At 37.3% G+C, this 288,358-nt stretch overlaps 3 protein-coding genes and 2 long non-coding RNA genes across 6 annotated transcripts; 1 reads left to right on the top strand and 4 right to left on the bottom strand.

Annotated features, from left to right (window-relative positions):
- Positions 1–70,629: 70,629 nt before the first annotated feature.
- FRK (fyn related Src family tyrosine kinase) lies at positions 70,630–128,885 on the bottom strand. The gene is made up of 8 exons (XM_068677664.1): positions 127,985–128,885; positions 101,480–101,601; positions 93,159–93,322; positions 92,316–92,484; positions 81,895–82,053; positions 76,861–77,042; positions 74,462–74,627; positions 70,630–71,521 (listed from the first exon to the last, which is right to left on the bottom strand). The coding sequence occupies exons 1-8, from the start codon at positions 128,413–128,415 to the stop codon at positions 71,313–71,315; spliced, it is 1,602 nt and encodes a 533-aa protein (XP_068533765.1). The 5' UTR covers positions 128,416–128,885; the 3' UTR covers positions 70,630–71,312.
- Positions 128,886–140,513: 11,628 nt separating this feature from the next.
- NT5DC1 (5'-nucleotidase domain containing 1) lies at positions 140,514–287,236 on the top strand. Of its 2 annotated transcripts, XM_068677653.1 has the most exons (13): positions 140,514–140,847; positions 142,400–142,491; positions 144,147–144,218; positions 145,815–145,921; positions 147,351–147,430; positions 150,836–150,917; positions 239,310–239,484; positions 244,410–244,507; positions 266,830–266,948; positions 268,097–268,255; positions 271,551–271,604; positions 273,864–274,032; positions 286,994–287,236. In XM_068677653.1, the coding sequence occupies exons 1-13, from the start codon at positions 140,755–140,757 to the stop codon at positions 287,110–287,112; spliced, it is 1,419 nt and encodes a 472-aa protein (XP_068533754.1). In that variant the 5' UTR covers positions 140,514–140,754; the 3' UTR covers positions 287,113–287,236. The 2 variants fall into 2 exon arrangements, with proteins under 2 accessions (XP_068533754.1, XP_068533755.1); XM_068677654.1 differs by lacking the exon at positions 271,551–271,604 and having other exon boundaries at positions 140,520–140,847.
- On the bottom strand, positions 157,410–164,795 carry COL10A1 (collagen type X alpha 1 chain). Its single transcript, XM_068677652.1, has 3 exons — positions 164,659–164,795; positions 163,854–164,007; positions 157,410–159,562 (listed from the first exon to the last, which is right to left on the bottom strand). The coding sequence occupies exons 2-3, from the start codon at positions 163,990–163,992 to the stop codon at positions 157,668–157,670; spliced, it is 2,034 nt and encodes a 677-aa protein (XP_068533753.1). The 5' UTR covers positions 163,993–164,007; positions 164,659–164,795; the 3' UTR covers positions 157,410–157,667.
- On the bottom strand, positions 255,372–259,788 carry LOC137854357 (uncharacterized). The gene is made up of 3 exons (XR_011095106.1): positions 259,128–259,788; positions 257,746–257,903; positions 255,372–255,512 (listed from the first exon to the last, which is right to left on the bottom strand). It is a non-coding gene; the product is annotated as an uncharacterized lncRNA (long non-coding RNA).
- On the bottom strand, positions 264,251–271,765 carry LOC137854356 (uncharacterized). Its single transcript, XR_011095105.1, has 3 exons — positions 270,943–271,765; positions 268,798–269,030; positions 264,251–268,230 (listed from the first exon to the last, which is right to left on the bottom strand). It is a non-coding gene; the product is annotated as an uncharacterized lncRNA (long non-coding RNA).
- Positions 287,237–288,358: the final 1,122 nt, after the last annotated feature.

Here is a 288,358-nt window from a genome sequence, read left to right as displayed (position 1 = left end):
TATTTTTTTTTTTTTCCCCCCAGGAATCCCTCACCCTACTACCAGAGCAGAGTTATGTGGGAGAACCATTTTCATCTTCTAGTTTCCCTCCATGGGAAGAAAATTTCAGTCCAAGGCTGGCTTTCAGTAAACTGAAAATCCTACCAGCTTTGTTTTTAAATTACTTTGAAACAATTGCAAGCTATCAAGATAGAACAATCTTAAAAGCTATTTTTCTGTCACTTGGGTATTATTACATCCTTCAATGAAATACAAGAAGCGACGTTACACTTAGTGAAGACAGCATACACTGCTGAGTACATTGCAATATGAAGTAAACAAGGTAAGCTGAAGATGCCACTGAGAGTGAAGTAGTTCATGCAAAATGCTGATAAAAATTCTTGAAGCATTACAACTTTCATCATATCACTAACTAGTTTCAACTGATTTGTAAGGATTATTTTTTTTCTTTTGTGATAAGTCTGACTTAGTATCAACTCAGCACCATGTTCTGCTTGGTGGAATTATGATAAATGCATGGCCACACTACATCAATAGAAACATTTCAGTCTAATGGATGTATAATCCATGAACGAAATATCTTTGAGATATCATGATCTTGAAAAAGTTAGATATTAATGGCACCAAGGGAGCTATTATGATCCAGTTTGCTAAAAAGATCATTCAAATTAATCAGATTCAGGGCCATTCTACTCTAAAGAGTGACTTATACTTGATCTAATATGATACTCTAACTCCTTTCTTATAAAGTTTATTTGAAATATTGTGGAGGCTTATTAAAGGAGCCTAGGTATATAAGCATGGCAAGAATTCTACATACTTTGCAATTCTTTAGTTAAAATTGTATGCTTGAGGATGAAATGTGAGCATGAACCATTCTATTCTATTCTATTCTATTCTATTCTATTCTATTCTATTCTATTCTATTCTATTCTATTCTATTCTATTCTATTCTATTCTATTCTATCCTATCCTATCCTATCCTATCCTATCCTATCCTATCCTATCCTATCCTATCCTATCCTATCCTATTATTTTTCTTATTACTTTAACACTTTGTCCGTGAGACATTTATTTTTATAAACATCACTGTAGATGAAGAACTCATATAATGCATTTAATAACCGATTTACAAACAGTCTAAGACATGCTTTGTATAAAACCCCTTGCATGACATCGACTGTGCAAGAGGCTGATTTCTTGAAAAGGGCTATAAAACCCTGCAATTATAATCAGGTTATGAATGATGTTCTCACTTAATTGCAAATCCTGATTAGGGTCTTCTATGCTAGGTTCTTTTTAATATTAAGATTAAATAATGAGCTCCATAAAAGCTATCCAGTTTGCCTGACCTTTATGTAACACTGGGTCAGTGTAAGTGTGCCTTTTATGAGTCTGTTAGCCCAATCTGTGTGTCGACTGTATTTGAATTCCATTAATACATCTGCTGCCATAGCACACTTGAATAACATGAGAGATGGGCAAAGACTGGCAAAAAAAAGACTATTTTCTAAGTCTTATGACCTAGAAAAGTATCCTAAGGGAAGGCCACTAAGTAAATTAGGAAATGTTCAGACATATGCCTAGGATGTCTAGTCAAAGTCAGAGATGCTTGAATTTAATGACAAGTAAGGAGGCAGTGCAGAGAAGTATAATTGTTCGTCTATAGCAATCCTTCTTATAATTAGGATCTATTTTTAAACTGTTTAAACTCACTGGTTTAATTTTAAGATTCATAAATTTATACATTATATGAAACTTAAAAAGTTAATACTGTAATCTGTCTACTGGAAAAAAAGTATCCTTGAGTATTTTATGAGAATTCATAGAATACTTAAAAAAAAAAAAGCATATAATCCAGTTATGCTGCTTTTCTCAAACATTTGAATGATTAAGCAGCTTGCAAGAACATCTGTGGAAAATGAACTACAAGGTCACAGGAGGCAGGTAAGTACTGGCAACAAAGTTTACACATACTCACATGACATCTGCTTCAGAGATAGTACAATTTCAAAACAAGGAATTATTTCCAACACTGAACATAGGCATAATTCTGCAGAAAATGTAATGTCAATAACTGCAATATTCCAACCTAAATCTCAGATACTTCTGGGGATTGTGATTAATATTGATCTTACTCTGTTTCTTGCTCCAAAAGAAGCAGTGATTATGAAGCCTGGGAAGTCTGGCCAGCAAAGAGGGAAAGCAATACAAGTCACTGAGTTACATTTCCTATTAAATATTGTCCAAATATGTCCAAAACTGAAATATTTCCACCTTTTTTTTTTTTTTTTTCTCCAGAAGAACTTAAAATATTTTATTTGAATGCACCCTGTGTTTTTAGTAACAACAAGAAAATGAGCTATACTTTTCTCATGATAGCTGGAATTTTAAAAATAAGAAAATCGAATAAACTCATGTGATGAAGAAGTACAAGCCAGCCATGTAGCATTAAAAACTTGGTATTAAAAGGATGAGACTATCTATGAGACTATGAAACTCTGAGACTGTTGTTTTAGAAAGTTAGAGGAACCAATACTGCTCTTATTGTACCTAGCACCAAGCAGAAAAGAGCTCAAAACACAAGCTGCCAAATACAAGCTTGTAAAAAAAACATTTTTGATAGCAAGTCTTCCAACAGGAAACATAAAACTGTTTTCCCATTGATTTAATATTGATTCAAGCCCACAAAAGTATGAAAGATTAAAGTGTTTTCCTCATGACAACCTATGCTAGCCCATTGCTTAGACACAGAATATTCACTGTAACTGAACCTTTTATTTCAAAGCATATTTGAGGTTGTAAAACTTTGCAGTGCCTATTGCAGTTTTAGCCTGTAGTTTTCAAGATTTATTGTCAGATTTTATGTCTTGCCAAGATGTGTACTGGAAACCTGATCCTTCCATAAAATTCAGAAAATAATAAATAAAAGATAAATAAATAGAATTGCATGAACAGACCTCAGACCTCTCTAAATAGTAATGTTATTAATGAGTTAACTTCTGACATCTTGACATCTTTACTCACTCTGAGTCAGTCCTATTTCAAATTAATCTCTACCATATTCCCTCAATAACATTTTTCTCCAAATAAAAATGGTGATTTTGTCCTGCATCATCTTATATGTGGGAAGTATAATCTGACTAATTCTGTTGATCCAAGTGAGGTTCATTTCAGATCTTTCAATATGTATATTTCTCTGAAACCTATAAGAATAATCAAACAGTAAAATAGCTTACTCTGGATGTCATGTCAAGATAGAAAATCAGAGGGAGATTCTGGGACCAGTTGCCAAGTCCATGATTTTGAAGATTCATCACATTATATATGATCTGGGACAAACCTGCCTCTGGAACTTCCATTGATTGTAGTCCAAAAAAAGGCTAGTTACATATCAGCTAAACTGCTACCATTAGGTGAGAAGAGTCTTGCTTCTAGATGATCAAATGCTCCTTTCTTTTTCTGTTAGGCCAGGTAACATCTCTGCTCTATCGAGAGTGCTGATTACAATGACTCTCATTTAAACTCTCCGCATATACTTCTCATGTTCTTCTCCCAGGGAAACTATGTGCTAACTCAAGACCCATATTCAACCGCTCCAATTTTCAAGTCCTTCTGTGAGACTAGGGAGTAAGCTAGCTCTCCTTATAATCACCTTTAAAAACTTGCAAGATGCATTTTGGAATGATGTTCTTAAATTTTATAGCAAATTTTAAGACATTTTTTGATACTCCACCTGCCTCAGTAAAACTTAGAGAATCTTTAAGATTGTCCAACACTTTGAGAAGATCCACAGGTGCATTTATTTATTATATATTATCCTTTATTTATTTATCCTTATTTATTATATATTATCCTTTTTACAATTTCTAGCTTCAGATCTGCAAGTGGCACCTGTTATAGGAAAGAGAAATGGCACAGATGTCACTATATACAAGAGATCTACTACATGTATTATTACAAAGACTGGTTCACAGCACTGTTCTGACTGTATAGAATTAGTCTTGTATTGCAGTGGCCTGTGATCTAGAAAGCAGAAAAAGAAAGCAAAGCCAAATTTTAACCTACTTGTCTCTGGTGTATCTGTGCTGATGAAATAAACTTAACAGACGTAAAGTTGGAGAGAATGGTGTTACAAAGAATTAATTCATTTGGCATATTTTTGCTCATTTTTGGCACCCATTGCTTACAGGAGACATTTAGAGTTATTCCCTCTATTCTATACAATTTAATTATCAGAGAGTCAGCACGTACACAGTTTTGAATTATAATGTATGTATGCATTAGTTCCAGTCCTTCTCTTATTTCTCATGTGAAGACCATACAGCACATCATAAGTAGGTCAGTCCAGTGACTCAGTGTCACTGTCACCCAGTTAGTATGAATCTCTTCTTAAAAAGAAGGGAGAGCAATGGGAGAAAACCTTTTTGTCAAGAGACACAAACTTCAAGCCATCTCAGTTATTCTCATAAGTGAAGATGATAAAGAGTAAGACCTCCTGTTGACCACAATGTTATTATAACATCTTACTAGAAGACAGAAAGTAGAGAGATCCTTGAAGCTCCAAAGGGGTTGATATCCTCTATGAGTGAATTGATGAAGTAGGTACCTTACTGTGACAAAAATATGTGGTGAGCTTTAAGCACAAACAGAAGGAGATATCTAGATAATCTGAGAAAAGCTAAATGCTTTGATGTTGAAACTCTTACATGTTTTCAAGATTGAAAATAAGATGCAACATACTCTTCATAATTAGCAATCACAGTGGCACCAGAATCAAGTACAATAAGAGAAGAATGACTATTTGTTTTAAAACAACCTTGCTTAATCATCCTGTGATCGCTCAAAGAATGATGAGACCTTTTATAAAATCATTAGCAGTGCTGCCTTGGCCCGCACCTTAATTAGACTTTCTATGAACTTGGGAATTTCAGTAAAGGTGACATTTGCATCAGAGGATTGTCCCTATTGTTTTTCAATGTATGATCATTTAAGGGAATACAGATCACTTATGTTGGCATTAAGAGCTTTTCATTCTTCTGCAGGTTCCAGGTATCACTCATGCAAATGAATTCATACAGACATTAAAAAGCTCATTAATCTCTTTAATATCCAAGAGTCTAATAATTTAATCATTCTTAGGTCTTGATATGTTATAAGAATTTACCAGTTTTCTTGCTAGTAACCTACCAATTTAATGACTGAATTGAGGTAAAGCCTGTTCTTCCAGTGAAAAAGGGTGACACAGACAAGTTAAATAATTTCATTCTTAAATTATGGATCTTTAATTTGAAGTTCACTTAAGTTCCAACATTCTTGTCTTCCTTCTTGCTGTAAATGTCATTCCTGTCATTGCACTTTTGATGTAGGATTTTCCTATAATGTATAACCTATATATATATATAATGGCATATATATATATAATGGTATGTATACTGTATAACCTATATAATTTCCTATAACCTTACAAGAAGTTTACTTTTGAAAAGAAATTCCAGGCATTAAAATAGAATAGAAACATTCACTTTAGTAGAAACATATTTACTTTTTCACACATTTTGATAGAAATAAATTGTTATTTTGATTAAAATTATGAGGATGAAAATGAAAAAAAAAATCTATTAGGCATAAATTACATTTGGAGAGAAAAGACAGAAAAAAAAAGCATCAAAAAGAAAATTTTCAAAGATATTTGACAACTTAGATTTCTCTTTTGTGTCTAATTAAGCACTTCTGTAAGAATAACATGCTACTCCATGTATGTGAATAGCACAGCTCTGTTGCATAGAAGAGTTTAAGACAAATAAACTGTCATTTTTAAGTACTTCTATACAGATGTGGGAACTCTTCTGTGTGCAGATAGTTTAAAAATATTGATGAAAACAAAACACTTCTGTTATGTTAGGTGATTGGTTTCATTCTCTGAGATGTTATGGAGGCTTTCAGATCATGAGTTCATAATAGTGCTGATACTTTGCTTGGTATGGAGGATGGCATTACCTGAAATACATAAAGAAAGACGTAATGGGTTATACATACATTAACTTGTGATATAGTGCTTTCATATAGCATACTGTGTGCTTGAAGTGACTACCTTTACTATCACAGGAAGATTCATTTAAACACCAGCCCTTTTCTTAGTAGGTTATGGCAGATAAAATTGCTTCTCAATAATGTATTTATAAAAGGTATAGAAAATAACTTTAATGTGATGATAAACATCCTGCCAGTGATGTTTATCACTGTTTATATGGAACATACCTTTTTTGTACTCAGGGCTATTTAACAAAGCCATCAAACCTCTATGATTTCCAAGAGCAGCTTGGTTCACTATAAGCTGGTTTAATGCAGAAATGACAAGTGATACATAGCACTACAGGTTACCCCTACTTGAATCAAAAATCAAGAAGGCAGCTAAATGTATCATCTGAATGTATCATTGGCATAGGAATGATAAAACCTAAATCTTTCATGAAGTTAACCCTGAAGTCATAAAATTATGGTAAAACAGACTAAGAAGGAATATTTGTGGTAGTGCTTTTTTTTTGTACTCCCCTAACCAATGTCACTAATGGTAGTCCAGCATGAATGGACTGATGGCATTTTATTCACTGATTACAATTACATCGACAGTAAAAGGCACACAACAGTGAAGCATCAGATTTTTTATTTTATTTTTTTTTTTTGTAGGGGGTGTTATTTGCATAATCCCATTATCACAATGTCTAAAAGTTTTTCCTCAAAACCTTCCTATTTGTTCCTACCCTATTCCTTATCCACTCTCAAGAAGGGCATATGGCCTCAGTCATTTGGCAGCTTGAAAGATACAGAGGCACAACGATTTGCCAAGGGTCAAATAGGATACCTGTGGTGGAGCAAAGAATCATATCCAGGTCTCCTTGGAGCCAGATTAATGAGATAAACACTGGACTAGACACCCTCTCTCTACACAATCCATTTTCTGTAGAGAAGGTTCAAGCAACTTATTTTCAGTGCCAGAATCATTGTAGCATTAAAAAAAAAAAAAAAATCAAAATAATTCTGTACCAGCAATCTTGCTAGGATATCTAATAATAATACATTTAAGAGAAAAAAATATATACATATTTATATCTATACATATATATGTGCATGTGCATATATGCACACAAGATAGATGTATATGTGTTTATTTAAATAAAATAGTATTAAATAGCAAGGTGAATAGTGCTTCTGTGACATTAATCCAAATAAAGGTATTTGTAAAATAAGGTTTAATTTAATATTAATAAATTCCATATATGTTGATTTAAATCTCTTTGTAACGTGAATGAAAAACGTTTTTTTTTTAACTAACCAGTGAATAATTTTATGCATGTGAATGAAATCTCTCATAATCCAGAAGTATTAAATAATCTAAAATTTTCAGCTCTAAGCTTGAGAGTATACCAAGCTTTCAATGGGCAATTGCTTTCTTACCTTCTACCCACTATAAAAAGTTTTATGGCATATTTGATGTTACTGAATGTGACAGAGATAAACATTTGGATTTACAGCAACTCCAATGCTGCTAGCCTGTTCAGCATAATAAAAGAGATTGCTCCAAGGAAAAAAAAAAAAAAAAAAAAAGGCAGTAATCCAGAAAAAATAATAATAATTAAAAAAAAAAAAAAAAGTAAATCCTCTGTATAGTAAATATCTTCCATGAAATGTTGTTTTAAGTAACTGAAAAAAGTATCACACCTGATTAAATAAGTGTGTAAATGATTTTTAAGGTTTCTTTTCCAAAAGATCCAAAGGGTGTGGTCAGACCATTACCTAACTAACTCCTTTAATCTTCTTTAATCATAGCCTAAGAATCTGACTCAGAGTCCCTTGAAACCAATAAAAAGAATATAACTGATTTATTTGGGCTATAGATCTGAGTCAGGATCTTAACACTAACACTTCTTCCACTCCACTGTTGCCAACCACTTATTACTGGTAATTTCCACATATCTTGACAACAATTGTCAGTTTTTTTCATAACCCATCAAAATATACGTACCATGAAAGATACACCTGTGAAGAAATTAGGGGTGAATGTTAACTTTTTGGTTGTCACCATGGCACTAACATTAAGCCCACAAAGAAACAAAGGGAAACTTGAACTTTCTCATCAGCTTTTTTCCCTGCAACAATTCAAGAGAGAAAAATGTCACTGCGGTTAATAGCATAAAGTCTCTGAGTGGCCTGAAACAAAAGCACCTGTCAAAATTGCAATCACAAAAAGAAAGGGTCACCAGAAGGACAAATGCTGTATATACTTGTATAGCAGTACTTTGAAAATCAAGTTCAAATATTCTGTGATTCCACTATTATACAAATAAAGTCAAGGATATTTTTTTCTAAATATGGAAATAAATAATGCCACTATGGATATGAAGGCAGTGTGACTTGAATTGAAAATCATTACACAGTAGGCAAGCTACATTACTGAATGCCCAGTTGCAGTATTGAATTTGTGATTAAACATGAGTTAAACTGAAGAAAAAATGCTTGTGGAATTTTAAACTCCCATGGCAAGGAATTAGATTGTTTTCTTACATGTTAAGGCCAACCTACATAATGGATTTACTCTCCTCTATTGTGAAATTAGAAAGACCCAAAGGGAATGCTCTTTCAGCAAAAAAAATAAAATAAAATATTTTTTTAAAGCTTCTCCACAAAAGTTCCACTTTGGCTGCTTATGAACAAATGATTTTACTAAATGGAAAATGTTGGTTTATCATAGCAATGGAAGGAAACTAAAGCATTTTCAAATCCTTCTTTCAGCCAGGACTCAGCACTTACACAAACACAAACAGGAGCAGACTCTGGTTGACCAGAAGTAGTTGTAGGTATATATATGTTATAGAATGTCATGTACAATGTGGATTCTTGCTATAGCTGGCTCAGACACTCAGCTGCCCCTGGATCCCAGTCCACACACCCTTACCCCACTCAGATGCACAGCCCCACTGGTAGTTGGTCGACTCCCATGGTCCCTCTGCTGGCCAACTCCTTCTGTGGCCTCCCCCTTACAGAAATACATGCATACACAGACACACAAACAGGGTTCATCCTTAAATACCCCCAGGCCCCACAGTCTCTCTAGCAGCTGTCCAGGACTCCCCTGGTCCCTCTGAGAGTCAGCTCTTCCCACTGGCTTGCCTTTTGAAACACACACACACATACACACTGATGGATAGTCCCTTACACAGCAAAAGGTTAGCAAGGAGTTTAGCATGAACACAGGACAGATAGCACTGATCAGGCATGGGGTATGGCCAAATGGGAGTACCAACCAGTATCCCCACACCCCTCTATTTTCCCAAATTTGCATTTCCCCAAGTCACCTAAATCCTTCCTTTAACTTCCCTTTGGCCCCTCCTCAAAACATACCATAATATGCCTTGTGTAATCCTAAAATGCTCTACCTATGCATCCTCTATTGCGTTCCATACTCCTAAGTCATGACCAGCAGGTCAAGGAGGTGATTCTCCCTGCAGCTCCACTCTCATGAAACCCCACCTAGTACTCTAGTACTCCTGTGTTGAGCTTTGGGACCCCCAACATACAAAAGACATAGACATATTAAGACCATGTCCCGAGGAGTGTCAACAAGGATGATCAAAGGGCTGAAGCATGACTCCTACAAAGACAGGCTGAGGGAGTCTTGGGGTTGTTCAGCCTGAAGATGAGAAGGCTCCGGGGAGACCTTATAGCAGCCTTCCAGTGCCTAAAGGGGGCCTACAAGAAGGCTGGGGAAGGACTCTTTTTCAGGGAGTGTAGTGATAGGACAAGGAGTAATGGCTTTAAACTAAAAGAGAATAGATTTAGATTAGATGTTAGGAAGAAATTCTTTACTCAGAGGGTGGTGAGGCACTAGCACAGGTTGCCCAGAGAAGCTGCGGATGCCCCATCCCTGGAGGTGTTCAAGGCCAATCTGGATGGGACTTTGGGCAACCTGGTTTGGTGGGAGGTGTTCCTGCATGTGGCTGGTGGTTTGGAATTAGATGGTCTTTAAGGTCCCTTCCAACCCAAACCTTCTGTGGTTCCCTTCTGTGATTCTGTGAACTAGTGCCCTCCCGTTGCACTCCATGGTCCAAAATGTGCTTCTGAGAGCTCCTCCTGTTTACTTATCTTGATGGGTGGCACACCTGGATACCAGGGCTCAGGTTCTCTTGGGACAGCCCTGGAGGAGGGCCCAGGAGGGTGTCCTTTTAATCTGAGTCCTTAATTTGTGTTCCCACATACCTTTGTGTCCCTGAGTTCTTCTGGGCTGTGGAGAGGGTCCTCTGATGGGCTGATGGCTCCTGCCACTGGCCTCAGAGAAGCTGGGGCAAAGGGACCAGGACATCTTCTCTGTGGTGAACAGGCTCATCCAAGGCACAGATCCCAGCTCTTCCTCAGACTCTGTTAACTGATGAAGAACTGAAAAATTGAAGCAATTTTGTCAAATAAGTACTTCTGTCACTTTCTTTTTCTTTTTCAGGGAAATTGTTGAGATGTATTTGGTTGAAGTGGTAGGTCAATCAGAAGCCAATTGCTGTGACAATATCTTTGAAAGATTCTCAGGACCAGAGCTGAATAAAGACTAATGTGAGGTTTCTTACTTGTTTCTGTTCTTGATAGATAGAGCCACTGGGAATCTGAGAACATTTTCACAAGTTTCTAATCCAAACATTAACTAACTCTAGAAGTATTTAAACAGTGACATCAGTTATTGTTCTAAAATAAATTTCACTTATGAGAAATAATATTTTGTGTAAAAAAGAAAGAGAACAAAAAAGGAAAAAAAAAAAAAAAAAGAAAAAAAAAAAAAAGACCAATTCAATCCAAGATAAATGAAGTAATAATTATTAAATAAAAAGATAGAAAATTATGTAATAGCAAGAATTTACACCTAAAATCAAGATCTACAGGAAAATTCTCCAGTAAAGAATAAATCCCCTTTAACATGTAAGGGTACCAAGCACATAAAAAGGCTGCTGCTCCCCTTCCCTGGAGCTTTGTTACTGTGTGGCTGCAAGCTCCAGCTGCTGGGAAGGAGTCATGAAGGGAGACATGGTGGCAGCCCTTCACTCGGGGACTGCGTGTCAGCCCTGGTCCTCGTCTGGGCTGCACTGCAGTCTACCTGGTGCCTGGCATTATGCCCATGATCTGGCCTCCAACCCTGACCAAGTGACCTGCCTGGTTCACCCCTACAGGGTGCACCCAACAGCAGTGAGGCCACCACCCGGCTGGCCTTGTGATCCTGCTCTTGCTGCAGGATCTTTAGACCTGTAGCGCTAAGCCTTGTGCTCTTGAAACAAAGCTAAATTAATTGTCAAGAAAATTAAAATTATGGCCTCAGAATTCTCTTTTGTTTAAAGATTATTTGTAACCATAATAATAATAGCTTTTTAATGCAATAATACTTGATTACATTATATTCTCAACCTGCAATTTTACCTTTTCATGGCATTTTTCCTTTAGCTAGCTACTGTATTAAATTATTTTTCTCCCTTACAACATAAGATATAATCATTTCATTGTTGTAACATGCAAGCTGTCTGCATAGCATGAGAGACAGTCTTACCACTATAAAGTCTTGAAAGCTTTCTTTTCCGAATTAATCATGTTTTTATTTCTTGTCAAACTTCCTTCTTGCATGCATAGAAAAAGTTTATATGCAAAGAAGCTGCCAAGCTGAAATAGCTGACTCTTTTCATATCTCAGTGTTTTAATCTGAAATCATATCTGATTATCCAATACTAGATTAATCAATAGACAGTATAGGAAGATAGAAAGACTGAAGCATATGCTGCATTTCAGCCACTGTAATTACCTACTTGGAAGTAAATAGGACTGTTCTTAGTCTATAAACTTAAAATATTCTAAAATTTTATGTTAGAAGTTAATTGCATATGTGTTTAATTAAATTTAAGCACACAGGTAAGTGTTGGCATTCTTTGTTGAGTTATGTTACCTAGCTGAACTTCAAAATGGATGAGAGAGATCAAGTTGTATGTAATAAAAATTGCTTCCACTTATTTTTTTCCCATCTATATATTTCAATCATAATATGACAGGTTATTTGTATTACAAGCACTTTATGATATTAAAATTAATATATTTAGTTTCATAATTCATTCATCCTTAGTCATATAATGATAAACTTCACCACTATCCAGATTAACAAATCAACACTAATAAGAACAGAAATTCCAATCCAACTCATTGTCCTCAAACACAACATCTGCAGAAAGTTAACACATCTAATTTGAGAAGTACTTTCTAAAATGGCAACAGGCACAGGTTACATGACACTACCACTGAATGCTCTGTAAATGATAGATGAGCTAATAACATAAAATAGCAGTTGTAATGACTAGTTTTCTTTTAAAATAGTCTGAATATGCAGCCCCTGGAGAAGACATTAGACTAACTTAATGATGACATGCACAGCTAGCAGTGGTAAGGTCCAAGTACAAGAGGGAACCTCAACCTTTTCTAACCAAATGTAACATGTTTTGGCCATAGCAGCTACCTCCAGAGCCAGGAAGCTGGCGATCTAATAATGCCCATTTGTTGCATTGTATCACATTTGGCAATCACATTTTCTAGCTAGAGTTGCCAGTTCTGATTGTTTTTTTTTCCAGCCTCTGGCATCAAAGCAAGAATAACTCCAGTATCTACGGATTGTACAGAATTAAAGTACTTTGGTGCAAAATAACATTCTTACAGAATCCCAGGAAGACATAGAGATAAGGACATTCTGTAACAACCCCAAATTTCCTTCTTAATGAACTATGCATGTACTTAAAAGCCTAGATGCAGCTGGCAGAATCCATGATTAACAACTGCCTGCAAAAAATAAATGTAGGCACTTTGTCAATACCCCAGATACAGGGGCCAATGATTGCTATGTGAACAATGGGTTTTCTGTTGCAAAAGTAGATTTAAAACATGAGTGGACAGAGTCCAAACAAGATAAAGATTACAAAAATCATCACAGTCTGACTGTTCTCCATCAATATTTGAGATCTGCCTACAAGTAATATTTGAATTTGATACCAGAGAGAAGTTCAGAAGGAAGACACCTATCTCCTTGTATGAAGGCAGTGACAAACATACCACGGGCTATTGCCAATGCATTCCCTCTTCCTTTCTGACTGATAGGAATAGATAGGATAGGGATAGAAAAAAAAATCTTCATCAATTATGGTACACAATCTCTTACTGTGCTCTTGGTTGGCAGCATGCCAGGCACTTCTGTCAGAGTTAGGGGTCAAGAAGGCAGTTCAGTCCCTTTCAGTCCAGTGTGGTGAACTGCATCTGATCGTCAGCATTTCTTCTAAAGGTGAATGCCACAGACCAGGCACACAAGGAGTAGGTCCTCAGGTGGCAGCTCCCCTGATTCCTATAAATCTAACTACACTTCACAGTCTAACAGACCCTGTTCTCCCTTGCCACTGTAAGCTTTGGCTGATTGAAAATGACCAAAATCAACCACAGTAAACCACTTAAAAGCAAAGTGCTTTGTAGTAATCTAGCTAAGAGTGCAACACCCACACAAAAGAAGTAAAATATAGCCTATTTGTGTATTGTTTTCTAGTGGGTCCTACAACCTACTCTTTCCTTGCATGCTCAGTAATTCCAATTCAGTTCACTTACATTCAGATTTTGGCTGAGAGAAGCAGACTGCATTGCTGCATCTTCCAAATACTCCCCTCCAGATGCTCCTGTTAGTTACTCCATCACTCCATTGCTGACTTCCCTTCTCTTGGGAACTTTCTGAGGCAAGGTTTGATCTTTTTATCTCTGTATTTTCAACCTTGTCAAAATAAATATCTAATTTTGCCCGGTACATGGAAAAAATAATTGTATGCATCAGCTGTCTAGCTGGTATTTTCTGTCTCCAAACTGTGTACCTTCATTTCTTATCTCACTATTTCATTTTCTGTTTGCTCCAATGTTAACTGTATTCTTTGAATTCAATGCCAATAGTAAGGATAGAATTAAATACGCAAACTAATTGCTCTTGACAGTTATTTTAAAAAAATAAAAAAAAATCCTGATTTTACAATTATTGTCTACATGTTTATAGGCAGATTGTTTTCATCTTCATGAAAGGCTGTGTTTTAATTATATGTCTTCTCTAAGCAAGAATTTATTATGGAATGGTGAGTTTAACAATGGTGAGTTAAAACTAAAACAAATCAGATTGTCACTTCTCTGTTCTGAAGAACTGCTTTATGTCTAGAAGCTCCCAGTGCCTACAAGTATGATCCCAAGTAGGACCAAGACGCTGTTCAGAGGCTGAATCAGGTTTTTTTAGTGATTTTCTAGAACTAATATTTGTGTTATGTTTTCCAGTTTCTGCTTCAGAATTCAAAGGAGCATTTTTACTTGAATGGTATTTTTTTCTACTACAGCCCAGTGGATACTTTTCTTCCAGTTCTGACTTCTCCATTCAACTGTTGTTATTAATGAATTTCATGTAGCCTGTAATCTTCGGTCCATGTTAGGCTACTGCATTTCTAACAGCAAAGACCAAGTGGGAACTTGATTTCCCTAACCTGACACCAAGAACTCCAGATTCCCATTTGTTATTCCTCAGACCTGCCATTATGTCCAGTCAGAGCAGTCACTTCTGGTCTACCATTAAACTCACACTAATCTAACCCAGTGACCTATATCTCTGTGTTCTACATCTGCTCCCCAAAATCCTCACATCTCCAGTGTATTTATAAGACCCTTATTCAGACCTTTTATTTAAAATCTTCTAAGCACCTTAAACCCATCTTTTCTTCAAAATATTAAAGTGTATATTTTTAATTTTTTACTTTATTAAATATATATATATAAGCCCATTCATGTATGTTGAACTCCTTCCTTTTTCCTACTCTTACTTTGTTCAGGTATTGCTCCACAGAAACTCACACCTAACCTTCCAGTCAGCACATTCCCCCAGATAAAGCCATACTGACAGCTAAAGCCAAGCCCTATACACTTTAAAACATATTTATTTGAAACTGGTTTGCATTTCTTCTAACAAAATCTTAGGTTTAGTTGGTGTTTGTTTGAAGTATTTTATGCCAGTACTAGAAAATGCGTATGAGCAATACTACAAGATATATCTGTGTAGCTATAAATTCCTCTGAGATCTTCATCAATAATAGCTAATCCAGTTAGCTCTGAAAATCCTTTCACACCATAAAATGAACCTCTTCCCTTCCTCCCATGGCATTTTTGATTATAAAACTCAATTTCTGTTTAACAGACACTATTAAGTCTGGAAGATTAGTTCAAAATGCAACCCTTAAAAAAAAAAAACAAACAAACAAAAAAACCACTCATAACTATTTTGTCCAAATCCATACATAGACTTTTTAAATGATTATACTCAGAGTGGATTAATGACTTGTAAATACAATGACTCAGCTGTCTTTCTTATTTCTCCACCACTCTGTATTATTGTTACACTCTACTGTGACAGGGTCTCATCAAGCGCATTGTGTTTAGTTAGTGAATCTTGTCAATTGAGCTGCAGTCCTGCCTAAGGCTCAGAGGCTTGTTGCAGTCAGCATTCCTCTGGATTGCTCTGTCAGCAGAAACTGGAGGAAAATCTCACAGGTTTTAAATCTGGGGCACTGGCTACCTCTGAAATACCAACTTGATGCTCCAGTGCTGCATACTCTAAAAAGGAAATGTTGGTTTTGCTAGTTTGTATTTACCTTACATATATCACTTTTGCCATGATTTTTCTTCCCTGAGGCACTTTAAAGAAAAAAAAAATAACAAGGAATATCTCAATCCCTGAATTGTCTCAATGAGAGTTGTTTTGTTTTGTGGTGTTGTGTTTTGTTTTTTTTTTTCATAGTTTTATGTAAACAAATTCATTTGCATAACAATTGGAACTTTTCTTTCTTCAATTTTGATATCATCCTACTGTCTGTTGCTTGACGAAATGTTTCTCTTCAAATAAGACAAGTGTATCACACAAAGAGAGGATCATCTTATTGAGAAGTAAGCAACGTTCATTGATAGAAAAAAAAATGTCAATAAAGACTTTGATATATATTTTGTACTACTTGTAAACAAAGTATGCATCCCTACAGACTGAATTAGGACAAAATTTCAGGAAGTGGCTCTAATAAAATGAGAAAGGTAGAAGAGAGTTAGACTCTAAAGCTCCTTCTAAAACATCCAAATAAAATCTTTAATTTTAACTAAATAATGCAGAGCAGTGGGGAAAAGTACATTATAAATTAATAAACACCAGTCTTCATACATAAAACCTGATTCCCTAAGTGTTTTATATGAACAGATATAGCAACATGACCTACCTTGCTAGTCAAAATAGTCTGAGTAACAAATATTCCCACTGAACTCTTCATAGATGACAGACTCTATGTATAAGTTCAGTTATGTCAGTCAGAACCTGAAAGATTAATGATTTGTCTTTATTTTAAAGCTCACAAATACAGCACATGCATACTCACACATGTGCATATATATACACAGTTATGTATATACATTTGTATGTGGACATAAAAATACATATGAATGCCTTATTGAATTATAATGTTGCAATGGAAAAATATATATATACATTTTTGCTGTAGCTTCTGCTTCTCTGTTTTATGAAAACTGATGAGCAATGGACTGGCATAGAGTGGGTGAAGGCATTCTAGTACAAGATCATTAAATTTACTCCTTAGAGACAGTTCCACTGTGCTAGGGAAGTTTGGGCTGATTCATCTGAAACTATGGGCAGTTTCCAAATGATCTGGCACAAGCTTCATTCCAACATCATATATACCTACCAATGCTGTCCCTTCTCCTTGGAAGTCAAAATACTAACAGCAGCCTTTTCCCTCTCCTGCTGTCTCCTCTGTTGACTCCCGGGCCATGAAGTCCCTGAAGGACTTAGCAAGAAGTTTTCCCCCTTAATTTTTTTGTTCTTCTGTCAGACTTGGAACAGAAAAGCCCTGCCCATTCCCTTACAGTGGCTCAGCAATGTTGGGCCTTGGATGCACCTTCAGATTAGAGGCTATCAAGGGATAGAAATTCCCTGAGACTGCAGAAGTTCATGTAAGTAACATTTTTGAAAAAAAACAAGACTAAAAAGATGGCAAATATTTTCTTGTAAAATGCTCTAGACATACAGGAAAATAAACCTCTAGCAAACTGTTAGTGACTACAACATTTTTTATTCTAGAAAATGCATCTTATTTCATTGATGACTTGAAATTAATATTCAGAGTTGCTTCATCCCCTTTTTGCAGTATTTGGATTGAATAAAATGTGGGAAAACAAGAATAGAGTGGCTAATGTATTTGCCTATTACAGTCACTGTTGTATCTATATGTCAATGTGAACCCAGATTCAACTCTGTACAAGCTTATATTTCTATCTGTAGCAAAAGTGCAATTGGTCTTCCATAACACTGTGTATGAAGTCACTGTTGGATATTGGGGAACAACTGAGAACAGTATGAGAAAACATACAATATTTCATGTTTATTGTAAATAGAACCAACATACAAATATGTTGTTATTCAGTGGTTTAAACTTCATGTCTCAGAGATGACCAAGATAAATAGCCAGGACCACATTAAACTTCAAAAAGAACTTGTTACCATGTCATGAAAAATTCTTGCTTTCAAGTGATGGAGTTTACCCTATAAATTAAATCTCTAAAGTAATGGAAGAAATAACCCGTGACACTGGTGGGGGAAATTAAATCAGAGTCACTAATAGTAGGTCAGCACTGTCTGAGCAGAGGTAATAGAAGTGACCACATGAATGATAAGCAGGTCTTCACTCAGCTGTGACATCTGTCTTCCAGAGACTGTGACAAACATTCATCTGTGTGGCAAGCAATTCACAATTCAGGCACTAATGTGTTTATAGTGCATATGGTGGAGCCAAAGCATGGACAGTCTTTCTCAGCAGGATGTTCTAATTCCCTTAATGAAGACCATTAGGACAAGTAAAAATATTTGACCTCAGTCTCTCCACTAGAATAATCTACCACTGCTCTGCATAAACTTTTATTTGAATGTTTGCTTATTTATTTATAAGCCTGGAAAATATTTTCTCAACTAGTATAATCCCCATTCCTTCCAGTATTGCTAAAGTACTGTAAATCTACCATGCAGAAGTAATATACAAAGGAAAAAAAAAAAAAAAAAAAAAAAAAAAAAGTAAGAAAATTAAAAGAAAACTCTGTTTCAGAATTGAAAAGCTCCAGAGTTTGTTTTTGTTTTTTTTTTTTTCTAAAGACTTTAACCTCTCTGCAATAGCCATTGTCAAAATAGCAGGGTAAGGCATTAAGCTAAAATGGAATCTCACATGTCATACAAAGCATTTCTGAAATTCAGGGGCTTCTCTCTAATATTCTTCCTAATACCTTAGCATCATCACTAATATTTTGGTGTAAACATAATAATGTAATATATAACATATTTCCAGATAAAACATATGTTTCTATAAAATATGGGACTAAAGGATAAGGTCATATTCTACCACCTCTTTCTTCTGTGATAAAAATAAATATACAAATAAAATAAAATTAAATTAAATTAACATATTAACACACACCACAATCATTACCAAACATTTTTAGTAGGAATTAAGGCTAAAGACAGTAGATGAGGAGCAGGATAACAAATAGCAAAGTACTTGGCAAAGTAAGTGTATAAGTATATAAATAAGCAAACCTTACAGCACATGAGCTCCTGTTCAGATAAGAAGAGGCTGAAAGAAATGTTTGTTTACATTATCCACAGGATATATGTGATCTTAACCTTTTAGTCATTACATTAAAACAAACAACATATTAAATGGAAATTTCCCCAGAGTTACTGATTTGCTAAGTGAAATAATGAACTTCGTATCCCTCGTTTACTCACACTACTTGTTTCCATTTAAATGGTGATTAGGTTTACTCAATACTAATGATCATTTGGCAGTATTATTTTGTGGCTTTAAAATCCAGAGGTATAACTACAATGATGAAGTGCTATTAAAAATGACAGATTTTTTTGGTGTTGCAGTAGACACAACTGCTCTGAGTTTGACATTTCCAAATAACATTTTGGCAATAAACAAACCGTACTTTTTGTCAGTCTTCAGAGGCAAAACATCCATCTCTACCATTCTGCAATACGTTTCCTTGCTTCTGAAAACTTCCCCTTGTGGACATACCAAATGCACACTGAGTTTTGTCTGGAATAAATTCTAAACTGACACTGGGCCCAGACTCCACTGATAGCAACAGGAGTCCTGGATGAATTACCAGTTACACAAACACAATGAAAAGAAGACACATAACCAATGGTGAAAGGGTATACAAACCAACCAACCAATCAAACAAACAAACAAACAAAAACTAGTTAATTAAAACACTACCTTTTGCATTTTCTATAGACTGGATTTCAGAGTTTGATACTATAGAGATTCTTTTAATTTTACTTAAAGTTTTAACTATCAGTTCTAGAAGTCATAAACATTATGTACAGCATTTCCAGAGCAAAAATAAAGACTGTCTTACATCTATTTGATATAAGATTTTCCAAACTTTACTCAGCCACTACTGCAACAAAAAAATCAGAAATGAGTGAGTTGTATCACTAGTTTCTTTTGGAAAATTCTAGACCTCAGAACTGAAATATTATCAGTGCAAGGGGAAATAAAATGAGAACTGAAAACTTCTCAATTATTTTAGGATTGAATTTTCCAAAATTAATTGTATCATAATTCTGTTATGTCTGAAATCAAGTCATCAGCAATTCAAAACAAAAAATAATAATAATACTAAAAATAAGTTGCATCACTACACACTGCAAAACTTTGATGTATTGTGGAATTTTCATTGTTTCCTAAGCTTCTCAGTGAATTTTAAAGCATATGTAAATGGTCACTATGTCTCCATTAGAAATTAACCTGTTTACATCATTGTTGTAATTGACTGCCAGTAAACTTATGATGGACTCATCCTTGACAGAGGGGCAGGTAAAAAGCCAGGAGATAAATATGTGGTCATGCCAGACACAATTCACAGTCATGACAAAAATGAGCATGTCAAGGCCCTGAGGACACCCCCAGGCCTGCTTGTTCCTGCCCATCCCACTGGGAGTCCCCAGCCCTGACCAGGGCCTGGCTCTAGCTTCCCATGACCCTGCCCTGTCCAGCCATGAGAACCACTGAGCCAGGCAGCCCCATGTCTTGGCCCTGTCTGAGCCCTGACAACTCTATCAAAATACTAGCTGCCATCTCTCCAACCTGGGGGTGTTACCAGCTCCCAATCTCTTCAGAATATTTTGATACCAGGTCAGGGTTTTAACCATAAAAGTTTTCCTTATCATACAGCCCTTTCCTAGACCCAAGAAACACTTCCCTGCTTCTGCTCCCCAGACATTCAGATCTTGTTCCACACTTCATTCCCTTCATCAGAGAAAGTAAATCTTACTTTTCTCCATGGAAAAAAGACAGGAAAACAGGCAACATAGAATCATAGAAAGGCCTGGGTTGAAAAAGAAGATCCCAGAGATCCCAGATCTTAAAGTTCCCAGAGGTCTTTAAGAAAAAATGAAAACAGAATGTTTTGAACTTTTTTTACTGGGTTCAATGGGCAGTATTTGAAAATATGCTGGAAAATAACTCCTTAAAGTTGCAGTCATTCTACAGCAATCCATCTAATAATGGCCCTTGTCTGCCAAGAGCCTGTATGAGAGTAGCCTGTCATGGGTCAGAAGAGTTCAGCTAATGTTTTTCATGAGTTCATCAGGAAAAAACAAGTTGGTGGTCACAGAACAGAAACAAAGGATGAGTACTAGCTTGTTTATTCTTAAAATGAACTATAGTTATCTAGAAGAACAGGCTATGTATTCAGTCTCCCACACATCTAACCTGGCTTTTTACTAACAGAAAGAGTCACAGAAGACAAATATTTAATCTCATTTATATTTCCTTCCCGTTAAGTTAAGGAGATAAACAAAAGAAGTGCTCTTCTGAGCTCCAGATTCACCTGGGGTATGCAATCAAAGCCGATGTGATTCATGTCTGTAGCCAAATGAAGGTTTTCATTAAAACCCGGTGGCTGAACAGAGAGAATTATGTTGGAAAGATTGTGTTCTTCTTTCCTTTTTAGTGAGAAGTGTCTGTTTTACACACATCAAAATACCCCAAATCCCAAGGCCTTTTTTTCTGGGGAAAAAAAAAAAAAATAAAATAAAATAAAATAAAATAAAATAAAATAAAATAAAATAAAATAAAATAAAATAAAATAAAATAAAATAAAATAAAAATAATAAAATAAAATAAAATTAGAAATTGACCTTCTGGGAAATGGTAAAGTAAAAAATACAATATGTAAATTAAATCCTGTTGAAAATACCTTTCTTGTGCCTCTTTTATCACCTGTGTTCAAATTAAGACTAAAAATTGATAAAAAAGGAAATTATTCTGACATCCCTTACATCGTGTCTTGTTACTTGAGTGTGTTTGAGACGCACATATGCTTGAGATCAGACTCATTTTCAGTGAGACTTAGATAATATTTAGTTTAAAAATCAATCCAATTCAGCAGCTATGAGAAAAGCTTTTTACCTTTCTGGACAAGCTGCATGGAAACTGAGTTTTCAGGAAAAGAGATAACTCTGGTTTAGTTCCTTAATGTGTAAGAGATGCAAAGGGGACAGGTGTAAAATATTCAGAACACATTGGTAATGGGTATGGCAAGTCCTAAAAGAGAACCCCTGCGCCTAAGTGGTGTGCTACATGTATGTACAAAGGTGCTACCCATCTTTTATGCCTTAAGATTTTACAGACAGCTTTAGCTGACCTAATAGTGGAGCAAAAAAATAGTCTTGCATATTTGTCCATCCTCAGGGATAATTTCTCACAGCTCTTTTGGGCTGCCTCTAGTTCGTGTACCTTTGGGATGAATTCAGTCAGCTCCCTGGTCCAATTCAGGATGGTTTTCTGTTGGTTGTTTTCAGAGCAGCAAAGAATCTGCATCACTGTGTAGAAAAGACTCAACAGTGGAAGCATGTGGCTATGAGCACACAAGGCAGGATTCCCTTTCTCATATGGACATAACCTTAGATTAGTATGCCAGACCGAGAGAGCACACCCCAAGAGGTGTGCCCTCTATATGTCTTTGAAGGATTTCTAAAATCTTCTGCAAAGCCAGATCCTCAGAACAGAGCAGTTTTACAGAAGTTAATAGTGTTGGCTGGCCTACACTAGCCTAGAATCAGGTCCATATCTATATGCCCGTTTGTATGTAGGCATATGTGTATATATTTCTGCAGATATAGATGATGTACTTATATGTATATATACAGATAAGATACCAGATATATACAGACATTACACATTCCTGAAAGCCTCTCCTGTACTAATACCAGACTATTTCCAATATTACTTTTATTTGCAACACTTCTCTCACCTCCTAACGACAATTAGGGAGGGAAAAGTTGCACATTAAGTGGTCCCATTATGAATTCATTTGCTTGTGTTTTTTTTTTTTTTTATTAGCACACAGAATGATGAATTAATTTGGTATTCAAGTAACTCATTTCTGACTCCAATAAGAGTTCCCTCATAATGCACCATTAGTTAAATGTACCATCACAATAAAAATCTAACCAAAAAGAAACCATATGTTTCTTTAAATAATGAACCCTCAGCAAAGTTGAATTAGCACTATAAATTAAGAAATGAGGCATTATGGTAAGAGTATATTTTTTAGGTAACATTGATTCATCAGAATCAAATCAAACTCAGTTGTTTTGTCTCCTAAATTAATTGTATTAGAATAAAATAAAATAAAATAAAATAAAATAAAATAAAATAAAATAAAATAAAATAAAATAAAATAAAATAACAATAGCAATAAAACCTACCTTTTTCAGGGCCCACATATACTCCCCCCATGTATTCCAGAGGGATAAAATGAAAATCATGGATTTTAGCTTCAGCATCAAAAGAATAAAACCCAGCCTCCCACCTATGTGTCCTTAGCAAATTTAATTAATACACACCTACTTGCATGACAAAACCTTTCATGTAAATATTATGTAAGAACACTTCTAATCTATCCAGCCGTGAATTCTCCTTTCAACATAATCCATTGGACGTCTTTCCTTTAGCTTGCTCTAACCATTTGAAAATCCATATACAAATCACCCTTACCCTTTTAACTGGCATCTTCCTGTGGAGCATCATATCAAGATGTTTTAATTCAGAGAGATCATATTTACTACACTAACCTTGTCCAGGATATCAGAAATATGACCAACAGTTCTTGCTTTTTGTACCAATGGCACACAAAAAATGCTGTAGAAATACAAATTTCTGTTTTCTGACTCATGAGGTAAACTCCACAATATTGTGAAGTATTTTTTTTCTTGTTTTTCTTGATCCTTCACTGTTTTTCCTGCTAATTTACTAGAAAATTAACACATCAACACTGAAATATTTGCCCAAATTTCAGACTGTATCAGTCTGCAGACTAGGCAGATAGGAACAGTGAATACTTGTCCCAACCCAGAGTGATTTTGATACTAGAAAATAAATAAATAAATAAATAAATAAGCAGAGACATTCAATGAGGCTATGAATTTCTTATTTGGCTTGCACCTGCTCTCCCACACACTGAGGTAAAAATACAATCCAGTAACTAACACTGTCAATACTAACCATACAACAAGATCCACTCTGTACTCACAGGTTACCCCTATGCTAGTGAATTGAGAATGCAGCTTTGAGTTCCATCCTGCAGTTTTCCATGCTGTTAAATTATTAGTGCAGTTTGGACCTGAGTCAATCAGAATTCTCTTTAGTAATGTCCAGGGTATTTCTAGAGTTGATCACACTGTGAATCACTACTAACAACCCTAGAACTCCTAAACTTTGGAAAGGAACAAGAGAGTTTTGCTGTGAGAATGTAAATTCTGCCATTGCAGGCAGCCTCAGGGCCAGAAAATGATCTTGAGACCACATGATTTGTTTTCTGAGTATAAATGTAACTAAAGAATTATATCTGTAGTATACATCATCTAATAAATTGTTTAGGAATTTCAACTGATATAATTTATTATTTATTTTCCATTAGAAAGCAGTGTTTAATTACAACACTTTACAGGAATGTTTCTATTAGTTTCATATAGAATAACTGATCAAAATTAGAAACAAAAATGACATAAGCCGCCAGAAGGATCAACAGACCAGTTTATGGCTTTTGAATTTAAGCTGGCTCAGCAGAGATCCTATTGCCTTGTCTCCCTCCCCAAAAAAAAAAAATAGTATCTTTACACTTATTGTATGTTGATAATCACAATACCTCTGTCCACAGATTAAAAATCACAGAAATCACAACAACCTCTTAGTCATTCCTATATGCCTCTTCCTTCTGGTATACAGCAGATTTAAGGGGTTTCTTCAAAGTAGGTCACAGCTTCCCAACACCAAGGAAATCCCACCAGTTTTCCTTGATGAAGTGTCAGAAGGTTCCTGCTCCACTTACTAGTGTATAAGGTCATGAAATGTGAATGAAGGCAGTTCTCTTTACTACTTTATATGTGCATGTGTCTTTCTTTTCTGTGTATTTTTTTCCTTTGGTGTTTTTTTTGTTTGTTTGTTTGTTTGTTTTGTTTTGTTTTGGCACAAAAGAAGATGTTCATATCTCTTCTTTGTGTTCTCATGGTTTGATGCTCTGAACAACAACAACAAAAAATGAATGAATTTAATGATCCTGTACTAGAAGATTTAGCATGCTTTTCATCCTGCCACTGAAATGATGAAAGGCAGCAAAATGACACACTTTTTTCAGCTGAGCTCAGATACACGACAGTTCAAATCTCCTGCCAGCAACTCACTACATTTTCATATTTTCTTTCCATATTCAGTCTCTATGTGTAGATTAGCCCATGCCCCTTCTTCCAGGCTGTAAAGTTGCTGGTTTTAAAGATTTAATAGTGAGGTTGTGGCAGTGACAGTTCTATTTGTGGCACACCTCCCTTCCCACACTTGATAGAGGTTTGGTGCTCAGACGTAAAGTTCTATTCTCCTACACCTTATCAATCAGCTTCACTGTGTGACCCACTTCAGGAGAGATTTAAAGGATATAGTGCAGATTCTCCATAGTGAATACAATAACTGGAAAAAAAAAAAAAAAAAAAAAAAAGAAAAAAAAAAGTTTTGTATTGTTTATCTAATACAACAATTATTTCATCATTCTTCCTCTTATCTTAGTTCACAAATGGTATGAAAGGTGAAATCTGTAGAAAGAGGGAAAATTTCTTACAGAAAATAGAACAAGTACTTTTTTTTTGAGAATACTAATGGCTTCTCCCAGCCTTAAAAATGTTCTGATTTTACCATGAAACAAATATCATTCACTATCCTTTTCCCTTCAAACCAGAACACAGACACACTGAGTTTTTCTCCCAGTCTTTGTTAATGTCTTCTGTTTCAAAAAATATTGATGGGAAGGGGTAGGAAAAGACCACAGATTTGCTAAAAAGTGGAATTCTCTTTCAAGAACAGAAGAAGTTATTTGGCTTAACAATTTCTCATACAGGCTTCCTTTCTTTCTCTATTGGTAAACAAACAAACAAACAAAAAAGGTACTTAATGTCTAAAAGGGAAGACAAGTGATAGGGCAAATGTGCTGCAAATCTCTTCTTTTCCACTTTTTCAAGATAAAGAGAATACTGGTCTGAATTGTTTGGAAAAGGCGGTAGCTACTTTCAGACCTACCAACTGCTGAGCAGTTACTACTGCTAAAGAACACATAACCATGTATTGTAGGAAAGAATATATGACAAAACAGTCAATGCTAGGAAGCAACAAGTAAACCGGAGCTATAGCTAGAAGAAACACACAGAATTTCAATCAAAACCTATCTTTACTGACTGTTCTGCCTATTTTTCAGAGAATAAACCCAAAGTTCTCACATAACACACAAACTCAAGTCAACCTCCCTCTCTTGCCCATTTCACATTCCTGCTTAACATACTCTGTCAGAGCTACAACCTTTGGTCAAATCTCCATATGTTGCTGTGCACTGATCTCCACGTCAAGAAGTCAATAAGTTTTTATTTATTTGTTTATTTTTTATTCATTGATTGATATAGCTTCATTAATGCTATTAAACCTTTACACCTGTTGGAAAAGTCTAAATCTTTGTTTTCGTGAGTAAGTGTCCACTTTGGAAGAAGAAAGGGGCACAAAATCAGGTCTCAGCTACTTTCAAAGGGTAAAAGCTAAAGTAAATTTTAAAAACTGAAAAATAAATCAAGCAAGGTACAGGTACAAAAGTAAGAGAATAAGTTCAAAAGAATAATCTAAGGAGTCTGGACAGAGACAGAGAACAGAGAATTTGAGGGCAGTTATGTTATGGGTCGGACATTTTTCTGAACAGCCTCAATAATTTGAGACTTGACGGTAGAGATTCAAGCACTGCTTCAAAGCAGGTAGAGTGCGGTATCAAAAATAGACCACTCATTTCCCAGCTACTGCATCCCAATAGTAGGGTTTCTCTGATCTGCCTGAACCTCCTCTTACACAGCTTCATGCTGTTCCCTCAGTTTCTGTCTCTGATTACCAGAGAGAAAAGCTCTTTCCTCTTATCACCCAAGTGATACAACATTAACAACTCCGAAAAAAAAAAAAAAGTGAGCTTTGGGTGGTGCTCATGAGTCACTAACATTGAGCAATTAAACAGTTTTCATTGTTATACACTTTGTGTTAATTAACTGTTTAGTCCTAAAAACAACTCAGAGACAATGAGTGTATTAATAATCAATCATTGGAAGCCCGTCATTTCTGTAGTTCTCCTTTAATGCATCCTCACATCATCACCTTGTATCCCTGCCTCCATGAAATAGTTCTCAGATCTCACCCAGGTGACACAGCTGCTTGAGGTGCTGAATAGAATAGAAAAGAAACATTTAGAAGAGGTGGATTGAAAGTGCCCACATTTAAAAGTCTGTTTTTATTATTATGATTTTTTATTAAAATAAATTAAAAGTCTAAATAAAAGAGAATTGTGCAGTTTTGTCTGCTTTCGAAACAGAAGAATTCTGCACAGAGACCACAAGCTTCAGGAAGAAGAATGCAATCTACGAAGCTCAAAGCATCTTTTCATCTTTTCTTTACTTGAACTGAGCAGAAACAGTTCTTCCTAGATACTTATTTGTATGTCTTTTACACGACCCTCATTTCTTCTCTTTTGTTGTCACACTTTACTCTACTTTGAATCAATAACATTGGATGTGTTATTAAAACCTCTTCTTTGAAAAACCTCTTTTTCATGACTTTCACTTCCCTTCAGTTTCTCTGGCAAGCTTTGTTATAGAGTAGAAACACACAATAGAAAGCTCCCTTGAGCAGGAGTCTTTGACTCAATTTTCAAAGATACTAAATACACTTCAGCATTTCTGAGTATCATGGTTTTTAATACACTACACGTCCTAATGCAGTTCTTGACGATGATAATTCTCCCTGTTTCTCTCCTTCACGAGAGATCTAGTCCTCTGATGTTGTTTGTTTGTTTGTTTGTTTGCTTGTTTGCTTGTTTTTGGTTTGGTTTTGTTCATCATTTCCTCATTCCTTGCTATTTTTGCTGTTTATGTATATGTTATCGATTTAACTTAACCTTTTCTTTAGATTCTCAGTAAATAAACACTCTCATGTTTTTGCCACTCTTTGAACTTCTCTCACCATAGTCCTTTTTATTCCCCTTAAGCTGAACAGAACCACTTTTGATCTGTTATCATTTGTACACATTGAGACAAATTCATCTGTTGCAAATATGATGCACTCATACGTATTGTGCTACAGGTCCAAATTTGCAGTGTAGTGAGATGGGTATGACTTTTCCACTCCTGCTACAAAGCCATTGAGGTTAGTTAAAAGCTTGTACTTTACATGTGGCTCAATACTCTTCCAAAGAAGTTTATTGTGTAGTTGTCCTAGTTTCAGTTAGGACAGAGTTAATTTTCTTCCTAGTAGCTGGTAGAATGCTATGTTTTGGCTTAGGATGAGAAGAGTGCTGATAACATGCTGATGTTTTAATTGTTGCAGAGCAGTGCTTACACTAAGCCAAAGACATTTCAGCTTCTCACTCTGTCCTGCCAACGGGCAGGCTGGGGGTGCAGCAAGAGCTGGGAGGGGACAGACCCAGAGCAGCTGACCCAAACTAGCCAAAGGGGTATTCCATACCATCTGACGTCATGCTAAACAATATATAGGGGTGGATAGCCGGGGGGAGGAGGGCCGGACTGCTCGGGGTTAGGCTGGGCATCGGTCAGCGGGTGGTGAGCAATTGCATTGTACATCGCTTGTTTTGTACACATTATTAGTAGTAGTACTATTATTATCTTTATTGTTATTATTATTTTCCTGTCTTATTAAACTGTCTTTATCTCAATTCACAGGCTTCACTTTCCCGTTTCTCTCCCCTATCCCAGAGAGGGAGGGGGGAGGGTAAGCGAACGGCTGTGTTGTGTTTAGCTGCCAGCTAGGTTAAACCACAACAGTAGTATTTTTCATTTCCAAGAGGATCTTTTCCAGGAGAATGCTGACGTTCACCTGGAGAGGTTAACAAATGGACAAAACAGATGTAAAAGTATGTATGTCAATATAGTTAGCACATTCTTAGAGCCCTGTTTCAGTTACATTCTGAACACACAGCCATGAAGGTAGCTATCACATACATAACTTCACAAGCCCTGTAACTAGTAGCAGGCAAAACAGTCTCAACTTTGGGAATTTTTACATAATTTGATTTATTGGTAATGAACTTTTAATCACTGGTCCAGGTATTGAGAAAAAGAAAACTTAAAAAAATTAAACAAATTCTTAGGGAAACACCTTCTAAAGTCTTAACTGAAGCCAAGCACCTTTCTTTCCACCTCATTAGTCTTAATATCCATTGTTTTTGCCAAGTGTTACACTTATTCCCTCCCAATTGCTTCAATGAGACACAAGGCAGCACAGGAAGTTGGGGTGGCGTGTAATGTTTTTTTATTCTGTTGCTATTTATGTCCTAGTGGGTTTCCTCTGCTCCTTAATGGTCTTTACTGGGTTTTCTCCACTCCTTCATGCCTTTCAGTGTTATTCCAGGGCTGAAATTCCTTTGGGGGTGTCCCTGTTCTGGTGTAGGATGCCAATGGGCCACAGCTACTTCAGGCTGGAGTGCTTCCTTCCAAGAACACGTTTGGCTGCATGTTTCCTCATCTGTCCCCCTTCTGCACATGTGCCCCCAAGAGTGTCTAGTCACATTTCTCTCAATGCCTTTCTTCATATAACTCCTCACATGCCTCCTCCTCTTGCAGCTGCTGCCCTTTCTTAAGTATGCTTGAGTAGATGCCCCATACACTCTGCTGTATGTTGTTGGCTGAGTTTCTGGCACATGATGGGTTTTAGCATGTGAATTGTTTTATTTCTAAAATATATGATATTATAGACATTTCATATCACATTTTTTTTTAAATTTGCTGATATCAAAACCACAAAAAGTCTCCAGCAATACTATTATCCTATGGGTAAGCCACCTGAGTTTGCTCAACGAATGATGCTGAATATATCCTTTTGCTTCCAAACTGCAGGCCTGAACATTTATTTCAGAGATGCTTTAGATCCCCATCTTCCCATGAAGTCTGCATTTAGATTGCTCCTATGAATCAACATTTTTTCGAGGTTATCATATTTTGTTGTGAAATATTTAGTTGTTTGCCCATTTAAGCTTTCCTTTTTCCTTATTTAAACTTATTGCATACGCATACATAGATATATATACGGAAAAAAATGAAATAAATGCTCTAATTATAATCAAATAAGATATGCAAGGGAAAAAAAATAGGCTGTGATGAATTTTCTGTTCTAAACTCTGTCTCTAACACTCCCTGTCAGCTGTTTTCATAAAGACTTCTCAGAAGAAAGCCCAAATCACATCCCATGGCATTGACACAGAGGCAAGTCTGCTATCCATCACTATGGAACCCAGAGCTGTAAACTCGGGAATGGGCATCAGCTTGTCAAATTCACACAAAATATGTTCAGCATCTCTCATCAGTCACAGTGTTTGAAGGACAAATGCAACAACAACTGCCTGGTCAAAGTAGTTAAAATTCTTGGGCAATAATAGTGGTTTAAAGTTTCTTACTTTTCATCTTCTCTACTATGAGAAATTTGCATGTTTGCAAGATTCATTCTCTGTGTCTTGCATTGACTGTCAAAACTAAGGATCAAAAGAGGATCATATTCAGATATCCATTGCTGTTGTCCTAGAGGGAAAGGAAGGAGGCAAATCAGCTCTTTCACCTAATCTCTGTGAACAACTAGATGAAAATCCATATAATTGGACAACTGTACAATTGCCATTTTATGTGAGAAAAAATAGTATTATCTGTCATCCTTTATCATACTTGGATGATCATTAAGCCAAGAAGGCAGACTGTTAATGTTTACAATGTCTAATATTCCCCAACAATATACACAGATTAACAGGAAGAAAACAACCCTACTCCTGTCCTAGTGCCAATGAGGATTAATTTCATTCAAATAAATGTGTTTATGAAAGTAAAGAAAAACTCCTTCTGCAAACAGCTGGTTAAATTTGACTTTTTTAATTCATCCAAAAAGACCAATTAGACTGGGTGCAGTAATTGTTCTTCTCCCCCTGCTGACTCTTTTCTAATTGCTAATGTTAGTGTGTGTAAATACCAATTAAATCTGTTCTGATTTACTCTTTTTAACTGGTTTTTAGATTTTAAGGGGAAAAATGTCTTTTTGAATTTATAGAGACAGTGTGTGTCCTTTGTGATTTTCACAGCCTGTTTCAGTTAACAACAAATGGAAATAAATGCTGAGCAAAATCTGTTTGGTGGTTTTATAGAACAAACAGTCCTCTTTACATGGTGTTACCAAGCACCTGATTTTTTATTTATCTTTTATTTATATATATATTTATTGGTCATTAACTTCTAATCTTCTTTCCCATTTGGTCATTTGCTTGTAATTTCCTATGTGTCAGCCACAGAATTATGACAATGACATTATCTCACCATTTTATCATGGTGTTAATTGCCAGTGATTTGTGGGTGAAGGGTGACAGTAATGACAAAGGGGATAATAAAGAAGAATGTAACTCAAGTGGAGCTAAAGAAAGCATGAAAATACCTCCTTGGGTTTTATGTGTTTTACTTGACCCAAGCGTGCATCATTCTCTTTAATCATCTTTTCAACTTGTTTTCTTCAGATATTCACAGGATGATTTAGCAAGCTATTTTGATGAGGATGATTGACTACAAATACAATAGTGTGTAGACCAAGACAGAGGTGAAATAATGAAAGGAATAAGGAGTAGAGGGAAAAATATACAATAATTACATTAAGCTCACAGAGATTAAATACTAGATTACAAATAAAAACTGTCTGTGACACATTTAGATGAACTATGACTAAATGGTGAAAGCTGGAGGGAAGATGAAAATGAACTATCCTCTACAGTGATTGTTTTATGAAGTTCATAGCAGTGAAGCTTCATCTCAGTCTTTTATTCAGCAGTCCCATCAATGCATTTCTGACCTGTGGGGTTCATCCTACAGCAGAGCCTCTGTAGAGGGCATCACTAGGATTTGGTGGGCTGCAGCAGAATAGAGTGATGAAATCAAAGCAGCTCATTTCATGCTGGTTTCCTCAGAGCTATCTAACTGAAGTCTTTTTTTTTTTTTCTTTTTTTTTTTTGGTGCCTTAGGTCAGTCTTTTTCAATCTCTGGTCATTCATTGGAGTTACAGACATGCAAGATGGGTTTGTGCATTAGAGCTGTGCACATTGCACTTGTTTAAACAAGAATGGCAGAACGAGAGAACAAAAAGATGTATAGATGTATTAGCTGCTTCTGGCCACAGAAAGAAGAGCAGAACTCCTCAGTTTCTGTCAGGGACTAAGATAAAAGTTTATAAAATTGAACTATCTAGCTGGTTATGTGAATATGATGGGATTCTGGTAAGCAGAGCATTTGTGCCAACTTTTATTTTTAGTTCACTTCTAATGCAGCCCTCTTGATGCACTTTCTGCTAACATTATAATAACTCTAGAATAATTCTATTGAGGTCTCCATTTTCAGTTTCACTATCCCTATGAAATATTCCAAATGGAAGTGGATGTCTTTCATAGTGACTTTCAGCTTCTGAAGCTTCTGGCTTGCTCTTTTTTTTTATCTTCAATAAATCCTTTAGAAGAGGATACACCTAGAGCAGAACTTGAAGTTCTTTTTTCACACTTTGGACACCACAGGAAAAAAGTTGCTAAAATCCATACCAGGAACCCCATATATGAAAATATCTCCATAGAGTAATAAATCAGGAGTTAATTCCTAACTTATGTCAAGACTAATGCTGTTTTTTGTAGCGGACACTGATAAGGTTCTTCATCTGGAATATGGACTATAGGATACTGTAATTTTTCCCAGTATTTGGCCAAGCAATAGCTTAACAGCACAAAAGATTCAACATCTTGAGATTGTTCTCATTTATACTGTGGTCCAAACTAGAGAGTAATAAGTACTTAAATAATAGAACCTCAATTAGAATAAACATTCCACAACACTTTTCATGTCATATAAGCAGAGATAAGTAGCAATAGTAAAATAAAAGGGACTTGCCAACTGGACAAAGTCGGAGACCAGCCACCAAATCCCACTCCTCAGAGTGAGATTGCTACTTTCTGTCTTCACTGTACTAAAATCTGCTTCAGCTTGGAGAGAGATTGCTTACCAGTGGAAATGAGAAATGAGGGGTAAAAGCATGGTCCAAACTGACATACATGTACTACCCTATGACATAAAAATATCTTACAGGATAGCCTAGCCAAATCTACAAATCAAGGTCTGTATTTTCTTTCATTCAGGCTTTTCATGTTTCTTCATGCTATCAATGTGTCTCTTTACTCTGTTTCTTCTGTTGTTGTTTAAATAAGAAAAGAAAGATCATTTAGACAAGCATCTCAGCCAAGCATGACAACACTTCTTCAAAATCATATTTGGAAAGGGGTAAGTACTGCTATGTATGTTTATTAGGTTGTAGTCTTTCTGCATACACTTGCATGTCTTCCTTGCTCACTCCCACTGGGCTTCCATTTGCAGGATGTAAGGGATATAGCACAAATCTTTAGGATTATTTTTCCTTCCTCTTTGTGCCTTGCACCATCACAAACATTTCTGTATTGAAGAAAGTGATATGTTTTCTGCCACTGTGTAATTGATTCCTCTCCTCACATGATAATTTTATATCTTATTTTTTTAGTATAATATTTTATTAAGCTGTACAATGTGTTTTCAAGATAACCCTGTGTCTTAGTGGACTTGACTTTATTTGCTATAACCTCATTTTATATTTCACATGTTTCTCAGTCATCCCTCTGGTAGGCCTGCAGCCCATGTCCACTAGGTAATAATTCGAAGAAGCTGCATATGAAATAACATTTTAAATAACAGAAATCAGCATCACATCATATCACTGTTTTCTTCCTTTCATTTTCACCATCTTCTTCAGTTACTGATGAGGAAGGTTAATATTAAACATTATGTTAATGATTGTCAAATCAATCATGCTTTTCACTGAGTTATGCTAGAAAGAAGCAACACACTTTATAAGAAATCATAGAAGGACTGAAGGAGATAATGTAAAATCACTTATACAGGCACTCTGGAGATGGAACCCCATTTAATATTTAATGTAGTCATTAACCTGAGAGTGGGAGAAAGAGGGTAATGGATGGCCTATTGCTTTTACCTACAGGACAAGTTTCTGAAGTGAACTGTCTCCCCTGGGGCAAGTATCACACATGCTGAAAATCTTTAAAGAGGGTCACAGATGAAAGGAGTTTGAGCAGACTCAAAATTCCCATGTGAATATTGTGAGCACCGCAGATAGGGCAGGTGGTAAAACTTACCAAGCTGTGCACAGCCACAGGCTATTGCCATCTAAATGCTCAATTAGTTTATTATGGCAACAGACACACCATGCTGGTAGAATAACCAACACATCAGCAGAAACTACAGAAAATAATGAATTATTGAAGAAAAGTATCTACAAGTAACATTAGTCTCACCCTTTCTTGATCTTCTCTTTTTTTTTTTTTTTCTTTTCATTCTGCCTAAAAGAACACTTGTTAGTTATTACCCCTGTGAGTCAGAAATCCATAAACTAATTTTAACTATAAGAAACACAGGGGTGTTTTTGTTGCTGTTGTTTTTTTGTTGGATTTCTTTGTTTTGTTGTTGTCGTCTTGCTGTAGTTTGTTTGTTGGTGTTTGTTAGTTTAAATAAAAAGACTCAAAAGCACATTAAACATTTACAGGTGACCTTATAAATACTGCAAGTATTTCCTGTGTTGTAACAGCACAGCATACAGTATGTTTTTGTGCAGAGCAGCTAAGTTATATGTTAACCATTGCCATAACAGAGTCAGGGCACTTGCCCCCACTGCCACTAGGACAGGTTGCACAGGGCATGAATTTACCCCAAAGGCTAAGTGGGTTGTAGTGCAATGGTTTCCTCAACAATACCACATAGGACAGCACCCATCCTCCCAATCATATGAGCCACCCTAACCCTTTGCCCAATAAGAACTGACCACCTCCAGCCTTGAATTGAGTTTCCCTGCCTCCATGACAAACCACCATGTTCTCCCACCTCACTTGATGTGCTTGTTCCTGAGCACACTGACAAAGAAGGAAACTTCTATCGTGCTTTTTCACAGGTACAAAGAGCCATTATACACTCTCTTACAAAGAAGCAGTGATGAGTCTGATGTGCTCGCATACATGTATGGACTTCGTCAGTAAAAGGGAGATAGTGGGTGTTCTTCGCTGCTGTTCTGGCAGCATTTTGCAGGTCCCTATAGTTGGAGGTCAGCATAGACAAAGCAGAAATTCAACCACTGAGGGAGTGGAAAGACTGAAAATTCTCAACTGGAATAACAAAAAAAATGCATAGATACAAATCTTTTTTTTTTTTTCCTTCTCCTTCTGTGTGAACCCTAACTACTTGTAGCATATAATAGTATAGGCCATTAAGCTACAATACAAATATTATGTGATATAAACCAGAAAAAATTATCAAGTGCTGGCATTTTAACTTTGCTGCAACACCTTACATTGTGCTAAGATCCATATAGTAGAGGTAGAGCCAGTTCCTTCCCTGAGCAATTTCCTGCTATAGGGAATAAACATACAAATCAAGGGAGGTGATTGTCCCGCTCTACTCTGCGCTGGTGCGGCCTCACCTCGAGTACTGTGTGCAGTTCTGGGCACCACAGTATAAAAAGGACATGAAACTGTTGGAGAGTGTCCAGAGGAGGGCTACGAAGATGGTGAAAGGCCTGGAGGGGAAGACGTACGAGGAACGGCTGAGGGCACTGGGCCTGTTCAGCCTGGAGAAGAGGAGGCTGAGGGGAGATCTCATCGCAGTCTACAACTTCCTCGTAAGGGGGTGTCGAGAGGCAGGAGACCTTTTCTCCATTAACACCACTGACAGGACCCGCGGGAACGGGGTTAAGCTGAGGCAGGGGAAGTTTAGGCTTGACATCAGGAGGGGGTTCTTCACGGAGAGGGTGGTTGCACACTGGAACAGGCTCCCCAGGGAAGTGGTCACTGCACCGAGCCTGACTGAATTTAAGAAGAGATTGGACTGTGCACTTAGTCACATGGTCTGAACTTTTGGGTAGACCTGTGCGGTGACAAGAGTTGGACTTGATGATCTTTAAGGGTCCCTTCCAACTCAGGATATTCTATGATTCTATGATTCTATGAAATGTCAAGATTATTTTTAGTTTTATCCTTAGTTTCGTCTTATTCATTATTTATCAATAACTGGATTACTTTTGTAAATACTTAAAATAATATATATATATGTATAATAATATTTTCTTTTTCTTTGAAGTCTACATTTTTTTTTTCCTTTGGATTTTTATTATTTACAGAAATGAGAAGGATGTTACTGCATCACTAAGTTTTCAGGATAAGCCTTAAATCAATTTCTGATATGCTTGAGTATACATATATTATATATATATATGTATGTCTGTATAAACACACTAAAGTCATATCTACTCATGATTTTACATCTGAAATCTATCCTGTAGTCAGCTCTGAGATGTTCCTAGGACTTTCTGTCATAAAGGGTCTGGTAGTGTTTTTAATCCACAGTTCACATTGCTTCAATGCAAAGAAAATGAAAATTCACGCTAGTGGGAGCACAGTTATGTAAAATAATAACTGAAGCATCTTTATCTTATTGTGAATGGAACTGCACAATCTTATCCTTAATGCTGCACCATGATTTATCACACGTGATCATATGTAGTATCACTGCTGGGTGTAACACATTCCAGGTAAATAAAAAGGCAAGATACTTGTTATAGGGAAATTACAATCTAAATTAAGCCATGAATGACAGTCAGCTGTGTAATTCAGAGACAAGAGAGAGGCAAAAGACAAGGAATATTTTCTCTAGGGACAGTCCATTATTAATAATGAGTCAATCAGTATTGCATGCTTACTCTTAGCTCAGTTAATTTATGATTATTAATATAACAATATTATGGATAATGTAGCAAGTTAGGTGACAGAGCAGAAATACTACAGCCAAGACATAATAGCTGAAAGTGGATAACCTTCTCTAGTTCTTGATTTAGTTTAGCAAATATCCAGGTACTTATGAAATGCTGTCTTTGCTGGTATGGTGACTCAAATGAGTCATTACCTTGCAATTCTGACTGCAAGTGTTTTCACAGCTGAGCTTTTGTGTGGGTACTGACGGTCTCCTGAAATGCGCCATCCATTCAGGCGTAATATGCTCAGAGTTGGTTCAAGTCCTGGGTCCATAGAGCTGTAACCCTAATGTTGGGTGCCTCAGATAATTTGGGCATATATCTGTCCATAAGAGGAGAGTCCTTCTGAAGACGTGGCTACTGGATTGATTATCAAAGAGATCATGTCTCTAATTGGGGTCTCTGTTGGACCCAAATCTCTGTGAAAGAGAAAGCTGTTGAGTTCACAGGGAGTATTCATCCAGTTAGAAGACAGAGTTCTGAGTTCATCACACAGCTGCTTTGCTCTCCTAATGTAATACTAGAGGGCCACCTATTAGAAATGAAAATTCTGTCTTTCTAATAATTGGCATTTTTCTTTCTGATCTTTGAGCTTTTGTGCTTCCCAGACTATGCTATTTACTGCCTTGGGTAATAAGAATAGCACATCAAGCCACAGTAATATAAAAACTATAAATTATATGATAACATTAGGAGATTGTGGATGAACTCAAACATTTTTATAATGGTTTACTGAATTTAGAGTGGAAAATAGTTATATTTCTGTAACTTCTGCCCACATATGAAATATGTTAAAAGAAGCAGAGTTCAGAGCCACGGGGAAAGTGGACTTTAACATGAAAGATTTTTGTGTAGTAATAATTAAAATACATATTTAATCACTAAAAGAGACTGATGAATCACAATGTTAAAGAAATCTTCTAGTAAGGTCAACTGTGTTAATCCATACTTCTGGTAAGCAAAGGGGACATTAAAATGAAATACCAAACTCTTCACAGCTTGGGAGTGAGGGGGGCTGAAAAAGGATATTTTAAAGCATGGCAACCAAAGCAGACTACGTTATATGTTGTTGTTTTGGGGGGTGGGAGGGGGAGGGTATTTTTTTAAGTTGCACTTCAAAATGATAGTAGCTTCTAATGCTGATAAAGCAGCAAAACTTTGTAGTTTACACTCCCATCACCATGTTTCTCATATCACAGTGAGCTTTTGTCTATGTAACCATGCAGTAAAGTGCTAGGAAGCTTTTGCTGTTATGGGATAGAGGAGAAAAAAAAGTGCTTAAATAAAAAAGTGATATAAAGGGGTTAATTTTACATTTGTCTTTAAAACTGAAAGGAGATGATAGGCAGATCATCTTTTTAAGAACTCTAGATACATGTGAAGTATTTGAAGGGAATTGGTAGTAGATGGAATGGATTCATAAAACAGAAGTCATGACTGACTAACCTGAAAACCTTATACGATGAGATGACTGGCTTGGTAGTTGAGAGGAGAGTAGTGTATATTGACTAGCTTGACTTCATCAAGGCTTTTGAAACTATTTCCCATAATATCCTTACAAAGCTAGTGAATGTGGTTTGGATGAACAGACAATGAAGTTGATTGAAAACTGGATGAACTGGTCAGGCTCAGAGCATGTTGATCTGTGACACAAAGTCCAGCTGGAGGTCAGTAACAGGATGTGTATCCCAGGGTTCACTTACCATTCAACATTCATTCAATACCATTCAACATCTTCATTAATGATCTGCATGATGGGGTAGGGCATACCCTCAGCAACTTTGACTATCATACAAAACTGGGAAGAGTGGCTGACAAAAGAGAGCTGTCCTGCAGTCCAGAGGAACCTCAAGAAGGTGGAGAAATGGGCTGACAGGAATTTCATGCAGTTCAACAAATGGGAGTGCCAAGTCCCACACCTGAGGATGAATGACCCCAGGCACCCGTACCTGCTGGGGACAATTCAGCTAAAAAGCAGCACTGCAGAAAAGGACGTAGGGATCCTGGTAGACATCAAGATGAGCATGAACCAGCAGTCTGCCCTTGCCACAAAGAAGGCTAATGATACCCAGCGCAGCATTAGGCAGAGTATTGCCAGCAGGTCGAGGGAGGTGGTCCTTCCCCTCTACTAAGCACTGGTGAGGCCATACCTGAACTACTGTGTCCAATATATGTTTTTCTTACCCTACTTTTCAAAGCTAGCTGGCCTGGTGCTTAAAAGCCAACAATGCAAATGGGTTTCCCTTTTTCTTTCATTGATGTTTATTGCATGGTATTGATGAAGCTTTCATTGTTGGCATTTCTTTCCAACATTTTCAGAGATGTCTAAGACATGAACTATCTCAGTTTCATGAACTGCAGCTTTTACTGCATATAACAAAGACAAAGGCAGTCACAGTAATTAAAAATATGAAGATTAAATCTGGATTATGCTAATAGTGATTTCTTTATTTTGTCTATAGTTAAGAGAATAGAATTCATATATATTTTTTTTTTCCAGAGGATAAAGGAAATCATTGAAATGAAATCAATCGTTTTTATTGATTTTTTTTGGTTGATGAAAAAATAATGTATAATTTTTAATAACAGCAAAGGTTCAGAGATATTGCATTGGTTTTATTGACAGCAGCATATGCCATTATAACCTCTTACATACAAGCAAGGAATACGTTTGATTATCTTATGTTAGGATGTGAATATTAACCATTTAAATTGCTTACATTTTTACAGCAATACATTTTCCACATATGATTCAAGTAAATAACAACACACTTACCTTCTTAAATAAAACCTGTCATTTAGACAAAATATGTTTTGTCCTTCTTTTAGCCAATGACAGTATTAAATTAAGATGTGATGCATTCAATATAGAAAATGAAAATATTGGTAGAAAGGATGTTAAGTGAACCATATGTGCAAAAATAGAATCATGGGAAAAAAATATACTATTATCTGATCTTTATTTTTTTAAGGGAATAGTTAAGCAATATTCCCAATAAATCATATCAATTCTATATATACATCATATATGCAAAAGCACATCCAAAAGATACTTGCTGATGTTGTTTTTTAATGAAGACCTTTTAAGCAGGTGTTCTTGTCTCAAACAAAACGCAGTTAAACATAGGAACATAATTAAAATATCCTTACTGATGCTTAAAAAATTTGTTGGTATAATGAGAAGAGATGAAAATTACAGGAGGTATAACAAACACTGAGCTAAGGGTGATCTTAGTAAAATCACCGTTGAATTCACATTTTGTTTGTAGGGAAGAACTTAAGTCCTTGATTAGACTAAGTGTTTAAGTATTCATCTAACTTATTTGAAGCCAATGGTAATTGAACACATGCTTCTCTAAAGGAAAACAGGCACATACATGTATATGCGCTTTGACAAGCTGGAGCCTGTACGGAGACATTCCTGTTGATCTGTTAGAGAACTCCTGAGAGACAGCTGTGTGATGGAGACAGTCTGGAGCAGTTCTATCTGCATTCACAAGGTAGCTTTAGGATATTCATCCCTGTTACAGGATTTACACGCAGAGATGAAGGATTTGGGGGATAACACTAGTCCTCCAAGCACAGGTGCATGACATACATTATCTAACATTTAATTAAATACATCTGGACTCACCTACATTGTGCTGAACTTTGCAACACTATTCATTGTATAAGGAGCCTGCTGCAACCCATTGTCCACCCTGATGTTGATTCATCACTAGGCTTAGCCTAACAATACTAGCAACACAGCAGAAACATAAGAGATGGAGTTGAAAGTCCCAACAGAAAAACAAACAAGAATCTAGCTCCCACACAACCACATGGAGCTGTGCAGATAACCATTTGATCATCTCTTAAGTGTAAATACCAGCACTGCACTTTGTGCTAAGCACACCAATCTGTTTTTCCACTGAACAGCAGAGTCGCAGGAGATCACAACATCCTGGTCTACTGTATATTGGCAACTCCAGACACACAGTTGTGGCAGTCCTACTTGAAGATCTAAACTTGGACTAAAAATGAGCAAACATCAGCTTTTGGAAGACATCTATACCAGATGTGAACCAAACCTATGGAGAAACAGTTGTATCAGCAAGTTCATCTGCTGCTCAGTCTAATTCTGTTTGTCATATGTGACATCCTAAACATCAGCACAGCCTTCAAGCAGGAAAGTCAACTATGTGAGGGTGCTGCTGAGGTATTCTGATCCAGTGTCTGCTAGGGAGATTTGAAAGCCATAAATGAGTATTGTTCAATTGTACCCAAGCCATGAAAAATCACATTAGAAGTATTTTCTGCAGAGTAAGACCAGTTTTAGAAGCCAAGGGCACAATACCCTCAGGTTTCAGAGTTCTGTTATGTTTCCCTGCACTACACTTGCATTACTATTCATGGATATTGGTAACGTGAGGAAGACTGCATACTTTATCTTATTGGAGGTTTTTACTCCACCAGCTGTAGAGTGGGCCAGCTGTGCTTCTGAGGAGATATAGGACAGGCTCCAGCAGTGATATATGGTGTTGTGTCTCAGGTCAAGAGGTGGCAAATATTCCTTCTGTTCCACTCTTTTAGGAGATGGGCCTGTAAATAAATGCAAGCTACTTCAGAAATTATCTCTGTGGCAGCCTTCTGGTTCTCAAAGGGGACCGACTTGGCAGCCTGATAGCCGGCGGCTGTAAAGGAAGAAAGCCAGACTGCTCTATCACATGTGGATGGGGATAGAGGCTTACATGTAGGTGACTGCTGACCATAATGTAGATGCTTTTGGAGACTAATGGCCTGGGATCTCCCTTGTATTAATTCTGGCCAGACTAGCAACCTGTTATATATTTATTATTTTTATAATAATATTATAAAAATATTATAAAATATTTATAAAAAATGGTATAATGTCCAGGGGACTGGAGATATTCAGTGAATGAAAGACCTAGTGATATGAAGAGGATTGTTTGCCATTTATACACTTTCCAGGTAATACTTTCTGCCATTTCTAGCTAAATGTGTTCAGTCTTTTTCACCTTCTTTCAACACTGCTTACAGATCTGAAGGTAATCCTGCTGATTTTCTGGTGCAGCCCTATAGATGTAAGGTATGTCTACGTCAAGAAAAATAGATAAATAAATAATAAAGCAAAACTCTTGAGAACAACAAAATCATATCCACAGCAATAATTATGTGGAAGAAAGTTTTTCTTTTTTTCCAGGCCTAGATCATTTTGCTAAGGCATAGCTATACATTCCCTCTTAGGCATTGTACTGTGGGAAATGAGAACAGTGGCATCTAAGTTTATCCATTAGAATCCTGCTCCTAGATTCATCCCATCCACTTTTAGGTGACTATACAATGCAAATCAAACCTGTTAGGCATCCAGGATGGCTCAATAATCAGTGTTCAGAGAAATTTCCCCTTCTTGGTTACACGTCTCTAGCACCTAACTTAGAAAATTCTCCAAATTTAGGTATCAAATGTTAAAGGTGAACAAAGTCCTCAGTGCTCTTTTTCAAATTCCCTGACAAAAACCCTATTAACTGGGCATAGGTCTGGAGAATTGTACAACTTTAATATTATACAGGGTTCTCTGGAGCTTTGGATTGGAGTACCAAAATAAGAATAAAACCTGCAGTCAAATAAAAGGACAAGGGATCCTTCCAACCCATCTCAATTTGAGCTGAACTATTAACTTTCATTCCTTCTGGGGCCTGATCTGAATAGTCCCAGTTCTTCCATTTACACCAAACTCTTCTGGGATTTTATTACTCATTGACAGTACTGTATCTGCTGAGATTTATGGTTTAAGGATACCACAAATTATATAGCAATCTTCTTATACCCTTGCAGAACAGTGATGTGGTAACAACCTCAAAGAACCAATTATAATGTAAATCTCCAGAATAAACTACTATTTCAAGGTTCCTCACAGTGTAAAATATGGAACACAACCCATATTCAAAAGTATTATGGAATATAACAGAGATATAATATGTGTCAAAAAGGCATATTTTAGACATTAAAAATTCTGTTATTTCAACAATGTTTTTGACGCTACACCAAAAGAGGTTAATCTGGTTATTAAGAGCTTGATAAATACATAAATCTTTTTTCTATCTTTTGTTAGACAAGTTAATTAAGGTAAAGAAATATAAAACAGCAATTATATTCTTCTCTTCTTAAATGATATAACAGTGTAAGTGTTGAACTTACATAAAACAAATTCTTTTCAGGCGGCACACAGACTAAAGTCAACCCAGACAAATTCTACATCATGTTTAAGTATAATGAAAATAAGTATGAAAGAGATTGCAAGCACACCACTAATGCTGTTCAGAATGGATATGCAGACCATGTTATATAGCAAATCAATCTAACATGTTATAACACTATGATAATTAACTAACTACAAATTAATGACCAGTAAAGAATTAGGCACATAATAAGCCAACTTCTCAGCTATGCAAGCTGGCACAAATGTAGGACCTGGTCTGCTCTATGCCTCATAAATCATTGCAATTACAGACAGTAAGACTAGAAAGCAACATCCAAAGGTTGTTCCATGTCATCTACAAATTTACTGAGGGTGTACTCTACCCCAGACCATTAATGAAGATGTTAAACAGGACTGGATCCAGTAATGACACCTGAGGTCAATATTATATATTTTCCCTGTACTTGTCAACTTCCCAACAACCTGTTCCTGTTCTTAATCAGGAGACTTTATTATTATTATTATTATTATTATTATTATTATTATTATTATTATTATTATTATTATTATTATTATTATTATTATTATTATTATATAATAATATATTAATATCATTAATATTATTAATTATATATTAGTTATATTATGTTAATTAATAATAATAATTATTAATATTATTAATATAATAATATATTAATGTATAATAATATATAATAATTATATAATTATAATAATAATATAATTACAATTGAATAATAATAATAATAGTAATAGTAATAGTAATAGTAATAGCAATAGTAATAGTAATAGTAATAGTAATAGTAATAGTAATAGTAATAGTAATAGTAATTACTTTCTGTGTCATAGCTATCTTTCTATCTTTTGTCTCCTCAGTCTTCCTCTCTTGACTAAACCATCCCAGGTATTCCTGAATTTCTGCATCTGCTATGGTTTTTATTCCTTTTGCTCTCTCCTTCAATGCCTCTCACTAAATTGTTAATCACAGTGAAGGATTACAATGATCCAATGATCACAGAATGCATAGTATACCTTAGTATCCACTATATCATAGTACCATAGTATACAATAGTATCCACTATACCTCTGTATAGTGAATTTTGAGCTCTGTAAAATTATATGGCTTTGGTTTGCTATAATTAGTTATTTGACTGAACAGATTCTCATACATTTTGACCAAAAATAAGTGGATAAATAAATCTGAGTATCTGGGCTTTGGCATCTTCCAATAGAAAATATCATTGGATCTGATCTTGCTATGTTTGAAGGGAGAAATAAATTCAAGAATGCTTAATCCTCTCACACAATGAATAGGAGTCTAAACACATAAATATGCATATAGGGACATCATTCTGGTTTCGCCCCAAATAAGATAGAAGGACTAATATGCTCTTACTATATTCTGATCTGCTTTGACACTCTGCTTCCTGTGAAGGGCTTAGTTTCCTTCTTATAGACTTCCAAATTCTTTCAGATAACACACCATTGCATGCTGACCCTAGTGATGAATTTCATCCTGGAACAACAGACATAGAAATTCTAACTCTTTCTATGCAATAAGAATGCATAAACTCTCAAAATCTGAGTCTGTGCCTTACTGTAAAACCAAAAAAATAAAAAATAAAAAAAAATAATAACATACTTGATTCAGCAGTGAAGTGCCAAACCTTTGCCTTTGCGGTATCACTCTCAAACCTCAAACACTCTTTTCCCTCAAAAACTAAATTTAAGAATTGATCAGTTGAATTCTCTTGTTGCTAGCCACAACAACTTTTTCTCTCTGTTTGTTTTTGTACTTCCAACTGTTAAAGTAATTCCTTCATGCCTTAAACAAAGAGAGAAAGAAGACTACCCTGTTCACATCACTAATCTCAGAAATATACCTTGATAGCAATATTTTGCTTTTGATAACTAGAACACTGTGGAGGTTTTCTGGGGTGAGGGATTGAATTTCCTGGCAGTGGCTCTCAGGAAATCTCTTCTTCACAAACACCATTTATAGAAGCAGTATGTTAGGCCTGATCTCTTTGTTCTAACTTCTTGTTATTGTTCATTTAATTGCTAACATTTCTCCTCAGTTATCACAAGGCTTTATGTATCTTAAAACACCTTTAATAACTCCCATCAGTCTCCCTGTATGGACTCAAGTAACTTACAATATCCTAACCTCCAGCAATTAAAGCCAGGGTGAAAAGCAATATCTTTCTCCTGGTCCCTCAGCTAGCTCTAACTGTGTTGATCATTCACCAGAGCACAGAAGAGTACCATGCTCTCATAGACATTAGCTCAGATCCTGAAAACAGTAAACATTTACTCAGGTTCAGTGCCGTACCATCTCTGTGTAGAGCCTCATTAAGATATGCACATACGTTCTGGTTTATTTCTCTTTAACCAGAGGAGTATTCCCCACATAGATATAGTTAGTGTACCACTATGCATGCAAACTGTTCTTGAAATTCCCAGAATGTGTTGGAGTAAGGTCCCAATACAGTCCTTCTTATGTCTATGCCCTGATTCCCTTGGAAAGAAACCTGGAGGTGGTTTCAACTGCGAAAGAAAGTACCCAGTGTGGAAGTTGAACACTACATGCCCATAGGTTTTCCATGATGAACAGCAAGGTAATAGGACTGTAGGAGAAATTGTGTCACGAGCATAATTATGAGACAACTGTTCCTTTTCATACTTGCACTTTCCATGGGATTCTTAATTAAGAATGTCCCTCACTGCTAACACCTTAGCACTATCTGCACATGCCACTCTCTTCTTTTGCTTTCTTTCCTTGAAATGCTCTTTGCATATTCATCTTATCAATGATAGTTGTTGCAACCACACAAAGGAAAAAAAAAATAAATAAAAGAAAGGGAAAAAAGAAAGAAAAAAGGCTTCTACAGCTAATGTTCCTGTTTTTATTGATTTATTTATTTATTTTATTTATGTATTTATTTTCCCCACATTTTCATGACTTTTAAGGCAAAAGGAACTGTAATAATAGGACAGTCTGACCTGTTGTCCAGAAGAGGTTCTACTAGTTGGGTATCTTTGGCATATAACCCATATCATTATTTAAGCTTTAATGTTTTGTTCTCAACTTGAAGATAACAAATGAGAGAGAGACATTATGTTCATAATGTATTTAAAAGAGTTTGAAGCTTTTAATTCTGAGTGTTTCAGATCTTCCACTGTAGGTAAGAATTGCAGGACTGGAATGAATTTATCTTGCTGTTTACAGTAAGATCCATCCACGCAATAATATTTGATTAATGGGACAACGGAAATAAAAGGAACCAATTCATTCTCTATGAAACATCTTGCAATTGTAAAGATATTCTGGAAAAAAAAAAAAAAAAAAAAAAAAAAGCATAGAGTTTCAGAATGATTCTGACTATACCTAGACAAACCTTAAATGCTATTTCAGGAGAGACTTCTAAGAGTGCAGCAATATTTAACTGTCAGATCAAGGTTCAAGTTAAAAATTGAAACCTTCTCAGAAGGATCACACAATTCCAGAAAAATATAGTGACAAATGGTGTGTTAAGACAACTTGTTATTATTTCTATCAACTCAGAAATGTTCTCTGCAAAACATTTCTGGCTACAGCGTCCCATCTACATTCTAGTCTGGTTGCTTATATTTCCAGCACTGTGAGGATTTGAGACAAAGGAGAAAGGAAGACTAGAAGTTCTGTTCTGTATAGTTGTTTTTTTTTTTTTTTTCTATAGTTCAACAAGAAGCATTTTGGTGTAATTATTTTCCAAAAAAAAATTAAAAAAAAAATAAAATAAATCTTTTGTCTTTTCATGGCAAATACAAAATGTTATGATGAGTTCACTGTGGTGTAAACCTGAAATGGAACATTACACTCAAGGTTGTGAAAATGTAAGAAGAACTGATGCAGGTAAATGCAGCAGTGCTTAACTGCTTGTACTAATCCTGTATCCAATATCTTACCCATAAGTTTGAGGGGAATAGAGGGTTAAAGATCTGTTTCAGTCCCCAGCTGGTTTGCTTCGGCATCTGCCATTCAGGTTGCTGTAAGCATCTTAGCAGGCCTGCACACCAGAGAAGACAAGTTTCTTAACATCTCCAGTTACTATTACAGCCTCTTAGAGGAACAATCCTAGGTTTTGTCTCCTTCCCTGACAAGCCAGCATCATTATGTCTTCTTCAAATTCTCCCCATGAAAGTCTCATGAAGAAAGTATTTCAAAGCTTCAAAATATATACCTACCTATGTATTTTGAGGACAGGTTTAAATCCAGCTTCCTTGATGCTGGGTCTCCATGCAGTGAGAAGAATGGAAGAACCAGGAATTGGATCTTGCAAGGCCAGTTCATCTGGCTGAATATCTTAAGAATTCAATCACCTTGCCCTGTTTATGTATCTCTGCCAAAGAAATTGATTAGATTCTGTCTGATATTCTTCAGGTGTGAGTTGCTTGTATTTGCTGTGTGAGCTTGTGGAGATTCACTAATGATCACTAGTGACAAAGCACTTTGACATCTCTGTTTCTGAACACATTTCAGAGAAGCCAGTATGCCTTATCTGGTTTTCCTATAGATCTTCTGCAGAAACTAATATTTGTGAACTTGCTAGCTCCATCATGCGTCCTCTAGACAACACTGCAAGGGGCAAAATGCAGATTTGTCATGTTTCTAATTTTAAAAATGAAGATGTCTGTTTTAAGACAAACACTTTGACATACAGAAGGCTTTGCAATACCTCTGGTGACTATACTTGCACTGCCTGGATGTAAATGAAAAGGCGCACCTGTTCTTTATGATAAGAAAATCAAACAGAGTAAACAGAATATCTGTTTTTTTGTGTGTGTCTTATGCTGCCAAAGCTGAACTAGAAAATTTTTTAACTTGCCAGAATTTTAGAATAACGATGTCATGTCTCTATCACTTAGGGATAGAGGCATGACTGCTAGATTCACCATCAAGCCTGACTCCAGTTCTTCTTCTTCATTAGCTTGCTATGCTTTTGTACAAGTCACATAATTTTCTGCTTCAGTTTGTCTACAGTTATCACTTTGTTACACAAGAATCTAGTTTGAAGGTATATTCAGGCAGGTCATGACAGAGGTTTGGAAAGTTTGGAAGGAAATCACTACATGCACTGTCACAATGCTTCCCAATGTATCATCTGATTAATGTCAATAACAAATAGATGGTGTTATTAAAATTCTGTGTTCTCATTAAACAACATTAGTTAATGAATATTTCTTCTATGTTTTTATGCAAGAGAAGTAGAAACACTGATTCTGTTTGTTAGACATCTTTCCACACTATGTGCTTTGACAAGAGAAGAAGTACAGGAGACAATTATAGTGCTTGGGAAATGTTATTCAGAAAGTACATTATCTGCCATTTCTGCCTGGTATATCATGGTTAATGTAATCTCCTACAGGCAGAACATTTATTAATTAATGTGTAGCAGCAATTAATTAAGTATGGGACTCACCTGAATAAATGTAGATGTCAACAAATATATACGTATACATACAAGTTAGTTCCCCTAAGTTAGTCCCCCTAGGCTCTTTTGTAGTCATAGAAAAGAAAGAATCTTTAGGGCATGATTCCTCCTATTCTGAGGCAAACAACCCAACTACATCATAAAAGCTTCACTCTAAATATTCCCTCCCATTTATCTGTGATAACTAAAAAAGAACCTGTGATGACTAGTTGAAATGCAGACACTAAGACTATAGTTATGAACAGGTGAGTTGAAATCACCATCAAAATTGAAAATATATACACACACAGGAATTTGATTCATGGTTCTACCAGAAAAGTATTGGTTGATTTTAATAATTTATGTACTCTGTTATGCTCCCATTTCTTCATTTGCACTAAGATGATCATGAGTTTTATTCATTATGGAGGCCTTTACAGTACTCTTGTGAGGAGAAATGTTTCATCTCAGGCAATAATATTATTATTATTGCAGATTACTCACCAAAGTGAACACTATTTTCATTTCTCTTTTGAAAATGTCTGGTTTAGTTTCAGACAGCAAGATGCCAAAGACAAAATATTTGCCATATTTCTTATCAGATTAACTTTCCCTGCTGAACATTTCCAGTCCTATCACACCATACTTACTGGGTAAGTACTGCTTTTTCATAGCATGCCTCTTTTCAGTATACCACAGTCATTACAAATAAAAGGCTGGATCTTAAAACACTCTATAAATGATAGAGATGCACCATTTTTATCCCCTTCCAACAAAAGGTCCTAATTATATACTAACCCAGTGACACAATAATTGGAGAATGGGGAGGTAGAGTCTCCTACCTCACCTTGAGCCAGGCCAGGTGTCCTGTGATCTAAGCATGGAAAGCAAAGGATATACTTCAGAATATGTATTAATTGGATCACCAAATGGTTTGAATGTTGGTAATTATTTTTTCATTGTTTAAGTTAAGTACAAGAAGATACTTGAAAAGGTATAATAGAAATTTACATTATAAAATATTTATAGAACACTATTAGAATCCATTACAATTCCAGTAACATGTATTCCTGCTTCTGACAATAGTTTCTATGGCTGGCTCACAGTAAACAGCATTACTCATTTCAGATGGTATAAGCTACCACCCAAAATCTAGAACTGTCTGTGTCTGAGAAGTATGAGACTCCAGACTAGTTGGGTAGAAAAATGGAAAGACAGACAGGCAGACAGAATGAAGGACAGGAGAAGGAAGGAAGGAAGGAAGGAAGGAAGGAAGGAAGGAAGGAAGGAAGGAAGGAAGGAAGGAAGGAAGGAAGGAAGGAAGGAAGGAAGGAAGGAAGGAAGGAAGGAAGGAAGGAAGGAAGGAAGGAAGGAAGGAAGGAAGGAAAGAAAGAAAGAAAGAAAGAAAGAAAGAAAGAAAGAAAGAAAGAAAGAAAGAAAGAAAGTTGCAATGGCTTGTGTAGATGGATTAATGTGCATGGAAGAAAAGAGATCACACTGATCCAGATGAAAGCTACACAAAGTAGAAAAGTCCAGACTGCAAAAAAGTCCAGACGGTGGTGGATAGGAAATTTCTAATCTTATATTTCTTATTCATTGATCTGAATTAAAGACAGCAATCCTGATAGATCGTTTGACAGGCATTGTATTGCAGTGGGGAATGTGTGTCTTGCTTTCAAAACCAGATCCTCTTGACAGTATTATCTTCTGTCATAGATTGTTTAGTCATGCTTTTTAAAAAAATGTTGCATTGACAGCATTTACAGCAATGTCTCTTCTGAGGGCAATTTCCAACCTTCCCCCAGAGGTCAGGAACAAGTAAATAAGCACCCAGAGGTCAGGAACAATTAAAGAAGTACAATCTTTTCACCACTGTATGGGATCCCCCAACCTCTCGTGTTTTCAATTTTAATATGAATGCTTTTACCTTCCCATTTTGTAATGAAAAAACTTTGGAGGGATCATAAATAATCTCATTACATTACAACTTGACAAAAGCAAACAAACAAACGAACAAAAAACTCGTGTTTAAGACTCTTAATACTGTTTGATTGTGAGCAAACCTCCCTCACTGTGAATTATTTCTTGCTTTTGGTAATTAGGTAAAATTCTTTCTTTTTTGCATGTTTGGCCATTAGTGAAACTTAGTAAGGAAAAATTTTCTGTGAAGGGTAACAGATGAAAAACATCCTTTCTTCTTGATGTGTCATAATGGGAAATATTTTTTAAGGTGTATCAACCTGACATCATTATAGCAAATACTGAGTCCATCTCCAGGTTTTCTTTTTTTCACAGTTGCCATTTTACGTGTGTTTTGAACTGCCAAAATAATATGGAAACATATGCAAATCTGTTTTTTATTATTATTATTTTTACTGAATATATTTATTTGCACTCTCACTAGAAATAAAATGATAAAACTCACCCACCAAGGAAAAATAGAGTAAATATAATAGAGTGAAGCAGGAAAACAGCCACATCTTATCCAGGCATACAAACAGCAACCCACTCTTCATTTTCATGATGCACTCCTCTGAGAGCCATTCATCATGTTTGTGCTTACATACTCTGGTTTCCACTAGATGTTTCTAAGGATTTGTAACACAACATCCATACATAAAGGGCCATTAAAGCATTAAGAACAATAAGAAGCTAAGCAAGCAGCAGCAGAACACAAATATCACAGCTTGTGTATCACAGAAATTAAATAAGGTTCATGGTCTAAATAAATGCATTGGGAGCTCAGGATTTTTTCTTCTGCTCTTAAGAATTTTTGTGACTTTTAAATACTAAGTCCAGGCCAAATTGGTTCTCCTTGTAATGATAGCTGTACAATGACTGTAGAATGGCCTGCAGAAGTTGACATTTCTACCGTAACGAGCAGTTCTGTGCCTCATTGTCGAAGATGTATTAAGGGGTGAGACAATCCCCAAAGTAGGTAATGACATTTTTCTTACAGCCTTCAAGGAGATTTGAACTATTTCCAATATATATCAAAAGGCAGTAGAAAGATTGCCGCTGACTTCAGCCTGGGCACTGAGTCAGGTCCTCTGGAAGGGGAATTGAGAAGACAAGCTTTTTCATCTCTTGCCTCTTTACCACCTTCTTTTGCATTCTTTGGCCTTGGTAAGAAAACTTGAGCTGGCAAGACTAACATACTCTGCATGTTCATCCAGTATCTGAACTCCAAACCTTAGGGTGGATATAAAACAAATAAATGAGATTCTATTTAGTATTTAAGCCCAAGATTAGATTTAGCACTGTATTTAACATACAATGCAAATGCATCCATTATGTTGTGCCTCAAAAGATTTGGGGTTCTTTTGTGTTAGTCCAGCTATATTAGTATTTGAGCACTTTGGAATGAGTAGTGTTTAGACAGAAAATAAAGGTTTATTAATGGAGTAATTGGTATTACTGTAGATGGAAAAAAATGGACAAAGCAAAGAAGCACTTTCTCAAGCCATTACCTCGTCTCTATATCCAATTATATATCTGCATATTTTTCAAAGCACATTATCTGGTATAGTAAAAAGCATTGTCTGCCTCTGTAGATTCTAGCCCACTTTGTGTATGCATTCCAATCTAGATCTAACAACAAAACCCTAAAACAAAATGTAGGTAAATATTCATACCCTTTTGAAACTACTAGGAAAAAAGCAACAGCTCTCATAGTACTTCAAAACCAAATAGTTAAACAGGTACTAAATTCATTAATAGTGGAATATTATTGCCAAAATACTCACAGAAGCTGGACAAATTAACTTTAGTTTCCATCATGATACGTTGGAAGTATGACTACAAATAATTTATCTCCTTACAAATTATAGGAGCAATTAAAGATGTAATTAAGAGAAAACAATCTCTTAACTTGTTCAGAAGTAATTCCTGGATGAAAAGTAAGGAACAAAATATGAATACATGTTCAGAAAAGTATTTTGCAAATGTGCATCCATTTTGGGTATCTGTTTTATTTGTTGATTTATTTTAATACCAAAAAAAAAAAAAAAAAGAAAAAAAGATAAAAAGTTAAAAAGTCAATGCATTTCACACTTTCTGTCAAAAATCATCTTTGTGTATGTTGCACGATTCTTCATTTTGATGTTGATTTCAACATTTTTCTTTCACAGTATTTCAAAACAGAAAAATAATACATATTTTGTCTTGGGATAAATAAAACTTTACACAGTTTGAGTTTATTTTTTACATAAATGAAAGTTTCAATGGGTTTTCACTGTAAGTTAATATGTAAATTGCCTACTATTATTGCTGTATTTTCATGTTAACTCTCTAGTTTTGTTCAACATTTTCTAAATCTGCAACTGTAGTTCTAATGCAATCAGTTTTAAATAGTAAAATTAATTGGAATTCCATCTTTATTCCATAAACCCAGAGATTATTCATGGTCCTAAGGTAATATAACATGTGGTAGCTCAGGGGTTGTGTAGGTTAGGGACAATTCATTTGACTGCAGTATCAAGAAGCACTGGGATTCCAGTAATATGAAAATATGGTTTTTAAGTGTCTAAATATTCTCTTCACTGTTTTAGTTTCTTTTGAGTAGTGAGAAAACTAACTGTGTGAATGAAGTTTTTTTTAAAGAAAAATGACCTTCTCTATCTATAAATATTAATATTTTGCAGTTGGTCTATAGTTATGATGAAACGCATAAGTGTTTTCTTTGTTCAGTAGCAATTTCCAAAATCTTTATAATAAAAAGAAGTGAAACACAGGATTATTTTTTTTAAATACTATTACAGATTTGCCATCTCAGTAGCTACAACTGGGTACACTTAAGATATTCTCAACTAGAGATGCCTAACTCTTCAGGTTTATCTGTGAGCTCCTCTTCAAATTTGTACCTCATGTAGGTGAGAAAAAGTCATTTATGTTTATTCAAGGACACTACAAAGGGCAGCATACTGCACAGCCTGTTGAAGAATACCAACAACTTTAAAGAGACTAGAAATGGGCAGCAATCATTCCCCTCAGCATGTTTTTTCTCTGTATGCTAGGCACTTCTCTTTGAATGCAAAACAACTTAAAGGTGGGACACCAAAGGTTGTAAACCTCTTGATTAGGAGAGCTTTCATTTGAACACTTAATTTGCCTACAAAATGCTACAAAGAAAATTAGATTCAAAAACAGTGTACTTGCATGTATTTCTCTGGACTGAATGACTACATACAATTATATATTTAAGCCATATTTTAAATTGCAGTTGAAAGAAAGTAAGAAAAAATAATTGGTAGGAAAGTGAAAGTTTGAAGTGAAAGATCGAGTTAAAATGAAGAAGTAATTAAAGGTTTATGGAAAATTTAAAAAGGAAAATGATTTTCACAATGCTATATAAAGTTAATCTAAGTAATAGAAGGTATCTACAGAACCCACTGAACAGTAAATACAATCATTATAGAAAGATTTCTTTAACACATAGAAAACACTGAAATTTTTTCTTATTCTTTCAGCTATTTGTTCATAGGTTACATAGGCAAATATATATATCTCTTAAAATATATATATATTTATATATATATATATATATCAAAGATATATATATATCTTTGGCTAAAATAACAAAAACTAGACGTTGTATTTTTTTTCTTTGAATATAGTATAGATAGATACTTCACTGAAGCAACTAAATAGGTATCATAGTCTGACCTCACATTCTCAGCAGTCTGCATATTCTGTGCTCATATTTATCTCTGCAAATTACATTATCTTTTTTTTCCATTTTCTACACAGAACTGCAGTAGATATCTGTACATAGATCAGTTTCAATGTATTTTAAGCATAAAGTTGTCATATTCTTGGTAACTCTCCCAGTAGTTTTCTTCAATACTACATGTTAGGAAACATTTCTTATCTTAGTATAGTCAGAATGCCATAGAAACTGAATGTTTTCCAAATAATTTGCCCCACACAGCAAAATGCATATTTGTCCCAAATACCCAAATATCACCTCTCAGTTTTGATTCTTAGTATGTGATATCCCTTCTCACTGAACCATGTAGCACAATATGTGTCTACAGTTTCTTTTCTCATGAATCCTACTGGGAGCTTTATGTTTTTCCTGGCCTACCAAAAAAAAAAAAAAAATGTTTTAATATTACACCTGTTATAGATGAAGAAACACTCCTTTATTTCCATTAATGACAGCTGTTTGAAGAATGTCATGTTTAGAGAGAAGCACATATTCATTTGTCTTAAACTTTGTGCTTCAATGTCATGTTTGGTTCGGAACCTTATGGTAAGTCACAGGCAGAGAATGACAAGGCTCAAGGAAGGACTAGATAGTCTCTGGCTGTGATTTTATTGCAGCAGCTGGCACCCCTTACGTGCTAAATTAAAGCACTTTATAAAAATACATCAAGCTGATCCAAAGGCAGGATATGGCCCTGAGGAAGCAACAATTTTGAGAAATGGAAGATGCCATCTGCAATTGCTTCCATTTCTTAAAGACAGAGAGACGTTCTGTTTTCCCTTTGGTCTCCACAATTTCTCAGCAGTTTCTATTTTTATGGAAACTATCAGTATTAGATACATCAAACTCCATTCACTCCAAACACCCCTTGGTTTTTTCCCCAGCCTTTAGTCTGACTTGCTGGCAAAAGTTTGCCAGCCCAGCCTGTTCAATAGCCATCTCTGTGAGTCATAACACAGGAGCTCCAGATGGAAGACCGGGCAAACATCTCCCTCCAGAGTTATCACCAATTCAGTTCCCATCAATCAACCAGCAGCTGGGAGTGAAGAATCATTCGTTGTTTTGCCTGGCTTGCTCATGCCAAAGACTCAGCACATTAGAGCTGCATTTTCCTTCATATCCAGTCCTTGGGGAAGGAAAAGTCTGAAGCCTCTCACAGATTTCCCACATGGTTATTCAGCCCACGACCTCCAAGCATCAAGCCATACTTACTGTGTGAAGAGGATTTTGTCTTAGCACTGTGACATGGCATTTTTTAATCTGAAGAGTGAAACCTCCTGGCTTGTCAATCTGAGGATGTGGTTTACAGGTAAAATCTAGTCAGTCTTTCCTCCATCCAAAAGACAGAGGAGCATTACATGCATTATTCTAATGGCACTGTAGCAAGTGGTTGGCAACCCAAAGGCACGTCTGGGTTAACGTGGGAAGCAAGCACACTGAATAAATGTGATTGCTCGTGCCCATTATGCAGTTGGTAGCAGTCATAGGAGTTGGCTGGTGAGCTGTGATAATGGTGAGAATCTAGTTTCTGCTCTGTAGTAGCAGACGTGGCAGGAGGTGGCTGCTCCTTGAGCCAAGACAAAAATTGAGAATGAACAGTTGGAGTATGCTGGCAGCAGAGTTTTGGCACGAAGCTGCACAGCAAATGCTACATGGTGCCAGCGTGACCTGCTGACTAGTGTTCTCAGCCGTCACCTGCATGTGTGGACGGCTGCAGAAGCCTATATCTTGGAGGATATGAAAGAAACAGAACTGAGTAGAAAACAAATGCATAGCCTGAATAGTGTCTTCAAATCAGTTACGAACACCAGCAGTAAGTACCCAAGAACGCTTCTAAAATAATTGCTCAAAAAAATGAGGGCTGGCAGATACAGGCCTTTGAATTTAGACACACCATCCACTAATAAGGATGCATGGGGCTGCCTCAGTGGGGATGGGGGCATGGTCTGAGGGGGAATGTTGACTGCTATTCTCAGGAATGACATTCAGTGCCCCAAATATGTCTCTTTGTGCTGTGATGAGACCTGGAAGTCAAAAATCTCCTTTGGGAGCATTTTTTATTTTTTTTTAAAGGGTTAACCCAGGCATTTCTCCTACACATTCAATTACAAGAGAGAGATGAAAAAGATCTACACCACACATGGTATTTCTATTTTAGGGGCCTCTGATGAAAACTCAATCAAAGGTAGAGTTCTGATTGTTACCCTTGGCTAGCTATGCAGTGGTACAGTTTTCTATGCTGCCTGGGCAAGAGTGGACATGATCACTTTGCATCATTTCAAATGTATTCATGTGTTAAAATTTAAATTCAAAGGTTACTGGCATTGTATATTGAGGGAAAAAGAAACAGTGAACCAGCTAGAAGAAAATCATACACTGCAGGACAGAGAGAAGCTAAAAAAAAGTCAGCCCAACAGAGAAAAAGCAGTAAAGAAAAATTCAGCAGGGAAATGAAATAGTACTATATACAAATTATATATAGAAAGAAAAAAAAAAGAAGAAGGAAATCTACTTCTGTAGGCTAGCCTTTTGTGAACATTACTTTTATCCACAGCTTCTATATAGGTAGCAGACCCTGCTTTTTCAGAAAACCGTGTATTAGGAAAAGAGAACTTGAATCACCTATGGGGAAAAAGAGAAAGGCCACAGGGCTAAATCATAGGAGTCAAAGATTTCAAAAATTGAACTAAAGGAACAAAGCGAAAAAATACAGTGACAAATCCATAAATTCTACATAGTTGCTCCATTCAACATAATACATTGTTCACTGTCTCTAGTCCTGGGAGATGTTTTATTCACCCAAAAACCTGTCTTCAGTCTGTCCGAAATAATATTTTACTTCTGAGATACAGGGATATCATTAGATAGAGGGCATCTGACATTGCCGTAGGGCTTCCATCTGAAAAAAAAAAAAAAAAAAGCTCTCTCAGATGAGGGAATTTTGCACCCTTGTATTGTTACTGTCTACTGATATTAAATAGAAAAATATACCTTCTTTGCACCTTTTCTACTTAGGAGTCTGCAGGGAAATCAGGTGGATCACAACTGAGTTAAGATTCTAAATTGTCAATCAGAAGCAGAAGTGGGGTTTGACATTTTAAGTAGGGCAAGTGGATCATCCCGGTTTTAAGCAAAGGAGTGGAATAGCAAAGAAACCCAGCCAAGCTCTATCTCTTACCCCTCTGATTTCTCACAGCAGCACTAAACAGATAGTTGTAGTCTATTGAAAAGACTCTAAAAGTGTAACAACCCCTCCTCCACCACCATCTCCCTTTTTCACAAATTCAACTGGATGCTCCTGTGTATCTCAGTGATAAAGCAGGCTTATTTATATTTGATTCTTTCTCTGTTTTGTTAGAAGAGTGTTCTGCTCATTTTTCTCCCCACCCACCTGTCACAATTCAAAAATGTCATGTTAATGTTTTATAGGCAGACTCCTCCTGACTTCTTCTTAGAAAAAGCAGCATCGTTGAATAATTTATACCAGTGTGTTTCTGCTCTATTTTTTACTGGGCTCCAGTAAGCTTCCATGAAGGAGAGGGAGGAGGAATCACATAAGCAAATGCTAGTGTGTGTCTGCCTCTGCACACAGTGTTCAGCCCCCTTCTCTGGAAAGACAGGAAGGGAAATTCTCCTCTCAGAAATGCTGAAGGCTGAATTCAGATTGAGGAATGGGGCTTTCCATCAACAGCTGCAAGGATCACAGCAGGTAAAATCAGGTTGAGCAAACATCTGCTTGTCAATATTGTGCTTAGCATTGTAACTGAAAAATGTCTTGGTGAAATATGGAGCAAAGAGAGAATTTGACCTTGCCAGGCTCTATACCCAGGGTCTGACATCACCTTGCAAGCTGTTCCTTTACTTAAATCATTTAAGCCTTTGCTGATGTAAATTAAAATAAATACAAGCACACGCACATGGATACATTTATTTTAAATATGGGCTGTAGGGCTGCTGGAGTCCTCCTTAACACAGAGCATGAGAACAGGGCTGAAAAGGAGAGCAGGGGGGCTGGGAGCCCCCTAGCAGCAGCCCCCCAGCAGCTACCAGCCCCCTAGAAGCAGACAGCTGGTGGCAGCCAGGTCCCACCACCCAGCAGCCTGACGTTGCCAGCCTACTCTGCAGTGCAAAGCAGGAGTTGAGGACAATCTGTCAGCCAGTTCTGTGTTTTCCCCAACCTTTTGCCTTGCCCCATCCCCTCCCACCCCCCTCCGTGTGCAAACCCCACTGCAAGCCCCCCAGTTCATCCTAACTGTCCTGCTGCTGCCCTCCATTCGGCAAGGCTGCCATCTGCCTGCGCAGAAGATGAGCCGTCCAAGTGTGGTGCTTTGGGATTATGACTAACGACTCTGAAGGAATGAGTGTCTCAGTCACACTTTCTAATTATAGATATGAAAAGTATAATACTGTTGTGGAACATGGAATCCATTTGCAGGCAGGAGCTCAGCTGCCTCCAAGAGAGCAGGGCTCACCCCACGACATAGCTCCTTGGGAAGACAAATGCCATCACCCCAATATACCCCCTGCCTCCTCCTTGTGTCCCCCCTGCCTCCCCTGATGCTGTCACTGAGCACGGCACCACAGGGTGTGGAACATCTGTTTGAGCAGCCTGGGCCAGCTGTCCTGTCTGTGTCCCCTCCCAGCTCCTGGGGCACCCCCAACCTCCTCACTGGCTGGGCAGCACCAGGAGCAGGAGAGGCCTTGGCTCTGTGTGAGCACTGCTCTGCAGCAACTGAAACATCCCTCTGGTATCACCCCAATTTTTATCACAAATCCAAAACATAGTGTTATAAATGGCTCAGTCTTCAAAATAGGATTAAATTAAAAAAAATAGGATTTATTAAAAGAATAGAGGTAAGCAAACAGCACTGGGTGCACCGGGAGTCTCCGCTCCACCAGGACGCACACCAGTTACATCAAGTAGCTGATTTTTATGCTCCTAGACTAATACATATTCATTACTACTTCTAAAAATATAGGTTATTATAATTAGCTTCCGGGGTCCAGTCCCTCCTACTGGAGCATGCGCATCAGTCTCCGGTGATCCCTCTGGGGGTCTCTAGGGGTCTTTCATGCTGAAGGCTCGTAGTCTTCCTCTCCAAGTTTTTTTCTTGTCCTTCCCCTTTGTACTCCTTGGCAGCGTGTCAAGTTTACACAACATCCCCTGCAGGTCTTGTCTCCTAACCATCCTTCAGCTTCTTTTTTTTTTTCTTCTTCTTAATCTCTTGGCCACCTGGCCAGATATCAGAGGCTTGCATAGTATCCCATAACAGTCACTAGTTGTTATCAGTTGTTCTGAAACCCCCAGACATCAAAGACTTCATACAAATAGCTTTCTTATTGACACTTCACGAGTAATTAAAACATTCCTCACAACAGCATTGTGTGAGCCTCTATGAAGAAAAGTAACTGTCCCAGCCAAAACCATGAATATATATATATAATTCAATAGGGTTCCTATTTGTTACATTAGAAACAAGGTGGTGAACATAACCCATTAGGTTTTAGGTCTGCTCCCCAGCTCTGCCCTGCACTTGCTGCAGGGACTAGTGTACCTAGGGCTTGCTGACCTCCTTCATCATCTAAGCTTTGAAGAAGCCTTTTGTAAAGTCTGTACTAGTACTGCTACGTCCCATACTACAGAAGGAAAAGTAGTCCAACAGACAAAGGAATTTATACCTTTAAAAGTGAGCTAGCAAAGATAAAAAAAAATGACATTTGAATCCTTCTATACTCTCATAATGCTACAAGGAGACAGCCTTTCAACCCATTGATTTGGAAACACGTAGAGAATGACTCCAGGTTTTAGCTGTCACACATTCATGACTCCAGTGTTGGTTTTTGGACCACAGTACTTTACCTCAATATGCATTCTCTCTTTTTATTTTTTTTTCTTTTTATCTTACCTTCATTCACTTAAGGCAAACAACTTTTTAGTGCAGTGTTAGTGTTACACTGCAAATCATAAGTAAGTCTGCAGCTTGTACAGGCAATTCCAAATCTATGAACTGAACACAGTAACTATGCATCTGCAGTAACATGGTAAAAGATTCTCAGCTGAATGCTTGCAATGTACTGAACTCTCAGTTACCTGTGATGGGTAAGAAACAGTGAAAAATGAAAAGCTAGCCCAAAACACTGCTCAGGAGACTATTTATTTAACTTTCATCTTTCTGTTTGGAAACCAAAATACTGAACTTGGATGACTAGGTGATTTAGCCTTGTCGTTACCAATTTCTCAAAATTCTCTATACTCAGATGTGCAGAGAATATATCTTCATTGCAGTTCTTGAAACTTGTACTAGCCTACCTGATATATCTCTACCAGCTAGTGAAGGGGTTGCTGTCAGTGTAGGTAAAACAACACATAACTGAGCACACTGCCTCTGTGATACATTTCTTCAGCTTTCTCTGTGAGATTGGTAATGGATTCTAGTTTGCTACAGCTCTGGTAGTGACACCTGAGTTATCTTGTAATGTAAAGCATGCTGTGTCATACCACCCAGATTGAAATCACACCTTTGACTGAAGCAATGAGCAACCATACAGAAAACAGCAATTTCCTAATTTCAAAAATCCTATTTGAAGCACTGGAACATTTCTCAACTGCCTTCATAGCCACAGAAATGTATTCATGTTGAGAGAGTGCAACAGTAAATTTAAATTTTAGAATGACAGAAGTTTAATTTTACTTATAAAATACAAAATATGATAAAGTAATGGGTCAGGGACCTAAGAAACAGCATCATTATGATTTAGATATCTGTCATAAGTTAACTCCAAATCAATATTTGACACTCGCACTATATTTAAATTACATTGCTCTAAAGTACATTAAGAATTCAATGTTGGGAATGCAGTTATTCCACAGATCAGGCTAACAAAGGGCCAATATAATAAACAATTTATAACTTTAAGCATGTTACCTGCAATAACGTTCCAAAATCCATCCTAAATAAATCTTGTATAATATCTCATTATAACTCATAATTTAGCTATATGAAGAAGTAAAGAATTAAATTATGGTTATTCTCTAACACACTGGATGTTTTATCTTTGCCCTTAAGAGTCATTTCATAGCATAATTGATTGCTGGAGCCACATATCTTATCTGAAGGATGAATAAGAAAAACTTCACAAAATGATTTTAGAGCTTTGGGAATTGTAAGAGGATGTGATATGTACTTATCAGACCTCCAGAAACCACAAGTATAGAGAAATCTCTTATCACTGTATGAGGCAGGGATTGGCAAACACACTTCTTTTATTAGTATGACAACTGATTAGAGGAAACTCTTAGCAACATTGCATGCTCCTGAAGTGGAATGTGTGTATTCAGGAGTCAGACATGCAATGGTATGACCATGTATCACTGTGGTATCAGGTTGGGGGATACTATCATGCCATCCTGAAGCTGTTTTATCCTAGCACTGACCATATACAGCCATCTGTGAAGTCACTGGGCTATACAGAACTATAGCTACAAGTGTGATGGGAAATTATCTTAGCATAAGAAGCGTTCCAGCTTTTGGCTAATTCTGTAAATTTGCCACTGAAAGTTAGCCTTGCCAAGCTAAATAAAAATGAGCTAGGATGTTCTAGACTTTAATATTAGCTTCAGTTAGGACTTTTTTTTTTTTTTAGGACAATTTTTTTTTTCTTGGGAGGCCAGAAACATTTTATTAAACTTCAAAATAGAAAGCGAAAATGAAATGCCCATACAGACCTGAAAAGGATAACAGATCTTAAAACCATTTTTTTCTCTGAATTTTCTGCTTCTTTCCTCATCTCATTTAGCTATAGTTTCCTGACAAATTGTGTTAATTTACCCAATTCCTTTATCTACTTCTGCTAATATAGAGATGGAACCTGAAAGGGGCTTGCCTTCTGTTAATGCAACCTAAAGTATTGTAAAATCTCTCAAAGATCACGGGAAAAGGGTAAAAAAAGTTATACATGCTATAAATATAAATGCTTGCCAAAACAAAACCTTTCACTGTAGAACTTCCAAAGGGAATATTGTCTTGTTTGTGAATGCACTCCAATGCACATCAGTGGCATTTCAGGAATCAGAAGTATTGTCCACGCGAAAAGGTAGAAAGGACCCAATTAGAAACTGCTGTTTTCAAATGGCCATAGAAATTTGATTGCAGCTACCCCAGCTGGCCAGCTGGCTGGAGTACCTGTACACATATCAACAGTGTACAAACACATAATTTAAAGGTTTTGCTGTCACCAGTGTTTTTTACAAGACTATAAATTAAGGTAGAGGTCATCTTAAGCCACCAACAGTGATGAATCACAGAATCACAGAATCACAGAATTTCTAGGTTGGAAGAGACCTCAAGATCATCGAATCCAACCTCTAACCTAACACTAACAGTCCCCACTAAACCACATCCCTAAGCTCTACATCTAAACGTCTTTTAAAGACTTCCAGGGATGGTGACTCCACCACCTCCCTGGGCAGCCTGTTCCAGTGCCCAACAACCCTTTCAGTAAAGAAGTTCTTCCTAACATCTAACCTAAAACTCCCCTGGTGCAACTTAAGCCCATTCCCCCTCGTCCTGTCACCAGGCACGTGGGAGAACAGGCCAACCCCCACCTCACTACAGCCTCCTTTGAGGTACATGTAGAGAGCGATAAGGTCGCCCCTGAGCCTCCTCTTCTCCAGGCTGAACAAGCCCAGCTCCTTCAGCCATTCCTCGTAGGACTTGTTCTCCAGTCCCCTCACCAGCTTCGTTGCCCTTCTCTGGTCATGCTTGAGCACCTCAATGTCCTTCTTGTAGCAAGGGGCCCAAAACTGAACACAGTACTCGAGGTGCGGCCTCACCAGAGCCGAGTACAGGGGGACAATCACCTCCCTAGCCCTGCTGGCCACACTGTTTCTTATGCAAGCCAGGATGCCGTTGGCCTTCTTGGCCACCTGAGCACACTGCTGGCTCATATTCAGCCGACTGTCCACCATCACTCCCAGGTCCTTCTCTGCCTGGCAGCTCTCCAACCACTCGTCTCCCAGCCTGTAGCACTGCTTGGGGTTATTGCGCCCCAGGTGCAGGACCCAGCACTTGGCCTTGTTGAACTTCATGCAGTTGACCTCAGCCCAACGGTGCAGCCTATCCAGATCCTCCTGCAGAGCTTTCCTACCCTCGAGCAGATCGACACACGCACCTAACTTAGTGTCATCTGCAAACTTACTGTAAAACCGCTGTATTGGACTTCCGGAGGGCTGGCTTTGAGCTGCTCAGGACACTGGTTGGTAAAGCCCCTTGGGAGGCAGTTCTGAAGGGCAGAGGAGTCCAGGAAGGCTGGGCGCTCTTCAAGAGGGAAATCTTAATGGCTCAGGAACGTGCCCCACGTGCCCAAAGACGAGCTGGCGGGGAAGAAGACCAGCCTGGCTGAACAGAGAATTGTGGCTTGAGCTTAGGAGAAAAAAGAGGGTTTATAATCTTTGGAAAAGTGGGCAGGCCACTAGGGAGGACTATAAGAATGTTGTGAGGCTGTGCAGGGACAAAATTGGAAAGGCCAAAGCTCATCTGGAGCTCAATCTGGCTACTGCCGTTAAAGATAATAAAAAATGTTTTTATAAATACATCAACACAAAAAGGAGGACTAAGGAGAATCTCCATCCTTTACTGGATGCAGGGGGAAACTTAGTTACAAGTGATGAGGAAAAGGTGGAGGTGTTTAATGCCTTCTTCGCCTCAGTCTTTAGCGGCGATACCGGTTGTTCTCTGGATACCCAGTACCCTGAGCTGGTGGAAGGGGATGGGGAGCAAGATGTGGCCCTCACTATCCACGAAGAACTGGTTGGTGACCTGGTACGGCACTTGGATGTGCACAAATCGATGGGGCCGGATGGGATCCACCCGAGGGTACTGAGAGAACTGGCAGAGGAGCTGGCCAAGCCCCTATCCATCATTTATCAGCAGTCCTGGCTATCGGGGGAGGTCCCAGCTAACTGGCGGCTAGCATATGTGACGCCCATCTACAAGAAGGGCCAGAGGACTGACCTGGGAAACTACAGGCCTGTCAGTTTGACCTCAGTGACAGGGAAGCTCATGGAGCAGCTCTTGAGAGTCATCATGCGGCACTTGTAGGGCCACCAGGTGATCAGGCCCAGTCAGCATGGGTTTATGAAAAGCAGGTCCTGCTTGACAAACCTGATCTCCTTCTGTGACAAAGTGACGTGCTTGGTGGATGAGGGAAAGGCTGTGGATGTGGTCTACCTTGACTTCAGCAAGGCTTTTGACACCATCTCCCACAGCATTCTCCTCAAGAAACTGACTGCTCTTGGCTTGGACTGGCGCACGTTTCGTTGGGTTAGAAACTGGCTGGATAACTGGGCCCAAACAGTCGTGGTAAATGGAGTCAAGTCCAGTTGGAGGCCAGTCACTAGTGGTGTTCCCCAGGGCTCAGTGCTGGGGCCGGTCCTCTTTAATATCTTCATTGATGATATGGACGAGTGCATTGAGTGCACCCTCAGTAAGTTTACAGATGACACCAAGTTAGGTGCGTGTGTCGATCTGCTCGAGGGTAGGAAAGCTCTGCAGGAGGATCTGGATAGGCTGCACCGTTGGGCTGAGGTCAACTGCATGAAGTTCAACAAGGCCAAGTGCCGGGTCCTGCACCTGGGGCGCAATAACCCCAAGCAGTGCTACAGGCTGGGAGACGAGTGGTTGGAGAGCTGCCAGGCAGAGAAGGACCTGGGAGTGATGGTGGACAGTCGGCTGAATATGAGCCAGCAGTGTGCTCAGGTGGCCAAGAAGGCCAACGGCATCCTGGCTTGCATAAGAAACAGTGTGGCCAGCAGGGCTAGGGAGGTGATTGTCCCCCTGTACTCGGCTCTGGTGAGGCCGCACCTCGAGTACTGTGTTCAGTTTTGGGCCCCTCGCTACAAGAAGGACATTGAGGTGCTCAAGCATGACCAGAGAAGGGCAACGAAGCTGGTGAGGGGCCTGGAGAACAAGTCCTACGAGGAATGGCTGAAGGAGCTGGGCTTGTTCAGCCTGGAGAAGAGGAGGCTCAGGGGTGACCTTATCGCTCTCTACATGTACCTCAAAGGAGGCTGTAGTGAGGTGGGGGTTGGCCTGTTCTCCCACGTGCCTGGTGACAAGACGAGGGGGAATGGGCTTAAGTTGCACCAGGGGAGTTTTAGGTTAGATGTTAGGAAGAACTTCTTTACTGAAAGGGTTGTTAGGCACTGGAACAGGCTGCCCAGGGAGGTGGTGGAGTCACCATCCCTGGAAGTCTTTAAAAGACGTTTAGATGTAGAGCTTAGGGATGTGGTTTAGTGGGGACTGTTAGTGTTAGGTCAGAGGTTGGACTCGATGATCTTGAGGTCTCTTCCAACCTAGAAATTCTGTGATTACTGCTCCCCTTCCTGGCCTTGCCAAGAATAGTGAACTCCACCATTTCATTGTCACTCTGACCAAGACAGCTCCGGACAATCACATCCTCCACCAGTCCTTCTCTGTTTGTGAAGAGAAGGTCTAGCGGGGCGCCATCCCTGGTAGTCTCTCTAACCAGCTGCGTCAGGAAGCTATCTTCCACGCTCTCCAGAAACCTCCTTGACTGCTTTCTCTGGGCTGTGTTGTGCTTCCAGGATATTTCAGGGAAGTTGAAGTCCCCCACGAGAACAAGCGCTGAAGATTTCGCAACGTCTGTCAGCTGCCTGTAGAACTCCTCATCCGTCTCCTCATCCTGGTTCAGCAGTCTATAACAGACCCTGACCAGGACGCTAGCTTTGTTGGCCCCACCAATCCTAACCCAAAGGGACTCGACCTTGTCATTCCCAGCCTCGTGTTCTACAACATCGAAAGACTCTAATATAGAGAGCCACACCACCACCCCTTCTGTGCTGCCTGTCCCTTCTGAAGAGCCTATAGCCAGTCATCACAGCACTCCAGTCATGAGAATGGTCCCACCACGTCTCTGTGATGGCAACCAAGTCGTAGCCTGCCTGCTGCACGGTGGCTTCCAGCTCCTCCTGTTTGTTACCCATGCTGCGTGCATTGGTGTAGATGCACTTCAGCTGGGCCATTGCCTTATCCCCTGGCCTTGCTATTGTTCCCCCTGGCACAGCTCCAACAATCCTTGCTTCAGCCCCATCCCCCTTCTTACCTAGTTTAAAGCCCTCTCAATGAGTCCTGCCAGCTCCTGGCCCAGGATCCGTTTTCCCCTAAAAGATAAGGACCCGTCTGCGGCCATCAGGCCGGGTGCCGAGTAAATGAAGTTTAATCTCTCTTTAGTCTCATATTCAGCCATCCAGCAATTTCTCTTCCCACCTCCCCTTCTTTCAGGGAAGGCTGCTGTGAAGTTTGTGATGTAGCAACGTGTATTTGAGTGTTTTTCGAATTTTCAAATGTGTATTTTAGTGTTTTCTGTACTTCAGTAAGGAAGGACTGAATTCTTCAGTAAAATGCAGCTGTGAAAATTAAAATGCCAAAGTACTTTTCACCAATTTCCCAGCTTTCTTATACTTGTCATTTGTTATTTCTCATATTGGATTATTTATTTATTTATTTATGGATTTGTCATTCCTGAGAAGCTGGAGGCTGGAAGATAACTTACATTGGTCTGCTGACAGTAAGTGTGAATAGAATGTAAGTTTTTTTCACTGACCCCAGCTCAGCATTTTGTTCAAGCACAGTTCCTCCAAACAAACTTTTCCAGCAGGTGACTGAGGCAGGAGTCTGTTGCAGGCTGGAGCCTGCATCAGCCCAGATATTGACAGACTGAATGGAAGCCATGCAGCTTTCATAGAGAAATGCCAAACTGTATCTCTTGGAACAAGTTTGCACAACTCCCATATGCATCATTTTTACCTGCTCCAAGGTCCATTCACTACAAATACGACTCATACTGAACAGTGAGTTGCAGTGGCCATGGGAACACTGAGTGGACAGGAGACTACAAAACTTTTTAAATTAGTAAAATAAAAGCATATAGGACAGCATAAAGAGCAAATCACTTGAATGAGTCATGTGCTTCTTTTCTATTCCATAAAGACTAAGGAGTCCCTAATACTTACAGTTCAAAATACAGTTGCGGTGCTCCATAACTTCTTGAAGAATGAAGTATTTAAGAAAAGCGGCAGTTCTTCCTTTCTGGTTGAACATTTTTAAGCTGTCTTTTGTAATATAACATAAAATGATTTAGTTCTCAAAGAATAACTGAATTACATAAATAAAACATTACATAAAAGATGTCTGAGTACAATTTATGTGAAGTGAATTTCACAAGATCTGGTCTATTGTAGAAAATTCAACTCACCTCTTCTTGATCCTTTTATTCTATCTAAACATAAGAATTGATGTCAGTTCAAAAAATCTATTACTCTTTCTCATAACTGAATCCATTATTTTACCTCCATGATCCATCAAGTAAAAACAAGTGCAATACATAGCTCTAGCAGAACCTTGAACATAAAAGGCCTCAAGAATAGAATAAGTTAAACCCATCTTATTGTGCGCTATAACCAGATATGATAACCTTGATGTTTAATTTAAATCAAGTCATAGAAAAGACATCTGACTATAATTGCTATTGGTCATACACATAAATACATGATTATAAAATGGATTGGACTTGGAAAGGTGTAGTTTTGCATGTTACATTGCCAGTAACACATTGAACTTTGTGATGGTTTATCACCCTTTGCTACCTTCATTATCCAGTCTTTCCTGGTAATGGATCCACCTGGATGAAAAAATATGGAGAGAAAGAGCTAAAAAAAAAATGCAGATTGCACTGCGTTGATGATTTTTTTCTCTTATTTGTTCCCCTGCCATCCCAGGGGCTGTATTACAGCTCAAATTAGAGTGGCAGCTTTTCACTAGTCCAACCAGGGCTGGCTTTGGGTTCAGACAAAATAAGGAAGCAAATGTAAATGCCTGGATTTAAGCCAGAAAGATGAACCAATGGATCTCATGGCAGCATATATGTTTTTTAAGCTTTGCCTCACTTTGTTTATGGCTGGTGACAAAAAGACTCTACAAGGCACCACAATTTCTCAGGGCAATGCAGTGGGGAAAAATGATCATCCTGGCCCCACCACCTACCTGACTTTTCTGCCTTTCCTCAATTTCTTCTTCTGATAAGAAAAGAGGGTTGGCTGGTCACCAGGCACATGCCAGTGAGGTGGAAATTTTGTTTAGGCTTGGAAAACAAAGGTTGGCTGCACTCCTTCACCTACACTATGTCACCTTGGAGAAGCCAAATATGCACATATTGCCTCTTAAGCTGAAGACAAAATCAACTAATTTATTTGATGTGCTGTATAGAACAAGACACACCAAAGTGACTCTACCTCCTGCTGTCAGTCAGTGCTGTTGCTTATCTCCCATCCTGGGCCAGCACATACTAGAGGCAGCTGGCAGACCCAAACCCCGTCAATAAGCTAAGGCTGTGCAAGTATGCAGAGAGACAGGAGGAGAGGAAAATGAGCAGGATGTAGCAGCAGGGGAAAATGCCTGCCAGCAGCATCCCAGAATGCCAGGCTTTGTCACCTGGAGGCCACCACATGGGGATGCCCGCTCCTTTCAGCTAAGCAAAGACACATCTTGAGGCCACACTTGGAAGTGTGAGTTTGAAACAACTAATTTTTTATAACATATAGGTTACCACAAACACCCTCAACAAAGAAGTTTGTCTCTCTCCTGGATACTTTTTCAACAACAAACAGAAAACAAACAAGCAAGCAATCATCTGGGGTGCTTTATAGGAAAAACGTGGTTTTGGTGTACCATCTCAAGGAGCCTTTCTCTCTCCTCTGACTACAGGAGAAATTACAGAAACTATCTGTCCAACTTGACTGGATGAACAGCTTTTCTGTTCCCTATATCCTGGTTTAGGCTGGTTCATTGTGCAGGTGCACTTTCCTCAAAATTATGGTGTTGCTTCAGTGCTACAAGATCCTTTTTACTTCCACCTGAGGGCAGGAGCCAGCACAGTGAAGCTTGGACAAGTCGGTAAAATTTGAAATTCAGAAAATTTTCCTATTTCCCTATTGCTGTTGTAGTTTGTTTCTTTGGTATTATTTTCCTGGCAACTCATCTTAAAAAAAAAAAAAAAAAAAAAAAAAAGGTCTCCATTGAAATGCACTTCTGTCCTTTTCAAGGTTATATTTCTTTCATCAGCTTTTTTTTTTTTTTGAATCATGCAAACTCAGCTTTTATTTGCAACATTCTTAATGTTCTCAGTCTGAAAAATCATCTTAGAAATACTGCTTGAACATCAAGATTGCAAGTTTGATGATAAGTTTGAATAACACCATTCCTATTCTGACTACATAACATGTCTCTGTGGGATTTGCTAACCTTACATTGCAACAGTGTTAAACACAGTTCCTGGCCAGAAGAGAGGCACATGGATTGATGGAGATTTGATAACCATAAATAATATCTCACTGGGGCCAGGAGGCAGTACTTAGCATTAGCCTAGAAACAAACAGGGATGGTATTAAGACATGAGACTTTGCCTGGGACTCTCCTAGATCATTCCATGCCAATTCTTATCAGTATGGGTTTGGCAAAGCCATTTAACCTCTTCTTCTTTCAGAATGGTGATCATTTTCCAAAATCACATGGATGGTATGACAGCTAATTAATTACTGCTGCATTGTGCTTTACAAATATAATTAGTATAAAGACAGCTACAAAGGAGAAACACTGCACACAAGAAAATGAAGATGAACAGAGACAGAACACTAAAGAGACTGTAGGTGTAGTCAAACAGAAAGAGGAAAAATAAATAAGGAATATAATTCTGAATAGACAGTACATAAAAGGTATGCTTGAAAGAAAAAAAATAATATATATATATAATAATAATAATGAAAAGCTATGTTGCCTTCCAAAAGTAGAGGAGGGTAAAAGGAAATTAAAAATTAGAAGCAAGGCACTGAGATGAATGGATCTGATATATCTAAAGAGAAGAAAAGATGATAAAGAAGAGAAGTAATAAAAACCACCCAGCCTTTAAAGTAATGAATCTTTTAATTTATTTATACCTTTTTTGATATTAGAGGAAAATGGTTGAAAACTTACACTGAGCTCATGCTATGTTAACACAGTAGAGCTCTTAATTCCTGGATTATGTTGTTAAATAATTAACTGATGAATCATAAGTAAATAATTGAAGCTTGGTCCTCTAAACCTCACAACTGAAGATAAAACTGTCACAGTTATATTAAATTTTAGCAAAACTGATATTGAAGTTAATTAGAAAATCTGGAAAAAAAAAACTTCTAAAATCTGTAGCTGTGAAGACTGCTAGCAGAAGCATCTGGGCCCCATTTCGCCATGGAACAAAATAAAAGGGATCATCAATTATTTAAATCTCCTTCATTAAAGTTAAATCTAGAGAAGATGGAAGCATGGATTTCTAGTTCTTCTGTGAAATACCTACACCTGCCCTGAGCCTTGTCCTGTTGGAGAAGGTTATTGATGTGTGCAGAAGGATAAGAAGTAGGGGGTCACTCTGAAATGTTAACATAGTCTTGATTTCTTTTTAAAATATCCAGAATTCCTAAACTTTAAGAGCTATGAAACAAGTCCTTATACTTCAATAAATAATGACAGATCATAGGTTTCAAGACACTATTTAACATTCAAAACAAACAGCTTCAGGAATCCAATAATGATTGTGTTTATTCTTGTAAAAGAGGAACTGTATACAAACTAGAAAAGATCAATCCTGCGTCTATAGAACAAAATAGTTCCTTTCCCCCCGTGAACTTCTGTGTTGCCTTTTTTTTTTTTTTTTTTTTCAATACAGCAAAAGCATGTGTACTTTGGGTTTAAGCAAGGCAATTAATCTGGATTCTGCTGTCATCATGTTAATGGGATTTTTATTATTATTTTTTTTTTCTGTAAGAGAACTCTCAAAGCATAGATCCTGCTGTGCAGAGTGATCAAACTCCTCTTCAAGCACAAACTGGTATGGTTCAAAAATCTAAGGAAAAGCAAATAATTATTCCCATAAAGAAACTATGAAATGCTGTAATGCTACTGTGCAAGATTATGATTTTTTTTTTCATTCTTGTGATCTGATATTTAAAAAATAAATAGAAGGCAGTTTGTATTTGAGAAGCCCCCACCCTTTCAGCTTCCTGATGCTTCATCTTGCAAAACACTTGCCAGCAGCAAAAACTTGAAGTGTCTTTGAGTGCCAACATCAGCGTGACAGTGTACCAGCCCTCCTTGTCTTCAAGGAGGGCTCACTTCATATCTGGGCTTAAATTAATTTCACAGCCACCCCTTCAGTCACATTCACTCACTTTTCCACCTCAGCCCCCACCTTGGGGTTCACTTGACATTGTCATAGTTGTTGGCACTGATGTCATTCTCTATGAAGCTCTCCAGCTGCCAGCACAAGTCCTGGAAGGTGGGCCTCTCACTGGCCTCCTGGCTCCAGCACTTCCTCATCATCTCATAGATGGACTGTGGGCAGCACCTGGGCTTAGGCAGTCTGTACCCCGTGTCCAGCACCTGGATCACCTGTTGTCCTGTCAGGCCTGTTAATGATTCAAGGAAGAAAGAATTCATCAGACTTCCAGGGTCTGCATAGGCACGTGTGACACCACATGTCCCTGACTCCTACCTAGATGAGAAAAGGGTGTGCTTTCTCCAAGTGCAGCCATGCTAACTAAGGGCAGAGATGGGAGTGGGAAGGCCCCATTCCACAGTAAAAGGACACAGAAACCACTGGAGGTGCCCAGATCAGCAGCTGAAAAGCACCTCCAGTACTTCCCAGGCCCCTCACCCTGACTGTTCTGATGCAAGGCATTTCAAATGGGTTTGTCCTGGTGGGAGGCTTCTCCTCCGCCACCTGTCCTTTGCTTAAATTATTTTGACATCTACTTCACTTAAGCTAAATCTAAGCCACTCTGCACTCAGCAGCTCCAAAACCTCCCAAGAAAATCTAACCTGCTTTTGAATTTTCCTTGCATTTGGAAAGTTTTCAATAACATCAGCCCTAATTTTCCTCTGGTGCAGTTATCTTGTGGCATCCTGCTCTGTCACTGCGGGTCATGAAGAAGAAGCAATTCCCTTATCTTTATTGTACCTTTTATGTATTAAGGCTATTGTCCAATTCCCTTTCAATTTTCTACCCTTTAAACTAAATCCTCAGTTGTATAATCTTTATTTCTTTTTCTTAGATCTCTGAATGATGTTTCCTTTGTACATTACCCATTGCCACAATGGTTCAACATAACCTTATCTCTTAACTGATTACAGAGGACATACTCCTGAAAGTAATATCAAGAAAGCAAATAACCATGGCAGAAGGACATTTTCTTCTGTAAAGTTAAAGGTAAACTACACCTTTGCCAATGTATAATGCTATGTATTTATTCAGACAATACCAAAAATCATGGTGCTTCTACTTGAATAATTTATGTATGTGTGTTTACATATGCAAACATATACAGTTCATGTAAGAACAATTTGAGGATTTGGAGCGTGTTTTGTTCTGTTTTGTTTTGTTTTGTTTTTTCCTGAAGTGCTTTCACAGGATGGGAAGATGGAAATTAAAAAGCAAAACCAACTTTTTCTTTTACAGTAAATACCAGTTTTGGACCCCATTAAATGTAATTTATGGTAAATGCACCAGCCCTCAGGCCTGTTGGGATGCAACATAACTTTTTTTTTGGTTCAGTCCTGCCCTAGTGTTCTCCTCACTAGCACAAAATGAATCACAGTCAGGCATTTCATTGATATCTGTTGTTACTGGAGCCGCAGTCCTTGAGCACTTCTCAGAGTGCTAGGTATATTGGCTCTTCTCATACCATTAAATTTACTTTTGTGGTTGGCGAAATTTTATTCCTAATACTTGTGATCCTTCTCTTTATGAAATCGTTCCACTGTGTAGTCAAATATGAGGGAATGTGGAAAAATCACCCTTATTCATTTTTTGGATGGCTTCTTCCTGAAGTACCTATGCAGTATTTCATCAATGATAGCACATTCTTTTATGTGATATCCACACAAAAGAAAGGAAAAACAAGACAGCAGGCAGGTGAGAGAATGAGACCACACCTTGAATACTGTGTTCAGTTTTGGGCCCCTCACTGCAAGAAGGACATTGAGGCCCTGGAGCAGTGTCCAGAGAAGGGCTACGATGCTGGTGAAGGGTCTCAAACACAATTCCTATGAGGAGTGGCTGAGTAAAGGGGTTGTTTATTCTGGAGAAGAGGACACTAAGGGGGGACCTTATTGGTCTCTAGAACTACCTGAAAGGAAGGTGTGGGGAGTTGGGGGTCTGCCTCTTCCTGCAGATAGCTTGCAATAGGACAAGAAGGAATAGCCTCAAGTTGTGTCACAGGAGGTTGGGGTTGGAAATTAGGAGAAATTTCTTCTCAGAAAGAGTGGTCAGGCATTAGGATGGGTTGCCCAGGGAAATGGTGGCATCACTGCCCTGGGGGCATTTAAGGAAAGTTTGGACCTGGTGCTTAGGAACATGGTTTAGTGGGTAATATTGGTAGTACAGAGATGGTTGGACAAGATGATCTTGGAGGCCTTTTCCAACCTTAATGATTCTATGATTCTATAAAAAGCCTTTCTCTTTTCCACATTCTAGCAATTGGCATCTTTGATCTGGTGCTGGAGAGAAATAAGCAGTTGGCTTCTGTGTATGTGAAATGTAGGTTGACTCCAGCAAGAGAAATCTTGAATGGCTGTTGATCACAGCCTTTGGAAAGCTTCCAGGGAGCCTGGGGCAGCCAGAAGGTCTGACCCACTAAATGGGTATCATCTGAACAGCTACCTTTCTGTATTTACACTTCTAACCCTTTAACATGCCTGTGGTACAGGCATTAAGCTTTTTAATGTGTCCTGGCTTCAGGTAGGATAGAGTTAATTTTCCTCCTAGTAGCTGCTATGGTGCTGTGTTTAGGATTTAGGATGAGAATAATATTGATAACACTCGGATTTTTAATTGTAGCAGAGTAGTGTTTACATTAAGCCAAGGACTTTTCAGCTTTTTGCTTTGACCTGCCAGAGGGCAGGCTAGGGTTGCAGCGGGAGCTGGGAGGGGACAGACTCAGGACAGCTGACCCAAACTGGCCAAAGTGATATTCCATACTATCTGACGTCTTGCTGAAGAATAAATATGGGGGAGCTGACTGGGATGGGGGGACCGGCTGCTTGGGGGTAGGCGGGGCATCGGTCAGTGGGTGGTGAACAATTGCATTGTGCATCACTTGTTTTGTACATATTATTATCATTATTATTATTGTTTATTATCCTTTCTTTTCTGTCCTAATAAACTGTCTCTATCTCAACCCACAGACTTTCATTTCTTTCTGATTCTCTTACCCATCCCAGAGATGGAGGGTGGAGGGTGAGCAAATGGCTGCATGGTGCTTAGTTGCCTGCCATGTTAAACCACAACAATACATCATTCTAAAAGCAAGAAAACAACTAGAAATCATTCCGTAGGTAAAAATGCTTACCAGCATATGGCGTCTTTCCATAAGTCATTATTTCAAAGAGAAGTATTCCAAACGACCACACATCTGACTTAATGCTGAATATTTTGTGGCGGATTGCCTCAGGGGCTGTCCACTTCACTGGAAGTTTTGTTTCAGGCCTGGTTTCACATATATTTCCATTTTCTACCTGTCATCAGTAGAACAAAGTCTGATTTAGGATTGTTTTTAGCAAAGCACTTAAGCACCTGACCAAGCTAAGCTTGTGCTTAAATTTATCAAACGCTTGCCTTTCATGGTATTAAAGCATGCACTTACTGAAGTCTTTTGTTGAAGTGGGCTTTACAGTTGAGAAGTGCTACTGTTCATTGGAGGCCTTTCCAAAGCATTTATCATTTCAAGTGAGCACACAGAGCTGGAGTGGTTTGTGATTAATTATGACCTGCTACTGTGAGCTCTGAATCTGGTGTGCAAGATCTCAAAAATCTGTCAGAAGTGGCAGTGTAAGCATCCTGCTGACACTAGAGACCAAATGCCTCCATGTCTGGTCTTCAGTAAATAGAGAAGGAAAAAGCTAATGAATTCAGAACCTTTGGTCTATGATTTATTGTAACGTTGAAGGGCCATTAACTTTGATAACAATCGCTTAAGAAGGTTTCAGGACTGAAGAACAAACTCCAAGTGATTCAAATTAACATTAGCTTACAGTGGCTGCAATTAATTCATGTGAAGTGAAGATGAAATACTTATAGAAAAAGAAAAATTATTTGCTTGCAAATTTGAGTTAATTTTCCTTACCCATAGAAACATTTCCTTAAAGTGTTATAGCATGGACACCTAAACTTTGTGAACACTTATTCTCTCTTTAATTCTTACTTGTGGTTTAGTGTACATCACCCACACCCATGCCTTGGTCAGATTTTCTCTTGCAAATTCAGGCATAGGTATACAAGAATTTCTGTTGTTTTTTTTGTTTGTTTGTTTGTTTTTACTTTAGAATGTATCATTTTCAGCTGTGATGTCCTAAAGCTTTGAACTATTGGTTCAAATGTCTTGTATCTACATATCTACAATGTCTCGTATCTACACATTGATATAATTGGCATTTTGAGCATAATACTCATCTCTAGAAGCATGAAATGATTTGATTATGCTAGTTAACATTCTGTATTTCACTTCTCTCACTTGAGATCCTCATTTGGGATCTTTGCATGTGATCGTGCTAGTATTTTGACTCAAGAGACAGAATATTCCTAAGAAAGTCTGCAAAAATGACTCTATAACAGAATATTTTAGTGAAGTTAAATTTTAACAAGCAATGTCAACAGCTGTAAATGATTACCCTTTTTAGCGAGAACAAAGGAGAAATACGTATTATAAGCAATATTCATTTAAAAACATATTTTTCTTGTTAAAGATGTGCAATCTGATCTTATATATAACTAGAAGAATTAAAATTAAGCAAAAAGCACTTTCAAAGCCCCTTGATACCATTGTCAAGCCATTATTTTACAGTTCAGTATATGTAATAAATCCAACTCTGTTATGAACTTCAATATGATGCTTGAATTAAAAAGAAAAAGTAAATGAGAAGCAGAGGGCTTTCTTCTCTGTTTTTCTTTCTCATAAAAGCATAAATCAATAAAAGCAATAGTAAGACTTCAGAAATCATGGGCTACATTTTGAATCCATAAAATATGTTAAATCAAGTCTTTCCAACTCTGTTCAGATCCTTTTCAGAGGTAAGAAATTTCTAATCCACAACTCTTTCCTAGGGTGATATTGGTCAGCATTACTTGGTTTTCCATACTTTCCAAGGGTAGAGATGAAAAAAAAAAAAAAAAAAAAAAAAAAAAAGGAGAGAGAGAGAGAGAAAGAGAGTGCAATGGCAATGAACGTAAAGCTGCATCAGATTCAAATGTCTGAGAGTTCTCTTTATGAACTTCACAGTCAGTGGTGCAGAGGAATAGGTAGCAATTTTATGATTGCTACCTACACTCCCAAGCATCACAGAGACAAAGCAGAAGTAAAAAAGGAGAAAATAGCTGTGAATGCATTTTTATCTGCTTTTCCTTACAGGCCTGGGAGTGTAATTCCTGCAATCTCTCTCCATGTGCTAGACACTAGTCTTGTGGATAAAGGCTGCAATGCAAAGGTTTCATTCCTTGGTGGTTGAGTGGGAAGCAATCTTCCCACCAGGCAGCCATCTTCAGACTGATACAAAGGCATAGGCCAGCTTCTAACCTTACATGTGATAACACAAGTAGTAGGTACAAGAAAATGCATTAAGGATCCTTTTCTCTCTGGACTTGTTTTTTTGCCTGAACACAATAATTTAGAGGTTACAGGACATACCTTAGTTGATGTCTTCTTCCTTTTCCCCTAGAGCTGCATTAGAGCCAATTTACCTTTTCACAACCCACCTTAAAAACTCTTGCAAGTCCAAAATCCGCCACTTTGTAAACATTGTGTTCACCAACAAGAACGTTTCTGGCTGCCAAATCCCGATGGATATAGTTCTGGGTTTCAAGGTAAGCCATCCCAGAAGCCACCTGAGCAGCCATGTCTACTTGTTGTTTCAAGACGATTTTGTAGCCTGCATCCTCTATTTAAAAAGAAAAAGACAAAAGTAATAAAATATTTGTGGTATTCAAATATAAATAACAGTTAACTGATTCATACAGCTAACACAAATCAAGGCAACCATGCAATGCAATGATGTAACAGACCAAACAAATGTCAGAGGTTAGTGAACAGCACTACTTTAAGTCACAGAGCTTTTTTCATGATAACCAAGTGACAATGACTGCCGCATCTTGTTGAAAACAGTAGATGCCAAATACAGCAGTTGTTCTAGGTCTAGAAGGATCTGGTGACATATTCTAAAGAAAAAGACATTTATCTATTTAGCAACGCAGATATTTGCCTTTCTGAAAAGTGCATAACCCATCCCAAAATGCAAGTAAGAGTTAACGTCAGTACTCACTGGGTGTAGCCAAAGATGACTAAAGAGGGAAAAGGACAAAATTAGCCCTGCTGCCTGTTCTCTGGTGATTCTTACTAGCAAATACACCATCTGCTGTCAAGTGTAACTCTCATTTTCATTTTACAGTCCACTTGACTGCTTCATGCTGTTATCTCTGTTGCTGCTTTTCTACACAAGGACTCCTCGAGCTGCTTTCAAGCTGCCTGCTTCTCTTGTAGAAGTTTCTGAAGTTTATGCCACTCCCACCACAATAAGATCATCAAGTTCCAGAAATAGAGATGTGAGGTCAAAGTTTGGCTGTTAAAATAAAGTAGCAAAATAACTTTGCATAGAACAGCTTGCCTCTACAAATGAAGAAAAAGCCTCAGGGCCATGAAAAACTGCAGCCATAAATAGTAAGACAGGTACCAATAGTATGTTACTGGGTATGACACACTGGAATTCAAATCCAGGGACTTTATGGCATTTTGAGGACAGATAAACTCATCATAGAATTTATACCCCAAGGTAATCTAGGTAAACGAAATCAGTGTTATATTCAGGCATTGACACCCAAAGTCTGCAGCACTGAAACATATTTCGATGTCTGCAGCATCTAGTATTCAGAATGACTTCAAATTTCTGTTTCAGAATCTTAACAATATCAAAAAGCTAAGTGTTTGTTGCTTCATGTATTGGCAGTTATTTCTCATTGAGGATGGTGTCTTGTCTTCCTTACTGCCTCTGAGTTAAATAAAAAATTTTAGGCTGGCAGTTTTCTGTCACTTATTTTGAATTGATTCACAGTGAAAATGTCTTGGCATTGTTTTGCATAGTTTCCTCCAGTTCTGGCATTTTATCTGACCTGCATTTGCAGTCACCCCTTACAATAAGTGTGAAATTCCATTGTTTACTAATCTATGCTGCACTTTACTCGTCTTGAATTTTATGCTCATCTAGATGTTCTGAGATGAATAGGTAAAAGAAATGAATTTTAAATGTTCATATTTGCTCTGTATACGTATTGTCCTACTTTCTTTTTGAGGCTAAACTCATTGGCATGATAATCTACTGCTGAGATTATTTACTTTTATTGTTGACTCAGAAATTCTCTTCCTCTCTCACACATATGTTTAATAGCTGCCTTGACCTTTAGAAAAGAGAGAGAAAAATCAGTCTATGTGAAAATCTATTGCTTAACCGTCAAGAAAATCCATCATCAGGCCACAGAATAATATAGCACTCAGAAGTTTTGCAGTTCTGATAACTGGCAGACATCAACATTTACTATTCATCTTACTGGACAAAAATAAATCCACAAATGAAGCTTATGCTGTATTTAATCAGGAAATAACTAAAGATATACAGGTACTTGCATAGGTACCTGGGTTTTGGAAACTAGCTTTTGTGACTCAGTTTAAAAACTTTCTCTTTGTGTTCCCTTTCACACTGCTCCTTCACCTGCAGACTGTGAACTACCTCCTTGTTAATGCAAAGACACAGACGGACTTAGGCATGGGTTTGTCCTTGCTCTGTCAATGCTCCAGGCTGGCCTGATGCAAGCTTGCTCCAATTGACAGAACACAGCAATGTCACAGCAGAAAGGATGACTCCTCATGTGTAATGAACTGTGTAAGTGCAGAATAGGAGTCAGAGCTGCTAAATCCTTCTTGTGCTTTATTCCTTCTAGGACGTACAGGTGCACCATGTTAAAGGAGAGGGACAAGATCCACCTCTATAAGTGAAGTTGCAGCAGAGGCTGACCTACCACCTTTAGCATGTGGGCTGATGGATGGGAGGAGGCCACAACTGATCTCACTGTTTATGTACAGCTACAGAGGTTTCCAGAACAGAGCCAGCTCCCATCTGTCTAAACCAGAGCAGGGCAGAAGAGTTTACAGCTGCAGTATATGGGCATGCATGTGTGTTAGTTTGTTTGAAAGTGTTATAAAGGAAGAAAAACTACAACAACAAAAAACAAAGTTAATATAACTTCCACATCCAAACCAGGCACTACTTGTGAATTTACAAAACTTCCCCATGGCTTATTCTTTATCCTATAAAGAAAATGTAGCATTTTCATGCCCTTTCCTAGTAATATTTTTTGACATGACTATCCCCTTTATATGAAAAATTTATTACAGGAAATATCAAAGACAGCTCAGGGTCTGCACCCTGTTCTAAGCAATCAATCACAATATCTCATTTAGGAAATATGAGCAAATATTCTCATCAAAAGAATCTTGACAATGAATAAATAAATACACAGCACTTTCACCAGTTGAGAGCATTTCCTTGGAAATAATTCACCAAATGTCCAGACTGCGTCTCTGCCAGAAAAAGCCCCAGGTCTATCAGACATGATAAAGGCATTCATATGTTTACGATGATTTCATTCACATCCAATAACAAAAAAAAGTTTTCAGTTACATTTTTGTCATACTGGTGGAAGCTCAGTAACTCTGCATAGCAGTGTTTATCAAGAAGTATCCCAAAGTACATTCATAGAGTACACAAGGAATTCATGTGCCCATCACAATTCAGTTGCTGTCATTATGGTGAAATGTGATAGTCACCACACATAAAATATTAGGGCTTCTTAAAACTGAAAACACGTACCAAAAATTTCCAGAATTGGAATTTAACTGAGGAATGTTCTCCAGACTTTTCCTCTCTTCCAGTTTGCCATTTTTACTCATAACATACACAGAAACACCAGCCTTTTTGAAATGTTTTCTTGGTTCTTGAAGTAGCTGAGTGTCAAGAATGCTTATCAAGAGCTATGCACTGACCTCCAACTGATAAAGATCACTTTCAGACAGAGAGCTCTACTTGAGCTTCAAATCTGTTTTCTTACTACTGTCACTGGTGGCAATAACTTATCTGGCCAATACCTATCGAAGCAGTTGAATCTCTGCCTCCACCTCCTAGTTCTGCTTATTGCCCTGTGCATAGGCCATCAGAAAAGGAAAGATATCAGCAGGTTTCCATTGGCCATTTTTACAGTTTTGACAGCCGCCTAGAGACCAACTGACTTTGCATAGTCTCTTATGAAAGGCTGCAGGAATTAGTGCACAAATCAGGCTGTATACATGCAATGCCTACAAGGGCAGCTGCTGTGCATATGCTGGCAACTGATCTAAACATGGGCTGCAGCGCTGATATATCCTGGACATATTGTACTACATGTACAAAGGGAGGACAATTTTCACCTGTGCAATAGCTGTGATTCATCCCGGCTTTCTCAGAGCTATTTCTCTTATGCAATTAATGTTTTCATGCACAGCAATCATTTTCTGATGTGCCAGGCTCTTTCAGTCAGATAAGCAGCAATCTGCATATAAAGGCACCAAAGATGAGAATTTAAAGGAAATTTGTGCCTCACAGCTTCTGACTACTAGCACTTAGTAATGCATGCAAACATGTAGATGACCTAGCACAACTTCCTTGCAGCCCCTCTGGGGGCTTCCTAACTGGGTCATCCCCCTACTAGAGACTTCTTCAGCTGAAATTGTCCCTGGACTGAGACTCACTTAAGAAACAGTTCCATAGAGAGGATGGGGAAAGAAATGTATCGCTTTAAATTCTGTCTGCAATACTGCACAGGTCTTTGCCTTATGGGCAGGAGGCAGAAGACATTTACTGAGATCTTTAAGATCTGTCTGAAGTGTCTGGTTAGGCCTTGCTCCCTTAGGGTTGCCCAGGGAGCTGGTGGAATCACTGTTCCTGAAGGTGTTTAAGAAAAGGATATGTGGTGCTTAGGGATATGGTTTAGTGGGTGATATTGGTGGTAGGGGGATGATTGGACTAGATGATCTTGGAGGTCTTTTCCAACCCTAACAATTCTATGATTCTAAGAGAACATCACAACCTTAGAGACATCAGTATATCAGTCACCTCCTAAACTGAAAATGAGGAACAGCACTAGAACCAGGCATTTCTCAATAGCTGAGTTGAATTTACAGAGCAATCATTACGCTAATTTTTCCAGGCTGTACAACTTTGTCTCTAATTATTATTTTTCTTCAGAAGAGCACTTTGAAGTGCTGCTGAGATAAAAGACCTGATGCAACAGGCAAGGGACAAATTCACAGTGAAAGACTATCCTTGCCTGATAATAGATTTTAAAGCTATTAAGTACATGTCGTGGAAATGCCTCCATTTTGTGTCAAATATGATGACTTGTCCTCTGGTATGCTTATCTTTTTATTCTGTTGGTGTACCTTCCCATCTAGTCATAGAACTGGTGGAAAAATATGTGTCATCATAAGGCAGGAACAAAACTCTAAATGTGATTCTTTCCTGCTTCTCAGATACCTTGGCATGTCAAATTTGTTCATAAACTCCTTTCCTCTTTTCTCATCCCCAAATACAACAAATAAAGCATCTTTCATATTAAACCAAGTGTTTTAATTCTTTCTTTTATATTAGTATATTTACTAAACTGAAAGCTGTGGCACCCCTTGAGATGAGTTTCTAGTTGTATGCTTACTTTGAAGGTATTCTAGAAGACTTCCATATTTCATAAGCTCTGTAATAATATAAATTGGGTCCTCCAAGGTACAAACAGCATAAAGCTGTATAAGCTTTGGATGTCTCAAGTTCTTCATTATTTGTGCTTCCCTCAGAAAGTCTTCTGGGTCCATTGAACCTGAAACAACAACATATAACAAAACATAAGCTAAGGTTATTAAAGACCTTTCTACCAGCCTGGCAGTCTTAAGGCAATAACTGAGATTGTTTTCTGTCTCTCAAAGCACATTAGCATCTCAAATCTTCACAGATCCCAGAGAAAACAGGCAGAGCAGATGAAATAAACAGTTAATGAGTGAAATATGCCAGTTGCACAGGGACAGAGAACATATGTGTTCCAGCCCCCAGGAATATAAAGGCTAAGATTAACCTCCCACAGGCCTCTCCTAGACAGAAGAAAAAAAAAAAAAAAAAAAAAAAAAAAAAGTGAGGCTAGAATGTAAACTGATATAATTTAAGCAAATAATTATGTTGCAACTTGTTAACAAAATACCCGGAAACTGAGGTAATAGTATCTAGATAATGAACATAGAATGTCTTACGAAAATAGTACTACAATAACACTATGTTGCACTATCATTATCAGCTTGGACAATCAAACCCTGAAAGCATTGCAAACACTTTAGTATATAAGGAATTGATATGTGCATTTTATATACATAAATGCAAACAACTATTTATAATGTTTACATAATATATACATATAAATAAATACATATAATCTCAGAGCGAATATGCAATAGTAATTTTATACCACCTTAAATGTGTAAATATCTTAGCAGTTAATAATCCCAAATTTTTACTCATTACATAAGAACTATCATCTCTAGTTCTATTCATATACACGGTGAGTCAATGTGTAAGTCAAACTAAGTAAAAAAAAAAAAAAGTAGAAATGGCACAGGGAGTGAAAGTCAGTGGCAAAGTTAAGATTAGAGCTCATACTTTCTGAATAGGGCATTGATTAGGAAAAGAAAACATGCACAAATGATGAAATTTTTTCAATGTGCATGATCCAATAGTGATCAGATATTCTCAGAGGTTTGAGGATGATGGCAAATTACATGGATTTAACAATACTCTTAAAAACGAATGTGAAATTATCCAACTACTCAAATATTTCCTTCTTCTTAAATCAAAATATTTTCATTAAGAAAATATTACAGTGGGGTTTTTGAAAAAAACTATTCAAGCCTAATCTGTTCTATTCCATGTTTAAAAACAGCCTCTTTTCTTAGTGTAAGCAGAATGAGTCATTTGAGAAACCAAGCCTGCAAGGGTAAGAGTCTTTATTTTATTTTCTTTAATATTAGGTAACAGACAAGGTTCATTTGGGATCTTGGCTCTGCTCCTAACATGGATGTTTAAATGGAGTGAAATGCTGTGAGCATGCTAAATGCCTCAGCAATAAAACTCCACCAGAAAATCTGTTCTACAGAATGAACTGGTAAATCAGCCTGGACCACTTCACCCAACACCTTGAATGCTACCACCTAAGCAGTGCTCCAACCTATCTCCCAAAACATAAAAATAATGTGTGGTTTTACATCCTTGCATCAATGCAATAGAAATGACTGAAAAATGTTGCTGATAGACATTGTGAAAAAAAGCCACTTGACACTGCAACCTCTGAGAGCAGAGACAGGTGTTCATACTGGTGTTCTAACACTTTGCTTGGCAATTCCACAGGGTCCAATTTGGCAATATTTTATAGGATGCCATTAGGAGGGGTGGTGAAAGGCAATGGATTTCTATGCCATCAATAAATGGATAGCAGCCAATAATGCATCTCCTTAACTGGTACAGTCTATACCCATTTCTTTTTGTCGCTGTCAGAGGAAAGTGGGGAACTGGACAAAAAGCAGATGACTCATAGATGGTCTTGATAGAGCAGAAATGATGAGACTTGGAAGAAAAAAAATAAATATCTGTAATGATAACTTTACGTCCTTTTCCTATTCAAAGTAACAAAATCTTTACAGTTTTATCTGAACTTTCCACATATTCTTCTTTTCTAACAGTCAAAACAAACAAACAAACAAACAAACAAAAACAACAAAAAAACACACACACACAAAAACAAAACTACAGTTATCTTTATAGGGTTTGGGCTTTTATACTGATTTAATACTGTGGTCTATTTGCTTACTCTTTTCAAGATTTGTTGTGGAAATCACCCTGACATCTAAAGAGAACCTGATGTATTGTTCTTCTAAAGGTAAATGCAAAAGCCTGATTAGTGATTTAGCATCATTGCCAACATTTGACATGTTGATCCTAAAAGGAATAAAGTATCTGCTAACTTGGGGTCTACCAAACTGCCTTTCATCTATGGATCATTATACAGGATTTCTTCACACCATAGGAAATGACAGTCTGATTTGTTTCCAACATCAAATTTTGCCTACAAGAAATCTCTCAGTTTAATCATGCTATAAACTTCTTCCTACAAATTGAACCCAAGCAACACGTTTTTCATATATGACAACTTCCAATAAAGTGATCAAGAGGGAAGTATTCTATTATGAATAACATCAAATTCTTCTTTACCCTGTTAATTAAAAATATCAATAATAATAACAAACCAGTGACAAGATCAATACATATTTTCTGCATAAAGAGTATGTATAACCTTCATTTTTCTTAGTTTATATCTTTAAATAGCACAAGCAGTAAACACTGACCAACCCTCCCCCTTATAGTGTAATGGGCACCATGAAATGGGTGCTAACTAAAAATAAAATAATAATAATTTAAAAAAAGTGGTTTTATCACTTTTTTGTCTAAGATTAAGTTTTAACAATTTGATAAGCAAGGTAAAAACTGCTGTCTCAAAACAAGACTGTGTTTTTTACCAATCAAAACAGCAAGAAAGAAGTTGCAGCATATTTCTCTGGAGAAGCTTATGGGAATGAGTAAAATAAAATACGTGCCAAATTGAATGTTTTTTTTGTTTTTTTTTTTAGTTTGTCATTGAATGATGTGCTTGTAATGAAGTAGCCATTTTCATCTGTAACTGGTAAACACAATATGAACAGCAGATTAATGTAGGTTAGAAACAACTTGATCAAAAATAAACTATAACATAAGCTTTTACACAAACAACACATATCCTTTTGCAAGACATGAATTTGTGAGTAGATTGATCAGTACCTGAAGAAGATATGGGTTTGATAATTTCTTTTTTGAATGAGAAATGTTTTGGTAAGATCAAAACAAATGCTATATGCTTATAACCAAATGCTGGGACATGTTTATTTGGTGCAATCTATGGTGTGTTTCTTTGCCAGAAATCACCTCTAACTTAAGGCTAATTAAAACAGGCATATCAGCACTTACTACTTCCTTTCTGAAACTATGTTGTTCTAGAATTGAGGAAGGACATTACATTACAAGGCAGACACTTGGTCAGTTATTTCTATCTGATTTCCACTGGCCTAAATGTAAGTGGCCTTTAAATATTTGATAAGCCCCTCTGGAGAAACTTTGTTTGCAACTTCTGATAAACCTTCAAAAATGACTTCAAAGTAACTTTGCACTTCAGAGCAACATTGTCTTCTGTACAAGTTTATAAAGAGTGGTCTTATGTAGAGAGTACGCTGGGCATTATTGTGATCTTCTGAATAAGTTTATACATAATAAAGAAATAATGTTAAGAAGTACAAGTTCTTAGCACAAGAGACTAATTGTGAACTATTCACACTATCAGGAGAATATGATAGGTATCCAACAACCCTCAAGCATGTTTCTCATCACATTCTAGTGAACTTACAAATTAGTGCAAGTTTACGTACTGAATTGTAAGTTATGTATTGTAAAGTTATGTACTAAACTAAATTGAATAAATTTTCTTTGTTCAGGGAAATAGGGAAAATTTCCTGCGTGCAAAGTTTTTTACACTGCATATGCCTAAAGACATGACATACTGAAGAACTGAAAATATTACAAAAACCTCTGATAACTACTGACCCAGAGAATATTTTGAGAATGCCTCCTAAACAAATCTTACTTGGGAAGCTCCCATGCAAAGAGAGGAACTTGGGAGATATATTACAATATGATAATGACAAGTGCATCTGTAAACTTGAACAGGCATAAAGAACTTTCTCAGCTATGATTAATCAGTGATGATAGATGTCTTCTATATGTGCTGACAGTTGGATAAGCAAACTAGCCCAGGGAACAGGTTCTAGAGAATCTATCACACTCAGCATAGGACAAACTGCAAATCCCTGCTGTAATGACTTCCACTTAAATAGAAAAAACTATGTCTCAGTGAGAAAATAAAAACAGAAATATGAAGTGACATGGTTCAGGGACCTACAACAAGACAGTGTTGTGCAGAGCCAAGAATAGAAATACAATTGATGGCTTCTAGACAATTTTCTTATCTCTGATCCCTACACATCTTTGATAATTGTGGGTCAATAACTTGAAAGGCAGAGAAGTTTGTTTCTTAAGAAGTTTGTTCCTTAAAGCAAAGATGTTTTTGCATTTTGTTTTTTCATTCACCCATCCATCACTATGGTTTTGCCTGCTAAAATGTCACAGATGTCTCAAAAGCAGAGTGAGTCAAACGCCAATGCACGAATAAGACCATTATCTGAATGTAGGCATCACATTACTATGGTTTTTGCTTATAGCCACAGCGATCAACCGATGTATAATTCTGTGCTTTCTAGCCTAGACACCACACATTTTAGTCATTTGTGGCCTAGAAATACTTGTGTGTTTTCAACTTTTATTCCCTGCTGAACTCTCTTCAGTGTGCTGCTGAAACACTCGAGCAACTCACTGCCAGAAGCTTGAAGGAAGCTGTCATCAGCTCAAGCAATGCAGTTCTTCAACATAGGATGGTTCATGATTATGCACCTGCATAATCAATATGGAAAATTTGTTCTTCATAGTGCAGTGGACAAACCTCCACTGCTCAATTTTTTCAGCTGAAACCTAATGTAATTGTGTTCTCAGTCACACCCCTGCAAAGTTACCAGCTAATATTGCCTTTTATATTATGTTTACTGCATAGGAGAACTTTGTTTATAGACATCTGAAAATGTACTTAGGGGATTCTCCTCTGAAGAAGTATAATTTTCAATGTGAATGCTAATTTGTGAAAAGATATAGGAAAATATTAAATCAAGAGTGACTGCATAATCAATCAGAGAGCATGAGTATCCTGAGGGAGCACCAAACAAAGTAGGAAAGCAGGAGCTCATTGGCTGCTCTTCACCATACATCTAGGAATATATTCTGAACAGTATGTTCAGCTCTCCTTGGCAGGAGACCCTTAAAAAAAAAAAAAAAAAAAAAACTCCTGTTCCTCTGACATTTTTTATCAGGACCACATCCTAGTTTAGATATGGTAGAGTCCACTGAACAACTGCACAGAAGATCAAAGAAGGGGGGGACATTAAATCCTTGCCTGTTTAGGATTGATTATTGCAGAAGGGATCTAACAGCAATCATGGCTCATATGCTGCCTTACAACTACTGGAAGCTCTTCTTCCTGTGCCATTCTCCACTGGATGTTTGGGGAAAAAATAATAAGGGTGTACCTAATATTGCCAGAAACAATGAGGGAAGAAGAGGGAGAAGGGTAGAGGAGATAAGAGAAAAGAGACAAATAGGAGTAGGAGATGGGAGGACATGACCACCACCCATATACTCCACAAAGGAGGGTATTGTCCCAGGGGACAAAAATCCTGTAGCTGAAACCTCTAAATATAACACCAGCAACTGCTGAGGTGACATGGAAGGCTGGTTACAAAGGATCAAGATTCATGAATTTTAACATAATGATAGCCTGTCTCACACTGATAAAAAAAGTTTAAGATGAGAAAAAAAAATAAATCTCAATATTGTTGTATTAATTAAATACATTGAAGATATTGTACATGACTTGTTTTAATCAAAAACTGTATCTTAATGATGAGACTTGTGACTCTTCCTGCAAGGCTAACAGAAATCTTGGACAAACTCAGGGATCACGGATTATTTTTTGACATTGTGAATGGCTCCACAGTCCACCATTGGCTCTGAAAAAAAGTTTCCAAGAAGTCAGAGGAAAAAAAAAATGATACTGGATCAATAGATCTCATCTTCTGATGTTTTTAATGATGAAGTTCTGATTATTCAGTTTAGAGATGGACAAAAAACTGCTAGCAGATAAAGGACGGTTCATTAAATCTGAAAATATCTTAGGTTGAGTTCTTTTTCCTGTAAAATCTACCTTATTGTCTGGAAGGGTTGTGTGTGGAGTCTTATCATCCATAGCCAGTGAACTGCAAACCCAGCCCCCTGAAGCTGGTTAAACCAGATGTCCCATAGTCAGGAAGGCAGTGGGAGTTTATCCCACCAGGTGCATCAGAGGACAGTCATTTCCTGTGACCTCTTCAGGAACCCCAGTCCCCTTGCAGTTCATGGTCAGAGGACTCAGAGGTTCACCACTGTTAGACCTCATGGGCTCCAACAGCTTAACATATTTCTCAGTTTTGTCACTGTTGTAAAGTCTGTGGAAATTACAAAATGCTGCTGGTAGCTGGATTCACCTCTTCCAATTTCAGGCACCAGATCTGAGTTAGTTGTCCAGACTTTGCAATCAATTGAAATAAATATGCTTTAGTAGCATGTTATTCCCTGGTTCTAATGTAGATTTCTAATCTATAGCATGACTCATAATTAAAGTCTGATACATCTAAGATCTAAAACGCCTAAAGATAGGAGGAAAAAATGTAGCTAGTATGCTAGGCATCAATGTTTCTGAAAGGAACACTTGTGAATTTTCTAGTTTGTGTGCAATATCTGAAAAATTGGCTCTAGATCCAGATTGGAATGGAAGCAGATTTATGAGTATGCTAATTACTCATAAGCCAGAAATCACAAATTTACATCAAGTGAGAATTGGTTCAGGGAAAAGTTCATCATTGCTACCTCATCAGAATTCTGGAAGTTGAATTCTTCTTACAGGTTTGAAGGCCATATATCTAAATACAAACATTTTAAGCCTTTTAGCAACAATTAATAGAAATTAGAGGAAATCCAGAAAATCTATTTGAGGAATTTTAAAGATGATTGAAAATTGTGATTGAAAATTGATTTAACTCAGTTTTTAAGTGCCTCCAGAAAAGAAAGAAAAAATAAGCATACAAGGAGGCTTTTATTTTATTAGAAAAAAGACATAAAAATTAAAGTGAAGACAGCAGGTAAACTGTGATGAGAAATTATGTCCACCTTCTTACAGTCATTGTGATATATAATCAATGAATATAAGCGACTTTTCTCTGTACCTCCATCTCAGGACTAAAAGATGTCTGGTTATTATCTAGTCAAAAACAAGCTGTGTTTTAATTAGATGAAAATAATCCATCAGATGGGTGAAATGTAATGACATATAATAGCAACGTATTCAGATTATACGTGATCTAGATTTACACTGCAAAATAAAGCTCAACAGGAAAATATTCAAACTAGCAGAAATCCCTTCTGGTTATCAAGCCCATGAATCTATGACGTACTGATTTCTATCATGGTCTTGTATATTGTTTGATATGTGATGATTTTACTTGGTTAATCTGCTCTTTCCTGGAAATGAGAGCATGTTTCCATGTCACAATTACTCTTATTAACATATCCTTCCTATGTCTATGCCCTGATTCCCCTGGGAAAGAAACCTGGAAGGGGTTTCAACTAGAAAAGAGAGTGCCCAGGGTGGAAGCTGGCCACTACACCACTACATGCTCATAGGTTTTCCAGGCCAAACAGTAAGGTCCTAGACTGCAGGAGAAAATTTCTCATAAGCATACTCTATTCCTGTGATCTTTTGCATACTTGCACTTTCCCTGTGATTCTTAATTATGAATGTCCCTCACTGCTAACACCTTAGCGCTATCTGCACATGTTAGTGCTTTTGTTTGCTTTCTTTCCGAAGGAAGGAAGGAAGGAAGGAAGGAAGGAAGGAAGGAAGGAAGGAAGGAAGGAAGGAGGGAAGGAGGGAAGGAAGGAAGGAAGGAAGGAAGGAAGGAAGGAAGGAAGGAAGGAAGGAAGGAAGGAAGGAAGGAAGGAAGGAAGGAAGGAAGGAAGGAAGGAAGGAAGGAAGGAAGGAGGGAAGGAAGGAAGGAGGGAAGGAAGGAAGGAAGGAGGGAAGGAGGGAAGGAAGGAAGGAAGGAAGGAAGGAAGGAAGGAAGGAAGGAAGGAAGGAAGGAAGGAAGGAAGGAAGGAAGGAAGGAAGGAAGGAAGGAAGGAAGGAAGGAAGGAAGGAAGGAAGGAAGGAAGGAAGGAAGAGAGGGAGGGAGGGAGGGAGGGAGGGAGGGAGGGAGGGAGGGAGGAAGGGAGGAAGGGAGGAAGGGAGGGAGAAAGAGAAAGAGAGAGAAAGAGAGAGAGAGAGAGAGAGAGAGAAAGAGAGAAAAGCTATTAAATTGCAGCTGTATCTTGGCATTAGTGTCCCATGAAAGCTTCATGAGTAGTATTTCTGGGTAGTGTTGACAGTTCTGATATAATCCATTATTAAAACAAGTTTGTTTCATAGAGAACTGATAATATGCACTGTTCTTATTATACAGCAGGAGAAGCTGAAGTAGAGTTTTGAAATGAGTTATTAAAAGGAGATGAAATGATTAGGAGAGCTTCCCATTTTGCATATGCAATACCAGATAAATGTCAGCTGCACTTTCCTCCTAAAGAAAATAAGTATAAATGTATGCACCACAATTTGTGCAAAATCTAATTATTTTGTTTGATGAGAAACAAATCTTTTCCTAGAGTGCTAATTGCCTCATATTTTCTTGAAGAAGGAATAAGGCAATCTCTAAAAGAAAACTTAATGTCACGAGAATTTAAGATTAGTCTTGTTCTTCATCCCAGTTTTAATTTCCTTCTTTAAATATTGTTGAAAATATTTCATGCTTTAGGAAGAATCCCTCAGTCTTTTGCAATAAAACAAACTTATCCAGATGTTGCTATAAATCATTAAAAGAAAGTAAACTATGATGAACAAATTAGAGTCTTGCCTTACGGAGAAGAAAGGCAAGCATTATACTGGATTGTTTAAACAGAGGTCTAGCATGTAAGAAATATGAAGTAATTCCCTGTTTTTACACAGCTGGACTTGTTCTCCCTTTCAAAGTCATATCTGGGGGGAAAAAAAAAAAAAAAATCTTATTTACACGAAGAATTCTGCTTGTTGAAAGATTCAGGTCAGATACAAGGAGAAACAGTCTGGGTTCAGACTTCAGGTTTCAGGAGTCATTAAAAATAGGCTGATGGATCCCTGTCACAAAAGGGGGATTAGTGGATTCTGTCTTAGGACAGCGAAATTGACAGAAATTTCAATATGGTTTCTGTGTTTACTAGGTAGTATGAAAATGCATCAGTTCTCTGAAAATGTATACTGTCTTTCACACAACTTACAGGAGGACTTTAGTCTGAACAGTTTTCCCACTTTGGTTAAGAGAAAGAAAAAGACAAGGTTCTTATTTGCTTTCAGTTTGCAAGTCCCAAAACAGAAATAATACTGTGATGGAAGATAGCCCTAAAATGCATGCTTATATTCTTCCCTGTTCAGGAGACAATTCAAGCATATTTAGTTGTTCTTCTGAACCAAAGATATTAATCTGTTTTGTTTTCTGAAATGAAATTTTCTGAAATTAATGCCCAACTTGAGTTTTTTTCAGTTAACAGCAACAAACTATAATGTTAGCTTTTTAAAAAATGTATATATCATCCAGGTTACCTGTCTTCTCTATGAGATTCTTGCCATCTGCTGGCAGATATTTTATGTTGTCAACTTAAAATGCACAGATTGAGTTAATGAAAAATAATCAAGAAAAAAAAAATCAAAAGCTATTTTAGTCACAAGGTTATACTATATGCAAATATTGGATATTAATGTTGTGTATTAAAACCTACGAAAATTTACTCAGTCATTATTGAGATTAAAGTACTTCTTAAATACAACAAACTTAACACAATATGTATTCCAAAGGAGTCTTTATAATATAGCATGTAGTCACCAGGAACAATTCTAGCAATGACAAACCAGAATTAAGTTGATTACTTCACCTACAGATGAAACGTAGACACAATTCCATACCAGCAACACTGTACAAAGGAGATGGCCTTGCTGGGGTTGCCTTTCATATAATATAGATATTGAATAAGAATTTGTCCAGCTCACACAGAAACAGAAAACTATATAAAATTCTCACTCACAATACCAAAGACTATCTGGACCTTGAGTTTTACAAGCCTTCATGTTTAAGTGTAATGATTTTAAGAATAGTTGCATATACTGATAGGGTTTCTTTTTAATACCATTGAAAAAATAAAGCAGCAGCTTTGGCAGCATTTCGCATTATTAGCAATTAAGAGCAATTCACATACCTGGTCTTAATGTTTTGATTGCCACAGGGATGGTATTGTTCCACAGTCCTTCCCATACCTCACCAAACTGACCAGATCCTAATTTTTTAACAAATACCAAAGAATTTCGGTCTATCTCCCACTGGTCGACAGTTTTATATGTCAAATCAAAAGTATTAGGAATTTGTACCTGGTAAAACAAAATAAATAATATGTTAATTTAGAAATTTATTTTATTTTATCAGCAGAATATCCAAGTCATTGGTAACTACATCATATTAAGTTGAATCTGATATGAATGTTCCCTGAGAGCACAAACATGATTAAATAAGCTGAGAACACAAAATAGAGCCCAGTTCTTGGTTGTTTTTGTTTGTTTGTTTTTGTTTGTTTGTTTTTGTTTTTTTTTTTTGTTTTTGTTAGAAATAAGAAATATCCTAAAGAAAATATCCTTCCATTAAAAGTAAAATTTAGAAGTCATCCCCCTAGCAAGCTTTTTTGAACAGTGATGTATTGCTCACCTCTACCTTGTGGTTTTGTCTCAGAAATTACTTATGCACAGCTGGAGTTATGAAGCTGGAGGTTTCATCATTGTATACAATTACAAAAAGGTATTAAGAAATCATTATTTTTCATATTTTCTCCTCCAACTTCAAGATGATTTGTTCAAAATGGCATGGTATTTTGCTATTAACATATCAGCCTCAAAAATGAAACTGTACTGCTACCCAAGAATTCCTGAAAAAATGCAGATCATTACCATTTTTAAATGGTGGAAGCAGCTACTGTGTTAGTACTTTCTGACTGACACCTGACAAATTAGCTTGTAAAAACTATGTTGCACACTTTACTATCCACACTTACCTTTAAACATGGTTTTCCAAGCACTACACAAAGGCCATCACTGTTCGTACTGTAATAGCAAACAAACTCCTTCATAGTTTTAAAAACTTTCTGTCTGCTTAGGAAAAAGCCTTCTTTATCCAGACTTCTGATCCTGTAGTGCTTCACAAATGCACCATCTAAAACTAAAAAGATTTAAATATATTAAGTTTCCAGGTATCACAACAATCGTACAATACAACTTTTGATGAGCATAATGGATATTAGATTTCTAAAGGTATTTGTGAGGACCTTAAAATAAATTATTTTCAAAAATGCCAGCAATCCAAAATCTCTTTCAAACCAAAGCCCACTGTTTAGATAGCTTAGCATATCCAGTCTATCAGCCTTTAACTTTTTTTTCTTTTTATGTTTGGAGATTCTTGCCTCCACCACATGGACCGACACAACAATACATAAGGATATTATAGATGGGACAGTACATGTTTTCCATAACATGTAATGTTTTCTCTGTGTGTTTTTGTAGGACAACAAAAACAGCCAGGAACATTTAATTCCAAGTAATCTATTGATCATTTTTTAATCTTCCATTTGTCAGTATAAACATTCCAAACAACAGCTTCTGAACTGGTAAGCATGTTAGTGCAAATATATTGTCCATAACCCATGATTTTCTGGAAAGCACTCACATTTTCCATGTTTGTTTTTTTTTTTTAAGTTTTGTGTGTGCTTGGAATATGTAAAAATAAAGACAATAATGTTTGGTTTTGAATAGCTGATGACTACCGTTTTCATTGAAATGTATTTTATTTTTGTCTATCCTTTTGTAATCAAAAAGATCTTCCTCTCTTCCAGTAGGTTATTCAGGTGCATCTCATGATACTCAAGGTGTCCTTTCCTGTGATCATCAGAGCACTCCTTGACAGTGCCAGAAGGAAAGGTAAGCCCCTGCAAGCAGGAGCTAGACAGAGAAGCAGAGGCAGACCAGAGATGGAGAAAAATGCTCTCACCTAATGCATTGGATAGGATAATTGGTTTAATTCCTAACAGTGCCTCAGCTGTTAGTTCTAACATTAATGGTGCCATAAAATGAATTTGGCTGCTAATAAGGAAACCTGACCATATAAAACACAACTTAAAAAGGAAGATGTTTAAGTACTAGGATACATGTTTTTCATCTCAAAAAGAAGATACATGCATCAGTAGAACGTTTTCTGATATGGGGAGATTCGGGTGGAAAAATGCTCAGAGCTCAAGTACCAAGCTGTAATGAAATTAAGTGAGAAACAAACATTTTGCAGTGTGGATAAATTTTGTTGTTGTTGTTGCTTTGTTTTGTTTTGTTTTGTTTTTTTTCATTTAGAGCTGGTGTGGGAGCGAGGTGATGGGACACAGGCTGCTCAATTATTGTGGAGACCACTGAAATTAAGAATCAAACCAAAATGAAAAATGGGAATCATCCAGTGAGTTTGAGGAATGGCCAGGGGGAGATACATTGGAGCAGGACTAAATGTGAAGCATCACATTTTGGAAAAAGACAGAAATAACAATAGGTAAAAACAGGAGAGAAAAAAATCATTAAAAAACACGGTACTTTTAAAATGAGGGGGAGTGAGGAGTGAGATCCATAGGGGAGAAGGATTCTTCTTTTGCCATCCTGATCCTCATCACCTAACACTACACCTTTCCAGTAGGTCATGTGGCTCCTTCCACACCTATCAATACAGGAGATTATCATTGCTGTCCCCTTCTCAGTGCTGTCACACAAGACAAAAATCTGAAAAGCAAAGGGAAGCACAAGGGAAAGGCCTTCTGCTGTTTACCTCCATAATACATTTCAGTAACTGAAATTCCAGCAAACATATTTAATTTAGGTGCGTTGACTAGTGGCAACTCTTAGTTAAGTAATTAATTCAATGGAAATATCTTTCCATCCCATAAGCAGCATCAGTCTTTTGTATTTGAGTATCTAATTACTGGAAAATTTGTTATTGTTCCCCTCTGGAATTACTATTGCAGATAGATCCTTGATATTGTAACACTTGGCATGAATTTTGCTCTCTGCAACTCCCCGAGAAGGGGAAGCAGGGAGGGAGGTGCCGGCCTCTGCTTCCTGGTAACCGATGACAAGATATGAGGGAATGGCACAAAGCTGCACCAGGGGAGGGTCAGACTGGGCATTAGGGAAAATTCCTCTACCATGAGGACGGACAAACACTGCAACAGGCTTCCTGGAGAGGTGGTTGATGCCACATGCTTATACAGGGGCAAGAGGGGTTTAGACAATGCCCTCAATAACATGCTGTGACTTTTGGTTAGCCCTGAAATGATCAGGCTGTTGGACTGCATGATCTTTATAAGTCCCTTCCAACTGAACTATTCTCCTCTATTTAGGCATTTAATTGTTGATCACATTAGTTAAAGAAGAATATACAGACAGCTACATATTGCACACAGAAAAAAATATTCCAAGTCATTGGTTGCATGAAAATAACAAAGATTATAAAGTATATTTCTCTTGCCTTTTTTTATAATAAAAAATAAAAATAAAAAATAAAAATCTTTTCCTTAATTACTATCAGAGATGATCAAATAGTTTTCTGCTGTACTGTGCGATTGTCATGCTAGGCCACCAGAGGGCGTTTAGGAGCTGTTGAAAATGTTAAGGGATTTTATTTCTGCCACAAGTAATATTTTTATAGAGCTGAATTACCAGTTTACAATTCGGCATGAGGACCAGAAATGAGAATATTTGTAACTCCTGAGTTACAGGAGTTGTATATACATATATATAACTCCTGAGTATTAAGATAATTACATCAGGCTTTTTAGATACCAATCTATTTTAACACACTTAATTAGTATTTTCTTAATTATAAAATGTATTTAAATTTTTGCGATGCATGTTTCAAAAATGGTGCTAAAGGAAAACGAAGCAAAGGGTAATTCAGTAACAACAGACTGAAAATATATTGACTTTTTCAAAGGTTCAAATAAAATGCATATAGGCAAATTAATTGCTATTTATGATTCATTGCATAAAAGGGTAGCAGGATGACTGTGTTAATCTTGTCTCAGTATTATATCAAAAGTGATAGTAGTTTGACTACCTTTTTTAATTATTAGCAGTGTTATATTTATTACTTGCAAAGCAACTAATCTTAAAGTAAGAGTTGGTTTGAAAGATGTGCTCTAATTTCTTAAAGGAGCCTTGTATGAAGCTTTATGCTTGCCAGTATATACGTCAGACCACACCAGTGCAAACTTCTGACCTTACGTTTTCTAAATCTGTGAGTAATGGTTACCTCAGTGTTCTGGACAGGATCCATTTTATACTGGATTGTGTAGATACCAAATACTTTATCACGGTTCGTGGCATTCTGCTGCTATTCAGACTGCATTCCTCAATTTCATGTCAAATTGTGACCAGCCAAACAGCATCTGTCAATCAGTTGCTCTAACCTTCTTACCTCAACCAAGAAGTGAGACTTGAACAAGGAAATAATAAATGAGAAAAAGCACGCCGTATATCTGACCAAGGGGAAATTTCTTAAGACTGTGGAGGAAAATGATGGTTTATTCTACTGTATACTACTTTCATTGGCTTCTTATTCCTGTAAGGTAACATTGCTGGTTTATGGCAATTTCATAGCTTTTTATTTCCTTTAGATGAGTCTGGAATGTTGTGTGGATAACTTGGAGAAAATGTCTGGTTTGACAGAATCTTTGCCTGTGATAAGCAAATAAGGGGAGGCTTGGTGCAGTGCTTGACTGGGGACTGTTCACTTGTAACCTGGGGCTGAGCCTGGCTGCATGAGTGCTGCACTGCACAATTACAGAAGCTGCAGAGTGGCACAACTCCTCTGCCCATGCATGACACAGAGCACATGTTGCTCTGGGAAGATCTAGCCATAACCCCTTGGTGCTTCCAGTCTTCCCTAGTCCCAAACCAGACTATTGAACAGGACAGGATTGCAACTTCAGCTTCACACAGCTTGATAGCTACTGGGTTTGAAGACTGCAGTGGCTTTCTCCTCAACTTCCTTGCCCCCAAAGAATCTCAGCTCCCTATTAGATTTCTTCATGGTTTAGTTTAAGAGAAGCATTCTTCTCTCCCTGTTTCCCATCTTTGCAAGTCTGGGCCATGAAGAAATAAATTTTGCAACCGCAAGGATGAGAATAAAGTAATTTACAGCCCAGGGCAGCAAAATTAAATTTTATGGTGACAGTAGCAGAGTCAACATCCTCACCAAATGAGTCATGGAGACACTAGGCCATCATCACTGCCAGCATCCCAGCATCTCTCCTCCCAGCAGTCCTTCCCCAGCACTGACAATGCAGAGCAGTAGACAGGAAGGGAAAGCAGGAGCTAAAAGAAGCCCTGGAGTTCCGAGCCCTTACTTCCTCCCTGTCCTTCACCAGAAGAAGGAAGATACATTTCAGCAACTGGGCCACAGCCTGCCTGTCTCAAGGCCAAAAGTGGTGCCCGGTCATCATGTCCCAGGTGGGGCCAGAAGGAAGGAGGCTTGTTGGATCACTCTCACCAGCACAGATGTGTGCAGTGGCTGTTCCGAGATCAGTCTCCTGCTACAGCCATGATTTTGCCACTCCTATCAGTCTGCTGCCTTAAATGATTACCTATTTTTCCTAGGCCAAAAGCCAATCTGGACTAGTGGAAACCACACAATATTTTGGTGGGGGGGGGAGAAAGAAAAAAAAATAATAAAAAGGAAAAGAACGCAAACCATTTCCATTGCCATTTAATGCAATCAGTCTTTTAGATACCATTATTCAGTAAGGGGGGAAGTAGAGAGCCTCCTGCTATCATTGGCAATGATACTCAATTAAGCTGAGCACATCTAAATTATGGCTTTTAATTAAAAAGAGGCAATGTCTAAGATGGCACCAACATGTTTAAAATTTAATATATTTCACACCAGATGCTGGAGTCATCAACATAAAAATCTGTCTACAACATGTGCATTTTTAAAATGGGAAAACCTATTTTTAAAATGTCAAACACTTTAAAATGATAGCAACACATCTCAGTGCCCTATGTAGTTTGATATGCTTTCCATTTAACCATTTGCAGCTGAGAAAAACCTTTCTGAACACCACTTTTTATTTTTAATTTAAATAGTCCTTTGTCTTTTTTTTTTTTTTTATGAAATATGAGTTTTTCCATCAAGGCAAGATAGAAGTGAAAAGTGTCCTCTTTAAGGAATGACAGGGCTTACTGCTTCCCTCTCCCTACCTCCTTCCTTTCTTTTCCTTTCTCTTCTTTTCTCTTCCTTATTCTAAAAAGATACATTTCTCTGTCTCATTAACATTAAATCTCTTTCACATTGCCCACATGAGTGTGGATATCAACCATGAAAGTCATAAAATTTAACAGTTTATGTGTGCCTGGGTAAAAATGTCTCTCCTTTTCTATTTCTTACGCAAAATAAAACTAAAAAAAAAAAAAAAATGTTAGACTGTACAGTCAGTAAAAAAAAAAAATTCTGAAAGACCTTAATTCTGAAAGGTAGGTTATCACTCTGTAGTCATTATCATCTTCTCTGGAGTGAAACCAGAGAAGCAATAGCAAGTAGAGCACATCCAATCAGTCCTACAGATGATGGGAGTTTGGGGGTCTTTTTTTTCACACTGAAAAAGCTGGAAACAGAAATCAGAATATATTCCAAATGGGAGATGGTTACTTCTCCAAGACATCCTAAAAGAAATAGTCCTGAGTCACTGTTCCTCAAGAAAATATTGCTTTGCTTTGAGTGTTCCATTACTGCTGATGGAACTCTCTCTCTCCAGGAGAGATTCAGAAAAAAAAAAAAAAGCATTTTTCATAATATCTGAGGAACTAAACAACCTTCCGTCCAATTAATTCTCCCCATATTACAACCCACTTCAGCATTTACATTAGAATGCACTAGATCTCTCAAAAGTATACATAAGTAATGAGACTATGGACATACAATATCCTGACCATTATTTGTACTCTTATACTGGACACAAAGAGCTTGCACAACACAAAATAGGCACCATTCAGTCAAGCCTGATTGGTAAGCAATAATAATATTTAGCTTATTCAAGATTAAGTAGCAAGTCGAGGCTAAATTAGATTCAAGCCTGGGAAGATGCTAAAATATCTGACAGCAGCGGTAAATCATTTCATTAATACTCCATGTCTAAAGATTGTTTCAGAGTTTATTTTCCTTCTTTGCCTAAGAGAGCACAAACATTTAATAAATCTGAGATGGCATTTGCATACATGCATATATGCTCAGAGAGCAACCCAAACTTGTGCTCAAAGGAGGTCTGGCTGCTGTAGCTGGAGCCTTGCCTTCACATATATAATATTCTTCAGTTCTTCTGTCATCAAACAAACCAGCATGGAAGAAATCCAAATGGATGGTTGTATCTTGTTGTTATAAGCCCTCTTCAAATCTCCTGTTCCCTATCAGGCTTATATACAAATCTGAAAAATAAAAAGTGTGCTACAAGCTTACTTAGTTGACTCAAATATACTAAATCAGTTATCATATAGTATCTACCCAGGATCTGGAAGGAAAACAATGAACAGCAGCAAGGGTGATCTCATCCTATCATGAATGCTGGACTAATATCTATTTTCATTCTCTGACTTTCTGTAGTACTTCATACTGTAAATAAGGTACTGCTGCCTTCATCTCAGAGATTTAGTCAGGAGGCAGGGTAAGGAATTAAGATTTTGAATCTTTTCTAGAAGGCTACTCTTGGGAAATAATAAAAAGAAATTGCATTTCCACACCTAGGTGCACAAGCACAAGATTTTTCATTGATTTTTAGTAAGGTAACATGTATTCAAGTGCTAGCTTTAAGCAGGTAATACAGGCATAGCTATCCTTTCCTGCATAACACCATACCGTTATCAGTCCAGCCCAGTTCTTTGAATGAAATCAGTTCACTGATGAAGAACACTTGAAGGAAACTGAAAGCATGTAAGACAGGGATAAGTTGGCACATCAAGGGAAAACACTTTTAAAAGTCTGTGGCTACAGTATGATCTTTGGATAAAAGGGTGTGCACACAGTGGGTCAGTTCTGTCACAGTTTGGGAGCAGTCTGACTCCTTGTTGATGTTAGTTTTCATATCAGTGCTTCTTAGCAAAAGCAAACTTCCTTGTGGGCTAGCTGAAAACTGTGGAAGGAACTCTCCCAGAACAGTAAATATCATATTTATTTCATAAACTTCCCTGTATTTCACTCCATGAGCAACATATATTTCTTTGTCTTGGCAATAAAAAGTAACCTTCTCGTATTACAACAAGACAGTGCAAGTATATACATACCCTTTCTTTCTAATTCAGAAAGAGAAACCAAGAATGTTTCAGAAGTTCACTAAGTTGCTCGATGAATTTTTTAGTTATACTGAGAAGATGACTGACATGAACATCCAGGCAGAAGAGGATTCAATGTGAAAGCACTTGGTTATGCACAAGACTCCTTTTACTGACATAAATCCACACATGACAGCTTAAAGTTTATTCACAAACATCAAGATTCTTTACTGGATTATAGAATTAAATACTTAGAGAACAATAGGAAGTTTGGGTGTTGTCTCAGATACATTACATTCTTGATGCACGCTGGTACGACAGGTTTGATAAAAAACGTCCATGAAAAATAACCAATGAATAATCCTGTGCATCTATTACGGCAAATGTCTATGACACAAAAAGATGGCACAGAAATGTATGCAAATAAATAAAATAATGATGTTCTTATTTGATAGTCTTTTGGATTCAAATAATGGACTAAAAGTATATTTCAAAATATCATCATTATAAATCTAACCTTTTACCAATACTTACAAGTAACTTTTCAATGAAATACAACTGATTTTGAAGAACAGCTTTGAATATCTTCCCATCACTTTCCCCTTACAACAAGTAAGCATAAACCTGTGGTTGTATTCTAGCAGACACATCATTTTCTTAAACTGCTGACACCTGCTAAGATGTGTTTAATTGCTATTTTATGTACCAGTCAGCACCACACTGAAGAGCAGTTAAGGTATTTTTGACATTTTTAGCATGAAAATAGTTTCAAGACAACTGGAACACTGGAAGGACTAAGCACAAGAAAGTTAATTTGTGTTCTGATCATAATAATAACCAAAGTCTATGAAATGAAAGTTAGTAAAAAACTAAATTACCCTTGCCAAGATTTCTTTATGTATCTCCTGGGTAATAAATATCATCACAAACTAATTTAATTTTCATGACCACTCTGTAATGAAAAGGTAAATGTCCAGACCCTGAAAAACATTTTAAACATAGTTTAAGGTGAAAAGCTAGAATATACCTGAAAGTGCGTATTCGCCTTTTAGACTTTCGCTTTCTCGAATTAGGAAGGCTCCTGACTGGTTTCCAGGATACAACAGCTGTTTCTCGGCATCTGCTCGCTTGATTGGGCCAAAAAACCATCTAAACAAATAAAAATTATTAATTTTACCGGTCAGTGAAACATGCTAGAAAGACAATTTCAGTTTTACAAGTTTGCTGCAAATTTACTAAAACATATTGGAATTTTAATTAGCATATCACACAATAACATGGAAGAAATATAAAAGAAAACCCTACAAACTACATGACAAAATTATTGTTATTAAATATTGCTTGCACATTTGAGTGAAATCTGGATTCTATTGCTGATGGAAAGTCCTACTGATTTCAAGGCAATGAAAATTCAAAAGCCTCAGATTGGCTTTGTCTCAAGAAAAATTCACCCAGAAATTTTGCCAATGCTACCATAACAGAAACTGATGCTAAGTCAATTGACATCATTTGAACAATGCAGAGGTATGCACTAAATCCTGACGTCTTAAAAGTAAAAAATTCCAAAAGCTACAGAAATGCAGTAGGGTTCCAAGAGGTCATCCATGCTAAGGCCTTCCACATCCCACTTTCATGTTGGTATCTCAAATGTGTTACTCACAATTTTTCAGCTTTGCTGCTGTTCAGCAAACAGCAATGTCTCTCAAGTCAGAGCAAATATCTGAACATCGATATTCTGTGAAAATCTACTCCTGGATTATTCTCTTAAAATTAAAATATTTGCAAAACTTTTCCTCTGTCACTAATACTTGTAGTTTAGAAAGTGTTGATCAAACAATAGTTTTAGTTTCCTCCTCTGAGGGTACTAGCTATCTTTCTTGCTGCTTTGTGCTGAATGTAAAATAAATTGAAATAAGAGTGAGATGAGTCAGTATTTTCAACTGGGTTGGCATTCAGCTTCTATCCAGCAAACATACAAAGTACTTTCCAAGATTAGCTCTGCCCCTTATTTGAGGTAAATGTTGATAAACAGTTATCAAAGATATGCCATATACTCACAGGCAAACTCCTTTTGAATTAATCAGAGATAAACTTATTATGCAAACTCTTAAGATAAATCAGTGTATCACATGACATGTAAGTTGCCTACTCAGCTACTTGATTTGTCAATTACTAGTGAAAAGTACAGGAGGAGTCATCAACAAATTGCTTTAGTATCTGTAATGCTTCCAATCATTAAGAGAAATGAAGAAAATAAATCAGAACATTGGGTGAAACCTTGGCTGAGCAAGCATGCGGAATGATAAATGTTTTTGTATGAATAAAGAGGAAATAAAAAGAGGTAAATACAGATGGTGCTAGCATACACTAGTATCCTTTGTTAACAAAAGAAAATAAAACCCAGATAATCTAGACTGCGTTCCTGTCTTCTGACTTGACATTGATTTGGGTAAAATAGGCCTTGGTAAATATTTGGCAAGTAAAAGAATCTAATTAAAAAGTTGGAATGTTCTAGTAATAATTTTAATTAGTAAGCTTATTAATTCAACTAATTTATTTAATTAATTCATTAAGTATGCTATAGAAAACAAAGTAATCAATAAACATTCAAATCCTTGACTGATGTTCTCATCAAAGGAATGAGAGGACAGAGTACACTATAGTTAAACACAATTCAAATCCCAATGAAAATTTATCTGCCCTAAAAAGTTAATTAGAACCTTTGTGAAATTTCTAAATACATATGCTTGAGAATAACATCTGCATACTAGCAAACTATATGCTTTTAAAGAATTTGAACAGATATTCACTGAATCACAGAACAGCTGAGGTTGGAAGGGACCTCTGGAGGGCATCTGGTGCCCAGCCCCCTGCTAAAGCAGGGTCACCCACAGCTGCTTGCCCAGGACCATGTCCAGGTGTTTTTTGAAGATCACCAGGGATGTCTGGGCAACCTGCGTCACTCCTCAGTCACTGAGTAAAGAAGTGTTTCCTGATCATCAGTCATCGGAACTGAGCATCTGATTCCAAGCAAATTCAGCAGGTAAAAAGATGCTGCTGGCAAAATAAGATAATTAGAACAAACAGTATACGACAAGTGTAACTGAGGCACTTATTACAGAGAGCGAAAAGCGGACACATATTGTGTATTCCCTAATTTGCATCACTTCATATGATGCGATTAGTACGTTTCAGAAAAGTATCATGAAGACTACTTTTAACAGCTTCCTAGGCTAATATGGGCTTCCTAGTCCAAAGTCATTGGGTTTGCAATAATTATGTAGAAAAAAAATAACTCCTTAACCTCAAAGCAAATAAATTAATTTGCTATTCACTTTTTTTAACAAAAGCACATCTGAATTCAAAGTACTATTTTCATTATAAATGGAAGTTTAAACTCCCTTTATAAAGGGTGAAGGGCTTATTTCAATTACTAGTGATTGAGCTTATGCTTCAAAAGGCTTAATATTTTACTTCATCCAAAAGCATGTATTTTAGAAGAAAAAATACTCTAAGGGTAATAATGAATCAAACTGCTCACCATCAGATCTAGTTCTGTGGGATAGGAAGGTCAGAGCGCAACACCACCCTCTCATTGGTAAACCTATTTGTTTTTATAGTTCCAAGTTAAATGAAGGTTTTGAAATAGGACACTTGTAAAAGCAGTTTGTTTGTTTTTTACTTAGAAAAAATAAAACATCAAGCACAATCCACAACCAGGTTACCTAACCAGCAGTATCACTAACATCTGTGTCTTCCACTGACACTAGTCAGTTCAGGAGCTTCTTGAATCAGTGATTCATTCACAGTTTTATTCTGAACTTCAGCTTGCAGCTAGATCATTTTGGGTCATCATTATCAATGCCAGATATGTGCATCGTATGGCACAAATAAGTGCATTCAGACTTCAGCATAAATGTCTGTTTCTAGCAGGAGCTGTTGTTGCCCTTCTGTCAGTGAGACCCAGGAGCATGCCATTTAATATCTTGGCCAGCACTGTGTTCAACATCCCATTCTTTCTCCATTTTCACTATAGAATGTCAGACCTGCTTTTGGGGGATTGTTTCTAGCAGCTTCCTCAGAAATTGTTGTTTCCACCATCATTCAAAACTCACAGGAACACTTTCATTAACAATTGCAGGTGACTTTAGGTCACTTCTGGCTACAATATACATGTATAAGAAGACATTAGGGACAGAAAATATTACCTCCATGGAGGTCTATAACAAACACTGTCTTTACTTGGTGCAGATGATGTCCCCATACGAGAATACCAGTGAGGTATGTTGTGGTCATGCAGAGTGTAGTGATCCCATCTCTACTGTTGATCAATTCCACTGGCAGGTTTTTTAACCCACAGGATCACACATGGATCATAGCAGACTTGATAATGAGACATTTCCCAACTCTAATAGTATCACTACTGATACCCATACTGCTATTCTATAGCCCCTTTCTTCCAGGAAAATAAATTATAAAACTTCATCAGGCTGAATGCTGGTAGTTATTCCTGATGGGCAAGTTCTTGAGAAATAATGATCGTGTCACCTACGCTCACCCATTCAGTCCAGCTTGAATCAAAACCGAGTCAAAAGTTCAGCTGAAGGTGGTGGTGTTACTTGGCTCCACCACCTTCTTTGCTCAGATGTCCTCTGTCTTACAATGAACTGCTGCTATCTAATTACCACAGCATTCATCTACCAGGCTCTGCTTGGTGTATCCATATGCTTTGCTCAGTTAAAAAAAAAAAAAAAAAAAAAAAAAAGTTCTGCTTCTTCACCTTTCCCCCCCCCTTTTTTTTTTTTTTTGGTCTTATAACAGGAAGATTACAAGAACTTCTAATCTGGAAAGTGGAAGAGAGGAAAAGTAACATGGTCCAAGGGTATTGCATGCTGCATAGCCACAGGCAGAATCCCTAAAGCAAAGAAAGAGGAAGGCAAATGCCTGCAATGCTATATCCCTGGCAGTTTCCAGCATCTGGCAACATGCCTAGAAGAAGGTAAAACCCCAGTGGGGAAAAAAAAAAATTAAAAAATCCACATCTAAATAAAGAGTATGCAAAACAGGTTTTCTTCCCTTCCATTCTGTTCACAGAATCACAGAATAATCTAGGTTGGAAGAGACCTCCAAGATCACCCAGTCCAACCTCTGACCTAACACTAACAAGTCCTCCACTAAACCATATCACTAAGCTCTACATCTAAACATCTTTTAAAGACCTCCAAGGATGGTGCCTCAACCACTTCCCTGGACAGCCTATTCCAATGCCTAGCAACCCTTTTGGTAAAATTCTTCCTAATATCTAACCTAAACCTCCCCTGGCACAACTTTAGCCCATTCCCTCTCGTCCTGTCACCAAGCACGTGGGAGAATAGACCAATCACCACCTTGATACAACCTCCTTTAAGGTACCTGTAGAGAGCAATAAGGTCACCCCGAGCCTCCTTTTCTCCAGGCTGAACTAGCCCAGCTCCCTCAGCCACTCCTCGTAAGACTTATTCTCCAGACCCCTCACCAGCTTCGTTGCCCTTCTCTGGTCATGCTTGAGCACCTCGATGTCCTTGTAGCGAGGGGCCAAAAACTGAACACAGTACTTGAGGTGCGGCCTCACCAGAGCCAAGTACAGGGGGACGATCACCTCCTTAGCCCTGCTGGCCACACTGCTTCTTATGCAAGCCAGGATGCTGCTGGCCTTCTTGGCCACCTGAGCACACTGCTGGCTCATATTCAGCCGACTATCAACCATCAGTCCCAGGTCCTTCCCTGCCAGGCAGCTTTCCAACCACTCATCTCCCAGCCTGTAGCTCTGCTTGGGGTTATTGCGCCCCAGGTGCAGGACCCGGCACTTGGCCTTGTTAAACTTCATGCAGTTGACCTCAGCCCATCAGTCCAGCCTATTCAGATCCTCCTGCAGAGCCTTCCTCGAGCAGATCTACGCATGCACTTGGTATCGCCTGCAAACTTACTGAGGGTGCACTCAATCCCCTCATCCAGCTCATCAATAAAGATATTAAAGAAGACTGACCCCAGTACAGAGCCCTGGGGGACACCACTAGTGACCAGCCTCCAACTGGATTTGACTCCATTCACCATGACTCTTGGGCCCAGCTATCCAGCCAGTTTCTAACCCAACGAAGCGTGCGCCAGTCCAAGCCACGAGCAGCCAGTTTCTTGAGGAGAATGTTGTGGGAAACAGTGTCAAAAGCCTTGCTGAAGTCAAGGTAGACCACATCCACAGCCTTTCCCTCATCCACCAAGCACGTCACTTTGTTACAGAAGGAGATCAGGTTCATCAAGCAGGACCTGCCTTTCATAAACCCATGCTGACTGTGCCTGATCGCCTGGTGGCCCTGCAAGTGCCACGTGATGACTCTCAAGATAATCTGCTCCATGAGCTTCCGTGGTACTGAGGTCAAACTGACAGGCCTGTAGTTCCCCGTGTCTGCCCTCTGGCCCTTCTTGTAGATGGGCGTCATGTTTGCTAGCTGCTAGTTGACTGGAAACCTCCCCTGATAGCCAGGACTGCTGATAAATGACGGAAAGTGGCTAAGCCAGTTCTTCCACCAGTTCTCTCAGTACCCTCGGGTGGATACCATCCAGCCCCATCGACTTGCATACATCTAAGTGCTGTAGCAGGTCAACAACCATTTCCTCATGGATTATGAGGGCCACATTCTGCTCCCCATCCCCTTCCACCAGCTCAGGGTACTGGGTATCCAGAGACCCACTGGTCTTGATGGTAAAGACTGAGGCAAAGAAGGCGTTAAGCACCTCAGCCTTTTCCTCATCTCTTGTCACTAAGTTTCCCCCCGCATCCAGTAAAGGATGGAGATTCTCCTTAGTCCTCCTTTTTGTGTTGATGTATTTATAAAAACATTTTTTGTTATCTTTAACAGCAGTAGCCAGATTGAGCTCCAGATGAGCTTTGGCCTTTCTAATTTTGTCCCTGCACAGCCTTACAACATCCTTATAGTCCTCCCTAGTGGCCTGCCCTCTTTTCCAAAGGCCATAAAACCTCTTTTTTTTTTTTTTTTTTTTTTTCCTAAGCTTTAGGAAAGCTTAGGAAACTCTCTGTTCAGCCAGGCTGGTCTTCTCCCGCATCAGCTTGTCTTTGGGCACGTGGAGACAGACCACTCCTGAGCCATTAAAATTTCCTTCTTGAGGAGTGCCCAGCCTTCCTGGACTCCTCTGCCCTTCAGAACCACCTCCCAAGGGACTCTGCCAACCAGTGTCCTGAACAGCTCAAAGTCTGCCCTCCGAAAGTCCAAGACAGCAGTTTTACGGGTTCCCCTCCTGGCTTTGCCAAGAATAGAGAACCCCACCATTTCGTGGTCACTCTGCCCAACACAGCTCCTGACCACTACATCTCCCACAAGTCCTCCTCTGTTTGTGAACAGAAGGTCCAGCGGGGCACCTCCCCTAGTAGGCTCACTAACCAGCTGCATCAGGAAACTATCTTCCACACTCTCCAGAAACCTCCTAGACTGCTTTCTCTGAGTTTTATTGTATTTCCAGGACATGTCTGGGAAGTTGAAGTCCCCCACAAGTACAAGTGCTGGCGATTTCACAACTTCTGCCATCTGCCTGTAGAACTCCTCATCTGTCTCCTCTTCCTGGTTTGGCGGTCTGTAACAGACCCCCAACAGGATGCTTGCCTTGTTATCCTTCCCGCTGATCCTAACCAATAGGACTCAAGCTTAATATTCCCAGTCTTGAGTTCTACAACATCAAAACACTCTCTAATATAGAGAGCCATGCCACCACCCCTTCTGTGTTGCCTGTCCCTTCTGAAGAGCCTATAGCCAGTCAATGTAGCACTCCAATCATGGGAGTGGTCCCACCACATTTCAGTTCCTTAGCATTAAAGCAATATTTCATTCTGATCATGTCTCTGCCTTTGGTGCAATGCATTCATTTGAGGTAGAGAGAGCAGATTTGACAGAAGATCTCAACTGGGAACCACAGACTCCTTCTGTCTCCTAAAATTAACACTATCCAACCCCCAAAACTAAGCCCAAAGAAAAGAATTACCAGCCCAGGTGAAAAAGCTTTCAATGGAAATGTTTCTTGGCAGCCTACCACTCCTTGAGCAGCTCCTTTGCTTCCTATCCTTACCCTGGTGCTTTATGCTTTATCTCTCTTAAATCCCTAACCCTAACACATACACTAACCGTATGCACGTTACCAGCTTTATCCAAGACCTCCTGTCATAGCCTGTATGAAGAAAACATGAAGCAATTTTTTTTTTGCAGCCTCAAGCAGATCTAGCTGAGCCTCTTTACTGTCCCATTACAACTAATGCTCTAGGATTTGTCTCTCTCCTGACTCTATTGAAAGCTGTGGGCTAAACCTTAGCCAAAGATACCCAGTCATGGGCCAGACAAAACACTTCTTAGGAGATAAGTCCTTCTTAACACTCGACTTGTCCCAAACAGACCTGTTCAGCATTATTCTAAATGGAGCTCTAGAGTTTGTCATTCTGCTAACCTTAAAACTAATTCAACCTTAATGCTTACCCTAGACCTGCTCTGAGGCTTAGCTCAAAGATCCCCAGTCATGGGCCACCACCCTGAAAAATCTCTCAGGGGACAAGTCTTTCTCCCTTAGCAGTCACAGTCACACTGGAGTTCTAGGGCTAATCTTACTCCTTATCCCAACCCTAGGCATGGACTGGCCTCTGTCAAAGAGCCGCAGTCATGTCAAATGAATAAGCAGTCTGGCAACAAAGATTTGGCATATTCAACCAACCTTTGGTAGCCCCTTCCCACTGTTCCACTCACACTACAGCTCTGAGATTTGCTGCACTTTTAACCCAATTCTAGACATGGGCTGAAACCCTCAGACTCCCTCATCTATGGACTAGGTGAGAAAACCCTCAAGGGAGAATTCATTTGGCAGTCTACCCTTCCTTCAGCAGCCCCTGCAGCCCCACTAACACTGGGGGTAATGCATCCTCCCTAACTCTAACCTGCCCCTCAAGCTCAGCCTTAGGCATGGGATAGCCCTAGGTCTTGTTTGAGTATTAAACAATGAACTCCAGACATAAGTTTCAAAATACTTCTCAGGGAATATATCTTATTTATTAGGGAACACGTCTTTCTAGAGGCTATCCCTGCCTTGAGCAGCCCCATAGCAGCTTCACTCATACTGGACCTCTAGGCTTTGTCTCTCCTACCTTTCATATTATGGCCCAAGTCCTTCTGGAGAGGGACCCCTTGGCATGGGTCAGACAAAAATGTCCTAAGGAAACAAATCTTTCTGCAACCTTCACCTTCTTTGAATTGCCCCTGTGCCACCTCCCTTCAATTCTAGCACTTGTCTTTCCCCTAATTCTACCACTTGTTTTTGCATTGGAGGAACCACATCCAAAGATTGTCCAAACCACATCTGAGGTGAAAAATTTGTTACTGGAGAATTTTTTTGGCAGCATAACCTCCCTTTGGGCAGCCCCTTTGCAAACCCATTCAATAGCAATTCTAAGCTCATAATTAAGGACTCAGCGTGCCATCTCCATTTGAGATGTGGCTAAGATCTTCATCACCAAGACAAACACCAAGCCACCTTGAATAGCCTTCTTAGAAGTTTCACCAGAACCTTCAATGTCCTTTGGTTTGCTGTACTGAAGATTAGAACAGAAAATGATATGGAAGTTCAGATAATGGCACCCAATATCATTTAGGCTCATCAGAGTACAACTTCCACTTTTTTTCTCTACTCCACCTAGACTGAACCAGCATAGGACCAAAGTCAGAACCATCTCCACATCTCATATCTGAAGTAGTTGAATGTGCTCTAATAACTAGCTGTGGCTGGGATAAGGTGGCATTATTTCAGTTTTTCATTCAAATCACAGGATTGGAGGTAAAATAAAGCTAAAGGAAGAGGTACGTGACACACTCTGAATTTTGTGAATGCCCAGCTAAAGGAGAAAATCCAGAGGGCTAAGTCAGAAGTAAGGTATAGCCACGTATAGATCTTGTGACTACTACAAGAAGAATGGGGAGGAGGAAAGGGGAGAAAAGATCATTGAGAACTACATGGCAAGCTCATTCGAAATGGGTGAAGACATAACAGGAAAAAATATCAGGGAATCAGTCATGTGAAACTGATTTTCAAAAACACTAAAGATGTTGAAATGGACAGCATGATCCTATCCCAGATTATCACTTCTCATTTGTCATAAATCCTTGCAACTGGGATTTACACTCTCGTGTTAGGGTAAATCCCATGAGAACACTAAATCCCAGAACTGGGAAGGTTTGTTGTGGTTCCTGTGGTTCTTGTCCTGAAGTCTCCATTACAAAAGAAATGATGGTGATAAACAGGTTAGCTGGCCCTCCAGGGGATTAACTGTATTGTATTAATTGTATCATTCATAGAAAGCTGTAGACAGAAAGTCAAGAACTCTGAAGTAAAGACTTGGCAATATTAATATAGCTTTCCTGGCATCAATTCAGGAAGACGCACTCTGATACCATCTTTAATTACATGGCCACATCCACTGCTTCCTACAGTGTGAATATGAGTGCTGCTCAATGAACAGTTATCCTGCTTTTTGTTTTGTCATTGCATAGATAGAGTTTTTCTACTGTACATTTAGTCTTTGCTCTCAATACAAGTTATAAAATTACATGAATGGCCAATTTCCTAGAAGCCTCTATTATAGTGCTCATGATTATAATTTCTGAATGCTTTACAAACATTCATAAAATTCTTTTGTGGCACTTTTGTTTGTAAACTATTTTACAGTGGAGAAACAACACAGAAAAGGTACTAGGGAATAGGAGATTATCATAAATATTCTCTACTAAATTTGGACATCCAGCTTGAAAAGCCTAAGGCCTACCTTTCAGGGCATTTAGCATTGCACTGTATGTAGTAGTTTATTCAGAGAACAATGTCTGTTAACTTCAGGAATTGTTTCACATAAGACAAGGAGAGATGTGGAAAGTGAAACAGAGATGGAGAGATCCTCTGGGGTCTTATTTAATTCATTTCAACATATGACCATCCTGTGATCGCTGCCCTTACTCAGCACATGGAAACCTGAACAGGCTTGCATGTGCCACTGTTCCCTGCTGTTATCTGAGCAGGACAAACAGTGCAGCTGAGTCAGCTTTTAATCCATTCCAGGTTTGCAGTCTGTTGTGGGTAAACATCAGCACTGAAGCTGGGACACAAGTCTACTAAGGGTACACCCAGCGTGTTCTCTCTGTGCTGAGAAAGCTCCAAGCACTTGCTGGGCTTTCCCAGGATATCAAAAACATCTAGAGAGCGTCAAATTCTAATAACTCTGCTTGGTTGCAACATATAAAGGGCAATTTTGTTTTCAAAGGCTTGGTCAGTTTGCACCATAGTTTTCTTAGGTAGCATGTAAGGCCTTAATGTAGAGTAGAGTAAATTCAGTTAGAAGGGACCTTCAAAGACCATTGAGTCTAACTGCCTGACCACTTCAGGGCTAACCAAAGTGGGCCATCAACCACCTCTCTAGGAGGTGCCCATTGCAGTGTTTGTCCATCCTCATGGTAGAGAAATTTTCCCTAACACCCAGCCTGACCCTCCTGTGGTGCAACTTTGTGCCGTTCCCTCATGTCCTATCATCGGTGACCAGGAAGCAGAGGCCGGCACCTCCCTCCCCACTTCCCCTGCTCAAGGAGTTGCAGAGAGCAACAAGGTCACCTCTGGGCCTCCTCTTCTCCAGAGCAGAAAACCCAAGTGCCCTCACCTCTCCTCACAGGACATGCCTTCACGCCTTGTTACCAGCTTTGTTGCCATCCTCTGGATGCTTTCAAGGACCACAACATCCTTTTTGAATTGTGGACCCCAGAACTGCACACAATGCGCAAGGTGAGGCTGCACCAGCACTAAATATAACAGGAGCATCACCTCTCTTGACAGGCTGGCTGTGCTGTGTTTAATGCACCCCTCAGTGCTGTTTGCCCTCTGGCTGCCAGAGCACGCTGCTGTCACCAGCACCCCCAGTCCCTTTCTGCTGGGCTGCTCCCCAGGCACTCCTCTCCCAGCCTGTGCCTGTGTCTGGCACAACTCCAACCCAGGTGCAGAACCTGCACTGACCCCGCATTTTCCTTTGCTGAACTTCATGCCATTGCTCACTGCCCAGTACTTCAGCTTATATAGATCCCTCTGCAAAGCCTCTCATCCCTCCAGGGTGTCAACAGCACTTCCCAGTTTCATATCGTCAGCAGTATAGCTGTCTCCAAAATGAAATCTCAAGCCCTTCTTCCAAATTACATGCATGAAAGATTTCTCATACTGTTCTGAGCCATGTTTTTTACTTTCAGGGATGAAATACTTTCCTGGTATTAGCCCCAGAAAATTTACATCCAATCAGGTAAAGCCTGGGAAACTTGCAAGCAACTAAACAAGCCCTTCTGATAGAAAACATTAAGCTGTCTTAATTATAAGCCTAATGAAGTAATACCATTTCCCCAACAGTTGATATTTTAAGAAATTAGCAAACATTTCTGCAAAGATCAGAGCCTTCCCAGATATAACACAGCTAAGAAGCAGATGTGCTTTACAAGTGATGAACTGCATGTGTAAAGTGGAGCATGGCAGAGGGGCACTGGCTGCTTCAATCTTCCCTTTATAATCTACAGTGAACCCAGTGATGGACATTGAAAAAACAGAAAAGTATATAGTCTAACTATATACTAACTATACTAACTATATACCCATGATGATTAAAACTTGCAAAAGATTCCTTTCATAAGTGTGCTTAAAAATGTAAACTTTCACAGTCATGGCACAAGAATCTACACACTGAAAGATCCAGAATTATTCTAAGGCTTGCAGACCAGCTGTGCAGAGGCTGGAAAATATCAGGCTGTTTCAGCTTCTTTGGACATAAAGCTCTTCTTCCTTTCTACTTTCTACAGGCTTGTCTGGGATTGTTTTTAATACCATGGACTCCTCACTGTTATTTATTTTCAGATACTGAAGAATGCATGGTACAAGGACAAAATTTAAGAGAAAGGAATATAAAACAATATAAGACAATGCAGGATGGACAGGGGAAATGGGATATTAAGAGTTCTAAGCAGAGAGGACTGTAATATATCATCAAGGAGATGGGAGAAAAGAGAAAGTCAGAGCTAACAGACAATGATGAAGAGAAGTTAAAGACATGACAAAACTAAAGACTTCATTTCATGCCCAGGGACTATAACCTGCTGCTGCCTGAGCTACTGTACCTGTTAATGAAATGCTGGTTTCCAGCTTCTGCTTTTGCAAGGCACACATTTTTGGCAATGATTTCAGTCCTATTTGGGGATACAGTTTCACAGAGAAACTCTCACTATAAGCAGTGCTCTCTAGAGATATTTTCCCTTTCCCTTTCTTCATCATTCTACTTGCACTAGTACTTGCCAAGAGAATACTTTACCATGCATTTTCATCATATATTTATTGACTAGAGGTCACTGTTAAATGTACTGGTTTAATCCATACTTCCCAAAGTACTGTCATAAACAAGATAGTCAGAATAAGACTTAAAGAAATGTGTTGGTAACAACAGCCTTCTACAATCTGTATAAGAAAATCAATTACAATCTTACCATGCTGCAGAAAGTATCTAACTTAGACAATATTGAAATAAAAACACATTTAAAATGTACCTATACATTGACACAGCTCTGTTCTGATTACTTATTTGCCAGCATAAGAATAGTTTCTTATTTATCAGAAACTAGTGAAACTCCAAGTGAAACTAGAAATTCTGGTTTTCAGAGTTGATTACATAAGGTAGCGCATTTAATCTTACACAACCACGATGCACTTGCTTCATACGTAAAGATCTGAGTGACGTATTGCTTAGGTCCTCGTTGCTGAATAACTTATCAAAAGTTAAATGAAGACCATCTGCGTGCACTGTATTGGACTGGGATGTCCTGTGTCTTTTCACAGTGACAGCAGGTGGAGTAAGTTGTTTTTTCTTTCCACATAGGAAAACACAGAACATATGAATAGTTCTGAAAAACTAAAGGATCATTTCCATGTTATACAAGTATCAGAGTTCTATCAAAACCAACAGCACATAATTATTTTATGTTACACAAGTATGTAGAAGTCTGCATGTATATGACTGTCTGTAGAGCAATGCAGTATAAGTCCCACTGCTTTCCACATTTTGAGATCGATGCTGTGATTTCTCTTTAATGAGTGCAATTAGAAACACATACTTTTGGAAAGTAACATATCCCATTTTCCTCTGAGCTTTTGGATAACATTTTGCTAATGTTCTTGTTAACAGATTATAGCTGATAGGTTGGCATTTTTCCATAAATACTAAATTTATGGTAGACTTGAGAGAGTTTCACTGGTGAGAGGTGGCAGAATGAATGAGTTGATAACTGAAGAGATACAGAAGGGGAAAAAAAAAAAAATGAAATAAAATAAAATGAAGTTATACTTCTCTACTTCTGTATATATTTTCAAAACAAAATATTATAGCTTATGTTCTTATGTGGTAAATACATGTACACTCAAATTGAATAATTTTCATATTTAAAGTTGTTTCTTATTTCTGTTTTCAAATGAAGTTTCTATCAAAGTACATAAATGTTTATTTTTAACTTCGTTGAGAAAGTATTAAGTTATCTGGAAACAAGGTACAACTAAACAATACCCTATAATTCCTTCAGTTTAATTTGATACAAAATTAAAATGATTTTTTTTTTTCCTTAGGGGCAAAAATAAAGGTTAACAAATAAAATGAGAAACATTGCTGCTTCTTTCTTCAGAAGGGAGCCATTTCCCCCTTTTCTCTTCCCATGTTGTTTTGGGCACTAAGATGTGAGCACTAAGGCATACACATGGATGAGTGATACGCTCATCCATGATCCAGAGCATCTTTAGTTAAAACGATGCAATTTGAACCTCATTCTGTAACATACCATAATCACTATTTTGCTGGAACACACACCATGCATAGATGCTTACTCAACATAATTTGGATAGTGTAACATGGTTACAACCCAGGCAATCCTTTTGGAACTGAAAGTACATGAGCTACCATCAAAAGTGGGCAGAAATTTTGCTACTATTTATTTTTAGTGAGATAGGAAATTGCAAGTTATGGACACAAAAAAGTTTTATACTTCAAGATTCAAGGACCAGATTCACCACAGTTACGTTGTATAGTACCTTTCCAAAAAATAAAAAATAAAAATAAAAAATAAAAATTGTTTTAATTACCTGCTGAAAACCTGACTGTAACATTGAACAATAGCTTACCTTATATGAGCCCATTGACCACAACATAGCCCTATTAAACACGTGAAACACCCACCTACCCAGACAGATTGATCTCATGTATGCCTGAGACCCGAAAGGGTCCCCAGGTTACACTAACAAATGACTGGCGAGCCCAGCTGAAGAAGCTGCAGGAGAATATTATTTGTTCGTGTGAGAGAAGGGCAGCAGATGTGTATTAAAGAAGGAACCTGGGCCCCTGAAATCTGTTGTGGTCTAAGAAATATCTTTGTTTTGTGTTACTCCACTGTTTTTGTTGGAAATAATAAGCTATGCCCTAAAGAAAAGGCCTGTCAGAGCATTAGGGACTTTTACAGTAAGACACTGCGTGGGATTGTTTGGAAAAGGTAATGTTCAACAGTGAGTGTGGTAAAATCCACCACAGAGATTGGCATTTCCTCTTACAGTACAGAACAAATTTATTGTATTGTAAACATAAATAAAAAGATTAGTCAGGCATTAATATACAAGAGTCCATGACACATTGGGTTTACACCTTTTCAGTAAGTACTGCAATAGGGCATAACTGCATTTCCATGTGATTCTGTTAAAAGAGATTATGCATAGTACTATGTTGATTTTTCACTTCTTGATAATAACAGTTGATTGTGCTGAAAACGCATTGTTGAATTTGCCCTGAGACTGACGTAGGGAGCAAACCAAAACAGCCTGGAGCATGGTACTCATGCCTCACATGGGGGAGCCCACAGGAAAGGCAGATTCTTTCTCAGGGTAGCAAAAAAGGGAGGGATACAGAATATATTTCAAAGTCTGTGGATCAGGCATGTGCTCCAGGTTTCCCTGCATTTCCATAGTTGATGGACCCCAGCAACCCTGCCAAAGGCTCTGTGGTGAACCCTATTAGTTAGTTATATACCTACAGGCGTTCTTCTGGCTGGGGCATGCAGCTTTGCACAGCAGCTTCTCTCCCCAGCCCTTGGCATGCCTCACCAGGGCCAGTGTGCTCAGGTGAATGACACACTCAGGTGACCTCCCCCAAATGCAGGCTGACCAGGGAGGGGAGAGGTCATGCATCTGCTCTGCCCCACATCCAAGTCCATTCAAATTTCTGAAGTGAATACCACCACACTCACACCCTTCATGATAATAGTGCTGCCCCTTTTTCCCCAAGGTTTCCACTGGGAAAGGTGCCACCTGGGGAAAGACGCAGCTGCATTAAAAACAAACGTGGTGGCTCTGAGACAGAGCCTTCAAGACAACAAACCATCACATCTTTGGGTCGATGATGGCTGGGAAGCGACTGGGATTTCTCCTGTAGGGATAGTATCGCAAGGCCATAGCTCACCCAATTCTAGCTTCATTGTACAATAGGAACAAAAGATAATAAAATAGCAATCAAATCACAGCCTGATAGAATGAATTTGAGTTAATCTCCGTAAATAAATCTCATCCAGAGATGATTCACTATTGAGTAATTCATTTCAACAGTTCCACACATTCTTCAGAATATTGTTCATCCGCATCTAATCTTCTCTGAAGTGCTTTTATATGTGAAAATAAATTGGAGATGGAAGTGATATATTACTTTTTTTTTGCTGTGTTTTAATTATGTAAATCACTGGTATTTCTTCAATTTAAGTGGCTAAAGTCAATTAGTGTATCAGTTTGTTCCCAATAGTGGTTTTGTACCTGGGTAAAGACTTCATTGCATTTAAAACTTGTTTGAAAATACTTGTCTTCTAGTAAATGAAAGGCTATCATCAGTTTTAATGGGAAGTGCTTTGGGCCTTTTGTTGTGAAATATATCCATACAATTACCCTAATAAAAATAAAAATAAAAATAAAAATAAAAATAAAAATAAAAATAATAATAATAATAATAATAATAATAATAATAAATAAAATAAAATGTGTTCCTCAGGCCCTATTTCGGCTGCACAGAGTTCTCAAGAGTATTGTAATATCTTGCATCAATGTTAGTATCTTTACACATTTGTTAACATACACCTGAACAAAAGTACTGATCTACTGTTAAAATGTACTGTAAAAGTAACAAGAGCTCTACTATTCATAACATCTGGTGAACAAAACTGAAACCTTGAGGTAGCCTTAACGTTAACATGGTACAAAGAGCACTTCTAACATCAATTGATTTAACATTAAGGGAAACTCAGAAGTACAAGATTTTTTTCAGTCATATGTTCACTTAAACCATTACAGCTTCCAAAAGCACTGAATTGATTTTCTTGAGAAAATCATTCCTGAAAAATTATTTTCTTCTCTTACAATGGAATTCACTTCTGCTCAGAAGTAATAACAGAAGCCCTCAGGAACAAAAAGCCCCACATGGCTGTACAGGATGTTTAAAATCTTTCCACTTCTTTTTGGGCAGAGCTCTCTTGGCACAGGCACATACTTCCTCAGCCTATTGCCGGAAGCAGACTTGTCTGAGCAGACTTGTGCCCTCTCTCAGGTCACTTTTCACTGGAGAACGACCTCCACTGTCTCACTCAGTCTCCAGAGGTAATCAGAAAAAGATTGTGCTGTCTGGAACCCTAAGATGACCACAAGCCAAGGGAAAGAAAATCACCGAATGCTTTCGGTTAGAAGGGACTTTAAAGATCATCTGTTTCCTAGTCATCCTGGTCACCTTCCACTAGACCAAGTTGCTCAAAGTCCCATCCAACCAGACCTTGATTACATTGAGGGAGGGGGCATCCACAACGTCTCTGAACAACCTGTTCCAGCATCTAACTTCACAGTAAAGAATTTCTTCCTTACATCTAACCTAAATATATTCTCTTTTACTTTAAAAACATTACCCTAGAGTACTGTCTCTTTCACATGGTCACAAATGTCTTAACAAAGCAGTCTCCCAGATTTTAGGGTAACCTTTTCAGTATGACAGATGGGAAGGGTGACACACTAAAGACACTTCTGACTTCTAGAAGTAAGGCTAGCCCATTTGTGAAAATCTATGTGCATTATCATCACAAGACCCACACATACAGCTTATTTTGTAAGAGATCACAGCACCGTGTCAGAGAGGTAGAAAATCTAACTGATTCATCTGTGTTAGAGACTGAGAATACATACACACTTCTAAACTCTTGTAAATCTGTTGGAGTTTGGGAAAAGTATAAAATAACAGGAATATAGTCAAGGCTCTCTTTTTTGGAGTAAGGGTAAAGGAGGCTGCTAGGGAAGTTAGGGATGACTTCCTCCTCCCTCAGCACTAGTCCGTGAATGCACCTGCTGCTTTCCCATTTGGAGGTTCAACCAGTAGCAAAGTTGAGCACATATCCCAGACACATACACACACAAGGGGCATGGACATATGCAGAGGACACAGACATGGCCAGCCACACAGGTGGCCACAGACAAGGTGCTGCCTTCAACAGCCTCCTGGACCCCAGGTTTTCACCTTAACAACTGCAAAGTCTCAGTTTGCCCCCAGTTTCTATATAGCCCATCAATTGGTGTGACTTACTAGGTTTGTTTCTGTTTGAGTTGTAGTTAATATGAATTGGTCATTTTTTTATGTTGTTGTTGTCTCTCTCCATTTCCTTGTCATCCCAATTTGGCAAGGTGCTCAGTCAAATAATCTTACGGAAAAAAAAAAAAAAAAAAAAAAAAAAAAAAAAGCATTCCCGCATGCTATATACCCTTATCAATCATTGCTGCTGACGAGATTTGTCATCACCACCTCCTTTATCAGGTGTGAGTCAGACTTGTATCTGTGTGTTCTTTATGGCTCCTTTGATCAGATACCCTTAGAGGAGCAGAGACACTTCTGCATACCTTCAGAGAGGCTTCCACTAACTCAAATGACCAGTAGTTTCAAAACGAAGAATGAGTTTTGTGAGTTCTCATCAGTTCTGAAACTCGGTATATACTAATTACCAGATGTAAGATTCAGATTTTTTTTCCTCTTCTTGTGTGGTCCATTTTGAAAAGGTGTGCCACAAAATTGTTTGTGTTACAAATAAAGAAAAAAATATATTTATTTTTCAGGATACTAGCAATATATCTGCTTTAATGAGAGAAAGATAAGGCAAAATGCTTATGAACTTTATTGCAGATAAACCTACAACATAAGAGATTATAGAGTAATCTGTGAAGAAATAATGAAAATATCAACTAGCGCAATCCCATCTGAAACCATCCCTTATTTAATTCACTGCTCTCTTTTTCCAGTTTTTATTAAGATTAGCATACCAGCATGGATAAATGGAATGTATTTTTATCTAGTTTAAGTGATAAATAAAAGCTATTGGTTCATGATCAATATTTTGTATGATCTTCTGAAAAATTATTTCCAGATAAATTCTAAGCATGTTTGGAGACTGAAAATTGCAAAGATATCAATTTCCATTCTAATTTCTCATTTCTTTTATGGCTTTCCTAATGCAGTTTTGAGGTGCAAACCTGAATGACATCGTTAGCTTCTTAACTAAGGATTTTAATCACTTATTTTTTGAGTTCTAATGCAATAAGTGCCTTCAAATATGTTCCATATAATGCTATTTGGAAAACACTGAATACTATTTTATCTCTTACATGTAGCAGTAAATATGTGATAATATTTTGTCTTTTTAAAATATGACCTAAAACATTATATTATTTCTTTGCTATTTTTATTTTGCTTGCATGACTTGGAATCATAGAATAAATCCTTGAATGAATCACAGAATGGTTTGGGTTGGAAGGGACCTTGAAGATCATCTAGTTCCCCCCCCACCATGGACAGGGATGCCACCCATGAGACTTGAAAAGGAACAAAATATTTTATTATGGGAAAATATATGAAACATAAGCAATCATATCTTTTACTAATCTGTTTTAAATAAAATTGAGAGGTAAATTGTGTATTGTCTAACTTAGGCTATGGGAAGGCTGTATCTTTATTATAACATTTGCAAGAAACACCACTGCTAAAGGATTTTGTTAGAAGATACTATCTATAAGATAATAACAGGATACATTCTTACTTCTGCACCTTCAGTAGGATGTGAAATAAATTTGTCAGTAAATTGCTCACAGTTAAATAACACATTTGCAACCCAGGTTGACTTGGGCATTATGACAGATGGAAACAGGAAAGCATGGCCTGTAAAGAAATAGGTGGGTGAATCTCACAGGGACTGTGACAACACTGCTATTTCTTTTTGTGCCTAAATAATTTAATTTTGAGTGTGGCTTGGTGTTTTTTGATCTATTTTTTTTTTCAGTCACTCCTGACTGAACAATCAACAATTGGAAGAAAAAATAAAAAAATAAAATAATAAAATAAAATAAAATAAAAAATATAAAATATAAAATAAAAAATAAAAAAGCCAAACCCTTGTTTAGGAATCTAAAACTTTCTGCAGAGATGAGGAGGGGTTTTTGTTTGGTTGATTGGTTTTGGGGTTTTGCTTCTTTTCTTTTCTTTTTTTTTTCTTTTTTCTATAGCTTACTCTTTGTCTCCAAACAGAAATAAAGAATTGTGCAGCGTCAACACCTATGCTTTTGCTAAATAGACTTGACAATAGCTCTGTAATTAGACATGGCAGTGATGTACCCTCTAACATTGCTTATACAACAGTTCCAATCTCTGGTGAAGTACAAAGGGAACAGATCACAGAAAGTGGATAGGCCTGTGCACTTTTCATAAAATCCTTTCTGAAACAGAGTAACTGGGCTAGAAGGGCCATTGGTTTGACCTCGTAGGGTATTTTGTATGTTTTGTGACTTAATCTTTTCATTACAGTTATGGTACTACACACACAAGAAAAAGCCTCAAAGTCTTCTATACCCAGCTGTGCATTTCACTTGCTACAGAATAATTCTTCACAGAGATACCTGACCTAGTTTGTTTAAATCCAGCACAACTTTAGGACTTCTTAGCCTGGCTGAGCTGCTGGTTACTATTCTTCTCCTCTAAACCTGTTCAGAGATGACTGAGCTCTGCACGGGTCTGCATTGTGCTATGCAGAGAACTGTTAAAGACAGCTATTGCAGAAATAGTAACTATTGTACAATACCTGGCCAATGTTTTCGCCAACATCACTCACAAACAACTAATCTAGGTTAACACACACAATCCTTACTTCTATTGAGTCTGAAGAAAAATCATGAGACAGGACCGTTAAGGTATTCTGACCAGAATGTTGTCTTTGTTTTTCAATGATGTGCCGTAAAGGCCATTTTGGTTTCATGATGCCATTTAAAAAAAGAAAAAAAAATCTAACTGCCCATGTTTTCAGTCTTTAAAGATATTGTTTCTGGTTGTGACATCATTCATTGTCAAATATTTCACAACGTGGTAATGGAAACTACTGCATAGTAATTACCATATATAACTTACACACTGATTCCATGTAAAGTAGAGAAAGGAAAGAATTTCTTCATTATTCAGAGTTTGAATAAGTAATGTTATATATCTAGAAAACCACATTGCCAGGTGACCTAAACTAGACAAGTTTGCATAAATTGCTCATCTGTGATGCCAGAATTCCTTTCATGTTTCTGAGCAGTGATACACATTTTCTGGATTATACATGGACGTGTAAATACTGCTGGCACTTGATAAAGCCTGACATTTTACATAGTTCTGTAACCCATCTCCTTCACTTTATCACTGTATATTTAAGAAATGAGCAGAGCTGAAGAAAATGTTTGGGATTTGCTTGAAGATAGCATGACAACGTTGAGACAAGACTAATGAAGTTAATTAAGTAAATTTAGGGTCTTGTTTTAGCATTCAATAATTTAAATTCAAGAAAGGCATTCACAAACACTCATGGCAATTCAAAAGTCTGGCTAGGTACTTCAGATGCCATAAACAGAGGGTGAAAAAATGTGATCAAACGCATGATCTGGCTTTGCAGTACACACCCTGTATCACCCAGCTATTTTACATGGTCTTAAAAGTATCAGGCTTATAAACTGTCCGTATGTGTGCATACACAAAAGTTCATGCATTAAGTATATTCAGGTACATACATAAAGTATATAAAAAATCATCCATCTCTTTCAGTTATAAGTTCATATACTGCCTTTTCAGTGATTTACGATAAATATATATATTGGCAATAAATAATCCCTTTCTACCAAAATTGGTTAAAAATAGCTTTCATATGTAACGCAACAGGTTCCAGGAACATGAGAAATATAAACCAGCCATGCTAGCTAATGAACAGATATTACAAACCCATTTCATTACAAGGATTACTGCTGGTTCTGGTGGTGTCCTCAAGAGTTTGTACTGTAATACAGAAAGGAATTACGAGAGTGGGAGAGCGCTGAAACCACAGAGGATCACATTCAGATTTCTGAGGTATTCAGAAGAATTTAAGGTTTCACCTTTGAAAGAGCTGCTAGCCATTGTGGCTCTAAATACCACTTTGCAAAATGACCCACATGAACAAAAGGAACCCCATAAGCCTGAATGTTCAGACAGTCTGAAACAGGTTGGCACAGTGAACAATTTCTTACTCGTGTAGAGTGACTCAGATTCAGTCAATACATGAAATAGTTAAAACTGAGTCAGGCCACAGAAAGGAATGAACTATGGAGACTGACAACAATAATCTGCAAATCACTTCTGCTTTCAAAGAGTTGTATAGAAAGCTCATTATGGAATTGACTGGTGAGGTTTTGTTGATTAGGGCTTGGTTTCCAGCAGCTGGGAAACACCTACCCCAGAAATCTCTCTGAAATAAAGAATGTTTCTGAAACTAGTAAATGTTACAAGTAATTGCAGTGCTCTTGTTTGTCCTAATCAGCTAGGAGTTTGTGTGGAATTACTTCCCTCAATACAGCAGTAGTGTCAATAATGTTGGGAGGAGCATATGAAATGAACTTGACCATCGATGAACAGCCAACAGGTCCATCAGGATGGTAGATGAGAGCCCCCTCTACGTACACTCTACATTTCCTCTAGAAAATAATTCATGTCACTCCAACAGTTTTGTTTTCTTTTTTAATCATTATTTTTGCTTCATTAAAATTTACTGTCCAGCTGGGCCATATTTGTTGTCCATAACAATTTGCACTATGTCGCTTTCTTGTTTAGTTAAAACAAGTGGCAATAATAAAGTAAGGGCAGCTGAATGTGTTACTATGGTTCCTGTTTATAGCACAGAATAGCAGGCACAGAGCAAGCACAGAGAATGTAAGGTCACACTCCTTGCCGAGGAAATATATATATTCTTATTTTGGTGTTAGTCAGATTGTTCTTTCTGATCATGCTCTGCTAAAAATGCAAGACAAATCATATGACTGTGTCTCCAGCTGCATTTTTCACTTCCCTTGTGCTAAACTCTATGTGCCTAGACCCAAGGAAAAAGAAAAAGCATTCCCATTCCCATCATTGGATGCACCAGATGTGACCTCACTCAAACTTGCTTAAAAATGAAAAATAAGTTTGTATTATTATTTTGCCTGCTATCTATGATATAAAAAGAAGAAAAGAGCTAAGCATTCTTATAGATGCTAATTTATCATCAGCAAAGCCTGAATCTGCCTTTTTTTTCAGACCATGTAAGGAGTACTGCAGGTGTTAGAAAAAAAAATCAGTAATGAGAGGAAAGCAACACAGTAAGGAAATCTCATTTTTATCACTTCTGCTTGAATGTTCTGATAGCCAAGAATACATGAAAATTCTCTTTGTTATAAGCACTATCAAACTTTTTTTTTTTTTAAAGGCTGAAGATACTGTATTTCCTTTCTTCCCTTTCAGTTATTAATCTATCTTACCAGCACTACCTCAGTTATACTATATGGAGTCCAAGAAACCTCCAGGAAGGAAAGCTTATTTAAAAGAGGACAAGACAGCAAAGTTCCTCACTTTTCTGTCTTATTTTATTTCATTTTCCTTCTTACCAAGGAAAATTTCAAAAAAAAAGCCTTTCTCCCTTAAAAAAAAAAAAAAACAAAAAAACAAAAAAACAAAAAACAAAAAAAAAAAAAAAAACAAAAAACAAAAAAAAACAGACACTTCAGCAAAGAGACAAAACAGTCTGCTGTGGCACTTGCAGGGAATAAATAATCATCCAGCATTATCTCAAGCCAGGATGGACAACACAAAACCCAACAGAATTACCAATCCTTAACTGGCTCTACAACACAGACCACATGTTGATTAGAAAGGGCTACATATATATTGTTGTTAATAGTCTTTATGGCTACAGGCAAAACTGAAATGATTAGCAAACAAAATTCAACAGTTCTGCATGCAGCTTTCAGGCCTATATTGGCTAAACTTCCATAGTGACCCTGTCTTCTCTAAGATATTACATAATTTATAGAATATTTCATGTCCTTATATCCCTTTATTTAAGTGAATTTATGGGGTTACCATGCAGGCATTGAGAATCAATGTTGTTTTTTTTTTTTTGAAAGTTTATTTACAACCATGCTGAAATCAGCTGTTAAAGAATATGGCCAGTTTGTTTTATTTCCAAGTCTTACTAAGACTCGTGTGATGAATTGAAGATTGGAAACATTATAATATTGCTTTTTAAAGAACCTTTTAAGCCAGTTTCAGATGCTAAAGGCCTTTTAAGGACTTCCCCTTCTTGAGCTCTAGGTGTGATGAAGACAAACCACTAAATGAATGCTTGTTATTGTCTGTCAATGAGTGTCTTTGCTTAGCTTTCTTACAGATATTAGTTTACAAATTCAAGGCTCAAAAACAGAAAGAAAAAAAAAAATCATTACTTTCACAAATTCCTATACGTGCATGAGACAGTGATCCAGGCATTTGCATAATCATGAAATCCGCTTCCTGGAACAGGTTTGCCAGTTTGTCTTGATGTAGTAAGTTCAAAATACTTTCTAGAAATAAGCTAAAACATCCATTCTCTCTGCAGACATACAGAAGCTAGATGGTGCTAGAGAATGTACATTTATATGTGACATGGATTACAAGTCTTCCATTGTTTATCAGTTCTGTGCTGGAAACATGAAGAACTGGTAAAAAGATGGAAGGATACAATAAAAACTTTTCCAATTTCTACAGATACGTATGTTATGGCCGTAAGCAATTGTCCAACACCAAATGAGAAAGCTAATTAAAATCAAAATGGAAAGATGAAAGAAGTTAAATTTAAATTTCAGGCAGAGAATGTGATTAAAACATTGACTTTTAATTAAAGAGAAAATATAATAACTTTTTCAAGTTCCTCCTTTTACTTTAGGGAAAGCAAGTGTTATCTCTTTAAAACACCATCACTACTGCTGCTTTCATTGTTTCAGTAGGATAATAAAGGTGTGAAATACATAGCGTGGGTGAAATGGAAGTCTTGGAGGAAATTATAGCAAGAAATATTCCAACCAGATACAAGAGGAAAAATCATCACCATCAGATTGAAAAGCTTGACTGTAAATAGCCCTAAGCAGACTGGTCAAACTTTATTTTTGCCTTGAGTTGGGGCAACTGGTTCAAATGTCCTTCTGAGGCCTTTTCCAACCTGAGTTCTTTTATGACTGTAGAAAAGTGTCTCTGTGTGATCTGACAATAAGCAGATTTGTACTTTTTTTCATTGAATGTCACCAAGGCCAATGGACTTAGAAGGAAATTTGAGAAAAAATGACATATTTATCCAGAAATGTTTTGGTATCAAATTAAGTTTAAATTATTAAATCAAATGTCAAACATTTTGGAGGAATGACTTCATCTTAGAGCTTTAATAGCTCTCTATGTCCACTGTTCTACAAATCTGGTGAAAATAAAAAGAACTTAAACAAAACTTTTGCCAAAAATAAAAAAATAGTCATGATTAATAGAGGAAGAAATTAATTAAAAAAAAAAAAAAAAGAGTATAAAGAAATAAATTTCATTCTATTACAAGAAAAAAAAAACTGTTATGTTGAAATGCACTTTATCAAAGTTAACTACACAACTGATGCTGAATATATACAATGATACGAGGAAGCTTAAGAGCTGAGACTTGATTTTGTAACTGAGAAAAATTACTTGCAAAGTATTAATAGCAAGCAGCAATCTTAGAAGACTTGTAATAAGACTACTTCTTGAAAGAGAGCAAAGGCTAAGATGAGTTGAATTAGAGTCTACCACCTCTTGTGTTCAGAAAATGTTTTCCCTGCAGATTAATTTCTGCAATTGGAAGAATTCTTTTGAACATAACCATTGAAAATGTTGTTTGCCTTAACACAGAAATAGCAACAGCTGGTCAGATTCTGGAAATTAAAGTCTTCAGGTTAGAGAGGAATCTCATAGTTGCCCTATGTTACACATCTTACAGCTGATAAAATCCTCATAACCATATCCGAGCCGGTGTTCTTAGCCCTGGGCAGTATGGTGGGCAGATCAGATTGGAGATGTTTCAGGTCCAGATGAGATTTAACTGCAAAGTTGCAATATCATTCCTTTAAAATCAAAATGAATTCAGAGACTAACACCATTTCTGCTGTCTCTTTCCACACTGATAATTTTTGCCAAGACACACTTCAGGCACAGCAGTCAGTGTTATTTCAGCAGAAGATGTTACCTATGATTGAAGCACACAAAAGTAACTCTGCATCCTGGCCTGACACAGACCTTAATCATCCTCACTAGGGATACGAGTAACTGATTCCATGTGATGTCTGCTCCAGTTCTGAATGGCAAACAAGATCAGACATGTTTTGAAGGGGCAGAAGAACATGACCTGCATAGTTAAACTCTGTGAAACTAAGAAATTCAGCCTGTTCCTTTGCTATATCCACACCTTTGTCTTTTGCAGTACTTTAGTTAAATTTTTACTGAGTAGTGATTTGCTTACAGAGGAGAAAAAAATATAAATAGAAAAAAAAAAAAACACAATAAATCTTATCTGTTAGAGACTCGCCCATCATCTGTAACAAGATTTGAAAGTGTAAAGGTAGCTTCCTGGACTCTAATTGACAACTCCACAACTGGTTAGGCTAAAGGCTATTTGGGGTGGGAGTGATACCTTCTTACAATCTGGAAAGCATCTGACTCACAATAATTGTTAGATGAACAACAATAATGAACCATCACGGTGATAACCAGCCTGATATTGCCAGGTACTTTTTCAGCAGATCATGGGGGTATGTCAGAGATGGAAATGATTTAAACCACTACAGAACCCTCAACACTCTGCCTTTCATAACTGATTTTCTTTCACCTTTTCCTCACATACACTGACTAGCAGTATTGCTGGTAGCACCACTGGAGGTGCACTGTTGCAGGTTACTACTTACTGGGAAGCAATGCCACAACTGCCTGCTTCAAACCCACTTAGCCCAACAGAAAAAGAACCATGGCACGCATTTCATGGCTACTCACGGCTCAGCTTCGATGCTCTGGTCAGCAGCTATGTAGTTGGCAGGGATGTAGCCCTGGAGCTTGCGGCCTGGAGGGACTGACCCTGGTGGCAGGAGGAGCCTAGCATACCACCAGCCCTCGTGGGATGCATCCAGCACTTCAAGCTTTTCCCCAGCTTGAAAGCTCAAGTCCTCCTCTGTACGAGCCTCATAGCTGAAGAGTGCCACAAAGTTGCAAATGTTCACCAGATGCTGGCCAGGCAGCGGAGGTAAGGGCTTGCTTTTTTTCTCACTCTCTTTGGCTTCCTCATTTCTCTGGTTGTCAGTGAATATCACAGCATGGTTGGGAAAAGTTTGGCCAATTTTGTCTTCCTTTTCATGTTCCTTCACTGAGAATAAGCAAGGGATATAGGGCTTCAAACAGGTGCAGTACTTCTGACAGATGTTTCCCATCCTGTTTCCTTGTGCCTTGCTCTGCTTCGTCTCTTCTTTCGCTTTTTTCAGTTGCAATGTCAGACCAACTTTTGCCCCATCAGTATTTCAGAGCTTTGCAGGATTTCTTTCCTTCTTCCTCCTTTGACACAAAATCAAACAGCTCTTGGCACAGCTGGAAGCTCTTCTCTGAGCCCCACTGAGAGTTCATTCCAGGCAGCTCCTGATTCAGGAGTAAAAACTGAGTATCCAAGCGCGAGAGCAGATGTGGAGGGAATTTTTCACTTCCTCATCGGAACAGGAAAGCAGCACACAAACTGCCTCTGGGATAAACTCTTGGGACAACAGGAGAAAGTGAATCCTCCTCCCCAATAGCAAAAACATAAAAATAAAATAATTCAGAAAACCTAATCCAGAGCAGGGTTAGTATTCTCAGTTCTTATAGCTCACGGTGGGGTTTTCTCATCTCAAACTGTCATATGATCAGCAGTGAACTTCGGTAAAATGTATCTTGGCAATGATTAACCGAGCTGACCTGCCTGTTTCCTCAGCCTCCGACGTAAACAGCTTGATTATTTCTTTTTATTTCCTGGTCTGCATTGGTTTCTGTTCATAAGGGAAGCCTCTGTCTGCTCAAGGCCAGCAGGCCAGAGGACGCCCTCCCCTGGAGCACACCTGCTGCTTCTGCACACTTACACACCCACCTTTCTTTTTTTTTTTTTTTTTCCCTTCTTATAAGAAAGGAAAAAGAAGAAATAATAATAATAATAATAATAATAATAATAATAATAATAATAAAACTTCAATCCTTATTCTGCATTTTAAGGAAATAAAGTCACTAAGTCGCTAGCCAAGGAATTGCTCTAGGTTGTTGGTTAATTATAACAACAAAGTATAAAATTAATGGCTTTTTTTTTTTTTTTTCTTCAGCCAGAGAGCAAGTCAGTGGAAACTAATCTAGCCAGTATGTTCCCTTTTCCAAAGCTCCCATAAACTAGCATGCAGACAGAGCATAGGAGTCTGGCTACTGTTGTGGCAAAGCAGCCTGGGGAGCTGTCTGCCACATCCCAGCAGTGAAGCCCCAGCTTTATAACAGCTGGAAATCACCAGCCTCAGTGACACGTAATGCTGAGCAGGAGCAGGAAGCCCAGGAGATAGCCAAGCTGTACCACACAGTGGCATTTCAGTAACAGACAAGCTGTTACAGATAAGAGGTTAAACAAAACCCACTCATGAGCACAAAACTTCCAGGTGATAAAGAAACTTACTCCCATTAATAATTATTTTTTGGGGAGGTGAAGGGGTGTCAGGAATAAATGATATCCTCTTAAACTATTCACATGTGTACCAGCTCCATTTAGAGTTCCTGATTTCTGTTGCTTTGAATATATGTATATATTATTAATAATAATAAACACACAAACCAAAACCACTTTTTTTCACTATGTTTCTCAGCCCATCCTTTTAATGATGAGACCCGTGGCATAGGCAGAAGCTGAGCGATGCAGTGGGGACTGCTGGATGACCGAAAGTCTCCACTGAAAGCTTATCAGGTGCATCTCCACTGAAGAGGGATGGGGAACTGCTTTCTCACTCCTCTTCTGTAATGGTGCAAAGGAAACTGAAAGAAGAAGAAAGGACCATACACATTAAGTGATCACTATACCTAATAATCTGTAGTGAACTGTTTGGTCCTGATGAGAAAAAAAAAAAAAAAAAAGGCATATTAGTTTTGCAGATTATGAAAATCATATTTAATTATGAAGTATGACAGGAGATGATTTTTCCCCACAGCAAGTATTAATCACTACCCAGATCAATAAAAACACAGATATCCAAGAGATATTTACTTTCCTTAAGTCTGGTGGACAGGAAAGGCCTGTGTTGAAAAAGAAACTATCTTCATTAGTCTTGTTTCAAGAATTATCTAAATTCAGTGAGGCCAGGGAATAACAGAAAAGAAGTATTAAATCCTCTCTGTTTCTTCAATTAGCATATTTGACAGATTTTCCTGTAATGTTTCATGGTCCTGGCAACATGGGCATTAATCTGGCAAAGATCTGCACACACATTTACTGGGCAGAACAGTTTCATCATTACAATTGAGATACCTACATGTACATGTGCAGAAACAGTCTCATGCACTGCTCTTTTCACAATCAATTTCAAAGACAATCAAAGTTTTTACAGTCAAGTACCTGTATACACACACATTAGAAACCACATTGTGGTCACCAAGATCACTTATATAAATATATATAACCATGGAGGAATGGGGCTTAAACCTACAAATGTTTGTGTGTATATATATGTATATATCTTATCTCAAATAATCACTGGCATTAAATTAATTTTCTCTCCCAATTCATGGCCCTTTACAAAACCAAGAAAACTTTTGCTGAAAGAGATCACTAGCTGTAAATCAGGCTATTTTCTTCCCAACCAACTCTTCAAGATCGGTCCTATTTATGAAATGGGTAGGCTCTTATAAATCGCCACGGGATTCATTAATCAGAATCAAACCCCCAGAAAGAGTGAGTGAGAGAGAATAATGGGGCTACTGAGAACTGCTGACCCAGCCTCAGAGCTGGGCAGGGCAGGGCTGTGCTTCACTACATATGGGATGAGCTGTGGAGGCCACACTGGAGTGCCGGCTGTGCAGACGCCTTTGTTCCCACTCTCACGATTTTACTGAGGATTCTCTGAATTTCAGAAAATAAAGCAATACTCTTCATGCTTTAGAAACTATATATCACAAGTGATGGAAAAAAAAAATATATATGTATATATATATGTAATAAAAATGTTCTTGCTGTTTTTACTGAAATAAAGTAAAATCTGAAAAATCCCATAATCCTAATTTTCATGCTCACAGTTTGGAACATGAGGATAATCATGTATATTCAACAGCTTTTCAATATAAATTAAATTTTATATTTTCAATATAAATTAAAAGGATTCTCTAAATCCTTTGCACTGGTATTACATATAGTTTAACAGAATAATCTTTGCAACACCTATTTCTGGGTATAATTTATTTCTTTTGCTTTGCATACCACTATTTTATATATATATATATTTTTTTTTTTCAAACAGATCTGTATTACTTACTGGTCCTCTGTAATATTTACTTAATTTATTTTGGAAGCTGACTGTCAAGACAAAAATTGTCTAAATAAATAAGCTCCTGGCTGCAAATCGACTGTGAAAGACTTAATGTTGATAAATTTTATTAGCAGAAATGCTTTGAGGACACAAGAGTCTCACCTCTTTCTTATAACAAACAATAACTACAGAGAAAGATGAATATATTATGACCAGAGATGGAACATTTACAGTCTGGATACCAAAATTTAGAATTCTGGTCCCCATATTAATAATAAATAAATAAATAATAATATTACAAGTAGTTTCTTGAAATATGCAACACCATAAAACAAAAATGGATCATTTACAATCTGTGTATGACAGGATCACATAAACTTCAATCAAGCAGTACATTTTCCCATCAAACTATGTAACTCCCTATTAACGTTAAAGTAGATTTCCTTGTTCTATAAAGAAAAAAGTCACACTAATACTGTAAGTTTGAGGATGACAGATATCTGGAGTTACTTTTTATATATAAGTTGTTTACAAAGCCCCATATAAGTAAGACTCTTGCAAGGAGTCTCACCCTTGCATAAAAGATTCATTTGCAGTCCTCCAAATCCATTAAATCAAATTCTAATTAACTTAAGTCAATACTCTTTAGGCCTTGTTTATTCTGCAAAACAGTCATGATTAAACACAGTAGTGAAACATATTTCTCTTAGTTGCCTAAATGGACAGAAAAATAACGTGCTAATATGATATGTTTTAGTAAGCCTAGTGCAAACCTAACCTGAACCACATTAATCAAAGTGCTCTTGGAACAACGTGCTGCTCTGCATGGATTAAGGTATCAGACGGTCATATTAAATAAATACAGATCAGACTTGAATCCATGATATTTCAAAAGTCTCATTTTGATAGGATTTTTATTTGTATTCCATGTATTTTATTTTGCATAAGTTTTTATTACAGACATTTCTATGTTTATTGAATTGTACATGCTCTGTAAGGAACTACTGGTAGAATACATATCACCTTGCACATTTAGAAAAAAAAGAACTCTCCTGAAACTCATAAATATGCAGCTCCATATTTTAGAGACAGGGAGTGAACATCACTGAGTACCAGGCTTTGGTACCGATGATACATGATGTTTAACACAATTCCCCTATGCCATGCAGAGAAGAATTACAGTCAGAACTGTACTTTCTCCTGTGGAAAATGAATATTCCAAGGCAAAATCAACCAACAGATTTGTTAAGAAATATGAATAGGTTCAAATAGAAAATTGAAAAAGAGAGTGTTTTGTCCTATTAATAATACACAATAATAAAAGAAACTTTCTGCAGTTGTTTCAAATTTTGTAAACAGAAGAAACTCCACTTGGAAAACTAAAGAATTAAGATATAAAATGCAAAAGTCATAATTAAATAATGTATGAAACTGTTCACAGCATCACTTTCTACATGGTATATTTTTTTCTAGTCATTAGTTATGCTGTTACATTAATATGTATTAATCTAAATATTTGTCATAATGCTGCAATGTATGTCTCTTAGAAACTTTCTAATGCATGATAATAAAGCAAGTTGAATTTTCCAGCAAAATAAAATATTCAAATAATATGATCTTTAAAGAAATCACATGAATAGCTAATGCACACTGCTCTGAATCTATGCTTGGGAAAGAATTTAAATGATTAAATATTTTAAAGTAGTGCTGTTTTTTTAAAGCAACAAATAGAAATGAAGCAGTGATTTTTTATTACAGCTGTCTTTTTAGCAACATTCCTTTCCATTTCCACACTAGAATTGAACACATTACCAGCACTTGGTAGCTTTTTTATAATCCTTTTAATCACCACATCCATTTTGTTTCTGTAATTTGCAAATTGCCGTTCTTTTCAATGAAAAAAAATTACGCGTGTAATCTTACTCTTGACAAAATTGTTTACTTTTATTGATTAATAATGTTCCTGGTTTTGTATATTATCCCAAACCATAGATCTACAAAGATATAGAGTTATATTTGAGTCTGTATTTTTGAACCTTAAATCTTTTGCATTTTTAATGAGAAAACTCTGGCTATTTGTTTTCATAAGACTGATCCAGTAATCCATCTCTACTACAGAAACCGTTAAAAGTACATTTTCAAGTGCTTTGGTGATGAGGGTTGCTTATTTATTAGTCGAATTGTGGCCTAAAACAGGCTACATCTGACAACAAATGAACACAGAGGAATAAGACTCTGTCAAAGAGTGACAAAATAGAGACTTTCTCTATTTGTTCAATCAGATTTCACTCTGCTTAAACGTAATGCGAGTGTTGCCATTATCTTCAATGGGACCAGACCTGAGCCATTATTTTTCATTTTATTCTACGTTATTTTAAATGATATAGAGTCTATGGTGCTAAAAATTTAAGTTAATTTTGTTTCTATGAAGCAGCCTTTCTGAATAAATCCACATTGTAGCTTTCAAAGGCATGAAAAATACAATACTTTCCAAATCTGTCTCTGGGTGGGAAAAAATATGGTAAGTGAATGATAAAAAACTGTCAGTGAATGTCTTTACCATTCTTTAAAGTAAATGTATTCCAAAACTGATCCTGTTATGGACAGTTTTTAAATAAAGAAGTGTGTATATTTATGTTGATTTTATCATGAGTCTAGATCATTTCTGACATAACTCTATCAATGTCTGCATGGTATGCCACAGATGACTTATGATATGACTTAAAATCTTCATCTTTAGAAATTGGAACCGCATCAAGAGAAACACAGAAGTCCAAAGAGGGATGGATGGAAAGGAATAATGTATCAAAGTACTGCACACACCATTTCACCTGTGAATGAGAAAGAGTTTTTTGTTTCCAAAAATAAAATCAGCAGCATCTCTTGGGCTCTGCAAGTAAGAAAGGCAGTGCCTTACAATCAGCTAAAAATTACCATTAGAATATATTCTTACACTACATAAAGGAACACAACTTCTACATTAGTTTAAATGACTGAAATATTAAATGTAAACATAAAATAAAAATACTAGCTATTAATTTTTCTTTTATTATTCCTACTAGATAAACTACATTTATCCTTCCACACTACTGTAGATTGTGCACACACTGGGATTTTATACAGCTAAAATCTCTCTCCAGGAAAAGGGCTGGATCTATAAGTTCCTATGGTTTTCCAGGGTAAACCCTGTGCACCATCCATCCACCTTATGCGCTAGGTCAGAGTACTTCATAGAAACCTCAAGATGTGCACCTATATCTTTTTATATAAAACAGAAAGAGCATGCAGAAAAGAAGGTTATAATCCTGTTGTTTGTTTGTTTGTTTGTTTTGTTTTGTTTTGTTGTGGTTTTTTGTTTGTTTGTTTGTTTGTTTTTACTTCAAATCAATGTTGGGAAGCAGCAGCAAGGGCATTTTTTAGACTCAGAAAACAATCCTAAACACCACAGTCATTGGCCAAAGGCACAATTGATTTGAAAGTGGTTATCTTAACTATCCATTTTAAGGAGCAGAGGTGCAAACTGAAAGTCCATGAATGCCAGCATTTAAGAGATCCATTTCTACATTTGATCCAGTATAAGAAACCTTAAAATTGATTTCATTTTCTTGGTGTGTTTTGTTGTTGTTGTTTTTGTACCAGGTTTTGACTTATGTTTAGAATAGTCTTTTAGTAAAAGTAAAGAATGTGAAGTTATTTCTCCTTTGACAGGTGTCTGGTAAGATGCTGTACAAAAGACATTACCCAACATGGAAGACATTGTTTCTGTAAGTTTAAGGAAAGGGGATAGGAAGTAAGCATCCCTAGTGATGCTCACTTTTAGCACTTGCGTTACAGGTGTTTGTTGCTGTAGACAAAACAATTTACCTTCTGAGGCAAAACTTCCCAAATTTGTATTTGTCTCTCTTCATTTGCAGAGCTTTAAATGTTATCAGAATTCCCTCTCTCTCTGAGGATAGAATGAGGCTCAACACAACATAGGTAAATCTGAACATAATTTTTTCCTCGTTTCCTGTGAGACGACACAGACTTACATAAAATCAGACTAAAAATAATTTTAAAGTAACATCAATATAATGGAATCTTTTTGAGACTTAGTGTATACTGTTTTAAAATATACTTTTCTAGATCCTTTACTTCACTTTCTTATCAACATCCAACATACCTTTTTATCCTTTTATCAGATCATTACTAGACACCCTCTAGAGGCAGAAGCAGAACAGTAAATATCAAATTCAATTTATATTCAAAATAAGCTCTTACATTTGAGATTTATAAATTATTACTATTAGCATTTTGTTATTACAGCTCCAAGGAACATCACTCTCAGTGTCCAGTGTGAACATCACTTTCAGTGTCCAGTAATGAACATATGCAGAAGAAAATCTTTCTTAAATAGAAGATCAATCACTCTTTAATAAAGATGACTTCTTAATAAAACTTAAAAAATAAATAAAAAGACCTTCCTACTCATCACAGTGATAGGCTAGAATTTGATCTTGAAAAGCTTAATGTGATGATGATTGTAATGAATTAACTAACTTGTGTATTAATTTACACAGACTGCTCTGTTAAATTACTGTGGGTTCATTACTACAGCTCTAGTAAATACTAAACTGGAGCAACGTGTTTAGTTTTTGATTTTGTGTTCCAGAGGAGGAAAAAAAAGTGGACCAATTTTACAATGAATAAATATCATCCACTTTGAGAATAAAAGATACAAAACTCCTTGGCCTTTAAAGGCCTCAAAGAACTAGACAAAAAGAGACTGTAGGAAAATATATACTAACAGTCTTTAGGTAGAGGAAAGGTTGGTGCACAATTATATGGTTCTCATATCTGTTAGAAATAGGACAAGATTTAACAAAAACGATGCAATAGAGCAAGAGAGGCTTAATTTTTATATGGATGGAAGGGGGAAGAAAACAGTGTTCTGTGTGTAAGGACTGTTAAAGGCTGGAAGAAATTGCCTCAGTGACTCTTTACTCCTTTTTAAGAAGTTAGACAATTGACTATTATGGATGTTTGTAGTCTGATTGATCCTGCCCCAAGGCAAGAAGATGACTGTCTTTACGTCTTTTCTAGTTCTATTATCTTCAAAACTGTAATTTACAGTTGTGGCATTTCCCACTGGTTGTCCAATAGCTCTGTCCTTTGGTGCAGGCTGTGAAATGCATCAGATTTTTCTTTTATGCAATCATTAGAAAAAGTATCAGGCTTGAACCACGTCTGCAATGTACTTGAACAATTTAAAAATCCTCAGGATGTCTGAACTAGACTTTGTACAATTTCACTCGTGAAGAAAATGAAGCCATAAGAGATTAAGCTATCTGCACATGACTACACCATGAATGAAAGGGAAATGAGCACAGAGAACTTGGAATTCCTACTCCAAATTTTATGCTTAAAACTGAAAAAAAAAAAAAAAAAAGTATGTTGCAACAAAACATAGAAGAAATAGGACAATGTCCCACATATCATAGCAGCTGCATAGTCATCTTGCCATAAAGCACATACTTTGGAAGCATAGTTGCTGAAAACTGTATATTTTCAGTACAACTTCTTTTGACTAAATGTAGCATCCATCCAGCAAAAAGAAAAATCTTTCTAAGTATCTCTGTATCAACTACTCAGAGTTTTCAAGAATATAGTCACTAAGAGTATTGCAATCAGTTTTGGTTATTAATCACCATGACAAAATTATTGATTTTCGTTTCCTTCTTTCATGTTGTGTGGGAACAGTCAAAGTTAGATTACAAGATCTGAGAGGGGAGATAAGGACAACAAGCAGGCTGTTGAAGGTCCCCAATATACACAGCACCTGTTTAACCTTTTAATAAACCCATGGTTTTACTTTAAGGAATCTTGTTTCTTTAGAAGCATCAGTCTCGCTCCCAGTAAAACAAAGAATGTAACCAGTGTAGTACTGAGATGCCAGATGCAATCAGATGTCCCACCTGAAGCAGGATGCTAGAGACTGTATGTACTTTATTCCACTGAAAAAGTAAAAGTGTCCAGGCTTCTCTGTCTTGTAACAAGGCACCTCATGTGTCAAAAAGGGGTGCCTTGGATATAAGGTAGCATTTTGCTAAGCATTTAAAGGTCTGTTAAAGAAATACTAATAATTAATGACTACTTTTCAGAACAAATGCATTTAAGACAGTTTTCCTTCTCCTAGACAACCAGGACATCCCTGAAGTGAATTAGTATTGTTAGATCTATGTTTATTAACGCGTCACTCTAAAAAACAGTCAGAGGCCTGCTTCTGTATATTCTTGGACTGTTCCTCCAATGTAATCTTCTTTGTTTTGACTTATTCTACTCCAAAAGTGCTATCTTACAGCTACAATTATGGAATGTTCTTCACTTTTGTGTAAGAATGTGTTACTTGTCTAAAATAAAAGTGCCTTGTTTGTTCAGATTTTTGTTTACTTTTATGTATCATTATTGTGAACCCTTCCACAGTATGAGAGGTCCTTTCCTTGTTTTAATTAAACTTCTGTAAGCCTTACATAAATAGGCAAATGTCAACAAATGCATAGGGGAAAAAAAATAATAATAAATAAATAAATAAAAACTCAGTTTACACAGCACTGGGAAAGTAAAACCTAACGTTGCTGAAAGTAAGGGATAGCCATGTGACGATCATTAAAAGTTAAGGGCAGGGACGTCCCATTGCATTGTACTGCTGCCCCCTTACGGACAAAGAAAATGAAATGTCGAAGTCTGATCACAGGCCTAAAATTGTGGGAGGTGAGCTTTAATTTTAGGAATTTTGGCATGGTTCTCATGCCTTTATGTATGCCACTGGAGTCAGTCTGGTTCCTTTCGCACTCTGGGGCATGTTAGTACCCCTGCTGTCTGAAACTACAAAACGGTGGGAGCCCCGTCTGCGTTGAAAGCAGGAAGAGACATGATGAAAACCAAAATACCCTCTGCACATTCAAAAGTACCGGGCACATCAGGTCACACACATCACTGCTGGTGAGGACCCACCAGCCCCAGCCTGGGCTGCACTCAGCTGCAGGCCAACCAGCTATGTCTCCTTGGGTGGGACAGGCTCCAAACAGGTTCCACTGTTTGGCTTGGATCTGTGTCTTTTCCCAATGGATCATTACCACATATTTAGAATATAAAAGTAATTACTATAATAAAATAAATTAACCATGGAGAAACCTAAAGTATGTGGTAGGACCTGGTAGCCCCAAAGCTCAGCCTTGCTTATGTGGACATCCCATGGTACCATCAAACTTCAGAGGTGAAAAAGTAATCTGAAAAGATACTGTTAACAGATTAAGATAGTTCAATTATCTGGGGGGATTTCAATTAAAGGCAGCTCCACTCTGGTTTTGAGAAAGGTGCTGGTGTGCTCTGGCAAGACATTTAACAGACTCATCTGAAAGGAAGAAATCGTGAGAAAAAGCAAAGCTTTTCAGGAAAAAGAAAAAGAAATAAACCTTGGGGGTTGTGAGCTAAAAGTAAACTGTGCTGGGAGATTCCTATTATCAGGTTGGTGCTGTGAATTCAGAAGATGAAAGTGATATTTTTTCATTTGTCCTTTTCCCAAAAATGAAAACCAATTCTCTTCACCAACATTTTCTATATTTTCTGTTGTCATCGTTCTAATTTAATCTTCAGCTTCAAGTATCTGAAATTTAACTTGCTGAATTGTTCCATTTGTGAGTTCTGTTCCTCACAGTAAGACACTTAAGATTAAATTTGATTAGTGCTTTTGTGTTGTAAATTCCAATATACTTTCTCATTACTAATATAATTGTGTAGTGCTCACAAAATCTGGATGTTTGTGATTGCTTTTAGTTGATAGTGAGTACTGCGATCAATGAATAAATGATTTTCATTACCTACACAATTGTTTCAATACTACTGTTTGTTAAGGGTGTTTGGAGGTGACTTTTCATATAAAATGTTTTACAGGCATGGTAAGCTACATGATCTAAACAAAATTTTGTAAGCTGCATGAGGTGTTTTTGAAAAAAAAAAAAATCTTTCTGGAATAGGAGAATTCCCATAGTGGATTGTATTGCTATAATTTTCAAGTCATGCAAACTTTGAGTGAGGGTAGTGTGACACACTTCTGGGTGAACACTTGAACATACTGAAGTCAACAGAAATTTGTCACCATTGACTTCAGTGGGGCAAGAATTTGCTCTGTATTTCCTAAAGTAAGCAGCTCTTTGAAGAAAAATTTTCTTGTGCTCTGAGTTCTCAAGCTGCTGCCTCATCTTGATGGCAGTGATCACTGTTGTGTGCAATACACTGGATAATCCTCTCTTTCCACGTGTTCAGGTATCACACTTTCATACCCGTTAATTTAGGGAATTCATACATACATGTAAATGCATATGCATGTACATATTAGGGTATATATGCATATATATTTGACATATCTAAAACATGTATGTATCATTATGTATATAAACTGAATGATGTATAGATATAATATATGGAGTATTTGTAACATATGGAGTACATACATACACATATACAGTAGCGTTAGAAAATATTAATGTTTGTGAAAGACTCCAAGTTCCTTTGAAAGAGGCTGTGGAGGCCTTTAAAAGACGTTTAGATGTAGAGCTTAGGGATATGGTTTAGTGGGGACTGTTAGCGTTAGGTCAGAGGTTGGACTCGATGATCTTGAGGTCTCTTCCAACCTAGAAATTCTGTGATTCTGTGTGATTCTGTTATGCTGAGGGGATGCCGGTGAAGGAGCAGTTTGCCTTTTAGCAGTGCCCTTAGGGCCCGGCGCTGCCTGGCCGCAGACCGGCGTGCCCTAACTCCTGCTGAAGCACCCTGCTGCTCAACAGAGGGGGCTCCCTCTAAAAGACTTGCGCTGGCACTCCTGACCAGCTGTAGCTACCACCACCCCCAGCAGGAGCCCCCAGGTTTATTCCCAACCCTCGGAGCCTCGGCGGGAAACGCATTTTTAAAACCCGGGCGCCCAAACACGCCTCCGGGACAAGCGCCCCGCCTCCGCCTTTCCGCACCCGTCCCTGCTGCCGGGGGTTGCCGGGGGGGCCCTACCGCCCCGAGGCCAGACCCCATACAGGTGAAGGTGGCCGGGCCGAGCCGAGCCGAGCCGGGGTGGGCTGAACCGAGCCGGGCTGAGCCGAGCCGGGGCGGGGACGGGGCGGGGGTGCTGCGATCGCACCGCCCCACGCCGCAGGAAGCGCCGCCCGTGCCCTTTCTTCCTCCTCCTCCTCCTCCTCCCGTGGTGGCGGCGGTGGCGGCTCGGCGATGCAGCAGCACTTCTCCCTGGCCGACTGCGAGGTGGTGGGCTTCGACCTGGACCACACGCTCTGCCGCTACCACCTCCCGCAGAGCGAGCGGGTGAGTGCGGCTCGGCTCGGCTCGGCGCGGCTCGGCCCGGCCTGGGAGCCGCAGCGAAAGGGCGAGCGGCGGGGCGCGGGGCCGGGGGAGCCCCGCTGCGGGCACGGGGAGCCCCGCGGTGCCGCTGGAGGTGCCCCCGGGGGGAGCTGGAGGGAGAACAGGCAGGGAAGCGCCGGGCTGGCTGGCTGGCCGCCTCCTCCGCAGGCCTGTGCCCGAGCGAGGAGGACACAGCCATGCCTTGTGGCTTGGAAGCGGTGCCTCTTGAGAGCCCTCCTGCCCGCCGCGGTGCTGACATGAAGCTGGAGCCCCTGGGCTCAGTGCGGAGATGCTGCAGGCAGAGGTAGCGGCGCTCGGCACTTCGGACAGGCGACCTTGGCAAACTTTCTCGTGCTTGCAGCAGAAGGGCGAGCCTGGGGACGCTCAGCATCCCTGCCTGAGCGCAGTTAGCTCACACGGAGCGGGCCCCGTCTGGTCGTGGAGGGTTCCTCCACTGAGGCCTCCTCCTCTGTTGGCATCTCTGTTGACTTTGCCACCCAGCTGTCCTGGCTCACAGGTGCTTGTGGTGTCCTTCTGCCTAAGCCCCTTTCATATGCCTCCCTTTTCTTGCCCAGCACAGGACTAAACTTGCATGTTAGTGGCAAGATCCCTCAGAGCATGATAGAAAAGCAAATGCGGGTGAGGTGCCCCATTCCCTAAATAGCTGGGGTTTGGTGCATCTTGGTTTGTAAAACTGCTTTGCTTCCTAGGGTGGTTTGACCTCCCATGGAGAGGTATCTTTGCTGACGGAAAGCACACACTCATTTTAGTTCACTCTTCATCTTCTCACAACACAGAGACGCTGCCTGACGCATGCACGCTGCATACTTCCTTATCTAAGAGAAACGAAAACTTAATGCTGGCAGGCCCAGCTGAAAATGCAATTAGTTCTTAGTCTTTCTGTGCCAGCCCTTGTATTGGTCTTTCTCTGGCATTATTCATAGTCATTCCAACAGTAGCTTTTGTAATTGAGTTGTATTAAATGGCTGAAAGTTGTACAGGCTTTAACAGTGTTCTTTCCAAACTTATGAATAATTTACTTTGTACTCGCTGTTTCCTTCAAAGTATGTTCCATCAGGCATGTTTAAAGTGCCCAATATCTTTAGTTGTTTATAGGTTCAGAAGCCACTTGTTGAGTCATGAATGGTGACATTTTAAAAATAAAAAAGACTGGGGAGGGGTAAGTAGTGACTAGCCTTAGGTACTTACTCTCTTGGTTTCCCAACAGTCTTGAAGCACTGGGGAAGGAAGGTAGGAACACCTCACACTTATCTATGCTAAAAAATAAAAAATAAAAAAAAATGCACCAAAACTACTGCATGAGCACCTTGAGCTGTTTGCCTGCCAGCCAGAAGTAACCTTGGGCACTGCTATGAGGAGACAATGGGGCAGGGCCCCCAGGTCCCTGATTTGCTGTTGCTTAGGAGGCACTGAAACTCAGATCTTTCAGCTTTCTAGGGAACAGTATCTTTGGTCTCAATAAAAATAATTAATGCCTTTTTTTTTCCATCTATAGCTAATATATGATAGTTTTGCCCAGTATCTGGTAACGGAGAAGGGTTACGACAAAGGCTTGCTCACTCTAACTCCAGAAAGCTTAGACTTCTGGTAAGTATGTTGAACATAACAATCTGTGTTCATAACTTCCTTTATGCTATAACCTTTAAAAGGCTTGGAAACAGCTTCTCTTATTTGACCGTTGTTATGATTATCAAGCCCAATAGGTAATTCCAAAATTACGGTTTTAAATAGTTGTTGGAGCAACTGTTTCCCATGAGATACTTCTAAGGTAGTTTGAAGAGGCAACTGAGTATCTAAGTTTGCTTTGTTCTTCTAGCTGTCTCCACACCAGCTTTGTGGTCAGACTGACTTATTTTGTATACCCCCTTTGACTTCTACCTCCAATTCAACTGGTAAACCCAGTAACCATCAGAATTTATTCATATCTCCTTTTTCTCTTGATGGATGTTGTTTTTGTTTGAGTAAGACAGAATAGTCACAACAGTCTTTGAGAAAATGAGGGAAAGTGACATGCTGGGAAGAAACACTGTAGAAGTGGCACTGTAGGCATGAAGCTGTAATATTAAAGATTAAAATGAACTTTCCTGGTCTTAGTTCAGTGACCTCTGAGTAGGAACATTTATCTCCAGTATTTCATCTCCTATAGATTGTTATCTACAGCAGAGGCGTGGGGACTTGAAGGCTAGGCTATCTCATGTTTGTTTGTTTGTTTATTTTTCCTCTTAGGACAAGCACAGGTGTTTTTAAATTGTTTTTACAGTTTGGTATATTACTAGACAGATTGCAAACAGGTCTAATTTCAGTTTTCAAGTGATAAGGAGGGTATCTGTGTTTCTCATATTTTGAGGCCTCTGAAGCATGAAGATCTAGGTATTCCAGCCTTAGTCCCTTACTGGAGCTGGGGATTTGTTAGTGTGGACCTGTGTTGGTGCTACTTACGCAGGTGTAATCTGCTTGCTCTGTTCATGGCATATCTTTGGGTGCCTTATAACACAGAATGAAGACAGCATTACTTTTCCACTCTTTTTTTTTCTCTTTTATTCATCACTACACTAGGTAGTGAACTCTGATCTCAACTTCCAAACAATCTAAGCTAACATAAATGCATTTTTTTCTGTAAGGTACTAGGAGAGTTAGAAATTCTTGTGGTACAGATCTCCTACAGTGTGTACCCTTTACCCTGTGGTGAGTGTTGGCTAGCATGGCAATGCCTCTGCTTCACATGCTCCTTCGATATTCAGTTGCCTCATTTAGAATGATCTACCCCTCTCTCACTTAATATTAGTGTTACCTACCTGGTAATAGTAAGCAGAGGAATTGCAACCAAAAAGAATATAAATATATATACATATAAATATATGTGTATCTATATCTCTATGTATATATACATATCTTCAAAAGGAGAAGTGACTTGAATGTTACATTTCTTAGTTGTATATGTTTGAACATATACAGCTGTATCTATATGAACGGTCACGCTAAAGTCATGTAACAATGGAACTGGATTTATTTAGTAGGAATTTGCTATGTAAGTGAAATCCAGCCCTCACTGTAATGATATGTATTTGCATATATAGATCATTGTTTAAACATGTAAGTATTTGAAGGGTTGTGATTTTTGCTGCTTTTAAGTACCATTGTTGTATAGCTTCTGTAACTGTGTTTCACTATTGTGATATAGAGAGACATTCCTCTGAAAACATTAATTGCTTATTTCTTCTTTAAAATGCATTTAATTTTAGTTGTAAAGGCTTGGTTTTGGACCTTGAAGATGGAAACTTCCTGAAACTTGCAGAAGATGGAACGGTTTTGAGGTAATACTGACTATACATGTTATTGATAAACAAACACCGACATTTTATCCTCTTCTTGAAAGCCATTTCTCAGTTTTGTTAAACATTTAAAATATTGATTTCAGCATACATTCACTTATGTAAAAAATTAAATACTCTTGGGTAACGTGATGAGCATTTTCTCTTGATGTTACATACTTAACATGTATATATTAGGAAAATGCTAGCTGCTAGAAATGATGTCATTTTTAATAAACATTTAAGACTGAGCGCATTTTGATTTTGAAACTAAACTCACTTTTTCAGTGGCTACCAATACTCTGTCCAATTCTGCTAAGATCCAGGTAAAGGTTTTTCTTGAATTCTGAGTAACCTGACTCAGTTGGTGCTAATGACTAACGTTAATGACAGCACTATTATCTTTGTATTATACACATTCAAAATTCGTGCAAGTTTGTGACATATGACTTAAATAGCCTTAGGTAAATTAAAGACGAACTGACACATTTGCTTCCAAAATTCTTTTTTTCCTCTAAAAGCCAATTTCTCCCTTGAGTCATCACTTCAGTACATCTTTAGTTCTTCTCTCCTTTTGTGTTTTTTTTTTTTTTTTTTTTTGAACATAAGACTGCTATTTTAAATCATAAATTTGAAAAGTAAATATATCTGGAGTATGTCAAACCCAGTCTTCTTTCTCCCGTATTTTTATCCAAAATGAAAATCTATGTAGTTTAATACTAAAAATAGGCCATACTTTTTTGGTAGCATTTGGTAGAAGAAACTTGAAGATGCTAGGGAAAACCAGACTTCACTGAAATTGTTGATGGTGTCCTCCTCCATGGGGGAGGGTGGAATTAGGTGATCTTTAAAGGTCCTTTCTGACCCAAACCATTGTATGGTCCTATAAAATAGGAGAAAAAATAACCGTGAGTCTGTGCTTTGTATTCAGAAATTCATATAGCAGAACCATGAGTTTCAAAGGACTGCATGTAGAATTCAAGAGCAGAGGACATATGACATTAAAGGGTGAAGTGGTACAAGATTACTTATCCTGTCATTGTGGGCATTTCCTTTGAAACTGGGATCTGTACATTCTTTCAGGCCACAGTTTCACAATCAAGCTTATTGATTTTTAATTCCTGAAAAGGCTCGTGCATACATCTGTGTAACATAGCTGCTTTCAGGGCTCAAGCTAGCATTTTTTCATAACCCTGCCCTGCATTCTGTGAATGTTACTAGGCTTCAGAATAGTGTATAGGCTTTCTGCTCTGTGTTTTATTGTGCAGTGTATATTGATAGTTCAAGAATAATGTCCTCACACAATTGAGAACATTCGAGCAACACAGAGTGATTGTGTTAGGAGGTGAGGCACAGCAGCCATGCCCTCAGCCAACCAGACCTTTGTGAAATAGGGCTTTTATTGAGGATTGTAATGTATATAATAAAAGCTTAGGTCCTAGGAAACTTCTAATTGGTAAATCAAGTTACTTCTAAGTGAAGATCAAGTCACATACACCTCAGTATTCAGCTGTGATTCATTTTTGTGCTCTAGAAGTACTCTGAATATTTTTAACCTTTTTTTTCTTTTTTTTTTTCCCACTCTAATGCATCAAATAGGGCAAGCCATGGCACTAGGAGCATGACATCTGAGGAGGTCCTGGAGATTTATGGAAGAAGGGAATGGAAGCATTTTAGTGCAGTAAGGGGAATGCTTTCCCGCTCAGGTAGCTATACCTTAGAATGTCCTGGTCTTTGAAATTGCTCTGGCCCTTTCAATGTTTCATAGTGTTAGTTTGTACTACAAGTATTTAAAAATACTTGAGCTGAGAATGCCTGGAATAGGTGAGTGTTTTGCACAAGGGTTGTTTTTATATTTTTAACTTCTAATACTTAAATGTAGTTGAACTTAATTTAGGTTGCCAGCGATAAAATGAATAACAAATGAGTTGACAATACAGGCATGTTTTGATTGCAGAGTTGGACACATTGTTTCTTGATGAAGTAGTTAGATTGATAGTCTCAACCTCATTTAAGATATGTTTGGCAAATCTTAAGTATTTCTTAATTGTTGACTCATTGCCATCATATTACTGGAGGCCTAGGTGAAAGTGCAATGAACAGAGCAGATATGGAAACACAACCACTCCTCCTGTGGTGAAGGTTTCTTGGCTTTAAGGTGGAGCCACATTGTGAAGGCACAGTGATTAGGCTTTCATTTTTGCTAGCCACCCTGTGCTTTCTCTCCAATTTACTTTGATCTTACCAATTGCAAGTAATGCACCTAAAGACAAAATGCTCAGTTGAGTTGCATTATTCTGTGTAATAGAAGTGCTTTGCTGTCACAAATTTTTCTGTTATCCTTATTCTAAACTAGAAGTAATCTTTTGCAATGAGGTAGAAGAGAGGTACATCTGTTTTATGACCAGAAGAAGCCTTTCTTTTTTTCATTGAGAAGTGCAATTCATCTCTCTTGTGACTATCAATCTGTGTTTTGCTGACTTCTTGTGTACGTAAAAGACAGCACAGATGAGGTCATGAATACCCAAAAAAAAATAAGAATTGCCTGTTAAGTCATTTTACTCAAGGAAAAGTGTTGTTGAACATGACCTCAGTCTGGAAGGAACATTTGCACGTGCCTGATTTTTAGTTCTGTTTTGGACTGTTGCGGAATAATGTGGGCATGCTTCCCATTGGGTTAAGGTGCTGTCTTTAGCATGTGTGTGCAAAGGACGAGTCTGTATAAGACATGTCCAAATGATTCTGAAACAACTTCTTAAACTTTGTGTTTCTAATGCTGGGGAAATTGGTATTCTGGAAGTGTTGAGTGTTACTGCCTTGACTTTTAAGACTCATGGTTCTTCTCCATCTCTTCCACAGTAACTTTTAGAACCTTAATTTATTTTAAAAAATCTCACTGCCTGGTGTAAGTTAATACCTGTCAGCTGCCAATCGTGAGAATCAGAAGTAGGAATATGGTTCTTAATTCTGATCCTGTAAATGAAAGCTAACATATATCCTTAAATTGGGATGTAGATGATACTTATTACTAGTGAAAGCCAAGTAAATGTTATTTAAACGTGTTTTTATTTGCGATTAAACTATACAGTATGGATTTAAAAAGTAGTGATGATTGTGTTTTTGTTTGTTTTTCAGGTAAATACTATTTGTATGATAATTACTTTGATCTACCAGGAGCCCTCCTGTGTGCAAGGGTTGTGGACAGTTTAGATCAGGTAAGAACTGGACCGTTTGAAATTAAGTATTCCTTTCTCTGCATAACTTGTGTGCATTCAATAATGCATGCCAGTAATATATTCAACAAATTTAACATCTTTAGCTTTTTTTTCTTATTTGGAGTTAAGAATTTCAAGAAGTTTTTCATGAAACAATTTCAAGAAATACTTTTTCATGCCAGACGTGCACTGTATTAAAGTTGTTTCCCAAGTTACTTGTGACCTACTTGGTGTGGTCCAAATAAGTGTACTTCCACCAGAGGGCACAAACAACTAGGATAAGAATAAATGAGTACTTTTCTCTTAAGTTTATTGTGATAATCAGAATATTGTTCTTAAATCTCCTTTAGTTGTACTTGATAATACTTTAATTAATCTAGTGAATAATGTGGTTTTCTAATTTTCAAGAAGTGTCAAAGAGTTGAAAGTTAATTTGCTTCCTTCTTAAACTTGTTTTTGTACCCTAAATATATTGACCTGTGTACACAAATGTAAATAAACCTATGGAATACTATGGTTTTTTTTTGTTTTTTTTTAAATCATCCTGTAAGCGATACGTTAAATCTGCAAGGTAGAAAGTGTAATTGCTTTCACCTTTTTCAGTGCTTTTCAGATATGCAGTACATGCTAAATCCTGCCTTTGATGTTTGATGTCAGTTAATTCAGATGTGTTAAAGAAGTCTTGAAATTTTAACTTGGGGACAGCTGAGTGTAGGAGAAGGCTCTTTTTGTAGAGTAAATATCTTAGCATTGATGAAGTGCTGATATAATTTTCTGTCTGAAGATACCACAGTGTTGCAGCACTAAAAACTGCAGACACCAAAAATTGTCTGCAGACTGGAAATCAGAGCTGTGAGATGGGTATCTGCAATCCCTTTAGGTATCACCTGACTTGATGTTTTAGGCTGTACTCCAAAATTACATGCTGAGCAGGCTGCTGCTTAAGTCCAAGGGCTGCATGAAGACTTACCGAAAACTAGCTTATTGGCAAGCACTGAGGACAAGTGTGTCATAAGACTTTTAATTTTGTGCCTGATTGATCTTCTTCCCTTACTGTTCACAGCTTTAGAATCCTCTCTCAGATGTGACATCTTGTATTATATTCCTTTATGTTACAGTTAGTTTAGACTTGGCACAAGCTGTTTATTGAGAGAGAGAGAAGGTGGTGCTAAAGCATATCACAGCATGTGTAACTGAACATGCAAGCACCACTAGTATACAGGCTGGGGCATTGACCCTGGATCACTGGCATCTTCAGCCCCAGAGAATTAAACCCATGCCCTGTTTCTTCACAGAGCTGCCAAAATTAGGTTAAGCATCCTCTTTTTCAGTTTCTTTAATATTTTACTTTTAGGTTTCAATTCACTCAACTTATGTCAAAACCCATTCTGGTGTGCCGTGCTACGCTGCTATGGTTGAATCTGCTTTTGATGGGTCCACAGCCAGAGCTACTGTGTATTTTCAGGCAAATGAGAGAAGCTTCTTGGTGTTTCTTTGCATTGAAGCTCTTCGCAAAGTACTTTTTTGTCTGATGCTTCAGCTAATGAAATTGCCTATGATAATCACTGCCCAAGTCATGGTGGACTGCATGGGGATGTTCACGCTTTTCTCTTTGCTTTCTGGGAATTGGTCTGTTTTCATGCATGTCTTATGTGCAGTAGCTGTGGATTTGCAAGGGGCTAGTTTGTTAGTTGTTTCAATCTTCTCAAATGCCAGCTGTTTTGAAGGAAGCATAGCTGCTTTTAAACTAGTATCTATTTGTCTTCAGAGGAGTGCTCTGAGGAACTGTTAGCTTGTTGCATTGATTTTTAAAAGAAACAAATGTAGCAAAAAAAACAACACAAAAAACAAAGCATAAACAAATGGCAAAACATCCACATGGAGTATGAGGGGTCCCGACAGCTGAATCTTTCCAAAGGCTGGTGCTAGTATGGGCTGGTAGATGGAGTACCAGAAGGGTACACAGCTTTGAGTAATGACCTTGGTTAGCAGCTAGCTGAAAGTTGACACACACAGAACCATTTATTTCTTTCATTCCTTTTTATGTATTTCTACAGTAGTTTACTAGAAGAATTAATTTTTTATAAAAAAAGAAAAGCTAAAAGCAACAACGCTTTCCTGTTATTAACCCCTAAAGCTGAGGGATCATAAGCAAACTACTGTAGTCCTTGTCAGTCACATACGAAAGCCCTTGTTTGTGCAACTTGTGAAATTATGGGCAAGACTGTTCCTCTTGAAGCCTCCATGGAAGATTAGGCACGAAATAGCAGTTCACTATAAGCAGACTACATGTCTTTGGAAATGTTTATGTTCAGTTTCTAAATGTTTCCATCTCTAGAAAATGCCTTCAGTGTTTGGGTCATTATTCAGGTATTGGTGCAGAGCTGGGCTGACAGGTTTAGGACACAGAAGGTGATGCCATAAAATCTGTCAACGGTTGCATCAAGACTTATGCTAAACTAAGTGTGAAAAGCCTTTAACAACACTACAGAAATATTTTCCACGGTGTACAAACTCAACAAAATTATGCCACCTGCTGTACTGTACCTTGTAACTAAGCACCTCTTACAGGCTCAGTAAGTAATCCTCTGCCCTGTAGTGTGCCTGACTACATAATTACCCCTGTGTTTAAATCAGCATTCCTAAGGTGTGTAGTGCTTGAGTCCTAGAGCAGTCTGAGCTGGTTGAGAAGCTGTTTCTCTCCCTTGGTGAGGCACTGGAAGGGCAACTGAGGTCAACAGGAGCACTTCTGTGCCCAGGCAGCTTTCTAGGAATGATGAGAGACTGCTCACACTGCAAATTGCTTTTCTCTCTCCTTCTGCCAGAGCGAGCATTTGGCAGACTTCAAAGCATAATGTAGCTTAGTGCTGCTCAGCCTGGCTTCTGCATAAGTATTTTATATGATGTTTGGGGTGGAGTTATTGGCAGAAGACCATTGCCACTAAGTTATTGTGAAGGCTTTTGCCAATTGTAATGGTGAAAAGTGATGTGAGTGCCAGACTGTAGATAATGTCAACCTGTTAATTAAGTGCAGTACCTGCAGCTTCAGGCGTTTATTTTTTCAACAAGTCAGCAGGATGGGTAACTCGTTAAGTTGCTGTCCTGTCCAAGGCATCTCTTTGCTGTAAGGTTTTAGATGTCCTTACAGGTATAAATCCTTTTTCCTTTCCCCTTTGACAGCCCCATGCATACTCATATCCTTTAGAAGTAGGGAGATGACCTGTCTGCCGCTACCCAGAGTTCACAGTCAAGTTGGGTTCTGAGTCCTGAATCATACTGTCTAAGACTGCTGTACTTCATTTTTAAAATTTTATTTACTAGTAGTGTTCCTGTCATTTTTTTCGATATGAAAGCTTTAAATGGATGATATTTGATATAGTGACTAGATTCCTTTGGTACTTACAGCACGATGGTCAGAAAAAATATGATTTCTGGAAGGACATGGTTGCTGCTATCCAGCATAATTACAAAATAACAGCTTTTAAAGGTAAGTAGGTTCACTGAAAGCTTACAATAATAGCTGCGAATACTACATTGCTTGACAGAGTGAATACGTTTGCAAGGACACTGTAGGTTATTCAACATAGTTTTTACTTTTCAGGCTTATACATGGTTGTATATTTACATGCTTATCCTGCTAGCCATTACTATTTAGGTTAGCTGGAGCCATTTTGATTTTTTTTTTTTAAATAACACATGTGATGTACTACCTCACTGAATTTAGAGGAAAAGCAGTTGGTATAGCAATGTGGGCATCTTTGGGCTGTATTTTGATTCTAGTTGTGGTGTGCTTGTATTTATGAATAAAATAAAAAATGCACTGGAGAAAAGAGTAATATTTGATTAATTTTTTTCTACACTTTCTTTAGGCCATTAGTTTTTATTAGAATTCCTTATGTAGTAAGTTAAGACAAAAGTGGGGAGATTGTCATCCTAGTTTTAAACCTTCTCAGAATTGTGTTATTCTGTTACAAATTTACTAGAAATTGCAGAGGATAATTTTTTTTAAATAAAAGTTACTTATTTAAGTAATAGTCTTCCTTCACCCAAAACCAACCTTATTCTACTGTAGAATAAATTAGAATTGGGAAACATCTTGGCTACCCTTCGACTAGAAATGTTTTTCTTCCTTTCACAGACATAACTTATGAGTAATTAATAATCTGAGACTAAAGATTAAGCATCCTTTGTGTGCATGCAACTAATAAAAATTATTTTTAACTTTTTTATAAAAAAAAAAGCATAGTTCAGAACTCTATAATTTTGCTGACAATATTACTGATAGAATTACTTCTGACACAACATTCATTAGGCACAGGTTTAGACATTCTTAAAATTTAGCTTTTGTTCACCAGTACTTTGTACTACTTGCTGAAGCAGTCGGTTTTATCATTTTCTTTCAAACACAGTTGAAAAAATCCCCTCAGAGGTTCCAAACAAAAGTAGAAGTGATGTCAGAATATATGTTGTAAAAGACAGCTTGGTAATCCTAAAATACTTCTTTTTTTTTTTTCTTTTTTTTTTTTTGCTACTGCTATGTTTTCTTTGAAGCTTAGTGTGTTTAATAGTTAAATTCCTTTAAGATATCACTCATATATGAAATAAATGTATTTTTGTATTTTCTGCTGATATTAAACCAGTTCTAATAAACTGTAACTTTTGGCATTTTGTTATTTTTATTTTTTTTTCAAATCCTGAAAGTTGGTCATTTTAAAAGATGTGGACAATGCAGTTTGGTTTAAAAAGAAAAAAAATACAAGTTCTTTGGTAATTAATTAGATAAAACAATTTAAAGCCTGATATTTAATATCATATAAAGAATTGATACCTTTATGCAAGTGTGTGTGTGTGTACATATGTACCTACCTAATGTACCTATTTGTATATGTAAGTATGAAATCTGCATCCAAGCAGATGTGTGACATGACTTGATGCTTTCTAACTCACGTCAGAATAGGTACTTAGTTTAATAAACCCAATTCACTGTTATAAAAATCACGAGGCACGTGCACAACAGCAATAAAATATAAGACAAGGTAGTAAATGATAAGCGTAATTTTTTGGGGGGTGGGGGTAGCAGAATAGGGCTTTGTAAAGTCATAAGTAAAACAATGCATATTGTACGCTGTAGTTAAACATTTTACTATATGGTAGTGCTAAGGTCTGTCATGCATCATTTTGAAAGGCTTTATAGGGGTCTTAGTTTCCATTTAATAACATGGTCCAGTGGATAAAGCACTGAACTGGGAGTTAGAAGAATTAGGTATTTCTTCCTCCACAACTTAACTGTGATATTCTCATGGAGGATCTATTTGCTTCAGGTCCCTCTTCTGTGAGATGGGAATACTAGTACTAATTTTCTGTCGCAAGTTCAAGCCAAAGAGATTTTTTTCCTTGAGTGCAAGCTTAACATAACTTCCTGAGGAAACTCTTAAAGCTGGCTCTAGCCCAACTTCTGCATACCAGGAAGCCCCACGCTCTTTCTCAGCCCAGAACCTGGCCCAAAAACCACAGTCTCTTGACTGAACTCCATGCCCTCAGTGCCTTGCAAAGGTTTTAACCCTTTAGAGAAAGAGTGCTCATTTACAGGTAGTCAAGGTAAATTTTCTAAAGCAAACTTAATAACTGGTCAGCTGGGAAACATAAAGTTCCCAAGCTGAAATGCCATCTTAGTAGTGCCATTGTCAGTGACGGAGCAGAACGACTGACCATTTTTTTTTTTTTTTTTTGAAATTTGTGTTTGCAAGTCACTTTGCCTCTGGTTTGTTGTCACTATGCCCTTGTTTATCTATGTCCCTTCTCTTTATCACATGATTTCTTTGATCATTAGTCAGGTGTCTGGTGGATTTCACTTTTCATTGTCTTAGCCATGGTAATTGCCTTAGATAATTGTCTGACTATATGTTGTTTTGATAGCTCTTTTGGATAGCCATGATTGTCCTGACTTATGAAAGGTGTTAACCCACTCGTTTACTTATTCATAAAGAATTGAAGAACTGAGGCAAAGGGAACCAAAGAGAGTTCCAAAATATCCATGTATTATTTGGACCTGCCTTTGTGAAGTTGAGCAATTTTAAAGGAAAAATCATGTGACAATACATTTTCCATTGTATAAATATGTACATTTTCAAATTTTGTTATTTTGACAGAAAAAAAATGATTTTTGTGGAAGGAAACTGCCTGCTATAACTTCTTAAAGCAGAATTATTTTTTTAATGTGGTCCAGTAAAGGCTTATTTCTCTCTTGCGTGATTGTCTTTCCCCATCATTTCCCTGACACTATAGGTAACTATAACATCTAAGGTAATCTAGTGAGAATGATACATTTGTAATGATTGCAATCAATTCATAAGACTATATTTTATTTTAGAAGTAAAAAAAATGATGTCGAATATAGAATTCAAGCCTTCACAAATTGCCCATAAAAAAGTTTGATGGGATATGCTCTCAGGTTTCAAGGGTGCAGCTGAGAAATCTGTCATTGCTTAAAAATAAAAAATCAAAGCAAGTCCTACACTTAAAACCTTCTTTTTAACAATTTGCATTTTCTTTTTTTTTTTTTTTTTAATGTAAATAAACAATATTCTGAAGTGGTATGCTTGTATATGGGAAATGTAGCTTTGAGGCGGGAAACTGGATCTTTACAAAATACTGTCCTCTCCCCAAACACATGTACACATGGAGGTTTTTGATCACAAGTTTATGATACAACCCTTTTGTCTTTGTGGAATATAATTGGTCTAGGTGTCCGTGATATCTGCATTATATCCTTCAGATACAACGAACAAAAGATTCTTTTCTGGAAAAAAAAAAAAAATCCTTCGAAAACTCTAAAATGTTAGAATTCCTAATGATGCTCTAGTCCATTAAAGAGAGATCATAATTAGTCATGATTGTGAAAATGGCAACAAAGATATAATCAAATAAACTGGTTATGCATTTGTGCTGGGCTTTGCAGGTAAATACATCATGTGGGTATTGTCTGATCATTCAAGAACCACTGAAACTTGTCCCCAAATATTTTTTGAGGCCTGTGAAAGACAGCTTTGTACTATTAAAAATACTTTCATTTTAACCTCATGTTACATTTTCTTTCCTCTAATGCACCGGCTCTGGAAAAAGATATATTTTAGAAAGAGCTTTATCTTTAGGTAGGCAGAAAATGTTCATGTGGAAAAAGTATTAAAGCAGTGCTACAAGACAAATGCAAAGAGCTCTGTAGTAAAGAGTTACCAGTGTGCCCAGACTTCAGGGTGCTGTGATTTGACTATTCTGTTTGAGCTGCATGGCCGTCAACCATGTTGCTGTCTGATTGTTTCTACCTCTTCTAAAGCCCAATATTTACAGGAGATGTACTTCTTTTGCAATAGACTCCCTTTCTCCCGTGAAGTGTGATTAAACAGATTTAACTTATTTGAAACACACATCTTATGATAAATATTAGTTAGAGTTAGTTTATCTTTCCTTATAATGATTAAGAATGTTAAATACTTTCTCAAAGTTTGCTCTAAACCGTGAATCCAGAGCTAAATCTATACATAATGATTGTACCACAATTTAATGAGTTATCTACAACTCTTCATTGCTGAGTTGTTTCGTTAATGACTTAATGTCTGAACAATTGCAAGAAAGACTTCAAAAAAACAAACCTGAAGTACGAAGTTGTAGACTTTCATGAAGTTCTTTGTGCTCATTTGAGGAACAAAGAGTTTAAAGCACAAAACCTGATTTAAAATGGATTGATAATAAAGATTAGTGAACAATACTTTTAAGAATACTATTTAGGCCCAGTTTCTTGTGCAAAGTCTGGCTAATTGGAGTCACAGGACAGTTGCTGAGCACCAAGCATCTCCAATTTTAAACTGTCCAAAGTTCTGGTACCTAGTTCTTCTATTTGTTTCCAAAACAGAAGTTGCCAAAATGGATGAATGCAGAAAAAAGGAGGTATTTCTGAGGAGACCTATAATTAATAGTTGATTTAAAACAGGAAGGTGGAAAGATAAGGATAGACAATTCACTCAAGTGTATTGAGTTTTAGTTTGGTTTGAAAGAATCACAGAATTGTAGGGGTTGGAAGGGACCTCAAGTTATCATTGGGTCCAATCCCCCTGCCAAAGCAGGTTCCCTAGAGCAGGTTGCCCAGGTAGGCAAGCTGCAGTACTCTCCACTGTATTATTTCCATACAGACAAGTACATGTATATGTAATGTTTATAATAATAGCAACCATTTACTTGTCTAAGTCTAGTTGGCTGCTAAAATAAGATCTCAATTCCCCTAACCCTCTTATATGCTTACTCTTTTACTGAAGTATAGCCTAAGCTACAGTCTTCCTTATCCAGCAACACATAATAAAGGGAGCAAAAACAATTCTGCAAAGTTACTTTCTTAGAAGTTCTTTACAGCCTCCATTAGTTTTGCTAATGATGTATCAGCCGAAGGTGCCCTTGCTGATTTTATTAATCCCAAGATATTTTCAAGTACTTAGGAAATTGCTGTTTTCAAATGTATATAACAAGCATTGGTTTTGCTTTCATGAAGAAACAATGTTATCAAAAAACTTTAAAAATATGCCTATGTACTTTTAGCTCAAGTAATTAAAAACATCTGTTTAACAAAATGCTAAAAATAATAGTACAAGAGTTGATAAGCTTTGGATGTATATGACACTTAAAACATTCAAATGGGAACTGTTACTTGAAGAAATGTGTAATCGATCTATTATAACTCAATAATTTATAAGCATTGATGTTACTGAGCTAGCTTACATTGTGCCATTAAATTTTCATAGTGCCATAACAGACTAATACAATAATTAACATTTGGGAGACGTGAGTGTATGTATAGTAAATATGATTATGTCCCTTGACAAGTTACAGGCAACATCTGATACATTTACCATGTAAGTAAAATAAATTCCCAAGACTATTGTGTTTTAAAGAAGTGAATTCAGAGAGAAAAAAAAAAAAAAAGGAAAGATCATCTCCAGTTTAGGTTTGGTAAACTGTTCTGATTTTGTCGGTCTGAAAACCGGTGCATGTGAAGGTATTTCCTTTATCTTCCAGATTTGGTGATAATTGTTTTACTGCACTCTTGACTGATGTAGTTTTACAGAATGTTAATTAACAGCTTAAAAAATACTGAACTAGTTGTTTGCTGCAAATCATAACATATACGTGTATGTCAAACAAACCTGAGTTCTCACCTGAAGGGAGGGAGCAAAGAATATGGAATTAGGCTCTTTCCAGTTGTGCTCAGTGCCAGGACCAGAAGCAGTGGGCACAAACGGGATCACAAGAGGTTCTGTCTGAGCATCAGGAAGCACTTCTTTATTATGACACTGTGCAGATGACAGAGCACTGAAACATATTGCCCATAGAGGTTGTGGATTCTCCTTCCTTGGGAGATTTTCAAAAGCCACCTGGACATGGTCCTGGGCAAGCTGCTCTAGGTGTCCCTGCTTGAGCATGGGGGTTGGACCCATAGATGACCTCCAGAGGTCCCTTCCAGCTTTAACTATTCTGTCATCCTGTTATTTCTAGTCTTTAAATCTGGTTGCTTTTTCCTGTTACAAAAGATTTTAGATCTTCAGTAACAGGTTATGATTTGTCAATTTATCTCTTTCCAGGGTAGATTTTCTTAATTTAGTTCAACTTTTCCTATTAAACTGTGACATGTTATGCACTGTATTAGGGTTGTGTTTTCTTTATTCTTGTTTGGTAGCTTGAAGATGATAGATAGCAAAGTAATAATGAAGTATATTAGCTACCAGTTATGATTATATTGTATCTGAGACTTTACTTTAATTAACTGAAGGTATTATTCAAAGTATAGCCAAGTGTGATCTAGTGTCTTGGAATGGCTACTTTAAGAGAAATGATAGATAGAAATTCTGACCTCTTCCCTCCCCCCTTTCTCTTTCCCTCCTCTCCCCACCCCACCCCACCCCCCCTTTTTAAGGAAGAGAGACAGACAGGTGCATTATATTAATTCATAAAGTTTTAATGTTGCATTTGGTTGGACAAATAATCATTGTTTTGAAACAAATTTCCTATGACAAATCTCTAGAAACAAACAATATTATTCTACTAGGCTTGAACCAATCTCTTCCACCTTCTCACTCCCTCTTCAGTTTTTGTTGCAAAATTGAAGTTGCATGACCTCCTAAGGACATCAGATCAGTACCCAGTTAAAATGGCCTGAAGGAGAGAGGGTCAGGACAGTGTAAGTGGGATGTTACTAGATCTGAGCAAATAGGAAACCTGAGAAAGAAGAGTGAACATAGTCAGAGGAATAGAGGCCATTGGATTCTGAATTTGGCAGCTGGAGCCATACTTGATCATTCTCCATGAGATCGATGACAGCACTGCCAGAGGCCTGGTCAAGGTATCCTTTCTGGTATTCATCATAAGTGTACATGATGGGGGAACCATTTTTGTAGAGTGCAACCCAAACATTTGTTCCTTTTGCATGTACGTGGTAGGAGAAATAGTACAGTCCGGGGGTCCTACAGGTGAAGATTCCTGTTCTGGGGTCATAGTGCTGCTGCCTGTTGTATAAGATTTTGTCAAATTTGATAGGGACAGTTGCCCCAGGGTAAGCTTTTGAGAGAATGACACTGAAGGCAGACACTGGCATTCCTGTGAGAGCTTGGTTTACTCCTGCTTTCATGAAAGACATTCCTGATAGTTCTCGAGACTCTCCAGCTTTAACATAGCCTTCTGGCATCTGTGGGATTACGGCTTGGCCAGGGGGGCCAGGAGGACCTGGGGGACCTGGCAAGCCAGGCTCTCCATTGTTGCCTTTAGGCCCAGGGGGTCCAGGTGGTCCCATGGGTCCACTTAAGCCTTTTGTAGCAATACCTGCTGGGCCTGGGAGTCCTGGTGCTCCTGGCTCACCTTTAGCACCAGGGGCTCCTGGCATGCCAGGGGGACCGATGGGGCCTCTGATCCCAGGAATTCCTGAAGGTCCTCTGGGTCCTGGTTCACCATTGATGCCTGGCAGTCCCTTAACTCCTTGTGGGCCCATTGGACCGGGCAGGCCAGGTAGCCCAGCATGGCCAGTGTCGCCTTTTGGACCTGGGAGACCTGGGTGTCCCTTAGGACCAGCAAGACCTGGCTCACCTGGGTATCCTGGTTTTCCATCTAATCCTGGTAAACCTCTTTCACCCTTGGCTCCTGGGAATCCTGCAGGGCCTGCAGGGCCCATGTCGCCTTTGGGTCCAGGTAGGCCGTTCTCACCGGGCAAGCCTTTGAGTCCTTGGGGGCCCATGTTCCCTGGTGACCCAGCAGGACCTGGTTCTCCTGGCACGCCAGCTGGGCCTTGTTCTCCTTTAGGTCCTGGAAGGCCAGGAGGTCCTTCAGGCCCTCTGTGTCCCTTCATCCCTGGCAATCCTGGCTTTCCAAATCCTGGAAGACCTGGGGATCCAGGCAAGCCTGCAGGTCCAGGGTGTCCTTTGGCTCCAGGGATGCCTGCTGCTCCTGGTGGTCCCATTGGCCCAGGCTTACCGATGCCAGCTTCTCCAGGTTCTCCTGGTGGACCCTGCGGACCTGGGATACCAGTTGCTCCACGTGCACCGGGTAAACCTCTGTCACCTTTCATACCTGGTTGACCTGGAAGACCATTTTCTCCAGGCTTCCCTATCCCAGCAGGACCCGGGAGGCCTTGAGGTCCCTGCGGGCCTGGAAGACCCCTGTTACCTGGGCGGCCTGGCACACCAAACCCGCTTTCTCCCTTTTGTCCATTTATTCCAGGAATACCTGGCTCTCCCTTCTCGCCAGGGAGGCCCCGTGGACCTTGAGCTCCTGGAGGGCCTTGTGGTCCTGGCTTGCCAGGGACAGACAGTCCTGCAGGGCCAGGAATACCGGGGGGTCCTTGTGGCCCTCTTGCTCCTGGGAGCCCAACAGGTCCAGCTTCTCCTTTTTCACCATTTAATCCTTTCTCTCCTGGCTTTCCTGGTAGACCTGGCATCCCTGGCTTTCCAACAGCAGAGAATCCAGGTGGTCCTGGGGGACCAGGGGGACCTTGGGGTCCAGGACTTCCAAACCCTGGTTTTCCTGCAGGACCCGGTTGTCCTCTTGGTCCAATAGGGCCTGGGGGACCAGGGGGCCCTTGTTCGCCTCTTATCTGCACACCTGCATGAGAGAGGAAAACAGGTCAGCTAGGGTACCTACAACATTTCATATAATTACCTAACATGAGAAAGACCTTACAAGTTTGCAGACTTGGAACATGGTGATGAAACGTGTGAAAGATTAACTTTGTTTGGGCCTCACAGAAATCAAAGTTTCTGACATCGCAGTTGGTCACTCAGAACCCAAGCCAACTTTCACAGTGAAAGTGACCTGAGGCTCTCATACGGCAATGTGCAAATGGCAATAGGTGCAAATGTGTTGAGTTGTAGTGTGAGCTATGAAGCCTCTAGAAATTTTTTCTTGAATACATCTAGGGCCAAATTGCTGAAAAGATGGTGTTCAAGTGGATGCAGTCTATTAAAGAATAAAGAAAACAGGTAGCTGATTTAGCAAGTTAAGATTTGCATTTTGATGATGACTGAAAATGGAGGATGCTTCCTGTATAAGTGTAGGTTTTATGAAAAAAGTTGGTGCTACATTTAAGTAGTCAGATTTCTGGCTGTTCCTCCTTATTTCTGAAAGTGAGCCATCACTCTGTTGGCTTTTTTTTTTGGTAAACATATGAATGTTATATTTTTAAATACTATCATCTTACAGAATTTTTTTTTCAGTAGTAATTTCACACTATGACAAGATAACTGATATTTTGTCTTACTGGTCAGAATTCCAGCATTGTTTTCTCTTTTTTTTTAATGATCTTTTTTCTTAGTTATCATGACAGCAGGTGGAGCCACTTAACCAAATGTCTCAAATAGAGTAATAAACAAGCTCAATACTCAGTTTTCTGTGCACCCTGGGGAAACTTCTAGCTTCCTGTTGGAATTAGGATGCTGATTTGTGGAATATTACTGAGAAGATTAATATGGATATTGTAAGACTTCACTATTTTGCAGCAACTGGTAGTATTGCAGAAAAAAAAATACCATAGTTATGATGAATGTTATATATATATATGTATGTATATATACATATAAAAATAAGTTTAAACACTTCAGCATAACCTTCAGAAAAGGCTTATTAGTTTCAGCATTGCTGCACAGTCAGACTTAATTCTAAGTTTATTCTCAACTAGAACTTCTCACAAAGATTTCAAAGGAATGATGTAATGGATTAAAGATAATAGTCTTAGTCCTAATGCTAAGTCCTAGTATATTTAGAAAATGATAATATTAAACACACACACAAAAGGAAAGTATGTTCTGACTGGTAAGCTGTCATGAAAGATTTCTAAAACTGTTGTGCAACTTCATCAAATTAGGTAAAGCTTTTATAGGTTTTAATTGCCTACAGAACTGCTTTCTGGAATTTCATCCAATATTGCATTTGTCTGCTAAGCTAAAATTAAAGAAAATTCTATTTGTTTTTTGGGGTCTGGTAGGTGCCTAGACAAAACGTTTTCTACAGATCTGGCATTTTTAATCAGGTGACAGAAAGTCTTCTTAGAATTTTTATTTATTAATTTGTTTCAAGTGAGAGTAGAGCATATAGACTGAAAGTATCAGGTACTAATTCTGCATTGAAACTATATTCTTTTAAACACTAAATTCTAATAAAGAAGTGGAATTCTGTTGAATTAAAATTAAATAATAATATTGAAGCAATATTAATATTAAAATAATTAATATTGATGCAATTTCAAGTTCTGTAAATTGCTGCCTCACCTTGACTACCTCATACTACATGGTTTTATCTTGCTGTGAACATAGCAGAGTTTCTCTGTAGCTATGCTTGTTGCATAGCAGGCCCTCACCTGCACTGAACCAGATTCTAGACTGAATTTGTATACTGAAGTTGCTTGTGCTCAACAGGAAAACGCCTCTGAGAATTACAAATGCAGTGCTACTCTGATGCTGGGACAGAGTGGCTAGGATGTGGAACCTGCCACCTATGAAAAAGAATGTAGGAATTCCATCCCATGTTCTGTGTTAGATGCTACTGCATGATAGCACCTGGCAGGTGTTGCCATGGGTCACCTGTTTAGACCTAGACTAAAGCTATACAAAACAAACTTACTGGAGACTAGATCTCTTGCTCTCTGGTAGTTGAGCTACTTGCACAAGGAAAAGCTCACTAGATAATACAGAGAGATCAATTTGGTTCTGCAGTCTCTATTTAATTTTTCCCTTTTCATCTCAGATTAGGAAACAATTATTCTTTAACACAGCCCTCTTAAATCATTTCTAAAAATCCTCTGTGGGATGCTTGTTTTCTAGCCTGAAGAATAGCAAAAGTTGTCCAGTTTATTCCATTCTTATACTTGTTCCCAACAAAACAAAGATACGTCAAACAACTGGAATCCTAAGTCTGTAAAATTATAGGGTATTCCTGCTTATGAGATCTAGTATATAATTTTTGCTCTCTTTCCTAAATAGACAGCATTTTACACTTTTCACAGGTCTATATAAGCATTCTTGTTCTAAATAAGAAGTTTCACACACATTAGATTCTCTCTTAAGTACATAAAAGTTAAAAGTTTGTGCAGGACAATTCATTTTTCTCCTCCCTTTCATCCCATTTTTTGTCTATGCTGCTCCTTCCTTTTTTTTCCTTAATTTGCTTATTTTTCCCCCCAGAATTACTGTAGAAGGTAACCAAGTAAACAGTGTACTTCACTTGAGAATAATATGATACTCAATAAAATCATGGAAAAACACTGAAGAATTACTGAAAGGAGAAGGAGGAAATGAAACTGTATCCTCATGGGAACTCCAACTAGCAAGTCCTCAGTATCTGTTCATGTACTGAAATTCAATCTAAGAGTACCAGTAGGATTCCAGAAGGTCCTCATGCTAAAGGCAAGGGATGAAACTGTAAAATTATTTTGGTACAGCCCGGAAGAATGTTATGGAGGGTAAGTTTCCCAGTAATGCTGCTTTCACTCGGTTCTCACTGTAGAGCATTCTCTGAGCACATGAGCTGGAGCCAGTTTGGGTAAGAGCAGGGCTGCATCTTTGGACTTTCTGTGTACTACTCATGAGTGTCCAGTCCATAGGACAGGTCTAGAGTTACTCTGAAATGAATCTTGCTTATGATGATAATGCAAATACTATGTCCTAAGCAACAACTTTTCTGTTCTCCAGGTCTGCTTGTTATGCTATTTTCCAATTCCATAGCCTAAAATGCACTTTTCCTGGTGAGGAGAAGCTTATTTGCAAATCTGTTTGTCTGAGTCCCTCATTCAGATTCCTCATTTCTGCCCAAGTGTAATTATTACAGCTAAAAGTAGGTGAAAGACAACAAAAGTGAAAGCTGTTCTAAATATCCTGTTGATGTCCAAAATAAAGAAGTATTTCTCTTCTGGGGAGAGAGGGATATTTACAGGGAGGGTTAAGTTCTATCAAATTTAATGATAATAACTTTGAATAGAGAGTACTGATTGTGTTCTGGGGGGGTTGTTCATCAAATATAACCAGCACCTACAAAGTCAGAAGTTTTGGTTTGTAGTTTTTTCAACATTTAAAAAGGCTTTGGCATAAGGATGGGGGGGGTGGGGTGGGGGGGAAAAGAACAGAACTCTGGTAGTTTTAATACCTTAAATGTCACCACCCATTTGATTTCAATGGACAGAAAAAGGTAACAAGAAATAAGTTATCACAAAGTATAACATTGCAATTATAATGGCACATTCAATCTGCTCTAATACTGATTTATGAAGAGAACTTTTTATAGTAAAGCTAGAATTGTTCTATTGTTATGAGAGATGTCTGACCAAATACAAGCTTAAATTATATATGAAAAACAAATCTAGAGAGGTTTATGTTCTGTTTTTACAAATATATATATCAAGTTATTTTGCCTTTCCAGGCTTTAAACAGGTCTGCATTTGGTAATATGCATCAAATGTATGTTTAAATTCACATGCGTGGTGCATTGGTGCATTTTGCATAGAGGTATCATGATGGTTGTACAAAAGTTCTAAATATTGTAGATGTCAGATCATCGTTAGGAAGCTTGGCATTGAACCGAAAGGCTTAAGGATTATTAGCTCATGTGCATAATTATGCAGGCAGTTGTGTTACAACTGAAAATCAGACCTGTAACTGCAATTTTGTTTCTGCTTAGTATCCTTTCAGCAACTACTGTGCAACAGAAGAAATCAGACAACTGTGCATCTTTATCAGCAGGAGGCAACTGCCAGTGCCACTGCCAGTTTTCTGCAGTGATGAACTTACTAAATTAAGCCTAAACTGTTAGTGAAAGTTGACTACCAATAGTATAGAGAACTTTTGTTCATGTATTGATCCACTAGAAATAATTTTTTTAGTTGATCATCAAAAAATAGTAGGCTTACCTTGACTCTTTACATTGAATGGTAGAAAATGTGGCCCCTTGATGCTGGATTGTTTCTGATATCGCTCAGAAAAATATCCATCACTCCCATGGACAATGTTTAGGCAAAACAGCAGCAGTAAGGATATTTGTAAATGCATGGTTCCAGGTCAGCTCTGTGTTAGAATGGGGAGAAAGAGTTGTTTTAAATAGGAGTTGATCGGCGTCTTCTGCATAAAAAGTGGATGTTCTTAAGCTGTTGGTGTTAAAAGTATCATTATTTTGTCATTACTTTCACTATCTATGAAAAATTCTCTAAGGAGAAAGGAATCAGCATTGCTAACCAAAGATTTTGAGTTTTTGTGTGTCTGTATGAGATATACAAGAAATAGTTAAGAGGCAGTGCTCTCACTTTTATAAAGAGTAATTTTAAATAGTTGTCATCTTATTTAAAACCACTGTTATCAGAAAGAGCAACTATCTTCCTAATTACACCAGGACCCCAAAACTAAGTTCAAAAGTTGCATATATCTCCTGGAATGAAGAAGAGTTTTCAGTGGCTATTACAGACATTGCACCATAACCTTACTGCTTCTCTCTAATGCTACAGCAAATGACGTATGAAGTCCTGGCTTCTTTCAGCATCAGTGGCTAAAATCTCATATTGCTTTGCTTGAAAGCAAGTTTTTATCTGTCACCTTTCAAATTGGCAGTAAGGATGCTGTCTTAAATATCAACCCGCTTCCCTCACCAGCCAGAAAGCAAGTATCCTGTAGAAGTTAGCATCAAAACCAAACAGAATGAAATGAAATGAAATAATAGCATACCAAAATGTTGTGGAGCTCCGACGCAGGGCAGTAGAGTTGCAAATCCTCCTCTAGTGAGGAGTTCTTCTGCCACTGGTGAGTGAGCAGAAGCTGATGATTTCAGGTGTCACCCTTGAGTATTTATACGATTTTCCCCCTAGTTGGGTGACTGCTGGACATAAGCTCCTCCCCAAAAATCAGTAAGCAGTAATTATCTATGTGTATATGTGTGTTTTTTAGGGGTGGGGGAAGCTATTTTGGATAGACATTTTAGATTCTGTTAAGCCCTTTTTTTTTTCTTCACCTTCTCTTGCATTTCTTATTGTTAATGAAATTTTATTGCTTATAGTTAGTATTTTCTAAAGTTTTGGGTCTCTTCTGTCTCTAGAAGTGAGAAAGGTATCAGTGGAAAAAATCATGAACTTGTAAGTAAGGTTGATGATTCTAAGTGCTTCATTTGTATTTTTGTGTGAATGTTTTAAAGAAAGAAATATATATTTTGAACTTCGATGAACTGTTACCTTCAGGAGTAACTCCACTGAACTTTAGAGACTACTTATGTGAGTAGCTGTTCACTGACATACAAATGGAGAGCTTACAATCAGTTAAAATATTAACTTGGGAGTTGTGTGTGAACCTTAAGATTACTTTTAACCAGTTATTGGTTTTGGAGATTATTATCTTCAGATTGTATATCTAGACTTACAGCTGTTTTGATGCTGGAGGTACAATATCACCTATTCAGTGTATGCTGCAAGTAATGTTTTTGTGTTATGGGTTCTTGAAATGTAAGCCTACAATGAGAAGTTTGTCATATTCATTTGTGACAAACGTATTGCAATCCATACTGCTAAAATATGCAAGTATTATCAAGGCTGATGTTTGGGGCTGGTGGGGCTTTTTTGATCTGTTCTGTACTGAGCAGATTTTTTTTTATTTGTTCAATCAAATGTTTTTATTGCTGTATTTTTACTAGATGTATGTTTTTCCTATTAAATGACTACACTTTAGTAAATTTAAATGATCACTCTTAGTGTTGGTGGCTCAAAATTGATTACAACTTTTTTTTTTTTTACTTCAGGTTATAGATTAGTTCTAGCCTTTAAGACACTTTGTTGAGCTGATCTTGCTTAACAGACTGTATCCACACATTGTGATTTCTTTCTGAATAAATAATGGAATAGTACAGTGTTTCAGCATCACTTTTATTAGTGTTCAGTACTGAACAGTCAGTAATTTTTAGTTCTTTAATTGTTTGTGAAACATCATTTAAGAGCAGAAATGAAAGAAAAGAAATAAACCTTACTTGTTTGGGATGAGATTGTACAATTAAATATATAGTGCACTTTTTGCCTTTATCAAGCATTCTCAGCAAAAATACCTATGTCGAAGTTACCTGTGTGTTAACATTTCTTTGCCAGTTGCAGACGTCTATTAACATTGCTACATTGAGTTCGGTCTTGTGGGAGTTACAGTTTTGGATGTGTTGAAAATTTTTAGTTTCTCTTCCACTAAAGATTGGTAGAAAAAAGCAAAGATAAAGGCTATCTGTGATTTTACTAAAGGAAGCTGGGCATGTGCTCTAAATTACTCTCTTGATGAAGTGAGGATGTAAAATTGTGTTTATTATTCAAGTTAATTTATCATTTGTGGAAGCTGGAAAGATGCCTGGAGAGTCATATCTGTACAGAAGAATGTATATGTACCCGTGTCAGACACGGTAGAAATACTGTAAGTGAGGGGATTTGCATACTGTACTACAAGAATACTAATAAATAACCTGTGTTGGAAGATCTGTTACTTTTCCAGCCAGTAGACTGAGCTAGTGGCCCTGAACTGTGCAGCTATCTGGTGGAATGACAGGTTAACATGGGCTGAATTCTACCTGCTTTGTGTCTTTGTTTAATTCCACACACTACCAGTGACAACTTTTTTGGCTTTTATGTATCGTGGCAAATATCCTAGAACACAAGTTATTGTACTGAAAGAGACCAATGGACCATCAAGTCTATTCTGCTTTCAATTGTGCTAATACATTTGCTTACTAGAGGGCTGTATTAAAGTTGGGATTTAAAGACTGCTGCAATAATTTATTTAATGTATTGTCGAATAGTTCTTTTCTTCTAGCTTTCTTCTTCCTAGCTATCCTCTAAACAACATCAAATTCAATTTCTGTAAATAAGTGCTTTCCTCTGAAGGAGTCTTCAGACTGCTTTCCCCATTAAGATTGTGTGCCCAATCTGGTCAGTGGTTTTCTGAGAATATTTGCGTGTCTGAGATGACATTTCTACTCCTTGTATGTGAGTTCAATCCCTTTTAATCTTTTCAAGAAGGAAGCTCTATCCTCAAGTTGTTTGTGTAATGTCTCAAGCTGCTTCAATTAAGGGTTTGTCTCTATAAACTCAAATGAGCCATCCACTTTTGATAGAGGCAGCAAATGTATGGGCATAGAGTTTATTTCCTCTTTGAAGGAAAACAACTCCAAACCCTATTTTTTTGGTTCACATAAATCCAAAATAGCTTCTGATTTTAAAGCATTTAAATATATAGCCCTTAGTGGGAAGCGTGGTTGTTGCTAATTTGACAATGTTTGGCTAAGTTAGGAACAGCAGGCAACAGTTCTGTGCACACACAATTTCATGCTAATTTCTAGCCTAATTCATAAATACCCCCAAAGCAGACACTTATGGTACAAAAGCCCCAATAATGTACACTCCTATTTGTCCAGCAGCCTCACTTCCTGCCTTGGCTCCTTAGGGGCAGAGAGGTGAATAATCTCTGTGTCTGTATGTACATAGGGATGGTTATGGGGTCAAAAGGCATATACAGGCAAAACTGTTGTCCTTATGTTTAACCTGAGCTCCACCCTATTGTGCTATCTTACGCTCCTGCTTTGGTTTGAGGTTTTGTTTTTTGTGGTTGTGGGAAGCTGAGGTAGAATTGGAGTTTGCTCCTGTTGTATGTTTTCCCTAATGCTGTGGCTGTTGCCTATTAGCAGAAGACTAACACGCCTTTAGCGCTCAGGCATGTGTGCGAAGGTTGGCTTTGGTGTATGTTTGCACGTGCAAAAATACATGCAGCAGGCATACTTGTATATGCCTATTTACAGTAACAGCACATGTTTTGGAAAAGTTATTTTCATACTTGTTTTCAGGTATTAAAATTCAGCTGCTTTTGTTTTGTTGCTATGCACTTGGAAAGTTGCCATTCCCACGTAGGCATCTTCACTCCCTTCTCTTCCCCTTGTCCCACTGTCCTAACAGTCAGGAATAACAGTGGGACACGTTTATCCATTGCACCATTCCAGGACTTGCTTTTAGTTTTGTATTGGCATCTTCAATCCAAGTAGAAGTAGCCACGGTAGTATTTCTTCAAGATTGGACTTTAACGACTTCATTGCTAAACTTAACTGCAGTAAAAAGCCTCCAAATAGAATTCCTGTGGACTACATGAAGTAGATACTGGAATTGCAGTCCTTAATGCTGTTTGCAGCAGTCTGCACTATTTCAGTGTGTTTGCTGGCTAAATGTTGTTTGCTCATCAGTAAGTGCATATGCTTTCCAAAAAGACCTGTTTCTTACTCCTACAGAGCCAATGGAAACACAGGCATAAGTGGTACAGAAGTGACACCCTGCTTTGGGAATGGGAACTGACTTTTACCACTATCCTGCAAGTTACTCAAAAGGTGACTTGAATGAGTCACACAGCAAGCAACTTCTTACAGGGAAGGAGTGTGGAACATCTTAATTAAGCATAAACTGCAATAAAGCTAGCAACCACTCTCTTTCACACACATCTATACACAGCCTTCAAAAATTAAAATTAAAAAATAAAAAAAAAATGAGAGAGCAAGCTCAGAGAAAGGCTAGCTAGGTTTTTGCAATAAGTGGGAATTGACTAATTGTGTTCCTGATGCCGAGGATTTTCAGTGTGAATATGCTTAGATTTATTGTTCAGACTTGGACTATATGATCTTGATTTTGCAGCATCTAATTTCTAAGCACAAATCATGTGCTTAAATACGTTCAATGAACTGTGACTTCACTGAAAACAATAATTCACAGGTTTACTTCTGAATTTGTCTTATTTTTAATAATTGTCAGTCTTAATCCTAATTATTTTATTGTTTATAATTAATTTTTGCTAAAATACGGTAACCAAGGAGCCAGGGCTGCATAACTCCTTCTGTTTGGTCAAATAATCTGTGCTCTGAAGAAAGAAGCAATAATGTGTCAGTGAGAGATTTTTCCTGTAGTTTAAAGACTAATCTGAAAACTTTGGAGTAACTTTTTATTGATGATGTAAAATCTCAACACTGTTAAGAGCATTATTTTGGTTCTTACAGCTCAGTATCTATAACTAATGCTTTCTGTTGTAAGTCAGTTCCAATGTTGTTATCTGCCTGAAGTAAACTTGGAAGAGTCTACCATAGCCTGTGATAAATATTCCTGTATAAAAGTGCATATTTGCAAAACTTGTGGAAGGTACAGTTTTTGCAGTGGCCTCTAGTAAGTTGTAGCACCACCTCTGAGGAAGAAATTCTCCAATTGTAAGTTCTGTTACAACAAGCGGTCAGGGATTTCAAAGGGGAATTCAGAAGCCTGCCATGAAATTAAGAGTAATTGGGTTTCCCAGTTTGTGGTGCACTTTATGACGCTCTGGATACTCCTAAATCATCTCAGCTCCATGCCTTAAAACTGTCCAACTCTCTTTTTTTCCGTCACGCAGTGCTGAACAATCCCCACGTTCCTGTGGTAACAGCCAGGTGAGCTGTATATGGATGTGCAGAGGAACAAAATGTTCCCTTGCACCTTTTTTAATGGGGAAAACGAATACAGAAGTTTTTCAGCTCCTCACTGAGCACAGTCAAACACACACAAAGAAGTAGGCAGAAGGGTAATGTGTGAATTCAATAGCTGTGGGAAGGCTGGTTTTTGCTTCTGTTTTTTTCATGTGTGGCTTTTTTTGTTTTGTTTGTAATCATTGCTACTTTTTATGTGCATGGAGGCTACTTTCTGTTCTAGCACTAGCCACTTGGACTGCATAGGATTAGACAACATCTTGGTGAAGAATTTGTTTACCTTGCTAGTTGCAAAGTAAGTTGGATTTCTTCTGAGTATCAAAATGCATGTCTTTTGTAGTTAATAGATGCTTGATTGAGGGAATCTGCAGGACTGGGTAGTCTTAGCTGTATTCGTAGTTTGAGATACAATAAATAATACTCTTTTCAAATCAAACAAAACGGTGTTACACCTACAGTTCCATGTAAGTCTTTTTATATACATAAAGCCCTTATACTTTTAACATTTGTAATTGTGGTTGAGAAAATGTCCTGCTTTTAAGTGGTAATGGAAAGATGTTCCGTAATTATTCTGGCACTGCAAGACTGTCTACTGACATTTATGTTCAGGCCAGGTAACTGTTGATCACAAGAGCCATATTTAGTATAGTGGTATTTTGAATAGATGACACCCAGTTAAATATTTGGAGTTGCATTCTGATGAGTTAACCTGCCGAAGCATTGAGTAACCATGCTGAAGTATCAGGAAGTTCCACATAGGCTATAGAGAAAGCTTTGAGTCTGACATGAATTTTGGTTTATATATTCCTCAAATTCAGATAATATTGAAGAATGCTTTTTAACCATGTTGTAATCACTGTAACGTTCCTGATTCTGTTGCGTTGTGCTTCTGTAAAACTAAGATAATCTTCCACTATCTTTGAGAATTAATAATACAAGAGTAAAATGTACCAAACATCAGTACTGGTGTTAGGAGAGATATTTCCAGTACCTCAGCTATGCTGCTGGCCTGGCCTTTTTTATTCTTTCTCCCCTTTCTTTGAAAGTAAAATCAAGAAGTATTGATCAAATTAATGCATTAATTTGAAACTCATACCAGAGGTCTTGCTTTAAATAAAAATTGATTAGTTTTCAAGATTTTTTTTTTTTAAAAAAAAAGCTGTTTATCTATGTTAATACTAATATTTTCTTCCACAGTTGTATTTCTGATGAAATGCAGTAAATGCTTATATGGAGATTTTAAAATGTTGAATTTTCAGTTAATTTTAAAAAGTAATCATTTTAAATTGGAAATGCCAAGACTTGCATCTTCCTGACAAGAGGGGAACAGCAGATGAAAACTCCAGTTAACTTTGCGCACATTTTTAGAAAAATAATAATTCAGAGGGCCTGAGCACTAGATAATCTAAGTAAATATGAGAATTTGGCTTTGAATCTTGAGGAGGGGATTCTACAAAACTATTTCTGAAGCTGTTTAAATACAGACAAGTGAAGACGCTTCCAGCTGCTTTTACCTGCAGATACTCATTTTCAGTATTCTCTGACGCTGACTCTCAGTTGTATTAATATGAAGTTTTTCTGCAAGCTGAATTAGTAAGAATTTGATTTGGGGTAAAATGTAGTCAAACTTTCCTAGGAGTGCTGGAAGGAGGGAGGCTTGTTTTCCATAAGTCCAAGCCATTTTACAGAACGTGTTAAATGATTTAAAACACCTAAAATGTGTATTTGCTCTTGAGAAATTACAGTGTATTATTTTTTTGTAATTTTTTGATGAATCTGATGTTCTATTTTAATTTTTCAGCCCACTGTTGCCAAATCTGATACACAACAGCAGAAACTATATTCACATAAAAGCATAAAATTGCTAAATAGTCATGATGGTCTATTTTGTTTGTTTGTTTGGGGGAGGAGGGAAGAGAAGCATTTGTTTTATTTATACTCTGTTTTTCTCTGATTTTTATTAGAGTGTTTAGGATCTTGTCCTACCTCTGTGTCTGCTGGACCTGAGGTTTCTTTCAGAGTCCCCTGGACCAAAGTGAAGCACTGATTTAAAAAAAAAAAAAAAAAAAGTGGGAACCACTTCTATTTTCCCAAAGGTGAACAAGTTCAAGGAGCTTCCTCAGGTATCCCATAATTAGGGAGAATCTTCCAAACAGTTGGTGAAAAATAGGTACAGCGACTTCTTTTTCAAGAATACCCACTAGAGCAGGTAGTCAGACTGCTGAATAATCCCATTCATTGACCTTACTACCTGCTGTGGTTTGGACAGTTGGCACAGAGCTGTTTTTAAACTTTCATGTTTCAAAACGTGCCAAGGGTGGAAAAAAATGCAGACTTTTACAGCTAGGACAAATACAAGTTGTTTGACTTCATTATAAAAATAAGAGGTTTGTTTGTGTGTGTCTTTTTTTTTTTTTTTTTTAACAATGTTAAGCATTTTAAATACTGCTGTTTCCTTTTCATTTATTTAAATGGAAACATAGGAAAGCTCTGTTTGTGGGTGCGCACAAACTTTGAATAAGCTTGGGTGCATGGACCCTAATTGTTCTTTATTAATAGGACTGTGCGTAGTTTCAGTAAGCTTAGACTGGATTTTTACAAGCATTATGTTGCCATCAAGGAGAGTCATAATTATCTGCTTGTAGTAAAGGGTTGATAAAGTGATTGCTTTTCATATTACAGAAAACACATCAGGGGTGCAAAGCTTTATGGGTGACACTTACCACATTATCTGAGTCAAGTTCCCAAGTTTTAATATCCCTTGCATTTTATAGCAGACAAATTGAATTGAGAAACTCAACTTTTTAAAGTACTTTTAACCAGTAGGCTCTCACATTCAAAGGTTTGAGGACTGGATAATAATTACATAAAAGTGGTTCTTATCTGGAGGTAAAGAGCAGGTAAATACTTTCCCAACTAGTGAAATCAGTCCAGATACCTGGGCCAGACAGACAGGGACTCCTGAACTCAGGATAGGCAGCCTGACCAAAACTGGTTTCCAAAGTACCTTTCTGATGCTGCTGTTGCTGCAGTAAGTGGTGGAAAAAAAAAAAAAAAAAAAAAAAAACAAAACTGAATTCGTGTCAGAGATTCAGAGATGAAGTTAACAAGACTTCTGTACCCACTGATGGTGAGATGTAAGCAAGTCATGAGTGCTTGAAGTATATGTTGGTAAAGTGCTCTAATGTGAATATGCTTAAGCATTAATGGATTTACTGAAGATGGGTGAAGTTGCAAAGCAAGGAAATGAATCCACAAATCCTAGGTCACCATCTGACTTGTTAACCAATGAACCATTTTATTCTGTGTTGTCTGTGACAGCCAGTTATTTTTGAAACAGCTTCTCTGGCAGTAGCTTGGCTAGGGATGTAGGTGAAGTTTTTGGGACTGTCTTTGTTGAGGAGCTCATGGCCCATAAGCAAGGAGGAGGCTGCTCTGCTGTCAGCAGCTGCTGCCATTGTCATGTGCAACTGCAGAAGACTTCTGAGTATTTCACCATATGCTGAATATGTAGATGAACCTAATTAGTTTATGTGATCAGGAGATACAAATAGTGTTAGCATACAACTGGTTTGGACATTAAACCACATTAAGTGTAGGTGCCTGAATCCCAGCCTTTCCGGCTATTTGCAGGCTGTTGGGCCTTAGTGCTGAAAAGCTGTAGTAGTCTTACTCTGCTTAGCAATCTGGCTACAACCTGTATTGAGCTGCTACAAAATCAGGAGGAAAGGCAGGGCAAATGCTTTGTGGTCAGTTTGTGCTCTGGCCCAAGCTGGTGTGGGAATGAGCAATCTCTGGCTACAGAGATTACAAAAAGTAGTTTGAGATTGTGTACTGTGCAATTTGCAGGTTAGGAATACTCCTTTTGCTATACATTATACTGTTGTGACTGATATCAAACTTAGTATATTTTGAGTGTGAAACTGCTATAGTTTGATTTCATTTTATTCTTGCTGCTGAATGGATTTTGTAGGTCTTTGCAGCTCTTGAAAGTAAACTTCAAAAGTCTGTTGTGCAAATTGCAGGAGTTCTACATTTCTGATTAGAACTTAACAATAATAATAATAATAACTATTGTAGCTATAGCACTGAAACATAGAGTGAGAATTGGTCAAGATTATCCTGAAGATTATGTAAATTTCTGAGGCTGCTCTGGGAATCCATCTTATGGTAGCCAACTCCAAATTTCTTGGCGTTTTTTTTGCGGATTGACCTCAGCCAGAAATGAAGAGGGGTGTGACTTTAAGAAGCGTCTGTCTTCCCTAGCGCACATTCTAAACTATCCAAATGATGCAAAGATTTGGCCACCCACAAGCTGTAGATTCCAGTTGGAAAGCTAGTATTGCTGCCTGTCTGTAGAGGAAGAAATGTCATGATGATCAGGAAAGATTTCTAAGCTGTATAGGAAATGAAGGAGGATGTATATAAACCCTGAGAGCTCTGTGACACCTTGCTGTGTTACTCTATTTTTCAGCAGAAATAAGAAGGTGCTTCACATTTTTTTTGCATAATTGAGAAATAGAGTTAAGTATTTGATTTGGATGCAGGAGAATCAGAAAGGATCCTTATGTACAGAAGATCCCTCTGCATAATACAGTAGAAGTTACAGGAATGAGATTTCAAATTTGGTTTTTGGATTGAAACCCCTTCATTTACCAGGTCAAAATACTTATATACAAAGCTAAGTACCTTTAAACGCAGTGCCTTTTTTCATAACCTAAAATAACACTGTTTGTCAGTTGAAATATTAGGTCACCAAGAACGTGCATTAGGTCATTGAGAGAGCTTATTGTTTGAGAAAATAAACCTCCTGTGTAACATATGGTGGGATGTATTTGCTTACCTAAGTACTAGTAAATAAAAGTAAAAGTAAAATTAGTAGCATATTTTTCCTGGTTCCTTTTTATACACGTCTAAATCTAGAGCATTTCTGGTATGTTCTGTGTGCATAAGTTGTAGTGGGTTTCAGAGCTGGATTTTACCTTGGGCTGCTGATGACCACAGGATGTTTATGTGAATTGTGCTGCTTCTGGCAGACTTCCTTCTCACAGGCCTTCAGGCAGTACTTTATCCCTGAGACACTCATGTAATTTAGAACTGGTTTTTATTTGTGCACCAACAGTTTACAGGTACTTTAAGGGAAAATATATTTAAGGTAGTCATGCAGTGAGTTCCAACGCTACTGAAAAACTGGGAGCTAGCTAGCAGGCTGTAAGGAGCACAGGCAGAACTTCTTTGACGTGAAATAATCTCTGAACAACATTCAAAACTATTTATTAATAATATACAATAACTTTACCTTTTGCAGTTGCTGGGAATCAAAAGTACTAAATAAAGATCAGACAAACTTTTGCATTTGCACATGAATGTCAGTTTCACTATTGTAGTGGATGTGGTTCTGTCATGTTCTTTCTAGAACTGCTTGGGAATATTTAAGCTTATTCTGGATCATCTTTTAGGTGCAGAGAGAAAGATCTACCTGTAAAGACTCATTTTGTCTAAGAAAACAATCCGTAGTTTCTACAGAATTTGATTAGCAGCTGTTGCAATGATGTTACCTATGAGTCAGTCACTGACTCATAAATGATCTGGCCCATCCAGGCTTTACCAGCTCCTTGTACCCCTTTAGCACAGCACTTTCCTCTGCTAATGCATTTATGTCATGTGGCAGTCCTCCTGTGTTGTACATGGAAGGAAGGCACGTAAGAAGCATCTCTTAAGTTTCTGTTCTTGTGCTTGGAGAACAAAGCAAACAAGGTTATAGTCTGCTACTGCCTCTTCCAAAAGAAACAGTCTCTCTCTCTTTTGGGGAGTGATCCATTAAATGTCTGAGTAACTGTGAGGTCTCAGGGGCTGCCTTACAAGACATGTAGCTGCCAAACTCTAGTAAGTCTATACTATGCCTGTACAATCTGAAATTTGTAATAGTTGTACAGAATTTCATCACAGTGGCAGAAGTGATACTTTGTATATTAGAGCAATGTGTAACAAATTCTAAATCAAAGCAAAAAAAGGGGGGACTTGGAGCTGCTTTGCAAAATGGGGGTACAGAACTAGGGCAGAAATTTTATTCCTAATATTTTTATTAAGGAATGGACTAACCATTTTAAATGAACCTTTCTGAAGAAAAAAAAAAAAAAGTATAAGCTTGTGGTTGGAATGGTGAAAATTTGCCAGTGTTCTAATTGTCTGTAAACAAAATCTTGAGGATACTTCACACTTCCCATTAGAAATGAAGCAAATTGTGTTATAACATCTGGTAGCTATTTTAATGGTTGTGCTATTTTCCCTTATACTTCTACAATTAAGGGCACCTCTTTTTTGTTTTGTTTTTGAAGCAAGCTACCTTTACTTTATCTACTTTTTATTAAAGACTTAATATTTAATATTATTATAAAGAGCTGTTTAATCTAAAAAAAAAAGAAGTTTTTGAAAGTGCTTTGTATAAAGATTATAAATTGCTATGAATTGAAATTAAATCTTCACAAGAGAAAGAATGCAAATGTTTCATATGTACCCTCTTTAATTCCATAACTCAGAGCTTGATCATCCATCATTTCAGCTTTCTTTCTCTTTACTGATATTTACTTTACTCTGAGAATTTAAACTAGTGCTTTGGAAAAGTTTTTCAGAAGTACATCTGCTTCAGGCTTTCTGTCAGGCTTTCTTCTCTTTTTCATCCCAATCATTTATGAATTTTGCATCTGGAGAACTTTTTGAAGATGAGTATTGGAATGTTCCCGGCACTTTTGGGAAAAAAAAAAAAAAAGTTTTTCACCTTTAAAGTACAAAAACAATGACAAAGTTGTTCAGAACTTCAGAACTCAGAACTGCAGTGTGGTTTTTCATTTTTTTTTAATCATGTTTTCCCAAGATCTGGCATGTATTTTCTTTAGTCTGGTACAAAATGTTTGCTCTGGATTTTAGTTGTTGTCTTTCAATGTTAGGACTTAAGATGCTTTCTGTATTCTCTATATTTTGGAGTTGATTGGACTATTAATTTTGTGTACTACATACATGTATATTTCATAATAACCTGTAGAGGACTGTAAATATGGTTAGAGTTATCAATATCTCTTGGGGAGCATCCCTGTGAGGGAGGAAAAAAAAAAAGTGAGATGTTTTTGGAAACTCTTTGGTCATTACAGCATTTAATTACAGGGAGAGGAATAGACATTTAAAGCTCTGCACATATGTGTTCTGGATTCTTTTTTTTTTTTTTTTTTCCTTGCCCTTTGTTTCCTCCTGGACATTACAGTTAAGCAGTTAAGGATTTTCATATATGTACAGATCTCTAACTTTTCTTCATATGCCCTCTTTCTGGGAATTTTGGATGCCAGAAGCATTTATATGACTACTGATGTTTTAATGGTGGTAAGTTGAAGTACAGGTGTTCATATGTCAGTGTTTGGTTCATTCTGTCATCTTTTACTTAGACAATAGCCAACAGATCCAGTGCTGTCCAAAGAGATTTGGCCTTGCTGTCTATGTACCGTGCACTGTGAAGTTGTGGTGTTCAGGTGTGGGAAACACAACTTTGAGGAGGCTTTGTTTCATGTATAAAGTGTTTCATGTATAAAGTGGAAGGGGGTTGATTTTACTTTTTTGGGCTTAAGGAAAACATATTATTTCCCTGACTCTTCCCTAAGCATCTGCTTATGGCAACTGTTAGAGACAAGGTAAGTAGAATACAAGTGTTTTGGTCTGACTCATTTTGGTCACTTCTGATTTCTTAAAGCATTCCACTCGTTCCCCAGGATGTTTTCCTAATTCCTATGTTAGAGATTGGACCAGACTGGAGACAGCTATTTTATTCTGTTTCTGCTGAGGCTGGATCACTGTTGAAAACAGTGAAAGATTCAAGGAGCCAGAAAATGTTTGTGTAACATCTTGTTCATACAGCAAACTTTAGTCTTGCCACAATGTGTAAGACTGTATTTCAGAACGGTTCAGTTATGTGAAGTAATTTAAATGATATTTAACAGGTATATAAATTTATATGCCATCATTCTATGATCCATGTTGATTCTTCACCTATTCCCTTGAAGCAACACACTGCAAAGATAGATTCTGATATACCCTACAGCAACAAAAAGATTTGTTCATTTGTTTTGCTTTGTGGGTTTTTTAAGTAGAATATAATTAGTATAAACGATGTGTATAAGCATTGTAAGAATACCCTCCTTTGCTGTTCCTCTAATTTGCTGCTGATTTTTTGACAGCCTGTCACTTCTTGAATGGTGCTTTCCAAAGCTGACAAAAAGAAAAATGGTAAACTGTAAAGAAACAGCTTTCAGGCTATCCTCTTTCCAGCAGTACATCAGAATGTGGTTTTACTCCCTTTAGCGCTGCAGGATTTCTTCCCTGAAGATTCTTTGGGCTGGTATATGTATATGTAGATGAACTAGACTCTTATCTTTTAACTAGAAATGTGAATGCTACACATTTCACATTAAAAAGTATTGAGTACATGTTTTTAAGTGAAGTATTTTATAAATACTTTTTTACAAATGAAGTCTTGTCTCTGTATTTCAGTAGTTCTTTCTTGTCTCTGCATTTTAGTAATTCTTTCTAATTCTTTGCTGTCTGCTTCTCTATGCTTCATCATGCTATTTACTGTGTTCTATCCATGCAATTTAACATAGCATGAGTGAAAAAAATTTGTTCCTTATATCTGCTTGTCCTGGTTTCAGTTAGGACAGAGTTAATTTTCCTCCTAGTAGCTGGTAGGGTTCTTCCAACTCCTGCATTATTAGGAGTTCTTTTAAGCCAAACAGCATGAGTAGGATGAGTTCCTTCTCTGTCTTTTTTTCAGAAAAAGACAGTAAGTTTTTTTTCAGCTGTCTAAAATAGAGGCTTCAGATAACAAGAAACTTCAACATAATATACTATATTCTTGCTGTGAATTGTCTGCCTCTGTTGACATAGAATTGCTACTTTTAAATAAAAAAAAAAAATGAGCATCTGATTTTGATTTTATTTCAGTCTGTTTAAACATCCATTCAAAAATACTATATCCAAAAGTCAATATTTAGCATTAGACCACAGAAGATGCTGGTTTGCCTGTTGACTTACTTTAGAATGTGTTCCTGTAAAAATACAACCTGAGACAAAAGCCAACAAACATAAAACTTCAGAAGGAATCACAATTTACTTCTGATGAAAGCTTTGTATTTTCTAATTTTGTTATTATGATTTCCCCTCGTGCTGACCAGAATTTTCAGTCTGTTTGGTCTTAAATAGCATCTTTGCATGCAGCAGAGCAGAAGGGCATTTCAGTTTGAGTGCTAGTCTGGGTGTATTGGATAGAAGTCAAGTTTTACGTTTCTCACTCTTTTTACTTGTAGGCATACAAAAAAAAAAAAAAAAAAAAAAAAAAAAAGCTGCCTCCTTGGCTTTGAGCTCTGAGAAGCTGCAGAGTGACTCAGGCTTGTGATGAAATGTTCCTGTTGTGATGGCAGCCCAAGAATGCTATCTGCTTGATCAGGTCAGCTTTGGAATTCAGGGCATTTTTCTTTTGTTTTTGCCCATGAACTTGACAGGAGCTTCTTCCAGCAGCAGGAGGAAAAAAAAAATTGTTTTTATCGTATGCCACTCGATTCAGGTTTCTTCTTGCTGGTGCTCTGTCACTTGTTTTCTTCAACTAAGTTTAAACTTGGTGAGAGTGAAGAGCCTTCTTGCTGGCAGAGAAATCACTACCAGGTTTCACAGTAATTCTCTAGAGTCTAGGCATGTTTGCAATTTCTGTTGTGCAAAACATAATTTTAAATATCTTCAGTGGATAAAACCAGACTGGGAAATTATAATAATCCATTCTGACTGTCATAACACAAGCCAAAAAGCTTGTCCAATAGCTTCTTTTTCTGCCTGAAGTTTATTTTCTGTTTTTTTTGTTGTTGTTGTTGTTGTTTTGTTTGTTTTTTGTTTTTTTTTTTTTTGTATTTTAAATGAGAGCATACCTTTAAAGACATAACATTCCAGAGCTCTGATTTAGCTCTGGTTGCCACATACTGCTGTTGATTCTCAGGAGGAGAATTTCTACTTATCGATTGAGGGAGTTCCCTTTAGATTAGTTGTCATCACATCTTTCAAATGCTAAGCAGGAGTTTCATTTTTTTCCTTTAATGTGAATTTGGTATCTGAATACTGTGCAATGCCATCGTAGATGCGTGTAAAAATTAACTTTGCAAAACTTAGGTGTGTGGAAATGCTGGGTCCTGCACTTTGGGCACAACAACCCCATGCAATGCTACAGGCTGGGGGAAGAGTGGCTGGAAAGCTGTCCAGCATAAAGGGACTTGTGGGTGGATATTGGTCAATAGCTGGCTGAATACAAGCTAGCAGTGTACTCAGGTGGCCAAGAAGACCAACAGCATCCTGGCTTGTATCAGAAAAGACAGAACTAGGGAAATGATTGAAGCGTACTTGACTCTGATGAGGCTGCGCTTCAAATACTGTGTTTGGTTTTGGACCCCTCACTACCATTGAGGTACATTGAGATGATGGAGCATGTCCAGAGAAGAGTTGTGAAGCTGGTGAGGGGTCTATAGAACAAGACCTCTGAGGGAGCTGGGGTTTTTTATCTTAGAGGAAGCTCAGTGGAGACGTATATCACACTCTACCGTTGCTTTAGAAGAGGTTATAGTGAGGTGGAGATCAGGCTCTTTTCCCAGACACCAAGTGATGACGGGGAGTGGCCTCAAATTATGCCTAGTGAGGTTTATGTTGGATATTAAAAGAAATTTCTTCACTGAAAGGCTTGTACGACATTGGAACAGGCTGCACAGGGAAACGGTTGAGTCACCATCCAGGGAGGTTTTCAAGAAATGTGTGGATGTAGAACTTAGCGTGGTTTAGTCGTGGCCTTTAGTACTAAGTTAAAGGTTAGATCGGATGCTCTTAGCGGTCTTTTCCAACCTGAATGCTTCTATGATTCTATGTCCATCTGCTCCTCGCAGTGTACATACTACAAGAAGAACTGCGGCTTCTTCATTCTTAGCAGCCATGCTGCCAAGACCCCCACCTATCAGTAGCCTTTGTAATGCTTGTATCTGAGTTTGCTGTTCCACTGTGGGCTGGTACGAGGTCAGTTGTACACACCCGTCACACAATAATATGGCACACCACAACCTCATTTGGAAAGGATAATTTGCATCTCCACGGTTAACAAACAACTTTCCTCCATACACATATTCAAGGAATTGTTTTCTGTAAGGAAGGTGAAGTCTTCTACCTCAGATCTGCTTCTAGAATTTCTTCAGGATTTAGCTTCCATGTGTGGTTTCTTTCTGGTGGCCCCAGGCCATAGGAGGATTTAGGTCCATGGCTGTTTGTGTCAGGAGAACTGGCCACTCATGGTCTGGATGCAAACATTTGAATTGTACAGCAAATGGTGCAAAAGAATACAATGCTCTGTTTTTCTACTTAGGTTACATCAAAAAATGCATAAACCAGAAAAAGGTGGTGTGAGTTTAATTAAAAGAATTTACATAGACAACTTTGCATAACTCTTAGGATACTTTCTTCACAGGAAATTACTATTCCAAGTATTTCCTCATTCCTTTTTTTTTTTTTAAATCTTGACAAGGAGCCATACGGCAAAATACCAAGTCACAGAAAAGTGTTCCTTCCCTTTAATGAGATTTAACAGAGCACGCTTCAGGTTTTATGTATTAAAGTATGTAAATTTTTACTATAATTCATTTAGGAATTCACGTCTTATAATGTATAATTTTCTAAAGCTATGTTCATTGGAGATTTATAAAGCACTTTTATTTCTCTATTGCTTTAAAAAAAAAAAGGCAATGAAAAAAAAAAACTATTATGAAGATTTTCTTTCTCTTCTGCTGGCATGTGTTCTATTCAGCGTGTATCTCTGTTAGCTGCTTGGGGCCAAACTCAAAATACTAAGGTTAATATATTGCCTTCATGGAAGTAAGAAGGCTTTGATATAATCTAAAAGCATGGTAGTAGCTGTCTGCTGCGTTTCCTTAACATTTCTGCTTTTCCTATATTCATTGAACTATAGTAGGTTGTCAGGTTTCCAGTTCGTCTAGTTAACAGATGACTTCACAGTCTATACATTTTTAGATAAATTGCTTTTTTGTCAGATGGCTTCATCTTTTTTGCTTAGTTTCTTGTCATTCAGGATGTTATCCTACGGTCAATCTCTAGCTGATTTTATGAACAAATGTGTAGAATGGTTAAGTGGATTATTATATACTATGTTGTTGAAGGTAGAGGCCTTCATTTGAAAGGACAGCAACTTTGATTTGATTTCAGCAGGCTGTCAGCACCTGAATATCTTTCAGGATGTTTTTCTTCATTCATAGGCTGATTGCAGATATGTTTTAGCCTGAGGTAGATTTCACAAACACCTGCCCAGCACTTTATCTCATCTGTTTCATTAGGAGCTGTGTTATTAATTTTGGGCAGCAGAAATTTTATAATGTCTTCTAGCACATGCTTGGATTGTAGGCTTGTTGATATATGTTATACATAAAATCATTTTTATCCTTTGTTAATTATGATACAATTCAGTTAGGCATGAACATCAGTTCTGTACTTGCCAGTCAGAATGAGCAATTGTCAGGTTTCAGAAGAATCTTACAAAAACAGCTATTGTATGCTCTCCCTGAAATGGTACTATGCTGGTGAAATTGGAGCTTTTATCTCCCTTTCCAAAAACACGGGGGAGTATTTTAAATACGTACACAATTTGGTCATATAGACGTGAATGTGATTAAATATTTTTTCAGTCCCAGTTTCTTTAATTCCCTGCATCAATTCTTGAGTTTTCTAAATGTTGATGTGTCAGTTTGAACTTCACCCGATTATGGTTTTTGGTCCTTGTCGGTTGGTTGATGATTGTTGGATGATTTTCCTGTCCTTTTGCAAGTAACTTGTATTTTGTGCGACTGGCTTACTGAAGCATCCAAGTCAGTAAAAACAGAAGAAATGCCCAGTGGGGCTGAGCTGTGCTCCTCTTGACCCACTGTCCTGTCTCCAACATAAAGACCAGATATACATGTGTTTCAGGAAAGCACACAAACCTGGAAACGTTATCTGCAGTCTGAAGCAAGCTGTTGAGGTAAAACATAAAACTTCATTTAACCCTTCTGGTGATTACTGGTGGACTCAGATAAGGTTGACCTTACTGAACCAGACTTCAAGGTTTGTGTTTACACAATCATTTCATCCCACTTCTCCCACCACCACTTTCAGTTAGGAGAAGACAGAAACTAATCAGTTAAGTATGTGTTGTTGCATAGTGTCATTTATGGTTTCATTTCTATATTTTCACTTCAGAAATGCTTGCACTTCATTGTTGGTTGAAGGCCTTTTTAAAGTCTGAGGCCTAAACTCTTAAATTTTGTGTTAATTCCCAAGTGAAGCATCAGATGGTTCATTCATTATGTGAGGTGGAGTAACGAATATATACTTTTCTAGCCTGACTGTCTTTTGATGTCTTTTCTCATGCCCATCTTTTCTTACCTTGTTCCTTCCCTTTCCTCTGCTACTCTGCTACTATTCTTCCCTTCTGTTTCTCCTCTGAAGCCTGCTTCTTTCTTAGTCTCAGATCCTTTTATATTTTTTTTGCAAATTGTGCCTCTTGATTTCTCCTATTTAAAAGCCCTTCCTCTCTCTTGTGCTGCTGTTCAATGGAAAATTCCACATTTTCTTTTTTATAAGTAACATAAGAACTTGCTTATGCATGACATATTTTTCATTATATATCTCATAAGGTTTCTAAATAAACATCATATAAATACTTAGTTTTGGTCATCATGTGTCCCGATGTATGTATGTCCCACACAGGATAAGAGCAGCTGTCTGATTGACCACCTTGTGTCACTGGCAGCATCAGGAGAGACTCCATGCTGGTGGAAAGAGAATTCCTCTCACAGTCTGCTATTTGACCTATTTCACCCAGTCTGTTTTACCTTTCTGAAGGAACCTGATTTTTCTTAGTTTATTAGTTTCAAAATGTTTTTTTCTTTCTCATATACTGCTTTAAAAATTAGTTGAGTGGTTCCATTTTCATTCCTTTCTATTGATCAGTTTTTTTAATTCTTCCTGCTTGTTTGGATATGATCTGGATATTCTGTCTTTTAGATACAGCATGTGTTGTGCTGCTAATATTTACATGTATGTATCTGCATATACTTTATATAAGTGTACAAATTGGATAATAAAATTGCACAAATAAACTTAACAAATAATCTTATTTATGAAAGGTGACTTTTGTGTATATGGAGATAGAAAATTTTCTAGCATCATCTTCTCTTCAGCATTTGTTCCCAGCACCATTTTCAGACCACACATGAAAATAATAAATTAAGTTTTTATTACAAAAAAATCATAAGTTTTGAAGGAGTGATGTAAAATATATATATATATATATATATCAATCCAGACAAACTTATAAAATTATATAGAAAGTGTATAACCGTTTATTTCTAATATTTGATTTCAACTAGCTCCTTACATAGAAACTCATCTTTTCTACTAATTTACATCCAAAAGAGGTCTGCCAATGCCATGCAAGCTATAGCAAAATATAGTAAATATGCTATTTATAATGTTCATCTGCAAACTCAAAAGAAAGAGAAGCATTGTTTTTTTATTATTGAAGGAGTAATATTCTTTGAACTGTTCTTGAGACTTTACTCTTAGGTGTGTCAAAGTCTTTGCTTTTTCAAATGTTTATTTATTTTATATTTTTTTTCACCAATAAAAGGGCAAATAATCTCCCACGGATAACCACAGCTACATAAGAAGCCAAAACTGTTCTCAAAAAATATTATTTTCCCTTGCAGGACATCTTGCTTAATTATATATTTGGTCTAATATTAGAAAACAGAGTAAAACAGCTTTAAGTAATGTAATCATCTTCTGAGAAATCTCAATTAATGCTTTTAAGTATAAATCTTAACTAAACTCATTTCTTATGCCTCGAAAAAGTGTTCCCAAAAGAAAATTTAGAAGTAGTTTCAAAATTATTTCAGGCTCTATACATTAAAACTTGTCTCATGTGCAAATGATGGGAAGCAAAATGACAGACTTTACTGTTCACCAGAGAAGATGTCTAGACTGACCCCCTGCATTTGTAAGTAGTTTGTAGGATCCTGACTTTGTCTGTGTTGACAAAAGTCCTGCCCTAGTCAAAGGTTTTCTATTAGAATAGTCTGCTAAAATAGTCTGAAGTGTGTCATTCAAGGTGGAAAACGAATTTAAACAGGAAAGGCTAAGGTAGAAATAAAGCTGTGGTAGCAAATATGAGTCAACAAAGGAATGCTGTCAAGACTGGCAGGCCGAAAGCCTACATGACCTACCTTAGGTATTTCAGTATTTTCAAGACAGATGCTTGACTGAATTTGCATCTGGCGAGTTCTGAGTCACCAAAACAACTTTTACTTATTTATTTATTTATTGCTAGAGGAGTGAATACAAAACCCTTTCTGTGACTTGTCAGACACACAAATAAATCTGGGAACACTGATTTCTGTTTGAGACTGTAGTAGCAGGTTGTACTTTTCCTCTGACTGTTGTGATTAACTCTTCACGAGTGCTATGTCACATCATCTAATGCTAATTTTCAGTTGGCCCCAGTATGTTTGTTGTACTTCCATTTGAGTTACTGGGAGATTGCCTCTTCTCCAGCAGTTGCAGCTTTATGGGAGGATGTTCCTCAGCATATATCATGCCTCTAGCCAGCTGCACAAAGCATATTCTGCCTTTTGATACTTGGGCCTCAGAGCCCATGGGGACATATTTATACAGCTGGCACCTGACAAACTTCTGCAGAAGTTAAACAGGCCTTGGCTAGAAGCTACATGAGTGGTGCAGTGCCTGGGCACGGAAAGATGCCTTAGCCAGGGGACATCCATGCTAGTGCAGCTAAACTGCTTCCAGATTGCCACTGCTATGTATGCAGCCAGCGCAGGCTGTACGCAGTCTGCTTACACCTGCCTGTGTAGATATTTCTGCTGTGTTCAAGAGCTTGTATAGAACTGCCAGTTCTGGTCGTGTAAAAATAAATTATCAAATTACAGCAAAAAGAAATAGTGGTACTGTTACAGAATCTGAGAAGAGTGGAAAAAGAAACTGCTGGAGAAGGAAAAGAACTTCTTATTTTGCACCAAAATATTTCCATCTGCATGCCAGAGCATACAAAACTGAAAATTGGCAGGAACCTCCTCCACGCTGCAGTTCTCAGTTGGATGCTTAGTGGAAAGCAGCTTTGGATCCGGATGAGTGAGGAGGCTGGAAATACTATTGTGTGTACTTAGGATTTTGAACTGAAAACCTTCTTAATACTGAGCTGAGAAATATGGTAGCTTGTATGTGACAAATGCTAATGTTTGCAGTAAATATGCATTATCTATTAAGTAGTAGGAAGTGGCAGAAACTTTTAGGTATGAAGTGTTGAATCTGGAGAGGATAAGTCTTGGTATCTGTTACACTGCGTTCCTAGAACTTCACTTGGTGATTGAGTGATTTTAAAGAAAGTAGAAGATAAATATTTCCACACCCATTGGAAAAGCAGATATTTTCCCTTTAGCAAATAACATCTGTTGTAGTTAAACTTATATATGAAATACTGTTTCTGAGAAATTGAAGCTACTACAATTTTTACAAACAGGGCTGAAAAGTCTAAGAGTCCTTATGAATAAAAGCTCCTCATCTATATGGAAAATGAATACTTCCATTGTATCAGAAGTGATTTTACCATAACCTCCATAGATTTAAAATAAATAAATAAATAAAATAAAATAAAATAACACAACTTCACCCCAAGAAAAATACAAGAGCTTTTGTCTTTCCTCATTTTAAATAGGCGTCGTTTTCGTTCTGGAAATGTAGGTATATCAAAAGCCCTGCTCTACACACTAGACAGTGTGAACAGCTAAATATTTGTGTGACATTAGGTAGCATTAGTTTTTGTCTCCCAAAAAGGCTAGTTCATATAATAGTGTAAGAGCTACTTTCTTTAGCTCAAAAGTTGACTCATGATTTTATTTACTGAGTCAGCTGAATGAGTTCTGTTCATAGCGCGTGAGCAGCCCCATATAATCACACAGACCACTCACGGGATTCAGAGAACAATTATCTTTTTGGTTAGTATGATCATGTTTTTTTTTTTCCCTCCGTGAAGCAGGTTGAGTTACAGAAGACAGCTTAATTTCTTTTAAAAACATTGGATGCTGTGCTGATAGAAGCAGTATTGTGGGGATGATTTAAGGCAGGAGGAGCCTCCCAATGTGTGCTAGGAGGAGTAGCGTCTACTGTTACATCAGCCAGCATTATTATAAAGTACAACTTTTGGTACTCAAAAGAGAATTTGATGAGGAAAAAAAAAATCAAGCCAATCAGTCCTGAAAGTTTTATTTTTACTTCTTCTAACTGTTCCAGTTAGATAAATAGGTATAGATACACATCTAAAAATGATTGAACAGAAAATACTATAAATACGCTTTCTTTGAGGATGAACCACAGCTTTCATACTTGCAATGTTGGCTAAATAGAATTTTTATACTAGCCTGATTTAATCCAGTGGAGTATGGATTTGCCCAAACTAGGCATTAATTTGTTTTTTTTAAAAGGAGATGTCCAAGTTGTTCAGTGCTAATACCTAGTTCAGTCACTGTGCTAAATATTTTTTTTTCTGAAAATAATTTCCAGTTCAGTTACGCATAATTTTCACCTCATGGATTCCAGAAGAGCATAATTTATATTGCTAGTAATACAAAGTTAGCAATTAAGTTTTATGCCTTGAAAGAGCAGCAGAAGCAGTTATATGCACAATATGATATTTCAAGGAATTTTTTCTTTTAAAAAAAAAAAAAGCCTGATGAAGCTGTTAGAAAATGGCATTAAATTCCTCAGTAACTACATTTCTTATGTCCTCCACAAATGGAAAGAAATCTTAACATTCTAAAATCTGTGTTTCTTTAAGAAAATTTAAAAAGGCATATTTCATTCAAAAAAATGTTTTGTTGGGAAAGTTTTTTGAGGTCTTTGTCTCTGAAACCCTGTTTCATCAACATATTATTGTGAAATGCCAGGAAGTTTGTGGTTCTATTTCATTATGTTTCACGTTATTTGCTCTTATTGAAAGAAAATTAAATATATGCATGTGTGTATGTGACATACAGGTATTTTGAGAAAAGAGGGCAACCTTCAACCTGGAAAAGATGACAGAAGATTAACAAATATTTTCCCATCACTAATTTAGCCATTCCAACTTTGTTATATATGGTCAACTTGTAAATCTGTCTTTACAAACTGGCCTTTTCCCATGAAACCCAACATGTTTACTTTGGCTACAGGAGCTTTGCAGAGACGTGGTAAGAGAGCTGGACAGTGCCAAGTTAGTGGAAAGGTACATTAAAGTATTTTAAAGTGAGTGAGTAAAAACAGTGCTACTTATTTATGTCAACTCAAAGTATTAAAATATGTAACTGCTTTCTGTGGTAGTACAGAAAGACTGGTATTCCTAGGTGAGAATGTAAGATGCCACTGGGAGATGGCTGTTGATTATTTGTAGCCTTACTAGAAATACATTATTTTCTGTTACAAGTAGAACTATATGAACTTGCCCTCATCTATAGACCTATTTTGTGTACTTAGCAGTTGCTGGGAAAAAAAAATCGTATTAACACTGAGGATGGAGAAAATTATTTAAATTAATATTGATGGTTTGAGTTTAGCCTGAGAGGATACTGCTGTTTCCAAGCTGGAACGCAGTTGTTCATTTTATTATCTTTTTTGGTTTGCCTGAGGACTGAAGTCCACAAATTACTGCAGGTCAACTGATCTGCAATTTCTAATTTCTAAGCTTTCAATTTCTAATGCTTAATGCATAGAACAATATTTCTTCATTCTTTTTTGAGTTTCAAATCAAATTTTAAAAAATCATGTGAAAAACCCAGAAACGTGATTTCCACAAAACATCTGATATAAAGGAATAATACATGTGTCTTTATGTAAAATTTACTAACAAAATTTGGCTCTTCTATGTCTCCTTCCATTGTACTTTCTACATTTCCTAAATCATTTTTGCTTGCCTAATTTGGTTCCAATTGTAATTTTTCATTATTCACAACATATTATAGCTATTTTTTAAATGTGTTTATTTTCCTGTATGCAATAATATTTCTGTATGGTAGAATGTAATTACATATGTAGTTATTACATTGTCTGTACAGGTCATTGTACATTTGTGTTTAAGGATAAAATGGAAATGAGCTCATAATAAGAGACATAATAATTTATTGAAAACAGAAGGATTAACCCGGTCTTGGATGGTTTTCCGGAACAGCAAGAGCAGCGTGGTTGTGAGAGATAATAACCCATGTGAAATTTTGCATTAAGCTATGTGATCGTAACAATAACATTTCTCTGTGTAACTTTCTGAACAATTTTACATTCAATTCTTTATTTCAGTAGGACAGCAGAGCTGTGAAAAGACACTTGATTGAGTGAAAACTCCATCACTAAAAATAGCTCTTTCGCTCATCACAGCACATAACAGACACTCTGTTGGAGCAGCTTCAGCACCCTCCAGTAGCATTTGTATGTTTATATTTCACATAAAACCGATTCATTCTGTTCCTTTGTATTATTCTTTCTCATAGTAGTAAGAGAAATGAACAGAGAAGACCTGGTCTTACTAAGTGACAAACAGGTGACAGTTTTCTTTCTGCATTCAGACTAAAAATCTCTCAAAAGGAAAAAGTGTTTTTAAAGAACAAAAAAGGATACATAACTGAGTGCTAGAAATGTTCTTGCATTTCTATTTAAATCTAAAGGTGTCTCTGAGTAATTCCCACAGATGTAAACATTATGGTTATCCTGTAAGCTTTATAAACTTGGCCTAGAATTTCACACGTGTTTTACTACAAGAATTTAAGTGTGCAGTTTAGCACATAAAATGTCATCTGCATGGGACAGGAGAGACTAGTCAGAGAATTTAGCCCTTGCTTGTTGGAGTACCAGAGTCTTGCTCTTTTATGTCCCAATAGTGCCTACTTTTATGAGTAATTCTAGTTGAATTTAGATGTTACCTTATATTTCTTTGTAATATAATGCTACTTCCTAGTTTAGTTACTTTCAAGATAGTCTTTGGCCTAACAAGTGATTGGAATAAACCTAAGAAAATTTTAACAGTAAGAGACATTTTTACAAAAGTTAACCTTAACATCTAAAATGCCAAGAGAAGAACTTTATTCCAAATATAACATCTGTCTTTTATTTTTAAACTATGACTTTAAATGATTTCACATGTGTTACACAATGTCTTTATCAACTGCATGTTTTTGTACCTCCTAAATTGGATCCACAACATTTCTGCAAGATAGGTGCTTCTTCATTACTCCTTTTCCCCAAAAATGTCATAGCCATTGGCATTGATTATGTATATTCCCAGGGAAAACTACTTAATTTTATAAGTAATGTGTGCTATTATGATCTGCTAATTCACAGCAACCACCAACAGAAGGATAAGCCACCAACATGGGTATGGCATCCAAAGCATAATTGTATTCTCATGCAACTGTTTCTGTGCTTTAACTTTGGGACACATGATATAACGAATTACTTTGCAACAAAACAGTAGTGAGTGAATATGTGCTTAGTAGCCTGTGGCAAATGTGAAATTATATGAGTAACTATAGCGTTTATCTTTATGGTCTAAGTCAGTGTGTTACAGTTGAGCCCATCAAATGTGCTGCTACCACCAAAAGGTCTTCTTTGCCCTTTCTCTGTCCTCTTCTCCCCGTCCTGTGCTCTTCTTCTTCCCCTGTGCCTTGTGTGGTAACTGTCAGGTTCTTCTTAGATATCTAAAATTGAGATAGCTTTAACTGAGATAGCTAAAACTGACCAAATTTGTTCGCTGCTTTAGTTTTCTCCCATTTTAGACAATTAAAGAATGTCACAGAGGGTTTCATCAGCATTGGATGGAAGGAGCGAGGAGAACAAGTCCATCAGTCATTTGTCATGTTTATATGTTACATAATTCAAGTATGAAAGTGCCTGAAGTTAAAGTAACCATTCTGAATCCCCTTACTTTTCATGAAGTATTTTAATTAATTTTTAATTTCTGCCTTTAAACTCATTATATGTGTTTTATTGCAAACTTGTCACCATTTTCCATTCCTGTCCTCAACAAAGATGCTGTTCCAAGGGAAATGTAATGAGACCACCATACAGAAATGTTTGTCATATAATAAACAACATAGGAAGAAGTGAAAAATGGGGCATAAAGGTGACAGAAAGAAAATTGTCAGGTATTGGCAACAGCTAAGTGAAGTAGAAAGAAGTATGAGGGAGCATGAAAGTGTGCAAGAGGAAAGAGAGAGCAATGCAAAAGGAGGCAGAGTGGAATGTTGGAAGTGTGTTCCCATTGTTCAAAAAAAACAGCACAACTTTGCATATGCCAAAAAAACAGAAGATCAATAGCTGTGTATTCACTGAAACACAGGCAACATGATGAAATCTATTTAAAACTTCTGGCTGTAGATGATTCCATAAAGAAACTGTCATAAGAATGTCATGACATACTTTGTCAAACAGATGTCCCAGCAGACTTACAATAGTCCTAAGCAGATGCTTGGGGAAGAGGAAGAACACTAAGGAATACAGAATAGTTCTAAAAGATGAAAAAATCAAAAGGCTTTTCAATTTGGTTTTAATTTCATGTTTCTTGGGATTTCAGTCACAGCATTTGAATATTTGGAGTTGACGATACTTTCTGTGCTAAGTGCACCTATCACACTATCTTTTTAGATCCTGATAAAAACTTGTTTTCTTGCTAACTCTTGGTTACCAGATTTGCGTTAAGTTAGATAAGATAATTATTAGGTAATGGATATTTAAATATAGATGCTTTATCTCAATGCTATTTAGATACTGTTAGATTATAAATGTATAAATAAGTGCCTAATAGTATAAAGGTGTTATTATATGTCCCAGTTAAAATGTGAATGAAATTTAATTAATTGAATGTGAACCAAAAAAAAAAAAAAAAGGAAAGGTGCTGCTCAAGATGCCCCAAACACAGACTACAACCACTGTATGTGATGCTTCCTTGGAAACACTAAGCCATCATATAATGTACAGATGAGTCAAATTATTCTCATGTTGATTCTATCTGCGTTAGAGTTGATCACTGCATGCAGTTTTGCTCTCCATGGACAATTCTGATTTTTAAGGGATCCAGTGTGTACAGTCTATTTTCCTTCATTTATTACCTTCACATTTACATCATTACTGGGAAAGATAACCTCTGATATTCAAAGGATCCGTGCATTATTTGTTGATGGGTAGAGAGCTGTGAGGAGTGGCACCTGTGAAACATTACTTCCCAAAATTACTTCTTGAGACTTATACAGATTCTGTCTTAATGGGTCACCAGTATGGACCCAAGGTTTGTCTTTCTGCAAAAGGCAGACATTCTTAGTTAAATATCGAGACATTTTCCCCCAACATTATTTTACATTTTTTCTTTGTGTAAATTGTTGAATAGAATTCTTTGGGTTTGTTGGTGTTGGTTTTTTTGCTACTATTTCCTCTGAACCAGTAATCACTGGTGGTTTATTTATTCCGTGTTTTCCACTTGGAACTAGCATTAAGTCTCACAGAAAGATAACCACTGGGCTAAAAGATAATCTTAGTATGATTTAGCCAGTTTTTTGTTCCTCTATTTCATGTTCAGAAGCTATTTTCAACTGATTTAGCTCTTATTCAAGTTGTGTTATTTGTCTTTTCCCATGTTTCACAAACAGTATTCCATGAGGATCTCAGAATTGTTGCTGGAGTTGAGTTGTTTTACACCAAAAGCACAATCTACAGAGCTGTTTTTTCGTTGTTGTTGTTTCTTGTTTTTTTGTTTGTTTGTTTTGTTTTTATGAAGGAACTCAAATGTGTGATTTTGTGTTTATTCTTGATGAAACTGATCACTTCTTTCTTCAATGTGAAAGCTGATGGTCTCAGAGTAGCTTGCTACATGTGTGCATTACCCATGGTACTCCTGCACAGAGGCATCATTTTTGAAAGTGCTTCCTCTCTAGTGAGTGGAGCCCTATATCATAGCTGGTGTGGGCCAGCCATGCAACACAGACTGCATAACTTAGAAGTACTACTGCAGTATTTTCAAGTTTAATTATTTTTGCTTTCAATAAAAAATTTCTAGTTTTTCAGTAGAATGATTTCTCATACCCCTACTGTCAAGGCACTCAAAAAGTACTCTAGTAGAAGGAATGTTTAAAGTGATGCTTTGTCTTTCAAGAAGGATGGTACTCATAAAAGGTTCATAAGTAACCTTTCCCTGAATTGTGTAGTGAATGAATATGAGAGTAGGCTTTCCAAATGACAAAATTTTGGAGAGGAATAATTAAACTGTTGCAAGTGATGGCGAGGATAAGGGAACTAATCCTTTCAGAGCATTAAATGTTGAAGAAAAATCACCATTAAGTCAGCGATGACAGCAGTGAATCTGAATGAATTATCTGAATTGGTTTGGTAAACATTCATCCCTTTTCTCATCCCTCAAATAATTAACAACCATTTCCATCCTTAATCTTAATTAAATTTGGCGAAGTCAAATGTATCAAATCTTTAATTATGAAATACATTTCTGCTTTGAACTTGACTCAGAAAATTACTTAATGCAAAAATAAATAGCTCTAATGCTATTTCTTGGAAAGCATTCAAAATGGAAATTAAGCACTTGGAGCCACTCATGTGATTGGTAATTAATAATGTACTGTCTTTCGAAAATTGCACGAGGCATTGATAAGTGATTCATAACTGAAAGATCAGGCTGAGTCCACTGGAAAATAGTCATAAAGAGGAAGAGGCTGGTGATTTGTAATCTCCCCATATGTTTTTGCAGAAAACCACTGAGCTTGAAAAGAAGCTGAAAAGCAATTCTGGTACTGGAGGAGCCAAGAATAAGGTTCTTTGCTGTCAGAGTTAAACTCAGTGAAAGTTCAGGCTGTCTCTGGTGCAAGATTTGCTTACACATTAGACAATCCAGAGCAGATCACATACATGAGATATAATGGTAATTTCACTACAGCAGCTACGTTAGTTTGATGTTGTTAATTCCTATTAATTGCTGTAAGTGATCTGCAAATTACTTGACAAGCTTTTGAAATGTCACTGATATGGTAATTGTAGGCTATGCCTGTATTAGTGAATTGACCTCTGCCAGACACCTGGAAGTCAGTTGTCTACACTGGTAAGTTGCTGAACTCTCCTGGTCATCCTTTTGGCCCAAACAAGTTGTCATGCTGCCAAGTCATCCTTAAGCACTCTTTTGGAGTTACAGAATTTGCCAGGATAGCAAATTTCCCAGCAGGCATTTAGATGGAGGATATTAACCTTTTTTTCTTTTTTAGTACTGACTACTGTGGCTATGAGAAGACTGCGCCAATTGGTCTCAGGGTCAGAAAGCAATGGTGCTCTGCAGTTTACTAACGATAGAAATAGAGAGGGAAGTGCCAAAACACAACAGGATGTTCTGGAAGCTCTGAAAAATTCATGGACACCAAACAGCAAGTGCTTTAACAGAAAATGTTTTCTAAAAAAGGTGTTCATAGCAAAACAATATTTGATTCAATGAAGTTAATTTGCTTATTCTTAAATGCAGATCCACATAACGTACATTTTATTTTGTCATAAATGTCTTAAGCATAAATATCTTAAACAACATTATTAATTATATCTGTAGATAATAGCTTTAAGTAAATTGAAGCAATAGCTTGAAGTAAGTAGTAGTGCATAGCAAATAAGCCTGGTGGAATAGAAAGATAAATACAAATCTTAAGATTTAACTTACATGTGCACTTAAACACTTTGGAGATCTTTAAGGCTGTGAATGGAAGATATGCTGAATCTTTAAAAATTGCATTCACTAACTGACTGCTAGGGGAAATTAAAGCCAAATCAGCAACAGCTGTGTATAGGGGAAACAATATTGTTTGGTACATTTCTCTCTCCCTCCATCTTACATTGCTAAGGATATTCTCCTTTGATTTATACCACAAAATAATTTAGCCCAAGATTATTAAATTGCATACATTTTTTTCTCTAAGCTGCTTTTAAAAGGCAAAATTATCAATTTGCATGGCAAGCCATGCTGAACTTCTACCAACCACAAAGTCTTAAGTCTTTAATTTCAGGAAGACTACATGATCTATCAGAGAAAAATTTCTGGCACATCCATTTTAAAATGAAGGAAGGGGCTTCTGCAGTTTCTAACAGGATGCTTGGATCTTCTGCACAAATACAAATTCTGCTGTTACATTTGAAAGTATTATTGGCTTCCTTGCATGAAAAAAAATGTTTAAAAGTAAGAGGTTTTTAATTCTTAATAATTTGGGGCGACAGTACAATTTAGGCGTAAAGGAAGGATATTTTATCTGTTGTGCTTTCCAGCTCTCTCTGATTTTAATACTGCTTCTGTAGGTAAGGTGTGTGGGGATAAGATCTCTCATGGGTTGTGTTCTCAGTGGGCAGCTCTCACAAATCCCCCTGGACTGGTGGATGGAACCACTTGAGTGATGGCAAATTGTGATGGGGTGGCGTTTATGTGTTTCTAGGAAGGGACTTTAGGGTATCACTGCCTGTCTCTCATACAATAGCAGTGCATCTCTGAGTCCTTGATAACAGCAGCCAAGCACAGCTGCCAAGGGGGCATACATCATGCTGAAAAGCTTCAAAGGAAGACCAGAGCTCAGCTGCCAACTGCCGGTGTGTGACACAGGTAGGAGAGCAAGGGGTAGTCTCATGGTCAGTATGCAGATCTCTGCAGATGAAAACTACGTGCAGCAGATCACCTGGATTTTCCATGTCACAAATGGTCCCAAAGACCATGGTGGGATGCAGGATGAGCCATTTGAACAGACCTCCTTCAAGAGGTAGTGAGCCGTTACAGAGTTTGTATTATCAATTCAACCGCAAGTGGTCATAAACGTTAAAATTTAGTTTTGAGCCCCGAATCAGCCTTACTAAGGTTAGGTGCATGTGGAAATGCAAAAAAAATATTGAGCACAGTAAATCCAGTGTTAGGAGCTACAAGGCTGGACTGAGAGAAGGTGAATTTTGATATGAGCAGATTTTAGGTGCAGCAGGGAGTCAAAAGGAGTGGATCAGAGAAAGAATAATTATGGGGGAGTACTTGGGTGACACAAGCTTAAGTAGAAGAATTTGATAGTGAAAGGATTGGAAAGAAATTGGAAGTAGAGGGGAAAAACAAGATGTTTTGGGGGAGCATTGTGGATGAGGGAAAGCTATAAGAATCTTATTTGCCTTAAGCAAAGTAAAAAAACAAAGGTAGCACTCATGGTCTGTACTTGATTCTCTACTTCCCTGCTCTTCCTATATAGGAAGGCTGTGGAGCATAACTGAGAGCTGCAATTGTGCTTTTGTTCTACATACTCATTTTGGAGCACATTTACTTAGAAGTGTCCTGGTTTTCCCACACAAGGCCAAGGATACATCTTAGTAACCCTTATGGCAAAAGCTCTAGTAGAACTGGTTCAAATGCTTTTAAGTAAATATGCTAGAGATGTAACATGGTATAAAAGATCATAATGTAAAATAATATAATAAAAATAACAGTATTATAGTCCACAAGTTGAGTAGGTGTTGAAAATATTGAGAAAACTGTAGTTCTTTGAAGTCATCACCATGTATCGTTTAATTTCGTGTATGCAGGAAGTGTGTGGGAAAGATAAACCCTTACCTGCACTTGACAGTACGAGCTGTAGCATAAGACATGAAGATAAAGTGACAGAAGAAATTGTGTTGGTGGCTTCCTAAGCCAAATTTGGGTCCTCCTGTAGAAATGTATAACATGGAAACTCTCTAACAAAGATTTTTTGTTATTTTTTGAGGTTGACTTTGTAAATGTTAAAAATTTGTCCATGTCTGTAAAATGGAGCTATAGCAGTTGGCATGGTGAGGGTCATCTGGAATCTGCATTGAAAGTTTATTTTTCTCCATTCAAATATTCGGCCGGCATTCAAATACTAAACTCCAGAAGTTTTTAGGTTAGATAAAGTCCATAAGACAGTTTGTTGATGTTCACAAAGTTCAAAGTAGGATTTTCAGGTACAACTTATTCATTAGAATTTACTGGGTTTTAATAGACTGTAAATAAATAAATAAATAAATAAATCTGAAGCACAAAGAACTTTTCTCCCCTTTTTGGCCAAAACCCAGCCAAATCAATTTAGAGGAAATCCTGGAAGGTAACAAAAAGGAAAAAACAAAAACAACAACAAAAAAAGAACTGTCATGCTAGGTGTTAGTTCAAATAGCGTTTAAAGTAAAAAATAAAGACAATTTTCAATGCAGCCTCAATTTTAATGCTGTGATAAGCAGCTTCCAAAAAAAAGGTCATTTTTTAAAAACTATTCTTCCACTTTTTTCATGTAGCAGCATTTCCAAAGTATTTAAACAATAAAAGCAACCATCAAAACAGATAAATAAATATTTAAAATTTATTATAAATAAATATTAAAAAAAAAAGTGTTTGTTTTAAGCCTAATTTTTCATTACATTTGTGCAACACACTTTTTTGTTAAGCTCAAGCAGTTTTGCAAACTGCTACTGTAAGTGTTACAAGGCTGCTCTGGATTATTTTAAACAGGACTTTTAAACGCATAGGAAATATTCATTGTTAGTAATCTGTTAAATGATCAGGCTATTAAAAATATAACATGCTTAATCAGGGAGACAAGTAGTAGAACATTTTTTGAATTGGCTTAACAAGTAGAAGAAAATCTCCCATTTAAAATGCATCCCTTTGGAAATGAGCTAATTAACATCAGAAATAGTTTTCTGATTTTGTACATTACGTGAAAGAAAATGAAAAGCATTTGAAGGCATCACTAAGTCATTCTGCAATTCCAGCACTGATTGTAGCACGAGTGGAATACTTAGTGCTATTTTAACATTTGTATCATTTCCCGAGACTTGAATGGAATGTCTTTTTCCAACTTGCAGTAATGTTTATTACTCAATTTTTCAATGCATACTAGCATAATCATAAAATCTAAGCAAAAACCAGCATATTTTATGAAGCCTCTTGTTTGATGTAATAAACTGAGTTATTTTTCTCTTTAGAAAAGACTGTATTGGATTTCCTTCTTTAAAAATAATATTGCTGGGGGAGGGTTGTCACTGCTCTGTATTTTAATCAAGGATCTAGTACCTTTTAGAGTGTCCAGCTACAGGAATTCATGTCTGTCCTACCTTTCAGTTGAATGAAGGCTGTCCCTCGATAGAGGGAGTGTCTCCTTGCCAGCTGTCACCAACAGTCACTGTTTTCTTAACTCAGAGGTGCTCCTCTTGCAGCAGGCATGATTCACAGGAGTGCTCAGCAAGCATTTCGGAAGAGTTAAAATGAGGCAGCCCTCTAATTCAAAAACCCTTTTTTGGTGGCTTTTGGACTTTTTAACTTATTGAAAAGCTGAGCTGAATCATATGTTGGCTACTGAATGACGGGTCTGCCTTCTGATTCAGTGCCAGGAGAGAGTAATTTTTTGTTTTCCAGCAGAAAATGGCTCTGTATGAGAGGTGGAAGGGGACTGGGGATTCTTACTCATTTAACCTCCAGATTATTGTTTATCTCTATTAAAGAGGAGCGTGAAATGTATTTGACATGTCTCTTTAATGTCACAGGCTTCTTAGAGAGTAGAAAACAAATTCTTTTATGTTCTGTAATTAATAAAAAATGGACAAAAAGTTATGGCATTTTCCCATGTGTGTTATTCTATTCATATCCTTGAAGCAAAACTCAGATTTCAGAAAGGGGCAATAAGCCTCCTAGAAGAGCTTACAAATTCTTTCATTTTTCTACTTCTATGAAAGTGCTACATGTACACCAGTCAGATATAATATCTATGTTTTTTTTTTTTTTATTTATTTTTTATTTTTTCCTGTTAAGGAATGATAGGTAAATCCAAAGTATTAGTGTCTTGGCTGGAATCCAGAGGTATAATCTCAAATCAAATATTTTCTTCTTTCTACCTTTCCATTTCCACTCCTGAATCTATTCAAATATTTGATTTGGGTGATTTGAATATTCCATCTTTTAAACACGTCTTTCATGTCTGTTGTAGTCCTATACCACACTTTCAAAGATGACTATGTTGTGCTTCATTGAGTCATGTATTTTAGCTTGTTTTCTTGTTTTATCTTGTTGGATTTATCTTGTTGATATCTCATGTGCTGATACTTATATTCAGCATAAACAGTTCTCTGTTATAGAAGTAAGGAAAATTTGCTCTTGGATTATTTTCAATCACTGATGTGGCCCTGGAAGAACAAAACAAAGATTAGAAAATTAAGTATAAATCTTGAAGATGAGAGTGACGGGTGGGTATCCCTTGGTTGGCATGTCTTTTTTACAGTCACTTTTTCATATTACATTTCTCTGTGGTCAGACTTGTATCTACACTCTTGAGTGGTTCTTTTATAGCATTATAATTACAGTATTATGTTATTTGAAAATGAAATGTCAGAAGTTACATGCTTCTGTCAGTTTATACAGATAATCCTAATTATCATGTTCCCTGCACCTTACTTTAAAAGACATTTTAAAACATTTTCAAAATGTAGTGCAAAATATCTTAAAATTTATATTTCAACATTATAACCTGCTTCATGGCCTTGACTTTTATGTAAAATGATGTGGGAAAAACTTTTTATTCTCATTCTTCTCTGCGTGCAGCCAAAATCTTACAAGACTAAATTGTCTAGATGTTTTTGATCCTGCTACAAGGAATATATTCTTTGAGAGCTGCTTGTCTGCCTGATTTCTATTTGAGTCCATCCACAGTAAGGAGGAACAGGTTTCCAAGGTGACAATAATTTCATTCAAAATGCAAGTCACTTGCTAAACCTGAAGTGAAAATCATTTGGGTGAAAATTGTGGTTTAATGCCATAAAGAGGACTAAGTGGGAATGCCAGCTTTGCAGCATTGCTGCTCTGGAGGCAGCAACTGCATTCATTTCTATGGCATTTTTGGCAATGACTTTGGGAGAGACTGAATTGCAGAACTTCTCCCAATTTCAAGGCTGTCACCAACTCTGCCTTGTGAGACAAAAATTCTGCCTATCAGGACAGAGATGTAAATAAACTTCTAGTGTAGAAAGAAAAAAAAAAGAAAAAAAGAAAAAAAAAGTTAAAAATGCTAAGGTTTCAAATGTGACACATAGAAGTGAGGAATGCTAGACTTCTGTTCTTGTGCAACCTTTTTCACTTCTACCACACATCCACATGATGAAAATACATGCTTATTTGCCAGAAGTCCCTACAGGATCTAGGCACACATTGACTGATGGTTGTCACTACATGGGTTTTGCAGATGTGGGATATGTAGGATAACAAAGTAGGGAAGTAAAGTAGAGAAAGAGCACTCATGAACCTGGTCAACCAATGTGGGAGTGCTGGAGTTGATTTCGGACATGTTCATATGCAAAGGATAGAAAAGCATACAATGTCACTGAAGTCAATGACAAAGCTCCTATAGGCTTTCCTGTGCAGGATCAGATTCCAGACTGCCTCCACCCATCTCTTTGCAGGTGATCGTTCATTTTGTGCTGTAACTTTTACCACCCTTCAGGCACAAAGGGCTTGACATGCAGAAGGTCAGAACAGAATGGTGTAATATAAGACAATAGGTTTTCTGTTTGTAAATAAATTTAGAAAAAAAAACAAAAAGGCTCCAAGGAAAGGTGCATCCAGAATCAGTGGATATACATGCCACAGCATCTCCCTACTTCAGGGAACTGGGGATCCTTGTAATAGGTGGATAATAAAATACCAGTATTTCATAGGAATCAGATAAATGTTCATAAATATTTGTAAAACTCTCAGATAGTGAGAAGGTGGGTGGTAATACTGGCAGTCATAAGAAATCAACCTTAATAGAGTTGTGTGCAAAATATTTATGCAGACATGCAAAAGGCTTATAGCCTGGCATCTGAAAAGGTGAAAATGAAGTTTCATGGTTATAAAGTAGAAGGAATATAACACTGTATTTTTGGCACTTCAGTCTTAGTTGTTTGTTTCACTTCATGGATGCATGACTTTCTTGTTATGATAGATCTGACAATGAGCGTAACAATTCCTAACCAATATTTACTGGGTTTGCCCTTTAACATGAAATTCCTTAAAATATATCTTTAAATTCACAGTTTAGGACCACAATGTCTGCAGTCAAGAGTGTCAAGTGGTGCAAGAGTGTTAAGAAAGACAGGAAATGACTGTTTGTCAGCTGTCGGTGTCCTTAAAAGACTTGCTGCATCTATGAGCTGGAATTCAGGTCTTGGTCTGTTCTGATTATTTTATTATATTATTTTAGTTAAGTGCAATTCCCTTTGCCTTTCACATGTCACTGCTAGGTAGTTAACTTGGCTGTCATGAGGATGGGATAAACCATAGTTCTTCTGCAACAGATCACTCCTTTCCCTCACCCTTCTTATTTCCCCAGTCCTATTTTCCCATGTCTGTTACCTTACAAATTGTCACCCCAGTTCTCTTCAGGATTTGGTCATTTCTGGGATTTTGTCCCTCTCTAGATTATCAAGGTAACTGAGAAGCTCACTGCTCTCAGCTGTACTTGTGGCGTGATGCCACTTTGCTGCGGGAAGGAATGACAGGCGAGGTTCTGCTCTTGCTAAGGAGGCTTAGACCAGGGTGTGTTGAGTTTCTACACAGGAATAATGAATTAATCCAGCTGGCACAGAACTGCCATGTGGGAATGGAAAAGGCATAGGAAAGATGGAATCTTTTGAGAATTTAACTGCATAAATCTATAATGCAGTTTTCAGAAGTGTTTCAGATTGTCACTGAAACAAAGACAGAGCACTTCAACACCAGGAGACAGCCTGTTCTGTTACATAATTTTAAGGATCTATACTACAGAAGAAAAAGTAAGAGTTTCTTATTAATATGATTTTTAGATTAATTCTTCTATTTGTGTGAGATTAGAACATTATTATTGTCTTTGCATTCATGGCAGTGGTTACACCATTTTCCTGAAACACTTTAAAATGTTTTAAAAAGGTAAAGAAAATGATCATGACATGACCATCTGGCCTGGAAAATCCTGACTAGCTGGTAAGTTTAGGATTCTGGAATGGAAATGCCAACTCACCCTACCTGTAGTTATGATGTGTTAGCTATATATTCATCCTTTTCATGCCTTTTTCACAGCAAATAAAGCCCCTGAAGGGCAGATGTATTTTAAAAATCTTGTTTTAAAATCTTGTAATCTTGTTCTGATTGTAAGCCAACACTTGGATTGTTGTCTTGAATTACTCATCATTGCAATACCTCTAATACTAGATAAAAGCTCCAAAATCAGGACATTGATACAAACTGATTTTGTTGCAGTTAATCCAGCATACAACAAGTATATAACTGTGATTACTAAAATACGACTTTTCTAATTTAGAATAAATAAAAGATAATTAGGTCACATTGATGTGTAGTCCCATTTCTTGTTTTTCCTCAGGAATGCATAATACAAATTTCTGCAAATAAATTATGTGGCAGTATAAAATACCTCAGTTGACTTCTGAAGTGTTTTGCTACTAGATACCTTGCTTATTCTCTTCATTAATGGCATTAAAACATAAAACTGTATTCAGCTTTCAGTTACGTGAACATATTTAGTGTAGCTTGTGTTTTTTTCCTCTCAAACTAAACATAAGTGCACATTATCCAGTTCTGCTCTAGTGAAACAAACAAAAACAACATGTAGGATCTTAGCTGGTAAGGAGGAAGAACCTGAGGGGCCTGGGTTATCTTCTGTTATCAGTTGTAGTTGTTTTGCTTCCTTTAGGAATAAGGATTTAAGGTCTTCTACATCAGTCATTCCCTAACTGTTTTTACATCCGAGTTGTCTTTTCCTGCTGCAGGGATGTAGCTGTGAAGATTTTAGTCTTTCTAAGATGGATTTCCTTGACCTTCAGGCTATGATGCAGTCTTTAGTTTGGATTATAAAATAGTCAAGAATGCAAATAATTGCTTATGAAACATAGAGGTGAAAACATGGGTCTAACCTGCTAGCATCTTTTCTGGTTGTGTTTTTATTTATTTATTTATTTATTTATTTATTTATTTATTTATTTATTTATTTATTTGTTTTTCCTTAGACTGCCTGAAAGTAAGGAACTCCAAAATGAAAATACTAATTTATTCTGAAAGCAATTTTTCTTTGTTTGCTAAGCAAAATGTGACTTTCTGAACTTTCTGAATCCAGATAATTAAAATAAGACATATAACATGTATATTTAATCCTGACATGTGTTGTGCCTTATGTTAGCAAATAGTGTTTTCACTGTTGCATGCTTTTTCTATTGTTTTGTTTCAAGTTGTTTAAAATGAAGAAAAAAACTTATCTGGTATGTAGGTGACCTTAAGGGTTTTTCTCACGGTGGCATTAAATGTGATAAGAAATTTAAACACCTTGTATTTTTGATTTAAAATAGTTCAATTATTTTTAATGGTGAATTAGATTTATTTCTGGTCATGTATGAAGTGACATTCTAAAATCCAGGTCCTTGGCAGCACTGGATTGCAAGTGAGTGGAATAAATTTGTAGTAGTTAGTTTTTGTAATTTTCAATGCTAGTTGGTGTTTTTTGTTTGCTTGTTTTTCTATTCTGTTCTTCCATTTAATACAAAAACTGCTACTTGAATTTTCTTTTCTACAGACAGTTGTGCAAGTATCTAACGTTTCCATATGAAGCAATAGTTTTAGAATGACATGGGTGTGTGGTGATTTGGGATTGTAGATTGCAAGAACTTCACTGAACAAAGAAAACCTTAGGGACAATCAGTAGAATCAAGGGGAAGGAGGGATTGTTTAATTTTGAACTTGCATTTTGCTGCTGGAACTCAGTGCAGTTAGTGAAATCAGCAGTTGCTCTGTGGAGTTGCATAACTGTATAGGAATCCATATGGGATAATTGTAACAGTCCTAGCAGCGCTGATGACTATGTAAGTTGCTGTAGGCTAGGACAGACTACATATAGCTAGGCAATAATGCACGTAATAACCTTATTCTCATTAGAAAGGGAAAACATCTTCACACAGCAGCTTAGTTTTAAAATGTAAGGATATAACTAATACAAAAGTACAATGATGCTCAGAATTAAATTTGAAATAGTATCTGTTCTCACTTGCCTTCCCTGAAATTGCTGCAAAGGAATATTGCACACACCGTGTATGTCGTACATTGTGCTTCATTGGGAATTGGATAATTCATAAACATACATTTTAAATATCTTATTGCTTTCTCAGTTAATGCTTGTAGTTCTGATGTTGGTTAACACTTTGCTTATAGGTTCTTCCTCATATCTTATTTTACAAGCCCATATCTACCTTAAACTATCCATATTGTTATAATGGCTGCAGCCTAGAGTATAAGTGATTCCCAAGGAAACTAGAAGGAAGCAAAATGACCCAATTGGTCATGTATTCTGCAGATCCCAGAATCATTTATTCTTCTTCTTTCTCTGTTTTTGCTTGAGCTCTCTCCCCTTGGGTAGTAGTTGCTGAACTTCTGTTCAGGTAATAAAATTTCTGTGGCAGGTAGAATTCAGATGGGGCACAGAAGCCCCATGATATCAATTATATAATGTGGGCTTCTTGGGTTTCTATTCCACTCAACAGTTATAGAATGGTTTAGATTGGAAGGGACCTTAAAGACCACCCAGTTCCAAACCCCAGCCATGGGCAGGGACATCTCCCACCAGACCAGGTTGCCCAAAGCCCCATCCAGCCTGGCCTTGAACATTTCCAGGGATGGGGCATCCACAGCTTCTCTGGGCAGCCTGTGCCAGTGCCTCACCACCCTCTGAGTAAAGAATTTATTCCTTACATCTAATCCAAATCTCCACATTTTCAGTCTAAAACGGTTAATTCATTGTTCTATAACTTCACTCCCTGACAAAGAGTCCCTCCCCAGTTTTCCTGTAGACCTCCTTTAGACACTGGAAGGCCACCGTAAGGTTTCCCCATAGCCTTCTCTTCTCTAGGCTGAAAAGCACAGTCTTCTCAGTAGGGACACTGATGCTGATCCTATGGAATATCAGTTTGGATTAGTAACTTTGAATGTTACTAACATAGAAATTGTATTTATTCTTCTGTGTGCATATGTGGCTTTCTCTGCCTTGCCTCTTCTAGTACGTAACCATGCATAATTCATACCCCATTACTTATAAATGCTCTGTCCTAAGTCAGTATGCTCCAAGACTAGCCTTGCACAACAGCAGAAAAACAGAGAGGGTTGTATCTCCAACCTTGACTTGTACAGTCAAGATTCTCTAAGTAACTTACAAACACTTCAGATAATTTGTCGAGGATTTCCGCTTTCTCTTTGCCTAAGCAGAAATTAAATTTGGTAACCATTGTACAAAGTCTTACTAGATTTTTACAGGAGGTCTGTATGGTAGTTCTTCTGTAACTTGCTGTTACTCTTTTACTCATTTAATTATGATACTGGTAAAAATACAACATGGGAAAAAAAAACTGTTTAATACAAAAGAAATGATTGTTTTTCTATTTCCAGACAGGTTATTGGAATAAAATCTTAAGTCCATAATCTTTACTCAACTTTAGGTAATTAGGTCAATTAGATGATATCTCATTCTAGTACTTAAATGTTTTTCAACAGACTAACATCAACAGAGAATTGATCTTAGATATTACACTGCATGTAATTTTGAGAATGTGTCTTTTTCTGAAGGTTCTTCTAGAAAAGAGAAGAAATACTGCTTTATGGAAAATTATTAAAATAAGGATGTCTTATGCTTTATTCAGTAATTCATTTCAGGCAAGCTTTTATGGTTTGCAAAAATTAATAACATTTATAGCTGCTTTTTTTCCTGAAGAAAAAAATTACTTCTTGATGTTTTACAGTAACTTTATCCCAAAGTTGACATTTATTTCTAACATCTTGGAAAGCCATGAAACAAATGCCATATTGTTTTGTTAAACTTTTGAATTGTGATATATATTTTTGGTTTTGCATTCTTTTTATTTCAGTGGAGAGAATCTTTTTTTTTTTTTTACATTAAATTTAAAATGTCTTAGAAAAAAATGCTTTAATATGCTGCTCTGTGGAAAAGAGAAAAGGGTGTTTCTTCAACAGTGGAAGAATTTGTGGCCTCTTAGAAGATCTGGCTGCAATTTTATCTTCATCTTCACTTTCTTACATATAACTGAGACTTGTTTCATCCATACACTTGAAGACTACAGTCCCATTCACCCATCAGATGTAGTTCTCCATTATCTGTGTTCTGATTTCTTTCACAGTCATCTGTCTTCAGACAAGAACCAAGCTATAAATGCCAAGATCAATTATAACTTAGAAAAATATTTTATGTCCTTAGAGATTCCTAGATTTTCTTAAAATAATTAAAGCAGTCTAAAGCCTGGGAGCAGGCTAAAGGTGCTTATTAAAGCTTTCTACCATCTAAAAATGCAGACTAATTCTGAAAAGGTAAATAGAGCTGAGGGAGGACAGTGTTGCATTTAGGAATGAAAGAATGTACCGTGTATCCATTATCCATGATAATGGATATCCAAAATGAGCAAAATAAAAGAAATGCACTCAGCTTTGCATCAGCATTGAATTACTTTTCAGCATTTTCAGCAATGAAATGATGGAAGTTAAAAGTTTAAGAGAGTGATAAGGCAAAATGTTTCCTACTGTCATATTTGCATAAAGAGAAAATCCTTATTAAAAAGTTTAATACTTAGTGGAAATCTTTTCAGTCATTAAAAAATACCTGCCAAATGTACTTTGGGAGCTTGCGCTGATATTGATGTTGTTGTTTCATTATTACAGCTGCTGATGCTGCTCTTGGGGGAAAGCATATATTTAAAGCTCATTAGGAAAAGCTTTGTAATGAATACTACTCTTAACATTCTGGACCTTATTCCCATGGATATAGAGTGGCTCCTACTGTAGCCTATTAACTATTGATACTGAGCTGGCACTTGTAAGTATGATAAACCTTTATCAGGCAAATGGGCAAAAGCTAGAAGAGCAAGCTTGTCATCTCAGGAGAAAGATCTGGGCATCTGTTGAGTCTGCTGAGCATCTTCTAACTATGGCAACAAATACTTCCAGCCTGAGTGGCCCAGTGCCTGTCACCAGGCAGGCTTCCACAGAATACTTGGCACATCCAGAAAATAGGTCCATTAACATTCATAAGAAAATGAGGAATTCCAGTGAGAAAGTTCACAGAAATAAACAGAGAGATTAGCAGGAAGAAACAAAAGTGCTTGGAGAATGAATTTGAAAAATTCAAATGAATTTGTCAACAGTAAAGAGATTTAGAGCTAAGGCTTCTTTCTTGTTCTCTAAATTAAGTTATCACATGGTATCAAAGTATTGTAAAACTAATTAGAAGAGATAGATGGAAGGAATTACCTATGGTTCATATATGGTCAAACTATCATATATGTTTCCATATATTTGTATTAAAAATATAGAAGCTATCTTGTTCTGAATGTATAGAAAAAAAAATGAAGACATCAACACTTGGAGTAATTTTTCTAAATTTGATTCTAAAATTAACCATAACGCCAGATTCACTTAGCATTTTACAGTTAGTCTTCAATGTATACCATTAGTTCTGATGCAGTTTCTCTATGCAATATATATTTCCCCATAGCTAATTAACTCATAGTTACAAAGAGAGACTAGACTGTCTAAATACCTTTAGATATCGCTATTGGATAAGATTGCCCCTAATGTAAGACCCTTGTGTTTTCTACACAAAAGAATGACACTAAAGCTTCATGTAAAGGAACAGAGCAAGTTCTCACTAAATTCAATCACTGTCTTCAGTCATTACCATGCTCACATTTGATATCTTTAACAATTTTTCAAATTAATCTGGAAATGCAGTCTTCCTGTACACTTATTTTATTTTTGAGGGAATTTTCTGCCCTACTTTACAGTGTTTACTTTGTATGCAGATGCCACGTTTCTATACAATTTTGGCGTGTGGTCACAATTCTGCTATTATAGTTGTCCTTGTCTTGACATCTTTTCAGGTTGGCAAAGCAATCCTGTATTATACTATTTAATTCTCGTATCTTTAAATGTTCATCTTGACTTTTCAAGAAAACACATTCTGTGTCTATGTGAACACAAAAAGAAAGCTTGTGTGTGTCACAAGATAAATTGAAGACCTTTGGGAAATTGCAAAGGTGTTTTACAAGCTCGGATATAATTAAATACCTAAAAAGATTCATTAGAATCAGTAACTGGATGAAAGTAAGAGATCTCGTTTTACAAGAAAATGTATTTATAAATGTAGAGTCAGTCCATAGCTACTTAGTATCGCTATAATTATGATTGGCATATGGAAAAACAGCAGAGTGAGATTTTGAAGTCCCAGGGGAGGAAGTAACATCTGATTATTCACAGTTGTTGCCTTATAGTGAGCTGATTTAAACTGGACATACTATATAACCATCTGGTGGCTATGTGCTAGGGTTTGTAAATTTGATTTTTGGATGAAATTTTCCAGGTTTCCAAGTTCAGATTTAGATAAAGACATGATTAAAGAAGTAGATTTATTGAATGATAAACTTAAAAGATTTCATTTTATATGAAATTTTTAAAATGTAATTATTGTAACAAATTCAAATTCCAATATTTATTTTAATTATTATATATGTTATTTTACTAATTATTTAATTTGTTTAGTAGCAGGTATATGCTAAAAAAAGCTCAAAGAAAAAACAAAGGGTCTTTAGTAAAAGTCGATGTGCTTAATTTCTCAAAAAAAAAAAATTAAAAAAATGAATTTGATCAGATTTCAAGGGGATGCTCATCTGTATTATACCAGACAGTTGCTCAAATCACTTTTTTGATTCTTTCTGGAAAAAAAAAATGTTTTATATGATTAGATTAACATGCTCCCATAAAGAAAAGCATTAGCTTTTGATTCAGACACTTCTGGTACTGTCATCAGAATTGACAAATGTGTTATTTCCGCCTGAAAACCCATGTAAATATACTAAGATACACTGGAAAAATATATGAAGAGCTTAGGAGATTACTTTTTTTTTTTTTTTTTTTTTTACCCCAGAACATTTCAGCCCAATTACAGTTAGGAATTTAGCTTTTTAGTCTTTCAGGCAAACAGAAAACTAGCACAATGAGTATAGCCTCTTCTTTTCAGGCCCTGCATCATAAAATCTATTTCATAAAACTGTACAGATTGCTTTTAAAACTAGCCAGGTTTCTAGCCTCCATTAACTCTTCTGGAAGGTACTTCCAAAACCTCACTATTCTGATGGTTAAGAAAATTTCCAGCCTAAATCTGGTCATGGCAATCTTATAGCCTGATTTTCTTACATGTTTTTAAGATTAAACAGGCCTTCTCCCTTGCTGGGGAGCCTAGTGATATGATGTATTTAACTATTCATATGATTCTTGCTCTTGGGTGTTTGGGGACTTATTTTCTTTTGCAAAGCTATCTGTTTTCATAGAATAACGGAATAGTTGGGGTTCGAATGATTTTTAAAGATCATCTAGTTCCAAACCCCCTGCCATGGGCAAGGATACCTCCACCCTAGTTCAGGTCACTCAAATCCCCATCCAGCCCAACTTTGAACACTTCCAAAGATAAGACATCCACAGCTTCTTTGGGCATCCTGTTCCACTGTCTCACCACTCTCATCATAAAAAACATTGATCTTTATGTACAATCTAAATCTACTTTATTTCAGTTTAGAACAGTCACTGTAGGCCTTAGGAAAATATCTTTCTCCACCTTTCTTCTAATTACCCTCTGTATATTGGAAGGCCTCTATAAGGTGTCCCCAGGACCTTCTCTTCTCTGGGCGAAACAACCTTACCTCTCCTAAGCTTTCTTCGTAGGAGAGATGTGCAAGCCCTCTGATGATTCTCACAACCCTCCTCTGGACCTACACTAACAGATCTATATCTCTTCTGTTGGGCGTCCCAGACCTGGATGCAGTATCCCAGGTGGGGTCTCTCTAAAGCAGAGTAGAAGGGGAGAAACACCTGCTGTCTAGGGGATCCTTTGACCTGCTGTCCATTCTTCTTTTTATTCAGCCCAGGATGCAATTGGCTTTCTGTGCTGTAAGTGCACATTGCTACACCATACCCAATTATTAATCCACCAGTATCCCCAAGTCCTGCTCTGCAGGGCTGCTCTCAGTCAAACCTTATCAACCCCTATCTTAGGGGTGAAATAACAAAGTTAAATAATCAACAAGATGAATGCCAAGACCAATCCGTGAGGAAAACTATTGGAGTAACCTGTTTTCATCCCAGAGTTTCCCCTTTTAGCACAGTTCATTGGCATTTCATCTGCAACAGTAACTTTAGTCAGCACCTTTGGGCTCTTTTTCTAATCTTCCTTCTTTCTAGTTTACCTAATAATCTCCATCGTGACACCTTATCAAATGTTCTGCTGAAGTTCAGATAAGATCTAATCTCCCTGTGCAGTTCTTTTGTCTGGAAAATCAGGTATCCTATTAAAGGGAAAAAAATCAGGCTAGTCTGACATGACCTACATTTACTAAAGCCATGTTCCATTTTATTCTATTGTCTGTTTACTTCCAAGCTGTTACTTATTCTTTCCCTCAAATTTTATCTTAAGCTTACCACAAAGCCTTAGGTGTGAGAAAAGGAAGAGTTTGAAAACATTTTTTTATTCTCTGGTGTGGGTACAAATCCTGTTATGATTTGAGCTTATTTTGTAGCTTTACCAAAGTAACATCTTCATTGAAAATCCTTTTTATTGAATCTGTTATTAGATAGCTGTTTTTCAGAGTTCTGAGATGGAAATAGACGTGTAAGTAGAATCAAGCCGTTTAAGCTTTGCTATGATTATAGGTATATTCTTATGTCAGCAACTCTGTCTTCCCTGAAGGTGTTCATTTAATTTGGGAATCACATTGATTTCTACAATGATATTACTACTTCCTCCCTAAAGCATTTGTTCCACTAGATGACAAAGTTGTTGGTGTTTGTCTGAGTTACTGTTTTTTCAAGGAGTGATTTGTTTTGTCATCTTGACAATTCTTCCTTTTCCCAATTATTTTGAGCTCTCAGCTTTTTCGGATGTAGTTATTTGTCTGCTTGGATGTGGAGACATTATAAAATAGGATTTCTCTTTCCTTGAGGTTCAAGGTCCAATTAATGCATTGGATATAAAGAAATTCAGATGTCCTCTTTGGACATGTTGGTCTACTTAGCAATTTTTTGCTGGAGAGGACTGTTATTTTGAAATGCATCTCAAGGGAGTTCTTGAAAAGATGTTTGAAAGTATCTCCTCTCTGCTGAGAAGCTTATTTTAGAGGTAAAATAAATAGCTATGCATGTTAAATCAAAGCTTATTTTCAGTAACTGCATTATAACTTAAGTAAAAAGAAAAAGGCTGTGATATTAGTGACCGAACAACTTCCTCAAAACATTTTAACTATATATAAACATACCATTTTGAGTCAGTAAAAGATGACTAAGAGACATTTTACAAATGAAACATAAGAAAATATTGCAGTGGCATTACATCACTCGGTGAACATTGCAGAATTATTGTGATATAAGTTTTCCAGCAGGATGTGGAAAGGAAAAAAGATCAATTATCTGTAGACATATACCTCATACAGCAGTTGCTGCTGTCCCATGATTGTATGGGGATTTTTGCTGTCTAGATTTAGAAGTGCTTTGGGAGGCCAACATGTTGACCCTCTTGCTTTACAGCAATGGAAAAATACAACTAATTATTGTCATTTTTGACCACAGTTGCTTTGCCTCATTTTTTTTTTCTCTGAATTAATTGGGCCATGGTCCTAGCAACATAGTTCAACAAATAAAGGAGTACAGTTACAAAGAATACCACAATTGAATATTTTCATTTGAAATCAAAACACCTCTCCATCGATCACACCTGGATGCATAAATATATACATATATGTATATATATATATTGTATAAAGTGAGAAGAAAGAGAATTATTTAGCTAGTTTATTCAAATGTTTAGCCAATGAGGTTTTGAAAAGTTGCTAGTAAAATAAAAGCCAATATTCTTTGCAAATATGAAAGGATGGTGTTATGTGTCCCATCAGGAATACTTTGCACTATTTGCTGCATGTAAAAGGGTTTGTGTGACAATCAGAGGTCACTGGGAGACACTTTTCAAAAGTAACCCTGTTGGCAGCTTCTTAAACCTGATCATGGAATGAAGGAGAAACTCATGTTATTACCCCTTGGATATTGATGCAGTACCCTGATATTTAGGATTAAAATCAGCTAGGGATTAGAACCAGCTACTGACCCTGTTTGTTTTCAATTCAGCTTAGTTACAGAGTTTTTTGAGAAAAGTGAATGCAACTAAAAGGAATAAAACTACATATCATTGTTTAGCTTAGGGGTTTCTTTTGTCTCTGTGTCCTCTGGTACAGCTTGTATTCATAATAAGGCCTCCCATTTTCCCAAATTCTTGGTAGTTCCAGAAGACAGTTGAGGTTTGAGGGTGTTTTTCTAACTACATAGTCAAAATGCACCTTTAACAAAAGAGAGGAAAAAGAGAATGGAAAGGAGAGATCATATTCAGACAGTCTTACACCCTTAGTCATTTGGTGTTCATTAATCCAGTTCATTCTTGCCTGACCATTGTTTACTGTCTCCTGTTTTAGAGATGTTTGTGTTTAATTGGCATAGCTTAACAAATCTCATCTGTCCAGACTGAGTTTCATGTGGATGAACACTGGACATCGACAATTAGGCATCTGTTGTCTAGATTCCTTTTGTAAGCAAAGGAAAGACACAGATATTTGTAGCGTGTGACTCACATGATCTATTTTAGACATCTGTGTACACTGGGATGGGAGGAACAGTGAACTAGAAACACCCATTGGTCCCCACCAACTATAAAAGGAGCCTTGCCATCCTGCACAGATTTAGGGACTGTCAGCCTCTGAAGTTAGGTGGGGTGACTGCTATCCTTAATGACCATTCGTGTACTAGGCTAGGTTTTTACCAAAAAAATAGTACTCTCCCCTTCTCACAGAGAAGGGAAATTTCCATGCCCCAGAGAGAAACTTCTCATTCTCACTGCACACCACGTAACTGCAGTGTCACCTAGCTGGGATTGTATGTGCTTCTCATGGGAGAGCTCTCGTGTAGGACCCATCACGGTATAGGACTCATCAGTGTTGGCACTAACTGCTTTGGGAGCTTCTGACTCTTCTTCACGACACTGTAATGAATGCAATGGAAAGCTGCCCTGGAAGAACTGCTGGGCAGAGAAGCTCCCAGTGCTGCCTACCTTTGCAATCTCATATGTTTTAAGGACTTTGCCAGCATTTCTCTTGCACACACAGATGTTCCTGTAGCAGAGGAAAACAGACTACGTTAATCAATATGGAAGTTCAAAGAAAGCAAAGCTTTCATGGAGTCAGCGTTTTCAGCAAGTAGAAACTATTGTAGCTGTTATAAAATTGGTATAATTGTATACAATGGTAAAAGGGTACATTTAGAAACATGCTTAGTGTCTGAGCATCTTCAATTGTGTTCTTTTGAATGTTGAACTTGAATGTGCATGCTCTTGGATTCAGTGGTGAACCGAAGCCAGCTTAGTGCTCCTAATGCCTCATCCAGAGCACCACATGACATAAAGCACTTGTGTAGTGTAAATCACTTGCTGATAAGATTTCTTTCCAGAAATATCATCAGATTAACTTCATCCTGGCAGGCTTTCTGTGAGGTCTCTGCCACTCAAACTTTATAAAGGATCAGGTTTATAAATCTGCATTTAGCATAAAAACAGCACAAAGTCATAACATTGGCATAAAGAGCTTATTATGGTGTGCATTGGGAAATGTGAAAATGATATGGTCATTCCCAGACCTGACCTGGTGCAAAAATGTGTTATCTGCTAGACCACATATCTGATATAAATCTCTGTGGAACATAGATTTTATCCTGTTACTCTGTTGTGACTTTGCCAGTCTGTTCTAAGGAGGATGAAGAAAAAGGATTGGCACAGGAAAACAGAAAAACACCTGGTGAAGTTGAGAAGATAAATGTGCTTGTACTGCAAGTGCAGTAGTTCTTTTGACTGGAGGGAAAAGTGAATATTGTTCTAGTTCCTGGGAAGAGTGACATCAAGGGAACATTATTATAGCAATCAAAAATATAATACATATATATATATATATATTAGGAAGACAGCACTGTTGGTGTTTGATTTATTCATTTCTAGTTCTAGATTTTCTAGCAGCAGAGAAGAATAAAGAAGTAGGGGTATTGAGCCATTATTTGTGCCTGTATTTGTTGTTCAAACAATATTCCACATTTTTGTTTCTATAGATTTATTAATTAAAACCAGCAATATTTCTCAATATCCTAGCTGTTCCTCTACATTACAAAGCACACTAGGGCTTCGGTTCTGAAAACTAAAATATGGCAAGCTGCTAATGGAGTTTTATATTTCTGCTCCCAAGATATTTAAATGAAGTCTTGAGGGTAACCACAGTCCCTGGCTAGAATCATCCTTGCTATTAAAGCTAACCTGGACAAGACTTGCTTTCATGCCACACTTAAATTGTCCAGAGAAAAGAATCTCTGTGGGAGACATAGCACATTCTTCTTGCCTCTGACCAGCTTAGCAGAGTCACTGTGCCTTAGTCATTAGTAGGGAGAGAAGGAAACCAATACTTCCCAGTTCTGGAAAAGAAAAACGGTCAAGAAAAAATACTTACTAGATCCCACAGACTAATAATGAAAGGTCTGTTTGATCGCCAACAACTTTTTCCTGACCTCATGAACTGGAAAAAGAAATTGTGTTCTCCTTGGGTAAGTCTTATAAATGAATTGTTTCAGGATTTCTCAGGATGAATGAAAACTTAAAAGGTGATTTGTTTGTTGTTTTTAAATATCTTTATTATTCATTTATTCAAAACTCTTCAGTTTGCTAATTATTTAACCTGAACAGAAGCAATTAGTTGCCAGTGAAACATTAGCAGTTAACTTGTTCCCTCTGCAGAGTTAGCACCTGTGTTAAGCTATTGTTCCCAATCACCACCTGGACCTGCCTCAGTCTCTGTATAAATAAATCTAAGAAGCTGGTTTAGAAAAGTTGAATAGTATAAATGCTCCCCTTCCTAAAATAATAAATGTTATTTACAAACATTTTTATATTAAATAGGTACTTTAAGGTACTTCTTGGATTTATGTAGTTTTAAGTTAGCAAAGCAGCTTTAGAAGCCCAAAACAGAGATGTGCTAAATATAAACTTGCTTGCTAAATATAAACTTGTTTCCTAATATAAACCTGGTCTGAATGTTTATGGTCAAATATATGAAGTTCTTCAAAACTGGGTGTATAGTGGTGGTGTTATACCAACTTTTAACAAGGTTAAAAATGAAAGAATACTGATGAGATCTGGGATCTAATTCTGATATGGGATCTGAATCTAAGAATATTTATATCCCTCTCTGTGCTGTGCTAGCTATGTTGTAACTGTAATTAAATTTTAAGGTAAAGAGATTAACTTCTTAATAAATAAATAAGTAGATCAGAAGAGTTAGAAAAGGATATGAGAAGAAAAGGAGCCAGAAAGCATGTGTCCAGTTTAAGTAATTAAGCAATTTTTACATCTTTTTCCATTAACAACAGATAAGTATCTGCTAAAACATTGATACAGATGATAATTTATTTTCTGACAAAACAAAAACAAAAATGATACATGATCATGTGCTATTTGGGGGGAATTATAGGAGTCAAAGAAAAATCTGTCGGAAAGCTAGATAACTCCTTCAACTCAGAAATATCACTCTGGTAGCTTACTTTAGAAGGAGGCTTGAACTGTCTTGCTGGTAAATTTGGAAACAGTGTGAAGTCTTGTCACAGTAACTGGGGATACAGCATGAATCCTCTTTCCAGCATGAAAGCCAGCATATGACCTTAATGTGTATTTCAGAGGAAACTAACTCCCAAATGGCTGGAGGATAGTGGTCAGCTGACTGTATAGAAAGCAAGAGAAACAAAAACCCAGGTGGTGAACACCACTGCTGAAATCCTTTAAGTCTCCTATGCTTTTGCACTAACTATTCGTCTTATAGAGCAAAACCAAACAGGAAAGATCTCAGACCTGTTGGACTGCCAACTATTTAGTGGTCTCTGGGAGGCTGACAGTTGAACTGCGAGACCTGTGTGGTATGCAAGACTGCTGGAAAGGGTTGTTTCAAGAAGGGAGCTGGTGACAGCACTGCTGGAGCTCAGTCGCCTGTGTAGGTGCCAGGCAATCTCTTCCACAGGGCTTAAAAAGGGCAAGTGAAGTGATCCGACATCTAATAAGTTTATCCACGGAAGTCAGGTGAAGTACAAACTCCCTAATTACAGTGACCTCTCTACCCCTCACCAGGAGGGAAAAAAGCCTTGTAGAGTTTATGAAATCAGTTATGTTTCTTTTGTTCAAACCCTCTCCAGTTTTTAAAAGCTCCCTGTTCTTCCACAGACAGAGTTGTGCTATTTATAAACTATAATCACAAAATCATTCCTCTGAGAAAAAGGTGCATTAGAAAAAGCTTCATTACCAGACTGTCCACTCAGAGGAAGTTGTTGTGGCGTTCATGGCCTTTCTTTGGGTTTGACTTGCTGAAAAGAAGCTGGCTGTGAGCCTTCTCACCCCAAAGTGCCACTGGATCAAATCTGTCAGTAAATTTAAGCTCCAGTTGGATAAGGTAAATATCAGTGATCCAAAGAAAAAGAAAACATATGTGGCTTCCCCCTTCCAGAAACTACTGACTTCTCATAACCTCCCTAAATACCTGGGAACTCCAGATCCTGGTACTTCTGGTGAAAAGATGCAGCCAGAATGAAGGAGTACTGTGCTAGTCATGGTAGCTGAGACATCGCAGTCACTGGACAACTAGAGTCATATACTATAGGTTTTATGTGCTGCAAAGTTAAGGTCAGCATTTCAAAACAGTTTTAAAAGCAGCTCTGTAAGAAAAAAGATCAATGCGGCATTTCACAACACAATATGACCTCAACAACAGACCTTCAAGTCACAAAATAATGTGAAGGAGACAAAGCGATGTCGTTTGTGGACAGAATCAAGGAAACCATGACTTGTGTTCACTCTGGATTACTTAAAATCTCATTTCAGAACCTCCCTAATTTCTAATTAGCTGTAAGGGCAGTGTAGCAACTGGGCAGTTATGAGCAGAGAAACAATGCAGCCATGAGGTGTGTATGCATGATTTTGGAGAACGGATTATAAGTCATGTCACACACCTGGGGATGAGCACCTGAAGGTTTCTATCATACAGGCAAGTTGCTTGGCAAGTGTGACTTTTCCCATGCTTGTGTTTGTCTCCTGTACATGGGGGGTGCTTGCACCCCAGCAACCCTCACATTGTCAGATACCAGGACATTTTCCCTTTTTCAGCCTGTACTTTGGAAACAGGAAGATACCATGGTTTCAGATGTTAGAAATCTTCCTAATGCTACATAAGATAGTTAGAGAAAATAAGGGATTTCCTAATTATTATTTTATTATTATTGTTATTTGATTGACTTCTAACTGACAAACACAGCTGCAGGGTATCTTGCAAAGTACTGTCTTTTAGTCATCCTTTTTGTGTGGACCCAGTTCTTTGCTTCTTGCCATGAATATGATGATCTGGGATGATTAGTGCCTTTCTCCCATGTGATCATAGAGTACTTGAAGACAATGTAATAGGAGTCACTTTACTACAATACTGATTTGATAGGCTCTCAGAAATATTTCATCAATTCTGCTTTCTGCTCATTTTGGTGATCCCTCACCAGAAACCACACTCATTCAAGAGGTAGCTCTTTGTCCCTTCTTCCTCTCTTTCCCAGTCTTGGCCCTGTAGCATCTTCTTCTCTTCCTCATTTCTGACACAGAGTGTTCTTGTATTGAAAAAGGCTCCAAAAGCACCACAAAGATTTTTCCCTGTTTGAAACAGCTCTTCCTGTATGTACTGCATACAATGTAAAGTATAAATACTTGCTAACAGGTTGGACTGGGTACCACTCACCCTATAGAGCACAGAGGAATAAGATGATGTGCACATCCCTTGGTCCTACAAGACTGTAAGCGCACCAGAGTAAATTTTCTTCAAGTACTTTTGGTTTGCTTAAAAAAAAGTCAAATTAGATAAAAGCTTTACTTCTAACTTGACAGAACTCAGATAGCCATTATTTAAGAATTAGGACATAACAGTGGTCAACAGTAGAATGATCAGTTTAACAAAACTACCTTGTTTTTCCTTAAAGTCTCCAAGCTATTAAGGGTTGTTTTTGACACTTAGCCACTAAATATGTTGCTCATATAGTTTTATCTGTTGAGTATGAAACATTAGAATTATTCACTATTTTCTAATTCTTTTTAATTCTTCTGTAGTTTTATCAGGTCAGGCCAACAGCAAAACATGAAGATTCATAATACAAGTATAGGGAATTTAACATATTTGTGATCATTAAAGATGTCCCAGTCTGCTATACTTTGTGAAACATTTGGTTTCTTGTAATAAATTATTTTGATTCTGAATCATATAATTGCAGTACTCCACATTATTAGTTGCCATTTGACTGCTTAAAAGTATGTATTACTTCAAGACTATCCTTGGTTAAAAGTTTGCCATGTATTGGATTTGGTAGGTGTTGATGATGAAGCATCTATAAAAATATATTAATTTTTCTAAAAAGACACTTTTGACCTGTATCCTGTAAACATGTTAGTTTAGATAGATAGTTACAGTTGATTAGTTGGTACAACTGTAGTGAAACTTTTCACAAGTGTAGGGGTATGTCTTCAGGGGTCTGTACTGCATGTTCTTAGATGATGACAAGTACAAAACAGAAGGTTTGGGGAGCACTAGGGGGAGCTGTACTGTTTTTATTCTTACAAGCAAAGTGGAGTCCTCAAAGTAGAAATTGTCATGCATGGCATCTTAAATTAATCAACTGTAGATAAACTGGTGGGAAATAAGTACACGATATTTCTTCAACACAGAAACAACAAAATTGATAATGTACTCTTCAGGTTCTCAAAGGCCTTTCTCTCTGAGGCCTCTAAGCCCTAATTAATCCTGATGTGATTTGGTATTTAAAAACTGTGTGTTTTAGGTTTAACCTTATTTAGTTAGGTGGAATGATTCTTATCTCAAGTACCTAATTAAACATGCTCGGGCTGTAAAGAAAATAAATGGTATTTGATGATGATGATGTAAATACATTTTACTCAAAATCCTTGTGAGTATAGTACCAAATGGAGGCAGAAGTTTGGTATTATACTAGTAGTGGATCTCCCTCAAAGATGGAAGCTGTTTTCTAAAGAGCAAAGTGTTTCCTGATGAACATCATTCATCTTTCACTGTAACTGCAGTATCAGTACTGTGATGGATGTGCAATGTTTCCCTGTGATCTGCTGTCACAGGAACATTTTTCTATGTGAACTCGGAAAGATTTTCATCATAAGTCAGGAGAAACTCTAAGGGAAATGCCAGCAGGAGACATTGAGAGGCTATATATATTTTAGGCATATATATGACATAGTCAATTAAGCAGATGAATAGTCTTTTCTATATGGCAACAATTACATCTGTCTTCTCTGGATACTAGAGACTCCAGGAAAGAGCTTTTGACCGTCTAGTTCCAGCAAACAAAGATTACTTTTTGTGTTATATATAAACCTGTTATTTTGTGCCTATAAATTAATTTTGATGAAAATTGAACATACCCTGACACATCTTTTTTTTTTTTTTTTGTAAATGTGGAAGGGAATTTAATTATTGTTTGGGAAAGAGAGCTGTGGTTTAGAATCTGTCATAGATTTCAGGAGTGAAAATGAATTAAAATGAAAATGCTGCGTTGTAAATAAAAACTGATGATCACAAGTAGTCTGAGAAGTTCAGAAAGCTGAAAAATTTTCCATGAAGAGAAATTGTACTAATGATAATGGAAAGACTACACATGACTTCAGAGGTCTGTGGGTCACTCAGGTGCAAAGCACCACCAGCAACAGGACAGCAATCATGACAGTTGTCCCTTGGGATAGGAACTGAGCGTGTCCTGGGTAGCAATGTCTTATGGACAAATCTGGGCCCAATGTAGTGACATATAGGGATTTTTATCACTGCTAAATCCTAAACAGCATTAAAGATACAGTCATACATAGTCTCCTGGTCAATGCTTAAATGCAGCTGAACAGTTTTGATTCCTGGTTCCTCAGCAGCAAGGTCATTTCTGTTTCTGATCCAGGTTCTGTAAACATGAATCATCAGAGAGACAACTGATTTGAAGGACTGCTTTTTTTTTGGCCTTTTCTAAGATTAGTCCTTAATACTAAAGTGTGTAGTATAGTTGTGGGGTTTGTTTGTTTGTTTGTTTTCTGAAGTAACTTGGACCATTATATAGCTGGGTTTGACTTTGATCATTTCTCCAGCTTTTTTTAAACAATCTTCTAAGGATGGAGGTGTGACTTACAAATGAATCTAGGACTTAATGCTGTGAAGGAGTGTCGGTTGATTTTTAAAAACTGTAGTACTGAAGTAGTCTGTTCGAGATGAAGATTATAGCTGTTAATTTTTTATCCCATAGTCAGTAACAGAAGATTTTTTATGTGTGTAAAAATCTGCAGCTGTCCAGTTAGAGTACATCTTAACTTTTTTTGTTGTTTCATGTCTTCTTTTCCATATTTCCTCTCAAGCTGAAGGGCTTTACTTCATTGGAGTATCCTTAGCTGTTGCAGGTAGTCTGACTAAATTCTTTAGCATCCTACTCAATTCTGAAATACTGTTAGTGGCAGGGAGTCTCAGTCATGCTCTCCTCCGTGAAACTTGCTCCCTCTGGTGGTTCAGCAGAGACAGTGCTTGGTGAAAACGCGGAGAAAAAAATGAATACAGGTTTATAATCACATCATAGTAATGAGGCTTTCTCATCACTCTTTACACGATTTGTAAAATGATTATAAAATCTTATTATATTATATAATTTTGTTCCATCAATATTTTCGCAGAAACACTCATTATGTCATTGCAGTAAATACAAAGGGCAATGCTTATACCTTCCTATACGGTTCTGAATCCTTCTAGAAGTCAATCCGATCTCCACTATAAGTAATCCTTCCATACCAATATTATTGTATTTCCAACTCTTTTTCTTACAGAATAAAAGAAAAAAGAACGTGTCATTCTCATTTTGGAAACTTTGTGTTAGAAACATAGCTTGCGGAGAGGGGGTTGTTAATTTTTTGTTTATTTGTTTTTGTTTTTTTTTTTTATAGGTAATAGAAAGTTACTTGTATCTGTCAAGCTAGGAAGAAAAAAAAAAAAGGCATGTAAATGTGTTCTCCTCGTTGAAATTATTCCCAGAATATTTCCAGAGTACCTGTTTTGGGAATATAAATTATCCTTGGTTCTGGACTAGATTTATGTTTTAGTATACCAGACTGTGAAGAGGGAAGAGCTTTCTCCATACATCTGACTTGGAGTATTTCAAAGGTTTATTCCTACTCTCACTGAAACTGATATTAGAAATCCCTTTTAGAAGGATCAGGAACAGGCCATCTGAACAGGTAGTGTGGATAGTAATGCTGGTGATACAGAATACTTGAGAAAGAAGGAGCTTCACAAGTGCCTGGGAAAGTCAGACTGAATATAATGACAGAGATTAGAGTAGAATAGATATTATAATCCATGTTACAAGCTTTCTTACAATGTGCCTCAGAATTGTCTGAAATTAGCAATTTTAGTAGCTTATTACATACTTTAAATGCTGTCACATTGAGATCAGAAAGGTATCCTTACTGAAAACATTATTGTTGAATAATGAAGTTGAAATTTCTCTTCAGCTTTGTATTATTGCTGTAATTCATAACATGATTGCCAGAATACAATTTCTGTAAAAACAAATTCCTGCTTCATTTATCAGTGAAAGACATGTTAGGGTCCTTCAGTTCTCACCTACTATATAAGACCTTGATATTTCATATTACAACATTATTGGGGGATAAAAAAGTCCCTGTCATGGCAGAAGGCTTTGAATAAGCCAGTTTTCATTTCTGGTTATGAGCTGCAGTGATAAAGTTCTGCAGTATTAAAATTGAGATACAAGCTTACAACTCAAATAAGGTTGACTAGGGAACAAATGAGACACGTTGTGTAGACCTACTTTGTATGTACCAATTGAAATGTTTCTTGTGTGCCTAAGATTGTAAGTCACTCAGACAAGCTGCTTATTGTACTGTGGGGAAATACTGTAAACTCTTTGGTTTAGTTCTCTTCATAAGCTGGAGTGCTTTTCCCAGCCTGGGAGACCCGCAATTGAATCTATATCCATTTTGTTTGGCTTAACTACAGGGCACTTAAAGAAGCTGGAAATAAGAGTTTAAACTTCCCAGATGAGCACTGTGAAAGGTGTCTTTAGATCGGCATTTTACACAGGGCATGTTCCTGGCCTTGCAAATGGCTTTAAAAGTTACTGCTTGTCAGGTGAGATGGAGTGACTGGTTGCATATGTGCTTGGTTAACCTGTCCCCACTGTGAAATAAAATGTTAGCCTAAACAAGGGAGGAAAGAAAGCAGGTGTGCAGGTACAAGTTCTCAGCTGCCAGATGGCAACTGCTTAAACTTACTAATTTGATCACTTGCAATCATCTGCAATACACCCTTAGAAATCAAAATGAGGGCAGGAGTAAGAACAAAATCAGGTTGTGTCTTTGGGGTGTATAAAACTTGAGTAGCTGATGCTCAGGCTCTGTCATCATATCTAAGAGGATAAAATCATTGAAGACCTTTATCCCATTGAAGTCAATATTAATTTTGCCATGGGAATATGAACAAATCCTTAAGAGGCATGCTTCTACCAATCTATAAAATATCTTTTAATAGTACACAGCTATGTTCAAGCACCAGTGGATACACAGATTTCAAAGTGTATAGAAAGAACCAGAAGTTACTCAGACAGCCTGCTGCATATTGGTTTTGTTTCTACACAGCAATTAGAATGATAGAATTACAGAATGGCTCAGGTTGGAAGGGACCTTAAAAACCATTTAGTTCCAATCCCCCTGCCATAGGCAGGGATGCCACCCACTAGATCAGGTTGCTCAGGGCTTAATCTAACGTGGTCTTGAACGCCTCCAGGGATGGGGCATCCACAGCCTCTCTGGGCAACCCATGCCAGTACCTTGCTACACTCTGAGTGAAGAATTTCCTCCTAACCTCTAATCTGAATCTCCCCTCTTTTAGGTTAAAACCATTCCCTTTTGGCCTGTCAGTATCTACCCAAATACAGAGTCCCTCTCCATCCTTTTTATAAGCCCCCTTTAAGTACTGAAAGGCCACAGTGAGGTCTCCTTGGAGCCTTCTCCAGGCTGATCAACTTTGTGGCCTTCCTCCAGACCTGCTCTAACATTTCCACATCCTTCTTGTGCTGGGGGCCCCAGAGCTGGATTCAGTACTCCAAGAGGGGCCTCACAAGGGCAGAGCAAAGGGGCATAATCCCCTCCCTCAACCTGCTGGCCACCCCTCTGTTGATGCAACCCAAGATGCAGTTGACCTTCTGGGCTGCAAGCATGCACTGCTGGCTCATGTCAAGCTTTTTGTCCACTAGAACTCATGAGTCGTTCCCTGCAGGGCTGCTCTCAATGAGTAAAAATTCCAAGAAATTTTTTATTATATCGTTTCTGTATGTTTCCATTCATAACAGTGTCTGATGCTCTACTCATATTTTCTAACAATGCATTTCTGTAAATAAACGATCATATTCTATAAATGCAGTCACATTACTGATTACTGAACAGCACTATAATCACTGAGAACACAACTTTGGCATCCAAACAACTACTGATATCAAGGCAACTCAAAGGTGACTAATTTTTCCAGTCATATTGCAATTAACCTAAATACTGACTGTTGTGCCAGTCCTGCCTGTACCAAATCTGTCCAAAGCAGTCTGTTCTTGAATTGATTTCATTTGTTCTCACCTATAGGATATATTTTTTTCCTCTAGACTATTATGTACATGTATTTTTCTACTTGATTATCATGTAGTTGCTACCAGTCTTACATGTTGCTCTGTTTTACTTCCTAGCAGTTTTTATTGTCTGCTTAGTCAATCATATGATATCCTTGTCTATAAATTGGATAGACATGGATTTGACAGATGGACCACTTGGTGGGCAAGGAATTGGCTGAATGGTTGCACTCAAAGAATTGTAGTCAACGGCTCAGCGTCCAAGTAGAGATCAAAAATGAATGGTGTTCCTTGGGAGTCAGTACTGGGACCAATGCTGTTTAAGATCTTTGTTGGTATGTTAGGTGTATGCCCATATTTTGCAAAAAAATAAAAATAAAAAATAGGGGTAATATCACAGATTACAGGCTAACAAGCAAACTGTACAATCACAATTTACACACCCAGCTTTGGCAATTGAGTACTTCATGCAACTGAAGAACCACAGAACTTACTCTCTATGATTTTTACAGAACCACAGAATCACAGAATGGTTGAGGTTGGAAGGGAGCTCTGGGGCTCATCGAAGCCTACTCCCCTGTGCTCAAGCAGGGACACCTACAGCTGTTTGCCTAGGACCATGCCAGGTAGCTGTGGAAGATCTCTAATGAGGAAGATCTCTAATAAGGAAGATCTCTAACTTATATTTGTGGCTTTCCAAAATGCTTATTCTATCTACTAGTCTGTCTCTGCTGAGCTGTCCATCTCATGGCAGGGTGTTCTTGAATGACTTTCATATGTTCTTATACAGGTATACTTAAATGCTTTCTATTACAGTAACTCTTTGCTGCCTATAGGGACTTGGAATTCCCTGCAGCAAGACTCATGTAGGAAAATTACCTGTATTTACAACTAAACATATTTTTGTCTTATTTTTTTCTTTTCTGTATTCCTTTTTCTGTTACTGGCAACAATACTTTTTAAATATTTTTTACATATGGAAAGGCCATAATTTGATACCAATGTATAGAAATTATATGAGCACATAAGATATGATAGTAATTTCTCTGAAGATTCTTAAAGATGTTATGTATACACAAACCTGACACTTTCCAATTTCATTAAGTTACTGATTCATTCTATCCACTAGCCCATAAACTTATAGGTATAATGATATAATGACATTTTCCTTAGAAAATGTGCAAGTACATGTTATACTCACATATGTAATATGTGCACATATGGATTTTGTTATATAGCAGCCTTTACCAGTGAATAAACATAGGGGCAATTTCCTGAAAGATCTTAATGTAAGGATAGCTGGTGTAGTATTATTAGACAGAGTTATGTCTTTGATGCTCTAAGGGTTTCCGATGTCTGACAATTTCCACATTCATGAAGGCAAAAGAAAGATCTTATTTCTACTTCTACTTCTTTTTGCTTATCCTGAGTCTTTATGCAGCAGGAAAAATCCTTTTAAAAAGCATTTGCAACATAGCCACTATTGCTGATACAATTTTTGTCCTGACAGGAGCTTTATAATGATAAAAATAGAGGGCCCTGTGTCCTGTGTCACTATAAACTGATTTTTTTCCATGCTTAGTTCATATCTTCTGGTAGAAAGTGGGTAATAAAGAAAGACCATATACCACATGATATTAACACAGGAATGTGACAGTAATGTTCAGATGTCAGTCTAAAAAATAAGGGAACAAGGATTAAAATGTTAAGTCTAATTATTGCAGAATGTATTTTTGCAGAGCTGTTTGCAAATTGTGCTATCCGTGTGTCTTTGCCTTCAGCGTGAATGGTAATTTAAAGCCAGAAGCTGAAACAGTACTCCTTACATGTCTGTTTTCTTGGGACTTAATAATCAGTCCTGCCCTTTGGAAAATAATAGAGCTGCTTTTGTGGGATCTGTTTTCTTTCACAAATATTCAGGAGAGAGTTTTATTATTAGAGTTTTATTATTGTATGGAAGCTGCATCTACAAACACGTCGGACATACTGTGTGTATAAATACAAATTGTTCCTACAGTCTTTCCCTTCCATAAATTCTTGGTCACGTTGGCTAAGCCCCACGTACATGGGATGTGAGAAGCAGAACTGTCTTCCTTGCAGCCTAGTGAGGATTGGTTTGATAACCAGACTTTTGCCTTCTGTTTGTTTGTTTGTTTGTTTTTGTTTGATTGTTTGTTTGTTTGTTTTGTCATCAAGGAAGTGTTTTGCTGAGTGTGTAGCAGGAGGGGAAGCAAAGTGGAGCAGGGCAGTTGGTGGAAGCCCACTGAACACCCCCCCTTGCTCTGCACCCCATTACCCAGGAGCACAGCAGGAGGCTGCCCAGGAGGGGCCACTGCTGTAACAACTGGTATGGGTTTTCAGCCACCCTCTCTACAATGGGACAGGGTATGAGACACATCCTCTGTCCTCTTCTGTTACCCCTGCTGCATGGGGCACTGAGGTATCAGTGTTATTCCTGGCTGCTGCCTGAGGATGTGAGCAAGGAAAAGGTTCCTTCTCATCAACACAAGGAAATGCAGAAAGGAGCCCTGAGCTATAAAGTATCGTCACTGTGCAAAGACCATCCTGAGATCAGCCAGCTGTTGTTTGTTGATCAGGGGCACCGTGCATTTCTCAGCACTACTATAGCTCTGATATTAATATACATATTTTCAAAACGTGTACATTAGTCCTCATCTTCCGTGACTGGCGTTTTCAAATGTAAGCAGTTTGGGATCGTTGGCTTGCAAGAAAGAATAATTTCCAGCAATAAAATAGATGTATTGTATGCTGTCATAGTGGATGAACCACAAGCAGATTTGTTACCAAAATGAGTAAAGACATGTTTTTTCACATATTATGTTCCATAAAAAGATGTATGACTTCAAGAGACATGAAAGATTGACCTGAAAGTCTGCATTAAAAGAAATATCGACAGCATTTCAACAGTAGTGTAAGAGATATTCTGTAGCAACTTAAATATTTTTATCAAGACTATAAATTGCCTTAAATTTCCAGAATTTCCTGCTACTGGCTAAAAACATCCATACAAAAATGACCTCGGAAATCCAAGAGTTCTCACTTGATAGAGCCTGTGGACCTCAAATGACCTGAAATGGCAAAGAGGTCTGTCCAGATATGTACAATCTAACCAGCATATACTACCATCCACTGGTGCAAGAGATCGCTTTTAAAACCAGAGCACGCTTGGACAGTCATCCAAATGTATCTTTCAATAAGTTTGCATTTCACTGCCTAATTACAAATGTAGCTGCATTAATGTGCGAGTTTCTTCATGCTTGCATGCTGGATTGCTATCAAGATGAATTACCCATGCTAGCATCCCTGCAACTCTTTCATAAAAACAAAATTTGAATAAAAGTTGAGGTATTTCTTACAAGAAAATGGCCATGTAACTGTCTGTGAGAGTGAACAATTTTGCATTAACAATTAATTTCCGATCAGAATAAGAAAAAAAGGAGAGGTTAAACATAGCAGGTGTCTTTATTCATACATTGATGTGGCACATGAGAGTAATGACATGTTCATGTCATTACTTTTTCTGCCAGATTTAGGTTGTAATTTTGGACTGAGTTGGGTGAGCTTGAAATACAGAGCCAGACACTAATTCCAGGTTTGATGATTAGGACACCCATAAGCAGAGAGGTATTGTAAAGTTTGTGTCCCTGTTGCTATATGAAGTGGAGAGAGTCAGATAACTGAGATTAAAGCACAAAAACAAAATCACGTCAGCACCAGGATTCAGTGGACTGGAACCGTGTTCCAGCAAGGCAGAGACAGTGCTTCTGCCTGGCTTGCAAAACACGCTTGTGCGCAGTAAGCGACTGCTAGTCTGCGTGCACGTGTGTTTCCCCCTTACTTCTTTTTCTTTTTTTGAGGGCTTCTGTATCATCCTGATGTGGAATGGGGAAAAATCTGGAATGCTAGAGAAACTCAGGAGCTAAAAAAGTATCTTGAACAATTCTGTTTACAGAAACTCCTCTCTTCCTCATGCTCACTCCTGGAATTAATTTGGGCTAGCCACTGTTCACTTGGGATCTATTTTACATTAAGTGATATTTACAAGTTTACTTTTCATCTGTTTGCCTTTGTTTTGATAATATTAACACAGATGAAGATTCAAGCCAGGAGAGAAAAGAATGCAGGAGAATAAATAGAGCACATGGAAGATTTTTCTTCATAATTTTAAATACCGATTTCCCTGGGCTCTAACCCCCAAAATGCTTGTAGACAGGCTGACCAGCAAGGACCTTTTCAATAGTGCTTTAGGTATAATTTTAAAAAAATTCTTCTTTTCCATCATCCTCAAGAGGGATGGACTCAACAGAAATTTATGGGATGAACTTTGCATCCCAGTTAGTCAATTTGGTTTTGCAATTTTTTTTTAACATACTTTACGAGACCTTACCTCTTGTTGAATTTTTAGAAAGCAAGATTTGTTTGTTTGTTTGTTTGTTTGTTTTGTTGTTTGTTTGTTTGTTTGTTCTCTCTTTTCTCTCAATCATATAACACTATAAGAATAAAGAGGATTTATGCTCAAAAGAAGGGCATTTGAAGTTCAGTGTTCTCTCTTGTGGCAGGATAGCTGATACAAATGGGAGAGGGATGGTCTGCAAAGGAAGTAGCCTGAAGTCATCAGTTTGTGTCTCTCTCTCTTGGTTTGATAAATTCACCAGTGTGGACCCCTACCTTGTATATTGTTTGTTTGGTGAAAACTGTGGTATTAATAGAACTGTGGTATTAATAGCAAGAAGTCAAAAGCTGTATTGCTGCTCCTTGTTAAGTTCGTTCTCCTTACAGCATAAATACAAATTTTGTTTCTGACATAATCATAGGCATCATTATCTGTAGGTGAGATGGATAAATATGAACACTAGCACCATTCATTAAAGCAATGGGGGTGCGGATTCATATGTAATATGTAAGAAAATTTTTAAGAAATATTGAAGAAACTACAGAAGAAAGCTTATGCTTGCCTTGCCGGTAACAATGGGATGGTTTCAGAACTCTCCTTCTAACAGGTAAATTGTCCAGCCTCTTTGTAAAGGCTTGCACTTTAACGAAGATCATAAAACCTCCTTGGAAGCTTTCCCAGTGCGTCAATACCCTTAAAATTAGAAACTTTCTTATTTCTAATCTAATCTTTTTTACATAGCCATAAGCTTACTGCTTCCTGACTCATTGACTTTGGTCTCAGGGGACAGATTATTCCCTTCTCTTCTCTTCTCTTCTCTTCTCTTCTCTTCTCTTCTCTTCTCTTCTCTTCTCTTCTCTTCTCTTCTCTTCTCTTCTCTTCTCTTCTCTTCTCTTCTCTTCTCTTCTCTTCTCTTCTCTTCTCTTCTCTTCTCTTCTCTTCTCTTCTCTTCTCTTCTTCTCTTCTCTTCTCTTCTCTTCTCTTCTCTTCTCTTCTCTTCTCTTCTCTTCTCTTCTCTTCTCTTCTCTTCTCTTCTCTTCTCTTCTCTTCTCTTCTCTTCTTTCTTTTCTTTTCTTTTCTTTTCTTTTCTTTTCTTTTCTTTTCTTTTCTTTTCTTTTCTTTTCTTTTCTTTTCTTTTCTTTTCTTTTCTTTTCTTTTCTTTTCTTTTCTTTTCTTTTTTCTTTTCCTTTCTTTTCCTTTCTTTTCTTGTTTCCTTTTCTTTTTTCTTCCCCCAAGCAGCTTTTTACATGCTTGAAGACTGGTATTATTTCTCACTCAGCTTTATCTTTAAGCTGTCAAATCATCCTGTCTTTTCCATTGAGCCTCCCACACCCACACCTCTGACGGTTGCTCTTTGCAGATCATTGCCATTTGGCGATGTTCTCCTCCCGACATCCATGTTTTGATCATTCTGGATAGCAGAGAGGCTGCAGTGGCTCCCGGTGAGTACTGCTCCCTGCCTAGCAAAAGTAACCCCACCAGCAGCCCTTCGTCACCGCTCTCCTTCGGCCCTGCAGGGCTCGGGGCCTGGTGGGGCCATCGGCTCCTTGTCCTCTGGCTTCGCTGGTGGACATGGGCCCCAGTCGCTAGATGGCACCAGCTGCACGCTGGACCGGAGAGATAACACCAACAGGACGAGTTACCACTCGGGGAAGTTGGTCCCTTTTGCTAGAAACATATGGATGAACTATTTGTATAACAAACATGTATGCATGTAGGTAGGTTTTATTTCCAGAAGCTGTGCAGGCTTCTTAGAGATAAATAAATCTATTTTTACCACTTCTCACTGCGGTGTCTATGTATAACATGACATAACATAACATTAACAATTTAAGCTCTCTGGGTCTCCTCCTAGTAGCCTTTCTTTAAAGATAAGATCTTTCTTCATAAGATCACAGCACAGAAGATGCGTAACAATTTTTTTTTGGTATATAGGTTAATATTATAGATGAGAGGTGAGTGACCTATTACAGTCTTCCTTATAGTCAGACTCTTCTATATTGCCTTTTAATTTCTCATATGGTTAAAAATGCCTCCTTTTAGATTTTATTCTTCCCCAAACCCAACTGTTTTGGTACTTGTTGCTTACGGGTTTCTGTTGCCCATCTGGTTGTTGCTGAAGTGTAGATGTGGCATCTATACAGAAATGTTAGGTAACCAGCAGAATTTGAGTCTACATATAGCTCTTGGTCTGTCTGGACCCATTTGAAAAGTTTGCAATTTTAGACTCCGAGGTTGAAAGTAGTACCATTTCTTATTGTTAGTGTGAAGTTTCCTGGGAGACAAGAAAATTTTATCTCCAGTTTTCAGAAAAATATGACTTTTTTTCAACATGTGGACATATATGTATGTGTGTGTGTGTGTGCAATGTGCATATAGTATGTATGCGTATGTATGTAGATATACATATATGAGCTATGTGGTACTGCTGCTTCCAATAATAATATTTACGAGAAATTCAACTCCATTCATACTATGATAAGTGCCTGATGTATCTGTTGCATTCAAAGCTTCAAAAAGTGTTTGAGTTTCTCTCTGGAGCCATTTTCGTTTGAGATCTACAGAAAAGGTGATACGATAACCTGTAACGTCTTCTTGGTGGAGCTGGACAGCAGAGTAGGACTTTTAGTTTATTTAAGTTTGTCAGTGACCTGTACTCTCATTATAAAATATCTATAGTCTGTACTTTATTTCTTCATTATGCACTTCATTTCAACATCAATTGTAGCAGCATGTTTCAGCCAAGCCAATGGACTCAAGTAAGCCCCATCAGCTGTATAAATGAAAATATATTCTGATATTTGACTTCTCATCAAATTAGGTGCTAGCATTTCTTTGAGAAATTTAAAGAGAAATTTAAAAAACAAATGAATGCATAAGGATCAGTAGCTTCATCGTCTTGACTACACAGCATAGGCTAAGATGGGGATTTCTGGAATATTTAAGATAATTTCCCACTGGTAGTTTGTCTCATGAGAAATATTAATACTATGGCAATATTTCTATAGCAAATGACCCATATAAAGCTTTAATAGGAGGAGAAAAAGGTGGATTTTGTTGCTTTGCATAATAACTCTATGACCTGTCTTGTACTTTCAAGAATAGATAAGCATGAAACCAATAAGAAGGCATTCTGAACCATGGAACAAAATCAGATTTTTCTACCTGTAGAATACTCACTTTTGAAGACATTCACACATTGCTGTAGGGATTATGGTATCATGGAGAATCAGATAGATTTTACCGAATATGCTTCTCCAACAAAGGGTAGTTGCCTTTGCATGGATTTAGTACTTACTCAGTGGGCTGCAAGAACGTTATTAAACAAGAATTGTTATCAAATGCATTTATCTCATACTGGTTGATAAATCTGATCTGTTATGTTGCAAACTAGCGTGGCAACGTAAAGTAAGGAAGTGAATTATTTTAAGAAAGAGATAATTTCCTCTCAAATTTTACAAGGGATCCTGTTCTGTCTCCAAGGTAGATCCTTCCTGCTTTGTATTGTACTGTGGAAACACTGATGTGTTGGTGTAAATATTAACATATAACCAGAAGGAAAAGAAAAAACAACCAAAGAAATGCATACAAAACCATGGAAGGTCATTCAAACTGTATATATAGTCACCTTTCAAACAATAACATGCATTAGTGTTCCTCATGAAGTCAGGCTACAAATTATGCCACATTGCCACATACCATGTAATTCTGATGACTTTTTTTATTTGTAATGTTAGTGCAAAAAAAAAAAAAAAAAAAAAAAAAAAAAAAGTGAAGTGTTGTTATCTGTTACTACAGGAAGGGATCTGCAACTATGGGATGAGACAGGAAATCTACTCTGCAAGCAAGACAAGGACTGCAGGCTGTGGCTAAGCCTGGCAATAAGAGAGCAAAGTAAAAGTGGTCTGGGCGAATCTCAGCCATTTGAAAACTCTAATAAGAACTGATAATATAGGAAAATAGTCTGGCTTTCTCTCCCAGTGTCTATGGACCTGAACAAGTGACAAGAATTTGACTGTGGTATTGCACTCCTAGGAGGCTTGGCCATTCTGTAGCAAGGTCACTGAATCCTGCTAACTGGGGTAGCTACAGTGGCAATGGAGTCTGCCCACTGCTATCAGCTCACAACAGCCCTTTCTTCTCGTGTGGCCCATTGCCAGCAAGTCATGCGGCTTAGCTGGGTGATGGATGTACTTGGGAGATGAGGAGGCAGGACTAGCAAGAGGGTGAAGATTAGAGGCAGATTGAGTGGGGTTGCTATCTTCTTTGAGCCAGGAAATGGTAGTTTTTAAGCATGCTTAAGAGGCTTCAGGAAAAACATAGCATATTTTCAAGAAAAGATCAGGTCTCACCTTTAACCTGACTTTGACTACGGCAAGCCCTGAAAGCTGCAGCTTTGCTGTTTGGTGCTGGCTGTTGTAGATCTTCGATCTGTGGTGAACCACGGATAGTAGACTGGGGGGAGGGAGGCTGTTCAGTTAAGAGATGACAGAGAAGCAGCAACATCTAATCTTGAAACTCTGTCTTCTATTTAAATATAGCTAAGGGACATGTGCTGTTTCTGGCAGCCTTTGACACAGGAATCTCACCTCAGAAACATGAGGATGGGAAGGAACATAGTGGTGCCTTCCTCAATATCTCAGCCAAGGAGTAACAACAGCTTCTCTTGTCTTCCTTAGGAGAATTTCTAGTCATTCAGCCTCCTTTTAGTTTGAAACCTATCTTTAGCTCCCGAAGGATTTTAATTTTTGCAGTAAGTTTCTCATAGGCCACAGGAGTAGAAAATGAGTAGAAGAGGAAGTGGCCCATGAAATGTTTGAAGAGATGGTGTTTTGTGTGAGTTCTACTGAAGTGTTTTGCTCACTATATTAAATATTTATATAGCCCTGCAGTCACTATTAATCCAAGTAGTCATGTTTTCCCTAGCCCACCATGAATTCTTACCTTATAGTCGCCCCCTTGAAATTAATCAAGGTGAACATATGGAGTTGTCACCACTGGAAAATAGTTTATTATTCTAGCAAACAAAATATTTTAGTAATTCTATTTCTGTCTGACCAAAGCTGGATGTTGCTAAAAATATTTGGAAGGTTGATATTACATGACCTGTAAACATTTGCTTTTGCAACTACACAGGTAAAAGAAAATCAATAATCAGACTATTTCCTCTGGTAATATGTGATTTCTACAAAACTGAAGTGTTAGATGCAGAGTTTATTTTGTGATCATAAATAACCTTACTTTTCTGAGAACATCAGAGGAAGAGTTTTCTGTTTAATTTGATATGGCATACTGATGCATGTTCTTTGGGAAAGCATTATTAATATGCTACAATTTGTCCTTTTAGTACTAGTCTATTTTTCGTTTCCTAGCTTCTCTCTTCTGTCTGATTTCTGTCATTTTTTCCCTTCTCTTTCCCTTTCCATACCACTTGTACATCCAAGAGTGGTTTGAAAGATACTCTCTTCTGTAAGCAGCCATTCATATGTCCAGGCATACAAGTTAATTCTTAGCTTTGACAAGCATGGCTTCATCCTACTCCAAGTTCAGTCTTGTGATGGGCAGCAACCCACCTCGATATGATTCCAAATTCCTGGTCTCTGATGGCCAACCCAGACATACTCCTTTTTTTTTTTTTCTCTATCTTCACTGAAACACTACTTTCCTCTTTTTCTCACTTGAGTTTAGTATCATAACACTAGTATCTCCATTGACTCCAAATTCAGTACCCTCTTTTCACCTCTGCTCCTAGTTAACTAAGAGGTGTAAATAGCTAGTATTTTTCCTATCTGAACTGGACCAGGTTGCTTTAACTCTTTGGCCTGTTAAGGAACTGCAGTCTCAGGTAAGGAATTGAGACAATTGTACGGCACAATAAAATACAGATTATTTTACATCTGTCACATTTCTTTTTTGCTGTTATGATACTTCCCTCCTATCTTCCAGGACTCACATCCTTTTATTCTGTTTTTAAACATCTCTGTCTTCTGGGGGAAAGAAAGGGATGATTGATCTCTTCCTGTTGCTCCCTGTTCTTGCAATCTGCCTGAGCCCAGGATTCCAGAATATAACTGCATTTTACCCCATTATCCCAACTTTACACTTTACTCTGCTTTCTTATCTTGGTTTATGCTAACATTTCCTTCCCTCTGTCTCTCTTTTCATTTCTGCTGCTCCTCCTACTTCATCTTAAATGAAAGGAAGTGAAGAGGACTTGTCTAATGTTATTTTATCCATCATCTCTTTTCTCCTCTACTTGCTTACATTAGTTGAAATGTAAATTCTCTTGCAAGTTCTTCTGTAATGAGGGTTGTTTTCTTGTGTATCTGCTGAACCTCATGTTAGTTGTTGGAAATGTTTATTTAGAGAAGAAAAAAGCCAACAGCAATAGTCAAAGAAGTGTATTTCTGCTCACTCTAAAAACACTGGAAAAACAATATACAACACACTGGAAAGCAGTATACAGTAAATATAGTTGTCTGCATCATCATTTATTGAAGATTTTATTTCAACTCCACTCTGTTTATCAAATAAACAGCTGTTACATACAAGGCTGCATTCAGACTATAGTTAGGAAAGAGGTGTAAGCTGGTACTCACATCAGAGTTGCAGAGAATCTGACTATGGATATTGATAGCTAAGCTATCAAATTGTCCTTGAATTTAAAAGAGAAAAAAGTCACATTCCCAAATACTACTTACATTGTAAGAGAAGGTTAGTTATAAAAGCCACTAAATACAAGCTACAAATTGGCAGCTGAAAGTTTATTTTTCTTGGCTGAATTCTAGGGATTTTTTCAGCCTCATACCTCTCTGCTTAGCTAAATCATATAAATAGTGGTTAAATTCTTTTATATTCAATCAAATAGCTGCCCCTTAGAAGCAGTGACAATCCCCCAAAACACACTGTGCTTCTGTGTTTTAGTTCTGGAATGAAACTTTGCCAGAAATGTACTTCTTAAACATTTGTCTCTTTTATAAACCAAATAACAGTTAAGAGATGAAAACTACATTGTCCCAGACATGGAGCCCAAAGGAGTCAAGAGCCAGTGGGGTGTAAACTGACCCCGCCAAAGATAAGTGGTGTAATAAAGAGCACAAGTGAAATCAAAAGCTGTGTTTCCCCAAATAGATGTATTATATTGGAACATCAAACTGTAGGCTTCAGTAATGTAATTTTATGACTGTATTAGAGAAAGGCAGTTGAATTAAAGAGTGCATTAATTGTCTGTGCTGTGCTGGAGGACTTCTGCTTGTCCCTGCAACAACTGCACAAGCTCTTTCTGAGTTTGGTCTGGGGGTTGCATTTCCAGCTGTATACAATTCCCATCACGCTTATTATCGCAGCTGTATTACACACAGTTAAGCTATATGGCAAGAAGGTGCAAAGAACATCTTGATCAATCAACACTGTCAGATTAGACAAGAAAAGCAAACCTCAAACTAGATACTAAAAGATCTTATGGCAGTATACATAGAGGAAGTTATATTACGTTGAAAACATGACATGAAGTAGATCTGATAAGAAGCTCTGAAGCAATTTCTGGCAGTGTTTTAATATGTGGCAGTTCTAGACAACTTTAATTGTTTATATTTCTGTCTCCTGCTTAAAAGTGAAATATATTTTCTGAAAATATATTTAATGGACTGCAAAGACAATTAGTATTTTTGAAAGCATATTTGGAAGATGATTATAAATCTCTGCAGAGGTTAATTGCTAATTTGTAATCCGAAGCTGTATTTCAGAGAATTCAAATAGACTTAAAGTTGTTTAACAACAAGCTTGCAAATTGAAAAACTGCATTTGTTCCATGGCAACACAGAGCAGACATCTATAAATTACAAAGTAGTACATAAAATGCATAGGCATTTTCTTCCTGCTCCACATCATTAGATTAAGTTTTATTTAAAAAGCCCAGTCAGATGAATATATCAGTTGTGATGTTGATTATTACGTTCTTCTTGATTCCATTTTTGTTATGGTGGGTTTTTTTGTTTTATTTTGTTTTCTACAGTTGAAGAAAGTGTTTATACAGCCAAAGAGCCAGAGATTACTTTGGTATATGTACCATATCTGAAAATTATATAGAAACACTTGAGGTAAAAGCTGGGACATTTGTTTTGTTATTGTTGTTTTGCTGTCACTGATTTGTGAGCAGGTATTAATACATGTCAATATCCATATAACTACATAGTAAGCAGTATTCATAAAATAGATAAAAAGAAAGATTTTATTTTGGACACTTTGCAGATAGCGAGTGGTCAATTGTAGATCTGGTGGTCACCGTAAGTCCCCTGTTTTGATACGGTGAATTTGAGGGCCACCAAAGCTTCTCTAAAGGGTGCTCATAGTTCCATTTTTAAAGAGTATTTTGAAACTTGGATGGTCTACAAGAATTACTGCAGGCTAGAGACATGACTTATTTCTTAAGAATGGTGCTTGTCTGAAGAATTACTTTTCTGCTTTTCAGAATGAGAGTTGTATGTTTGTATGCACAAAACCACACTCATTAGCACTAACTTACTTTCTCCTCTCCTGTGTTGGCTCCAGTAAAATTACTTCTTTTTTGATTGCTTACTAACTTTTTGTTCAGTAGAGTTTTCTTAATAATTTTATGGTTTGATTATGCCTTACAAAAAGTAAAGTACAACGTATGGCATAGTGGTAACATTTCCTTAGGAAAAAATGCTTCATTTCTCACTGTCAAATCATTCCATTTGACTGTGAGGGCTTAACATGATGCTCTTTCTCTATCTTGCTTAAACGTTCACAACTATTTTTGGCAACAAGGTGCCTGTGGCTCTGTTGTCCTCCTCCTCAACAACAGCTCTTGGTATTAGATAATGAGCAAGATTTTCAGCTTTGATTCCATCTGGATTTCAGTAAAATCTTGCAAGCTTTGGTGAAAGATTGTAAGTCTATACTCAACCAAACTGTATTCACCAGACTCAATAGTATGTTAGGAATTAAGTTAAAACTATTTTCCTGACCCAAGTCGACCTAATTACAGTACAGTGTGCTTTAATGAGGGTTCTTCCAAAGTATCTCTGCCTCATACAGCAAACAGCCAGAAGCAAACTTCAAATGCCCATGTCAAGAACTGATTCATTGTCTGCCTGCAATTAACAATTGGGCTTAAGGATCTAGATAGAAAACTAGAATAAGACTCTCTTTCACCTCATATGTTGAATCCAAAGTTGTTGACCTTTTACACTTCAGATGTAACAAAAAAAAAAAAATCACAGATTTATCAGGCAGCAGATACTTCACAGAGCATGGAGAAAGAACATAGTGTTGTTTAAATTTACTCAAAGTCTGTAAATTAGATACACATCAAAGAAGAGTCCACTCAGAGTGTGAAGTGTTTGATAAGGAAAAAAACGACAAAGTGTGTCCAGCAGTAAAGTTCATATCTTTTTCACATTAGGGGAAAAATAATGATAGATAGCTACATATATAAATGAATGTTAACATCTTTCTTCAAATGTTTGAGCCTGTGAGAGCCAAAGTCAAACCTACTTAGTGTGTGTCCCCATTCATGCTTGTGTAATGTGCATATTCCACAAAAAAAAGAGAGAAAGAAGAAAAATTGTCATTACATAGCACATTAAATACAATTGCTAATGATAATTCTGGGGAAAAAAATGCATTTTATGCTATTAAAAACTATATTGCTCACCCCAAACAGTATTCACATTCCAGGAAAGAGGGGCAAGAAACACCACAGGAAACTTTCCTTGGTAAATCTACTTTGTTTAATAAAAAATAAAATAAAATAAAATAAAATAAAATAAAATAAAATAAAATAAAATAAAATAAAATAAAATAAAATAAAATAAAATAAAATAAAATAAAATAAAATAAAATAAAATAAAATAAAATAAAATAAAATAAAATATTTGTTCTTGGCTAGCTGTCAAGATAAATGTCATGGCATCCCATAATACTAGGTGCAGGCATGCTTATATCCCCCAGTAAAGTCTGTTACATGTCCTGACGTAAATACTATGAAGAACTGAAAAAGTGACCTGGCTAGAAGTTGATAGATTTTGGTTGAGGGATTTTCCTCTGATTTAGCAGTCTACTCTGCAACTTTTGGAAGGGAATCTGTCAAGTCACAGTACAGAATAAGACATTTTTACCTCCTGTCTAGCTGTAGTGATAACAGCCAATTTAAAACTTCTTCTGGGAGACATTTTTCCTGCTATCTTTAGATGTTTGAATGTGTAACTCATGAAATAGTATTACGTTTAAAACTTGGTATATTTCTTTCAGTCTCTCTTTGATACTACTGTTTCAACCATACGTGTTCTCTCTTTCATTAAATAGTTGAAGTTCAAGTGGTTTAAATCTTATTTTTTCAAACTTGAGAATAGCATTACTCACATACCAGAAGGCTAAGTAATGTCTGGGATTTATTAAATCGTTCAGCAAAGTTGACCACAGACAGTTGCATATAGAACAAATGCTAGAAAAAAAATAATCTTGTGTTGGTGATGTTTATTACACTATAGCACATACAGACTGAAAGCTTGGTATCATTTCTATCTATATACTTGGTATCATTTCTATCTATATAATTACTGTGTTTCTTTTTAGACCTTTAACTAGCTTGACAGTTTTGGTTACAGAAAGTTTGAGCACAGAGGAAATACGTAGTCTTAAGTCGTAGGAATGATGCAAAAAAAAAAGGTAACTTTAATGTTAATTTGACAACTTGGTAGAGCAGGTATGGGTTATACCAAGGTACATCTTTATTTGACATGATATTAATGAATGTATTTGCAAAATTCTGTTTCTGCTATGTTTAGCAAAAAGAGCATTACTGATGTTGGAAAATGTATCGATTTTTTTTCTTTGCATCTGTTCCTAGTATTCCACATCCCTGTGAGTTTTGCCAGCTTGTTTTATCAGCCTTTCGCAGAAAAAATGCTAGTTGTGAAAACTGCAAGAATATTAACATGCATGTTATTCATCAGACAATGCTAAAATAAAGCATAAGAAACTGAACAGATGTTCTTGGGGATTTTGTATCCCTACAATTTTCTGAACAAACATTAAACTAATTTTAAAATCACAAACTTGCTATCCAAAATTTGAGCAAAGGCAACAGAAAGTCATTATTTGTTGTGTAAGATACCACCTGAAACTTAGGCATTATTTACTCTTGTAAGTAAAAGAACATCAAATAAAATAACTGTGAAAATTCCATAACAGAAAAGCCATTACCAACTTATTTCTGCTAAAACATATCCTTTTGGTTTCTTTGTTTATATTGAGTTACAACCAAGGGAAATTTTTAAACTTTGCTTTGCCTTTTTAAATCCTATTGTTTGCACATAAAAGGATATTTGTTGTGTGGATTAAGTGGTTTATAAGCAGGATTGGTTAATGCATAATTTTGTTCTATTTTTTAGAAGAATGTGGGATGTATTTCCCAGAAGTGAAAAATCATCCAGACAAATACTTACAAAGATGTCCCGAGTCTGTAAAAAAGTGGCTAAAACAACTGAAGAGTGCTGGGAAGATTCTGCTATTAATTACCAGTTCTCACAGTGACTATTGCAGGCTCCTGTGTGAATATATTCTTGGGTAAGTGAAATGTCCTTTTCAAATTATATTAAACAGACATCAACTGGAGATAAGGTTGAGATATAGAGAAGTTAATTTGACTTTGTTTATGTGTTGTAAATCACTTGGATATGAGGTTTCTGTTGGGTCTGTCTCTAGACAGAGTGTAACAGCTACTCAGTACAAACCTCAGTTCATTTCTGAGTCTGTGAGCTGTATCTGACCCACAGCATGCTAACATCCTACATCTTTTCTGGGCATCATAATGGGTTTAAAGATGTCAGAGAATATCTTTCAGGCCAACATATAACTGAGGACATCATCTGAATCCCAGTTTTATCATACATTTTTGCTATATTGTCTGTGCCTCTCCAGTGATGAGCTTAAGTAGTAGCAATACTTCAGTTCCTTGCATCAAATGTACACAGAAAACCTTACAAATACTTCTTCCTAACAATGCCTTCCACGTGATATTTGTTCATTAGGAATGTGTATTTGCAGATAACAGCAGAAGAGATAAAACTTTGCAGTTGGTTGAGACTTGCAGTTGCTGATGACGATTACTTTTCGTCTGTAATTTTAAGAACATGACCGGTCAAGCAGAATTCAGTGAAATGCAGCCAGAACTACCACTTACACCCCTAGAAAGGAATTAATCAGCGATGCTAATAGCTAGGTGGGTGACATGGTGAGACTATTCAATAAGTGAATCAAAGGAACAAAGTAGTGCAATGTGAGCCAACCTTGGCTCTCCGGATATGCAGGAGAACAGCAGAGTGAATACAGCAGCACAGTAAGAAAACCTCAGGTAAGGTGAAAATCAGAGCAACCTCCCAGAACCAGTCCCACCAGTATCACCTCTCTTTTGTACTGTCTGGGCTAAATGCTAAATGGAGTATCAACTGTGTCAGTTCTTAATGCATTGCATGTACATTTTATATGCTCATTTGCGTGTGAAATCTACTTGCTTTCAGAAAGTAATTCTCCTGTTAAGTAAGATGTTTGTGAATTAGCTTTTTAATGTAGATCTGTCTAGTGTGTTTCTGAATGAAAAGTTGATACCAAACTAAAATCATTGGCTACATGTAATGATTTTGGATTTATTTTCCTTGGTGAATTATATTTCACAAGTTTTAAGGCATCTGTAGAGATTCTGTTAGTAGGCAGTAAGAAAGGTAGCAGAGAGGATTGCTTGCCTTTCAAAAGGCAGAAGAGATGTTCCGCTAAAAAAATACGAGATCCCTTGTCTCTTTCCTCATGAGTGTAAGATATTCTACAGTGTTTACTACCATCACATTTTTCAGTGACTCATGCAAAATAGCTTCCAAAACACATCTTCTGGAGGACTGAGTACTCCGCTGTCCATTAAACCTTACTGTTGTGTTGTTTTTTTTTACTGAAAGTAATTCTGAACTTTCTATTCTTGTTGTTTATTCAATGCCTCTTGTATCAAATGATGAGAATCTACTGTCCCTTGCTGTTTTTTCTGATACTGGAATATATCCTAGATTCATGTCTGTTATCTATTCCCTCAACCTTAATTTTGCCAGAGTAACTGCATTTTATTTTTTACAGCAACCCTTATGAATTTCTTCCATGTACTCCTTTATTACATTTCTTTCCCTACTTCTTTTCAATTAATCAATATTATAATATTACCTCCAATAAATAAATAAATAAATAAATAAAGATAAACATGAAAAGTGGAGATGCATGTGAATTTTCAACCTCTTTCCTATCTTGGAACTGTTAATTTTTTGGCAGTTTCTTGAAAAAGTTCCCCCTTGGCTAAGAAATTGCTGTCCACATAAAATCAGCAGTGGGAAATACTTGCTTAAGTGTATCATTTACTGTTTAAAGAGCAAAGTATCCCTGTTGCTTTCATCTGACCAAGTTGTCCTTAAACTGAAAGTCATTTTGGTAAGGAACAGGAAGTGTAGGAGAAAATCTGGTTTTGAGATAAAATAGGAACTGTTTTCCAGCCAGATCATACACATACTGCTGGGAACCATGTATAAGGTATATAAGCCTACTGAAGCAAGTACAAGTTCATTCATGCAAGTAGCAATATCATGGTGTGACTTTTCAGGCTTACCTACAATAAAATCATTTGTCAACGTAGTTGAATGTTACAGTGTTATCAGGAGCACACCTGAAGCTAAGTCTATTCATAGGCACTGAAGCAGCATGTCATTTCACCTTTTCATCAGTATTAGCCATTTAAAAGCTATGAATTTTTAAAGCTGGGGATTTTGACACCCTCTGTGGTTAGCGGAGAGAAAACATTGGGCATCATCCTTAACAATTCATTCTGTACCATAAAATAATGTCTGAAATAAATAGAATGAATTTCCTTCTAAGGGTGTGGATAGTTCCCCATTGGCTCTGTATTGACCATTAGCAGTGAATTCAGCATGCTACTTTTAGATAGCTTTATGTGAGTTATGTGAGATACATCCTACTCTTTGACTACTACTGTAACCACAGGCCACCATTCCAATCACAAACAGTAACTGGAACAAATTTTGTCATGAATAATGTTACATAGTAATGTAAAAACAGGTGTAGGTACTCATAAAATCAGTAGCTTTGCACATGAAATTTAACAAGATTCAAAAACAGCCACAGATAACATCTCTCCCCACAAAACATGTTTTCTTCAACAAATCAAGAAAAAGTTAACCAAATCTTGTGAAAGACTAATTTCTGTTTCAAATGTTTTACGCAAAGAACTAGTTATTCTTCCCACAAGTCTTCATCGTACTCCTGAAATGTTGGCTTTATTTTGAAGGTTCAAGCTTTATTTACCTGTTGAAATGTCATTTGTGCCAAATGTTATGAATGAAAAGCTTCTGTTGATACTTAAGCACAAAAGCTATGTCTGCTTGTTAAGCTTCTGGAATACTCCAAATCTCCAAATAATTTGTTGCTCTTTATCTTTAAAAGAAAGAAAATTAAACACTAAAATTTCACTGGAGGAAGGAAATATAAAGACATTTTAAGGCTGAAATGTAATTTAGGGAATAAAATAAAAATTCATAGGTAGCCTCATAGGGAGACCATTCTTGATTTTAGTTATCTCAGTCTCATGGAAAATTGTAGATTATTTGAAAATGACACGGTTAGCTAGATTTTTTTTTCCAATAAGCTTCTTCAATTGTTGATAGTATTTTAGTGCTTCTTTTTATCCTGGACTTGCCATCTGTGAATTCTGTGTTCCTTGCAAGAGTATTCATCATTTTTTAGATGTTATAGATAATACAGTCACCCAAGCAAAGAAACATTTCTACTAAAGTAAAATACATGTCACAAACTGGAAATGTTTACATTTTCCAATATTGAAAAAATAATCGCGCTTTAAGCAACATTTGCCTGATTTTATATTTTAGTAACTTCAAAACCTGCTGGTAAGCATTATTTTTATTATTTCTTGCTACAGCTCCCAGATGGATGATATAATAAATGAGGTCTTAGAATAAAGAACACCTTTCCTAGAATAGGAGTAACTGGCACCTCAAGAAATAGTTCATCTCATGGTAGGATAGATAGCATGAAATTAAGTATACTACACAAAGCTATAGAAAATCAGATATCATTGCTTGACATATGAAGATATGCAGACATATCTTCTCAGAACAATATGACTGCTATTAAAGGCTGTTAGGTAGAAAGTTCACGAGTACTGAATGAGCAATAAAGCTTTATGGGTTTATAAAACAAATACAGATACCAGATTAAATGTTCTTCTGTATGTGGTATCTTTAGTTGTTCTGACCTCTCTATACCCAGGATAAAGCTTTAATATGAGCACTGAACTTTTCTGTGAGGGGCCAAAAGAAGCTTTAACTTCTTCCCACAGGCTCCCCAGGGTGAGAGAAGGAGAAGAAAGAAGACAGAAAAAAAAGTGTCCCCTTTTCCCAGACGGACAGAAGCAATGCTCTTTGATCCCTGGTGGCCTTAGTGTTTCTCAGAGTTGAGATGTGGAGCTTTTAAGAGCTTTCTGCTCAAACCGGGAGAGAGTAAGGATTAGCGTCCAGAAACTTCAATTCTTCACAGTTTCAACTGGGGAAATATTTTAATAAGGCAAATCAACAAGAAGGCCTGGATTGCTCCACAGATGCAAGATGGAAGCCATATCAGAGAAAATACTCCATTAAACAAAGTGTTTAGAAACAAGGGTGAGGCCAAAATCACCTTGGGCCCAGCACACCACTCCAAGCAGGTCCTGCAAGAATTAGCTCTGGTTGTTACAGTCTCAAAAGTTCAGAGTTCAACAGAAGAGAAATGTGAAATTTTCAGTCTAGGCATCTTTTCCATTAAAGATAACTCCTTTCAGTTAAAAAAAAAATAAAACAAAACTGTTTCCCTCTCACAATCAGAGATCAGTGGTTAAAAAACTGTAGGACACTCTGCTGGAAATTGAAAGAGAGGACAGAAATGGTGTAATTAGGATTTTTTGTAGTATATGGAACCCCTAAATCCAGATTTAGAAGAATATATTTCTAAGAAATTCCCTTTGTAAGTAAATCACTTGACTTCATGTATTCATGTTTTATAAAGAAAACCCCTTATTTACACCCTTCTGTATATCTGTAGTTATGCTGTCACCTGAGATCAAACTATATCATCTGTTACATTTTGTCCTGATATTTCAAAACTCCGTGGTCCAAGAAACTTCTTTTTACAAATAATTAACAATCCTGAAGGTACAGTATTGTGGGTTCTCAGTCCAGCTGTCCTTTCAGTTTTAACTACATCAGTACAGAAGAGCAGCAGTGACACTGAACAAACATCAAAAAAAAAAAAAAAAAGTGTCAGAAGATTCCTTATTGATTTTTTGTTGTTGTTGTTATTTTCTTAAGTCTTTTTATAAGTATATAAGTATATTTATATACTTAAGTATATTTAGTGGCATCTTAGCTAATTTAATTTCCTTTTATTTCTAGGAACGATTTTGAAGAGTATTTTGACATTGTGATCACAAACGCTTTGAAACCTGGTTTCTTTTCCCATACCCCAAACCAAAGACCTTTCCGAACTCTTGGTAAGTAGCAGTCATGATTCCCTTCTCATCTGCTTACATCTGTCAAAAAAAAAAAAAGTGAGAGGACAGAAACAGACTAATCACCTAGACAACATATTTTGAAAACATGTGTCTCAGTAATCCAGCTAGCAACTTTTGAACCTGTTGGCTTGTTTCAGTAAATTTAATAGACAGGCAAAAAAAAATTCTGTGCAAACAAGGCCGGAAGAGAGGAAAAAGCAGTGAAAATTCAAATGGATTCTACACAAGACTCTTCTAGAGATAGTAGTAAAAAAAATTCTTAAGACTGAGGAGCACTGAGAAATTAATTACAATGAAAAGGCAGAGCTGTGACTAATTTAAAATGGTATTGAGGCTCAGATATTGCAATATTAATGAAAAATAAAGAATAATTTTCTTTCTTGTGCTGACAAGATCATACTCAGAAAATCAAGTTTAGTTCTGGTCAAAAAAAACATACTAAAAACATTTGAAGAATTTAAAGGAAGTTCAAAGAAGAGTACAAATAAAATTGCAATGTTAAAGGAAATGATTTATGATGGAAACCTGAAGGTATTAAATGTGTATTTTGGCTAAATCACAACAGAGTAGGCAAAAAGGAAGTGCCCCTGTACTCAATTTAATTAAAACATTCTGAAGCGTTTGGCATGTTTGAGAACCTAATGCTGTCCATTAGGTAATTAAGGTTGTAACAAAAGACATTGACAAGAACAGTATGTGTTGAACTACAAATAACAATAGAAACATGGCTGAAGCCAGTTATTTTTTCCACATTTTAGTAAATATCCCGATGATTAAAGGCTACCTGAAAATGAATCTTATATCCAAAATAGCATAAGTCAGCATATAGTGAACTGTGTTTTAGCATTTTATGACAGGAAAATCAGCTATTCCAGCCCAAAATAAATTTTTCCTGTGGAATCTTTATAGTAAAACAATATATATGGAAATATATATATTGAAACTGAATTTTAATGTTTGATCTATTTATATAGGAAAGTAAGTAACATAAATGTTAAATGTAATTTTTAAAGGTTTAGTACAACTAGGAAATTGCAAGTTGACAATTTTAGAATAAATAAACTCAGGAGGGAAATTGAAATTATTCCTATGAAATGAGAATAAAAAGTAAAAACATAAAGTGTGAAAAAGGCTCAGTTCTGTAAACATTTTATTTAATTTCATAGCATGAAAACTGAAAATAAGACATAATCCACTTTGGATATTTTTAAACAATCTTATTAGCCTCATTTCCTAAGGAAATCCTGCTGTGTCTCTCTGTGAGTAATCCAGCTAGTAACTTTTGAACCTGTTGGCCAGTTTCAGTAAATTTAATAGACAGGCAAAAAGTTTTCTGTGCAAACAAGGTTAGAAGAGAGGAAAAAGTCTCCATTAAGAAATATAGTGTAGAATTAGTTTCATCACATTATTAGATTAGTACCAATTTTCATGAAGCTGTTACTTTCTTATGCATTTAAACAGGAACAGTGTTCCCTAGAGACCTCTTACTAGCTTGCTGTTTTTCATTCACTTTGTATTTTAACATTACAAAGCGGCTTAAGTGAGGGTTGGTCACTCAGTGTGTATGCTGCAAAATTACTGCAAAATAAAGTGTGACTAATTACTGCAAAATAAAGTGTAGTTTCAGTTCTGGAGACCTGACTATATAAAAAGATAAGTGATAGATATCTAAGCAATCATTAGATAAATAATTACTATTAACTTGTTAGTGGGCATCTTTTTAATAAACTTGTACCCAATGGATAGTAAATGGTTTGTTCTGAAAGACCAATCTGAACATTCAAAGCAAAGAATTATGCGTATAGGCATACTCATAATTACGCATGACAGGCTTTTGGAGACACTGTTTGAAATAGTGAAGAGCTTGTTTAAGAGTATGTGAAGTTTTAACCACCAAAATAGGAATAATCATATAAGAAAATGACCAAAATAATATGTTTTTATAATGAATCTTTTGTTTCTGTCCCTCTGTGTTCCTTGCAACAAACCTACAGCTTCAGGACAGGCATTGATGACTTCACACAGTTGCAACAGATGCCAAGAAACACAACTCATTTCTAAAACAGTGCATGGGGGAGTTTCTGATACTTTTTTTTTTTTTTTTTTGAGCTGGATTTACAATTTCTAATGTGTTGCTTCATATCAGAACTACTGAAAATTCCAAATTTCATCTAGCTTCTTTCTTTTGCCACTGTGGATTAAGGAAAATAGCCATTGTGCTTCGCACCCTCTCTTTTCTTAAATCATCGGACATAATTTATGAGGGAAATAGAACTACCTCATTTTTTCTTTGAAACTGGAAAAAAAATATAGGTGGACATATTTTCTTAAACCACAAAGGGTTTCTTTAGGAAATTAAGAAAAAAGCATTCAGTAAGTGAAATAAATTTTGTTCTGTGAATAAATTTGTTGTGGAAAATGATGTGAAATAACTTCAGTGGCTGAACTGCTTATCAATCCTATCCATTTCTCTAGGGCTAAGTTTTAGCTGTGTTCTTCCATCAGTGCATCTGAGTTAGAACAAATTTCTAACGACACACCTAGTTAGGTTTGCCCTTATATTCCATTTTGCCTACATAAAAATGTAGGCAAAAAATATGGAATGCATTCTTAATTTCAAACACCTCAAGTGTTGTATTGTGAACTGGAGCTGAATTTTATTAATACATAAAAGGATTTTTGCTCCAGATTTACTAAGAGAAAGTCTCTGAAGTTTACAGAAGAGAAGGATAAATTCTTTTCAGTGCATAATTTCAAAAAGGTGACTGTGTTCAGTAAACATTTGAAACAGGACAACATGATAAAGTCATTGTCTAGAGGTGTGACATCAGATAACTGTTGTGCAGAAATATTTTTTTTCAGTTGGCAAGTAGTTTTAAAACTAACCCATTTAGAACAACGAAAAATTATTTTAATTGTGCAATTAAAAACGCATCACTACTTTGAGTTTCAAAGCATGCAACATTTAAAGAAACCAAAACACAGTTTGAATTCTTAAAAGAATTGTGTGACTGCTTTTTATTAAACTGAGGCATTGAAAAGCACAATCTTTAATTATTTATTTTACATAGTTATCTTTCAAAGTGCCATACTGTTAAATGGAAGAACAGTGTATATATATCTTTCTAGCTTGTAGAATAGCTACATTTATTATTACCTGGTAAAACCATTTTTATATTTATATGTAGCTTATGTAGCAAAGCACATGTTTTATGAGAACAGCGCTAAACAAAAGTCTCTACTCCCATAATACAAATACTCCATAATTTATCTCAGGCACTTGTTGTTCACAAGGTTACATTTTCTTTTACAGAGGGAAATTCTTTAAATGAATCTTGAAAATGCTAATAACATCTGGTTGACCTGGATCTGGTTGACAGTGTTTGAGTAAATCCCATGTTGAGAGTACTAGTTCTAATGATTGCCAAATATATATTTTTGGAATGCAGAGTTAAAATAGAAATGCTAAAGATAGCCCTAATTTCCTTGAAATCCTTTAAGTCTGTATGTACAGCATATTCTCTCTTGGTACTAAATAAAACTTTTACATCTTTTATTTCCAGCTCAGGAACAGTTACTGTCTACTTTGATCTGTTTTTTTGTGATAAATTAAAATTGCATTTCAGATTGTTATGTGTTCAGCATCTAAATTTACAATACATATTTTAGAGTTTATGTACTGATATATATGTTCATATATGCATCTTCTTTGCATGAGCCAGAGAAGATCCTATGTGTGGAGTAGTGGTGGATGAAATTTTTCTGTGAGGCTCTGTGACTTTGTCCAATGCGTAGAGAAGCGGACCTACTTTCCTTCTCCTGCATGTTTTCAAATCCCACTTTCAGTTACACTTCTAGGCTGGCTGCCTTTTTCCTGCATTCAAATTCCTGTCCTGCTTGTGGTGCCTCTCCTGTATGATGTAGTCTCAAATTCAGTAAAGTCTTTCGGTCCTCCAGTTTTTTCCAATTCTCTTGTAACTGCCACAACTCACTAATTAAGCTTTTTTCCTCCCTCAGTGATTCTTTTCAATCCTTTTAAATACTACTACTACTACTTCTTTAAATAATATTACATTGGTATGCTATGACCTGAAAAGATCAATTAGAAAAGAAAATGAGGGGACAGGATATAAAATGACATGCTTGTAGTGTGAATACAGTCTTTGATTATTAGGGTCTGCAAGACTTAAGGAAGAGATGATCCCATGTCTGCATTTTAAGTTTTCTTCTGTGACATCTGGGCTTGATTACTGCCAAAGATGGGAGACAGAATTGGGTGGAGAATTGAGCCTATGCTTATACATGTATAGCTATTTTTATGCATTTATATTCTAAGGCCTTTTAGGCCCAAGGAGTGGGATCTGGAAAGGAGTGACTTCATTCCCCGGACATTAAATGTGTAAGACGTAACTTCTTTCTAGACTGTTCTTTTTATTTGAAACTTCTGTCTTCACAGGCAGAAGAATACTAAAGTACTTCCCAATAAATATTTTTAAAGACCCTTAGCAAAACTTTAACATATATATATAAAAGGTGGAAATTTTGATATAGATGCATTCCACTGTTAAAAGAGAATATACCTTTTAGCCTTGCATCATTTCACTTATTCAAAGAACATATATGCCATCTCCAGAAAATGATGATATTTTCAATGAAATCACTTTGAATTGAGTATACAATATAGCTCAGTTGTTATAATTCCTACATAATAAGTGTCTCAGTTGCTACCTCTACAACAAAGGCTTTTTGAAAACAAAAATGTATATATATTTTTAATTTTTTTTTTACCTTTAGCCTTAGAAGTTAAAACTCCATAAATCTTACTTTTTTTTTTTTGCCTGTATTAGTTGTTCTGATCATCTCTCTTCACCAATCGTAGAAGAGCAGAAGCAGCCACACCAGGACATGTGGTTGCTTCCCACCCAAGGGCCCTGTAGGCTTGGGAAGCCTTCTGCAGAGAAGTCCACTCCCTTATTGACTCCTGGTGTTTCTTTATATAATGCAGCTGTGCTTGCTGCCTTTTTTTTTTTTTTTTTTTTTTTGAACATATTGATTCTTCGTATCAGCCTGAAAGCTTGTGATTATTGTGATAATTGCTGCATTAATCAGAAGGAATAAAGTCCATAAACATTTTCCATATGACTTCTAAAATGAGTGCCTTCGTGTTGTTAAAACATCCCCCAGTGCCATATAGTCCGTGAAAGCAATGCAATGCTTTTCATGGAGATTTGTTTAGCAATTCTATGGAGTATATTGCTACTGTTTGTCATGTATTTCCTGGATATTTAGAAAAGGAGAAGGAAATTTATAACTAATAAATGACATATGTTTATACTCTAGTTTTCAATACTGGATCTTTTTTTACCTCATGACATCACGACTTTCAGATCAAGGCTGTCCTTATTCTCTAATACCAGTAACAGGTTTTGTATTTCACTGGTGGTTGGGGATCCACTGTTTAAGAGATAAAGCATCTGGTTCTACACCTAAGTCACCAACGAAAAATTATTTCCTATTCATGACTAGAGATTACCCATCATTTCTGGAGGAAGTGAAATTTCTTTGTAACCAACTAAGTGCTGATGAAAGGCTTTAAATAGAATTTTTTTCATATTCAGTAATAGATCCTGATTTTTTTATTATTATTATTTTGAAAACCATAAGGATTATCAAGGATTATGAGGATTATTAAGGACTATAAGGATAATTATGTTACAGACAAACATTGAAAATGACATTGTTTGTTACCTAATGATTTATCAATTAATCTTCATAAAGTTTGCTAGGTAGTACCTATATATAATTTGAAATCAACAGTTTGGGAATAATTTGAGAACAGAGAGCTGATCATTTCCTACTGTATCATCAACATGTTTGTATTTAAGCCATGTGATTGGTAAAAAAGGAGACTGTAGCAAAGGACCTCTTCCCTAACAGTTAAATTTTATTTCATGTTTGCTAAACATAGTTTTAGCTGACAATAACAGTCTGGATTTTGTTTTGTACATATTCGGTACAGTGGTCTCTGTGAAAGTATCAAAAACAGATGCAAAAAAAGCAAAATAAAGTTGGGCAAGTGTACACATGCATCCTTTTGTGAAGTAGAGTCATGATAAAATCACGGACAGACACAATTCATTTTTAACAGCTGGTACCAAAACTAGTTTTCTTCCTTGGCATAAAACTTCATTTGTTCTGATAGATTTCAAAGTCCTTGTCTACCACATTTGATGGTCATTGCCTCATAAAAACAAGTGTTCAGAACATTTGGGTTCCATTGCAGAGACATCAAATCAGAGATTGAGGAAGCAAATTTTTATTACTAACTGGAATTGTGTCATAGAACCATAGAATATCCTGTGTTGGAAGGGAGCCACAAGGATCATTGAGTCCGACTCCTAAGGACTCCTATCATTATAGCCCTGTTATTAAATGATGTGAGGGACAAATCTGCAGTTTGTATTTGTATACGTATCCACTTTTACAGTGATGTAGTTAAACTGGTGTAATTACTGGAAGCTGCCACCCTGTAGTAGTCAGGCTGCATGGTAGCCAAAGAACAAGTAAACCAAATTTTAAATGACCATACTTCCTTTTTGGTATCTGAGCAGAGAGGTCATTCCTTTCTGCTAAGGGAAAGGAGGGGGTTTGTTTTGTTTTGTTTCTTGGAATGGGCTTTTCTGGTATTTGCTTCAGAAGTGGTGGACAAACAGATTCTCATTGTGCCATTTATATATACTCACTGATCAGAAGCTGGAGGTTTTGTGGTCAAGTTCAGTTTCTGTTTCTACAAAGCACAGTACTGTAAACTGGGAGTATAGGCCAAGCGCTAGGATTTCAGTGGCTGCCCCCCCTAACTGGCATGGTAGGTACATGGCTATCAGCTGAGCCAGCTGTTGGAAAGTGGGTTGGATGCTGTCTCTTGAGCTCCTTTGGTCGATGCCTCAACTATATTAGCCAGAAGATCTACGAAGCTATTTCTTCAACTTTAGTCTCTTGTCCAAAAATATTGAGGCTTATGAAATTACATGGCATGTATACATAGGAATTTCTTCCCATCCCCAACTGCAGGCCTCTATCAGCAACACAGTTTCAGCCACATTTGAGTATGGCTTAGTATTCTCAGAAATAATGCAGATTCTACAGACTAAAGAGGGTGTATTGTCTGTCTGTCCCAGATCAAGGAAAGGGTACAGTGTAAACTGATTCCTAAACAGATATCTAAGTATCAACACAGGAGAGTCTGGCTACAGATGACCTAGCTACTGGAAAAGCATCCATGAGACACTAAACCCTATTGACATTCAGCAAATCCAACTGCAAGACACAACTTCAGATGAAACTAGGCCCCATTATATCCCCTATTGTTCACAAACAACTCCTTTTTTATTTAAAAATAAAAAATTAAATAGTCTTTGAAATAGGGCATCTGTTTGTTTTTGAAGATGAATGCTGAACTGTAGATAAATTCTCCAATGCCTATCCTTATTTAAAAGAAAAAAAAAAATGAAATAAATGTCTCAAGCCAAGTTCTTTATATGTTTGCATACTGTTCAAAGTACCACAGAGGATAAAAGGAATAAGAAGTTATTCATCCAAAAATCAAAACACTGAAAACTGCAAAGTACTTCTGTGTAAAGACAGCAGGGGTTGCTTCAGCTGATTACCTTTGATATTAAATACTGTGTTTTGCACTAAACTGATAAAAATATTATGGAAAGCTATTTCAAAGAAAGCTAAAGCTTTCAAAACTGCATATAAACAATATTCCTTTTGTTAAAACTGGAAAACATGTTTAGCATAATTGCCAAATTGTCCAAAACAGAATTCTTTGTCTATGGCATGAGCATTTCATTTTCAAAAGGAGCTGCAGTAACTAACTAACACTATTGCAAAATCCTAGTTATTGATTTTATTACATTATATTTAAGGCTTGGATAAAACTCAAAACCCTGTTGTTTAAGGTATTGTGCAAGCACATGATAAGAGTCGCTCTCTGTCTTCAAGAAGTTCATGGGCAAAAGAGATAAACAATTGTCAGAAAACCAAAAATACTAGCTTTTCTATTAGAGCCAAGAAACTGAAAAAGATTGAATGACTTACCCATAATCTTATCTCTGGCAGATCTGCATATTTAACTAAGATCTCTAATGTCCTAATCCAGAAGCAGTGAGGAATTGTAAACTATGTTTGCATAAGGACTCAATGAGAGTCTTGACTGTGAAAATCCTTTTAGCTTTTTCCAAAGATTCATAATGGAGAAGTTAAGATAACAGAATTGCAATTAATCCTTCTGGATTTACTTTTTATGGTTCAGTAATATATCCTTTATAAGTTTAAGGAGTTGGACCTTCTAACTTGATGTGGTCTACACTGACATTTTCAAATAATACAATAATTATTCAGTAATAATTTCAAGTTATCAAAAGCAGTAAGCTTTTTTTAAAAGCAGTAAGCTTTGTGTTAGAAGACAGTTCTATACCAATGATTTCTTAAAATTGGTTATTGGTTATCAGAACATGCTTATGTTTAATTTTAATGGAAGAAATTTTCTTCATAGTCAAGTATGTCAAACCTTGCTGATCTGGTGAATTTTGAGTTTATTTTAAGTTTTCCAAGCCTGTATACTTAGAAAAAGTTTACTAAAGAACCTATTTCTGGGAAATATATTGCTAAATCTGTAAGTTGTGATGATGCTTTAAATGTGGTTGCTATACATCATCATTTAAAAATAACTGTTGTTTTAACAACATAGAGTAGTTATATAAACTACAAATAGAGTTAATAACAGTAGTTGTATTGAAATATTTCAACACATATACATATGGTAAGGAGGCCATTAGAAGTCAGGATCGATAGAAAATTCTCAGTCATAATTTTGAAGTCACTTTCTATTTTCATTTATTTCAGGATATTAGCAGAGAATGGAACTAGAGTTTGATCTGGATTGCACCATCAGTATTGGGGAGATAAGGCATGAAAGCTGCCATGCTTAGGAAACCCAATTCATCCAAAACGTCTTTTTTTTTTTTTTTTTTTTACAGCAATAAGACAGCCAAAAGGCCTATCAGCCCTACCCTCTCTATGAAGTGAATTCCCACAGAACTTGAATTGTCGTATCCTAGCCTGTATTTTTAAAACCAAAGCCAAAATACCTAAATGACCAGTTCATATTTCAAACAAAACTGTGTTCAGCATACAGACTTCTGTGGCTTAAGGGAATTCTTCTCCAACACATGAAAATATTATTAAGGGGAGATGATTTTTTCTTCCATAGTCTCTGAGAAAACATAGCCAAATGCACGATTTAGAAGCAGAGTAGTCAGCACTCAATGTAGATCACATTTATAGTGCGATAATACTCTAACATAAAGTGTGATGCTGAAAAAGATTTGGCGTTTCTTACGGAATGTGAAGACCCAATTCTATTTGGAAGAAAAAAAAAAAAGAAATGATTATCTTCCGTACATGAGTAGGGCTTGCAGAAGGAACTTTTCGCAGCATTACTAGGACCATTTCTGAAATAATAACTTCAGTTCTCATTGTTACACTTGCATAAAAATATGGAAAGTTTGAAAGGGCTGATTAAGTGATTACATTTGATGGAGATGTGAACTTGCTTAATTTGATTAACTGAAGAGAATGTTAAGATGTAGTATTAATGATCAAGTGGCTTGTGGTGCATGGGAGCTCAGGCAATGATAATATAATACCTGAAGAATGTATAACAATTATTTATATAGATATTTCAATACTCAGAATAGCAACTCTAGAATATAACTTCTTTTTTTTTTTTTAATATTCTTTCTGGTTATACAAAATATTTGTTTTCATCTTCATTCTATTTCTAAGCATGCATAAGAGCATCTGTCCAGGACTGGGGAGTGAAGTCAGAACTAAATTGGAAATCCGATAGGACTGAAAGGAACATTAGGGAAAAAAAAAAAAAAAAACAACGTGCAAGTCAACTGCTATTTTGGGATTAAGAGAATGTATATTTCCTTTTGATCTGTTTCCTGCATTTTCAGTATAAGATGGTTAAACAAATACATTTTATTTCGTTCATGAAATGGAAAAGGTCTCAATGGAAAGCTTATTAACTCATACAGATGATTATCAGACTCAACTTCTGTTTACAAATAGGATGTTACTCCATTGTTGTCTTAGTAGGTTTCTCTTCTTGCCAGACAGTATTCAGAAACAAATTCTTGCCATTTAATTGCAAGCCTCTCCCTTAAGTAAAAAATTGACAGACAACTGCGTCGTAACGGTGATTTCCTAGGTCAAAAATCACAGAGGTCTATTTTGGTCTGAAAAAAAAAAAAAACGGTCTACTCCCATGCCTACAGCAGCTAAGGTCTGGCTGCTTGCAGGATAGATCAGTACAAGTTTGTAAACTTTACTAATGTACTAAGACTCAGTGCAAAGCTGTATGAATTTAGTTGGTGCACATTTAGCTTGAACTTCACATAATAGTCCTTAAACCACTGTCAAATTCCACAAGGAATTTTTTGGAAGAAAAAAAAATGTACATTATTGGTAGATTTACCAATACAACTTTGCAGGGAAAAAAATATCCTTTGTTGTAGATTATATATATGTAAACAGTAAGTGAGGAAAGTTATTATTTTTTATTATTTTTGTCCTCTGTGTAATTATTTTTATCTTAGACAAAGCACCTGGTAAAGAGTTACACTGTCATTTGATTTTTCATTAATTTGGAAATTGGGATTGAGGCAGTTTGTAGTAGAGCAAAAATGGAGGGTTGTGTGTTGTACATTCCCGTCAGATTGGGAGCTGGCAACCACTGCAGAAAGCTTCTCTTCAGCATAGTTTCCATGAATCTGTATGTGCTGGTTTTCATTAAGAAGCTTTAGAGTTCTCTTGTGTGTTCTCCCAGAATGTCAAGCTTTTATTAAGGTTAGTTTGTAGAATTGTTTTTCACAGAAAGCACATGTAGCTTTTTGTACTGCAGGCATCAGATCTGCTATTGGAAGCAAATAGTGAAAGGAGCTGGTTAGGAAGACCTGGAAAAGAGCTGAGAACACTTAGAGGAATCATGAGGAAAGCCTGCACTGAGATGTGGTGTGCTTTGACACTGAACCCCTTCCTTGGTTTCCCAGTTTCTAAATCCTGAGGCTTACTTTATGTTTATGAAGCACTTGGGAGAGTTGGAAAGTGATAAGTGGCATAGAAGAGCTGCAATAAATAACAGGTGTGGACTTATTGTGCATGGGGACATCTTAGATGAGTAGAGAACTAACTAGCTCTACAGCAGCTCTGCTTCTCCCACCCAGTACAGGGCAAATAAAACATCAGAGAACACAAAGCCTGGACATTTCTTGGCTGACAGTCAATCAGGGGACATCGCATTGGTCAGCAGCAAGTCCTCTGGAGCCGATGTTTAAAAGGGAATTATTTCATACAAACTGAAAGCTCAGGAAAAGGTAAAAGTGATGTACCATATTCTTCTTTTCTCTCTTTGTTTTTCAGTCTTTATTGTTCACCTAGGACTCCAGATGTTTTAAACTTAAATATGTATGTTGCGTGTTTTTCTAGGTAGAGTTAGCAACCACAGGACTTTTTCTCTTCATCAGTAAACACATTCATTCTGAACTGATTCTTATCTGCTGCAAAATGAATTTATATATTGTTACTGTCCACAGATCCCAGGTGTCTGAGATACTGCCAGACTAATGCTGAGCATTCCAAGATGATTATTTTTTCTGGAATAATAGTAGCAAGAGATTTTATCTGTGAAATTCCTACATACGGAGATCTGGCATAATGCTCTTGATTCTGAGAAACAAGGTAAATTGCATGTTCACTTAGACACTGAGTGGTTTTGCAAACCACACAAAGTGCATAGATAAGGAACTGCAGAATTATAGGGAACGTCTTGGGGATCACTTCTCTTTCACTTCTTCAAAAAAACAGTACTACAAATCTTTCATGTTAATCTCCTCATCAAAGCTTAAGCTTACTTTCTCAGAAAGTAATAGTTTCCTTTCTTCCTTGCCATCTCCAGCCTGGTTATGTTGTTCTGAGAGTTACAGTGAGTGTTTGACACACAAAAGTTTTACCACTTTCTTAGAACATTAATTTCCCTAATGTTTTTCAATTAGTTTATTAACTAAAAAGTTACACTATAACTCAACTGATTTAATAGTTTTTAGGAACCGAGTTTTTTGTTGTTCACTGTGATGTTCCCTGACACCTTGGACACACGTCTAGCCCTGGAGCAGGCCTGAATAAGCATCTGAAATCCCTGCCAGTTGTTCTAATCTTGCCAACTTCTTTGCCCCTCCTGTGAATCCATCCAATGACTTGTGTCCACAGGGCCATGAAATTGTCTCCAGACCTCAAGACTGACCTTGCCATCACCTTTCCATGTCTTTTGTGTGCACATGTACCTGGTCCTTCCCTTCTGCCTAGCTTCTGTCACAGGTTGTAAGTCTCAAAAGGGATGCCAGCATGCATGCCTTATATAGACAAGTGGAAGGATGTATTTCTTTAATTTCTCTCCTCTCCTGTCCTCTCCTCTCTTCTCGATGAAAAAAAAAAGTTTTAATAAGAGGGATGGACAGGAATTATTTATGAACCAGTTCCACATCTTCCTGTCACCACCAGTGAAGCAGGCAAAGCACAGCTGGGCCCTCAGCCCCTGCCCAGCATTAGGAGGTGCCCAGCCCAGGCTCCTGTGCTGCAGGAAGGCGCTCGCCACCCGCCCTGACCTCTCCAGGCTCAGCAGCAGCACTGGGCAAAGGCAGCTGTACTGGGCTTGGGTGGGGTTGTTCTCTGAGTCAGGGGACAGGCTGAGCCAGGTTTTAATAACAACTATCTACAACTATTGTATGCTTGAACAGACACTAACAGCCAGAAGGCAGTGTGGATACGTTTCACTCCCCAAATTACATGGAAGGTTTTGCTGTTTCCTTTCTAGTACAAAATGCATGTGGTAGTTGAAATAAATTTTAGGAAATATTTTAATAAAGTGTATATTCAAAGATACGTAATTTTGCTTTTTCCATAGTTTATGACTTCTAGATAAGCAGTTCAACAGGGAAAAAAAAAAAAGATAATTTAAGTAATACAGTTGTCACAAAAACATGTATTAGAACATGATGCTAACTCAAATTTGAAGTGTTAGAGAATAATAATCTTCATTCTCAGGAGTTATACTGTATCTCCTAATGGAGAATACAGAAGAGACTTACTTTTTCTGCTGAGATGCATGTTGCAGAACTTGTGCAATGCATAACACTCTGTTAGTTCCCTCTGTAAAGCTGCCTCCTATTTGCTTCTGTGTTTATCTCCATTCTGTTTCACTGCTTTAAATGTAGGCAATTACTTGTTCCCTCTCATTCCTTCTCTCCTAAAGGGGAGAGATACGTGTTACTTTAGACATTGAAATAACACAATCTCTAAAATCTTATAAATTTAGTAAGTAACAAATGTAAGTATGGAGAGCAAAGCAAATGCAGCTAAGACACTTTCTAGGTGAGCAAGCAGCGTGCTCCCTAGGACAGGGAAATAGCAAATTCCTGCATTGAGAACTTATGCAATGAGGAATTTGTCTTCACTTTCTATGTCTCAGTTATATACCTCCTTCTATATTTCCCAGCTTACATAGATGATTTATATTCTGTGCTGGAATAAACTGTACAGACCCAGGACTGACACTGCTGCTCTTCCTTACAATTTTTCATGCTAATGAGTGGTAGCATGCAACCCATATGCTCCACTTTTTTACATATATTTATGTGTAAACATATATGGATATATAAGTATAAATTAATATATATATATATATATATAGCTGCAAAACTTCAACATCAAATCATCTAGATAGTGGATAAGAGTTGAAAAAGTGTGTTGTCTAGTTAATCCTTTCTACAAGATAACTTATATGAACAAGCCCTGTAGATGTCTTCTAGCATTTCTGAACAGATTAAGAAAATGTTTTTACCTTCTTAATGATTAAGAAGAAGGGAGGGTTTTCTTTGTTTGTTTGTTTTGATTATTATTTCAATTCAAATTTTAATTATGAAGTTTTGAATTTTGAGTTAGTCTTTAAAGGTTGATGTAAAACTGGAATTTTTCCCCACCCATCAGACATAGCTGATATTAGAAGAGCTGGAATATGAAAAAGAATTAATTAATAAAAATAAAGTAAGGATTTTAGGTAATAAGGAAAACAAAACAACAACAAAAAAATGGAACTCTCATGTGAACTATAACTCAACTTTGCCATGTTAGTTTTTAATAATATATCATAAATGAATAATACATGTGCTGTACATTTTTAAAAACTGAATTAATGAAAATGTCTATTCTGTATTCTGAGCAAATGTGTATGTGCAATAACTATGCATGCTGTTGTCTACTTCATGATCATTATACTATTTGAATTTAGGGAAATTAAGAAATTAAAATCAAAGGCTCCTTGCAGCAGCTGTATCAAATTGTCTATTCACTTTACATAATAAGGTTTATACCTGAAATACTAAGATATACATATATTTAAAAAATAAAAATAAAAAATAACTTGCCATAACAGGATTAAAGAACTTTCCTTCTTTCTTACTTTCTTACTTACTTTCAGTGTCAGAGCTTGAGGTAAATGATGGCAGGAAGTTTTTCCCCACCACACTGCAGTCCTGATTTTCAGTGTAGAAGAGCAAATTCCAGTGAGTCTTATTTCAGTAGGTGTTGTTAGAGAGACTTAGAAAGTTACATTCAGCTGCATGATAGCAGCCTGCTTAGTGCAAGGAAGGTATGTTGTGTGCATTCAGAGGTTAGGTCAGAACATTTGGCTGGTGGCCCTCATCTCATCTACGCTTCCCTCCAGTACTTCCCTTTTCCTGAAAACTTCAAGGAATGTTTGTTTGGCGATCTTACCCAAAAAGCTGAGCTTCTCACACAGTACTTAGTCATTAGTACAACCAAATGCTGCCAGCCATAACAACTTCCTGAGAGGAACGGTGCTGTTTCCCCATACAGCCACACAGCTCAGTACTTAGAGATGCAGTCCACAATGGGCCACAACAGTCTCCAATCACTGCTCAGGTTAAACCACTCTGGTTTAGATTAGCACGATTTCAAAAGCAAAGAACTTTTCTGGAAGATAACCCAAGAAGAGCCTCTTAGCAGCTGAACAGGGCCAAAGAGATCCTTTGTCTTCTGGCAGAGCTGCGAGCTCTGCATGACTCTGCAATGTCCCTGGGGCAGCACTTCCTCGGACAGCAACCTCTCAGTCTGCAAATTCTCCACGGCTGGAGCTGCCTCTTTCTAAATACAAGCATGGTAGAAAAATAGCTTGCTTAGTTAAAACTCCTATTTCCTAAGAATTAGTTCAATTCGCACTGATTGTATGATGGATAGACAGTACTTCGGTAAAAGAAAGGGCATTTTGCAAATGTCAAATTTGTGTACAGCAGCAAAGCAGAACCTGTTAAGAAAAGTTATAGACAGTTGCTTGAACTGAACTAACTGTATGTTCTTGAAATGATTATATGTTTTATTTTGATTTCTCAGTTACCATTCCTCTCCTGGCTTGTTTGAATTTGAAATGGTTTCTGGAAAGGCTTGTCTCTCTCCATAATTATATGTCCTCTAGGAGAACTACAATATTAATATTGATAGAGACATTCGGGGATGTTTGTCTGGATATTGGAAGCTCCACATTTATGAGGCTCTGGAGTCTGCCTACAAAACTAATGAGGTCCAGAATGCAACAGTTCCGGGGAGGGAATGCATTTCTTATCTTGTCATGTGGCACCCTCCCAAAGATCCCAGTTAAAACAAAAACAAATAAACAAAAAGCTTACAAAATATATGCAAGAAAGAAATGAAACTCAGTATTTTTGTCCCTCTTACCCTTCCAAAATAGAAGTTCTGTGAGTTATAGATACATTTAATAAAATTATAGAAAAGGCTTCACCAAATCCATGCGTGAACAGAGTTCATTCTAGAAATGAACTTGCAGATGAATGTTTTACCAAAAACAAGGAAAAGAAGGCCTTGCTTGTATTTCATCATTTCAATGTTTTAAATAGAAATGCTTTGTTCATTAGCCAGAATATTCTTGGGAAGGTATAAAATTAATGCTTTGACAGATTTGAAAACAAATTGCTAAATCTGTAGTGATGTGTTATTTTCAGTTCCTGTAACACAGTAATCAAAACTTCCTAAAGAAACTTACTTGCTAACTGCTATAAAGGAAATAGTGATTTTCTTGCAAACAAGTAAAACTTCAGTCTTGTCTCTACATACCCTAGTGCCTGGCACTATTAATCTTTAGCAGTAGTGCTTATTTCAATCAAAATAAAGACGTTTAGTGGAGCTAAAACTGTAAAACATTTTTAAAATTCATTTCTCTAAGTTTGTGGCTTTTATATGCCCAGGGCACTTTGAAAGTTTACTATATCTTTCACTTTGGTCTTATTAGGCCTTATAAAAGAGCACAAACACACAAGTCCATCATGAGAAAATGAAGCATTAATAATTAGATAAGTAGTACTTATGCATTATTATGAAATAGGTATGGGGTTTTTGTTTGTGTGTGTTTTCCACAGGATGGTATCCATACTTTCCTCTGCTTTGTTTATAGTGTTTTTTTTTGGAATATTTCCAGCTTTAACTAATACTGTTATTTAGTTCTCCGCAAGAATGAGCATGTATATTTTGGGGTTACTGAGGAAAAGAAAGTTGTATCACTGACTACATAAAATTAAAAGAAAAAAAATCCAGTTTTCAAAGGTGAATTTTAATTTTTATTAGTTCATTTTTTGTCTCATCAACTACAATCCACTGCAAAGAGGCAGAATGGTGCAAAGGCAGGAAGGGGAACTGATCTTCAGGCTCGGCACTTTCTGAAAAATAAGATACAACAGCCAAAAATGGATACAACCAAAATCACTAGTCACTTTGGAAGCCTTAAACTTTTATTTCATCACCTCATCACAGGAATAATGTGTTCCTTATCACTTTCCTGCAGCCATCCAGTCAGATAGGAGGCTAGCAAGCACTGGTGCGTGTGCAGGGCAGATGGATCTCAAGCTGCTTCCAGGGCACAGAAGTATTTTCAGGGACGGCAAAACACACAATGATACCTGCATGAATACTGACTAGCAACTAATCCTCTCCTCTGGGACATTTCTGAGGGAAGGACAGACCATTCCAGAATCTCAGTAGCTGCTGGATCTCCCAGTGAAAAGGGAAAAGAGCAGTGAAATTTCAGCAATTCGTTAAATATTTTTTTTCAGTATAGTGGATATCTGGGCATTATTTTTTGCCTCCATCTCACCTCAGTTCTTACAGTAGAGAGGAAATGGGTTGTAAGCAATAAGCTCCAGCTTGTCAGAGGCATACTCAGAGTAGCAAGAACTGAATAACTGCTGTGCCTTAGCAGTGGAGGAGCATCCATGTGTTCACCTGCTGCTCCCACGTCCCACCTGTGCCCCTGGACTACCATGGTTATGGCCAATAGCCCACAGCAGTGCGGGCACTGCTTCCCTAGCACATCCCACGCCCCGAGAGCAGGCGTGCATGCAGGAACGAGGTTGCCTCCATCCAAGCAGAGGGAAGGGGTTAGCCCCACTGAGGCATCAGCAGTGTCACTTGATGAGGGCTGCTGTGGTGCTATTGCACATTATCCATCACCTGTTAGGCCCATTTGGGATGAAATCTTGCCTCCATCAAGATCGTGATTCTTTGTGGAGGACGTGGTCTGTAGGGCAACTTATCTCATCCTGTCTCATTACCCTTACTACTGGAAGAAGCCCCAGAGGGATTTTTCTTAGGCAGGTCCATTCTGTCTCACCTGTAAAACGATGTGGTTCCCTGCCCCAAGTCACTTGCTGAAAATGAGGCCTTGTATTTCTGAAGTGAACTCGAAATGCCATCTAGGATCAGACTGTGCTTGCAAGCCAGGCTGGAACAAAAACAAGCTTTTATATTAATGTCCTCAGGGCCAAAAATGACATTATTTTAAATTACAGAGAGGCATATGACAGTTGTGGGTCATAATATCTATTTGTTTTACAATAGCCCCTTGAGGTTGTAAGCAGAGCTTCGGTAAACACATACACACATCTGTGCTACGTGCCTACACATAGTGACAGGCCCATTGTTAGGAGGAGGCAAGAACAGGTATATACACGAGTGGCAACATTTTTATTCTACTGCACAGCTCAAAGGAACAAAAAATACCAGTAACCCTAATAAACCTAACTAGGTTTATACAAAAATTGCCAGTAACAAGTAAAAGAATATCAGGAGAAGGATAGGAAGGCAGAGAAACAGACTACTGGGGAGCTGCACACAGACTTCAGTTGAGCCATAGCACTTCTGAGGCTGGCATCACCCACAAGCACTTGGAATTTGTGTCTTACCACAGCGTCTGCCCAGCCACGTCAGTGCAAGATCTCCCCGGGCCCTCTGGTGAATCACCAGTGGTTTCTCGCCCTGTCGTGTGACTAACACGCACTGTGTGGCCACTCAACTTAAACAACAGTGTGGGGTGGTGGTCCTGTGGGTGATGAGCTGGTGAAAATCACCCTCAGTGCAGGCTCTGACCCTGGCTTAACTCTCAGTCTGGACATAACCTCAAGAGTTCACATGTTCAGGCCTCCATCTGGGCAGGTGTGACCAGTAAACAGATAGCAAAGCACGCCACAGTAAGCATGCGTGTGCAGTCTTTCCGAATAAACCATTCTGCGCCAAAGTAAATTACCATCAGTCGGCAGCTGAATGGGAATAAGCTTCACTGATTACTTTTTGCATATTTGTTTAGAATGGAACCAGATGTTCCTCGACCCATGTTATAAACCTGCAATGTACAGTTAAGAAAATGATGAAAAGAAGGATACTGAGTTGTGTTAGTTTATCTGAAAATACGTATCTGCTTATGAATTACATTTCTGAATCAGAATATGTTCCCTAAACTGTTAGACACAGTAATATGCAAATGGCCATTCCAGCAGTACTAATACTGCCCCAGCGTGAGGCAAGGTTTTGTTGTTATTGTTACAAAGGAACAGTAATTGCCCCTCAGGAAAATTGCTCTGAATCACTGCTGAGGTTTGGGTGACTGTGTTAATAGAATCCTTTTCTAGTTTTAATAATTTTAATTTTACTTAGTTAATGCTTTTGCATTTCTTGTTGTGGCATGCTTTTAGTCTGCAGCCAGGAATCCAGGCTGTAGTGATATATTAGACTTCAGAAGGAAGCAAGTTGCTCTATCTAAATCATCTGAGAAATTCTTTCTGGTTATCCAGTCTGTTTGAAATTGTCAGGACATCTCCCTTTCTGCCCAAGTTGTAAGACCTGAAGCATTAGCATCCCCGCCTGTATATGTGTGGCTTCCTGTTGGAGTAATATTTATAGCATTTCTGACCTTTGTATGAACTTTTAAGAATCAATAACAGCAAGATAGAAGGAAGGTCAGCAGCAGTTTTTCTCTTGTGTGAGTGCAGCCAAAATTATACTCAGAATATCTGAGATACATTAGGAGGTCTCATAATCACATTTATGCAGAGTTATTTCAGGACATAGCTGGATTTCTTTAGCACTGTCATGTAGCCACTATTGCAAGGAAATAATAAAATGCCAGAGCCAATTGTGTCATTAATGGTTTTTAAGCTGTTATGTATTTTTCTTCACATGGCAGAACAACCAAAAGAGGCCTTAACAGTCAGTGCTAAAGAATAATTTTCTTGACTATATTTTGCCACAGGGAAAGTGGAACTGGATTAGAAACCTTTCTTATTAGTGTCTTGCTGCAACTGAAATACCATTGAGGTGTACATTTTTTCCCACTTAAGATTGTATAAATAAAACTGACAGAGTCACCACACATTTGAGCTAGCTGTCTGAGCATGAGCAGCCATATGAAATAGTTCAAGATGCAAGGTTTGCCTGATCCATTATCTCAGTAACTTAACATCTGAAATATAAAGGAGCTTTCCTAATTCATCAGCTTTCTGAAGCTCCTTCCAAAATCAAGGTGTTCCTGTAATTAATTAAACATCTTGATGCTGTTTGCTGCCTCCATGTATAGAGGAAGAAACCAAGCCTTGAAATTTTCCCTAATTTCACTGCCTGAAAGTGAAGTTCTAGCTTAATTAAGTCTTTTTCTTCTACAGAGCTGGCACCTCTAGAAAGTGTTTCTTGCACTTTTTTTGCCTACCAAGAAAACCTGGCCAGCTAGTTGAGATTATAGCTATAAATTAGAAGCCCGACTTCAGGATGCATCGAGTTAAGTGAGATGAATCCCATTGCTAGAGGTGACAGTAATGGGTCTCACAGAGCGAGAGGTCTTTTACCTTGTAATTAGAGTGAATTTTTTCAGTCAGGGCTGCCCCTCATGCCTTTCCTTAGACGCAGCAAAGCAGAGGCTTGATCTTTGCTGGAGCCACCTGGTGCTGCTGTAACACATAGGGCTCATATTTGCAATTGTAATATTGTTATTCTAAAAATCCTTTTATTAATGCCTCAATTGTTCTCTACAATTTCCTGACTGAATGAATGAAGAGATCATTGTCATTGACAGTGATAGCTTCAGAAATTTTGGCAAATTTCAAGAAACTTTTTGTAGCAGCTCAAAAACGTTGTTTTGAGAAGTGCTCTTTTCCTATGTCCATGCTGTTTGAAAATTATTTCTACTTAGTCAGTCAGCCTTAAAAATATGTCTAAAAATGCAGAGAAAATAAAACAAACTTGCTGGACTTCAACAACTTCAGTTTGATCAAAAGTTGTTTGATCAGAAGTAATTTAAAGGCCAGGAAATGTCAAATGGGGAAAGTTTCTTTTCATGGATGTTATTATACTTACTGTCATTACGTTTCTGAAGGAAAAATAAAGGAAAAGACAATTACACACAAGTTTTACACTAATTGCTAGTTTGAATTTGTGTGGTTTTTTTTCCTAGTTTCTTTGTTTTTTCCTAGTTTAGAAAACACCTTTAACATAGAATTGTTTTCCCTGAGAATAAATCCTGTGATTATTCCAATTCTTAGATATATAATACTAAAGGACAGTAGGTTGCCTGTATCTCTTTACTTCTTTTTCCTTTTTTTTTCTCCTTCAAAAGGAGCAATGTTACCATGCCATATACATCTTATGTGCACTTAAACATAAAGCCATCTTGTCATTTCACTGTTCTTCCAAAATCTACATTTCAGTTTTCAGAAATCTCTAACTGAGTGAAGTTTGTTCTCTCTGTCTCAGGTCTTCTCCATAACATATCTGAATTACTTTGAAGAAGTCTGTAAAGCAGAAGAAAGAGTAAAGTCTTGATGTTCTGCCTAAGCCAGAACAAAGTACTGCATTGGTTTCTAACCAATAAAATAGAAATATTTGATTGAGACTGAATAACAAAATGACCCTTTCATTTAACCACATTGACAGACAAAAGACACTAATATTAACATTTCCGATTAAATTTTTATAATTTAACATTTTGCTAAGGCTAGTATATGGGCTCCAGCAAGAAGCTGGTAAGAGTACATCTGACGATAGCACATGGATCTGGATGAGTAATAACATTACATGGGCACCAGGACAGATACAGCTGCTTTGGGGCACAGTTAGTGGACAGCCTGGGAGTTTCATATCCTAACGATTCTTCCTGTTTGCTGACAGTTGCCATTTTGGATATATGCTAAGTTTACATCACCAGCACTGTTCACTTCCCCAAAACTGGATGATTACTGAAACTGCTCATTGCACGTGCTGATCTAAGGCTGGCTAATTCCCAGAACTACCTCGGCCTGTTTCATTGAATTTATGTCAGTGTTTAAAAGTAGCAACTAATTTTCATGTCGGAAAAGTACGTGTTGTTATTTTCCGTCCTATCTCATGGTTCTTCATAGGTCTTTAGCAGCTCCTCCATCAGTCTGCTGTGTGATTTTCTACCTTCACTGTTGTAGCACGTGGGAGGCAAAGCCCATGGCTTTGATTCCTCAGCTCTTCTGTAGCCCTTGCAGATTAGGCTCAGCTGCTTCTTTACTCAGACGTGTCTTCCTCCCCTTTTTATTTCCTGCTTGCTGAACAGATAGTGTGCAAGGTCACATCTTAAGTGCCACTTCGTATACAAGCCATTCCAAGCTACCAGACATCATGACTGAGCCTACAGTCAGTACCAGGACTCGAACCTCTCACCAGGCACTGGAGCAGTTTTCATGTCAAAATAGACTATGTTCTCCAAGCTGTGCACAGGCAGCTTCTTGCACATCTTACAAATGCAGAAGCATGTGCTGCTCTTATTAACAGCAGGCAATTTTGCTGGTTGGTTCCAGAGAATGACGAGGAGCAGGAGGCTCTGTTATCACTGGACAAGCCGGGGTGGTATTCCCAAGGTAATGCTATCCATCTTTATGAACTACTGAAGAAGATGACTGGCAAGCTGGATCCCAAGGTATGTTACAAGTGTGATCAAATCTTTGTGAAAATACCCTGTTTCAGTATAAAAGTCACCAGATAATCTTGTTTTACTATTAATGATGTGGTAAGTTTTTTAATGATGTGATAAATTTTTGTTCTGCACACACTGCTTTGGGGTGGGGTAATTCCATTATGCATCAAAGCTGACTGTTTTGTTCTGCTTCATTACTAATGATTACAGCAATAGCCTATCAATGCACAATATGAGTTTACTCCACACCTTCCCCACTGCATAATATTTCCTGCCTTGTTCATGGTGAAAAGTTCTGTGTGCACTCCCTGTACTAAAAGAAAGCAAGGGATGCAGTTGATACTTCTTTAGGTGTGTGACAAAAGCTGCAGGAGTTATATACTACAACTAAAGTGTCCTGCTTCTTCATCATCTTCCAGTTAATCAACTATTCCTCAATTATTTAGTAATGATGGGCCCTGTTCTAGAGTCCAAAATATCATACTATTCCTGATGAGTTAAAAGTTTAAAACATTGCACTCCAAAACTGGAAGGAGTATGTAAGGTTTTTTTTATTGGTAAACATAAACTTTCTAGCTAAGGTGTTTTCTTCTCAGTGCATGGTCATGCATTTCTATAGTTCTGTGGAGAATCAGATTATCATCACAAAATCAATCTCCCTGAGGAAATAGATCAAATAAATGAAAAGGTGGCCTCCAGTTTCCATAGTGGTTAGGCAAACCACTCAGGTGCAGAAAAGTTCTGAATCATCAAGATGACACTCTGTGTTCTCCCTTGTCTCCAAAGTCATCCAAAACGCATTTCAGTTGCTCTGTGCATTTTCCTTTTCGTCTTTTCTACTGCTTTCTGGCAGGCTACTTCTGTCAGTCAAACATCTCAGTGCTGTCCTGTGGATTAGTCCCAAACGGGCACCCCTGGAAGGTGTCCAGAGAGAGGAGGGGATGCAGAGCCATTCTTTTCCTCACTGAAGTGATTGAAGATAAAACTCCAAACTATGACATTAACAAGATCTGTGTTTGTCATGGCCAACCGTAAACACAGAGGAATTTTTATTAGGTAGTTTTAAACCTCTTTTTCTCTCTCTGTGAGGTACAGTTTGCTTGTGTATTCCTCATATACAAAGACCTTTTAATTTGCTGATTCCATCACAGGTTGTTTATTTTGGTGACAGCATGCACTCAGATATTTTCCCAGCTCATCACTATAGCAACTGGGAAACTGTCTTCATCTTAGAGGAGCTTCTAGGGGACAAAGTTATGGTGCCTGCAGAGACAGAATCTGAGCCCTTGGAGAAGAAAGGAAAATATGAGGTAAGTGTTGCTTTAAGATATTTCCTAGAACAGAAGAGAGCAAGTTACAGAAAAGCCTCCTGCCTCCTGTACTGAGCACGAGGCTGCTTATCTCACCAGGCTGCTGGCAGCATCACTCATAGACATGCTCCTGGCCACCATCCTGTACCAGCTCAGTATTCTATGGGTGCCACAGAGCCTTCGTTACCCTGAGATAACTCACACATCTCAGAAAAAGATCTGTACATATGCTCCCTTATTCATAAAACAGTCTTCTATCTAGTAATAAGAACCTGCCCTGTGTTACACAGCAGCTTATCAGGTCAAGCACCTGAACTCCACTGAGTTCGTGACACTTCCTTGCACGTCACTGCTGTAATTTTTACTAGGTTGTTTTAAAAGTCTTTTACTCTCTCTGAAATACAGTTTACTTGTGTTTTCCACATATACAAAGAACTTTTCATTTGCTGCTTCCCACATAGGCTATTTATTTTTATGACAGCTGCACTCAGATAAGAGGAACTGTTCCTAAGACTGGTCAAATGGGACCTACTGATAGTTACCTCAGATAAATAATAAAATTTCCAGGTGGCTCACAGCTGAGAAGCAGACTCTTAACATTACTGCCAGTCTTTAATGGTCCCTTGGTGAAATGTTACTGCAGTTTATCCTTCTGTCCACTGCTGAAGAACAAAACAGGTAAGGAACGGCACTCAGATGGCAGAGTTCTACCTCCAGCGTGTCATGCTGAGGAACTATAATCTAGTTCCAGTTTCAGTACAGGACCTCTGCAAACCTGCCCCCAAATAACAAGGGTAAGGAAATACATTTACTAATGTTATCTACTTCTTGGTTAGACATATCTAATATTTTCCCCCACTATCCTGATTTCTAAACAAAGGACATTTGACTTAGTAAAACAAGGAAATGTAGACATTAATGTTTAGTCTTTTTCCTGAAGTGCTGGGGGGGGGAGAAAAAGTGAAGTCTCTTATGTGTTCTTCAGTTCAAAAAAAAAGGGGGGGGGAAAGAGGGGGAGAAACAATGAGTAGCCGTGTTACAGAGGTTAATATAATTCAGTGTAGTTAATTTATGTAGTAAAAATAAGTCATTATTCTCCTAAAATCTTTTTTTTTCTCTGACTGGAGACTCAAGTGTATCGCATCTTTCAACATACGTCTCTGTAAGCTTTAGCTTTTTTTTTTTTTTTTTTTTTAAGTCAACCATTGGTTCTAAAGTGTGTTCAATACATGCTTTTGAAACATATATATTTAAACAAGCAGACAGCATAGGTTTATTTTCCTGGAAAGCAAGAGTTATTGAGTGATATGTTTCTAAGCCCTTGGTGATGATTTTTTATTTTTTTAAATCTTGTTGCTATACCTCTGGCTGACTCCTCACAAGATCCATCTTCTCTATCGCTGCAGTTACCAACCAGGAAATTGAGACTTTTAGACAGGTGTTTGACATTTCACTAAAACTGTGGCAGTCATGATAACAGATGGCAATATCTCAGGGACACACCACCTCTACCACACAAAACCCCTGGTCAGTTTACATCCGCTACCAGTGACAGCGGGTAAGCAAGGGAGAAATGAATTGTGTTGATTAAAGGAATCTGAACCAAGGGGGCCGTGGTAGGTCAGTGGTATTATTTCATTACCATGCTGCTCACTGGAGTCTGAACAACAGGTCACATCCGTATCTCTGCAGTTGACTGGACGCTACTAACTTAACTGGACTAGTTCAAAGAGACTCCCTTTACAAGCCCAGGAAAGTTTTATTTTTATTCCCCTAATCAACTTCTCCCATTAACCCTTTGGTTAAGAGGGGAGGAAAGCCAACTCAAAGGACTGGACAAAGTCGGGTATTATTTGAAAATTAGGCAGCAGCAAACTAGGTTTAGTACTGTTCATTAGCCTTCTCATTCATTTCTCAAAAACAAATACTATTGCAGATTTTGCATACCACACTGTGTGTGCAGAGAGGGACTAAAAATTTAATTCAAGACACAATCCTCCCTTCTATCATTCTTCACAAAATATTATTAAATAAATGGAGTATTGCCTCTAATTTGCAATTGCATTTTTCAGAAAGAAATAACAAAAAAACTGTTTTCAGTTGCATGATTGGTATTTCATCACTAACAGAGAGGGGGAACAAAACAACCCCCTTGCACACAGACTGGGAGCCTAGTAATTTCCATTTTCATTAACAGTCTTTGTCTTTTCCACTTCAGTTAAATGCCTGATATAAGCCAGATACACACAACTGTGAAATTATGGAAACAAATACAGTTCTTTTGAGTGTATGAGTCATAACCAAATGAGCAAGAGAATTGCAGACTAAAAACTATTCATGCAATTATCGTCTCCTAAGTGAATTGCAGCATGCAAGGAAAAACAAAACAAAACAAAAAACAAGCATTGTGTTGAAACTAGATTCCCCCCAGATTTGGGGGTTTGCTTGCTTGGCTGGAGGCTTTGTTTTTTCCTTCTGTTCTATAAATGTGTGATCAATTTCATCAATGAAAACTCTAAGAAAAGCTGGATTTCATCCCAGGATTTCGAGGGAAATCATTACAGAGGAGATAGCATGTAAAAAAAAAATGGGATTATAGGAATGAATGCAGTAAAATGAAGAAGACAGTGGCAGATATAGACAATATTTCTGCAGTTAGAAGGCAAACCCAATTTATACAGTATTACCTAGCAGCTGTCAGGGAGGTCAGGCCCTTGAGCTTCCAGGACTCCTCTGAGTGACCTCAGCCAGGGGCCAATTGCTCTGGGCCTCTTGGCTCTGTTCATTTCTATATTCCTGTTTATCTTCAACGCAAATCTAACAGTACTGTCAGGAACAACCTGGTGGGTTGCTCTAAAGCCCAGCCAGTTAAAGCAATGCCCTTAACACAGTGTCCTTAACACAGCATGGCTGTGTTGCTCAGGAGCATCTGTTCGTTGTGGGTCTTACCAGCACAGCTGTGCTGGTGGAAACACATCAAATACTTGCCATTATGCAGGCAAAACTGTATTTTAAGCATTGTTTTTACTAGCACTAAGAGTCAGTGGTGGTTTTATTACCTTGGCACAAAGCACACAGCCATTGGTGCCACCTATTATCAGGGTACAGTCTATGGTAATGCAGTAAAGTAATCCTGGTGCCCCCTGCTTGGTACAAAGACACTGACATAGACAGCAAATCACTATTTAAATAATGCCTTTAAAAAATAATAATAATAACATACTAAACATACACTGCTTTTAGGCTTGATTTTTCACTCCCATCTCCCTTATATCTATTTTTCTTTACCAAACAGAGTAAAACTTCAGAGCTCAGCTCCCTGCCCACTTCAATTTTCTACAGGCCATTGGTAAGCTGGCAAATCAGTATTTCCCAAGGGTCCCATTAGCTGAAGCTGTCTGGTCTGTTAACAGGCCCTATTTGTCTGCAGTTAATAAAGTAAAGGTGATAGTAAGTATCCCAGGTGCTTTAATTTCGTGGAAATCTTTGGGTCTTGTGGAACAGTTGTATCATCGTTATTCTCTGAAGTCTAGACATAGTCTTTGAGGTTCTGTACCCTGATCTGACATAATCAACATCTAACTTCCTCCTGCTGTCTGACCAGTATTTGTAAGAGCAAAACCACATCTTTGGGGGTTTTACATATGAAAGAAGGGGGTGCATAGCACTTCTCAGGACTTGCCTTGCTACAAGGAGAGTAAACTCCACATTGAGGGCCTACTGGAGTGGCTGGGGTACCTTCCAGAGCTCATCAACCCTGCTGTTGAACGTGTATCTCCAGGTGTGTGGGGAGTGGGGATATTACCAGGGAACTTATGTCTGATTTTGCAGATATATAGACGTTGTGGCACATTGTCTTTCTATGTGGGCTATGTGTACTCCAGGTGAGATGCAGACATCTTCTAGGCAGCAGTTAGCAATGACAAAGGGAGTGACAGCAGATGCCTCTAAGTATATGGGCAAAGTTTTGACAACTTTTTATCAGATTTGAGATGAGGATGTAGCCTTGCTACCAAACGTGGAAATAAGCCAGCAGCAAAACATTGGGAGTTCTCTATCAGGGGACTTGATGACAGTGCTCGTGTCTGTGCTCGGTTTTATTAAGGGCATGAGTTATAAAGACTGTATTTATCTTCCTCCTCCTTAAAAAGTAAGAAATTCCTACTCTAAGTATCACATACCTGAAGGGAAAAAAAATAGTAATAATTTCCTCTGACTGTGATTTTAATTGCCTTTTGAACCAATCACTCATTTCAAAAAGCAGAAGCCTCAGGTTTTTTTCTCTTGTCAATAAACAAGACCCTTTCTTTTGTACAAATGTTTGTGTGGGTCAGTATTGGGCTTTGGTGTTTGCTTTTTTTAATTAATCACCTAAACAGCTGCATGTGTCATCCAGCTGGCAAATAATTTTAATTCAGCATAGCATCTACATTTGACTATAAATTCTGTGAAGTCCTGGGATTTGCATGGCAAGATAAGATTTGGGGAAAAAAAAAAAAAAAAAAAAGTTTTATGTTACTCCTAAGTGAGAAAGAAAAAGACTGTTCCTGAACAGCAGTAAAATTGATATTTTAGAAATTAAAGATATGTTTTTGTCCAAGCTTTTCCAAGCTTCATTACATATTTACATCAGAAGACAGAAAACACTATCTATATTTGTTCAAATCACTTTCCAACTCTCATCCCCAAAATCACTGAAACAATTGTTCTGAGTTTACTGACTTTTTTTTTTTGTCTGGATCAACAGCTTTGTTGTGATCAAAAGCCACAGATGCCTGTCATAAATACAAATTATTCCAGCAATTTCTCAAAACTACTAAAAAAGGGGTTAAATGGAAAATAAAGTACAAAAGTTCACAAATCTGGAGGCACACACTAGGATATCTGTTCTTTGCTTTGCTATCCTGAAAATGACTACACACAAATGACTTTAACAGATTTTCTGCAGTGTGGTTTGCAGTTTTGTTTTCCGTTTTTTAATCTCTCTGTAGAGGCCTCCTGGAGCTTTTTCTGGCTGCTCATGGCAATATATAGAGGGTTTCAAGATGAACTGCAAAAACAAAATTGATTTTCCCAATGCTGCTTTAACACTCTCTTTCAAACGTAATGAGTCTGAAGTTGTTTACTGAAAACATACAGGGAAAAAAAATCATTTTTCATAGTTTGTTAGGGAACTGAATGGCTCTCCATGGATCTTGTGACTCTGTTCTCATTCACCAGCTCAGAAACATGTAAAAGGCCACAGGTGAAATACTACTACATTTTTCACAATTCTTCCATCTACCATTCAGCATCCTATAGAGTCACTCCTTTCTGGTGGGTAGAGTTCCCAGCTGTACTGGGCTGTTCAGGTGCTCCAAATATTCACCAAAAGGTGACTTTCATGCCCTAGGGAATCCATAAATTATGTAAACCTGAGTTCAAGGCTGTATAGGAGTAGGATTGTTATTGTTCTGTTTTACAGCATTTTTAAGCCACATTGTTCCTGATACGCAATATAGGTTTCCCAGAAAGTCAGACTTCTTAAACTAATGCTTGTGGTTGGATAGACAAGAAAGATTTTTATGTTTTTTTTGTACATTTATATATTTACTTATTTTTATTTCAGGGACATCAGCCTAAAGCTCCCTACCATATATCTAAACAGTGGGGCTCTTTCTTCATGGACAGATTGCCAGGCCTGGAAAATGCAGAGGAAACCTTAGTTCGCACATGGTCCTGTAAATGCATTAGCACTTACAGCACTATTGCAATCCCTAGTCTTGAAGCAATAGCAGGTAAGGAAGACTTTTATTTTTTCCCTAGCGGACATGTAGTATTCACGTTAACTTTGTCATAGCATTGATTGATTTTTGAGATTACATGTATCCAAAGTACATTCAAAAATACTCTGTTCCTGTCACACAACAAGTAACAGACGTGTCTGTCAATTACTTTGATATTTACGTTTTTAATAGTTTTCTGCTACACTATTTTTTTGTTGTTGTTGTTTGTGTCTGCAAATATTAGTGTCTGCTTAATTAGAAACAGGATGCAATATTTAACAGATGGTAGAATAGTTCTTGAATTTTGATTTCAGGAATTCAGGATTTCCCCCCAGTACTTTGTGCTTTCTCCTTTCAGTGGTGAGCTACATTTGGAAACAAATACATGCAAAACTACTTGTGTTGTTTTAGACTTCAAAATGTGTTTCTCTTTGATCTGGCTCATTATTCTTCCTTATCAGCTCCCTTATCCCATTACAGTTTAAATGGATATGAACAAACACAAGAATGTAATGAAGCCAAGAATGCCTAGGACTGTGCTTCTCTCTCTCTCTCTCTCTCTCTCCCCCTCTCTCATGTATTGTGTTTGAAACTGCATCATAATGGACAGAGATAGAGCCTGAAAGCTACTCCTTATCTGAAAAAAAAAAAAAGCCATTACAAGCAATATCTTGTTCCCCAAAAAATCAGCTAATCGAGAAATGAAATTAGTTCAGACTTTCTACCTTTCTTCCATCAAGGTTGTGCCAAAGGTGCAGTTATGACTAATCTTCTGGGTTTTGCTACTGTTTATCCCTGAAGGGGCTATGTACTAGTTTGTGTGGTTTGCAGCAGTAACTGCAGCAGTAATACTGCAATTAGCTTTGCAACTGCAGTACGTGTCAGTTGAGTATGAAGAGGTGGGGAAGATCTTCCATTTATCTATTCTCAATCTATTATTTTTCCTTAGTGGACTTTGATACACCATATCTAAAGGAATAAATAAATTATAAAATGAATGAGGTGCTTAGCTCTGTGAAGACAACAGCAATAGTTTAGTTTACTAACCCCTCTGCTCAGCATCTGTAGCCGACTGCATGCACATGATTAGTGTATACAAAGTTCTTCTGGGAGAAGATTTCAGATTTGCCAAGCAGTTATAAGAGAATATGTGATAAACCTGTTCCTTGCAACCACATTCTACGCATCTCAGTATCTTATAAGGATATCTCAAAACAAAAAACTCATATAGTGCTACAATTTATATATGCTTCTGATATTTACTGTATTGCAGTCCATATTTCAGCCTAGAGGTACAAAGTCCAAATATACCAAGGGAAATTGCCAGAAGAGAGGTAACTTCTGTAAAACTCTTTTCTAATATTATTTTTTTTTCCAGAGCCCTTCTGTAGTTTGCTTTGAAAGTGTTGGCCTAGAGGAAATATGTGGGTTAGCTATGTTCTGTGAAAATCCTCCTTCCCACCAGCTAAACCATAGCTCATTCTGCACAGCTAGCAAATGCTGTAGACCACAAGCTTATCAAGAAGTTCCCAGCTACACATGAAAGTGTGAGAACATTGGTCATATATGTGGAAATGACTGACTGAAGTGCAGGAACAGCATATCTGTTTGTTCCTTCTCATTTTATCATCTATGGAGCTGCCTGCAAAGCTTGTTCCTCCATCAGGAAGGATGCTGTGTGCCTTCTCACACTTCTTCTGACTGGCACTGGGGCAAGGGCCAGTGTCTGAGAAACTTATACCCCAAAGCTAAAGGACAGCAAATGGAGAACTAACATTTTAACTTGCAGATATGTGCTTGAAAACAACCTCAAAGCTGAATGTACAAGAACGTCTACGGTATCTTACAGAGAGAGGTATTTCTTGTTTGTTTGTGCTAAACGCAGATGTTCATTATTATGGATGTTGAGGCATTCCTGACTCCTCTCAATACCTTGTTTCACTCCTGTCACAGCAAGCAGTTAGAGCCCCCACTTTGCCAAGCCCTGAAGTTTTTGGCTGCAGTTTTAAGTCATAGCTTAGCTACAGCTATTTTGGAATAACTAGAAGAGCTTCAAACGGGTTATGTGAGTTTGTTGTGCCCCAGCTTTTCCTTTCCTATTCAGGCATTTTAATCACCAGCAGAGGACTTCCCTCTGCCAAGATGCACAAACACAGACTCTTCCTCAAGATCCTCTGAGCTCAAATGTGCAGCTGCACTGTGCTGACCATGTGGGTAGAGCTTTTGGGCGCCAGGTGGGCATGCAGCTGCTTTGTTCCTGGAGATGTTCGGCAACCTTGTTCAAGTTGTGGGCTCACTCCTGCTTCACTGTTAGCAATGTCCAACCTGAGCTCTGGGTGTCCATACAAGCAATAGGCAGGGCCACATACAAATGAATATCCTACCGGAGTGTGATCTGCAAAAGTCTTTGGTGAAAGCCAAGCAATTGCTGCTAGGATAACTTTAAAATACACTTGACTCTTGTTTGGATGCAATATGTATTTGTACTTAAGGAACAGCCTGATATAATTCTCCAGAAAAACTTCATTGAAAAATATTATTATTCAAAAAAATAACCAACATTATTCAAAAGAAGTAAATACTAGTGTTTTACAAAAATCACTGAGTTTTCATCAAAAATCATGAGAATTCTCTTGAAATAATTTTCAGAAATTAATTTGAATTAATAAAGCTCTTTGAGCTTGTTTCAATTTTTTTTTTAGATAAGGAAGTATGTCAAAAAATATAAAAATAAGTTGTAGATCTGGACTGAGAAATTGCAATAGAAACAACTTTTAGAGTTTTCTTTGTTCACCAACCTCTTGTGGGTTTGGTGCAGATGCCTTCTAATGGTTTCACCTAAAGAATTTACATATGTAACTAAAGGGAACAACTAAATACTTACCAAAGAGCATTGTAGGAAAAGGGCTTCCCAGGGAATGCTGCTGTTGCAATTTTGGGCTATTCAAAGTATAAAATAACAGAGCATACTAACCGTGTGTGTAATTAGCAAGGCGACAGTTTGGTGAAAAATAATCCAGTTCATTCTTCATTAGCTTTCTGTGCTGAATGAATGTAGGTATTCTTCTACGCATTTGGCCTGACCTTTAGTTGAAAATTCAGTATCTGACCCAAAAGGGGGTTACATTCAAGGATGTATCAGAAATTCTGAATTCTGATCACACATCTACCAAGCAAAATATTAGTAGGATTGTAGATTACTGCATCACAGCTTGTCATTTAAGCTCCCCTGACAGTCATTGAAAAGGAATTGTCATTTTCCTTGAGCATGAAAAATGTTTTCTTTATCATTATCATTGCCTAAAGGACAGAAAGGGTCTTCTATAATAAGTTCTGTGTACTTTCCTCGGTTTGGAAAGGGAATCGGGTAAAGATAAAATAAAACTCTTAATTTAAATTGTTATAACGTTGACAGTAAGATGATATTAAAAATGTGTAACTGAAAAGCAGCACTATCACTATATTGTCATAATAGTAAGAGGAAATGAGCTAAGTTGAAAGTTTTCTGAATGCTTCGTAGTTCATTTATGACCTAATTCTCCTTCCCACTTTCAGTAAGCAGGAAGATTTTTCTCAAGAATTTGAAAGCTAAGGAATTCATTATTATATTGACAGTAAATGGTTTATGAAATATAAGAAGCCAACACTCCTATTCCTGTTCTCAATGCCTCATTCACAAGTCCATCTGTTTCTTCACTTTTCTGCTATTGAATCTCTCCTCGTTTACAGCTCACTCACAGTTTTTGGCCATTTTCAAGCACAATGATATTGTAAACCAAATTTTCCAAACCAGGATCCATTACCATGTGAATGTTATATTTTATGTCACACATGGAAATTGAAAGGTGTAGGGATATGTCTGGAACAAAAAAAAAGTATTTAGTATAAATAACTGCATCTAATATACTATCCTCAACTTCAGAAAGTTTGATTTGAGCCAAGTAGAGGCAGATGCCCGTATCTGTCATACCTGCATAACCCAGGTGGTACCTTCAAGAAGCAGGTGACTGCTGCTCTGTGGCCTTTTCATCAAATTTCCAGATGTCTGTGTACATGATGTCTGTGTCATGTAGATATTCCAACATTAACTACAGAAGATCCTTCTGATTTACGAAAGATATCAAAAACAAATCATATTTTAGCTACTGAGCAAGTTTTTATAGAAAAAGTCAGTAAAATCACCAGCCAGTGTTATCATTTCAGACTGATATTTGATTAGTGATTGTGTGATCCCAAGAATTATATGCATATTTCAAGCTTTTACTTTGAATTTTTCATGGTTGGGATTTCTTTTTTAAAGCCCCACTTCGAAAATTCCACAATGAGTAACTCTTGAGTTTTAGAGTTTATGAGGGAATTCTGGTAAGTTTGTTTTGTCCTTTGTTGCAAAGAAAAGCTTGAGAAAGTGGGCCCTAAATCCTGGTAAGGAGAACCCAAGTAAAACTTTTTATTTTTTTCATGATTGATAACCTAAATTCCTGAACTTTTCTTATAACCTCTGAATGGTGAGGTTTATCATTAAGAAATTACTGTAAGTGAGAGCTGAAATTTGAGCAATGTGGCAGTTCAACTCAGTTGCATTTCAAAGAATTAGTGCAAAGGTAAATGTCTTATGTACACAGTTCTTCACACTCTGGAGATGTGAATCATTTCTTTACATTTTGTGAGCCATACCAAGTCTTATCATATGTTGCCCATAAGTTTTTCTTAATGCCCAATTGCTATTTCAATTGGCTAGCACAAGAGAAAAATCTCTGCTTTAATTTGCCAAAAGCTGTCTCTTTAAAGAAGCCTACAGACCCATGCCCTGCCTCCTTCTGCAGGAGTTTGAGTCATCAGTTTGCTTGCTGTATAAATATAATGTTGAAATTGCCAGTGAACCATAGCAAAGGAGTTCATGTTTCTGCTTAGAGTTGCAAATTATCTGCACAATGGAAAGCAGAAGGCAGCTGTGGCTGGGACACTGGAGCTGGCAAAGTGTGGGTCACAGATACATGGGTCTGCCTGTAACACACTGGATGCTATTTGCATTCAGCTCATATTTGAATGGTCAATGTCCTTGAGTAATTTATTATTACTATGGAAGTCAGGAATTTAAGCATGCAACCATGTATAACTTGTATATCCTGAGTGTTACCATTTGTAATCATTACTGACACAAACCCAAAAAAAAAAAAAAAAAAAAAAACAAATCACCCATATCATAATACATTAGTTGTATGTTTTGTCATTGAAATTATGTCATTTAATGTCAAACCTAGCTCCTATTAAAATTAAATTAGTCTTTCCTGTAATCAGAGGGATAATTATATGCTCTTATTCAAATAATACAATAATGGCATAAAATTTACTTAAACATATGGATGTATCTATATTACAAATTACATGTTAATTATCAGTAACCTTTTATACCTAATGCCATAACTTACAACCATGCTTTTATTTATCAGTTTCAAGTAAGAATGTATCTATGCTGTATCTTAGAGACTTTAACAAAATACTTTGAGGATTCAAATTTCCTTTGGGGCTTAGCTGCTATAAGGAGCATTTGCCAAGAGAGAATTTTTCTAGCAACACTTTTTATGAAAGAAATGCATTTTAAAAAAATGTTATACATATAACAGCACAATTTCTGTTGTTTTTTTTCTTCTGGTTCTGGTGTTTTGACACAAGTGAAAAAATTGGTAGCAAAGATAATTTACTAAAGAGAAGAGACGTATCAGCAGCATCTTGTTCTGAGTCTGTCTGTAAACTGAAAAACATCAGATAATTTAAATTTGATTCAGCTTTTCCAGGAAACTAGTTTCAGTGTTCTTAATTTAGGAGACAGAAAAATACACTCAACACAACAGACAAATATAATGCATTTATTTTTTCAGCTGCAAAATATAACTGAAACCAACACTAAACTGCATTTCAACCATAACAAATTATTATTCAGTAAATCAGAGTTCTTAAAAAGTCTTCAAGACCCAGCATTCCCCAAAGTTTCTGAGAACAAGTTTCACAAAGGAATTAATCAAATTACTTGGTAGTAATTTTGAACATTGAAAGGACAATTTTCTCCGTATTACAGTTTGGTCAGCCTTTCCTTGCTCTTCCAGAAAGGTGTGTTGACTTGTGCCCCAAAGGCTGTGTCAAGTCATGCAGAACCCAAAAAATTACTTCCTAGCCAATAACTGAGAGAAATGTTCCTGCAATCCCTATTCTGCTCCATGAGATGTCAAAGCACAGCCACCTCTAAAAGATTAAAGGGAAAACTCATGAGCACCTCATTAAGAAAGGGGGAACCACTCAGTCATTTCTACTTTAAAGTTATCCTTCAACTCAAGCAGCATAATTTCATTTGCAGGCTGCAATTAAAGCTGTAATTGGGTTTTGACTAGATCGCAGGCTCATGGGGTGGTTTTAGGTTGCTTCTTTAAAAACACTGGTGGTAAAACTAAGTGTTGCTAATTTTTGAGTGTGGAAAACAGTGCAAATAGCTATCAAATATTTGAAAGACTGCTTTGACTAGAATGGAATTTTACATGACCTGCAATCTCACATATATTAAAAAAAGAAAAATGTTGCTGGAAACCTTTATATACCCTGGATTGTTGCCTAACCTATTCCCTCTGGATTAAGATGGAAATGCATTGAAAAGAACAATGTAGGCTTTGTCTTCACTGCTTATAAAGCTTAATGTGTGCATTTGTTTGGCTTTTTACCTTTAGGAAAGCAATGTTTTTCACCCATCCTGAGGGAAAAAAATAGGGAAATAAACCATTTGTTTTACAGGACAGGGAAACGTGACAACGCTAATCCAAATATAGACAGTGTGGCTGATATCAGCGTTTGCCTCACAATGAGAGTACATTGGCTTATCATCACCATATTTTATCTTCATATAGCTCTCGTGCCTTTACAGTCTTAAAATACAACTTAGATCTTTTCCTTCATCAGAAATGCCTGTCCTGTCAAACAACTCCTTGTTTTCAGGCTACCTGCTTTGGCTTACCACAGAAGCCCTTACCACCTGCTGTACATCCAGGATGTCATTCCAACAAATTACCTAAGTGAACTTTTCAGGAAAAGACTAACACCTGCTAGTGGGATCTCAGTGTTCTCTTAAGATTTTTTTTTAGGTTGTCTTCATCTAGATAGTTAAGAACATTATAGTCTAATATTTTGATCACTTCCAGATCAAACAAATATCTACACAGGACTATTCTGTCAAAGGATCTCCCAAACTCACCATTTAAACTAAAACAAACAGCAAAGGAATTTCCAAGGTTTTTCTTCCCTGCATACTTTACCAGGCTCAGATGCGAGTTCAGTGCATGCTGTGCACACATCAGTTTTGCTCAAGCAGGGGTCAATGTCCCTCAGCCATAAGGCTGACCCAAAGTAACACGAATCATTACTCCTCAGAAAACTGCAGTCAAACTACACACCACAAGCAATCACAACAGTCAAGGTGGGAAGGTCTTTCCAGCACCATGTTGCTGATTTCTCCCCAGCGCTCTGCCAGTAAAGCTTCTGCTTCACATTTCCCAGCAGCTGGCCACCAGTAATTTCTCCAGGTTTACTATCTTCCACATTAGATGAGATAAAACAGCAACCTGGAATAACCCTGGATAGCAGCACAACCCTGGATAGCTTCTTTAGGCCAAGGGCATGCTACAAATGTCCACTGACAGAGCAGCAGGCGTAGTCTTCAACCAATACACCTGTGTTGGCAAAAGCTATTAAACAGGGGTAAGTAAAGCAGCAAATCTGCACTTTCACTAAGATCAGTATTAGTCTTTATTCATAGATGCTCAGGAATAAACTGTACTGGCTCACATAGCCCTTTGCAAGTGCCTGCTATTTCCAAACTCAGAAGTTTTATCACCTTCCTTCTCTAGAGTATGCCTCTGCTGCCAGCCCTCCCATTTCCCAAAGACATGCAGAGATGCTCTCCATCCTACTCCTCCTCTCTTAACAGTCACAGAGTATGCAAACAGCATCAGTGACTTTCATGTAATTGGTAGAAAGAATTCTGACCTCAGGAATGGGGAAGCATTATGCTAATACAGCAAACATCTGATCTCCTGTTTAGGAAAATCAGCCTTGGAAATTTTGCTAAAAATAGCTGCTATCTGATAAATATAATTGTGACCTTGGTTTTTTTTTTTTTTCTTTTTGTTGTTAGTACACTCTCACTCCCTCCCTCACATACTCGGGTCTTGCTGCAAGTGCTGTTTTGATTATAATAAAATAGAAATATTTAATATTTTTAAAAAGACCGTATACCTGTTATAGTTTACCTACAGGGCGGCAAGTCACAGAGTAGTTCACTTGACAGCACAGCCTGTAGCAGTTGTGCTTATTCTTCTGTTAATAAATTACTTTAGAAATTGTTATCAATAAGAAAAAAGTATTTTCCTTTTTCTTCAACAGTAATTTTAAAAATACAATAAAAGTTTTATGGAAAAGTTCCTAAGCTAGTGCAAATTACTGGAATTCCTGTAAAAGCAAGAGAATTAATACTGGTTGATGAAGTGACCCTATAGCTATACCATCTGCATGCTGAGCCGTTTTGTTGAGCTCTGTGTTCACTTTTACATTTGCTTTGTCACAATTAAGCAGTTTAAAGGTTTTTTAAAGTTAAAACTCGGGTATTGCTGAAGAGGTTTTTGTTTTCCTTCCTGTGTCTTTTCCGTGGTAACAATCAGGAGAGCATATCTGGACTCAGTTAAAAATACAATCCTCCTGTTTACTATGAGGTTTCTGCAGCACTTGGCTCCAGCACTGCCGACTGACCTCCAAGAAGGGAGGGGAGTGGGGAGTTCTGCAGGGCTTCGCACACGTCACGGGGACACTGCTATGGTGTCACGATTAAAAAATGTTGCTCTCCTTTTGCTGGTCAATATTGTGAAATGCTTGATGACATTTCTTCTGTGTGTTTTGGGAGAATTCTGTTTCAGTTTTGGACTGTGCTTTTAATAGGAAAAAATATCTTCTACCTAAAGAGCTTGGTTGAGATTATATTCGTTTCACGTATTATTTATTCAAGTAAATCTCAAAAAAAAAAAAAAAAAAAAAAAAAGATTAGACGTGAGTACTGAGTTTATCAAGCAGGCCTATGTCTGGATTAGATTATAGTTGTCTTCCAGTCAGTTATTCAAATATTTTCCTGATCACTCATCTAGAATATTACATTTTCCCTTCTTCTTGTGGTTTCCTCTTCCTTCCTTGTGGCTACAACTCTAATTTTTCTTCCAATAAAAGCTTTTGGCATTCATTCATTGGCTTACACTAACCAAATAGCACACAGACACCGAGACATTGTCAACCTAGTAAGTATGAAATAAATCTATCCATATCACCTAAGAACATGTGTGAATATGGATATGCATAAACATCAGAGCACAGTGTTGTAATTAATGTCACTTAATAGCTGGATCTTAATAACTGGACTACAGCATCTTAGTAACTGGAATTGGCCTGGCAGTGGCTACTGTTCAAACGTCATCATTGACATTTTATTTACACCAAGGCTGCTGGAGTCCTGCAAGCAAGGTAGAGCTGGGTAGGAGTCCTTTGGTGACCTTTTGTGGTCAGGCTAGGCATGCAACCCATGAACACTGCCCAAGTCATTGGAAAACGCTAGGAGCTCTGCCTGAAGGTTGCAAAGGCAACCAACCAGTGTTCATCACTCAGTTATACTCAGGCTCTGGTGTGGGAGGAAAGAAATTCAGGAGGCTACATCTAGTAACTAAAATTGCTGTAGATATAGAAACATAGACCTTGAGAACCTCCATGTGTGGCTTTTAGGAAGCTTGGCTCCAAAAGTGACTATCCTATTTGTCTTAGGAACAAAATGTGGCTTGTGGAATTACCAACAAATGACAGAAAATTTCCAGGATTTCGGTCCCCACCCAGTCTCTTTGAGTAAAGTCAGTTAGTTCTTTCTTCCAACCTCAATCTGTTTAGTTTGTTTGGGTCTGATTTTTGTTTTCCTAGGTGAGCAGCAATAGTAGATGAATTTTGTGCCGACTCCATTATCAGTGTAGGTTAGCACTGATCAGAGCCCCACTGTAAGAGAGGACTGGGTACATCACCTGTTCCTAATATGCAGCTCTCCCTCAGGGCTGGATGAGAAGGGGGTGCTAAAGTGTAAATGTCTGCCAGGACAGCAGTAGTTGTGAGTATGTATGGTAGCAGAACCTGAAGAAATTTACTGGCAAAACCACTAGGAAATCAGTCATTTTGGAAATAAGCACCTGTTTGGGATTTTGTTTGTTTGTTTTTGTTGTTGTTGTTTTAACTGAGATTTGTTTTATTATCATATGCTGTTTTGTTTTGTTGTATTAAGCTGTGGCCTATGCATGCCTTTTGGTTTAGCAAAACTGAGATGCTCAATTCTTCTCAGTGTCATCAGTGATAATATAAAATAAAACTCGATACAAAATTAAGTGCAAAATACAGATGTCCAGGAGGCAAACTCTTTACTGTAGTTCCTTGTAGATGAGCCAGTACTGCTGAAACTAGTGTTAGGATTGCCACTTACGTCCAGAGAAGTTGGACTGAGCTTTCATGTACAATTCACGTGAGACCTTTGCCTTCCAAGGCAACAGCAATTTATTTGCAGTTGCAGAGTTTTTAAAGAACATACTCTAAAAGAGCTTACAGCACTCTTTACCAATGACATTTTCTGGATTTCCCTTTTTTCTTAAATTTTACATATCCCCAGTAAAATTCATCTTTTTTCTTTCCCTGTCTATTTATCTTTCTTCCTCACTGTGTATTATTTATAGCCACTAGGACTCCAAGTACATATTTCTGTGTCAGTCTATGGCTTTCTCATAAATATATCACACTGAAATAAAGCAATAGTATGAAATGTTCCATACGCAGGGGCAAAGCAGATGCAGCAAATGAAATAACTGACAAAAATAAACCTGGAAATACAGGAAGATTTCCCTGCATTTGTGACAAAATCTGCTTAATGGGTGAAAAATAGTATCAGTTTTATGCTTCACATAACTTTCAGTGGTACCTTAGACAATGTTGTTGAATATGGATACCTTCTGTTCATTTTCCAAAATCATCTTCCTCAGACAAAAACAATATTTAAATGGACAGACTGGGTTTTGAATATGTAAAAATGTGATTATGCTCAGTTGGGGTCTTGTGCATTGTATATACAATTTATTCGGTGTTTAAGTTGATTGTTTAAAGCTAGTTTACCATAACATACCAACAAAATTACCATTTTGATCCAACTTGTTCCTTTCTTAGATTAGATATAAGGAAGAAATTATTTACTTGGAGAATGGTGAGGCACTGGCACAGGTCGCCCAGAGAGGTTGTGGATGCCCCATCTCTGGAGGTGTTCAAAGCCAGGCTGGACGAGGCAGCCTGGACTGGGCAGCCTGATCTAGTGGGTGGCATCCCTGCCCATGGCAGGGCGGTTGGAACTAAATGGTCTTTAAGGCCTCTTCCAACCCAAACCATTCTGTGATTCTGTGATTCTTCAACATAAGCAAACCTGCAGCACATCTGGCCCATTTATGTTGCTCTGCTTAAACTGCTCTTGGGAGACTCCAGACTGCTAGTATAAGATAGTGAAAGCTTTTTTTAAGAGAATAATTGTATGGCATTTAATTTTTATACAGACTCAGCAGTTGGTAACATCACTGGGCCCTCAGTACGCTAAAAACATCTGCTTGTTCTGCCACGCTCAGAAAGGGCTCTAGAGAATCCTTTGACTAAGACAGATGAGATAATGTACTTTGACAAGTTGAAGTAACCCACTTAATAAAGTGTAATTCACTTACAATCAACTCTCCTCCCATTCCTACTTTATTCCAGACAGAATCTGATATATCGGCTGAGTCTAAATACTGATTTATTTGCTTTAGCTGTGTTTAATATGGTCTTAAAGTTACAGATCTGGATGCTAACCTGGTGTCTGCGTATGAGTTGCTGGTGAAACAGAGCTAAACTTCCTGTTGTTTCTGCCAAAACTTCTAAGATTGTATTTTTCTGTTTCACAAAAGCAGCTTAGTGCAAAAAAAATTATAGCATGTAGTAACTGGATACCATCAGCCCAAATGTATTCCAAATAACAAAAACAGAAAAAAAAAATGATCAGACTTAGCAGGGAGCTATGCTTTTTTTTTTTTTTTTTCATTTACTAGGAGTGTAACTTGAATATAGTTAGATAAAATTTTATTTGTGTGTGTATGTGTGTTTTTTAATTTTGTTTCTTGAGCTTTGAATAAGAGGTAAGTATGAGAAGTATCAGTTTCCTGGCTATAAAGGGAAGAGGGGGAGGTCACTGCTGGCAGTAAAGACTTTAAAAAAAAAAAAATACAGAAAAGAAAGCTTTGACTGTTCAGAACTATTTAAATGCATTCAGTGTTTTTTTTATGGACTGGAAGTGATGAGTATGCCGAGTTACAAGTGCACATTTCTAGGAACATTTGACACAAACTGATGGTGTTAACAGTGGATGACAAGTTCAAGAGTGGGTGCCTTTTGGGAATCTTGCTACAATAGTCCAACACACACACAAAATAAAAATAAAAATAAAAAATAATAAAAAAGGTTTAAATGTAGCCCACGTGAGTAGACTGCTGAGATAAAAGAGAAGGTAACTTGAAGAACTTGAAACTGTTTTAGTGGGAAAATTCCATCTAGGCTAATGAAGAATTTTGTTTAATTCTTAAGCATTGGTCTAATCATTTTAATCATTTTCTATGACTAGCATTATTTCAGCAATGAAGGAGCTGAATACCCTTTACTGCAGTTGAGTAAACTCTGAAAGTCTTTGGACAGATGAAGATGTCAAATAAATATGTAATCATGCAATCTGATTGAGTTCTAATACCTTGAGCAAAGAGCTCAAGGGCTTAAGAAACACTGCTGTTCACTCTAGGCTTATTTTTTATGTGATATGGACTGTGCTGCTAATCAGATGTGGTATATTTCTATCTTTCAGATTTACCACTGGATTATAGATTTACACGATTTTCCTCAAATAGCTCAGCAACTTCTGGGTACTATCCAAGCCCTCCAAGAGCCCTGCTGACAAGTGAGGAGTCAGTGACTATGAAATAGGTTGTTGGCTTTTCTTAAATAACCCTGTGGTCCTTTCTTAACTGCTATCAAGTGCTAATTGGTGAAAATGGTGTTTGATGCTTCATAAAATGGAATGATGGATTAAAGCAGACTGCTGTGTAGACTTGTGTTTCCCTTGTTTCTCTAATCCAGCTGGGACAGATGAGCAATGCCTACTTCACTGTAAATCCCCTTACCACCACTACCTTTCAACAGAGTTATTGGCTTTTTCCATGCAGTGCCCAAATGCTTTAAGAGAAAAAATCTGTTAATAACTTGTCCCAAGTTACATTCGAAATTTTCAAGGGTATTTCTGTGCTATGGCTATTCACAGTGGTGCTGTTGCTGCTGTAAGTCTCAGGAAAGACATGAAATTAGATCCTCAACCATATCCCATTAAGAGTTACATTGGAGAGCCCAGGTTATCACAGTAGATCAATGTTTTGCAAGCTCTGAATTTATTTTCTCGCTATCTGAATAAAGAAGAAAAGTACTGTGACTATTCTTGGAGGTATGGAAATACTGAGGCCTAAAGAGAAAAACACATCACAGCCAAAAAGACTTGAACGCAATTTTGGCAGATAAATACAGAATTATAGTCCTGAAACCCTTGGACTCGTGCTTTGTATTCCTGAAAGTGCCTAACCACTACTTCAGCAGTAAGGTACTCTACATGACTCCTCTTTCTCTAGACTCCAATACCTCAATGTCAGAGCTGTTCTGCAGAATAAGGGAAACCCATGTACAGCTTTTCAGCTGGAGTTGCCTCAAACCCACGTTTTCCACCTTCCTGGAAAATCCTTCAGAGAGTAGGACAGAGCACCAAGCTGCCTCCATCTGCTTTTGCTAAGTGCAGCCCAAGCCCAGAAGAGAAGCGAGACTCAAAGCATAGGCTGAATATGTGTTTTCTTATCAGCTCATTAAGACAAGCAGGCATCCTGTTTTCTGTGGATTCATTCCAAATACATGGTTCTCCAACATCTTGATCAGGAAACCTTTGGTACATAGCAGAGGGTGGTTTGGTGCAAAAATATGTCCAACACATTTGCTTAGTCAGCAGTTTGGTCCAGGAAAACTAAACTGGCAAAATTTTGAAAGCATTTCCCTCCAAGTTTAGAGAACAATGCACAGAAACTTTTTTCTTTGCTTCAAGAAAAGCCCACAGTAAGAGGCTACTTTCTTAGGCCCATAAAATTCTCAGAATGGATTTGGCTTGTAGTAACTCCTAACTTGTGTCATCAAAGGT

Source organism: Anas acuta, chromosome 3 (genome assembly GCF_963932015.1).
Source record: "Anas acuta chromosome 3, bAnaAcu1.1, whole genome shotgun sequence".
Taxonomy (NCBI): Eukaryota; Metazoa; Chordata; class Aves; order Anseriformes; family Anatidae; genus Anas; species Anas acuta.
Note: the sequence above shows the minus strand (reverse complement) of the source record. Positions and strands in the feature narration are given on the sequence as shown.

Coding starts and splice junctions, on each gene's coding strand:
- FRK (XM_068677664.1), bottom strand. CDS start 128,415: ATGGGAAACATCTGTCAGAAGTACTGCACCTGTTTGAAGCCCTATATC. Junction 82,054..92,315: donor AATCAAAACATTAAGACCAG/GTATGTGAATTG, acceptor TTGTTGTTTCAG/GTTCAATGGACCCAGAAGAC. Junction 74,628..76,860: donor GACTTGCAAGAGTTTTTAAG/GTGGGTTGTGAA, acceptor TACTGATGACAG/GTAGAAAATGGAAATATATG.
- COL10A1 (XM_068677652.1), bottom strand. CDS start 163,992: ATGCATTTACAAATATCCTTACTGCTGCTGTTTTGCCTAAACATTGTC. Junction 159,563..163,853: donor ATTCAATGTAAAGAGTCAAG/GTAAGCCTACTA, acceptor TCTCTCATGCAG/GTGTGCAGATAAGAGGCGAA.
- NT5DC1 (XM_068677653.1), top strand. CDS start 140,755: ATGCAGCAGCACTTCTCCCTGGCCGACTGCGAGGTGGTGGGCTTCGAC. Junction 144,219..145,814: donor GAAGATGGAACGGTTTTGAG/GTAATACTGACT, acceptor TGCATCAAATAG/GGCAAGCCATGGCACTAGGA. Junction 145,922..147,350: donor GGGAATGCTTTCCCGCTCAG/GTAGCTATACCT, acceptor TTTGTTTTTCAG/GTAAATACTATTTGTATGAT.